General features: G+C 42.1%; 4 protein-coding genes across 6 annotated transcripts; 2 read left to right on the top strand and 2 right to left on the bottom strand.

Annotated features, from left to right (window-relative positions):
* The first annotated feature begins 53,258 nt into the window (after nucleotides 1-53,258).
* LOC110522031 (ectonucleotide pyrophosphatase/phosphodiesterase family member 1) lies at nucleotides 53,259-121,810 on the top strand. 2 transcript variants are annotated; one of them, XM_021600094.2, is made up of 25 exons: nucleotides 53,259-53,623; nucleotides 57,427-57,499; nucleotides 57,909-58,034; nucleotides 59,113-59,238; nucleotides 60,222-60,285; nucleotides 64,479-64,576; nucleotides 66,983-67,062; nucleotides 67,533-67,652; nucleotides 73,758-73,867; nucleotides 74,073-74,138; nucleotides 74,278-74,350; nucleotides 81,602-81,710; nucleotides 83,425-83,556; nucleotides 87,395-87,426; nucleotides 87,571-87,698; nucleotides 90,381-90,450; nucleotides 99,869-99,956; nucleotides 100,411-100,595; nucleotides 102,284-102,323; nucleotides 102,416-102,570; nucleotides 104,302-104,437; nucleotides 104,669-104,743; nucleotides 119,873-120,005; nucleotides 120,190-120,334; nucleotides 120,862-121,810. In XM_021600094.2, the coding sequence occupies exons 1-25, from the start codon at nucleotides 53,486-53,488 to the stop codon at nucleotides 121,012-121,014; spliced, it is 2,655 nt and encodes an 884-aa protein (XP_021455769.2). In that variant the 5' UTR covers nucleotides 53,259-53,485; the 3' UTR covers nucleotides 121,015-121,810. The 2 variants fall into 2 exon arrangements, with proteins under 2 accessions (XP_021455769.2, XP_021455770.2); XM_021600095.2 differs by lacking the exon at nucleotides 53,259-53,623 and adding an exon at nucleotides 53,968-54,139.
* Nucleotides 121,811-122,511: 701 nt separating this feature from the next.
* LOC110522030 (synaptotagmin-like protein 3) lies at nucleotides 122,512-146,743 on the top strand. Its single transcript, XM_036975554.1, has 16 exons — nucleotides 122,512-122,649; nucleotides 129,419-129,991; nucleotides 130,304-130,519; nucleotides 130,839-130,906; nucleotides 140,034-140,085; nucleotides 140,839-140,905; nucleotides 140,989-141,067; nucleotides 141,397-141,518; nucleotides 141,873-141,995; nucleotides 142,297-142,469; nucleotides 143,019-143,121; nucleotides 143,245-143,412; nucleotides 143,562-143,670; nucleotides 143,796-143,901; nucleotides 144,280-144,485; nucleotides 146,316-146,743. Exons 2-16 carry the CDS (start codon nucleotides 129,894-129,896, stop codon nucleotides 146,405-146,407), a joined length of 1,782 nt encoding a protein of 593 aa, XP_036831449.1. The 5' UTR covers nucleotides 122,512-122,649; nucleotides 129,419-129,893; the 3' UTR covers nucleotides 146,408-146,743.
* Nucleotides 146,744-146,853: 110 nt separating this feature from the next.
* On the bottom strand, nucleotides 146,854-208,772 carry LOC110522029 (ezrin). 2 transcript variants are annotated; one of them, XM_021600092.2, is made up of 15 exons: nucleotides 207,805-208,772; nucleotides 206,566-206,657; nucleotides 192,633-192,716; nucleotides 168,432-168,527; nucleotides 165,368-165,490; nucleotides 165,141-165,292; nucleotides 164,628-164,711; nucleotides 164,157-164,303; nucleotides 157,531-157,627; nucleotides 156,145-156,308; nucleotides 155,019-155,149; nucleotides 153,488-153,648; nucleotides 149,539-149,631; nucleotides 149,060-149,344; nucleotides 146,854-148,771 (listed from the first exon to the last, which is right to left on the bottom strand). In XM_021600092.2, the coding sequence occupies exons 2-15, from the start codon at nucleotides 206,575-206,577 to the stop codon at nucleotides 148,607-148,609; spliced, it is 1,794 nt and encodes a 597-aa protein (XP_021455767.1). In that variant the 5' UTR covers nucleotides 206,578-206,657; nucleotides 207,805-208,772; the 3' UTR covers nucleotides 146,854-148,606. The 2 variants fall into 2 exon arrangements, with proteins under 2 accessions (XP_021455767.1, XP_021455766.2); XM_021600091.2 differs by lacking the exon at nucleotides 207,805-208,772 and adding an exon at nucleotides 206,888-207,790.
* A 28,225-nt stretch (nucleotides 208,773-236,997) lies between these two features.
* LOC110522028 (T-cell activation Rho GTPase-activating protein) lies at nucleotides 236,998-244,451 on the bottom strand. The gene is made up of 10 exons (XM_021600090.2): nucleotides 244,283-244,451; nucleotides 243,577-243,661; nucleotides 242,820-242,873; nucleotides 242,314-242,362; nucleotides 241,835-241,998; nucleotides 240,205-240,366; nucleotides 239,890-239,996; nucleotides 239,204-239,384; nucleotides 238,838-238,934; nucleotides 236,998-238,649 (listed from the first exon to the last, which is right to left on the bottom strand). The coding sequence occupies exons 2-10, from the start codon at nucleotides 243,601-243,603 to the stop codon at nucleotides 237,385-237,387; spliced, it is 2,106 nt and encodes a 701-aa protein (XP_021455765.2). The 5' UTR covers nucleotides 243,604-243,661; nucleotides 244,283-244,451; the 3' UTR covers nucleotides 236,998-237,384.
* Between the last annotated feature and the right edge of the window lie 31,500 nt (nucleotides 244,452-275,951).

The following is a 275,951-nucleotide window of genomic DNA, read 5'->3' as shown; positions in this document are numbered from 1 at the left end:
AAGGTTGGCAGAGCTGACAAGGAAAAGATCTGTCGATCTGCCCCTGAAAAAGGCAGTTCGTAAGCGTCATTAAAAATAAGATGTTGTTCTTAACTGACTTGCCTAGTTATCAAATAAAGGTAAAAAAATGAGATGTCAAACTTTATTAACCCACTAAAGAAAACATCCAGAAGTGTGATTAATTCCCAATGTGTTATCACTATGGTTTCAACCATTTAACAACACAACACAGAATGTGTTATCACTGCAATTTCAACAATTTAAAAGCACAACAAAGTTCAAATGAAAATACAATGTCAGATATTTTGTATATCACTGTGGTTCATCTATAATAGCACAACCAAATAACCCAGATTGCAGTTGAGATTACATTAAAAGTACATTGTGCAAGTGATCAATGCTGATAAAAACTCTGCACAGTTTTTAACAGCAATTGTGAAGATTGCCACAGACCTGTGACCTTTGCATGCTATCTTGAACATGATTACATAAGAAGACACTTACAGTTACAGTAGGCTAACCTCAAAATGTGTCCATGGATGTGTTAACCATTGGGTTGAATAACAACTGTCACATTCGTTTGTAAGAAAACCTTAACTTTAGGCTAATTACAAAAATATTAATTAATTGTGTTTGGTTGACAACGCAACGAAATATAAATTCTATATTTATTTATTTTTTATATATTTTTTAGGGGGTAGATCAGCTTTAATATTGCAGATACAGTGCCTTGCGAAAGTATTCGGCCCCCTTGAACTTTGCGACCTTTTGCCACATTTCAGGCTTCAAACATAAAGATATAAAACTGTATTTTTTTGTGAAGAATCAACAACAAGTGGGACACAATCATGAAGTGGAACGACATGTATTGGATATTTCAAACTTTTTTAACAAATCAAAAACTGAAAAATTGGGCGTGCAAAATTATTCAGCCCCCTTAAGTTAATACTTTGTAGCGCCAACTTTTGCTGCGATTACAGCTGTAAGTCGCTTGGGGTATGTCTCTATCAGTTTTGCACATCGAGAGGCTGAAATTTTTTCCCATTCCTCCTGCTGCAAAACAGCTCGAGCTCAGTGAGGTTGGATGGAGAGCATTTGTGAACAGCAGTTTTCAGTTCTTTCCACAGATTCTCGATTGGATTCAGGTCTGGACTTTGACTTGGCCATTCTAACACCTGGATATGTTTATTTTTGAACCATTCCATTGTAGATTTTGCTTTATGTTTTGGATCATTGTCTTGTTGGAAGACAAATCTCCGTCCCAGTCTCAGGTCTTTTGCAGACTCCATCAGGTTTTCTTCCAGAATGGTCCTGTATTTGGCTCGATCCATCTTCCCATCAATTTTAACCATCTTCCCTGTCCCTGCTGAAGAAAAGCAGGCCCAAACCATGATGCTGCCACCACCATGTTTGACAGTGGGGATGGTGTGTTCAGGGTGATGAGCTGTGTTGCTTTTACGCCAAACATAACTTTTTGCATTGTTGCCAAAAAGTTCAATTTTGGTTTCATCTGACCAGAGCACCTTCTTCCACATGTTTGGTGTGTCTCCCAGGTGGCTTGTGGCAAACTTTAAACAACACTTTTTATGGATATCTTTAAGAAATGGCTTTCTTCTTGCCACTCTTCCATAAAGGCCAGATTTGTGCAATATACGACTGATTGTTGTCCTATGGACAGAGTCTCCCACCTCAGCTGTAGATCTCTGCAGTTCATCCAGAGTGATCATGGGCCTCTTGGCTGCATCTCTGATCAGTCTTCTCCTTGTATGAGCTGAAAGTTTAGAGGGACGGCCAGGTCTTGGTAGATTTGAAGTGGTCTGATACTCCTTCCATTTCAATATTATCGCTTGCACAGTGCTCCTTGGGATGTTTAAAGCTTGGGAAATCTTTTTGTATCCAAATCCGGCTTTAAACTTCTTCACAACAGTATCTCGGGCCTGCCTGGTGTGTTCCTTGTTCTTCATGATGCTCTCTGCGCTTTTAACGGACCTCTGAGACTATCACAGTGCAGGTGCATTTATACGGAGACTTGATTACACACAGGTGGATTGTATTTATCATCATTAGTCATTTAGGTCAACATTGGATCATTCAGAGATCCTCACTGAACTTCTGGAGAGAGTTTGCTGCACTGAAAGTAAAGGGGCTGAATAATTTTTCATGCCCAATTTTTCAGTTTTTGATTTGTTAAAAAAGTTTGAAATATCCAATAAATGTTGTTCCACTTCATGATTGTGTCCCACTTGTTGTTGATTCTTCACAAATAAATACAGTTTTATATCTTTATGTTTGAAGCCTGAAATGTGGCAAAAGGTCGCAAAGTTCAAGGGGGCCGAATACTTTCGCAAGGCACTGTAGATTGTAGCTTCAATCAATGTAATTTTCTGCATCACTTCCAATCCCCCATATATTATTTTGCTAATATATGCATACACATACACACATATACATAGAAATACATACATACATATAAATACATATACACTACCGTTCAAAAGTTTGGGGTCACGTAGAAATGTCCTTGCTTTTGAAAGAAAAGCGCATTTTCTTTCCAATAAAATAACATCAAATTGATCAGAAATACAGTGTAGACATTGTTAATGTTGTAAATGACAATTGTAGCTGGAAACGGCTGACTTTTAATGGAATATCACTCCTGTGTTCCAATGGCACGTTGTGTTAGCTAATCCAAGTTTATCATTTTAGAAAGCTAATTGATCATTAGGAAACCCTTTTGCAATTATGTTAGCACAGCTAAAATCTGTTGTGCTGATTAAAGAAGTAATAAAACTGGCCTTCTTTAGAATAGTTGAGTATCTGGAGCGTCGGCATTTTCAGATTCGATTACAGGCTCAAAATGGCCAGAAACAAAGACCTTTCTTGTAACGGTCGTCGTATGAATAAGGTGAGGACCAAGGTGCAGCGTTGTACGTGTTCATCCTTTTATAAATGGAACTGAACACTGATTAACAAAACAACAAAGAGAACAACCAAAACAGTTCTGTCTGGTGCAGACACAAAAACAGAAAGCAACTACCCACATGATCTTTATGGCCTGTGACATCGGGTGGTGTAGGTGTCCTGGAGGGAAGGTAGTTTGCACCCGGTGATGCGTTGTGCAGACCTCACTAACCTCTGGAGAGCCTTACGGTTGTGGGCGGAGCAGTTGCCGTACCAGGCGGTTATACAGCCCGACAGGATGCTCTCGATTGTGCATCTGTAAAGGTTTGTGAGTGCTTTTGGTGACAAGCCAAATTTCTTCAGCCTCCTAAGGTTGAAGAGGTGCTGCTGCGCCTTCTTCACCACGCTGTCTGTGTGGGTGGACCAATTCAGTTTGCCGTGATGTGTACCTCGAGGAACTTAAAACTTTCTACCCTCTCCACTACTGTCCCGTCGATGTGGATAGGGGGGTGTTCCCTCTGCTGTTTCCTGAAGTCCATGATCATCTCCTTTGTTTTGTTGAAGTTGAGTGTGAGGTTATTTTCCTGACACCACACTCCGAGGGCCCTCACTGCCCTCCCTGTAGGCCGCCTCGTCGTTGTTGGTAATCAAGCCTACCACTGTAGTGTTGTCCGCAAACTTGATGATTGAGTTGGAGACGTGCATGGCCACGCAGTCGTGGGTGAACAGGGAGTACAGGAGAGGGCTCAGAACACACCCTTGTGGAGCCCCAGTGTTGAGGATCAGCGGGGTGGAGATGTTGTTACCTACCCTCACCACCTGGGGGCGGCCCGTCAGGAAGTCCAGTACCCAGTTGCACAGGGCGGGGTCGAGACCCAGGGTCTGACGAGTTTGGAGGGTTCTATGTTGTTAAATGCTGAGCTGTAGTCAATGAACAGCATTCTCACATAGGTATTCCTCTTGTCCAGATGGGTTAGGGCAGTGTGCAGTGTGGTTGCGATTGCATCGTCTGTGGACCTATTGGGGCGGTAAGCAAATTGGAGTGGGTCTAGGGTGTCAGGTAGGGTGGAGGTGATATGGTCCTTGACTAGTCTCTCAAAGCACTTCATGATGACGGAAGTGAGTGCTACGGGGCAGTAGTCATTTAGTTCAGTTACCTTAGTTTTCTTGGGAACAGGAACAATGGTGGCCCTCTTGAAGCATGTGGGAACGGCAGACTGGGATAAGGATTGATTGAATATGTCCGTAAACACACCAGCCAGCTGGTCTGCGCATGCTCTGAGGACGCGGCTGGGGATGACTTCTGGGCCTGCTGCCTTGCGAGGGTTAACACGTTTAAATGTTTTACTCACGTCGGCTGCAGTGAAGGAGAGTCGGCAGGTTTTGGTAGCGGGCTGTGTCAGTGGCACTGTATTGTCCTCAAAGCGAGCAAAGAAGTTATTTAGTCTGTCTGGGAGCAAGACATCCTGGTCCGCGACGGGGCTGGTTTTCTTTTTGTAATCCATGATTGACTGTAGACCCTGCCACATACCTCTTGTGGAATCAGATTGGTTTGTATAGTCAAACTGGAATTAAAGCCAGACTAAGTTAGTGGCACAGATTGAACTATCCAAACAGAATACACATCTCCTTCAAATGTTGATATTTGGTTGCGTTGACAACCAACCACAATTCAATATCCAGTTTGCTACAAATGAATCATTGACATGTTGGATTCACGCCTCCATCATAACCAAACATCAAAGTTAAAGAATAGGATGGAATCTAATCTAATCAAACTTTAAAAACATTTAAATAAAGTTTGATTTGATTTAGTCCTATTACTTTTGAGATGAAGACATGAATCCAACATATTAATGATACACTTGAAGATTACTTTTGAAATAAACCAAAGCTTGAAACCCTTGGACTATTTGTTGTTACGTTCCCCAGTTTCTGTGTTGTAGTTTGTGTATTTGAGTGTGTGTTTCAGGAAATGGCTTCCTGAAATTCTCCCCAAGCAGCTGGTTGGTCGGCCCCGAATTGATGATTGGAGAGCTGACCTCACCCCCTCGTCAGGACGCAGCTGTCTCCAATTACCAATGCCTTCTGTAGCTATATAAAAACCAGTGTTCTGTTTCTCAGAAAAAGATTGATTGTAATATCCTGAGATGATTGCTGAGAGAGGAGGCTGATGGCTCTAGCATATGTTGGTTGTTTCTCAGAAAGAGATTTGGTATGTATTATGTTAGTTATTGCTGAGGGAACTGATTGGTTATGTCTGTGTGTTAATAGGATGCAGTGTTTTGATATGTGAAATTGTTTGTAATATTCTGTTTTTTGTTCCCAGGGGGGAAGGGGAAGGCACCTAGGGAGTGCTTAGGCAAGAGGCCCGCGGGCATACATAACCCTTAGTATTCACTGTCTAGGCACACTAGGTAAGACCTGGGTGGACCACCCCCTGTATTTTGGTTAGGGCACCAGGTGGTGCTAAATTAGGTAAGTAGTGGTGAGGCAGGTAAGATGGAGGGGGCTTTGACATTTACTTTCTTCGCTTTGGTTCCGTCCAGCCCCTTTTCCCCATATTACCGTGTGATGGAATAAATAAACGGTACCACTCTCTGCCTTTGTCATCCTTACTCACACCTACAGTCCCATACCGCTTTCACTTCATGGGGAGTTGAGTTGTAGCAGGGTGTTGTGTTCCCTCTTCACAGTGGCGTGCGTAACATTTGTATTGTTTATTTCAGTTGAAAACTAGGTGTAATTGAAACACTAGCTGTTGATCAGTTTGCAAATAGGCCTAAATAGTATCATTGCTGATATGACTTATACAGTACATTTGGAACGTATTCAGACCCTTTGACTTTAACCACATTTTGTTACAGTACGTATGTTAGTTTTATTCTGAAATGGATTCAATTGCTTTTTTTCTCCTCATAAATCTACCCACAATACCCCATAAAGATAAAATCTAAAAAAACTGACATCACATTTACATAGGTATTCAGAACCTTTACTCAGTACTTTGTTGCACATTTGAATCTTTTTGGGTATGACGCTGCAAGGAGGGCACACCTGTATTTGGCAGTTTCTCCCATTCTCTGTAGATCCGCTCAAGCACTGTCAGGTTGGATGGGGAGTATCACTACAAAGCTATTTTCAGGTCTCTCCAGAGACGTTCGATCGGGTTCAAGTCCGGGCTCTGACTGGGCCACTCAAGAACAGGTCCTGAGTGCTCTGGAGCAGGTTTTCATCAAAGCTCTCTCTATACTTTGCTCCGTTCATCTTTCCCTCAATCCTGACTAGTCTCCCAGTCCCTGCTACTGAAAACCATCCCCACAGCATGATGGTGCCACCACCATGCTTCACCGTAGGCATGGTGCCAGGTTCCCTCCAGATGTGACAGTTGGCATTCAGGCTAAAGCGTTCAATCTTGGTTTCATCAGACCAGAGAATCTTCTTTCTCATCGTCTGAGTCCTTTGGATGCCAATAACCCCAAGCAAACATCAAAATCATCCAATAAGAAATGGTTAATTGACGACAAATTAACATTTTGCAATTGCCATCTGTCTCCGCACGTGAACCCCATTGAAAACCTTGTGGTTTGAATTGATGAGGGCAGTCCATAATCGCAGATGAAGAATATTTTCACGGCCGTCAAAAGAAGTGGACCAAAGTGCAGCGTGGTGAGCGTACATTGTCTTTTTTTATTTAAGGAATGTCACCAAGAAACAAGCGCAACAACCGTGAAGCTTACAGTGCTAAGTGCCACAAACAAAGCTAACTACCCACACTGAAGGAAGGAAAAAGGGTTACCTAAGTATGATTCCCAATCAGAGACAACGATAGACAGCTGTCCCTGATTGAGAACCATACCCGGCCGAAACATAGAAACATAGAAAACAAAACATAGAATGCCCACCCCACATCACATCCTGACCTAACCAAATAGAGAAATAAAACAGCTCTCTAAGGTCAGGGTGTGACAGATATCAAGGATCTGGATATATTCTGTATGGCGGAATGGACTAAGAACCATCCCAATGTCTTCTCCAATCTCATAAAATACTTTTGAAAAAGGCTCAGTGCCTTTATCCTTGCAAGGTGTGGTATTGAAAGGTATTGAAAAATGGGTGCCAATAATTTTGACCTCAATGTTTTTTAGAGAAAATGTAATCATTTTGTAAAATGTTATTCGTATAAAATAATGTAATTCCCCATCTTTTGGGAGAACACAATAGTATTTTTCCCCCACCCTTTTTAGGGTGCCAATAATCTGACTGTACATGTACAGTTTAAGACAACATTCTAGGCTAAGAGCACTGGCATTTCAGTCCAAGGGCCTTCTTGTGTCCATGTTCACAAGCAAGGTGTAATTTCTGCTCTCGTACACTTGCTGCTCAGTTTAGCTTTAGCTCAAGGCTATTTTCACACCTGCCAAAATGTCACTGAACGTTTATTTAATCCACAAGACACTTTGTACCATACTGTACTCTGTACTTTACTTTACTACAGTTGAAGTGTTCTGTTGGTTTTTTTCTTCAGAAAACGTTAAACTGGCAGAGTTTAACATTAACTGCCCCTAAAAGGCAAATAATTCCTTTGAAAATGGCCAATGTGGCATCGATATGAGTCAAACCTTTATTCTAGTATCACAATTTACTACAATGTGTAAATAGGTTAATTTTGATCATAATACCAGTCTCGTCTAAAACTGAGTTTAGAACCTCAGTGTGTCACAATGAGTATATGAAGGTTGGGTTTGGATTACAATTATGTCAACAAATCATGCCCCCTTTTCCCAAACTCCCTTCATTGAGAGGGGGTCAAATACTTATTTCCCTCATTAAAATGCAAATCAATTTATAACATTTTTGATGTGTTTTTTTCAGATTTTTTGTTGTTGTTATTCTGTCACTGTTCAAATAAACCTACCATTAAAATTATAGACTGATCATTTCTTTGTCAGTGGGCAAACATACAAAATCAGCAGGGGATCAAATCGTTTTTTCCCTCACTGTATATATCTTTGTCTGTCGTGACTACAACACAAAGCATATTGAAACATGGTGGCAGCGGTACTCAGAAGAACCTGGATCTCATCAATGTAAATTAAGAATACATCCCAGGCGGCAGTTTGAAAAAGTGCTGAGTTTACAGGCTAGTCATCGTGCCGAACGTCTACATTAGCTGGCTATCGTGAGAGACTCTATGCTAAAAGCTAGCTGGCTATTGGATACAAGCAGATTCGTGAGTAGCTAACGTTCTATTCTACGACTAAATCGCCATGGAAAATGCACTCAAGTCTCTGGGAAAAATACACTTTTTATGAATGTAATTTAGCACTGACCTGGAAAAGATGGAAAGAGGAATTCAATTTGTACATGGCTCTTACAGTGAGAGAAAAACCTGATGACTACAAAGTGAAGCTACTGTTTTATCTCATTGGGGAAAAGGGCAGAGAGATTTGTGAGACCCTGTGTGTGAGCAGTACAAAAGACAATCTCTCTGTTGGGGAAGTAATTGCAGCATTGGATGCATTTTGTCATCCCAAGAAAACTGAAACAATTGAGAGACATATTTTTTTCATGCAAAGTCAGGGCCAAGATGAGAGTTTAGACAAATATCTCACTGAATTGAGGACTCTAGTGGCCACCTGTAACTTTGGAGTAATCACAGACTCTTTTATCAGGGACAGGATTGTGTGTGGCACATATGACCCACACTTAAGAGAGTGCTTACTCAAAGAGACTGATCTCAGTTTAGAGAAATGCATACAGATTGGAAGAGCTGTAGAACTGTCCAGACAGAGAGCTAAAGTCATAAATGTGCAGGGCCCTGTAGCAGTGCATGCAGTAACACAGAAAGAGAGACCGAGAGGGAGAGGAGACCCTACAGAGGGACAGAGCATTATACAATGCAAATACTGTGGACGGACACATAAGAGAAAAAAGGAAAAATGCCCCAATATGGACAAAAATGTAAATCCTGTGGAAAAAACAATCTCTACGGTTTGCAAACGTGCAGGGACCAGCAAGAGAAACAGAGCTGACTCAGAGCAGTGAGGATGTTCTGTGCATCACACTAGGACCAAGGTCAGAGAGCATCAATGTGGTGCAGGAGAAAGCCATAGGCCCCAATGCAGCTCTCTTTGCAACCATGCTGGTCAACAAAACTTTAGTCAGATTTCAGCTAGATTGTGGTGCTAGTTGTAATGTTATCCCTGCAAGCCAGTCACCTAGAGCCCTGCAGTCAGGTATTTCTGATGTATAGCAAGAGTACTCAGACCCCACTGGGGAAGTGCACACTTAAAGTGATCAATCCACACAATAAGAAAACCGAGTTGAGGTCATCGTAGTCAACAAGAATGTGGACATGCCAAATCTAGGCAGTAAGGCTATCCAGGCAATGGAGTTGATTACTGTGCAACATCACAACATCCTGGTCAACGAGAAAACAACAGGATCCTGGACTAAAGAGCAAATTAAAGAGGAGTACTCTGATGTATTCCAGGGAGATGGATGCTTACCCGACGAACTGAAGCTGGAAGTGGATGAGCCAAGTGAAGCACGTCCAGCTGCCAAAGAGAAGAGTGCCAGTAGCACTATATAAACCACTCAAAGAGGAGCTCAATGGTCTATAGAAAAGACGGATGATAAAAGCAGTTGAAAAAAGCACAGATTGGATTAGCAGCCTGATCGTAGTGAAGAAACCGTCTGGAAAACTAAGAGTGTGCATTGAGAGGAGCCATTACCCACTTCCCACTATTGAAGATGTGCTGCCAGATCTGAACAGAGCACGCGCGTTCTCTGTTTGTGATGTAAAAAACGGATTTTGGCATGTGGAAGTGGAGGAGGAATCCAGCTATCTCACCGTGTTCTCTACTCCCATGGGACGCTACAGGTGGCAGCGCATGCCAATGGGAATCAGTCCAGCCCAAGAGATCTTTCAGAGGAAGTTGAACCAGGCAATGGAAGGTCTTTCAGGAGTCAAAATCATTGCAGATGACATCCTGATTGTGGGAGAAGGAGACAATGATGAAGCGGCGACTCTGGACCATGACAAGAACCTGAGAATGCTCCTGAACAGATGCAGGAAGCTCAATATCAAGCTGAATCCGGAGAAGCTGCAGCTCAGGCTGAAGGAAGTGCCCTAACTGGTCACCTGCTCACATCTTAGGGGTTGAAAGTGGACCCAGGAAAAGTGACAGCCATCTAACAGATGCCTAGGACTACAGATGTGCAGGGGGTGCAGTGCTTCCTGGGCATGGTAAACTACCTAGCCAAGTTCTGCAGCCACGCCACAGAGATCTGCGAGCCACTGCGACAGCTAACACAGAAGGACTCACTGTGGGAGTGGTCAGAGAGACATGAGCAGGCTTTCAATAAAATCAGGGATACCATTGCACAGACCCCTGTGCTGAAATACTACAACCCAACAGAGCAGCTTGTACTACAGTGTGATGCTTCAGAGAGTGGGTTAGGAGCAGCCTTGATGCAGGGAGGACAACCAATAGCATACTCCAGCAGAGCTCTGACAGAGACTGATAAAGGGTATGCACAGATAGAGAAGGAGCTGCTTGCAGAGCCCTGACAGAGACTGATAAAGGGTATGCACAGATAGAGAAGGAGCTGCTTGCAGAGCCCTGACAGAGACTGATAAAGGGTATGCACAGATAGAGAAGGAGCTGCTTGCAGAGCCCTGACAGAGACTGATAAGGGGTATGCACAGATAAAGAAGGAGCTGCTTGCAGTGGTGTTTGGCATGGAGAGGTTCCACCAATTCACATATGGACGAACTGTGGAAGTGCAGTCAGATCACAAGCCTCTAGAGAGCATCATGACAAAGCCTCTCCTCAGCGCACTAAAAAGACTACAATGCATGCTCATGAGACTCCAAAGCTACGAGGTCAGTCTCCAATACATTCCAGGAAAACATGTGGTGCTGGCTGACACCCTGAGCAGGGAGTGCCTCACAGAACAAGACAACAGAGGCCCTGTGGATGTCCAAGTGGAATCAATCAATATGATACACTACCTCCCTGTGTCAAGCGAGAGACTAAAGCACATCCAGAGAGCCACTGAGCTGGACCGGGAGCTCCAGACACTGAAATATGTGATCCTGCAGGAGGCCTGAAGTGAAAGGACATGTACCCTTCGAAGTAGCCATGTATTTTCACAACAGAGATGAGCTGAGTGTGCAAAATTGAGTTATCTTCAGTGGTGAGTGAGCCGTTGGGCCAACTGCCCTCGGGTCAGAGATAATGCAGAGATTCCATTCCTCACACATAGGAACACAGGGATGTCTGAGAAGAGCTTGCAAGTGTGTCTACTGGCCAGGCATGAATGCACAGCTGAGAACATACATGGCACAATGTAGCACCTGCACTGCATGGGGGTATGAAGCAGCAGAAAGAAACATTGAGGCCACACAAAGCACCAAAGCCATTTGGAGAACACACAGTCGAAAACGGTCATTTGAAAACTGAAGACACACTTTGCAAGCTATGGGATACCTGAAATCCTTTACTCAGACAATGGTCCCCAGTACTCTTCAGACGAGTTCCGAAGTTTCAGTAAGGCTTGGGACTTTACACACAAAACATCGTCTCCAGGATAGCCACAAAGTAATGGGAAAATGGAATTGGCAGTGAAAACAGCCAAAAGACTGATGGCAAAAGCAAAGAGAGCAGGTTCTGACCCATACCTGGCCATGCTGGATCACAGAAAAACCACGTCACAAGGAACAGACAACAGCCCTGCAATGGTGCTCATGGGAAGACGTACAAAGACACTACTTATAATGAGTGAAAATCTTGTGAGACCAGGGATGGAAAACTGTCAGCTGGAGAAGTTCATAGAAAGACAATAGAAACAGGCAAGGTACTACAACACCTCTGCTAAGTATCTCACAGAGCTGCAATGAGATGACAGGGTGAGAGTTCAGCCACTCACAGGACATACAAAGTGGTGGCAGAGGGCCACAGTAGTCAGACCTGTGGAGCAAAGGTCCTATGAGGTGAAGACAGAACAGAGACGAGTCTTCAGGAGGAAAAGGCGACACCTGAGGAAGCGCAGAGAAATAGAGGAGGATTCCCCCACTGTTGAGGAGCCTGTCACAGAGCCAGTAAACAGAGCACCAGCTGACGCCCAGCAGGGTGCTGAACACAACCTAGAGGTGAACTCTGCACCTCAACAAGAAGATCCAAACATCTCAGGTCAAGCACCTCCTGATGTAATCAACACTCCCCACACAAGGTCTGGTAGGGCCATCCGAAGACCTATATACCTGAAAGAATTTATGTGAAGGTAAAAAATAATAACAATTAATGAACAGTCAGAGACAGTAAGCAAACATTCAGTTCACATTCCAGTTTATTGCAGACATGGACTACAAGCCAAAGTTAGGTGGAGTCTGCCTTTGTTGTAAAAAAACAAAAAAAGAGAAAAAAAGGAGAACATATTGATGTTTCTCAGGAAACAGAAACCAGTTGTTACTTACTTTATTAATGTGCTGTTTGACAACATGCCTAGTAAAGTTTGCTTAACTATATATCTTTGTCTGTCATGACTACAACACAAATCATATTGAAACACCTGACACAGGCTCCAGTCACCTCATAAGAGAGGAAGTACATTGTTTATGAGGATTGACTGCTGTAGTTGTTTGACAGATGTCCAGTTTGCAGCCAAACATGCAACACAGAGAAGACCAGCAAGGGGACCCTCAGCGTCACACAGACATGCCCTCGCTGTGTGCATTCCTATACTTTTTGGGGGGCCTTTATTTAACTAGGCAAGTCAGTTTAGAACAAATTATTATTTACAATGACAGCCTACCCCAGCCAAACCCTCCCCTAACCCAGACGACACTGGGCCAATTGTGCGCCAACCCACGGGACTCCCGATCACAGCTGGTTGTGATACAGCCTGGGATCAAACCAGGGTGTGTGTGACCGACCAGTGTCTTTGATGAGGGGCCAAGAGCTGATCTACTCTGCCATGCCCATCAAAACGGTGATGACAAAGACCTTACCTCCAGCCTCACCTCTTGCCTGCTCACCAACGGTCGTCGATGGGGAGAGCAGAGTTAGGTATGTTTAGTCTGACCTGTTCAAACTTCAACATAGTATATGTTTGTTTGTCAGATGTCACCTATACTATCTGCCATTGGTGATAGAACAGTGACTGTGTATGTGTTGACAGATGCATCTATGGAGCCAGCACTTGGAGACTTGCAGGATGATGTGTTGGAGTCCAGACTAATAGACAGGCTTGATACTGAGACGTGGCACTTGGCATAAACATTTTACTAGACACAACTTTTACTTGTATTGTCTTTTATTAAATTATTATTTATTAAACATTATCAGACAATATGGGGAGGGAGAAACCCTGTGTATTCTGCACCAGGATCAGGTAACTCTTGTTGTATAGGGGACACCACACAGGAAGGTATGACCACTGACATGTTTGCCAAGGCAGCCCCATTACCACCAGACAAAAATGTGATTGGCATTATCTGCATTACAATGACAAAGAAACATGAAAGGTGCACGTTGTTATATTAACGGAACACTGCTTCTATGGTATTATGTGAAGGGTTGCTTATTCTACATGGACTTTCTACTACATTTGAAAGTGGTCAAAACACTTATTTATGTAGAATATCTACATAAATTCAGCAATTGCATTCTTCTTAAATTACTCTATATGCTAGAGACCCATTTAAAGCTTCCTCTGGCATCTCACCATACATCTGCCTGTAGTTATTGAACTGAAACTGCAGGAGGTTTGTTTGTTGTGATTTAGTGGGGGGAAACAGCTGATGGCAAGGTTCTTACAGATGGGTGTGTCTTGGGGATGGCAAGGACACACCCAAGAAAAGGCCACATCAAACCACATCCCTAAGCCAACTCACGTTTGGCTTCTGTCATGGTCGCCAGCATTTCTTAAGGAGCAAGCCAAACAAAACAAGGCCAAACCAACGGGTGCAGTTTAAAGCTTTTGATGTATGGTTAAAATGCTGCCATAGAAACAATGACAGAAAGAAATTGTATTTTCAATTTCTGTAAAATATGTATTTTCAACGTCCGTTCAACTTTCATTCAGAACCGAAAATGTTCAAGATTAAAAAAATGTACTTCTCAATGTCATTTTGCTCACTGGGATGTAAATGTTTGGTCCACCCTGTTTCATTTATAATTTATGGAAGTTGAAGATGTGTACTTGGCGGGTTGCCTATAAACCAAATAAAGGTACATCTACAAGCATCAGCCAACATTGAGACGCCGCTCCTAAGTAATTAGGATCATCAATCACATTTATGAGGGTTCAGTTTGAGGGAAACATGGCAGGCTCTAGATTGACTACTAACAAACACTGACATATTTTTTTCCATTGAGCAAAGTTCTGTATACTCTTTGACCTCCTATTCAGAAGACACTTTCCATGTTCCCTTTCCAAATACCAAATCTCTTTCTAAGAGGTCATTACTCAAACTTGGAAAATAAATAAATAAAGATGATAAAGAGGAGCAAAAAATACCGTATAAAATAAATAATACAAATATTATTGTCTCCACCCCCTCCAGGTGTCGCTTGTTTTCCCCAGTGTATTTATCCCTGTGTTTCCTGTCTCTCTGTGCCAGTTCGTCTTATGTCCAAGCCTACCAGCGGTTTTCCCGTTTTCCTGCTTTGCCCTTTTCTCCTTTTGCTAGTCCTCCCGGTTCTGACCCTTGCTTGTTTTTCTGGACTCCATGCCTGCCTGCCTGACCATTCTGCCTGCCCTGACCTCAAGCCTTCCTGCCCTTCGGTACCCCCTGAACTCTGAACTAGTTTTGACCTTTTGCCTGTCCATGACCATTCTCTTGCCTACTCCCTTTGTATTTATTAAACATCTTAAACTCCAACCATCTGCCTCCTGTGTCTGCATCTGGGTCTCGCCTTGTGTCATGATACTATGACTAGGGTGGATGGAGTCTTTGACATTTTTTAGGGCCTTCTGTGAGTGCTACGGGTCGGTAGTCATTTAGGCAGGTTACCTTAGTGTTCTTGGGCACAGGGACTATGGGTATGCTTGAAACATGTTGGTATTACAGACTCAGGCAGGGAGAGATTGATCAGAGTTGGTCAGTGCATGCTCGGAGTACACGTCCTGGTTGTCCGTCTGGCCCTGCGGCCTGAATGTTCACCTGTCTTACTCACATCGGCTGCAGAGAGCGTGATCACACAGTCGTCCGGAACAGCTGATGCTCTCATGCATATTTCAGTGTTACTCTCCTCGAAGCGAGCATAGAAGTTATTTAGCTCATCTGGTAGGCTTGTGTCACTGGGTAGCTCTCAGCTGTGCTTCCCTTTGTAGTCTATAATAGTTTGCAAGCCCTGCCCCATCCGACGATTGTCAGAGCCGGTGTAGTACGATTCGATCTTAGTCCTGTATTGACGCTTTGCTTGTTTGATGGTTCGTCGGAGGGCATAACGGGATTTCTTATAAGCTTCCGAGTTAGAGTCCCGCTCCTTTTAAAGCTGTAGCTCTACCCTTTAGCTCAGTGCAGCTGTTGCCTGGTTGGGGTGTGTACGTACAGTCACTGTGGGGACGACATCATCGAGGCACTTATTGATGAAGCCAGTGACTAATGTGGTGTAGTTCTCAATGCCATCTGAATAACATATTCCAGTCTGTGCTAGCAAAATCATCATGTAGTTTAGCATCTACTTCATCTGACCACTTTTTTATTACCCGAGTCACTGGTGCTTCCTGCTTTAGTTTTAGCTTGTAAGCAGGAATCAGGAGGATAGATTTATGTTCAGATTTGACAAATGGAGGGCGAGGGAGAGCTTTGTACGCATCTCTGTGTGTGGAGTAAAGGTGGTCTAGAGTTTTTTTTCCCTCTGGTTGCACATTTAACATGCTGATAGAAAGTAGGTAAAACTTATTTGAGTGTCCTTGCATTAAAGTCCCTGGCCACTCGGAGCGCCGCCTTTTGAGGGTTTTCCTGTTTGCTTATGGCTGTATGCAGCTCATTGAGTGTGGTCTTAGTGCCAGCATCGGTCGGTCGGTGATGGTATGTAGACAGCTACGAAAAATACAGTTAAACCCGCTAGATAGATAGTGTGGTCTACAACTTATCATGAGATTCTCTACCTCAGGCGAGCAAAACCTCAAGACTTCTTTAGAAGTCACCATCTGTTGTTTACAAATATACATAGACTGCTGCACCTTGTCTTACCAGAGGCTTCTGTTCTATCCTGCCGATAGAGTGTATAACCCGCCAGCTGTATGTTATCCATGTTGTTGGTGAAACATAAGAAAATACAGTTTTTAATGTCCCGTTGGTAGTATATACGTGCTTTTAGTTCGTCCCATTTATTTTCCAGCGATTGTGTGTTGGCTAATAATACGGATTGCAAAGGCAGATTAGCCACTCATCGCCTGATCCTCACAAGGCACCCCGATCTCCTTCTACGACACATCCTCTCACCTTGCGCTCGCATTTCCATTCGTCTGGATCGCATGTGTTTCTCAAAAATACAGCCGGGTGCAACTTTCCTAAACTGCGTACAGTAAGTGTATATTTTATATTTGAACAAGCATTTCTCACTTATATGAAAGTTAAAAGGAAAATCCACTCAAACTATATTTTGATATTTTTACATCACTCTACTGTTCATACAGTCCCAAAATGTTTTGCAGTCAGGATTTCAAGATATTGGATTTTCAAGAAGCAAAGTGCCACCCGCCACATCATCATGATGGTGCAACATGCAAAAAATGAATAATTTTGCATCATCATGAAGTCCAATATCTTGCGAACTTGATCGCTGACATGCAAAACATTTTGGGACTGTATCAACAGTGGACTAATGAGAAAAGTACCAAAAGAGTGGGTTTATGAGTGGATTTTCCCTTTAAGTTCCAAATGTTTCCAAAACTGTATCACATGCTAGGACCTAGGTATATTTGTGTTTAGACAGAGCACAAGGATAAAGGGGACATCCAATGGCTCAATGTAATGCAATGGAAATGGAGTCATGAATCAGGATTAATGAAAGCTTTGAGTAAGGAAATTGTAGCAATAGAGCAACAGAAATCTTGAAACAACTCAACATTTCACACAAATAAGCTTTCAGTATTGGTTATTGCCAGCAATCACAGCAACTCTAAAGTCAATATTCAATTCAATCAATCGTCCAGAGTTCAAAGGTCACAAAACCCAAAATGAGATTGAGGCCAATAAAAATATCAAATGTAATTTAAAACTAAGATCCTAAAAATCTATTAAATGCAGGAGAATCAACAAAGGAAAAGTCTATCCGATATGCTCACCACTCCTTGGTGATGATAGAAAGTTTTAATGTGAGATTCCAGTAATTCCCCTTTTCCAGGGAAAATAGGCCAAAGCAACAGGTTTTTATAGCACATTTTCTGTTCCATTTTACTTTCATTCTTTCTCATGTCACAGCCATTTTGCTTCTCTTGCTCATTTAAAATGTATGCCAAACAAAAAACATTGATTTCAAAGTTTAACATACCAAACAACTCTATGCATAAGAACTACATTTAACAATTTACACAGAAAAAAAATTATTACAACATATTTACTGGAAGAACTGTGAAGATGCAAAATTTGAAAACAGAATTTTGGTCAAATCTCCCTCAGTTTGTGATGTGATCATTTTTTTCCAAAAACTCTGTTACATATCTGCTCTGAATTAAGATTCAAATATGTCTGCAGAACCAATGGGGTGTCAGCTATGACATGGCAAATTGAGTTAGAAAAAATACTATTTTGGTTATTGAACTTGTCAGCGTCGTGTGTATAGGTGGCAGGGAAGTCAGGCGAAGGAGAGTCAAAATGAAGTGTAAATTGAGTCTTTTAATAAATGTCAACAGAACATGCTCCATAACACTAAAACGTACAGACATGAAAAAACCCATGGGTACGAGGACAACAAAATAACAACACTGACAATAAAACAATCTCTGACAAAGACATGAGGGGAAACAGAGGGTTAAATACACAACAGGTAATGAATGGGATTGAAAACAGGTGTGTGGGAAGACAAGACAAAACCAATGGAAAATGAAAAATGGATCACTGATGGCTAGAAGACCGGTGACATCGAACGCCGAGCACCGCCCGAACAAGGAGAGGCAACGACTTCGGCAGAAGTCGTGACAGAACTACAGTAAGTGAAGTGGATTTACACCCGATAACAGAATTGAGGTAATGGAATTTCATCATGGGTCCCTGATCTGTGCTACACATAAATGCATAATTCTGGATATGAATATCATTCTCTTCATGGTGATGTGTCCTCAATAGGTACACAAAGGTAGAAGAAATATGCAATATCTTCCTCTGCATGTGTGGGTATTCTACACACTGGTTATTATTTTTATTGAGTTCCACTACCAAACAAAACCAAATCTGAACCAAACATGGATGTCTATGCTTCACAAGTTTGGACATCAAAGAACAGCACAGTAGAGCTCAGTAGAGTACAGTATAGAACAGTAGATTAGAGTTGAGTAGAGTTCAGTACCGTACAGCATAGTCAAGTAGAATACAGTACAGTAGAGTTCAGTATAATTAAGTACAGTACATTTTTATTTTATTTATTTTAATTTAACCTTTATTTAACTAGGCAAGTCAGTTAAGAAGAAATTCTTATTTTCAAAGACGGCCTACCCCGGCCAAACCCGGATGACGCTGGGCCAATTGTACGACGCCCTATGGGACTCCCAATCACAGCCGGATGTGATTCAGCCTGGATTCGAACCAAGGACTGTAGTGACGCCTCTTGCACTAAAATGCAGTGCCTTAGACCGCTGTACTCAACTATATTGTGCTCTACTGTGTACAGAACTCTACTCTACTGTACAGTACAGGACTGGGGCTGGTTGCAATAATTGGCTGTAAAAACAAGTTTATCTTAAATGCTAGGTTGAGCGTAGCTACGTCCGACTTTGTCAAACAAAAAGAAGACTAATGCCCCGAACAAAAAGAATACTAGCCAATGTTCCGTCTAACCTGCGCACGTGCATGGGCGAGCAGTAGCCCTGAGACTGCCTCGCAGCTCCCCTGGGACTGCAGAGCAGAATCAACCCACAGAGAGAAACATGAGATTGAACATCACTCAACTTTCTCGAGCAGTGGTCACCGACTGGTCGATCTCCAAGGCATTCCTAGGCGATCGCCAAACCTTTCTGTAAAGTACCCAGCGATAAGCCTTGTGTTCCTACTTTAATAAATTATTCCCGGGCTGTTGGCAGTAGGTGCACCCGATTCAGCTGACCTGCGCGCCGGGTAGGCAAACTGTTGCCATTTTGAACCATTTCATGTGTCTGAAAGTACAAACTCTGCCTTTGCGGTTGGCCCGTAGAGCAAACCAAGTGCACCGTAGAGCAAACCAAGTGCACTGTAGAGCAAATCAAGTGCACTATAGGCCTACCGCTGGCCCCTTCGGATGGCTCAGATTACAGTGTCTGCAGTAACTTAGCAGGCATAATAGAAAGCTACAGCAAAGTTGATGCTGTGAGATTTCCAAACCATAACTAGAGAGAGACTGTCAACGAATACAGCAAAGAGCTGCTGTTTTTATGAGTGAGTTCATGTTTTAAGTTCTTACTCAGCAATGTCAACACGTTGTATTCAGCATTTTTTATGAGACATAAAATGCGTGTTCCTCCTATTTCCACTCAGCACGACAACAAACACTGCAGCAGTAATGAATGAGAAGGAAAGTGAATCTATAGGCTTGCGTAGTTCTTATTATTAGCCGATTGGGTATTTTTTTAAAGAAGGAATATTTCACTTTCTCTGTTCATAGGAGTAACAACCTGCATTTGTGAATGAGGCAAAAATATTGCGACTCGAGTTTCACCATCAGCTGGAAGACAGTGTCCCTTTTGGTCAGTGTCAGTAGAGGAAAGGGAGAGAGGAGGGATGTTGAGAAGCAGACCCTCAGTCTGCTCTCCCTCTGCTGAGACTGACTCTCAGATGCAGGCACCATCAGCCCAGTAAAATAAAAATAAAAAGCTAATTATTTAAATGTATGCTCATTCAGCCTTGTACTCAACTATATTGTGCTCTACTATGTACTGAACTCTACTCCAGTTCTACTCTACTGTACAGTACAGAACTGGGGCCGGTTGTGATCATATAGCCTACCTCAAATTTAGAAATCTACATTTAAAAAATGGCTCGAACAACAGTGCATTGGCAGGGCAATTCAAGCAAAGCAAATATGCAGTGATAATGTATTGTGACTTTTGCTTACCGCACATACCTCATTGCTACAGTACTGTTTTTCATTGGTTAATTTTGCATAGGATTAAGTTACATTTCTTTTATCTGAGCGGTAGATCTCGGTTTGCCTTTTGACTCAGTTTCCCTTTACTGTGGCAAATTTGATAGAATCAACGCAATATTAGCCACTTTCAATGTAACATACCAAAACTAACTATGCAAGAGATTTTGATGTAGGCTAAACACATTTTGTGGCATGCACAATCAGAGCTGCACTAGGCCTACAGTGCATTTGAAAAGTATTCAGACCCCTTGACTTTTTCCACATTTTGTTATACTACAGCCTTATTCTAAAATGGATTAAAATATTTTTTTCCCTCATCAATCTACCCACAATACCACATAATGACAAAGCAAAAACAGATTTTTAGAAATGTTTGCAAATGTATCAAACATAAAAAACTGAAATATCACATGTACATAAGTATTCAGATCGTTTACTTAGTGTTTTGTTGAAGCACCTTTGGCAACGATTACAGCCTTGAGTCTTCTTGGGCACACCTGTATTTGGAGAGTTTCCCCTATTTTTGTCTGCAGATCCTCTCAAGCTCTGTCAGGTTGGATGGGGAGCGTTGCTGCACAACTATTTTGTCACACCCTGATCTGTTTCACCTGTTCCTGTGATTAGCTCCACCCCCTCCATGTGTCGCTTATTTTCCCCAGTGTACGTATCCCCGTGTTTCCTGTCTCTCTGTGCCAGTTCGTCTTGTATGTTTAGTCAAGTCAACCAGCGTGTCTTTCCCTTACTCCTTTTCTATTCTCTTTTGCCAGTCCTCCCAGTTTTGACCACTGCCTGACTCTGGACTACTTCCACATCTGCCTGATCATCCTACTTGCCCTGACCTTGAATCTGCCTGCCCTTCGGTACCTACAGGACTCTGAACTGGTTTTGACATTTTGCCTGTACACAACCATTCTCTTGCCTACCCCTTTTTGGATTAATAAACATTGTAAGACTCCAACCATCTGCCTCCTATGTCAGCATCTGGGTCTCGCCTTGTGTCATGATAGTACGAACTGGCAATGACAGACCCAGCAGACTTGGACCAGCTCCGCCACGCTGTCTCCCTGCAGGGAGCCACCATTGGGAGACATTAGGAGTTGTTGCAGGGCCCTTTTGGAAGGGCTCAGTTCCTTGACGGAACGCCACGACCATGGGATAAAGGCTATTAGGGAGCAAATCAGGGAGTTAGCTCAGAGGCTGCCTGCCAGCTCTGGAAAAACACCAATCACCCAGTAATTTTTTCCCTATCTGTTTGTACAGCCGATCCCGGCTCCTCGAGAACCCTGCTTACCTCCCCCGGAGCGATATTCGGGGAATCCTGGTACCTGCCAGGTTTTCTTTCTCAGTGCTCACTTATTTTTGAGCTACAGCCATCTTCATTTCCTTCAGACCGATTGAAGATAGCGTATATCATTCCGTTAATGTCAGGAAGGTTTCTCTCCTGGTCTATGGCAGTTTGGGAGCAACAATCTGCCATTTGTGGTCATCTGGAGGAATTTATGGCAGAGGTGAGAAACCTATGTACCCGGGAGAAAGGCGGCCAGTAAACTGCTTGACTCACGTCAACTCCCGTTGTGTGGCAGACTACGCGGTTGATTTTTGCATGTTGGCCACCGAGAGTGCCTGGAATCTGGAGTCTCTCTTCAATACTTTTCTGCACGGATTATCTGAGGAGGTTAAGGATGAGCTAGCTGCTTGGGAATTGCCGGTGGACCTCGACTCCCTTATCGCTCTAACCATTCAAATCGATGGATGCCGAAGGGAAAGCAGGAGTGAGTGGAGGTCTGGTCTTGGGCACACTCGTGCACCCGCTATGGCTCTTCACCTTCGAGGAAATCCGGAAGTTTCCGAAGGCAGCTTTTCCGAGGCCACCGAGCCCTCTCGTGAATCTACAACAGGTGAGTTGGATACTCCTGAGCCTATGCAGTTGGGAAGAGCTAGGTTATCAGTTGGGGAATGCTCACGGAGGATGAATTGTAACTGTTGTCCGTACTGTGGAGAGGCAGGACATTTTTATAGATACCTGCCCTATTAGGAAACCCTTGTCTCTAGTGGCTACCAGTATTATGGTGAGTCAGACTGGGAGTTCCCTAATTCCCATCACCTGCACACCCTTTTTTTTGTGCTTGTGCTGTGTGGAGACCAATCTCCTTGGTATTCACACTCAGCCTCTCTCTGTTCCCATGGATGCTAGGGCACTGGACGGCACTGGCCACCCATAGTACTATGCCCGTTCAATTACGGGTTTCTGGTAACCACAGTGAGACCATATAGTTCCTCCTCATTGCATCTCCCCATGTTCTGGTTGTTTTGGGATTTTCCTGGCTGCAAAAACACAATCCTGTGATTGACTGGACCACAAGCTCCATCCTGGGTTGGAGCACATTTTGCCATTCCCACTGTCTTCAAGCAGCACAGCCTTCCCCAAGTCGTCTTCCTCAAGTCGTCTTCCTCATGATGTTAGCAAGACTGTGGATGTCTCTGCAATTCCCACTGAATATCATGACCTCCTGGAAGTGTTCAGTAAGGCACGTGCTACTTCCCTTCCCCCGCACCATCCTTATGATTGTGCCATTGATCTTCTCCCAGGCACTACACCACCTCAGGGTTGGTTGTATTCTTTGTTCGGACCTGCGACCAAAGCTATGGAGGAGTACATAAAGGAGTCTCTAGCCACTGGGGCCATCCGTCATCTCCTGCCGGAGCAGGGTTTTTCTTTGTGGAGAAGAAGGACAAGACCCTGCGTCCGTGCATTGACTACCGGGGACTTAACAACATTACTGTTAAAAACTGTTACCCCCTACCTCTCCTCTCCTCGGCGTTTGAACCTCTCCAGGGGGCCACCATGTTTTCCAAGTTGGACCTTCGGAATGCCTACCACCTGGTTCGCATACGCGAGGGGGATGAGTGGAAGACAGCCTTCAACACAGCCAGTGAACATTATGAGTACCAGGCCATGCCATTTGGACTCACCAACACTGTTTTCCAGGCTTTGCTAAAGGATGTGCTCCGAGACATGTTAAACCGTTTTGTGTTCGTTTACCTTGACGACATCCGTTTTTTTTCCAATCTGCACAAGAACATGTTCTTCATGTCGGACAGGTCCTTCAGCTCCTCCTGGAGAACCAATTGTTCGGCCACAGGACTCTCTCCATTTACGTGTTCTTTGGGGTATCAACCTCCACTCTTCCTGGAAAAAGAGGAAGAGGTCAGCATAACCTCGGCCCAGTATTTTCAGGTCTCTCCAGAGATGTTCGATCGGGTTCAAGTCTGGGCTCTGGCTGGGCCACTCAAGGACATTCAGAGACTTGTCCTGAAGCCACTTTTACGTTGTCTTGGCTGTGTACTTAGGGTCATTGTCTTGTTGGAAGGTGAACTTTCACCCCAGTATGAGATCCTGAGCACTGTGGAGCAGATTTTCATCAACGATCTCTCTGTACTTTACTATTTGGCAAACTCCAAGCGGGCTGTCATGTGCCTTTTGCTGAGGAATGGCTTCCGTCTGGCCACTACCATAAAGGCCTGATTGGGGACTGTCAATGCTGCACAAATGTTTTGGTACCCTTCTCCGGATCTGTGCCTCGACATTATCCTGTCTCAGAGCTCTATGGACAATTCCTTCGACCTCAAGGCTTGGTTTTTGTTCTGATATCCACTGTCAACCATGGGACCTTATATAGACAGGTGTGTGCCTTTTCAAATCATGTCCATTGTCCAAACCACAGGTGGACTCCATTCAAGTTTTAGAAACATCTCAAGGATGATCAATGGAAACACTTGAGCTCAATGTTGAGTCTCATAGCAAATGGTCTGAATACTTATTTAAATAAGATATGTCTGTTTTTAATTTGAAATACATTTTGTCATTATGGGTATTGTGTGTAGATTAATGAGGGAACATATTTATTTAATCCATTTTAGAACAAGGCTGTAATGTAACAAAATGTAACAAGTTAAGGGGTCTGAAAACTTTCCCGAAGGCACTATATGCAAATAGACCATTGCCATATATGGATCAGTGCCAGTTAGTTTGAACTGGACTGTGTTTACAACATGAGCGGCCGTGAGGAGATGAGCTTATTTTGAGATCAATGCCAGAGCTGCATGTGGCCACGTGTTTACATTTTTTTCATATCCTCTGCTATTTATTTAGTTATTAGCCCGGTTTCAGATCATTTGTAGTCAGCAATAGGGGAGTGATTACTTCCTACAAGAGCACAAAACATGTACATTTCTAGACATCTTTGAAAAGTGAGTCAGGTAAAGAGATTTATTTTGTCTTAAAGGGGCAGTATTTTATTTTGAGACAGGTTTGAAAAAGTTAATTAGCCAATAGGCAGATGTTATTTTCAAGCCCTGCTTGTCTCATGGAATGTAGGCCTACATTGAACACCACACACTGGTATCATAAGTTGAATGACAGAACAGTAATTTCCGTGTTAAAATGTTATGGGATTCATTTTCTCCATAGTTTTTGATGGTAGGCCACTCTGGTAGTCCTACACTGTGATCAAATAGCCACAGTAACCTACTTGGCCACTGTTAAAACTTTAATTTAAAGCATGGAACAGCCTCAGTGTTCACAATAAACGCGTGCTGGACGCACAACATTTTCACAATGTTAAAGTTTGCACTTCGCCCAGTACCGAAAACAATTAGAGGGACCATTGATCGTAGCTAAGTCAGGCGTAAGCAATGCGTGATCATGAGATTTGATACTTCATAATGATGGTTGCTAGGCAGCGGCCGTTACTAGGCTGTTACCATCCTTGTGGCACTTCTGAAGTTTGTGAGGCATGTCACTTCGCCCATCACTTTGCAAAGCCCACCACTATGCATTCACATTTTCTTAATCACAACTGGTTGGATGGATCAATAAATAATTACTGTGGGAAATAATATCACTGAATGATATTGTAATAAAGTAGGCTAATGCATGCAAAGTATCAAATTGTTACTTACTAAAAATAATCTAACCGTTTTGGATCATTTGAAGCAGTAGCCGTGTGTGGTCAACTATAATTTCAGCCCAGTTTTGATTGGGACAAAACTGGTTTGAGACAAGCGTGGGGACTCTGTCTGTGTGCTATATTTGGCACACAGACAGATGGCAAATAAGTGGAGGGAGGGGTTGTGCATACTTTCCAGACTCTTGCTTGGACCACCAGACAATAGAAAGATAAGTTATCAGCTGAATATAACAGTATGCCAGTAGAAGGAAGGACAGTTGCAGGTGAACCAATGGTGGTTTGTGACTACTATGATTTCCCATTGTAGCTAATTCAATGATTTGTTAACAGGATTTTAAGTCTTAATCACTTAAACAAACTTGATATCAGTAAAAACAGGATAACTTATTGATAGGTCTACCTTTACTTTTTACTTCTGTGAACTTTCATTGTCCTCCCTCCTCATGAGGGAGAGAAATTAGAAAATATCTTAAAGATATGTGGGTTTTTGGTAATGGAATATCATGGAAATGTTTCTTAAACTTACAGGATGAAAACTTGATTGCTGACAAGCAAAATATTTTGGGACTATGTCAACACTGGACTAATTAAACAAATACCAAAATATAGTTTTGGGGTGGAATTTTCCTTTATTGCTACACAGAAATGGTTTGCTTTTGAGACAAAACAACTGCATTTGACCTTTAAGACTTTTTCTCATATATGTTTTCTAATACCCCCTTTTCCATCCATTTGACAAGAAATCAAAGCCTTTGCTTATTCCTAATGTTTAGGATATAAAATTGTTGAAAAATGTACATTCTTTATGCCTTAATTTCTCTCAAATATAGATATAATTTGACACCCAATTTGACATGCTTCTATGAACTTCACATGTTGGTGCTCATGGAGCCTTTTACATGGAAATTACCTCCTTCAGAATCACATGACCACATAATTAAAGTGACAGGTATCATTTTGACAAATCAACACAATTTCAATGCAGTGGCATATGAATCAAGACATACAGGTAACTGCCAAAATGAAGAAAACACTTGAGTAAATGAGTCATACAAAGTATATTGAAAGCAGGTGCTTCCACACAGGTGTGGTTCCTGAGTTGATTAAGCAATTAAGATACAATCATCCATATGGTCATGTATAAAATGCCCAGTTGCCCTTACCATGGCTAGAAGAAGAGGTCTCAGTGATTTTGAACAAGTGGTCTCAAAGGAGCATAGGAGGTGTGTGTGTGTGTGTGTGTGTGTGTGTGTGTGTGTGTGTGTGTGTGTGTGTGTGTGTGTGTGTGTGTGTGTGTGTGTCAGTCAGTCAGTCATTGAATCCCAACCAAATTGAACACTTATGGGAGATTGTGGAGCAACACCTGAGACATCATTTTCCAACACCATCAACAAAACACCAAATTATGGAATTTCTCATAGAAGAGTGGTGTTGCATCCCTCCAACAGAATCTATGCCAAGGAAAATTTAAGCTGTTCTGGTGGCTCGTGGTGGCCCAATGCCCCATTAAGACCCCTTGTGTTGGTGTTTACTTTATTTTGTCAGTTAGCTGTACATCAATCTACAGTTGAAGTCGGACACACACTTAGTCACACACTTAGGTTGGAGTCATTAAAATTCGTTTTTCAACCACTCCACAAATTTCTTCTTTAAACTTCTGGATAGGGGGCGGTAATTTTCACATCCTGATGAAAAGCATGTCCAAAGTAAATTGCCTGTTTCTCAGGCCCAGAAGCTAGGATATGCATATAATTAGTAGATTTGGATAGAAAACACTGTTAGAATCATGTCTGTGAGTATAACAGAACTGATTTGGCGGGCGAAACCCCGAGCACAATCCATCCAGGGAAAAACATTTTTTGAGCTCATTGTGTTCTCCAATGGTTTCTTTGGGAAACCTGATTTATAAGGGCCATGGTTGTAGTTCCTATGGCTTCCACTAGATGTCAACAGTCTTTAGAAATTGGTTGATGTTTTTCTTTTGAGGAATGAAGAAGTACGGCTGTTTGTACGTGTCACTCTGAAGGGCTCAAGTCTTTTGTTGCGAGTACACAGGAGTGCGCTCCGTGGTATTTTTCCGTGAAAAATGGGGGTGGCAGCATCATGTTTTGGGGGTGCTTTGTGCAGGAGGAACAGGTGCACTTCACAAAATAGATGGCATCATGAGTATTGAAAATTGTGTGGATATATTGAAGCAACATTTCAAGATATCAGTCAGGAAGTTAAAGCTTGGTCGCAAATGGGTTGATCCAAATGGAGAATGAAACAAAGCATACTTCCAAAGTTGTGGCAAAATGGCTTAAGGACAACAAAGTCAAGGTATTGGAGTGGCCAACACAAAGCCCTGACCTCAGGCCTATAGAAAATTTGTGGGCAGAGCTGAAAAGCATGTGTGAGCAAGGAAGCCTAAAAACCTGACTCAGTTACACCAGCTCTGTCAGGAGGAATGGGCTGAAATTCACCCAATTTATTTTGGGAAGCTTGTGGAAGGATACCCAAACCGTTTTACCCAAGTTAAACCATTTAAAGACAAAGCTAACAAATACTAATTGGTATGTAAACTTCTGGGAATGTAATAAAATAAATAAAATATCAAATAAATCATTCTCTCTAATTTCACATTCTTAAAACAAAGTGGTGATCCTGACTGACCCTAGACAGGGAATTTTTGCTAGGATTAAATGTCAGGAATTGTGAAAAACTGTGTTTAAATGGTTAAGGTGTATGTAAACTTCCGACTTCAACTGTATCTACTGTATGTGCACATTCAATTTGCTTTTTTTGTATTTTTTTTTAACCTAGGAATACATCCATTACCTTTTATTCTGTCTCACTTCACATTTAATCTGGAGACATTGTGCTCCAAACACCAAGCTCGAGTCTTCAGGCCCCTAGCACTGTGGATGGGGGGTCATGTCCTGTGCCGTGGCCATACGTCAGTGACCAAACTTGACCCCTGGCTGGGGCGATAAGGGTTGACCGGGGCCCTTCATTACTACAATTTGGGCAGGTGACATGAAGTAGAGGCAGTGAGGCAGGGAAAGCCAGGGACCCAGAGACTTCACTCTTGGGAGTGTATTACTGTAGATAAAGACAACACAAACTGTAGAAGTACAGTAGAGACACACTCATGGGTGAATTAAGGAAGTGTAACTTTGTAATTTTGGGGATTGGCCTCTGGACACAAACACTCCTCTGTTACCTCAAGGGAGCCTTTTGAATGATAAATAGGAATGTACATGAATATCAATGACTTTACTAGGAAAACAAGACTACAGCTTATGAATGTTTTCATTATGCAATACCTCCCAAATGTATCGTACAGTCAGTCTTTGGAAGTGGTAAGGCAACATGGTAAGATGAGATTGTATTAGTTACAGTATGTAAGATAGTCACTTTTGTTTGCATCTCATTTCAGTCAATGTTTAAATGAACCACTGTAGTGTGAACTTGTGAAGCTGTATGAAAATGATGTCATGAGCTTGCCCACAATTATTGTTTGAATTGAAATATGTTTTATTTCGGCCACTCAAATGAATTCAAAAGTGAGAAGTTGTGTTGTTGTGTCATAGGTTTCTAAAATGAGTTGATTGACACTCCAGTATATTCTAATGATGAGGTCAGCAGGAGCCCGCTCCTGGGAAAGGAGGAAATAACCCGTTAAAATAGCATTATTTATTTCTAAGATACCATCTTATTGCTCTGTTCTTATCTATATTTGATTTGAAGTTTGAAATCACAAAGTTTGCTCAGTTTGCTCAGATTTCCGTCATTCATCAACAAAAAGGAGCTCGGCAATCTCAAAACAGCAGATGCAAGAGAAATACAAGTTGAAGGCTATGGAACCACATAGCCACAAAGAGGCCTACTTTACACTCATTTGAAAAGCAAAGCACACTATTCTCCATTCCATCCATTTACCCAAGCCTTTGCTGCCTCCTTAAAGACCAATTATTTGATTTAGAACCAATTTCTATCTCTACTAAGGGTTGGTAACAGGCTGGTTGGTCGGCTATTTGAGTCAGTAAAGGGTGCTTTACTAATCTTGGGTAGCGGAATGACTTTACCTTCCCTCCAAGCCTGACGGCACACGCTCTGTAGTAGGCTTAAATTGACGATGTGGCAAATAGGAATGGCAATATCGTCTGCTATTATCCTCAGTAATTTTCCATCCAGATTGTCAGACCCCTGTGGCTTGTCATTGTTGATAGACAACAAAAAAAAAATTCACCTCTTCCACACTGACTTTAATGAATTCAAAAGTACAATTCTTGTCTTTCATAATTTGTTCCGATATACTTGGATGTGCAATGTCAGCGTTTGTTGCAGGCATGTCATCCCTAAGTTTCCTTATCTTGCCAATGAAAAAGTCATTCAAGTAGTTTGCAATATCAGTGGGCTTTGTGATGAACGAGGCATCTGATTAAATAAATGAAGGAGCCGAGTTGGCTTTTTTTTCCAAAAATGTAATTTAAGGTACCCCAAAACTTTTTGCTATCGTTCTTTATATAATTCATATTTGTTTTGTAGTGTAGTTTATTTTTATTTAGTGTAGTCACATGATTTCTTAATTGGCAGTACGTTTGCCAATCAGTGGTGCTCTCAGACTTAATTGCTATACCTTATGCCTAATTGCTCTCAACCATACAATTTTTCAATTCCTCATCAATCCAAGGGGATTTAACCGTTTTTACAGTCATTTTCTTAATGGGTGCGTACTTATTAGCAACTGGACTAAGTAGTTTCATAAATGTGTCAAGTGCAGCGTCTGGTTGCTCCTTATTACACACCACAGACCAGCAAATATTCTTTACATCATCAACATATGAATCACTACAAAACATATTGTATGACCTCTTATACACTATATTAGGCCCAGCCTTTGGAATTTTGGTTTTCCTAGAAATGGCTATTATATTGTGATCACTACATCCTATGGATTTGGATAGGGCTTCAGGATTGGTGGGTCCCCTGCGAACGGTTGAGCTAACGTAGGCTAATGTGATTAGCAAGAGGTTGTAAGTAACAAGACCATATCCGAAGACATCTGATATTGGCAGAAAGCTTAAATTCATGTTAATCTCACTGCACTGTCCAATTTACAGTAGCTATTACAGTGAAAGAATACCATGCTATTGTTTGAGGAGAGTGCACAGTTTTGAACATGAAGCGTTAGTAATAAACAAATTAGGCACATTTGAGCAGTCTTGATACAAAATTTGGAACAGAAATGTAATGGTTTATTGGATCAGTCTGAAACTTTGCACATACACTGCTGCCATTTAGTGGCCAAAATGTAAATTGCACCTGGGCTGGGTTAATACTTTATGACCTTTCGCTTGCATCTCAAAGAGGATGGTACAAAAAAAATTAAAATAAAATGTTTCTTTGTATTATCTTTTACCAGAGCTAATGTGTTATATTCACCTACATTCCTTTTACATTTACACAAACTACAAAGTGTTTCCTTTCAAATGGTACCAAGAAAATGTATATCCTTGCTTCAGGTCCTGAGCTACAGGCAGTTAGATTTGGGAATGTCATTTTAGGCGAAAATTGAAAAAAAGGGGCCGATCCTTATTAACAACACTATCAACAAGGCAGGTTGTTGATAGTACGGCCTTAGTTTTGTTACACCGTGACTACTGTTCAGTCGTGTGGTCAGGTGCCACAAAAAAATACTTTTGCCACAAAAATTACAATTGGCTCAGAACAGGGCAGCATGGCTGGCCCTTGGATGTACACAGAGAGCTAATATTAATAATATGCATGTCAATCTCTCCTGGCTGAAAGTGGAGAAGAGATTGACTTCATCACTACTTTTATTTATGAAAGGTAATTTACATGTTGAATGCACCAAGCTGTATGTCTAAACTACTGGCAAACAGCTCGGACACCCATGCATACCCCACAAGACATGCCACAAGAGGTCTCTTCACAGTCCCTAAGTCCAGAACAGACTATGGGAGGCACACAGTACTACATAGAGCCACGACTACATGGAACTCTATTACACATCAAGTAACTGACGCAAGCAGTAAAATTATAATTAAAAAACATTTCAAAAACACCATACGGATAGTGGGGACTGTGAAGCAATCACACACATTGGCACAGACACATGCATACACACACACAGTGTGTTGTGAAGTCTGTGAATGTATTGTAATGTTTTACAATTGTATAAACTGCCTTCATTTTGCTGGACCCCAGGAAGAGTAGCTGCTGCTTTGGCAGAGTTGCTGTTTTTCAAATCTGTAACATATATGCAGGGAATCAGGTGCAGAAAGTGAGTTTAATGATACTAATAAACATGAAGAAAATACAAAACAGGAGAAGCGTACTGAAAGTAACCAAAACCAATACTGTCCAATGACTGAGGCTACAGAGGGCTATATGAAGGAAGTATATTAATCAGGGTGGTGATGAAGTCCAGGTGTGCATAATGATGGCAAGCAGGTGTGCACAATGATAGTTGCCAGGTGTGCAGAATGCGGGTTGCCAGGACCGGTGGTTAGTAGACTGGAGACGTTGAGTACCAGAGGGAGGCAGCAGGAGTAAGCGTGACAGTACACCCTGGACGCACGTATCCAGCCACAGGACGACGCCAGCCAGGAGGACATCCCCAAGGGCGAGGAGTGGGCCGGTTCGGACGGCAGAGATAGAAATCCCAAATTATATTAGGGTCCAGGATGTCCGCCACCGGGACTCAACAGCGCTCCTCAGGACTGTACCCCTCTCAGTCTACCAGGTACTGGAGCCAACCCCCATGATGTCAGGAGTGCAGGAGGGACTTAACGTCAGGAGTCCCATCGATATCAAGGGGAGGTGGAGGGGTGTATGTGGAGGGGTGTCACAGGGGACGGCACCAGCCAAGGGGACCAGGCTTCCGTCAGGGAAGGCAGAGCGGGATGTTCCTGGTGGAGAGCCAGATCACCAGGTTGGAACACAGGAGTCTCACTGCGGTGGCGATGCGCCTGCCCTTCTGGTGGAGGACGGCCACCACTCGTCCAATGCAGGGGCTTCGGTCCGGCTCAGAGTCCATGGGGCCAGGGCCGGCTGATACCCCAGGATGCACTGGAAGGTAGTCAGTCCAGTGTAGGTGTGACGAAGTGACTTCTGGTCGTACTCCACCCAGGGAAGGAACCGGGCCCATTCCCCCAGCCGGTCCTAGCAGTGACCCCTAAGGAACCTCCCCAGCTCCTGGTTGGTCCTCTCCACCTGCCCATTGGACCAGTACCCAGATGGCCGATACCCGGATGTGAGGCTGGCCGTGGTCCCCAGCTTCTCTTTGAAAGCTTTCCATAGACGTGAAGTGAATTGGGGGCCACGGTCGGAGATGATGTCCTCCGGAAGGCCATAGTGCCGAAAGACCTGCTGGAACAGTGCCTCAGCAACCTGGAGAGTGGTAGGGAGACCAGAGAGAGGGATAAAATGACAGAGCCTGGCAGATGTCCACATCTACAGTGGTTCTTCCTTTAAAAGTTGTGGCGTATTGCAGAACAGCTTGCGGAGTGCCGCAGAATTCAATTGCACGTTATTTAAGTGTCAGCCATTGTTGACAGAATGATGCAATTTATCACAATCTGCCACCATCAACCACAAACGGTCACAGCATAACCTCAACTTCTAAAGGAAGAACACTGTACGTCCCAGAACACAGGCCCAGTGATATGGGTGGACGAAATGATGGGCTGGAGGGCCCTCACAGGATTCTCAACCAACGTCGAACAACAAGGTAAGGGAAAGCAGGTCTTCCGAAATCCTGGTGACCATGCAGGGATTTTAATCCTTGACCAGAAGATGGTGGGGTCAGGACTTTGGAACCACGGGATACCAAGTAGGACTTTGTACGGGAGCAGTGATGAGGAAGGGAATGCTTTCTTGACAGAAGGTTCCCATGATGAGAGTGAGTGGTGCTGTGATGTGCGTGATAGTGCCGGTTCCCAATGATCGTTTATCCAAGGCTTGGACCAGAAAATGAGAGGAGGGTGTGCGGTGATGTTCAGGGACGATATGCCCTGCAGCACCGGAGTCCACTAGAGTCGTAGAGACAATACCTGAGAGACAGCCAGCCAGAGAAATGGAAGCCAGGAAGGGTTTGGCGGAAAACGATGATGAAGGAATACTCATGCCTACCCTGGGTGATGGATGATCACGGGGCCGTCCCTCATCCCCAGTGGACTTCGGGATGGGACGTATCGGACACACACTCCTCGCCGCAATAGGGACACAGCCCCAGTCGTCTCCGGCAACGTCACTCTGCCACAGAGGGGTGTGTGACCCCTATCTCCATGGGTTCAGGCTCTGCCTCAGGAAGGCCAAAGGAGGAGGACGAGGGGTGCGCCGGCTCTCGCAAAGAAGGTTGTCCAGACGGATGGCCATCACGATGAGCGAGTCCAGGGAAAGGATGTCGTCCCAGCATTCCAACTCCATCTGGACCTTCTTGCGCAGTCCTCTTCGGAATAGGATGGGGAGCGCCGGCTCATCCCAATCCGCTGTAGGCTGCCACGGTCCTGAAGCTGACAGCGTACTCCACACCGGTCTGGGCACCCTACCAGAGTTGGAATAGTCGCTCACCTCCCGCTCTACCCTCCGGTGGATGGTCGAAGACAGCCCTGAACAGAGCCGTGAACCCCTCCTCTCTCCTAGATGGCTGTAGCCCACTCCAACACCCAACCCAGTCAGCAGGGAAATGACTGTGGCTCCCGTCTGATGGGCGAAATAGAGGGAGCACTGGAGTAGGAAGACACAGCATTTGGATGGAGTCCCGGCATATTTGTCCGGGAGGGACAGTTGGGCATCGCTGATCTGGGCGGACTGCTGGGTAGGCTGGGGGACTGACTCGCTGGGACGACTCGTGGTAGAAGGCCCTCCACGATTTAAAGGTGAATCCTCTTTAGTGGTGTCGAGGCGGTGGAGGACGCGGAGGACCTCATCCATAGCCTCACCCAGTTTCGCCAGCTGATTGTGATGTTGGCAAAGTAGGTGACCCTATTCATCGATCGTCTGGGAGATGTCTTTCTCTTCTGCTGCTTCCATATTTAGAGGCCGTAGTCTGTCACATATACGCAGGGAGTCAGGAAGCAGGTGCAGATGGTGTGTTTAATACTAATAAACATGAAAAAAATACAAAACAGGAGAAGCGTACTGAACGTAACCGAAACCAATACTGCCTGATGACTAAGGCTAAAGAGGGCTATGTGAAGAAAGAGAAATCAGGGTGGTGATGAAGTCCAGGTGTGCGTAACAATGGGGAGCAGGTGTGCGCAAAGATGGTTGTCAGGTGTGCACAATGTGGGTTTCCAGGACCGGTGGTTAGCAGACCTGCGGCACTGTATTTGTAGCATGTCCCTTTAAAATGTGGAGAAAGAGTGATTCATTTTCCTTTCACATAAGCAGGCCTTTGATGGCACATACTTTGAAGCATATGCTTTGAGATATGCAAAGGCAACTGCATGCTGCATGTGACCCCATGTGGTTTTGTGAGGTTACAAAAAAGTTGTAAAAATATGCTTCAGAAATGCATTATACAGCCTTGGTCATACGACTCAATGAGTGTAGTCATACACTGAACAAAAATATAAATGCAACATGTAGAGTTTTGGTCCAATGTTTCATGAGCTGAAATAAAAAAATCCCTGAAATGTTCCATACGCACAAAATGCTTATTTCTCTCAAATATGGTGCAAAAATAGTTTACATCACTGTTAGTGAGCATTTTTCCTTTGCCAAAATAATCCATCCACCTGACAGGTATGGTATATTAAGAAACTGATTAAACAGCATGACCATTATCCCCTTGTGCTGGGGATAAAAAAAAGGCCACTTAAAAAAAAACACACAACACAATGACACAGATATCTCAAATTTTGAGGGAGCGTGCATTTGGAATGCTGACTGCAGCAATGTCCTCCAGAGCTGTTGACAGAGAATTTAATGTTCATTTCTCTACCATAAGCCACCTCCAATGTTGTTTTAGAGAATTTGGTAGTACACCCAACCAGCCTCATCCGGCTTCCTCACCTGTGGGATTGCCCTTTTGTGGGAAAAACCTTATTCTGATTGGCTGGGCCTGGCTCCCCAGCATGTGGGCCTGGCTGCCAAGTCGGTGGACCTATGCACTCCAAGACACACCCATGGCTGCATCCCTGCCCAGTCATGTGAAATCCATAGATTAGGGCCTAATGAATTTATTAGAATTGACTGATTTCCTGTTATGAACTGTAAAGTCGGCTACACAAAATCAGTAAAATCTTTGGAATTGTTGCATGTTGCGATTATATTTTTGTTCAGTATAGATGTTTATGAGCCGTTGCTGACGCCTATGTCATGCATGATAATGCATTCTGCATAGCTTATAACGCATAATAAACCAGTGGAGGCTGCTGAAAGGAGGACAGCTTATGGCCGGAACAGATCGAATGGAATGGCATCAAACACATTCTACTGATTCCTCTCCAGTCATTACCACGAGCCTGTCCTCCACAAGTGCCAAAATTATTGCCCATTACCAATGTTTTTCCAAGCAAATATACACTATGTCTCCTTTGTTATACTATTCATTCCCTGGCTGCAACAACATCAACAATGTGTAATTTCTTGCAATTTTGAGATTGTGTGATCCTGTCTAGTCTAGTCGAACAGTCATCAGTGTGTCTCGTGGGTTGTAAAAACACTAAACCCAGTCATGTTTGCCCTAGTTTTGCGAGTTGTGGTGACATGCTCATAGCCCACGATCAGTGTCTTTGATGCGCACAGACAGCAAATCTAAGAGGTGCAAGAAAACATCATGGATTCTAAGCAAATTTTAGCTCTCATCGTGCTGTACAAAAGCTGTGTGTGGGGTAAATAAATCAACGTGGAATGGCAACCCTTTAAATGTATTCTTTCCCTTTTAAGGTCTTCATATTCATACATTTGATTGAACACATATCTTTCCATATCTTGTCCCCAATGTAAAACATATAGCCTAACAGTAATCGCATTATTTCATCTTATCCAAAAATATATCATGGGCAATTTACACACCAAACTATTCTCAATGTCCCATATACAAAACATAGTTGAGTCTTTAAAGGGTCTTGGGCTATTGGACAGAGAACACAAATCCATGTATTTTCCTGAAGCCAAAATGCACTTTGATGTTGTGCCCATTCAGTCAAAACTCCTCCATATCTAACACAAAAATATATCATGGGCAGCCTCCACTGGTTTATTATGCATTATAAGCTATGCAGAATGCATTGTCATGCATGACATAGGCGTCAGCAACTGCTCAATAACTTCTATACTGAACAAAAATATGAAAGCAACATGCAACAATTTCAAAGATTTTACTGATATTGTGTAGCCGATTTTACAGTTCATAATAGGAAATCCAGTCCATTCTAATAAATTCATTAGGCCCTAATCTATGGATTTCACATGACTGGGCAGGGATGCAGCCATGGGTGTGTCTTGGAGGGCATAGATCCACCCACTTTCTGGATGTTCTTGTCATTTCATGGTCTATCTAGGGACGGGCATCGGCAATGTAATTTAGTGCAAGCTAACATGATATGGTGCAATGCATCTTACTTACCACGTTTCCATCCACAGTTTTGTGCAAGTAAAGTCATACAGTATAAAAAAAAATCACGACAGCTGTGATGGAAACAGGAAGTTTTGGTAAGATTTTCTAAATGCAGACAAATAATTTGTCCGTTCGACATGGTGGGATCTGACAGGTTGTTTAAATCATTAATTATGCGAGAAATTACGGTGGGAACACCTTTATGCGCAAATATTGATATAATAACTATCATATCGATATAAACTTGGAGTTATGCGATGATATGGTGTGTGGTCCTCCCTCTACGACACGGGAAACCATGCAGTTTATTGGGCCTGCAGATTACATGAATTATGATGAACTTCACAAGGTGGTGAAAGTGCACAGTGATGAGCTTGATGCTCTTTTCCAATCAATATTGAGGGTCTTATTCTGGTGACATGATTTTTATTTATTTGATTTAGTTCACCTTTCTGCTCATGATGATCAATGCTCGACAGCCATTTTGACAAATACAAATATTTTCACTGTTATCCATATAATAATGTCATCATGTAGACTAGCCTACCTGCACAGCCCACCCACATTGTATCTGCCAGCTGTTGGCTAGAGTGCACGTGCCAAGTCCAGAGTAGATTTGATATTTAACACGACAGTTTTCTGTGACAAAACTATCGGTCGAGTGGAAAATGCGATGAGAACACATTGATTTTTGTTCGGTAGATGAAAACTTAAGTGAAAAAGTACATTTTCTGTGCACTACATCAACATGCACTGATTGTTTTTATCCTGAACAAGTTGGTTTGCTGGAAACACACAACCAGTGGGAAAATGCGCATATTTTTTTTATACAGATTTTAGAACATTAACATCTGTTGCCAATTAGATGGAAGCTACTGTTGTACATTTCTATGTCAATGTTATTCCATCTGTCCCTAGTCAAACATTCATAATAACAACACACACACACACTTTCCCCCCCCCCCTCCACCAATATGTCCTCCCTGCTCCTTCCCATAGATGGAAAGGCTTGAGGGTGCCAGGATGACTTAATGTTAAGGGAGAGCACATTACATAAGGGCATCAGGACATCATTACCCCAATGCCAGCCAGGGAGAGAAGAAGCCATCACTCCCATGTCCCCCTCCCTCCACCAGCCCCAGCAGCCTGAGAGGGGTGCCCATCAGCCGTCTGCGTCTCATTACATGAAGTTCATCCTGGCCTTCAGCCTCCTGCTGACATTCAATTAAAGCCTTTAATTTGCCAGTTGTTTGCTCTGCTCTCCGCCACTCTCCCTCCCCGCTGCGGCCCACTGTTGTTGGGTAATTATTCCGAACTATGTCCTTCCGATCGTTTAATATATTTATGAACCATGCCGCTGCGGTGGGTAAGAAACACTTGCCCCTTGCTGGCTTCTTGCCTGCCTCTCATGTCACTATGGTAGGAAATAGGCCCTCAATGCTGTATTGTATGAATCATACCCAATCATACCCAACCTGTGAGAAAGGAGTCACATGTACATTACTGTGTACGTGCCCTCTGTTCTGCCCAAAGACCTCTTGACATATTGCAATGGTAGAGTGGTGCGATTGACCACTGAGTTCTGTGTCAAAGTAGAATCATTCCCCGTGGAATAGTATAATTTCTGAAATTGATTACCTCATTTAGGGGCTGGCATTCTTTTCATGTCTAATTAAGTACTACCTTGACTGATTAAACACTTCAAGCTGGTTGCATCCAACTGACCATTCCCAAACACTATCTGAATGTAAATCCTCTTCAAATGAACATGTGCTTGCTGTTAAACTACTTAAAGAGACATTACACTCCAAAATCAAACTTTGTCAAATGTTTTCAAACCTCAATGTGGTCTTATGTTGAGATAAATCAATGTCCCAGGCATTTATTTTTTAGATCCATCTATTTTGTAGATCCACCTGTATGCCACAACCTCAAATGAAAGGTAAATATGAGGACCATATCATTTGATAGTTGTCATGATGCCCTGGTAGCAGCCTAGACAGAGAGCTCCTGTACATTTGAACATATTTAGTGGCCGTTTTATCCATTGTTTTTGGGACCAACATTTTGGTTTTTGATAACAATTTGTTTTTATTGCATTTTTCTGGTGGTTTTGAACCAAGGATTTTCCCAACGAACCACATCCATGAACGCAAGTAAAATGCTGTCATATGTACCCAACTATTAATGTAAAGGTTGGTTTAGCTGTTCTCTCAGTTTTTCTATTGGTTGTGAGGTCACAGTTTGGCTAATGTTGGATCTTTGTGAATCCTACTACAAAGTGATAAGGCTTTTCATCTTCAGCACTACAGTTGTGTCTCACACAGTTGTCTGAACACACGTCTGTTTGTTTCTCAGTTTGTCCGTCTGCGTGTGCTTTCTGGCCAATAACCTTCACTCAGCAAAACAAGGTTTTTCCTCAACGTGTTTGTTGGGATTTACTAATGGTCCTTGCAGTACTGTAGATGTTTTGTAAGATATATGATATGAAGGATGGTACAACACAAATAGTGTTCACATTATTTTGAAGCAAGGTTCTCTGACCGTTGTCTACTTCACAAATAACAGTACCAAAAGCTTTTCCAATAATAATAAGTTGTGGGGTGCTTCTATTTGTCCTGTTACACACAAGTGTGAAATGCAAATGTGTTTCTTGCATTTCCCAACTCCCCCTGAGACACCGGCAGGGAGTGGGGTCACAGCTAGGGCTGTGGCAGTCATGAGATTCTGTCAGCCGGTGATTGTCAAGCAAAAAAACTGCCCGTCTCACGGTAATTGACCGTTAAAATCTCCTTGCTTCCTCACATAGCCTCCGTTTTTAAAAAGCATAATAAATCAATCGAATACAGTCGACACCATCACAATAAATCCATTATTTATTTTAGACAGGTCTGAAGATACATGATTAAAAGAAAATGTAGTCTATTTCAGAAGAACAGAATAGTAAACTCCTTATTCTAGGCCCTGACATGGCTATGCCATATGGCTGTGGGCTACACTAGTTCATTTAGCAGACAAGATTTGCTTAGAACTCTGTGGGATAATTTTGTTATTATTTTATAGTATGAATAATACAATTCAACAGCTGAATAAAATAGAAAGGATCTTTTCTCCAAAAGATTTCCAAGGAAGTGAGCGCAGGCGGCTATTCTGTGTTGAGTGGCTAACAAAGAAACAGGTCCTCCTATATGCTTAATTTAGAGAGTTATTCATGCAACTTCACTTGTGATACAAATGTTGGGCTATATGTTTTGATTTTTAATACATTCTAAGGCTGATGATTTGAAAAAAGTTGCATGTAAGGTATGAGCTCTGATTTGCTAATGCCCATCATGTGATCGGGTCCTTCTCACAGGCACCTCAGCTAAGAAGTAGGCTACAAGTGAAGACAGACACATCGAGGACGCAACTGCGAGCATCCCTCTTTTCAAATTCTGAGGCACGTATTGAAGGTGTTAGAAGAACTGTCCACATTTAGCCTACTTTTAATCAGCCAATAAGATAAGTAATCCTAACGAACAGCAAAAGCACTAGCTTATGTTAATCTAATATCCACCATACTACAAATGTTTACCTATTCTATTGGTCAACTTGTCCTTCTATTTTTTTTAAGCAATTATGCTGATGCAACAGATAGGAGACAAGCGCAGGAATACATCATGTTTTTTTTTCTTTTCTCCACCCAAACAAAAGAGCGAGATGTAAAACCTCAAAACAATACATGGGACATGACCAGTAAAACAAGTGCACTATAACACGTAGCATGGAAGCTGATACAACAGCACAGGTACTCACAAGACCAACGGACATGGTAAAAACAACCAACAAAGACAATGGGGAACAGAGGACACATAATCTGGGGAATTGGGAACCAGGTGCGCGTAATGAGACAAGACAGTCCGGGGTTGGTGGTAATGAAACCAGTTCAGTCATGCCTGGAAGGCCAGTGACGGTATCCGCGACAGTTAACAGAATATATGATTTAGCCTATTAGTAATTTAGCCTATTAAACACAAAAACTTTGTTTCGAGGAAGAATTAGGCAGGTCTGATGTTGAAAAAAAGAGGAAAATCTTGCCTACTTTACCATATTTTATTTTCTGTAAGAAAAAGTAGTGTGTAGTTCCTGTAGTTAGCTGCCTTCACTGCTACATAACAAAAAAGTTAATAACTACTCAAAACACCAATTTGAATTTAGTTAAACTACCAAGCTACTAAAAAGTGTAGTTAAATTACTAGTTAAACTAGATGTAGTTCACTACTCCCCAACGGTGAGAACTAGTGGGGATACATGACGCATAGTGAGAGAGGAGGGGGGGACACGGACTGCATGATCAAATCAGAACCAAACCCAGAGGCAAAAAAGAGAAGTGAGCTTTCTCTCTTCTCCCTCTCCAGCCCCAGCCGAGCTGCCTCCACGACTTCAAAACCCCAGCACAGCCACTGAGGAGGAGCAGCTTCAAACAGGTCCCTCAAGCATTGTACTATGTTTGTGTAGTGACAGCCAGGAGGGCCACTCTGCATGTTATCAACATTGTTGTGAACAAGAATAACGCTACCAGAATTCTCTTTGATACACACAAAGAGAGCATTTCAAGTTGCTAGTTATCTCAGGTTGTCCTCCTTCAAAACACACATACTGTAAACAACCAGCTAGGCTAGTCCTGCAAAATCAACCTCTCATTGGTTTGGATAGTCTTGATGGCTGATGTACAGTATATGACATCTGGGACGGATATTGCTGAAAAGAAGGACGATTTCAATATGTCAAAGTTTTAGGAGAATATGCCATCAACGTCCCACCAAACATACACAGAACCTGATTGCCATGTTCTCAGAATATAATATATTAATATTCTAGACACATTTCATGGGAATGTTGCAGGAGCATGTATGTGTATCAGACCCACAGAAATGTTTTCCCCCCAAAAAATGGTTTCATTACAAGCGTTGTTAATGTTGCCGAGCCCATCAAGGCCCTGATTGGTGAAGAGCTAATCCACTCACAGCTCTTTGTCTGTTGGCAAGGTTACGGACACACACGGTGCTTTTAAAACAGTGTTTTTTATTCGAGATGACATTTTCTTCTGCAAAATGCACCAAAAATTCATTTTAAAAATAATTTTTCTTTCAGTGTTGGAAAAACTACTCAGAAAATATAGTTTACCAAGGTACCAATTAATTCACAACAGCTCCATTGAATAAAAATAGAGTTTACTTAACTGAAGTTCATTTGAAAAACAAGTTACTTCGTGAAAATTCTTCCTATCTAAATCTGAAATGTCATGGACTACAAATTGCAAGAACAGATAACTCTGGAGTCAGATATTAACAGAGGATGTATTTTGTCTTATTAATCGCAAAAACTGTTCGAATTAGGCAGGTCTGATGCTGAAAAAGAAAATTATTGCCTACTTACCCATATTTTATTACAATTTTGCCAAAAATGTAGTGTGTAGTTACAGGAGTTAGCTAAACCGCTTAATCGCAAAAAAAGTAATTAACTACTGAAAACATTAACAAGATTCAAATTTAGTTAACTTACCACCAAGCTACTACAAACTGTAATCCAACCATTAGTTTAGCTATGTGTAGCTCACAACTCCCCAACACTGATTTCTCAGACCCTTTGCTATGAGACTCAAAATTGAGCTCAGGTGCATCCTGTTTCCATTGATCATCCTTGAGAGGTTTCTACAACTTGATTGAAGTCCACCTGCGGTAAATTCAATTGATTGGACATGATTTGGAATATATAAGTTCCCACAGTGGACAGTGCATGTCAGAGCAAAGATCAAGCCATGAGTTGGAAGGAATTGTCCGTAGAGCTCCGAGACAGGATTGTGACGAGGCACAGATCTGTGGAAGGGTACCAAAAAATGTCTACAGCATTGAAGGTCCCCAAGAACACAGTGGCCTCCACCATTCTTAAATGGAAGAAGTTTGGAACTACCAAGACTCTTCCTAGAACTGGCTGCCAGACCAAGCTGAGCAATTGAGGGAGAAGGACCTTGTTCAGGGAGGTAACCAAGAACCTAATGGTCACTATGACAGAGCTCCAAAGTTCCGCTGTGAAAATGGGAGAACCTTCCAGAAGTACAGCCATCTCTGCAGCACTCTACCAATCAGGCCTTTATGGTAGAGTGGCTACACAAAGCCACTCCTTAGGGAAAGGTAGATGACAGCCCACTTGGAGTTTGTCAAAAGGACTCTCAGACCATGAGAAACAAGATGATCTGGTCTAGTGAAACCAAGATTGAACTCTTTGGCCTGAATGCCAAGTGTCATGTCTGGAGGAAATCTAGCACCATTCCTGGTGGTGGCAGCATCATGCTGTAGGGATGTTCTTCAGTTTCTCATTGGCAGAGGACTGGGAGACTAGTCAGGATCGAGACAAATACGAACTGAGAAAAGTACAGAGCGATTATTGATGAAAACCTGCTCCATGAAGGTTCAGTTTCCAACAGGACAACGACCCTAAGCACACAGCCAAGACAACGCAGGATTGGCTTTGGGACAAGTCTCTGATTGTCCTTGAGTGGCCCAGCCAAAGTCCGGACTTGAACCCGATCGAACATCTGTGGAGAGACCTGAAAAAAGCTGTGCAGCGATGCTCCCCATTCAACCTGACAGAGATTGAGATGATCTGCAGAGAAAAATGTGAGAAACTCCCCAAATATAGGTGTGCCAAGCTTGTAGCGTCATACCCAAGTAGACTCAAGGCTGTAATCGCTCCCGAAGGTGCTTCAACAAAGTACTGAGTAAAGGGTCTAAATTGTGATATTTCAGTTTTCTATTTTTCAGAAATTTGCAAAAATGTCTAAAAAGCTGTTTTCGCTTTGTCATTACGGGGTATTGTGTGTAGATTGATGAGGAACATTTTTTATTGAATCAATTTCAGAATAAGGCTGTATCGTAACAAAATGTGGAAAAGGTCAAGGGGTCTGAATACATTCCAAATGCACTGTAAATCCCGTCTTGGAGCGTCTTAACAAAATAAAACAAAAATGTTTAGGCTGACTTCATCCAGTGTCCAGAAGAATGTATTTGCTTGGCATGCACATATTTAATGAGATATGCCCTCCCCGGTAACTATTCCCCAGGTCGTTGCTGTAAATGAGAGTCAATTTACCTGGTAAAATAAGGCAAACATTAATAAAACCTTCAATAAAATGTCATCGAATTTGCATATTATAAGACAATATTTCCCCAAATGTTAAATCCAAAAGTCTTATAATAAGTCTTATATTTGTGTCCACACTCAACTGGTACAAGTTTATTGTCATATGATAAAGGGGGAGGGGGGGGGGATCCTTATTAGGTTGTAGTTCCTGGCCTTAACAGAGCTGAGATTGACTTCAAAACACATTTGAAGAAGACAAGGGAGAGATGCTCAGCTATATAGAATGAATAGATATTGATAATTTATGAGAGGTAGTGAAATGTGGTCAAAATTTGCCTTCTGGTAGGCCGTCATTGTAAATAAGAATTTTCTCTTAACTGACTTGCCTAGTTAAATAAAGGTTAAATAGATCAGTTAGGGGTGTTGTATATGTTGCCAAATACTGACATTAAGATATTGTATATTGCTAAGAACGTGAGAGTAGTGTGACTCCCCTAGTGGGTCTCAAACCAATGCCACCAGCATCAATGATGAACACCCTAGCTACTGTCCCAAAAAGGGATATGCCCCACCAACATTAGACAACTATATAAAAAGCCATAAAATGGCAAAAAGAAGAAAATTTCATCAATGATGAGAGAATATTCAGATTAACTGATGACTGAGAAAGACATGATCGAAATGCCGGGAACCTCCCAGGGGAGGACATGTTGCATAATAATGACTGTATAAATGAACATGCACAATGTAATCATGGATGTCAAAGTGTGCCAAATATGTCATTTGAAAACACTATGTTAAACGCGTTGTGTGAGTGTCCCTGACCTTGCCAACAGACAAAGCGCTGTGAATGTATCAGTGGTTCACCAATTAAAGCCTTGATGGGCTTGGCCACAGTAACGAGGGATGATGTGTAATGATGAAGAAAGAGAATGTTTCTTTGGGACCATCAAGTGAAGTCCTCACAACTTCTAAACAGGAATGTTCATGAAACCTGTCTAGAACATGAGTATCTTATATTTTGAGAACATGGCAACCCTATTCTGTGTAAATTTGGTGGGACTTTGATGGAATATTTTCCTAACCCTTAGAAAACTGGACACAGGAATGTTCTTGCAACATTCCCATGAAGTGTGTCTAGAACATTCATTTAAAATATTCTGAGATCAAGGAAATTGCGTTCTGGGTAGGTTTTGTTTGACATTAAGGGAATAGTCTGTTGGGAAAAGTCCTTGCTCGTCGTTAGAACATTCCTATGAAAACGTTAGGTGAGAGTGAGACTCTAAAGTTGTGGGAACGTTTGTTGTTAGCTGGGCCTCCCACCACTTTCTAACAGATGATTTGTGTCGTTGTTCGTCTGGGATGGGGGAGCCACTCGACCTCCCTTCAAATACCTCTGAGGTGGTTTGATTGTTCAAACACGATGCCGCTAAGCTAGTACATTTTATTTCAAATTCCAAACACTCAAAAGAAACAGAAACAACGAGCTCTGAGATAAAGTTAGGGTATTCTGACCTTATTCGTTACATCATTACCCATGAATCTTTGTGGTATCAGCAGTATGAGACCAGGGGAGGTTACGCTGTCACTTGTTGCTTATCTATTTCTGCTCATGTTGGCCATCAATGACTACTTTCCCTAATAGATTTGACTGGTATGTTTCTGCCTTAGTCATTCTGTGGTCCAAATGGCACCCTATTTTTTTTATATAGTGCATTTGTTTTGACCAGGGCCCATAGGGGGAATAGGGTAGGGAATAGAGTGCCATTAGGACACAACCATTGAACCCTGATAGCAATATAATTGTATGGATCTTACCGTGAATCTCCATCCCATCTGATTGACATAATAGTCATTTTCAAGAACAAAATGTGGGAGCAGATTCTAAGAATAAGGGAGAATGTGCAATGGAGACACTAAGTGCTGAATGTTTGGGTCACAAATAAGGTCATATTCTAATAGCCAGCTGGGTTGGGGACAGCTGTAGGCTCTCTGCTGAGACACACTGCTGCGGCACAACCAGTTCACTGAGCATAGGACACACTGCACATCACACAGTAAATAAACACACACTCATGTGCACACATACAGACAGCAAATACACACACAGATACGCACATTTGCACAGATACACACACACACACACACACACACATACACCCACACTTACGAAGATAAACACGCAGCACAGGGAAAAGTAAACCCCAGGCATGTTGTAAATCCGGAGTGTCACACGAGGGAGAGATAACCGTCTTCCTGCCTCAGCTCTGGCCATGTGATCCCCATCATCACACCACAAGCCCTAATTACCTGTAAGGGACAGTGGGACACTCTAATCCTACTGGACCCCAATGCTGTAAAAACAAACACGGTATGATGCTACGGACAACGGGTTTGAATAAAAATAAATATGCCTGCCTGTCATTAGACAAAATGCTGTAAAACTGGTACTGTACTTTGCAATAGTGTAGCCTCACCCACTGCGGCTCTAGTATTGACAGTTACAACACTACCATCTTGTGGAGGTAGATAGAAGGCAAAACTGTGTAGTTCAACTGCTCCAAGGTGAATACAGTAAATCGGCCTAGCCCTGGAGCCCATGATGCATTTTCCTTGATGTAATTAGCAAAGACTTCATTAGCTATAATTGCTGTGCACATGGATACACTTTAAGAGAGTTATTTCCAAGGCTCTTCTGAATTTTTTTGGGGGGGGTGACTTATTGTGATGTCTTGTAATAACTGACTCAAGTGGTTAAGCAAGCTTCAGTCAGTGGATGGTTTCATGACCTAGATTTGTTCATGGTGGTAGCGAACGTGGAATGTTTTGGTACACTACCTTTATTGACGGGTAAGGGGCTGGTAGGTGGTGAAGTGAGTCCTCATCTCACCTTAGAACTTACAAAGTATATCTATATCAGGGAGGGGCAACTTTGATGGGGTGGGGGCCACAAAAAATAGGAACTCATTAAGGGACCACAGTGACTCATGGGTCTGCATACCCACATCCATACTCACACATGCAGTCAGAGCCGACCTTAACCCTTTGCGGGCCCTAAGCATTTTGTTTGCAGTTTTACAGCTAATTTCCTGCAATTCTACACATTTTGCCATGGGGGGTAGAGAAATGTTTGCCGTTTTTAATATGATATCTGAGTGAGAGTGACAAAATCAATGGGGGACCCCTGGTCGGTAATTCAACAATGATTATTACAAGTTTAGATAGCTGACCACTAAACTAATTTACCAATCTGAACAATGTTAGCTGACATGTACTAATTAAGTGACTGTCAGTGACTTAACAAGAGAAAAAAAACACAAGATTGCACCTTGTGTATTCTAATGTTCTAATTCTCAACAGTAAGTTCAGACCTCGACTGAGTCCCTAAACAATATATATACTGTACATTTATTTATTTACTTTGTAAATTGATCCTCAGGCCTATAAAAAGGTGGCTATGTTGCCCATCCACATCCGGGATCTATATGACAGGCTATGGCCATATAAGCATATACTGTATAATTTGATATACAGAAGAATATACATAACTGTCTTATGATTTATATTATCTTGTTTGATATTGTAAATTTAATTGTGTGTTGTTGCAATAGTAATCCTGCTCATGTACATGTACAGTTGAAGTCGGAAGTTTACATACACCTTAGCCAAATACATTTAAACTCAGTTTTTTCCACAATTCCTGACATTTAATCCTAGCAAAAATTCCCTGTCTTAGGTCAGTTAGGATCACCACTTTATTTTAAGAATGTGAAATGTCAGAATAGTAGAGAGAATGATTTATTTCAGCTTTTATTTCTTTCATCACATTCCCAGTGGGTCAGAAGTTTAAGTGTGCCTTGAATTCTAAATAAATCACAGAAAGTGTAACCAGCAAAGCACCCCCACACCAGTGCACCTCCTCCTCCATGCTTCACGGTGGGAGCCACACAGGCGGAGATCATCCGTTCACCTACTCTGCATCTCACAAAGACACGGCGGTTGGAACCTAAAATCAAACATTTGGACTCATCAGAACAAAGGATAGATTTCCACTGGTCTAATGTCCATTGCTCGTGTTTCTTGGCCCAAGCTAGTCTCTTCTTGTTATTGGTGTCCTTTATTAGTGGTTTCTTTGCAGCAATTCAACCATGAAGGCCTGATTCACAGTCTCCTCTGAACAGTTGATGTTGAGATGTGTCTGTTACTTGAACTCTGTGAAGCATTTATTTGGGCTGCAATTTCTGAGGCTGGTAACTCTTAATGAACTTATCCTCTGCAGCAGAGTTAACTCTAGGCCTTGCTTTCCTGTGGCGGTCCTCATGAGAGCCAATTTTGTCATAGCGCTTGATGGTTTTTGTGCACTTGAAGAAACTTTCGAAGTTCGTGAAATTTTCTGGATTGACTGACTTTCATGTCTTAAAGTAATGCCGGTGTGTCATTTATCTTTGCTTATTTGAGCTGTTCTTAGCATAAGATGGACTTGGTCTTTTACCAAATAGAGCTATCTTCTGTGTACCACCTCTTCCTGATTGTCTCAAACGCATTAAGCAGGAAAGACATTTCACAAATTAACAAGGCACACCTGTTAATTGAAATGCATTCCAGGTGACGACCTCATGAAGTAGGCATTTGTTCACTTTCCATCATGGATTTGTAACAAAGCTATTGAATATGGTGGAAAACACCCTCAACTAACGTCTATAATTGTGCAATGACTTGTGAGAATGAGAATGTTATGGTGAGATTATTATTCACTGAGCATAGAAAAACATTCAAATTAATTGGACTATTAACTATGGCCTTTGTGCTAAACTTAAAAAACTATTGCAGGATTTCAAACAACCGTGCTGATGAAGCTGGAAACAATTATCGAGAACTAGGTGGAACTCCTGACAATTCAGCGACAGCTGCTAGCCGCTGGAGTGCAGGACCTGCCAGGAGAAGTCCTGCAAAGACCTTGTAGGACCAAGGAAGAGTGGAAGACCTCAGCAAATGTCTGGAGGAGGCCACCACAAGAAAAACAATCAGTTGTAAATCACAGTATTTAGGATGATGGGATAACTGCCACTCAATTTTGTCTGTCATTTTAGATCCATTACTTCCGTTCCCTGGTGGGAAGGGACCTTAACACCATGGTGTGCAAGGTCCTCTGCAAAATTGCTACCAATTTCATCAAACACTACAGCTTGAGAGGGAGGAGGGAGAAGCGGTCCTTCCAGGACCTTGTGATTTGCAGGTTAATAACCAGTAGGTTCAATACTAACATACACTGAGTGTACAAAACATGAAGAACACCTTCCTAATATTGAGAGCAGGTGTTCATAATGTTTTCTACACTCAGTGTATATGTCTGTCTAGGGTTACAAAATGTGGGAAATTTCAATAAATTCCATGGTATTCTTGAATGCCGGTTGACGGAGGGAATGAGCAGGGAATCCAGAATTTTCCAACCAGGATTTCTAGGAAACCAGGGAATTGAAGATGGTGCCCCACCAAAATCAAGCGAAGAAACAGGTTTGTTTTCACACTACAGAACAAAACTGAGCTAAGCTTTACTGGGCTGGCATTGTTACACATTGAACACAATTGCAACATCATTCCTAGGGTTCTAATTAGCCACTTGATACACGGGTTACTGATAGACTGTTTTATGAAGCACCTCTCCATCTCCTCCATGCATCAAATGAGATTTGCCTGTAGAGTCTAAGACATTGGGGGAAGGGGGGTGCTAAGCTAACATATGGATTTTTTTAAAGATGGTCATACTATGGATCATTTAGCTATTTGATTTGGAATATTTGGACCCCTTTAGGTATAAAACATTTTTACTACAGTTTTGGCAAGTCGGTTAGGACATCTACTTCATGCATGACACAAGTCATTTTTCCAGCAATTGTTTACAGACAGATTATTTAACTTATTGAATCACAATTCCAGTGGGTAAGAAGTTTACATACACTAAGTTGACTGTGCCTTTAAACAGCTTGGAAAATTCCAGAAAATGTCATGGCTTTAGAAGCTTCTGATAGGCTAGTTGACATAATTTGAGTCAATTGGAGGTGTACCTGTGGATGTATTTCAAGGCCTACCTTCAAACTTAGTGCCTCTTTGCTTGACATCATGGGAAAATCTAAAGAAATCAGCCAAGAAAAATTGTAGACCTCCACAAGTCTGGTTCATCCTTGGGAGCAATTTCCAAATGCCTGAAGGTACCACGTTCATCTGTACAAACAATTGCACGCAAGTATAAACACCATGGGACCATGCAGCCGTCACACCGCTCAGGAATGAGACACGTTCTGTCTCCTAGAGATGAATGTACTTTGGTGTGAAAAGTGCAAATCAATCCCAGAACAACAGCAAAGGACCAAAAATAAAAGCCAGACTACGGTTTGCAACTGCACATGGGGACAAAGTTCGTACTTTTTGGAGAAATGTCCTCTGGTCTGATGAAACAAAAATAGAACTGTTTGGCCAGAATGACCATCGTTATACTTGGAGGAAAAAGGGTGAGGCTTGCAAGCCAAAGAACACTAAGCACAGGGGTGGCAGCATCATGTTGTGGGGGTGCTTTGCTGCAGGAGGGACTAGTGCACTTCACAAAATAGATGGCATCATGAGAAAATAAAATTATGTGGATATATTGAAGCAACATCTCAAGACATCAGTCAGGAAGTTAAAGCTTGGTCGCAAATGGTTCTTCCAAATGGACAATGAGCCCAAGCATACTTCCAAAGTTGTGGAAAAATGGCTTAAGGACAACAAAGTCAAGGTATTGGAGTGGCCATCACAAAGCCCTGACCCCAATTCTATAGAGAATTTGTTATTTGAAATAAATAAAAGCTGAAATAAATAATTATCTCTACTATTCTGACATTTCACATTCTTAAAATAAAGTGGTGATCCTAACTGACCTAAGACAGGGAATTTTTCGTAGGATTAAATGTCAGGAATTGTGAAAAACTGAGTTTAAATGTATTTGGCTAAGGTGTATGTAAACTTCCAACTTCAACTGTACATGGTTGAACCCAACCATTTATTGGGGTCTGATTGAGACATGGGCTGAATGCCTAAGAGAGTCAGGGGTCTGGAGGGGGATTAATATTGTCCTTGGTCCTCCTGTGTGTATATCCTATCCTTAGGCTGCAGATTCTGAATGTGTGACATGGAATGAGAGTTTGGGTTTTATTTACAGAAAGTGACACACTGCCATCACAACCAAAGTCATTCCTACACAGAAAGTAATCAGTGCGCTTTCTGCACTGTGCAGTTTTCTTGAATCCCAACCACAGACCGGCAAAATGGCTCTTACAAAGTACACCAACAGTTGGTGACAATCATTTATCCCAGGTGGTGAAAGTCTTTCCCGGTCAGGGTTCTGCTCCCAGTCTGCATTCTGACCAATACAGCATTCTCTCTCTCTCATCACCTTTGTTTGTATGTGACATGATTTGTGTTATGTCCCGATTCTCTACCTCAGGGCTTTCTGCTCATGAAACAAATGAGGAATTAACTGTACTCCAACAACCCAAATTAAGAAGACATTGTATTATGTGTGATTATAAATGTATTAACTTGTAACACACCTCTCACATTCCCACCCAGGGACCACTTTGGGTCCTGAGCCATAGTTTTAGAAACCCTGCTCTGCCCCCCTCAGTGTTTACCAATGGCTCCCCTCATTAAAGCATTGGATTGAGTCATGTTTTATTTTTCCATTCTGGTTTGGATTTAAAACCCAGAAAATGCATATGATTTCTGATTTTTCTGATCAAAGCAGTGCATTTTTTTTAAACATAAGTTAAATACCAATGAACTACCAATGCATAATGCTCAACTTTTAGGAAGGATACAATATCCTTAAGAACCATGATAATAGTATTTAATTTGTTTTACAGGTTGCGGAGGAGGTTGTGGAGGAGTGAGCCCTTGACGCCCCTGTAAGTTAGACCGTGTTCAGACAAGACAATTGTGTAATCCTGTGTGTTATGTATATGTGTGTGCCAATCAGATTGCACATTCCTCAATTTGTTACTAAAATTATAAACGTGTTAAATGTTAATATTGTATTTTTTGGTAAGATTGTATTGATTTTTTTCAAACAATACAAAACATGTACATACAAACGACAGCATACAAACGCACACAAACATCAGCGACATCACACCTGGCCAGACCCACCTGCTCCCACTCCCATCCATCTCCAGCACCCGCATCACTCTCTGCCACATGGCCTCAAACTGTACCATTTCATTTCTCTGTCACCCATGCACTTTCAATATTTAAATAATAAAGTATTTAACCTGTCCATTGTGTTAGCGATGGAGGATTAGTTGATTTCCAGTTGTGTGCATTTCTTCAAGATGATTGATGAGAAAAGTATTGTCCAACTCGTGTCTTGAAATATGCAGACAAACAGATTAAAAGTACATTTACATTGTGATACTTCTGACATACAACTCCGCCCATAACATTTGGACTTTATAGCATTCGCAGAACTCGTGGATTATTGAGTCATTGTTAGTTTTACATTTAAGACATGACTCTACCGTTGTGCTGTAGAATGTGTGATTTTTCTGTTGTATAATAAAAATATATACAATAGAGTATACTGGATGAAGTGTCTATTTTGTTAACTGAAATATCGTTAGTGATGTTCCAATATTCCCTCCATCTTGTGCCAATATGAGTTATTTTTAAGTCTTGGAAAACTTCAAACGTTCCTTTTTATTCCATGAGTTTTATTTGCTCATATCAAGTCAGTTATGACCGAGTATAGAAAAAAAAATGTCTTCAGTGGGGTAATTGCTATTACCGAGAATAAATATCAGAACTAACTGTTCATATTTAATTGTGCCAGCGTGTGTGTGCCAATCAGATTGTAGATTTCTCCGAACCCGTTTTATAAAACAAATTGATGACTGAAACAATTATGTTAACTGTTCAAATTTAATTGTGTAATCCTGGGTGTGTGTTTGATCCCAACTTTGTAACCTTCAGAGAACGTTTCCAGAACGTTCCCTGCTACCGTCATACAACCAGAAAACCATCCGTTTGAACCTTTAGGGACCAATGGTAACCTTCTGAGAACATTCCCCATTACCTTCATACAACCAAAAGAGAGCCTTCAAATAGCATGAAACTCTTAGGGAACATTGGTGCAACGTTCATGGAACGTTCCAAGAATGTTCTTAGAAACAAAATGTGTTATCTGAGCAGTTATTGTATACTAAATTAATGTAATATTAAATGTTCTGGTTGAAAACAACACAACACACTTGTTGCAACTTTAGCTCTAAATATGCATGGTGGAGTCTATTTTAGATATTTCCTCTAGCGTGAAGAGGGCAGACTTGAGCGCGCGTGGTCTTGGCTCACTCTTGACTATTATAGGGTTACTACTCCAATACCCTACTTCACCCTGGCTCAGCTGGCTGCACATGGTGAAAGAATTACAATACAAACTTTGAGTCAAGATAAAAAGAAGGCGGTCTTAAATCTTCTTTGAGACCTACAAAATCTGAAGGCAAAAAGGGGACCCGATTATTCTCTTAAAACTGCTAATAATTTATGTGACAAACTCCTGGGACAAAAACTGTCGTGACCAACGCTGCAGAATGGAAATATCCAAAGGGGATGAACATTCAACTGAGCATGCTGCCAATTTACTAGGTTCACCTGGTCGAGACAATCAGATGAGACACAGTGGACAGGTCCACAAGAAGAGGTCGAACAACTGCATGGTAATTGTTGTGGTGAGTGGCATTATTGTAACTTTTCGTTACTGTAATCTAATTGTGTAGGCTATTGAATTATTAGTTCAAGGTCCAATGCAGCTTTTTGTTTTATCTTAAAATCCAAATAATTTCTAGGTAACAATTAAGCAACTTACTGGGATTTGTTTTTCAATTAAAAAGGTAAATAAACATATAGCTTGTTAGCAAAGAGCAATTTCTCAAGCAAGAATTTCGCTAGGACTGTCTGGGGGTTATCGTTTTTATCCAGCCAAACTTGTTGCAAAACCATGCCCATAAGAAAGATAGCAACTTTCAAAGCCCCGCTGACTGGTCAGAGTTCGGTTGTTCCCTGTGAGAATTAAAGGTGTGTGAGAGAAGGAAGAATGCTATACAGACCGAATCTCCACCAAATCAAAACACTGCCATCCATACCTTGCATTTTCCCGAATTTGGATATGAAGTTGCATGTAGCTTTTTCGTGAGTGATTACAGCGAGCCTGACTGACCAGATTGGTAGCTGCATTGTTTTTGGAGGTAAGTAAACTGAATTATAACAAGTGTTTTCGCTATTTTACAACGCCGATTGGGCTGATGTTGTCTAGCGTTAGCTTAGTGTGGTTAACGAAAGGTCTATTGGGAAACTTAGTTACATGACATTTCTGCTAGTTGGCAACTAAAAGATGCTGCGTAGCTAGCTCCATTGATTCACTATTACTGACAATCATGTAATGTTAGCTATCTACAATTGCTTGCAGTGAAACTGTGCACCTCCCGCAGTTCATGGCAGGCACGAGCAAACTTCGTCACAGGGAACGTCCAAACTCTGACCAATCAGCATGGCTTTGAATGTTGCTAGGTTACTCATGGGCGTGGTTTTTATTTATTTTTCATTTCACCTTTTATTTAGGTTAGGCCAGTTGAGAGCAAGTTATCATTTACAACTGCGACCTGGCCAAGATAAAGCAAAGCAGTGCGACAAAAGCAACAACACAGAGTTACACATAAACAAACGTACAGTCAATAACACAATAGAAAAAAAAATATGTACAGTGTGCAAATGTAGAAGATTAGGGAGGTAAGGCAGTAAATAGGCCATAGAGACCAATACTTACAATTTAGCATTAACACTGGAGTGATAGATGTGCAGATGAGGATGTGCAAGTGGAGATACTGGAGTGCAAAAAGATAAATAACAATATGGGGATGAGGTAGTTGGGTGTGCTATTTACAGATTGGCTATGTACAGGTGCAGTGATCAGTAAGCTACTCTGACAGCTGATGCTTAAAGTTAGAGAGGGAGATATGAGACTCCAGCTTCAGTTATTTTTGCAATTCGTTCCAGTCATTGGCAGCAGAGAACTGGAAGGAAAGGTGGCCAACTGAGGTGTTGGCTTTGGGGATGACCAGTGAAATATACCTGCTGGAGCGCGTGCTACAGGTGGGTGTTGCTATGATGACCAGTGAGCTTAGGTGGGGCTTTACCTAGCAAAGACTTATAGATGACCTGGAGCCAGTGGGTTTGGTGATGAATATATATAGCGAGGTCCAGCCAATGAGAGCAAAACGGATGGCACTGTGATATACTGCATCCAGTTTGCTGTGTAGAGTGTTGGAGGCTATTTTGTAAATGACATCGCCAAAGTCAAGGATCGGTAGTATAGTCAGTTTTACGAGGGTATGTTTGGAAGCATGAGTGAAGGAGGCATTATTGCAAAATAGGAAGCCAATTCTAGATTTAATATTGGATTGGAGATGCTTATGGGGGTGATCTGAGTGGGGAGGGGAAGAAAACTAGCTGTTATTGGCAGAGAGGTTTTGAACTCTCTTTCTTATTGGTCTTTTAACTAATTTACACCAGGCAGACCAAAACTCCATCCCACCAAAACAGGCTGAAATTTCAGGCGGTCTTTAAAAAAAAAATATTACACTTAATAATTTTCAGAATTTCACAGTATTATTCCAACCTCATAATGTGGAAATATTTATAAAACGCTTATAATATATACGATTTTGACTTCACTGGGCCTTTTTTAAAGGGATAGATCACTAGAAGGTATGTGTGTATATACTCCCAACATGGGGTTGTGAGATTTACTCTGTAACCCAGTATAGTGTCCTCAGGCGCCTGCAGTAGGTTTCCACCAGACAGTCTGTTTGCTTTCCCTAGAACTCGGTTAGGCACTGCACTGTAGTCCTGGCTTCTCAGGACACCAGCCAGGTCTCTCTCTCTCTCTCTCTCACTCTCTCACTCTCTCACTCTCTCACTCTCTCACTCTCTCACTCACTCACTCACTCACTCACTCACTCACTCACACAAGCTACACATTGTACAGCATTTGATCCTTGAAAAAAAATCTTCAGAGTTTTCAAAGCACTCCAAGTTGATGACCTGTCTTCTTTACGTCAAGCTCTTTATTACTGGTCCTTGGTTTTAATTGATCATGAGAGAACTCCATGCCAATTAGACCTCAGTACTAATCCTGACATGTCCTGTTAGCCCCTATTGAGACCCTCTTTAAGCCGTGTTGATAAGACTGCTGGATATCTTCCCTTTTATCATTAGCTGACTTAGTTGAAACTTTAAACCCGTGAGATCCAGTCTTTGAATATCCCCGCTAATTACAAAGCCCCAGCTATTCACCCTTCCCTGGGCAAAAGGGGCCAGGCAGAGCAGCTCACCAGGCAGCTAGGAGGAGGGGAGCTCGTTTATGACCTGCTTTTACTTCTCTATTAGAGAGGGCCAAGACCCAGATGTGGAGAATTCAACTTTTTTTTGATTTGTGCACCGAACAGAATAGAGTCCTACGTTAGAATGGAAAAGAGTGTCATATGACTAATTTTCTAAAATTATACATGGGGATTATAGTTATTTAATTCAACTCGTTTTGGTTGTTTTTATTTCTAGGAATTTTGTCACATTTTTTAAATGTAGTTTCTGTGGTTTCGTTCAACATAGGTCCAACTGAGATGTTTTTTTCTGATGCACTCTAGACCCCCAAAATGTCCAGTTATAGCTACAATAATGTTTCTCAAGAAAGCAGCAGGCAAAGACTGCTGCCAACTGTCTCTTCATAATTTTCCGGACACAATACTTTTCTGTGTTATGCGATGTCACTTGGCGGTCTCGATTTACTGACCTTACTAACAGTGAAAGTGATTTAAAATCCCATGTACACAATAAATATAAAAAAGCCACAAAATAAGCTCCAGAAAATGTGAATACTTGGGTGAAATAGAACAGGGTTATCATAAATCTTGTTGCAGACAAAGTAGAGTAGTAGTCTGGTTAGATCAGACTGAGTGCTACATAGTGTTCAGTCTGGTTTAACCAGGCTATTAGAGTACACTCACAATCAGGATAATAGTTTTAATTGGATGAGAAGATATCGAAGGGTCATAGCACTTCATTTATGATGGTTCATCAGGATACTATGCATTGTATACCCCTTTCACACTACTAAACTGAGCTGAGCCAAGCTGTACTGTGCTGGCGTGGTGGGGATTCCACCATACTGGAACCGTGCTGGAAAGGACTATGTGAAAAGAAAATATCCAAGCTAGCACTGTACTGTTTGGGTCAGCAGGATACTGTGAAAATGGTAATTGTGGACTATACAAGGCACATACGTTTGCTATCGCTCTTCCTCTCAGTTTCTTCCTTCTAGAGTTTTTTTCTGGCCACTGTACTCTTACTTCCGCTTGTATTGCTCTTTGAGTTCTAGCACTTTGACAACTGCTGATGTAAAATGGACTATAACTAAATGTGCTTGATCAATAGCTACACATGGGAACTTTTCAGATGTTTCTCTTCTCACCTATAGGTAATGTTGCTGTGCTTGTTGATCACCGTCATCACAGTCATATTTGCCTTGAAGCAGCACTGCAATGTTAAAGGTACGGTTTAGTAAACAACTGGCCAACTCTGTTTACAATTTATTGTCTCTTCTATTAGCCCTTGAGCTTGGCCACTGTGCAAAACTAACCAATTATAACGCAGAAAGAAAACCGTTAGTACATAAACGCTTTTCAGCTAAAATAGAAATACATTTCTAGTCTGTAATTGAATGCATTCCCTGTCCAGTTTCAATGTTTCTATTCTCTCTTTTGAGAAAAGAAAAAAACTGTTAAGGATTAGCTTAAACATCCATAACAAACCAATCAGATGTACTGATTCCTTTTTTAAATCTGTCAAATGATACCAATTCTGAGTAACATAATGATATTCTGAGTAACTTAAATTACATTCTGAGTAACGTTGTTGACATCCTGAGTAACATAATAAAACTCTTCTCATCCCCTGTAGTGACGAGCTGTAAGAACAGGTGTGTGACTGGGAGCAGTGACAAGTCTGCATCGTGCCACTGTGACCCGTCTTGTGAGAAAGAGGGAAACTGCTGTCTTGATTACACTGAGGTGTGCGTAGACCCTGGTAAGTCCAACAGCCTACATCACGTGTTACTGCAACACCACACTGCCAGAGGTATGTAGAGCGGGAGCGCATAGGTCAGGTTACCCACCAGCGCTACTTTGATGTTGTTAGTCTTTTTTATGTGTGTGTGTGGGGGGGGAGGAGTGTTCGTGTGTGTCAGTGTAGGCTGCTGAGGGGAGGAAGGTTTGTATTAATGACTGGAATGGAGTCAATGGAATGGTATCCACCATATGGAAACCACGTTGTTGATGTGTTTGATTCCATTGACTCCATTCCAGCCATTATTATGAGCTGTCCTCCCATCAGCAGCCTCCACTGGTGTGTGTGTGGGTGGATAGACTCCTCCTACAGATTACAAAAACATGTTTTATGTGGACTGGAATGTTCACTTCAGATGCAATGTTGACTCTGGGAAGAGGCTGACCATTACAGCATCCCCAAAATACCCCTCTTCCATTTTACCGTCCTTGTGTGACTATCACTGTGGCTATCCGTCCCCTAGCTTGGGTGTGGTGTGGCAATCTGGGCAGTGTTGTTCCCCCACACTATGTGGTTAAAATTTTGCCACCCAATCATCATGGGACCCATGTGTTTCCTCTACGAGGCCCATTTATAGTGAAGGGATGGTAAATCAGAATTTGTTTTGATTTTCCCCATGATTGCTGTAACACTGAAGCATGTCTCCTGAGACTGAGATTAGCATCCCTCTTATAGATTGTCCACTTGACCGCTGTCAGAGAGAGAATGTTGGTCTGTCTGTTCTAATGGGTATCACTCACTTGCTTTAGTGTAGTGCTTTGTGAGAATATTCAATTGTGAGAAACTGTAGTTCACTCATTGATGAAATGTTTGGATATAGGGTAGTCCCAGACAGTGGTAGGAGTGATGACCGATTCTTCAGCTACTGCTGTGTCTCGGAGGTGACTCTCCTAACCATACACACACGTACACTCTCTCACACGTGCTCCCATATTTTCGCTGTCATAAACTCTCTCTGTCCTTCCCTCACTCTCCCTTCTTCACACTCACATATTTTCACACTTTTTCTCCGTCATAATGATTTCTCTCCCCCCTCCAGGTCAGCGCTGGACCTGCTCCAGATTCCGCTGTGGCGAGCAAAGGTTGGCCGATAGCCTGTGCTCATGCTCGGATGACTGTGTGAAAGCAGGGGACTGCTGTGCAAATTACTACAGCTCCTGCAAAGGTAAAGGCCATAGACTAAACTTACCCTGTGTGGGTTGCAGCCCCAAAATACATCTGTGTGTTCAACAGACCATCAAAATAATTATCTAATGCTTTTATAGTCCCAAAAGTACAAGCTCCACACTATATCAATGGCACCTCAAATATTTCGAAGTATTTGGCGCAGGTCTGTTGTGCAATCCTACATAAAGGCCTATACTCAAACAGTGTACCTAGTGCTGTCCGGTGATGGCCCTCCTCACTGCACATGGTTTAATTATGATTTCCCTCAGAGAGTTGTTTGTTTAGAGTTGGTAGGGTTGTATGCCCAGGGAAAGTAATGCATACCATATGTTAGTACTTTGCGTTAAGGGATTTCAAGATGTACATTTGCAGCTGAATATACACAGTGTGAATACCACACCTCAGATTGTAAAACATTGTTTTCCCTATAGTTCCTATATGCACTTTGCGATAATGTGTGTGTGTGTGTGTAATTTTTGCTTATTGGTATTTCTCTTTTCTAGCTCCTCCTGTGTGGTGGAAGGAATTCCCCAACATAAGGCCCTCTCAATCTTTCCCTATCCTTGACAGTCTTTAATTTTAGACCAGTGTTTCTCCACCTTTTTGTACCAGGGACGAACAAACTAGGGTCCTTCCTTCTGACATCTAGAACTGATTCAATTGGTGTCAAGAGAGTTAACCATCTGAGGGACCAGTCAGAAACATCTCAAGGACCAGTCCCGGACAGGGAACCAAAGGTTGAGAAACACTGGCTTCCTTCTCACTCTAACTACCCTGATAAAGCTTTAACTCATGGTCATTTCAGCTATCATTCACCATTCCATAGCTTGCATTAGCCTACGCAATCCAAGCACAATGCTTGCAAGCACGTATTAGATTTTAGTCTGGTAGATATACTGTAGATTTGATGTGTTTGGTAGTTAGCCACATTAGCCTCAAGTTATCCTCCGTGAAGATAGTATGGTTGATGATATTTTCCAGTGGGAGTGAAGTCCTGGATAGAAGAGGAGTGCGAGGACATTCAAACACCCCAATGTCCTGCCAGGTAAGTACTTTTCCACAACTACTGCTGTGCTTTCTCTGTGAGAAACAGTATCTAATGTTGAACTTGAAGGTCCTCCTGTGGTGCACAGCACATAGTACTTGATTGAGATGGCTTGATAGTATATTTTATTTATTTATTTTTATTTCACCTTTATTTAACCAGGTAGACTAGTTGAGAACAAGTTCTCATTTGCAACTGCGACATGGCCAAGATAAAGCATAGCAGTGTGAACAGACAACACAGAGTTACACATGGAGTAAACAATTAACAAGTCAATAACACAGTAGAAAAAAAGAGAGTCTATATACATTGTGTGCAAAAGGCATGAGGAGGTAGGCAAATAATTACAACTTTGCAGATTAACACTGGAGTGATAAATGATCAGATGGTCATGTACAGGTAGAGATATTGGTGTGCAAAAGAGCAGAAAAGTAAATAAATATAAACAGTAGGGGGATGAGGTAGGTCAAATTGGGTGGGCTATTTACCGATAGACTATGTACAGCTGCAGCGATCGGTTAGCTGCTCAGATAGCAGATGTTTGAAGTTGGTGAGGGAGATGAAAGGCTCCAACTTCAGCGATTTTTATTTATTTATTTATTTATTTATTGTTTTTTATTTTTTTGCAATTCGTTCCAGTCACAGGCAGCAGAGAACTGGAACGAAAGGCGGCCAAATGAGGTGTTGGCTTTAGGGATGATCAGTGAGATACACCTGCTGGAGTGCGCGCTACGGGTGGGTGTTGCCATCGTGACCAGTGGGCTGAGATAAGGCGGAGCTTTACCTAGCATGGACTTGTAGATGACCTGGAGCCAGTGGGTCTGGCGACGAATATGTAGCAAAGGGCCAGCCGACTAGAGCATACAGGTCGCAGTGGTGGGTGGTATAAGGTGCTTTAGTAACAAAACGGATGGCACTGTGATAAACTGCATCCAGTTTGCTGAGTAGAGTATTGGAAGCTATTTTGCAGATGACATCGCCGAAGTCGAGGATCGGTAGGATAGTCAGTTTTACTAGGGTAAGTTTGGCGGCGTGAGTGAAGGAGGCTTTGTTGCGGAATATAAATACGATTCTAGATTTGATTTTAGATTGGAGATGTTTGATATGAGGAGGAGTTTACATAAGGAGAGTTTACAGTCTAGCCAGACACCTAGGTACTTATAGATGTCCACGTATTCTAGGTCGGAACCATCCAGGGTGGTGATGCTAGTCGGGCGTGCGGGTGCAGGCAGCGAACGGTTGAAAAGCATGCATTTGGTTTTACTAGCGTTTAAGAGCAGTTGGAGGCCACGGAAGGAGTGTTGTATGGCATTGAAGCTCGTTTGGAGGTTAGATGGCACAGTGTCCAAGGAAGGGCCAGAAGTATACAGAATGGTGTCGTCTGCGTAGAGGTGGATCAGGGAATTGCCCGCAGCAAGAGCAACATCATTGATATATACAGAGAAAAGAGTCGGCCCGAGAATTTACACCCGTGACCGGCTCAGAAACCAGATTGCACAGCGGAGAAGGTACGGTGGGATTCGAGATGGTCAGTGACCTGTTTGTTGACTTGGCTTTCGAAGACCTTAGACAGGCAGGGCAGGATGGATATAGGTCTGTAACAGTTTGGGTCCAGGGTGTCTCCCCCTTTGAAGAGGGGGATGACTGTGGCAGCTTTCCAATCCTTGGGGATCTCAGACGATATGAGAGGTTGAACAGGCTGGTAAATGGGGGTTGCGACGATGGCGGCGGATAGTTTCAGAAATAGAGGGTCCAGATTGTCAAGCCCAGCTCATCTGTACGGGTCCAGGTTTTGCAGCTCTTTCAGAACATCTGCTATCTGGATTTGGGTAAAGGAGAACCTGGAGAGGCTTGGGCGAGTAGCTGCGGGGGGGGGGGGGGGGGGGGGGGGCTGAGCTGTTGGCCGAGGTTGGAGTAGCCAGGAGGAAGGCATGGCCAGCCGTTGAGAAATGCTTGTTGAAGTTTTCGATTATCACGGATTTATCGGTGGTGACCGTGTTACCTAGCCTCAGTGCAGTGAGCAGCTGGGAGGAGGTGCTCTTGTTCTCCATGGACTTCACAGTGTCCCAGAACTTTTTGGAGTTAGAGCTACAGGATGCAAATTTCTGCCTGAAGAAGCTGGCCTTTGCTTTCCTGACTGACTGCGTGTATTGGTTCCTGACTTCCCTGAACAGTTGCATATCGAGGAGACAATTCGATTCTATTGCAGTCCGCCACAGGATGTTTTTGTGCTGGTCGAGGGCAGTCAGGTCTGGAGTGAACCAAGGGCTATATCTGTTCTTAGTTCTGCATTTTTTGAACGGAGCATGCTTATCTAAAATGGTGAGGAAGTTACTTTTAAAGAATGACCAGGCATCCTCAACTGACGGGAGGATCAATATCCTTCCAGGATACCCGGGCCAGGTCGGTTAGAAAGGCCTGCTCACAGAAGTGTTTTAGGGAGCGTTTGACAGTGATGAGGGGTGGTTGTTTGACTGCAGATCCATAGCGGATACAGGCAATGAGGCAGTGATCGCTGAGATCCTGGTTGAAGACAGCGGAGGTGTATTTGGAGGGCCAGTTGGTCAGGATGACGTCTATGAGGGTGCCCTTGTTTACAGATTTAGGGTTGTACCTGGTGGGTTCCTTGATGATTTGTGTAAAATTGAGGGAATCTAGCTTAGATTGTAGGACTGCCGGGGTGTTAAGCATATCCCAGTTTAGGTCACCTAACAGAACAAACTCTGAAGCTAGATGGGGGGCGATCAATTCACAAATGGTGTCCAGGGCACAGCTGGGAGCTGAGGGGGGTCGGTAGCAGGCGGCAACAGTGAGATACTTATTTCTGGAGAGAGTAATTTTTTTAATTAGTAGTTCGAACTGTTTGGGTATGGACCTGGAAAGTATGACATTACTTTGCAGGCTATCTCTGCAGTAGACTGCAACTCCTCCCCCTTTTGTAGTTCTATCTTGACATAAAATGTTATAGTTGGGTATGGAAATCTCAGAATTTTTGGTGGCCTTCCTGAGCCAGGATTCAGACACGGCAAGGACATCAGGGTTAGCAGAGTGTGCTAAAGCAGTGAGTAAAACAAACTTAGGGAGGAGGCTTCTGATGTTGACATGCATGAAACCAAGGCTTTTTCAATCACAGAAGTTAACAAATGAGGGTGCCTGGGGACATGCAGGGCTGTATACTGTACACATAGAGTACTGTCACATTACAATCTGTGGGTACTATAGACAACACAGCACATTATGACGCCAATGTACTGTACACAATTTGAGGCCATTTGCTCTACTTGTAAATACTACTATAGATGTGAGACAAAACAGGATTAACCCAATGTGTGTGTAGTGGTAAGGCTGTGACCCCAGACTTGTTAGACTATGGAAAAGTAAATGTCTGGTTTTGTCTCGAGTCCATTTTTAGTCTTAAGTCCTTTCCAAAGGGCTTTGAACTAATGAATGTTTTTTCTTTTGATCGTTTTTTATTTGTATTTTTATGACTGACGTCACTCGTTATTTATTTTTAAGGTGTTTCTATTTGGCTGTAACTTCAATTTAGGGTTTATTTATTAGTGGTAAGTGTTTATAGGACCCTGGTATGACCCTCTCTGTCATGATGTATAGATACGTTTTATACGCCTATTACAGAACCACAGAGAGACTTAAATAACTCAAATATAACGTCACTTACCCCAGCCAATGTTATCTGTTATGTGGGAGAAAAGAGGGGGGAAGGAAGAGAGAAAGAAAAAGCAAAAATTGTGTTCAACAGATATTTGGCTGTATCCTGCATTGTATTTCTGTTGAAAAAGGGAAGGGGAAAGTTTCAGTTTAAGGGAAAGGGGAAACCCAGTGTAACCCACAGGCTTTTGATTCATCTTGGATGCAGCCATCTAGCCACAGGCCTCTTCCTGCCCTGCCCCTCCTCTCGCTGTGTGTCTGTGTGGGCTGAATCCATCCTGCCTCTCCTCATCCAGTCCATTCACGTCAGTTCCCCTCCAAACAAAGGGCTGCTTTGTGTTCCCCCACATAGTCACAGCACAGCTACTGGAACTGTTTCCACTGTAAACATCTCCACTGTGCCAGACTTAGACGGTTTTAGATTCATGCTTTCCAGGGAAAATGTATATTCTGTTTTCCCCTAGAAGAGTTTCTAAATGTAACCTCAATACAGCTCATTCTCTGGTTTTGTTTGTGTCCTCCAGTTTTTCCAAACCCCCTCTGATCCTGGTGTCTATGGATGGCTTCCGGGCAGGTTATTTAAAGGCCTATGGCAGTCTTCTTCCAGTCATCAACAAATTACGTAAGTCAGTCCCCCAAGCACACCATTGTTTTCTGAGGGCAACATTTGGAGTGAGACGTTGTAATAATTCTTCTGGCAAAAATGTGTTTTTTGGTTGAAGTGAAGTCCGATTACAAGCAACTAGAGATGTCTCTTTCTGGTCACAATAAATCACAGGAGGTCGGTGGCGCCTTTAATTGGGGAAGATGGGCTCGTGGTAATGACTGGAGAGTGATGAGTGCAACGGTATCAAACACATGGTTTGATGCCATTTCATTCACTCCGTTCCAGACTTTATTATGAGCCGTCCTTGTAAAATGATTCCCCTATCGGACCCGAGCCTGGGTTTATACCAAGCTAACGTATGGAATTGTTATAAGATGATCATACCAAGGATCATTTAGCTATTTGATTTATAATAAATAAATAATTTGATGAAAGATAGAATTTGGCCTTACTGCTATTAGCTCATAGAAGGTATTGAATATCAGAACTGAGAGTCAAAACACACATCAAAAGGAAGTATGCTTTGAAGTGTCTGTCGTACGGTAGAGTGGGGTAAGTTGAGCCATTTTTTACAGCACTCCTTCAGGGGAAATATAGTATTCTTTCGAACAAACATCTATATACATACAGTGCCTTTGGAAAATATTGAGACGCCTTTACTTTTTCCACATTTTCCTGCCTTATTCTAAATGGATTAAATGATAAATGTTGCTCAGCAATCTACACACAATACCCCATAATGACAAACTGGTTTATAGAAATGTATATAAAAAAAATTAAAAAACGTATTTAAATAAGTATTCAGACCCTTTTCTATTTGACTTGAAATTGAGCTCAGGTGCATCCTATTTTCCATTGATCATCCTTGAGCTGTTTCCACAACTTGATCAGAGTCCACCTGTGATAAATGTAATTGATTGGACATGATTTGGAAAGGCACACACCTGTCTATATAAGGTCCCACAGTTGACAGTGCATTTCAGAGCAAAAACCAAGCCATGAGGTCGAAGGAATTGTCCTGAGACAGTGCTCTACAGATCTGTGGAAGGGTACCAAAAAATGTCTGCAGCATTGAAGATTCCCAAGAACACAGTGGCCTCCATCATTCTTAAATGGAAGAGGTTTGGAACCACCAAGACTCTTCCTAGAGCTGGCCGCCTGTCCAAGCTGAGCAATCGGGGAAGAAGGGCCTTGGTCAGGGAGGTGAAGGTTTACTTTCCAACAGGACAACGACCCTAAGCACAGCCAAGACAATGCAGGAGTGGCTTCAGAACAAGTCTCTGAATGTCCTTGAGTGGCCCAACCAGAGCCCGACTTGAACCCAATCGAACATCTCTGGAGGGACCGGAAAATAGCTGTGCAGCAACGCTCCCCTTCTAACCTGACAGAGCTTGAGAGGATGTGCAGAGAAGAATGGGAGAAACTCCCCAAATACAGGTGTGCCAAGCTTGTAGTGTCATACCCAAGAAGACTCGATGCTGTAATTGCTGCCAAAGGTGCTTCAACAAAGTAGAGTAAACGGTCTGAATACTTATGTAAATGTGTTATTTCAGTTTTTTTATTTTTAAATCGATTAGCAACAATTTCTGTAAACCTGTTTTTGCTTTGTCATTATGGGCTATTGTATGTAGATTGATGAGGGGGGGAAAACAATTGAATCAATTTTAGAATAAGGCTGTAACGTAGCAATGCGGAGAAAGTCAAGGGGTCTGCCAAATGCACTGTACATTGAGTGTATGACATCTTCCTAAATATTGACACAAAATTAAATAATTCATTTTGTGTATGGTTTCCTAGAAACGAGGGTGGCTCAACTTACCCATTCTCCCCTATATATAAGATTTTTGGGGGATGGGCACTAAAGTACTTAAATGCTTCCATAGATTTAAAAAAAAACTGGTTCCCGGATCTCCTGGTCTGACAAACACAACTGTAGCTCGGCCACCTTCCACCACAGATGCGTAAAGCCGGCAGATGCAGTGGATTGAGATGCAGCCCATGCAAAAAAACATATCTCTAGTTTAAACAGATTTTGATGGGGAACAGTCTAGTGACCTGCATGAGACCTGGTTTGAACTCAGCCAGTCATGAGATTGGTTGTGTTCCCTGGCTCAGACGTTGTATGCATCAACTAATGGTTGCGTGCCACATTATTGACTGGCAGATTGCTATAACATATGTGGTTAGCTGATACATAAAATACCTATCCAGGCTTTGTAAGATCTGGCAGGCGTCAGCAACGCCTGGGCAGAGGAACGCGCTCCTTGTTTCTTTGTCTACTTGCGCGTTTGGCAGTCTGACATCCTTTCAAACAATTTCAGGGAAATTATTCTGTTTAGGTAAAGGATCCTAGGATCCTATCACAGCTGTTTCTTTGGCAGCTTAGATTTTTTTATTTGATTTGACTTCATTCTATTTCAGGCAACTGTGGCACCACTACCCCGTACATGAGACCTGCCTATCCCACCAAGACCTTCCCCAACCACTACACCATTGTGACTGTAAGGGTGTCGCTCCTCTTAGTTTATATGTAACCAGTTACTTTGGTAAAGAATTGTATACACAACGTGTTTTATTTGAAAATTGCTTCACTCTTTGGAATCACTTTTCTTTTTCTTTTTTAAAAATCACCTTATCCATCAAGTACAGTCACTTACCATGAATAATCCCCAAAAAACCTCTTCTTGTGGCTTGATGGCTCGCACATGCTGCTTCTGATGAGAAACTGTGGTTCGAATGTGCAACTCTGGGCAGCGATTTTAGCTCTACTGGTTTACCCAACCCTTTTCAGTTAACCACCAGACTTCTCTTTCAACACGCAGTGTTGTGACTCCGTGTGATGAAATGATGAAGTCCATTCAACGGTAGATGTAAAAATACAGAGGACAAGCCCACTTAGCCCTGCAGCTGTCAAAGCACCGGGTGTGTAAACCTCTGTGTGTGTGTGTGTGTGTGTGTGTTACTCCCACAGGGTCTCTATCCAGAGTCCCATGGGATCGTGGACAACAAGATGTACGATGTGACCCGCAACGCCTCCTTCAGTCTGAAAGTGGCTGAGAAATTCAACGCCAAGTGGTACCAAGGAGAACCAGTGAGTGAATACATTAGAATACAAAAAAACTGCAAACATTGGGCGTTAATTACATTTTAGTTTATTGGTACAGCTTATTGTTTTTTAGCAATGTGGCCCTAGTGTTTTGTGAAACTGAACTTGTGACCTGAAGAGGGGAGCTTGGGATAACATAAGTAGTCTTAGACAAGGAGCCACAGACAGACAGGGATTAGTGAACATTTCCTCTGCAAAACATGGAGCTGGAAAAATGGATGAGGAAGATGAATGTCATTGAGGAAGTTCCCCTGTACTGTGTTTACTAAAAACCCTAACAATAGGACATAATGACATTACAGCACTGTGCCAAATAACATTCTGTATACTTATTGCACAAATCTAAACATCGACTGAGAAATACCAACTAACAAGGAGAAAATGTCGCAAAAACAAAGTCTCAGCCTTGTCACAAAACACACGGGATATAATGATATATAAAGTATTGAGTGAGAACAGTAGTTATGGGTCTTTGATCATGATACACTCTAATGAGCTTTCTATGAAAAAAGTGTGTTAGGCAGCTGTTTTCAGTGACAGTTCTCCTCTTTATCGCTCTGAGGTGGGCGAATTGCTCAGCTCCACATAATATCACATTTTATTTGTCACGTGCCGAATACAACAGGTGTAGGTAGACCTTACAGTGAAATACTTACTTACAAGCCCTTAACCAACAATGCAGTTTTGAAAATAAACTAAAGTAACAAATAATTAAAGAGCAGTGGTAAAATAACAGTAGCGATGCTATATACCCTACAGGGGGTACCGGTACAGAGTCAATGTACATGTAGGCAATATGTAAATGTAGGTAGAGTTAAAGTGACTATGTATAGATAATAAACAGAGAGTAGCAGCAGAGTAAAAGAGGGGCGGGGGGGTAGCCATTTTATTAGCTGTTCAGGAGTCTTATGGCTTTGGGGTAGAAGCTGTTAAGAAGCCTTTTGGACCTAGACTTGGCGCTCTGGTACTGCTTGCCGTGCGGTAGCAGAGAGAACAGTCTATGACTATGGTGGCTGGAGTCTTTGACAATTTTTTTAGGGCCTTCCTCTGACACCGCCTGGTATAGAGGTCCTGGATGGCAGGAAACTTGGCCCCAGTGATGTACTGGGCCGTATACAATACCCTCTGTAGTGCCTTGCGGTCAGAGGCCGAGCAGTTGCCGTACCAGGCAGTGATGCAACAAGTCAGGATGCTCTCGACAGTGCAGCTGTAGAACTTTTTGAGGATCTGAGGATCCATGCCAAATTATTTCAGTCTCCTGAGGGAGAATAGGCTTTGTTGTGCCCTCTTCAAGACTGTTTTGGTGTGTTTGAACCATGATAGTTTGTTGGTGATGTGGACACCAAGGAACTTGACGCTCTCAACCTGCTCCACCACAGCCCTGCGATGAGAATGGGGCCGTGCTCGATCCTCCTTTTCCTGTAGTCGACATTCATCTCCTTTGTCTTGATTACGTTGAGGGAGAGGTTGTTATTCTGGCACCACACGGCCAGGTCTCTGATCTCTTCCCTATAGGCTGTCTCATCGTTGTCGGTGATCAGGCCTACCACTGTCATCTGCAAACTTAATGATGGTGTTGGAGTCGTGCCTGGCCATGCAGTCATGAGTGAGCAGGGAGTACAGGAGGGGACTGAGCACGCACCCCTGAGGGGCCCCCGTGTTGAGGATCAGTGTGGCGGATGTGTTGTTACCTACCCTTATCACCTGGGGGCTGCCCATCGGGAAGACCAGGATCCAGTTGTAGAGGGAGGTGTTTAGTCCCAGGGTCCTTATCTTAGTGATGAGCTTTGAGGACACTATGGTGTTGAACGCTGAGCTGTTGTCAATGAATAGCATTCTACCATAGGTGTTCCTTTTGTCCAGGTGGGAAAGGGCAGTATGGAGTGCAGTAGAGATTGCATCATCTGTGGATCTTTTGGGGCGGTATGCAAATTGGAGTGGGTCTAGGGTTTCTGGGATAATGGTGTTGATGTGAGCCATGACCAGCCTTCAGCACTTCATGGCTACAGACATGAGCGTTACAGGTCGGTAGTCATTTAGGCAGGTTACCTTAGTGTTCTTGGGCACAGGGACTATGGTGGTCTGCTTGAAACATGTTGGTATTAGAGTCAGTCAGGGACAGGTAGAAAATGTTGGTGAAGACACTTGCCAGCTGGTCAGCGTATGCTCGGAGTACTCATCCTGGTATTCCGTCTGGCCTTGCTGCCTTGTGCATGTTGAACTGTTTTAAAAGGTCTTACTCACATTGGCTACGGAGAACGTGATCACACAGTAGTCAGGAACAGCTGATACTGTCGTGCATGTTTCAGTGTCGCTTGCTTTGATGCGAGCATAGAAGTAATTTAGCTTGTCTGGTAGGCCCGTTTCACTGGGCAGCTCACGGCTGTGCTTCCAAGGTGACATGCCCAAATGATTATTGTCCGTCGTACTCACCCCGGTCATCATGAAGTGCTTCGAGAGGCTGGTCATGGCCCACAAAGGCCAGCATGCTAGGGCACTGAACCCACTCCAATTTGCCTACTGCTCTAACAGATACACAGAAGATTACATTTCCATCGCTATTCACACAGCCATAACTGTACAAGAGGAACACCTAGGTGAGAATGCTGTTCATCAACACTATTGTTCCCTCCAAGCACGGATCCTGGACTTCCTGATGGGCTGACCATAGGCTGTGAGGATTGGCAACAACACATCCTCTACACTGACTCTTAACACAGGGGCCCCTCAGAGGTGTGTCCTCAGCTCTCTGCTGTACTCCCTGTTCCCCTATGACTGCGTGGCTTTGCACAACACCAACTCCCTCTCAACATCAGCAAAGTAAATGAGTTAATTGTTAACTACAGGAAGTAGAAGAGGGAACATCCACATCAACGGGACTGCAGTAGAGAGGGTCAGCAGATTTAAGTTCCTCTGCATCCACATCACCGAGGACTTGACATGGACCAACACCACCATTCTTGTCAAGAGGGTGCATCATAGGTAATATGTGTCTCTTCTACTTAAGGGGGCTGAAGACATTTGACATGCCACACCGGGTCCTCTCCAAATACTACTGCTGCACCATGGAGCGCGTCCTAAACGGTTGCATCACGGCCAGGTACGGGAACCGCTCCGTCCACAACCGCGAGGCCCTCCCGCAGGTGGTGAAGACGGCACAGTACATCACTGGGATCGTGCTCCCACCCATCCAGGTGATCTACTCGAAGCGGTGCCTGAGGAAGGCCACAGCGTCATCAAGGACCCCACACACCCCAGCCACAAGCTCTCCACCCCCTTACTGTTGGGCAGACATTATCAGAGCATGAGGTCTGATACCAACCAGCTCAGAGACATATCTACAAGCCATCAGACTGCTGAACACTTGAACTGGACTGACCACCTGCTCCGATTCTCCGCACCTTAGCACACATGCACTCACGCAATCACACAGACATACACGCGCTTACAGTGCATTTGGAAAGTATTCAGACCCCTTGACTTTTTCCACGTTTTCTTGCAGCTTTATTCTAAAATAGAATAGTTTTTTTCCCTCATCAATCAACACACAATAAACCATAATGACAAAGCAAAAAAACAGTTTAGATTTTTTTGCAATTGTATTAAAAATAAACACATTTACACATTTACATAAGTATTCAGACCCTTTACTCAGGACTTTGTTGAAGTGCCTTTGGCAGCGATTACAGCCTTGAGTCTTCTTGGGTTTGCCGCTAAAAGCTTGGCATACCTGTATTTGGGTAGTTTCTCCCATTCTTCTCTGCAGATCCTCTCAAACTCTTTCAGGTTGTATGGAGAGCGTCGCTGCACAGCTATTTTCAAGTCTCTCCAAAGATGTTCGATTGGGTTCAAGTCTTGGCTCTGGCTGGGCCACTCCAGGACATTCAGAGACTTGTCCCTTCCTGTTGGAAGGTGAACCTTCACCCCAGTCTGAGGTCCTGAGCTCTTTGGAGCAGGTTTTCATCAAGGATCTCTCTGTACTTTGCTCCTTTCATCTTTCCCTCGATCCTGACGAGTCTCCCCGTTGAAAAACATCCCCACAGCATGATGCCTCCACCACCATGCTTCATCGTAGGCACTCAGGCCAAAGAGTTCAGTCTTGGTGCCTTTTGGCAAACTACAAGCGGGCTGTCATGTGCCTTTTACTGAGGAGTGGCTTCGTCTGGCCACTCTACCATAAAGGCCTGATAGGTGGAGTGCTGCAGAGATGGTAGAACCTTCCAGAAGAACAACCATCTCCACAGAGGAAATCTGGTGCTCTGTCAGAATGCCCATCGGGTTTTTGGTCACTTCCCTGACCAAGGTGCTTCTCCCCCGATTGCAGTTTGGCCAGGCGGCCAGTTCAAGGAAGAGTCTTAGTGGTTCCATTTAAGAATGATGGAGGCCATTGTGTTCTTGGGGACCTTCAATGCTCCAGAAATGTTTTGGTACTGTTCCCCAGACACAATCCTGTCTCCGATCTCTAAGGACAATTCCTTCGACCTCATGGCTTGGTTTTTGCTCTGACATGCACTGTCAACTGTGGGACCTTTACATAGATAGGTGTGTGTCTTTCCAAATCATGTCCAATAATTTGAATTTATCACAGGTGGACTCCAAGTTTTAGAAACTTCTCAAGGATGATCAATGGAAACAGGATGCACCTGCGCTGAATTTCGAGTCTCATAGAAAAGGTTCGGAATACTTATGTAAATATGTTTTTTCTTTTTTATAAATTTGCTAAAAAATTTAATAACCTATTTTCGCTTTGTCATTATGGGGTATTGTGTGTAGATTAAGTTTTAAAAAAGAAAATATTTAAACTTTTTTGGAGTAAGGCTGTAACGCAACAAAATGTGGAATAAGTGAAGAGGTCTGAATGTTTCTGAATGCAGAGTGTACAAAACATTAGGAACATCTGCTCTTTCCATGACAAACTGACCAGGTGAAAGCTATGATTCCTTATTGATGTCACCTGTTAAATCCACTTCAATCAGTGTAGATGATGAAGGGGAAATACAGGTTAAAGAAGGATATTTTAAGGCAATTGAGACAATTGAGACATGGATTGTGTATGCCATTCTGAGGGTGAATGGACAAGACCAAATATTTAAGTGCCTTTGAACGGGGAACGGTAGTAGGTGCAAGGCGTACCGGTTTGAGTCGCTGGGATTTTCATGCTCAACAGTTTCCCGTGTGTATCAAAAATGGTCCACCACCCAAAGGACAACCAGCCAACTTGACATAACCGTGGGAAGCATTGGAGTCAACATGGGCCAGTATCCCTATGGAACGCTTTCGACTCCTTGTAGAGTCCATGCCCTGATGGATTGAGGCTGTTCTGAGGGCAAAAGTGGGTGCAACTCAATATTAGGAATGTGTTGCTAAGGTTTTGTACTCTGTGTGTATATACATTCATGCTCACCCACATTGCAACTGCTGCTACCAGACTCTTATTATCATTGCTAAATACTGAATAATTTTAACCATTTTTAACCCCCTATCCCCCCCTTCCCCAAATCACGTGTGAATAATGGACTATAAATTGTGCCCTCCTGTAGTATACTTATGCTCAAATGTTTACTATATTCTACTGAGCCATTTTCGTTATGTTTGTATTATCTTTTATTATTTATTGTTGCATTGTCGAGAAGGACCTTGCAAGTAAACATTTTGTTGGACGGTGTACAGTATACCATGTGTATATCCCATATGACTAATACAACTTGAAACATGCTCATGACTGTAATTAGCCATGTGTGAACGCAGTCAGGAAGATTACTTTAATCCATAAATAGTGTTATTGATTAACATATACAGTAAGTAGGCCAATTCTATATCACTCGTTAGGATAAATCTTAAGCTGTAATGGATGGTACTGCTTGGTCTGATCAAATTAACATAATTTAATGATAAACAGTATGTAATGAACCATATGTAGGTCTGTTTTGATACGTTTATTGGGAAAATATCTTTAGGTGTAATGGATTAGGTATTGGTTATTTTGTTGTATTAGAATGAATGAGAAATTAGTTGTCTATAGGACTCTGATGCTCTTTTGACTACAAGTTCACCTCTACTATCTCCCTTGCACTCTCACTCTCTCTGTAGGTTTGGCTCACTGCCATGTACAATAAGCTGAAGTCAGCCACATTCTTCTGGCCGGGTGCTGATGTGGCCATCAACGGAAGATTCCCCGACTTCTACAAGATGTATGACAGGTGAGAGACTTGCATAATGGTATTTCCTGTTTGTGGGCACAATAAAGAGGAGTATCTAATAAGAGAGCTAATGATCCTATAACGAACACCACATTTTTTTTTGTAGGATATAAATTATGGATGTTATTTGGAGCATTTTTCTGCAATGTAGTGTGTTTAAGCTATCCATAGTGATACTAAGAATAAAAGTGTTTCTTTCTACCAGGAACATCCCATTCGAGGAGAGAATCTCAACCATATTTCAATGGCTGAATTTGCCTCAAGGGGAAAGGTATATTATGCATCTCATAACCATTATATACTGTAATCCTGATTTTTGAAGGACAGACCACTTACACTTACGTCTTTTGAGAGGACTCTTTACAACATAGAACATAGTGTGTAATCTGTGTCCTTTTGTTTTCTTGTAGGCCTGATTTCTACACTCTGTACCTGGAGGAACCAGACTCTGCTGGCCATCGATACGGACCAATGAGCAGTCAGGTAGGATCCAGCTCTACTCAAACCGACCAATCCATTGCGTAAGTAATTCATAACCAATCAAAACAGGCCCAGCAAAGGCACCCTCTGTGCGGTCTGAAACAACATGTTTTGGACTCTAACTCTCCCGTACGGGCTCGGGAGAGACGAAGGTTGAAAGTCATGCGTCCTCCGATACACAACCCAACCAAGCCATACTGCTTCTTTAACACAGCGAGCATCTAACCCGGAAGCCAGCCGCACCAATGTGCACCTGGCAACCTTGGTTAGCGTGCACTGCTCCCGGCTCGCCACAGGAGTCGCTGGTGCGCGATGAGACAAGGATATCCCTACCGGCCAATCCCTCCCTAACCCGGACGACGCTATGCCAATTGTGCGTCGCTCCACGGACCTCCCGGTCGCGGCCGGTTACGACAGAGCCTGGGCGCGAACCCAGAGTCTCTGGTGGCACAGCTGGCGCTACAGTGCAGCGTCCTTAACCACCCGGGAGGCCTAGCGACACTCCATCTTAACTCCTCCCCCGATAGTATTTGTTTTCTCTTAAAGACCAGAAAGAAAACGCTGCTCAGTACGCCTGCTACGTTAGATCACGACAAAGGCGACAAATTAGTCAGCAAGAAATTTGGACCTTGTATAGATGGTGTGGTGGTTGGCAACAAAACCAACGCATGTCAACTATGGGACAAAACAGACAGCTTGGCTTAGATTGACATGTAAACTATATCTTGTCTCCAATGTTTATTTAAAAAAATATATACTTTTGCACAATGAACACTTGTCTCTCAAATACATTGTTACAGTTGTTGGTTAGCTGGCTAGCAAATTTTAGTCATATTAGCATAGACGTGACATCAGTCAAAACAAGACATGGTATCAAGAACAAGATAAAAAAAAAAAAACTGAAATTCTGAAATTAGCCACCTACGATTCCCCACATGGCAGTTTCTTGTCAATTGTTGCTTGCTATCTGGAATCACAACAACACCTAGCCTCCAGAATCACAACAACACATGGCCTTCTTCCCCATTGAAGCGTGCGCAATGTTTTTGTGACGTCTATAACGTGTTGTGTTCTATGTTGTTATTAATCTTGTATGTATCCGTCACCACAAAAAGTTCCCCCTCAGCCCACATAAAAAAATAGTACAGTTTACTAAAGAATACTATTGTACTTCCAATTGAATTCTGTAGTAAACTGTAGAATTCTATACTCCACACTAGTGTCCCTTGATATAGTCCTTCTCTATGTGATATGCCATGGGTAATATCAATTTTTATAGTTTACTTCGCTACTTGAATCATCTCTCTCCGCTCTTCCGCTCCGTGCCACTCTCTACACAGGCCTAGCAACGCCCCCTGTCACTCAAGGAGCGCATTTGATGTTCCTCAACCAAGAGACACTTGCGGTCAGTCTGCATGGTCAATGCAGCACATGCAACAATGTTGATGATAATGATGCCGTTTTCTCTTTGCTTCTTAATATAAATCCACTAGTTCTATAATGACACTGTTAGTTTGTGTTTCTTACACCAGCAAACAACTAGTTTGTCTTTTCTTAGCAAGTTGCCCTAAATCTTGTGAGATGCTAATTGTTAGCCGCTAATGCTAGTAGCTAGCTAATAAATGTACTGAGTAAGAGCAAACGTAGCTAGCTAATTGTTAAGAGAATTATATTCTCAATGTTCATAAACTGAACTTCAATTGAACTACTCGGTCTGCTACCAAGAATTTATAAGATTCTTGTTGAAATGAAACAGACGAGGCCAGTCTACAATAGTCAGCAACGTTTATTTACGAGAGCCAATCATATCATGTACATTAGTTTATATATCACACATAACGTCATAAGTGTCCCTCCTCTTCTATGACAATGCTTTATAACACAAGTTTATTCCAACACATACATTGCTTATCATATCCTGCCACATGTTACACAATCTACTGCAAGCCTAACGGTTTCTCGCCCCCCAGGGTGGGGACGAGAACTCTATCCTGTTATCAGTTCCACTATGGTCACAAGTTGTCTGTCAACAGTTCCTCTTTTCCTATGCACAAACATTCAAATCATTATACAGAGACAGGGTAGAATTCTGTTAGTTATAGTCCTATCATAACTTTAAACTTATACATAATTTAGTCATTATACATAAAATTCATAACACTAATACAGCCTGATAATACCAGTGATGGTGTAGACCTAAATCAGCATGTTTGTGCAACAGTATCTTCTAAATCAAAAAGGAATATGCAAAGCAAGAATATGTTAGCTACATGAAGTAGCTAAGATAACATGCAATGTAGCCAAAGCTTATAGGTTCCCCTAGGAAACACTTATCAACACTTTAGTTCCTACCCTGTCACAATAACTCATCCCTGGCATTTGTTGTCATCTCAATCAACACTATTCAAAATGCCCACTGTTATATTCTAACTATAGAATTGCAGTAGTCATTCTATTTCCATGATTCCAACAGTTTTGCTTTAATTCACAAGTCAAATCGCAGTTGCAACATTTGGTTTAAAATAAGTCCTAGATTATTTGCCCATATCGTGCAGCCCTACATGACAGTGTGGAAATTATCTCAATTGAGCAGTGGTGGAAAGTGCATATGTAAAAATACTTTCAAGTACTACTTAAGTCTTTTTTCTTTTTGTATCTTTACTTTACTTATTTTTGACAACTTTTACTTCACTACATTCCTCAAGAAAATACTGTACTTTTTACTCCATACATTTTCCCTGACACTTAAAAGTACTCGTTACATTTTGAAAGCTCAGCAGGACAGGAAAATGTTCCAATTCGCGCACAAGAGAACATCCCTGGTCATCTACTGCCTCTGATCTGGAGGACTCACTAAACAAATATGCTTTGTTTGTAAATTAGGTCTGAGTGTTGGAGTGTGCCCCTGGCTATACGTAAATAAAAACAAGACGGTGTGATCTGAAATTAATTATTTATAGTTTCTACTTTTGATACTTAAGTACATTTTTATCAATTACATTTACTTTTGATACTTAAGTATATTTAAAACAAAATAATTTTACTCAAGTAGTATTTTCCTGGGTGACTTTTGAGTAATTTTCTATTAACATATCTTTGCTTTTACTCAAGTATGACATTTTGGTACTTTTTCCACCACTGCAATTGAGTTCAGGAAATGCAGAAATTTGTTTTGGTTGAAGTTAGGGCTGGGCGATATGGCCTAAAAGTAATATTAAAAAAATAAAATAAAAGATTTTTGGACGATTCACGATATATATCTCAATTTCTTGTTTTTCTCTAAACAAATCAAAAAAGGCCATGACACAATTCTTAATTGAATTTTCTTTATTAAAATAAAAAAATATACAAAGCCTCGAGGCCTATTTGTGCAAAACAAATGAACTCCACACATCTTTTTTGGGGGGGGAATGTTTGACTACTAGCTGTTTGAATATGTAATTAATATAATAATTTTGTTTGAAAATATGTTAATTTGTTATGATTTAAAACAGCCTGTGGTTATTTGCTTTTGGATTGGCAGAGTGATACAACTACTAACACCTTAGCTTACAGCTGGCCTGAACATTACTTTTTTGGCGGGTCCAGTTGTTCAGGCGGGTCCAGTTGTTCAAGCGCAATGCTTTTATCATGTTGCTCCCGCTGTCAGTTGTCATGCAGTTGTCAATATCGTCCATACATATTTTTTATCTCGCTACACCAAATGTGATAACGACACGCATGTTAAAATATCAAAACAAACTCTGAACCAATGACATTAAATTGGGGACAGGTCGAAAAGATGAATGGCAATTTAGCTAGTTAGCTTGCACTTGCTAGCTAATTTGTCCTATTTTGCTTGCTTGCTGTTGCTAGCTAATTTGTCCAGGGATATAAACACTGAGTTGTTATTTTACCTGAAATGCACAAGGTCCTCTACTCCGACAATTAATCCACACCTAAAACGGCCAGCCGAATCGTTTCTAGTCATCTCTCCTCCCAGGCTTTTTCATCTTTTGAATTTGTGGGTGCAATAATTGAATAACATGGATTTCTAAATTTATTTTGCGACGCAAGCAACGTGTCCGGTCTGGTCAGCATGTTAGTCTCACGCATTCCTCCCATTCCACCGTGTGTTTCAGTTGCAGGTGATGGAAGAGTTTGGTTGTGCTGTTGCTTTTCGTAACAATTGTCTTTTGACACATTTTGCACAGGACATTCGTTTGCTGAATATCAGACCTCTTAAACCCGAACCACTTCCATATTACTGAAAAAACATTTCTGCCCTTTTTGGGGGTGATTTCATCCTCGAGAGGCTGAGCTGCAAGCATTTCGCTACACTTGCATTAACATCTGCAGTATTAACATCTGTGTATGTGACCAATAACATTTGATTTGATTTGAGCTGGCTTCCTCACTTCTCCGGCATGGTTACGATTTGTGAAAGGCTGTCTAAGATTGTGATTGGTGGATAACCTCTGCACGTGTTGGCACGCAATTGGGACATGATTCAACATTGGGCTGACAGAGAAGAGACCGTGAGATGCTGCATTTGTAAAACGTTACAACATTATAACATAACCTCGATTCTTGCGATAGAGGCTTTTTCCATATCGCACTAAAACATAAACTCGACTATATCGAGGAAAAAAAACTTGATATATCGCCCAGCCCTAGTTGAAGTTGATTTGAACAGTATAAAACAATCATAATGGAGAAAGACCCATTGAAATCACTTAGAATGTATGTGTTGCCACCCTAGGATCACTCACTACTCGTATAGCAAATGTAGAACTTTTATTATTAAAAAACTAAAATACTGTCCAATGTTTTTAAAATACTGTGATATAATATTTTGGCCATATCGCCCAGCCCTACTAGACAGTCTAATGTACTTGTCCTCTTGGTCAGTTGTGCACCGGGGCCTCCCACTCCTCTTTTTATTCTGGTTAGAGACAGTTTGCACTGTTCTGTGAAGTGAGTAGTACACAGCGTTGTACGAGATCTTCAGTTTCTTGCCAATTTCTCACATGGAATAGCCTTCATTTCTCAGAACAAGAATAGACTGACGAGTTTCTGAAGTCTTTGTTTCTGGCCATTTTGAGCCTGTAATCGAACCCACAAATGCTGATGCTCCAGATACTCAACTGGTCTAAAGAAGAACAGTTGTATTGCTTCTTTAATCAGAACAACAGTTTTCAGTTGTGCTAACATACCTTCAAAAGAGTGTTCTAATGAATTAGCCTTTTAAAATGATAAACTTGGAATAGCTAACACAACGTGCCATTGGAACACAGGAGTGATGGGTTGCTGATAATGGGCCTCTGTATCCCTATGTAGATATGAAAATCTGCCATTTCCAGCTACAATAGTCATTTACAACATTAACAATGTCTACACTGTATTTCTGATAAATTTGATGTTATTTTAATGGACAACATTTTTTGATTTTCTTTCAAAAACAAGGACATTTTGAAGTGACCCCAAACATTTGAACGGTAGTATGTCCATTTTACTGTGGTTAAAATTAATCAAAATGTTGATGGTAGTATGATAAACTACAGAAAGTATACATTTATCAAGTTTGACATTTCTATGTTAACTTTTTGAAAATACTAATTAATGGACCAAAATGCTAACAAATCTCAAAATGGATAGGTAGATGCAAAAATGTCATTTCAGCCTGTGATGCCTGGCCTTTACAAGAGTACACCAAAATTACTTCTTAGATCAGTTACTTCCACTAGATACTTTTGGTCATTTCGTGTATGTGGACTCCTGCTTGTCAAATGTTTAATTCCAAAATCATGGGCATTAATATGGAGTTGGTCCCCCCCTTTTACTGCTATAACAGCCTCCACTCTTCTGGAAAGGCTTTCTACTAGACGTGGCTTGCTTCCATTCAGCCATGAGCATTAGTGAGGTTGGGCACTGATGTTGGGTGATTTTTAGGTCTGGCTCTCAGTCGAGGTTCCAATTCATCCCAAAAGTGTTCCATGGAGTTGAGGTTTGGGCTCGGTGCAGGCCAGCCAAGTTCTTCCACACCGATCTTCAACAAACCATTTCTGTATGGACCTCTCTTTGAGCACGGGGCATTGTCATGTTGAAACAGGAAAGGGCCTTCCCCAAACTGTTGCCACAAAGTTGGAAACCCAGTATCATCTAGAATGTCATTGTATGCTGTAGCGTTAAGATTTCCCTTCACTGGAACTAAGGGGCCTAGCCAGAACCATGAAAAACAGCCCAGACCCTTACTCCTTCATTTGCTTGTGTGGCGTACCACTTCACGGCTGAGCCGTTGTTGCTCCTAGACGTTTTCACTTCACAATAACAGCACTTACAGTTGATCAGGGCAGAAGTTTGAGGACTTGTTGGAAAGGTGGCATCCTATGACTGTGCCATATTGAAAGTCACTGAGCTCTTCAGTAAGGCCATTCTACTGCCAATGTTTGGCTATGGAGATTGCATGGTTGTGTGCTCGATTTTATACACCTGTCAGCAACGGTGTGGCTGAAATAGCCAAATCCACAATTTTGAAGAGGTGTCCACGTACTTTTATTTATCATTGCAACGGTTGGCTAATTTGAAGAATCTCAAATATAAAATAGATTTTGATTTGTCTAACACTTTTTTGGTTACTACATGATTCCATATGTGTTATTTCATAGTTTTGATGTCTTCACTATTATTTACAATGTAGAAAATTGTAAAAATAAAGGAAAAACCTAGAACCTGTCTAAAGTTTAGATGTTACAATTGTAATAAAAAAATATACATTTTTGCTAAGGTGTTGTCTCACCCGTTGCATTGCTCAGAACTGTTGACCCAACTCAATAGGTGGTCTGTCACGAACCTGTCTTATGTTCTGGTGTCCTCATTAAACAGTAATTGGCGTAGTCTGGTAGTTTTGCCATTTTAGCTAATCCTAGTCTGCAGGTGTTATTGCAATATACTAGTCACGTATGCGAAAGCACTACAGTGAATACTAGTGTACTACAGTCAGATTTGCAAAAACACTACATTGAGTACTTTAAAAAATGTTTTTACCTTAATTTATACAGGTTTTTCTCATTGAGATAATGTCTCTTTTCCAAGAGAGACCTGGTCCAATAGCAGCAGGGGTAGCATACTACAGTCATCTGCAAAAACACTACATTTAATAGTACAGTAGTCTGTAAACGTCTGTAAAAACACTACAGTGAATACTGTAGTATAGTCTTTTTTCAGGCGGGAGAAAATAAATGTTATTTGAATTGAATGACTATTTGTTTGCAGGTGATTGAGGCCCTGCTGAACGTAGACAGGTTGTTGGGATTTCTAATGGACGGCCTGAAACAGAAGAACCTACACCACTGTGTCAACCTGGTGCTCCTGTCTGACCACGGTGAGCAGTGTTGCCCCAACACACAGTCAGATCACACTGTACACAGACAGTACTGTATTAGTCTGTGGTCTCTGCGATCAAAAGTAGAATCGGCATCCTTAATTTATGCACATCATTCAGATTAATGGTAGATACTGTAGGATGGGAAAGGGAATCGGCTTATTCCTTGTGGCGCAAAGGGCCTCGGAAAGGAAAAGTACAGCACAGGAGAAAAGCACTAGAAAACAATGTGGAAGCAAGGGAGGCAGAGGAAATTGATTAATTTAATGTCTTTTGATGTGAAAGATAAGTGTTGAAGTACTTCATTTTATGGCTCTGCTGTAAATCTGAAGTGATGCAATCGTGAGCATCTGCTACTCCTCAAAATGAAAGAGGTCTAGGGAAGAAAAGATGAAGTAAAGATTTTCCTCCATTCCTTAGTGAACCATAAAAGCAATGAGCTCATATCGCAAGTCGGTATCTGCCAGGTGAATGATGACAAACATCCCCAAGCTATGACATAATGGCTACATTACTGTCCTCATAACCTAGTAATCCACTATCAAACTTGCTTATGGAGTTATTTTAATTTACATGCACCAGCTTTTATTGTACTAGTAGCACAAATGACATGGCACTCAGCATCATAGTCAATATTTGCATATTATCACAAGATCCACAATATTTTTGTAGAACTCTTCCATATTACGGCGACAGGGTAGCCTAGTGGTTAGAGCGTTGGACTAGTAACCGGAAGGTTGCAAGTTCAAACCCCCGAGCTGACAAGGTACAAATCTGCAAATCTGCCCCTGAATAGGCCGTCATTGAAAATAAGAATTTGTTCTTAACTGACTTGCCTAGTTAAATAAAGGTAAAAAATGTTTTTTACCATATTGTCCTCGAAGCTATAGCCTCTGCTCTAGGGCCCTCCATTGTGGGAGTGTTTGAATGTTTACTGTCAGCCATACATACTCAGCTTTTGCTGAGACCTAGCACCTGTTGCGTGGAAATCACATGCCAGAGCAGAAACCGTTGAAAAACAAGGTCAGTGTGAACGCTGGAACACCATGACTGTGAGCTGAGCGTGAGGAAGCCAGGGAGGTTCACAGAGTAGAGGTCTGTGAAGAAGATGCTCGCAACATCTGCATTACATGTGACGTGTCTAGTCTTGTAATTATGTGTGTAAAGGATGAGACGATAGCTGCTGGCCGCTCAACTGGCCTTGTAATAAGGTCCACGTTGCAGGGTTGTAATTTTGATGTTGGGTTTGTTGGTTGGTTATATACAGCATATGGGAATATCCTTTTATTTAGGCTTTTATCACAGATGCATTGATCTTTGGGTTATTTTTAGTCATGAAAAGGTTGTCGTTTTCACATCTGCTTTTGAAATTGATTGATTATGAAATGAGGATGGAATCCTAGTATCAATAGTCAGTGTAAACAATTTCAAGTAAATAGTATGCTGACATACTGTATATGAACTTCCTCTGTTGCAGCTTTATTCTCTCTTTGAAATCTGGTACAGATAAGACCGTGTGATTATGGAGCCGTTTGAAGTCCTATACTGTCGTTTATTGTCCTACATTTCTCTCCTATTGCTCTGACTGCCCAGTTGCCAGGAACAACAATACAAACAACAGCGACTTTTCTTTATTGTTGACGTGTGTGTGTGGTGTGTGTGTGTGTGTGTGTGCGTGTGTGTGTGTGTGTGTGTGTGTGTACTGTAATTGCAGGAATGGAGGAAGCTTCCTGCAAGAAGGCTGCATTCGTGAACTCGTACCAGGACAACGTGGATGACTTCACTGTCGTCCAAGGCCCTGCTGCACGAATCCGACCCAAGAGAGTCCCTGAAGACTTCTACTCCTGTGAGTTTTTGTTGATGATAGCGTGTCACTTCCAACTGTCTTCCTACCCTTACATTGCAATGCCATCCAGTGTTACAGCTGGTTCCAATTTGCTTCCTTCCACTTGGCCCTTACCCTTTGATAATATATAACAAGATGGCGCCGATAGACATGGTCGCCCTGTTCATGGCTCCTAAGCAACTTTGCATTCCGTATTGTTTTTTGTGTTATTTCTCACCTTTATTAGCTCAGAATGTCCTTTGCATTATTATATACAGCCAGAAATAACTTTGGGATATTAGAGCGGCGGTAACTCACCGGCATTTTGATCAGAAATATGACTTTCCTGAATTGGATTCTTCAAAGTAGCCACCCTTTGCCTTGACAGCTTTGCACACCCTTGGCATTCTCTCAACCAGTTTCAAGGAGTAGTCACCTGGAATGCAGTTCAATTAACAGGTGTGCCTTGTTAAGTTAATTTGTGAAAATGACTTTCTTCTTAATGCGTTTGAGCCAATCAGTTGTGGTGTGACAAGGTAGGGGTGGTATACAGAAGATAGCCCTATTTGGTAAAATACCAAGTCCATATTATGGCAAGAACAGCTCAAATAAGCTAAGAGAAACGCCAGTCCATCATTACTTTAAGACATGAAGGTCAATCAATCCGGAACATTTCAAGAACTTTGAAAGTTTCTTCAAGTGCTGTCACAAAAAAATCCATCAAGCACTATGATGAAACTGGCTCTCCTGAAGACCGACACAGGGAATGAAGACCCAGAGTTATGTTGCAGAGGTTAAATTCATTATAGTTACTAGCCTCAGAAATTGCAGCCCAAATAAATGCTTCAGGGTTCAAGTAACAGACACATCTCAACATCAACTGTTCAGAGAAGTCTGCGTGAATCAGGCCTTCATGGTCGAATTGCTGCAAAGAAACCACTACTAAAGGACACCAATAATAAGAAGAGACTTGCTTGGGCCAAGAAACACGAGCTATGGACATTAGACCGGTGGAAATCTGTCCTTTAGTCTGATGAGTCCAAATTTGAGATTTTTGGTTCCAACTGCCGTGTCTTTGTGAGACACAGAGTAGGTGAACGGATGATCTCTGCATGTATGGTTCCCACCGTGAAGCATAGAGGAGGTGTGGGGTACTTTCTGTGATTTATTTAGAATTCAAGGCACACTTAACCAGCATGGCTACCACAGCATTCTGCAGCGATACGCCATCCCATCTGGTTTGCGCTATCATTTGTTTTTCAACAGGACAATGACCCAAAACACACCTCCAGGCTGTGGAAAGGCTATTTGACCAAGAAGGAGAGTGATGGAGTGCTGCATCAGATGACCTGGCCTCCACAATCACCTGACCTCAACCCAAATTGAGATGATTTAGGATGAGTTGGACCACAGAGTGAAGGAAAAGCAGCCAACAAGTGCTCAGCATATGTGGGAACTCTTTCAAGACTGTTGGAAAAGCATTCCAGGTGAAGAGAATGCCAAAGTGTGCAAAGCTGTCATCAAGGGAAAAGGTGGTTACTTTGAAGAATCCCAAAAATTAAATATATTTTAATAGTTTAAACACTTTTTGGTTACTGCATGATTCCATATGTGTTATTTCATAGTTTTGATGTCTTCACTATTATTCTACATTGTAGAAAATGGCAAAAATAAAGAAAAATCCTTGAATGAGTAGGTGTCAACTTTTGACTGGTACTGTATGTGGCAGGGACTCTAGACAATATCGGATTATAAAGGGGAAAACCAGCCACATCGCGGACACTGACGTCTTCATCCCACACAAGCTAAACCCCTCCTTTGCCCTCTTCGAAGGAAACACAGTGTCGCCGATGCAGGCCACCACCCCTCTCGTGGATTGTGAGCTCTCGTTCTCTGTGCCGACGTGAGTCAGACATTTAGGCGTGTTAACTTTTGCAAGGCTGAAGGCCTCCCTATTAGGGGTGGGCGGAATCCAGATTTTCATATTGTCATACCGTCTTTCTCTCACCCCAGGATATACAATATTACTGGTTTAGGACACAAGGGGGTGCCAAATAAAGCAAAAAAGCCCGGTATACAGCCCAACCCAAATCCCTAGCCCCGTCCTCAGAGCATGTGCAGACCAGCTGGCTGGAGTCTTTACGGACATATTCAATCTCTCCCTATACCTGTCTGTTGTCCCCACTTGCTTCAAGATGTCCACCATGCTCCGTAGCATTCACTTCTGTCATGAAGTGCCTTGAGAGGCTAGTTAAGGATTATATCACCTCCACCTTATCCAACACCCTAGACCCACTGTAATTTGCATACCACCCAAATAGATCCATGGACAACGCCATCGCAGTGCCCTATACTATCTGGACGAGGAATTCCTATATAAGAATGCTGTTCATTCACTACAGCTCAGTCTTCAACACCATAGTACCCTCTAAGCTCTGGGCCTTGTGTTGGAACCCCGCCCTGTACAACTGGGTCCTGGACTTCCTGACAGGCTGCCCCCATTTGGTGAGGTAGGAAACAACACCTCCACTGTGCGGATCCTCAACTCAATCATCGAGTTTGCAGACGACACAACTATGGTAGGCCTGATTACCAACAATAACGAGACAGCCTACAGGGAGGAGGTGAGGGCCCTGGTGGAGTGGCCCAGTAAAATAACCTCTCCATCAACAAAACAAAGGAGCTGATTTGTGAACTTCAGTAGGCAGCAGAGGGAGCACGCCCCCATTCACAACGACGGGCCGCAGTGGAGAAGGTGAAAAGCTTCAAGTTCTTTGGCATACACATCACTGACCATCTGAAATGGTCCACCCACACAGACAAAGTGTGGTGAAGAATGGCGCAACAGCGCCGCTTCAACCTCAGGAGGCTAAAGAAATGTGGCTTGGCCCCTAAGACCCTCAAACTAGTAAAGATAGAGAGCATCCTGTCGGGCTGTATCACCGCCTGGTACGGCAACTGCACCATCCGCAACCGCAGGGCTCTGCAGAGGGTGGTGTGGTCTGCCCAACACATTGCCGGGGGCACACTGCCTGCCCTCTAGAAAATCTACAGCACCCAGTGTCACAGGAAGGCCAAGAAGATAATCAAGGACCTCAGCCACACAAGCCTTGGTCTGTTCACCCCACTAGGTCAGTACATGTGCCTCAAAGCTGGGACAGAAGCTGTTTTTCAGTCTCTCGATCTCAAGGCCATCAAACTGATAAATAGTCACCACACCCACAAACCAACTGCTAAATAGGTGTATGCGACCAATAAAATGTGATGTTTGCAGATCTGTAAGCAATTTTAAATCCCTCGGTCTAAAAATTTGAATCTAGGCCTCCAGGGTGGCACAGTGGTCTAAGGCACTGCTTCGCAGTGCTAGCTGTGCCACCAGAGACTCTGGGTTCAAGCCCAGGCTCTGTCGGAGTCCAATGGGGTGGCGCACAATTGGCCCAGCGTCGTCCGGGTTAGGGAGGGTTTGGCCGACAGGGATATCCTTGTCTCTTCGCACACTAGCGACTCCCTGTGACGTTTCCTCCGAAACATTGGTGCGGCTGGCTTCCGGGTTGGATGTGCGTTGTGTCAAGAAGCAGTGCGGCTTGGTTGGGTTGTGTTTCGGAGGGCGCATGGCCTCTCCCGAGTCCGTACGGGAGTTGCAACGATGAGACAAGACTGTAACTACTAAAAATGTATTTTTTTAAATCTCTCTCTCTCTGTTCGAGCAGAGATGAAATCCACTTAGTGAAAACTAAGACACTCAGACCTTCCAGATCTGCAAACATAAGAACGTTGGGGCCAAGGGGAAGGCGTAAAAATGTTTTGGGACGGGGAATGACCCTTGGGTTAACAACCGTGTCTGTTTTCATTCCCTCAGTCGACTATGAAGGCCTGGTGAAGAATCTGTCGGTATGTGAAGTATTCGTGCCCCATTGATTCCTGTGTTCATAGGATGAATTGAAAATGATCTGCTTGCCTTACCTCATGTCAGACATGCCTCTCCCTCTGCCCCTTCATTGACTCTCCACTCTCCTCTTGCTGTGCGTTTTGAAGTGCAGGATCCCTGACCAGCCCATGAGGCCTTACCTAAAAGAGCACCTCCCCAAACGGATGCACTTCGCTAACAACGTGCGCATCGAGAGGGCCCATCTCTACATGAAACCTGGTTGGCAGGCAGCACTGTATGTCAAAATCCAGCGATATATTATTTTCTGTTTCTCTTTGTCTTTCTCTGAAGTCTATGCCTGATTCTCTGAAATCCCTTACCCCACTATATGTGTTATGTTTTCTTAAAACAGGACATTTTAGAGTGATCACAGAACCTGAACTGCACTTTTGGCTTTACTCTGGCATTAAGCCAAAGTAACTGTTACTGTTTAGTAACCTAAGTAAATAAGTACCCTTTCAAAGTTGCTTGAGTTAGCCTACTCATCACGGCTCAATTTAATCCGTACTGATTAGAACTACTTGTGTCCTCCACTTTAAACTTTGTGCCGACATGCACTTGTCCCTACATGCACTTTGAAAGTAGTTACAGGTACTGGCAAAATGTCATCCAACTTTATATTTCCTGCTTGTTAGGTTCAACTGTCTGTTGCAAAGAGACAATATTCGACAAGACGACTTGGAAACAATGACCCCTGAAATGTTCAACAGCTGCCACAAATTATAAGTGATAGCTTATCTTATCTTAACAGAATGCTTATTAACATACCAGAAATTAGATGTGGGCAAAGTGGTTGCCATGGACACATTATTTGTTTTTTTGCCAATGTTTGGGCAGAATTTAGGGATTTCTGAAATGGGAACGGAAAGCTTTTTCCTGTTGATCAGGTTGCCACAACTGAGGATTTGAGAGGCTATTTTAGTTTGGTTGGTTTACAGCTGTCCAATTGATAATCCCTCTATTTGAGTGTTGTATACACACTGTATGGCAGATGTACACTGAGTGTACAGAACACCTGCTCTTTCCATGACTTACAGTGCCTTGCAAAAGTATTCATCCCCTTTGGCGTTTTTCCTATTTTGTTGCATTACAACCTGTTATTGAAATAGTTTTTATGTGGAGTACATGTAATGGACATACACAAAATAGTCCAAATTGGTGAAGTGAAATGAAAAAAATAACTAGTTTCAAAAAATTCAAAAAAATACAGAACAGAAAAGTGGTGCGTGCATATGTATTCACCCCCTTTGCTATGAAGCCCCTAAATAAGATCTGGTGTAACCAGTTACCTTCAGAAATCACAGAATGTGTTAGATTGCACACAGGTGGACCTTATTTAAGTGTCACATGATCTGTGTGTGTGTGTGTATATATATATATATATATATATATATAACTGTTCTGAAAGGCCCCAGAGTCTGCAACACCACTAAGCAAGGGGCCCCACCAAGCATGCGGCACCATGAAGACCAAGGTGCTCTCCAAACAGGTCAGGGACAAAGTTGTGAAGAAGTACAGATCAGGGTTGGGTTATAAAAAAAATATCTGAAACTTTGAACATCCCAAGGAGCACCATTAAATCCATTATTAAAACATGGAAAGAATATGGCACCACAACAAAACTGCCAAGTGGGGGCCACCCACCAAAACGTATGGACCAGGCACGGAGGGCATTAATCAGAGGCAACAAAGAGACCAAAGATAACCCTGAAAGAGCTGCAAAGCTCCACAGCGGAGATTGGAGTATCTGTCCATAGGACCACTTTAAGCCGTACACTCCACAGAGCTGGGATTTACGGAAGTGACCAGAAAAAAAGCCATTGCTTAAAGAAAAAAAATAAGCACATGTTTGGTGTTCACCAAAAAGCACGTGGGAGACTCCACAAACATATGGAAGAAGGTACTCTGGTCAGATGAGACTAAAATGTAGATTTTTGGCCATCAAGGAAAACGCTATGTCTGGCGCAAACCCAACACCTCTCATCTCCCTGAGAACACCTACCCCACGGTGAAGCATGGTGGTGGCAGCATCCTGTTGTGGGGATGTTTTTCATCTGCAGCGACTGGGAAACTGGTCAGAATTAAAGGAATGATGGATGGCGCTAAATACAGGGAAATTCTTGAGGGAAACCTGTTTCCAGAGATTTGAGACTGAGATGGAGGTTCACCTTCCAGCAGGACAATGTCCCTAAGCATACTGCTTAAGCAACACTCGAGTGATTTAAGGGAAAACATTTAAATGTCTTGGAATGGCCTAGTCAAAGCCCAGACCTCAATCCAATTGAGTATCTGTGGTATGACTTAGATTGCTGTACACGCGGAACACATCCAACTTGAAGGAGCTGGAGCAGTTTTGCCTTGAAGAATGGGCAAAAATCCCAGTGGCTAGATGTGCCAAGCTTATAGAGACATGCCCCAAGAGACCTGCAGCTGTAATTGCTGCAAAAGGTGGCTCTACAAGTATTGACTTTGGGGGGGTGAATAATTATGCACGCTCAAGTTTTCTGGTTTTTTTGTCTTGTTTGTTTCACAATAAAAACTATTTTGCATCTTCAAAGTGGTAGGCATGTTATCAAATGATACAAACCGATCGATTTTAATTCCAGGATGTAAGGCAACAAAATAGGAAAAATGCCAACCGGTTGAATACTTTCGCAAGCCACTGTAGACTGACCAGGGGAATACAGGTGAAAGCTATGATTCTTGCTACCATGTTGTTGTCATGTGTTGCTGCCATGCTATGTTGTCGTCTTTAGGTCTCTCTTAATGTAGTGTCGTGTTGTCTCGTTGTGATGTAGGGTGCAACTCAATATCAGGAAGCGGTTCCTAATGTTTTTTACACTCCGTGTATAACTCTGTGGAGGTGGTTTGTCCTTTCTATGAATGTGATAATGGTTTTTCATCTCTTTCTCCACAGCCAGCCTAAAGAAATCAAGTACTGCAGTGGTGGATTCCACGGCTCGGATAACGTCTTCAAAAACATGCAGGTCAGGGGAAGGGGAGGGGAGAAGGATGTCAGCTGATACAGTGTGAAATTACAGCAGTGAATTGAAAACTTTGCATTTTTGTTTTTGCCTTAGTATACACACCTGGTTTAAATCGGCAAAGCTTGCGGATGAGTTGCTCATTTGAATCAGCTGTATATTGCTAAGGCAAAAACAAAAATCTGTGCCCCTTTGGGTCCCCAGGACCAGGATTAATTAACACTGCACGATCCACGCAATTTTTATTTGGACGTGACAAGGTTCTATGATGAAAGTACTACAGAGGTAGCCTAGCCTGGTCCCATATATGTTTGTGCTCTCTTGCCAACTCCTATGGTCATTATCATGCCAAACTGATCTGGGACCAGGCTACTACTGTGGAGCCTCAGTTGGTTGAATTATGTCAGAGATTCTTTAGGTTAAATCAAGCTATTGTTGCTGAACCCAGAGGGAACATAGAGTTGAGTGGGAAGTTTACATATACTTAGGTTGGAGTTATTAAAACTAGTTTTTCAACCACTCCCTAAATGTATTGTTAAAGTTTTGGTAAGTCGGTTAGGACATCTACTTTGTGCATAACTCAAGTTTACATACACTAAGTTGACTGTGCCTTTAACTTCTTGCGTCGAGCAATCCCGTATCCGGGAGCGTAATCATAGCCTCAAGCTCATTACCATAACGCAACGTTAACTATTCATGAAAATCGCAAATTAAATGAAAGAAATATATTCACTCACAAGCTTAGCCATTTGTTAACAACACTGTCATCTCAGATTTTCAAAATATGCTTTTCAACCATAGCTACACAAGCATTTGTAAGAGTATTGATAGCTAGCATAGCATTAAGCCTTGCATTCAGCAGGCAACATTTTCACAAAAACAAGAAAAGCATTCAAATAAAATCATTTACCTTTGAAGAACTTCGGATGTTTTCAATGAGGAGACTCTCAGTTAGATAACAAATGTTCAGTTTTTCCAAAAATATTATTTGTGTAGGAGAAATCGCTCCGTTTTGTTCATCACGTTTGGCTAAGAAAAAAAAACGAAAATTCAGTCATTACAACGCCAAACTTTTTTCCAAATTAACTCCGTAATATCGACAGAAACATGGCAAACGTCGTTTAGAATCAATCCTCAAGGTGTTTTTCACAATTCTTTTCGATGATAAATAATTCGTGGCAGTTGGGTTTCTCCTCTGAAGCAAATGGAAAAATGCACGCAGCTGGAGATTACGCAATAATTGCGAGGGAGGACACCAAGCGAGCACCTGGTAGATGTAGTGTAAAATGGTCAATCTTCCAATGATATGACTACAAATACGTCACAATGCTGCAGACACCTTGGGGAAACGACAGAAAGTGTAAGCTCATTCCTGGCGCATTCACAGCCATATAAGGAGACATTGGAACACAGCGCCTTCAGAATCTGGGGCATTTCTTGTTTGAAATTTCATCTTGGTTTCGCCTGTAGCATCAGTTCTGTGGCACTCACAGATAATATCTTAGCAGTTTTGGAAACGTCAGTGTTTTCTTTCCAAAACTGTCAATTATATGCATAGTCGAGCATCTTTTCGTGACAAAATATCTTGTTTAAAACAGGAACGTTTTTTTATTCAAAAATTAAAAGAGCGCCCCCTATATCGAAGAAGTTTTAAACAGCTTGGAAAATTCCGTAAAATGATGTCCTGGCTTTAGAAGCTTCTGATAGGCTAATTGACATAATGAGTCAATTGGAAGTGTACCTGTGGATGTATTTCAAGGCCTACCTTCAAACCCAGTGCCCCTTCTCTTGACATCATGGGAAAATCAAAAGAAATCAGCCAAGACCTCAGAAAAAAATATTCAAGTCTGGTTCCAAACACCTGAAGGTACCACGTTCATCTGTACAAACAATAGCACGCAAATATAAACACCATGGGAGGAAGCAGCCGTCATACCGCTCAGGAAGGAGACGCGTTCTGTCCCAGAACAACAGCAAAGGACCTTGTGAAGATGCTGGAGGAAACGGGTACAAAAGTATCTACAGTGGGGCAAAAACATATTTAGTCAGCCACCAAGTGTGCAAGTTCTCCCACTTAAAAAGATGCACATGGGGAAATGTCCTCCTGTCTGATACAAAAATAGAACTGTTTGGCCATAAAGACCATCTTTATGTTTGCAGGAAAAGGGGGAGGCCTGCAAGCCGAAGAACGCCATCCCAACCGTGAAGCACGGGGGTAGCAGCATCATGTTGTGAGGGTGCTTTGCTTCAGGAGGGACTGGTGCACTTCACAAAATAGATGGCATCATGAGGAAAGAAAATTATGTGGATATATGAAGCAAGATGTCAAGACATCAGTCAGGAAGTTAAAGTTTGGTCTTTCAAATGGACAATGACCCCAAGCATACTTCCACAGTTGTGGCAAAATGGCTTAAGGACATCAAAGTCAAGGTATTGGAGTGGCCATCACAAAGCCCTGACCTCAATCCTATAGAACATTTGTGGGCAGAACTGAAAAGTGTGTGCGAGCATGGAGGCCTACAAACCTGACTCAGTTACACCAGCTCTGTCAGGGGGAATGGGCCAAAATTCACCCAACTCATTGTAGGAAGTTTGTGGAAGGCTACCCAAAACATTTGACCCAAGTTAAACAATTTAAAGGCAATGCTACTAAATACTAATTGAGTGTATGTAAACTTCTGACCCGCTGGGAATGTGATGATATAAATGATTCTCTCTATTATTCTGACATTTCACATTCTTAAAATAAAGCGGTGATCCTAACTGACCTAAGACAGGGAATGTTTACTAGGATTAAATGTCAGGAATTGTGAAAACTGAGTTTAAATGTATTTGACTAAGGTGTATGTAAACTTCCGACTTCAACTGTATATGCTTTTATGAAAAGATCAGACCATCTAGACTGACTCCCCCCAGACTGAGCCTTAGTAAGTCTCTCCCGAAATAGTTCCCTGTCCTTCCATTTGGGTTATGTTATTTTCCCATGGTTAGATTTCTCCTACTTGCAAGTCTCTCCCAAAATAAGCCCAATGAAATACCATCACCTATAACAGTACAATGTCCTCCCATTCGGGTTGTGTTGTTGTGCCAGAGACATTTTTACCATGTTAGGTTTTACTCGATTTCTCCCTGGCATCTCCTTGTTCGTTTTTAGGATTTGTCTGTGTATGTTTCCGGCCTTAGAAAATCTTTCCCAAAATAAGCCAATACCATCACTTTAAACAGTATGCTTTGTTCCCTTTTGGGTTGTATTGTTACGTGGTCACGCCTGGAATGTGTTGTCGTTATTATTATCCCTGCGACTTTACTCACTCCTCTAAAAAAAAAAAAACAGGTGAATGAGTCAAATTAAAGTCTGTGCTGAAAATATATATTTTGTGTGTCTGGCTGCAGACTGGAAAAAAGATCACAAAGCAGACATGGATAGCAATTATTTTATTTAGTAGACTCCCACGTGTAGGGTTAATCTTATGATTATTTCAGTTGGTTGGTTGCTTTTCAACCCACCTTTTGGAAGGTACTTCAAATACTTAGCTATTCATCATATTCAGATGTTTACAGAATGACTGTGGTTTTGACTCCTTCGTACAGTGAGGCAAAAAAGTATTTAGTCAGCCACCAATTGTGCAACTTCTCACACTTAAAAAGATGAGGGAGGCCTGTCATTTTCATCATAGGTACACTTCAACTATGACAGACAAAATGAGAAAAAAACATCCAGAAAATCACATTGCAGGATTTTTTAAATTAATTTATTTGCAAATTATGGTGGAAAATAAGTATTTGGTCACCTACAAACAAGCAAGATTTCTGGCTCTCACAGACCTGTAACTTCTTATTTAAGAGGCTCCTCTGTCCTCCACTCGTTACCTGTATTGATGGCACTTGTTTGAACTTGTTATCAGTATAAAAGACACCTGTCCACAACCTCAAACAGTCACACTCAACTCCACTATGGCCAAGACCAAAGAGCTGTCAAAGGACACCAGAAACAAAATTGTAGACCTGCACCAGGCTGGGAAGACTGAATCTGCAATAGGTAAGCAGCATGGTTTGAAGAAATCAACTGTGGGAGCAATTATTAGAAAATGGAAGACATACAAGACCACTGATAATCTCCCTCGATCTGGGGCTCCACACAAGATCTCACCCCGTGGGGTCAAAATGATCACAAGAACGGTGAGCAAAAATCCCAGAACCACACGGGGGGACCTAGTGAATGACCTGCAGAGAGCTGGGACCAAAGTAACAAAGCCTACCATCAGTAACACACTACGCCGCCAGGGACTCAAATCCTGCAGTGCCAGACGTGTCCCCCTGCTTAAGCCAGTACATGTCCAGGCCTGTCTGAATTTTGCTAGAGAGCATTTGGATGATCCAGAAGAAGATTGGGAGAATGTCATATGGTCAGATGAAACCAAAATATAACTTTTTGGTAAAAACTCAACTCGTCGTGTTTGGAGGACAAAGAATGCTGAGTTGCATCCAAAGAACACCATACCTACTGTGAAGCATGGGGGTGGAAACATCATGCTATGGGGCTGTTTTTCTGCAAAGGGACCAGGACGACTGATCCGTGTAAAGGAAATAATGAATGGGGCCATGTATCGTGAGATTTTGAGTGAAAACCTCCTTCCATCAGCAAGGGCATTGAAGGAGTGGTTTCGTAAGAAGCATTTCAAGGTCCTGGAGTGGCCTAGCCAGTCTCCAGATCTCAACCCCATAGAAAATCTTTGGAGGGAGTTGAAAGTCCGTGTTGCCCAGCAACAGCCCCAAAACATCACTGCTCTAGAGGAGATCTGCATGCAGGAATGGGCCAAAATACCAGCAACAGTGTGTGAAAACCTTGTGAAGACGTACAGAAAACGTTTGACCTTTGTCATTGCCAACAAAGGGTATATAACAAACTATTGAGAAACTTTTGTTATTGACCAAATACTTATTTTCCACCATAATTTGCAAATAAATTCATAAGAAATCCTACAATGTGATTTTCTGGAATTTCTTTCCTCATTTTGTCTGTCATAGTTGAAGTGTACCTATGATGTAAATTACAGGCCTCTCTCATCTTTTTAAGTGGGAGAAGTTGCACAATTGGTGGCTGACTAAATACTTTTTTGCCCCACTGTATGTGGAGGGAAATTCTAACTAAATGAGATGGTTAAGATGTTAATGGGGGACTTTGAGCAGTTCTGGAACGGTTCCGGCTGACATTTGTGTACAAAGCGCTCTGAACGTCGTAGGGTCCCTTGCCTTTATACAGTGCCTTCGGAAAGTATTGAGACCCCTTGACTTTTTCCACATTTTATTATGTTACAGCCTTATTCTAAAATGTATTACATAAAAAAATGTCCTCCTCATTCTACACACAATACCCTATAATGACAAAACAAAAACATTAAAAAATAATCTAAAAATAAAAAATATACCTTATTTACCTTTTGCTATGAGACTCAAAATTGAGCTCAGGTGCATCCTGTTTCCATTGATCATCCTTGAGATGTTTCTACAACTTGATTGGAGTCCACCTGTGGTAAATTCAATTGATTGGACATGTTTTGGAAAGGCACACACCTGTCTATATAAGGTCCCACAGTTGACAGTGCATGTCACAGCAAAAACCAAGCCATGAGGTCAAAGGAATTGTCCGAAGAGCTCCAAGACAGGATTGTGTCGCCACAGATCTGGGAAAGGATACCAAAAACATTTCTGCAGCATTGAAGGTCCCCAAAGAACACAGTGGCCTCTTATTCTTAAATGGAAGATGTTTGGATCCTCCAAGAGCTGGCCACCCGGCCAAACTGAGCAATCGGGGAGAGGTCAGGGAGGTGACCAAGAACCTGATGGTAACTCTGACAGAGTTCCTCTGGAAATGGGAGAACCTTCCAGAAGGACAACCATCTCTGCAGCACTCCACCAATCAGGCCTTTATGGTATAGTGGTCAGACGGAAGCCACTCCTCAGTAAAAGGCACATGACAGCCCGCTTGGAGTTTGCCAAAAGGCACCTGAAGACTCCAGTGGCGGATGGTGACTTGAGACATTTCGGAGTATGGGAGACCATGGTATAGGCACAGAACGCATTGAGACAAGTGTCTTTCAAATGTCGTCAAATAATTTTAACCTAAAGCATTTAATAAAGACATTTATGGTACAATATTATGGGGAAGGGATCACAGCAGTGATTGCATGAGGGAGGGTATGAGTTAAGGTGTTCAGAGGCTTGACTTCAGTGCAGGACAGGATTTGATTGGGAAGACAAAAAACAATAACACAACACACTACACAGTTAGACAAAAGAGCTACGAATGAGTTAGTCCAAGCAAGGAGTAAAATCATTGATGTGTAATAATGTGATTGTGTATGTGATTGACTCTACATATAGTAATGAGGGAAAATGTTCCTAATCAATAATGAACCCATTCAAACTGCAGCTACCTTATATTTGTTCATATAAATTATATTTAGACTAGATCAGGAGGGGGATTTCCTCTACCCAGACACATAGACAACAACTGATAGACAATAGAACTCACAGGGCTGAGCTTGCGTTATGCATGTTTGCATCATTCTGGCCTATGCAACTGTAGGCCTTAAAACATTTACTCACATCTGTCGTCACAATTATGTTGATTTGATTAATTTTGGCTTAAAATCGTATAGGCAGCCTAGCCAACCCAATTTAGAATATAATCAACATTTGATCACATTCACATTTTTTCCTGACACACAAATGGACTATAAATTACCAATTAGTTACCCTGACCAGACGGACTGGGCGCATAGGCTGTATGCAGCTGCTCTTATTAGTAGTCTACAGTTGATCAGATGGAAAAATTCTCATTTTCATCCCATACAGCATGTCAGATTTCTAATGTTTAGGTATAGCCTAGGCTGCTGCAACATTTGTCATGAGTTTTTGCGTGTCTGTCCGGAGGGATTGTGTTATCTTTGCAAAATAAATACCGGAGGAAAGTGGAAAGCCTACTTCAGCGCACGTGGGGGAAAAAATGCACTGCGTCTCCCTCTCTCTTTAATCTAATTTTTAATGGATGATATGATTGTAGCAATCAAATCATTAGGAATTATTTTCGACATCCCAGAAAAGACAATCAAAAGTTCAAGATGTTCAGCAAGTAAGACATCGTAACGTGCAATTACCTCTGCAGGTTGATTGTTATTGCCCTTGTTGGCGGAACTTGCTCCTTCGTCGTTTCCTCTAAAAGCAAGTTCTTGCATGCCTAAAAACGCAGTGGCGTTGATAAGCCACTTCCAAACATTGCTGCGTCTTCTTACTTTCTTGTGTTGCGCAGTTCAAACCCGCAGACCTTCGTCATAATCGATGCAGCTTGAATCGGATGTGGGCATTTATATGCTCCCTTTTGTTCTGCTGTTTGCTTAACGATCAATGTTCTTCAGGTCACTGTACCCACCTTTCAGGTCACTGTACCCACCTTTCGACCAAAAAGCAGGCAAGGCCAGCAATACAGGCGGCTTGATGAAAGGCTCCCTGTTAACCAGATATACTTTTGATACCAGTTGGTAATGAATGCCCTCACTCTTTCATTCTTCATGAAACTGATCTCAGGCAGAGGTCAGCCCTCACTTTTAATTCGCACCTTTTCCGTACACTCCATAGAATGAAAGGGGTTCTTTAACAAAAAGTCTGCAACATTTTTGGCAGCATTGGCCACTCTGGCGGAGAAAGCTATCAGCGCAAGTGTGCAGTTATCAGGTGGGTACAGCTAGCTACTGAAGTTAGCAAGACACATTTGTAAATTATAATTTGTTCTTAACTGACTTGCCTATTTAAATAAAGGTTAAATAAAATAAACATTTAAATAATTGCACTAACTGGACACACAAATAAAGAACAATAATATCCCCAAAATGCTCAACTATCACTCTTCACTCTTAATCTCTGTCCAGCAATGTCACCAAGCTTCTCAACACATAGAACCCATAATGCTCTGTGGCACAATCCCAACACAACACATTTGCTCGTTCTCTGATCCTAATTCTATGATTGAATGGAAAACATGTCAGTTCATATTGCAAAAGCTTTGATTGGTTGGAGGACATCCTCCGGAAGTGGTTATAATTACCATGTATGTCTATGGAAGGGGGTGAGGCCTACAAGCCTCCTGGGTTTTGTATTGAAATCAATGTAGCCAGAGAAGGTCGGAAGCTAGCTCTCCTCCGTTTAAACCATGGTGCTAGCCCAGACAGTGTTGTTGAAGTTACACTGTTTTGCAATGGTTTACTATATTTTAATAAATTATTAGTGACTTAGATTGAAGGCTGTAATCGCTGCCAAATGTTCTCCAACAAAGTACCTAGTAAATGTTTTTTTATACATGTGCAAACATAAAAAAAACTGTTTTTGCTTCATTCGTTGAGAGCCCAACGACAAAAGATACCATGGCCTTTTATAGCAAAGACACACCCCCTTCAGTCTACATGACAAACAACAGATGTATGGAATGGGTCACAAGGTTACTAATAATTCACAGCAAACAGTATCTGCTGTAAATGCTGTCCTCATTGTGTAGAGACAAGGGTCTGGCCCCGAGCCATCTCTCCCTGGTACCTTCCAGTCAGGCACACAGACACTAATCATGCTAGGGAATGCGGTCTTTATCACCAATCCATCGTAAATCCACTGTCAGTGTTAAATCTTCTAGAGGCCCACTTTCAGTAGAACACACAGACATGAGTGTTCTAACAACCCCTTATTATGTTGCATAAAACAACCATTTGATGCAATTACAGTATTATAACATAATCTTGCAATTTTGCTCTCACATAGAATTGAAAGAAGACCATTTTGTCTTGGTTACCAAGAGATTAAGTCACTTTGTGCATAAAGCTGAAAGGTGTAACAAGTCTGAACACATTTCAATGGCGTCTCTGCGCTCCTCAGTGGATGTTTAGGAGAAAATTCCCTGTCAGTTACATTAAATAGTCCAATATTGCACTGTCACTAAGTATGATCATATTTATTATAAGCAATGTGAAATCTTAGTTACTTGTTTAATTAGATTTTTACTATATTTAGAAAGACTTTAAGGCAATTCAAGCCCTATTGCCCCACTTTTGTTGAATAGGGAAAAAATCTTATTTTCATAACATTTGAACTATTTACTTGAGCTTGTGTGTTCAGCAACAAAAAAAATAATAATCCAGAAGGCTGAGTTTCAGACCTTTTGTAAAACTATGCAACATTACCAGTTATTGTTTATGGCTATATCATAAATTATTTAGGCGAAAATAAAAATGTAGCACATGCAAAAGGTTAATTGGGGTTCAGCGTTGTTTTTTTTGTTGCTATATACATTACACATGTTTACTCCACTGTTATGAATAGCATGTGTCAATTATTCTTGTGAAAGTGCATTAATTTTGTTTATGTATTTTTTTAGACCATTTTCATTGGTTATGGACCAGGGCTGAAATACAAGACTAACGTTGCACCTTTTGAAAACATTGAAGTCTACAACCTCCTGTGTGGTAAGCCTGTTAGTCAATGGACTGTTTAACATGGGCGCAGGGGGCAATGTCCTCTTGCATAACTAGAAAAGATTAGCCTGGGTGGCAGTCTGTTTCTTCTCTTGCCAACAGAGTGGAACAATATCTAAACATACTGGTAACAAGGCTAAGAAAGGATTGCTTTTCTAAAGTTAAACCATTCCAGCAGCCAATCAATCTGGTTTTACACTCATTATGACGTAATTTCAACCACTTTTATGCAGAACTCGGAGTCCACTTTTCTATTTCTCAACATTGTGATAAGTTTCAAAGAGGATGTACCAGTTCAGCAGGTGCGAGTGCGTAGTCCATAGTCCCAACACTGCACCCGCCATCTGCAAGACACACTGCTGTTATGTACAGTTAGCTAACTAAGTTAGAGAAAATACCTTTTCAAGTCTCATCTCTTTTTTTTCTCTTTCTCTCTGCCTGTCAGATTTGTTGGACATTCCCCCTGCTCCTAACAACGGGACCCACGGGAGTCTGAACCACCTGCTGAAGAACCCTCCCCACCTCCCTGTGTACCCAGCTGAGCTCTCCTCTGACTCCACCTGTGAGGCGAGTGGCCCTGCCCCTTCTGACAATCTGGGCTGCAGCTGCAGCGTCCGCACCAAAGCAGCGGTACGACCAGGGAGTACAGTCGGGGGTGGTAATCAAACTCACATCCTCCCTAATGTAGCAGGGATGGGATGGGAGGGGTCAGAGGGTCTGTCCTGTCATTCACTTCTCTGGGATATGTGGGACGCTAGCGTCCACCTAGCCAACGGCCAGTGAAATTGCAGGGCACCAAATTCAAAACAACAGATCTCATAATTAAAATTCCTCAAATATACAAGTATTATACACCATTTTAAAGGTAACCTTCTCATTAATCCAGGCACAGTGTCTGATTTCAAAAAGGCTTTACTGCGAAAGCACACCTTGCGATTATGTTAGGTCAGCACCTAGCCACAGAAAACATAGCCATTTTCAAATGAAGGAGAGGTGTCACAAAAGACAGAAATAGCGTTAAAATGAATCACTAATCTTTGATCTTCACCGGATGGCACCCCCAGGACTCCATGTTAGACAACAAATGTGTGTTTTGTTCGATAATGTTCATCTTTTTGTGCAAAAACCTCATTTGAAATGGGTGTGTTATGTTTAGAAATGCATTGTGTCAAACAAACATCCGGTGAAAGTGCAGAAAGCCACATCAAATTACAGAAATACTCATAATAAACATTGATAAAAGATAAAAGTGTTACGCATGGAATTATAGATAAACTTCTCCTTAATGCAACCGCTTTGTCAGATTTCAAAAAGGCTTTACGGCGAAAGCACACCTTGCGATTATGTTAGGTCAGCACCTAGCCACAGAAAAACACAGCCATTTTCCAAAGAAGGAGAGGTGTCACACAAGTCAGAAATAGCGTTATAAATATTAACTTACCTTTGATGATCTTCATCGGAATGCACTCCCAGGAATCCCAGTTCCACAATAAATGTTTGTTTTGTTCAATGAAGTCCATCATTTGTCTAAATACCTCCTTTTTGTTCTCGCGTTTAGCCCAGTAATCCAAATGCTCAATGCGCGATCGCTTAGTTCAGACAAAATCAAAAAGGTTATATTACAGTTCGTAGAAACATGTCAAACGATGTATAGAATCAATCTTTAGGATGTTCATAAATCTTCAATAATTTTTCAACCGGACAATTCCTTTGTCTTTAGAAATGAAAAGGAACGCAGCTAACCCTCACGGCCACGCGCATGACTCCGCTCATGGCATTCTGCCAGACACCTGGTTCAAACAGCACTTATTCGCTCTACCTTCACAGTAGAAGCCTGAAACAAGGTTATAAAGACTGTTGACATCCAGTGGAAGCCTTAGGAAGTGCAATATGACCCCATAGACACTGTATATTGGTATAGGCAAAGACTTGAAAACCTACAAACCTCAGATTTCCCACTTCCTGGTTGGATATTTTTCTCAAGTTTTGGCCTGCCATATGAGTTCTGTTATACTTACAGACATCATTCAAACAGTTTTTAGAAACTTCAGAGTGTTTTCTATCTAAATCGAGTAATTATATGCATATTCTAGCTTTTGGGCCTGAGTAGCAGGCAGTTTGCTCTGGGCACCTTATTCATCCAAGCTACTCAATACTGCCCCCGAGTCCCAAAGAAGTTAATGCTCCAAATCCTCAGTATTAATCATACTTATCCTCACTTTGTATGATTGATAACCCAGCAGCACTCATTAGAAGGACTTAAGTTGACTGATTGAAACACAGGAGACCCACTAACATGCTGAAAATGCCTGTTTCAGGAGAAGACTATGAACAGGCAACTCATCAAGGCTAATTCCAGTGAGTACACACTGTTGTCTATTTTTAATAGCGTAATCATGGATCTATTTTGTTATAGATTTCATTTTTAATCAAGCCCTCCCTTCCCTCAGATTCCGGAGCCAAGGCTCTTCACCTACCGTATGGAATCCCTCGAGTTCTCCAGGAGAATGCAGACTACTGCGTCCTTCACCACGCCGACTACGTCAACGGTTACAGCAAAGATATTCTCATGCCGTTATGGGTCGCCTATACAATTAACCCACTGGTGAGTCGTTTTCTTCTTGTGTGAGCGACCGGTGTTCATACCATGGTGTGTGTTAGCCTGCTAAACTAAACCCAAGGTATTAGCTCCGGGGAGCTAATGTAAGTCTTCAGAATCTTAACAAATGTTTCCCATCATGCAAACGTAGTTCTGAACCATCTCTGAACCATTACACTTTCTTTTATGTCTAAAGATAGATAGATAGCGTGTCGTGTTGGAGATGCATTGGCTGTATTTGCTGCTCTCTTGTTAGTGTTTTGGCTAGGACATGAAAGAGGTTGTAAAGCTGTGTATGAAGTGCTGGTGTGAACGGCTGAGCTGCCGCCCAGACCCTGCTAGCTGGCTGTAGATCTTCTCCACTCGTGCTGGCTTTCACAGCATCTTGTGTTACTCATTATGTGGTGAGAACCTCACCATAAATCAGTACTGAGAGCTGATTTTAATGGAGAAAGGACGTCTCTCTATAGTATATATTTTTCTTTAACTATCTCAGGCTTTCGCAACATCCTCCTTTTATTCCATTTACTATCTGTCTAAAAGGACGGAACAACTACATGATGTAATTTTTTTGTTGTTGTGCTTTTATTAACTAAGCAAGCAGAAAAGCACTATCATACACTGAGTATATAAAACATGAATCCTTAAAAGTCTATTGACACGCCATAAGTAGCATAATAAAAAAATCTCCATCAGTATAAGCTAGAGAGATTTTTGCATGGACTACGTCTCAATCCACTGCATCTGCCAATGTCGGCCTTCCACATCTGTGGTGGAAGATAGCCGAGCTACAGCGGTGTTTACTAGACCATGAGACACGGCTGTAGCGTCCGAATGATCTACAAACTGTTAAGACTACTCTATGGAAACGGGAGACTCTCACGAACACGATGGTGTTCTCCGTTTTGCTCTACAACCCCCACAAATGTCACGGGACTCTTCTGAAGGTAGACAAACGGATGGAAGATATAGGACAGACACTTCAAAACCTTATTCCTTAGGATTTATTTTGACTGTCTTTTTTTGAATTTATGAATGTGTTATTAAATGCATTTCCATGGGCTATAAGTATTGTTTTGATACCTAAAAGGTTCCTAAAATTCGAAATCAAATAGCTAAATTATCCGTCGTATGACCATCCTGAAATAATTCAATATGTTATCTTCGTACTTTTAGAGGTTTTAAGAACACCTGCTCGTTCCATGGCATAGACCGACCAGGTGAAAGCTATGAACCCTTATTAATGTCACTTGTTCACTCCACTTCAGTCTGTGTAGATGAAGGGGAAGAGACAGGTTGAAGAAAGATTAAGACATTATACCATAGACATGGATTTTGTATCTGTGCCATTCAGATGGTGAATGGGCAAGACAAAATATTTAAGTGCCTTTTTAAAATGGGTATGGTATTAGGTGCCAGGCGCACTGATTTGTGTCAAGAACTGCAACGCTACTGGGTTTTTCACGCTCAACAGTTTCCAGTGTGTATCAAGAATGGTCCACAACCCAAAGGACATCTAGCCAACATGACACAACTGGGAGAATCATTGGAGTCAACATGGGCCAAAATCCCTGTGGAATACTTTTGACACCTTGTATAGGGCAAAAAGGTGGTGACGAAAGAAACCAACTCCACACAACTTGTACATGATCTCAAGAACTGGAATCATTAAGCAGAAATAGTGTCTCTAGCACAACCTTTTTCTATGTCTCTCTCTCTCCCCGTCTCTCCTATCAGAACAATGTCCAGCCACTGAGTCCAGTAGCAGAGGCATGTGTCCGTACAGATGTCCGTGTGGCACCGCTCTCTAGTCAGAACTGTGTCAGATACAGGGATAACCCTGCCCTGTCCTACGGCCTACTGCATTCACCCAGTAAGTACATAAGGATGTTTTTTGTTTGTTAGACCCCTATCACCTATCACCTCCCTCACACCCTTTGGTAAATACCACATTAGTGTACATGCGTAGCCAGCTGTGCAGCAGCTGCCAATGCTTGATCAGGAATGTCTCATAAAAATTTTAAAGACCAGTTGATAATTAAAGTTTTTAAAGTGTCTGCGTTTATTTAAGTTAGAGATTTTATGTTAATGTTTCTTTATGCAGATCTGGGTGCCAATGGAACAGAGGCAGAGTCATTACTTACCAGCAACATGGTGCCCATGTATCCTGCCTTTAAAGGTGAGCAGGTCAGGCTAGCTGGCAAAGAGACAGAAAAGTATCCAGTGCTATGCAATAGCTCAAACACTCAATAGGGTATTTTTGTTTTCTTATGGAGATGAAGCTTCAGGAAATAACTTTCCACAGAAGGGATTTAGGACTAGCCATCAGGACAGTGTCTCTTTGCATGATGTATGTATTAGAGGTTGACCGATTAATCGGCATGGCCGTTTTTATTTGGGCCGATTTTCAAGTTTTCATAACAATCGGTAATCTGCATTTCTGGGCGCCGATTATGGCCGATTACATTGCACTCCACGCGGAGACTGCGTGGCAGACTGACCACCTGTTACGCGAGTCCAGCAAGGAGCCAAGGTAAGTTGCTAGCTAGCATTAAACATATCTTGTAAAAAACAATGAACCTTAACATAACTAGAGATTAACTACACATGGTTGATGATATTACTAGTTTAACTAGCTTGTCCTGCATTGCAAATAATCAATGCGGTGCCTGTTAATTTATCATCGAATCACAGCCTACTTAGCCAAATGAGTGATGAATTAAGAAGTGTATTCGTGAAAAAAGCACTGTTGCACCAATGTACCTAACCATAAACATAAATGCCTTTCTTAAAATCAACACAAAAGTAATATTTTTAAACCTGCATATTAAGAAATGCATGTTAGCAGGCAATATTAAGTAGGGAAATTGTGTCACTTCTCTTGTGTTCCAGTGCAAGCAGAGTCTGGATATACAGTGGGGCAAAATAGTATTTAGTCAGCCACCAATTGTGCAAGTTCTCCCACTTAAAAAGATGAAAGAGGCATGTAATTTTCATCATAGGTACACTTTAACTATGACAGACAAAATGAGAAAAAAAATCCAGAAAATCACATTGTAGGATTTTTAATTAATTTATTTGCAAATTATGGTGGAAAATAAGTATTTGGTCAATAACAAAAGTTTATCTCAATATTTTGTTATATACCCTTTATTGGCAATGACAGAGGTCAAATGTTTTCTGTAAGTCTTCACAAGGTTTTCACACACTTGCTGGTATTTTGGCCCATTCCTCCATGCAGATCTCCTCTAGAGCAGTGATGTTTTGGGGCTGTTGCTGGGCAACACGGACTTTCAACTCCCTCCAAAGATTTTCTATGGGGTTGAGATCTGGAGACAGGCTAGGCCACTCCAGGACTTTGAAATGCTTCTTACGAAACCACTCCTTCATTGCCCGGGTTGTGTGTTTGGGATCATTGTCATGCTGAAAGACCCAGCCACGTTTCATCTTCAATGCCCTTGCTGATGGAAGGAGGTTTTCACTCAAAATCTCACGATACATGGCCCCATTCATTCTTTCCTTTACACGGATCAGTCGTCCTGGTCCTTTTGCAGAAAAACAGCCCCAAAGCATGATGTTTCCACCCCCATGCTTCACAGTAGGTATGGTTTTCTTTGAATGCAACTCAGCATTCTTTGTCCTCCAAACACGACGAGTTGAGGTTTTACCAAGAAGTTATATTTTGGTTTCATATCTGACCATATGACATTCTCCCAATCTTTTTCTGGATCATCCAAATGCTCTCTAGCAAACTTCAGACGGGCCTGGACATGTACTGGCTTAAGCAGGGGGACACATCCCCCCCCCCCCCCGTGTGGTTCTGGGATTTTTCTCACCGTTCTTGTGATCATTTTGACCCCACGGGGTGAGATCTTGTGTAGAGCCCCAGATTGAGGGAGAGTATCAGTGGTCTCGTATGTCTTCCATTTCCTAATAATTGCTCCCACAGTTGATTTCTTCAAACCAAGCTGCTTACCTATTGCAGATTCAGTCTTCCCAGCCTGGTGCAGGTCTACAATTTTTGTTTCTGGTGTCCTTTGACAGCTCTTTGGTCTTGGCCATAGTGGAGTTTGGAGTGTGACTGTTTGAGGTTGTGGACAGGTGTCTTTTTATACTGATAACAAGTTCAAACAGGTGCCATTAATACAGGTAACGAGTGGAGGACAGAGGAGCCTCTTAAAGAAGAAGTTACAGTTCTCTTGAGAGCCAGAAATCTTGCTTGTTTGTAGGTGACCAAATACTTATTTTCCACCATAATTTTCAAATAAATTCATTAAAAATCCTACAATGTGATTTTCTGGATTTGTTTCTCATTTTTTCTGTCATAGTTGAAGTGTACCTATGATGAAAATTACAGGCCTCTCTCGTCTTTTTAAGAGGGAGAACTTGCACAATTGGTGGCTGACTAAATACTTTTTTTGCCCCACTGTAGGACTCTTTTTTTACTGTGGATATAGATACTTTTGTATCTGTTTCCTCCAGCATCTTCACAAGGTCCTTTGCTGTTGTTCTGGGATTGATTTGCACTTTTCGCACCAATGTACGTTAATCTCTAGGAGATAGAACTCGTCTCCTTCCTGAGCGGTATGACGGCTCCGTGGTCCCATGGTGTTTATACTTGCGTACTATTGTTTGTACAGCTGAATGTCGTACCTTCAGGCGTTTGGAAATTGCTCCCAAGGATGAACCCTTGTGGAGGTCTACAAATGTTTTTTCCGAGGTCTTGGCTGATTTCTTTTGATTTTCCCATGATGTCAAGAAAAGAGGCACTGAGTTTGAAGGTAGCCCTCGAAATACATCCACAGGGACACCTCCAATTGACTAAAATTATTTCAAATAGCCTATCAGAAGCTTCTAAAGCCATGACATCATTTTCTGGAATTTTCCAAGCTGTTTAATGGCACAGTCAACTTAGTGCATGTAAACTTCTGACCCACTGTAATTGTGATACAGTGAATTATAAGTGAAATAATCTGTCTGTAAACAATTGTTGGAAAAATTACTTGTGTCATGCACAAAGTAGATGTCCTTACCGACTTGCCAACACTAGTTTATTAACAATAAATTTATGGAGTGGTTGAAAAACGAGTTTTAATGGCTCCAACCTAAGTGTATGTTAACTTCCGACTTCAACTGTATGTGTCTTGATTCGATGAGGTTCAGGTCATCCACAAAGGCCCAGGAGTTGGATAGCGTATCATCTGATGCACCATTGACGTGAGCCACGAATACATTTGGACCAATTGTTGTGCCCTGGGGGAGGCCATAGGAGAGTTATTGGGCCCAGAGTTATTGAGTCTCATGGTATTTTGTCACTTGGCTACGGACGGAATGGAAGTTACAAATCCATGGCATGATCTCTGGTCTGACAGATACTTGCAATGGTGTGATCCACAAGATCAAAGACCTTGTTTTAGTCTGTCAGGGCCCATGTGCTGGAAGTGCCTCTGGTGTGTGCTCTTCTGTACAGCTAGTCTGCAATGCTAACAAGGCACTGGGTGGTTCAGCATCCCTTGAGGCAGCCAAACTGTTGGTTGGAGATGGTTATTTTGGGTATCCTGTGTTGCCCATTCAGCAACAAAACCTTCACACATTTTTGCCAGAAGAGGAGTGAGTGAGAGGAGCCGCAGCTGGTCAAGGCTCAGTAGATTACTTTTTGGCAGGGGGTCCACTATTGCCTCTTTCCATTGATGTGGAACTACTCCTTCACACAGGGAGGTGTTGAAGATGACTGTCAGGGGGGATGGATATTTCAACTACAAATTTCCTGATAAATCTGGACCTGGGGCTTTTCTGGTTGGAACGGAGAGTAGTCTCCTGTGCATTTCCTATTGTTCAACAGTAGGGAGTGGCATAGCTGGCAAGAATGCAGGTAGGTCTGACAGGTTTAGTGGTGGTAATGATGTGGTGACCGATGAAAACTTGTCATTTATAACATTGGCAATGACAGAATGGTTGTCTGGGTTGAACCCGATGGAGATGGTCTTTTTAGTGCTGGTCAGGGATTTAATTTGATGGTACCATGTGGCTGGGATCTCCCTCTTCTTTTTGGGGGGATTTTGGTGTGGTAGAATGTTGATCTTGCTGCTTTGATTTCATTTTCTTTTTTTATTTCACCTTTATTTAACCAGGTAGGCTAGTTGAGAACAAGTTCTCATTTGCAACTGCGACCTGGCCAAGATAAAGCGTAGCAATTCGACACATACAACAACACAGAGTTACACATGGAATAAACAAAACATACAGTCAACAATACAGTAGAACAAAAGAAAACAAAAAGTCTATATACAGTGAGTGCAAATGAGGCAAGTTAAGGAAATAAATAGGCCATGGTGGCGAAGTAATTACAATATAGCAATCTCTGATCTCTCTGGGTTTTTCTTTTTCACTGAAGGCTTTCTGTCTGCTTTTTAATCAGCTCTTTGAGTCTAAGTGAAATCCACTCCTTATCCTGTGCATCAGTGGAGGCTGGTGGGAGGAGCTATAGGAGGATGGGCTCATTGTAATGGCTGGAATGGAATGATGGGACGGAGTCAAACATGTGTTTGACGTGTTTGGTACTTTTCTATTCATGACATTACTGTTAGCCTGTCCTTTTATAGCTCCTACCACCAGTATCCTCTGCTGTGCATGCATCCTAACCACCTGTTTTGGGAAGTAAACTGCAATGATGTGATTCAGGGTGTTATAGAAGTTGTCTGTTTTCTCCTGTGCACTCTCCACATTTGTTACTTTCGGGCATTTATGGCGGGAAAGCCAATGGAACAGATGGTGACCTTCACGCTGTTGAAAACAGGAATAAATCCAAAACTGAGACTTGAATGCAAAATAAAGATGTTTATTAAAACAACATCATGGTGCCTAAAAAATCCTAGTGCATAATGAAAGATGAAAACACAAACATTTCGGCTTCAGGCCATGATCAGTGTAAATCGTCGGCACACGTACTTGAGGCCTCATTTATCAATATTGCATAGAAACTATTCTAAAATACTACTTATGAATAGAATTTGGAATGTTGGTACACACCGTTTTTACGCACACCGTTAGGAGATTGAGAAATACCAATTGGTCTCAGTGCTCATGCAAGACCTCGGCTATTTGCATTTCAAAATGCCTCTAATTAGCCATATACAGTGCCTTGCGAAAGTATTCGGCCCCCTTGAACTTTGCAACATTTTGCCACATTTCAGGCTTCAAACATAAAGATATAAAACTGTATTTTTTTGTGAAGAATTAACAACAATTGGGACACAATCATGAAGTGGAACGACATTTATTGGATATTTCAAACTTTTTTAACAAATCAAAAACTGAAAAATTGGGCGTGCAAAATTATTCAGCCCCCTTAAGTTAATACTTTGTAGCGCCACCTTTTGCTGCAATTACAGCTGTAAGTCGCTTGGGGTATGTCTCTCTCAGTTTTGCACATCGAGAGACTGAATTTTTTCCCATTCCTCCTTGCAAAACAGCTCAAGCTCAGTGAGGTTGGATGGAGAACATTTGTGAACAGCAGTTTTCAGTTCTTTCCACAGATTCTCGATTGGATTCAGGTCTGGACTTTGACTTGGCCATTCTAACACCTGAATATGTTTATTTTTGAACCATTCCATTGTAGATTTTGCTTTATGTTTTGGATCATTGTCTTGTTGGAAGACAAATCTCCGTCCCAGTCTCAGGTCTTTTGCAGACTCCATCAGGTTTTCTTCCAGAATGGTCCTGTATTTGGCTCCATCCATCTTCCCATCAATTTTAACCATCTTCCCTGTCCCTGCTGAAGAAAAGCAGGCCCAAACCATGATGCTGCCACCACCATGTTTGACAGTGGGTATGGTGTGTTCAGGGTGATGAGCTGTGTTGCTTTTACGCCAAACATAACGTTTTGCATTGTTGCCAAAAAGTTCAATTTTGGTTTCATCTGACCAGAGCACCTTCTTCCACATGTTTGGTGTGTCTCCCAGGTGGATTGTGGCAAACTTTAAACAACACTTTTTATGGATATCTTTAAGAAATGTCTTTCTTCTTGCCACTCTTCCATAAAGGCCAGATTTGTGCAATATACGACTGATTGTTGTCCTATGGACAGAGTCTCCCACCTCAGCTGTAGAGCTCTGCAGTTCATCCAGAGTGCTCATGGGCCTCTTGGCTGCATCTCTGATCAGTCTTCTCCTTGTATGAGCTGAAAGTTTAGAGGGACGGCCAGGTCTTGGTAGATTTGCAGTGGTCTGATACTCCTTCCATTTCAATATTATCGCTTGCACAGTGCTCCTTGGGATGTTTAAAGCTTGGGAATTCTTTTTGTATCCAAATCCGGCTTTAAACTTCTTCACAACAGTATCTCGGATCTGCCTGGTGTGTTCCTTGTTCTTCATGATGCTCTCTGCGCTTTTAACGGACCTCTGAGACTATCACAGTGCAGGTGCATTTATACGGAGACTTGATTACACACAGGTGGATTGTATTTATCATCATTAGTCATTTAGGTCAACATTGGATCATTCAGAGAACCTCACTGAACTTCTGGAGAGAGTTTGCTGCACTGAAAGTAAAGGGGCTGAATAATTTTGCACGCCCAATTTTTCAGTTTTTGATTTGTTAAAAAAGTTTTAAATATCCAATAAATGTCGTTCCACTTCATGATTGTGTCCCACTTGTTGTTGATTCTTCACAAAAAAATACAGTTTTATATCTTTATGTTTGAAGCCTGAAATGTGGCAAAAGGTCGCAAAGTTCAAGGGGGCCGAATACTTTCGCAAGGCACTGTATGGTCAAAATCTTCCCTTGAAAGCCCCTGGGGAATATACAATGCCATACCATGAAATACAATGGCACAACCAGAAAAAAAGAATACCTTTTTAGTGACTGAAATAGAGGTGCTAGTGTCAGAGATTGAGTACAACCAAAAGGTTTTATTCGCTCAGTTGTGCCTTGACCAGTAAAACTAAAAACATAGAGAGGACTTTAAATGAGTAGGCAACAATCACCAATAAACCATCCAGCCTCAACGGCCCCCTCCTGTAGGCTTATAGGCCAACATTGCTGTTCTGCAGAATGAACGAGTGGTGCGTTCCACCTTGCCACCATATTAAGCAGCGTCTTTTGCGCTTCACATAACCTGAACATTAAGAGTGGAAGCCTTTTCTGTTCACATAGTTGAAATCGTTTTGGGATGGTTGTTTTATGGCGATGTGGGGGCCGTCTATGCCTCCGTTCGTATTTGGGAACCCATTGATGGCATCATGGCAAAGAAACCCCTCTTGACTTCAACCTGAAGAGCTGCAAAATGCCAATCGGCAAGCTCCTGTTGAAAAGTGCCCTTTGCCAAAAACCCTAGGGTGGATAGCACTTGGATGCACATCTAAATCATGCTTTTGCCTTTTTAAAGTAGCTCTCAAATCCTCCCAAAAGTCCTATAAAATTGGTTTTGTGAAACGATATCTGATGAGCCATCTGTACTTTCGGCACAAAGAAATCCCACCTATCTCTAAAAATGCACTCTATGCGAAGTGCAGCGTGTGCCAAATGTGTGCCAAATCTTCCAACACTGCGAGATCAGCACCCATTATCTGTCTTTTTTTTTTAGTATTTCAATAAAGTTTTCACTTTCACACATGCCTCTCATTTAACAAATGATTGGACTTTATGTGGATTATTATCGTAACAAATGTGAAAAGAGCCTCCATAATCATGTGGTCAAATTGTATGATCTAGATAGCCTGTCCCCACAACCGTGGTAGGCCTGATCAACGACGAGACAGCCTATAGGGAGGAGGTCAGAGACCTGGCTGGGTGTTGCCAGAATAACAACCTATCCCTCAATGTAACCAAGACTAAGGAGATAATTGTGGACTACAGGAAAAGGAGGAACGAGCACAACCCCATTCTCATCGACGGGGCTGTAGTGGAGCAGGTTGAGAGCTTCAAGTTCCTTGGTGTCCACATCAACAACAAACTAGAATGGTCCAAACACACCAAGACAGTCGTGTAGAGGGCACGACAAACCCTATTCCCCCTCAGGAAATTAAAAAGATTTGCATGGGTCCTGAGATCCTCAAAAGGTTCTACAGCTGCAACATCGAGAGCATCCTGAACGGTTGCATCAAATCAAAATCAAATCAAATGTATTTGTCACATACACTTGGTTAGCAGATGTTAATGCGAGTGTAGCGAAATGCTTGTGCTTCTAGTTCCGACAGTGCAGTAATAAACAACGAGTAATCTAACCTAACAATTCCAAAACGACTACTTTCTTGGGACCAGGAACAATGGTGGCCCTCTTGAAGCATGTGGGAACAGCAGACTGGGATAAGGATTGATTGAATATGTCCGTAAACACACCAGCCAGCTGGTCTGCGCATGCTCTGAGGGCGCGGCTGGGGATGCCGTCTGGGCCTGCAGCCTTGCGAGGGTTAACACGTTTAAATGTTTTACTCACGTCGGCTGCAGTGAAGGAGAGTCCGCATGTTTTGGTTGCGGGCCGTGTCAGTGGCACTGTATTGTCCTCAAAGCGGGCAAAAAAGTTATTTAGTCTGCCTGGGAGCAAGACATCCTGGTCCGTGACGGGGCTGGTTTTCTTTTTGTAATCTGTGATTGACTGTAGACCCTGCCACATACCTCTTGTGTCTGAGCCGTTGAATTGCGACTCTACTTTGTCTCTATACTGACGCTTAGCTTGTTTGATTGCCTTTCGGAGGGAATAGCTACACTGTTTGTATTCGGTCATGTTTCTGGTCACCTTGCCCTGGTTAAAAGCAGTGGTTCGCGCTTTCAGTTTCACGCGAATGCTGCCATCATTCCACGGTTTCTGGTTTGGGAATGTTTTAATCGTTGCTATGGGAACGACATCTTCAATGCACGTTCTAATGAACTCGCTCACCGAATCAGCGTATTCGTCAATGTTGTTGTTGGACGCAGTGCGGAACATATCCCAGTCCACGTGATGGAAGCAGTCTTGGAGCGTGGAATCAGATTGGTCGGACCAGCGTTGAACAGACCTGAGCGCGGGAGCTTCTTGTTTTAGCTTCTGTCTGTAGGCAGGGAGCAACAAAATGGAGTCGCGGTCAGCTTTTCCGAAAGGAGGGCGGGGGAGGGCCTTATATGCGTCGCGGAAGTTAGAATAGCAATGATCCAAGGTTTTACCAAACCTGGTTGCGCAATCGATATGCTGATACAATTTAGGGAGTCTTGTTTTCAGATTAGCCTTGTTAAAATCCCCAGCTACAATGAATACAGCCTCAGCATATGTGGTTTCCAGTTTGCAAAGGGTCAAATAAAGTTTGTTCAGAGCCATCGATGTGTCTGCTTGGGGGGGAATATATACAGCTGTGATTATAATCGAAGAGAATTCCCTTGGTAGATAATGCGGTCGACATTTGATTGTGAGGAATTCTAAATCCGGTGAACAGAAGGACTTGAGCTCCTGTATGTTGTTGTGACCAAACCACGTCTCGTTAACCATAAGGCATACGCCCCCGCCCCTCTTCTTACCAGAAAGATGTTTGTTTCTATCGGCGCGATGCGTGAAGAAACCAGCTGGCTGCACCGATTCCGTTAGCATCTCTCGGGTGAGCCACGTTTCCGTGAAGCAAAGGACGTTACAATCTCTGATGTCCCTCTGGAATGCTCGGATTTCATCAACCTTGTTGTCAAGAGACTGGACATTGGTGAGAAGTATGCTAGGGAGTGGTGCGCGATGTGCCCGTCTACGGAGCCTGACCAGAAGACCGCTTCGTTTCCCTCTTTTACGACGTCTTTGTTTTGGGTCGCAGGCTGGGACCCATTCCATTGTCCTGGGTGAAAGGCAGAACACAGGATCCGCTTCGGGAAAGTCATGATCTTGGTCGTACTGATGGTGAGTTGATGTTGCTCTTATATTCAGTAGTTCTTCCCGACTGTATGTAATGAAACCTAAGATGACCTGGGGTACCAATGTAAGAAATAACACGTAAAAAAAAAAATGCATAGTTTCCTAGGAATGCGAAGCGAGGTGGCCATCTCTGTCGGCGCCGGAAGTCTGTATACGCCGGAAGTCACTGCCTGGTACGGCAATTGCTCGGCCTCTGACCGCAAGGCACTACAGAGGGTAGTGCGTATGGCCCAGTGCATCACTGCCATTCAGGACCTCTACACCAGGCGGTGTCAGAGGAAGGCCGTAAAAATTGTCTAAGACCCCAGCCACCCCAGTCATAGACTGTTCTCTCTACTACCGCATGGCAAGCAGTACCAGAGTGCCAAGTCTAGGACAAAAAAGGCTTCTCAACAGTTTTTACCCCCAAGCCATAAGACTGCTGAACAGGTAATCAAATGGCTACCCGGACTAATTGCATTGTGTGCCTCCCCCCAAACCCTCTTTTTTGCGCTGCTGCTACTCTCTGTTTATCATATATGCATAGTCACTTTAACTATACATTCATGTACATACTAGCTCAATTGGGCCGACCAACCAGTGCCCCTGCACATTGGCTAACCGGGCTATCTGCATTGTGTTCCGCCAACCAGTCTTACGCTCCTGCTACTCTCTGTTCATCATATATGCATAGTCACTTTAACCATATCTATATAATTGCATATCACATGATCAAGCAAGAAAACACATCAGAAAATCTATAAATCAGTACTGTTGACTAACCCCATTCCGTACAAATTTACGCAACTGCGGCATTAAAACTAATGGGATTGTAGCAACTGTGTTGGCATCAAAATCTGGGGTGTGAACTACGTTTCTATCCAAGCGTTGATTGACATGGTAATGGCCCGATAGTATTGGAGAAAAGTTGAAAAAACTGACCCCTCTGACGCTGTACGTTAAATGGTGACGTGTCATGACGTAGCGTACAGCACCCATAATGCAACTCATTCTGTGTCGTACAGCCTCTCACCACCAGGTGTAGCACTTCTCTCGCAGATTAAAAACAAGAAAGGGACAGGAACAGGTTAAGGTGGGATACCTAGTCAATTGTACAACTGAATCCATGGAGGCTGGTGACGTGACAAATTGAGGAAGATGGGAGACCCACGGTATAGGCGCGGAACACACGGAGACCACAAAGTGTTTCAAAAATCAAAGACAAATGTATTTTAACCTGAAGCATTTAATAAAGACGTTTAAGTACAGCATTATTGGGAATGGGAATGAGAAGGCTACTTACAGTGTTGGAAAGGGATCACAGCAGTGATTGAAGGAGGGTATGAGGCGTGAGTTGAGGTGTTCAGAAGCTTGACCAGTGCAGGACCGGATTTTACTGGGAAGACAAAAAACAATAACACAAGACACCACACAGTTAGACAAAAGAGCTAAGAATGAGTTAGTCCAAGCAAGGAGTAAAATCTTTGATGTGTAATAATGTGATTGTTTTTGTGTACATACAGTAATGAGAGAAAATTGATAGGGGTACTCACAGTGCGTGGAGGGGAAACTTTAAATGTGCCAGTGGATGAGCGGGCATATGAGACATCGTGTCTTCAGTTCATGTCAGGAGAAAGTTGACAATGGGAGTGGAGTAGTCATCACCTCTTAATCATGGAGCATGAGGGGACTTGCCTGTAGATACAAATAGCAGATGCATTCCATTAACGCTGCGCCATCGTAGGTTTGGACAACAAGTTTCTCTATGAAGTTCTCAAAATTCATAAAGTCAAACAGAGGCTGCACAAGTCGCCCACTTGACACCTCAAAGTAGCTCAAGACTCATTCCTGAATAAAGCGCTGATCATCTACATACCTGACAATAACTGTTAACTGCAAGCAGACTGGTGGCACCATAGGTCAAAGAGCGGTGGGGAAATTTTTACTTCCTGGGGCCTGGAGTTTTCCCTTGTTAACCTAACTAGGAAAACTCTAAACCCTATAAGGTATGACGGTGATTAATCAGTTGTAAAAAGGTAAGGGCTGTGATGGGACTGGTTTTTCCTAGTCAAGTCACATGGTTTTAAAATCCTGAAAAAAACTCCTGGCACAGGGGGGGATGAACCCATTCAAACTGCAGCTACCTTATATTTGTTCTTATAAATTATATTTAGACTAGATCAGGAGGGGGATTTCCTCTACCCAGACACATAGACAACAACTGATAGACAATAGAACTCACAGGGCTGAGCTTGCGTTATGCATGTTTGCATCATTCTGGCCTATGCAACTGTAGGCCTTAAAACATTTACTCACATCTGTCGTCACAATTATGTTGATTTGATTAATTTTTGGCTTAAAATCGTATAGGCAGCCTAGCCAACCCAATTTTGAATATAATCAACATTTGATCACATTCACATTTTTCCTGACACACAAATGGACTATAAATTACCAATTAGTTACCCTGACCAGACGGACCGGGCGCATAGGCTGTATGCAGCTGCTCTTATTAGTAGTCTACAGTTGATCACACTGAAAAGTTGTCTCGTTTTCATCCCATACAGCATGTCAGATTTCTAATGTTTAGGTATAACCTAGGCTGCTGCAACATTTGCCATGAGTTTTTGCTTGTGTCTGTCCGGAGGGATTATGTGTCATCATCTTCAAACTAAATACCGGAGGAAAGTGCAAACGCCTACTTGAGCGCACGCAGGGAAAAAATCCTGCGTCAAACTCTCTCTTTTAATCTAACTTTTTTTTTTTTTATGGATGATGCAATGGAAGCTATCATTCGGAATTGTTTTCAACATCCCAGAGTCGATGTTCAGCATGTAAAGAATCTTAACATGCAATACAGGCAACTTGATTATAGGCTCTCTGTTAACCAGCTATACGCTTGATACCAGTTGGTATTGAACGCCCTCACCTTTTCATCCTTCTTCATGAAACTGATCTCAGGCAAAGGTCTACCCTTGCTTTTAATTCGCACCTTTCCGTGTACTCCAGATAATGAAAGGGGTTCTTAACACATAGAACCCCCATGATGCTCTGTGGCACAATCCCAATTCAATAGGTTAATTCTTTGATCCTACATCTATGATTGGATGGACATGTCAGTTCATACTGCAAAAGCTTTGATTGGTTGGAGGACATCCCCCGGAAGTGGTCATAATTACCATGCATGTCTACCAGCCTGCTAGTTTTTGTATTGAAATCAACATAGCCAGAGGAGGATGGAAGCAAGCTGTCCTCCGGCTACACCATGGTGATAGTCCAGACAGTGCTGTTGAAGTTACTGTAGACCTTCATTGCAAAACTGTATTTTAACCAATTATTTGGTGACCTATGAATATTGTAATGAAACAGCAAGGAGCAGGTCTCGAACCCTCGACCTTCGAGCCCGAAGTCCGGCACGCTATCGCCTGTGCCGCAAAAGCATGCTCGTGCGGCAGAGTAGATTTCCACGCTTATAAACCCAGGGTCGTTACAATATATTTAGTATAATTTTATCTAAAAAGGATAACTTTTTTTAATGTTTCACAATTTTTTTTAAATTAAATTTCACTGAGGAGGATGATCCTCCCTTTCCTCCTCTGGGGAGCCTCCACTGAACTGAATGCATTCATTTTTTGCATCATCACTGCAAGCCATCATGACTCTCAAAAGCCGTGACAGCCACTGTTTACTTCTGAAGATAACTTTAGTGCCGCCCTAAAAACCCAATTTCAAATTTGATACAAACCTTAAAATATGTATGTAATGACACATTATATAAACTCTTTATAGTGTTTTATTTACATTTTAGAGGTGATAAATTGGACAGATTGGGTGAAAAAAGCTGTTTCCCCCACACAGTTTATCTCCACTTTCCGTATCACGCAGTAGATTTCTAGTGATACGGAAAGTTTTGCTTGTTTTTAAAAAGACCTGATGGAGCTCATTGCCTCCTTCAATCATGCAGAGACGGGCAGCATGAATGTCTCGTCATAGATTTTGCTGGAAAGGGGAGAAATTGTACTTTACAATGGTATTCATATTACAGTTGACCTGGAAGTATTACGTTTTGGGGGCGCTAAAATAAGGCAAATTGTACATTTTTTAAATCTTACCAACAAGCCGTAGATTTAGGATCAGTGTTTGAGGCTTATTTCTAGCCCAATTGAGTTCTCAGATTAGTCTCTACATAAACGCTTCCCAGTGAATTATGATTGTTTATCTGACCGTGGTCATAGTGAGCCAATTGATTTAGTAGACATAGGATCTCTGTTACATTGTGTTTAGAGGACAGTAGTGCAGTAGGGTGCTTCAACACAATTTACCAGATAGAGGTCACGATAAAAACCCAGCCCATTCCCTCACTTTAGTGTTGTATTCTTCAATTACCATGCTGTGTAGCTGGCTCGACAACAGGATGTTCTTGCTATGCTATTGTAAGGTAAGGCAGATGGTTATGTTCAAAATCCCACTCCTTTTTGTACTCTGTGCTTGGCATGTAATGCCGATGTGAGTGCCTGAGTTGTTGTGACGTTACATTCCTGTAACAACTTGTGGTGAATTAATCATAAACCGTCAATGTGTTGCTTAATAGAGGGGAAAGTGTGTGCTTCTGGTTGACGTGAAATTGAGATTACCACAGGCTGCGTTCAACATGGCACTATATTCCCTTTTTATAGTACATTACTTTTGATTCGCTTCCATAGGGCTCTGGTCAAAAGTAGTGCACCATGCAGGGGATTGTGTGCCATTTGGGACATAGCCACAGAGTTTTAACCACATAGTGGTTAGGATTGTTTAATATGATGCCACTCTCAGGATTCCATAGTGATCAAAGTGAGAGTGTTGGAGGTTGTGTTGAGTGTTATTGATGCCCGTGGACACTGAGAAATCAAATCCATCATTAAAGGTGGTTTATGAAGTATGATATATGATTACCTTTATTTCACCTATAAATTGGCCTCCAAGAAGAGGCATTCTGTTGATAACTTTACAGACACTGCGCTCTGGTGGCAGATGGTGGAAGTCGACACAGATCTGGGATTGTATGTTGATTAACTTTTATTGTAAAAAGTATTTTGTCTGGAGGCAAAACTGAGCGATTTTCCCCAAAATTGGCTATTGTAAAAATTTATGAAAACAAAAATGTGCTTTTTGGTCTTAATTTAAGATTAGGGTTAGCAGTGAGGATAGATTTTATGACTTTGTGGCTCTAGTGACCACTCTGCAGAGCTGCCTCGAGAAAAATGAAAACGCTAACCTGTAGTGTCTCAGAGTTGGAGTGCTGTTCCCCCTGTCCATTTCTTCACATTCATTATGATCTAAAAGGGAAAACCTATTCTAGATCAGCACTCCTAATCTAAGACGTTTTGTGAATACAGGCCCTGGATACATTACTGAGTTACTTAGACAGTCAGATATGGGTTGTAAATCCATGCCTTCACAAATATGATAATATATTTTCAGATGTTTGGATGTACTTCCATGATGTCCTCCTGGTGAAATATTCCCAGCAGCTGAATGGGGTCAATGTTGTCAGTGGACCTATCTTTGACCAGCACTACAATGGACACTTTGATGCTCCCAAAGTTATCACACTGTAAGTGGTCATCAACCATGAGTTTCTTTGTGGGTGTGGTTTTTTTTTTATTCTCAGTTGTAATCTATTACAGTTATTTATTTCAGATTGACATTTAATTCATTTAGCAGGGGATACAATGCTATAACACAGTATTGACCATGGCCTATTCGCCTCTCTAATTGTATCTCTCTCTATCCTGCAGACACGAGGCTCCCATCCCCACTCACTTCTATGTGATCCTGACCAGCTGTGGGAACTCGTCCTTCTCCCCTGCTGACTGCCAGGGTCGTCTGGAGACCACATCCTTCATCCTCCCCCATAGACCTGACCACACTGAGACCTGTGCTGTGAGTCACATCGGCTGTCTGTCTGTCTGTCTGTCTGTCTAATGTGATTAGAACCGGGTCAAATAGAGGCTGTAAGTTTAACAGTGTTGCTTCCATCCCTCTCGTCACCCCAATCTGGGCTTGAACCAGGGACCCTCTGAACACATTGACAACTGCCTCTCATGAAGCATCGTTACCTATAGCGCTAAAAAAGCAGCGGTCGTTGCAGAGCAAGGGAAATGACTATTTCACGGTCTGAGCGAATGACTCATCGATTGAAATGCTACTAGTGCGCACCGCTAACTAGCTAGCCATTTCACCGCAGTTGCAAATTTAAAATACTTTTAAATACCACTTGATTTAGTTTGTCCTGTACAATGCAACCAATGAAATAGTCCCAGAAGTGCATATTCCGAACTTAATCATGTGCACCTCAATTATGTTAAGGTATTTGAAAGTATATGTGTATTTGACCAATGTTTGCAAAGATGCTTATAATCTATGAATGTTGTTACAGTGAATAAGCCTTCCTCTCCCTGTCTCCTCAGAATGGCTCAGACTTCCAGTGGGTTCAGGAGTGGGCCGAGTTCCACGCTTCCCGGGTCCGAGACGTAGAGCTCCTTACTGGACTCAGCTTCTACCACGACAGGATATCAGTGGAGGAAACACTACAGCTCAAGACATTTTTACAGACTTTCTAAGATCCCATGAAGTCACGTCAGGAGGGTTTTGGTACTATTGGTACTATCATTTTAGTATTGGACCTTATTACACAAGTTTGAATGTAAAACATTTTGGGCTAAATGTGTAGTTCTGGATCCCATGAAACAAAAAGGTGTAATCCTTATATTTAAGTGCATAAAAAGGAGTAAAGAGTTCTGTTTAAGTCAGAAACCGCCTGAAAGTCATTTGGCCTTCAATCCCTCAAACTAGCAACATTAAACATACATAAAGACTTTGTGTGGAAAAAGAAAGCAGCCGTGTTATGAGTCTAATATAATAGACCTTTGTCAGTTTAGACTTTACCAGAACATTGTACCAAAAAGTAATGTACTGCTCTGCTGAATCCCAAACACCACTTGTTCATCGCAGGGAAAAGAGAGGGGAATAGTCTTAGAAAACACATTTTCATGCCATAGGATTTTATATGATAAAGTGATTTATAATAGCTGGGACATTTTCAGGAAATCTCGGACAATCTGGAATGGAAACGTTAGTATCGGCCATTTGCAGAAGGACTGAAACACTGCCATTATTTTTTTTACACTTGAGGTGTGATTTGGGGAGTTGGCTGAAAGACATGGCATTTACGCCAAAATGAGAATTTAGTGAAAGGAAAAAAGTGTTTAACAACAGAAAATGTTTATGCTCGCACTTGCCAAATGTTGTCATTGTATGTTTGACCTGATTATAGTTTTTGTTAATATTGATGTTTTTTATTGCTCTGTAAATGTAAAGTGAAGTTTGTCGGCAACTGGGATTAAATTATTGATAGAACTAGTGTTTTCGAATGTGTTTGTATGTGCTTGTACAGTATGCATGTGCTTTGTGTCATGACAGAAACTGAAAGTATTACCAAAATAAGCATGACTCTAAAAAATACATACACAATAAAACATCTAGCTCCAGTACATAAAATCCAATGTTGTTAACGAACATTCCATTCGGGGGCAACACTGTCACAGGGAAAATCTCTTGCTGTTAGTTGGTCTTCTACTGACATTCAGACTTGGAAGATGTCAACCACTTTTTCAGAAGTGTGTCTACTAATTCATCCACCACAAGCAACTGACAAGTCAAGGGCACTGTAAACATGGCTTAACCTAAAACACCTCCCTTATTGTCCAATTAAGTGGCAACGAAGATTGAATTTCTCACACATCTGCCGGGAATGACAGTGGTACACAGTTCCCTACAAAGAATGGGCAGGAATGACCTTGGAGACTCGGTGTAATTTTACACAGCAAGACAACAAAACATCTCACAATGGGATTCCAACAGCACTGGGTCATTTGACAAAACATGTCTGCCACTGCTACACTCAAACTGGCACTCAAAGAAAAGAAAGAACAAATTGCACACTCGTCCACTTAAAAAAAAAAATGTATTCAGCTCTGTAAGGCTGCAGTTGTGTGACAGGCAGGAAGGAAGGAAGCAGAAAGTGACGTTTTTTTCCACTGTTGCCTTGATTGCCTCTTCATAAGAATCTGTCTCTCTCAGGGTGACCACTCATAAGCACAACGCTGCACTGAGGTAAGACCCTGTCTTCATCTGACTTCATCTGACTGATGCTGTTTTAGGAGGACACGGTTCATGCAGCTGGTAACTGTTCTTCAGTAAGTGCCACCAGTGATTTTCATTGTTAGATTATTATTATTGTTAGATTCTAATTTTATGGATAAAATAAAGAAACTAGCGTATTCCTTTGAGGTGAACTCCTCAGCTCGGTAGTCTGCTTAAACTTTGCTGTGTGATGATTAGGAGTCAATCCTTCCAGTGGCATCCACAGTTTAGGCCTATTGATTGACTGTCATTCCTGTGTATTTCGTTACTGTAATGTTTAGTAGTACGCTAAAGAGGTACATGACCTACAGTATCTAAAGGGCAAGGATTTGTCTTACTGGCTGTGAGCATTGTGTTTGACATTTTATTTTATTCTCAATCTGGTGCAAAGCAATGCATAGATTTCTATTGTGCTTGTTACATTTGATATCACTTTGTGTTGTCAAAGTCACACCATTAAATATCTCAATTTTCCTACTAAACACTTTAACCATGCTAGCGATCAATCATTTCAATGGGGGAAAGGATTGACTATTTTATTGAATGGTAGGTTACTAATAGGTCTCAGACGTTTCCATTGTCTAGCGTACGCAGAGATCAATGGCCATAGTTCTGTATGAGTGTTGAGTGAATGTTATCATTGTAAATGTATGTGGAAATATGGGGGTTATCTGCGAAGCTCACAAAGGACGCTGCAGCGGAAAGCTGACCAGAACTGCCTCAGCTGACCAAACACGAGCAGTACCAGACAGGTCAAACAGTCACAACACAGTCACAAAGCTCTGTGTTTGGACTGTGTGACCAGACAATAGGTACAGACTTTGAGATCAAAGATCTTTCAATGGTGATGAGGCAATGGTCAACTAAGGGTCAGACAGAGACAGACTATACTGCGCTTGGAGCTCCTCTTGTGTGAGGAACAGTGTTGGGGTCAATTCCATTTCCCCAGTGGGAAATTAGTGAATTGAAAAGGGATTTCCCTCAACCCTGAGTGAGAAATGCAACCTATTCCGAGGATCTTTATTTGGTATCTGTGATGATCTGTGAATATGCAGAAAGGGTGGAGTCCTCTGTTGCTATGTACATCTCTTTGGCAGAGTTGTGTGGTGCCTGTATTGGTTAGTAGCAAGCTAACCTAGGGCTTCCAGGAAACATCTATCTGCTAGGGAAATGTGTCAGAGGGCCCCATGTGAGTTTAGTGCAGTTCTCACAGCAGACAGACAGACACACACACACACACACACAGAGTCAGGTGTCCCCTTACTGTCACTTCTGTGGTGGTATGCGAGCGGGTCACTGTCACTTCTGGGAAGTCATCATCCCCGTTTAACCACACTTAAGCTGAATCATGGTGGTCTAACTTTTGCTTGTATTCATGAAATGACTGCATTTCACCATGACAGTTGAAATGTAAGTCAGAAACTGACTGACATTTGCCATTCAAATTTAGCACTGCCAATGGCATTGAAGTCAGACTAAAGCAGGGGCTCCCAAGTTCTTTGCCCTCGACCCCATTTTGAAATCAGAAAATTCTTGCGACCCCGACCATGTGAAAAAATATGTAATTAACAGACGGTTTGCTTTTTTACTTGTCTATGACAGTCAATTGAAAACATTCTAACAGTACTTCTGATCGTCTTCTCAACTCAGCATCACATACATTTATTGTGGGGCTATGACAGTCAATTGAAAACATTCTAACAGTACATCTGATCGTCTTCTCAACTCAGCATCACATACGTTTATTGTGGGGCTATGACAGTCAATTGCAAATGAGTCTGACATAATGTCTCTTACCTCACCACCACCAATGAGATGGTGGGTGTGCTTGATGCATGTCAAGTCAGAACTTCACAAAGTTAGGGGACGTGGTCGACAGCGCACACCTCATCTCTGCAGTCACATCCGGCCTTGGATCGATATTTAGTTTTAATGTAGACAAGAGCACAGAATCCAGCTTCACACAGATATGAGCTGGCGAAGTGTAGCATACCATGAGTTTGATGTTGCTTTCAAGACATTTGGGAATTCTGAGAAATATGAGGTCAAATCATGGCTTTAGTAATCTTTAGGTCGGAAAGGCAGAGCTCTAGAAACAGGCCAGAGTTCCCGAATTGGAATTCTGAGTTGGATGACCTTTCAAAACAATCTTCCCAGTCAAAGCTTGTTTCTTTCCGAGTTCCTAGTTGTCTTGTACGCACTAAAGTCGGAAGTTTGAGATTTCCCAGTTCCCAGTTCCCAGTTGTCTTGAACTCTGCATTAATGATCAGAGAGAGACGGCAGGGTATTCCCTTTGAGTCAGGAACCAAAACTCCTTCGTAATGACCCGAGAATTCATTGTCTGCAGCATTTGGTCACATGACAGCTTGATCGACTGTTCGATTTCACTTACCAGCATGTCAACTGAACTAGGATCACAGTCAAACAAATTGGGAAGTAGTTCCCAAAGTGCTCTTCCAAGCATTAGAGGTGAGCAGTCATCACTCTTGCGGGACACATACTGATGCTGTTTTCTGTTATTTTCTTTTCATTACACAGAAAGTCAACCAAGTCTTTATTTATTTATTTTTTACATCCATTGTGAATGACATCCGTTCCTCTATCAATGCAAAAAAATTGTTCCAACACTCCCCCCCCCAATAACCACCAAGCCTCGGTGTGAAATAGAACATGGTCATGCTGATCTCATATCTCCACATAGTTTTGCTAACAGGCGTAGTAGATCCATTTGGAGAGCATAAGCTGGAGAGTTTTTGAGTCATTCAGTCAGTTTCCTCCTTCTAAGTTTAACAGTGTTATCTGACAAAGGTACTGATGTGAGTTTCTGTACCTCTACATTTCACCAGGGGTACAACTTTGGTTTAAGAAGTGGGGGGGAACATAATTATTTTTTTGTCCACTCGGATAAACACTTCACACAGCCTACCCGACCGCTCGGAGACGTCCGCATGGTCCTAAACTACACCGTTGCCTCGTTTTGTATCACATTCCAATGATAAAATTGAGGCGGACAAAAATGCAATTTCAGAATGTGTGGGGGGGCCATGTCCCCCATGTCCCCAGTGAAAGTTGCGCCCCTGTTTTTAACCATATCAATTGCAGCGGTGATATCAAAGTCTCTGCAAGAGTGTGTGGTTTCATAGCGTAGCAGGCATAGCCATTCACCGTGGGAATGATTCAAGAGCGACTGTTAAGGCCTTTTCCCATGATCTAAAGGCACTCTCTGGTTGAATTGTATATTTTAGATTTGAACCATTGTCATTTAGACTTTTAAGGTTAACCACATTACAATGATTCTGAGATACAAAGATGATATTATTAAGAGAATGCCAAGAGTGTGCAAAACTGTCAAGGCAAATGGTGGCTACTTTGAAGAATAAAACAAATCTCAAATTTGTTTAACACTCTTTTGGTAACTACACAATTCCATATGTGTTATTTCAAAGTTTTGATTTCTTCACTATTATTCTACAAATTTGGGGCAAAATGGCTTAAGGACAACAAAGTCAAGGTATTGGAGTGGCCATCACAAAGCTCTGACCTCAATCCTATAGAAAATGTGTGGGCAAAACTGGAAAAGCATGTGCGAGCAAGGAGGCCAACAAACCTGATTCAGTTACACCAGCTCTGTCACGAGGAATGGGCCAAAATTCCCCCAACTTATTGTAGGAAGCTTGTGGAAGGCTACCCAAAACGTTTGACCCGAGTTAAACAATTTAAAAGCAATGCTACCAAATACTAATTGGGTGTATGTAAACTTCTGACCCACTTGGAATGTGATGAAAGAAACAAAATCTATCTTTGGCATTTCACATTTTTTAAATAAAGTGGTGATCCTAACTGACCTAAGACAGGGAATTTTTCGTAGGATTAAATGTCAGGAATTGTGAAAAACTGAGTTTGAATGTATTTGGCTAAGGTGTACGTAGTAATATATAGTTATATATAGTGCATTCAGAAAGTGCATTTCAGACCCCTTCACTTTTTCCACATTTTGTTACTTTACAGCCTTATTCTAAAATGGATTATATGACTTTTTTTCCCTCATCAATCTACGTACAATACCCCATAATGACAAAGTGAAAACAGGTGTTTTGAAATATGTATTAAAAAACAGAAATACCTTATTTACATAACTATTCAGAACTTCTGCTATGAGACTCGAAATTGAGCTCTGGTGTATCCTGTTCCATTAATCATCCTTTAGATGTTGCTACAACTTGATTGGAGTCCACCTGTGGCATATTCAATTGATTGGAAATTATTTGGAAAAGCACACACCAGTGCATGTCAGAGCAAAAACCAAGCCATGCGGTCGGAAGAATTGGCCGCACAGATCTGGGGAAGGGTACCAACACATTTCTACAGCATTGAAGGTCCCCAAGAGCACAGTGGCCCCCATCATTCTTAAATGGAATCCTTTCTTAAATGGAATCATCTAGAGCTGGTCACCCGGCCAAACTGAGCAATCAGGGGAGAAGGGCCTTGGTCAGGGAGGTGACCAAGAACCCAATGGTCACTCTGACAGAGCTCCAGAGTACCTCTGTGGAGATGGGAGAACCTTCCAGAAGGACAACCATCTCTGCAGCACTCCACCAATCAGTTCCTTTATGGTAGAGTGGCTAGGCGGAAGCTACTCCTTAGTAAAAGGCACATGACAGCCCTCTTGGAGACCTAAAGGTCTTTTAGATGATTAGAAACAAGGTCTGATGAAACCGAGATTGAACTCTTTGGCCTGAATGCTATGTGTCACGTCTGGAGGAAACCCGGCACGGCTCATCACCTGGCCAATACCATCCCTACAGTTGAAGCATGGTGGTGGCAGCATCATGCTGTTGGGAGGTTTTTCAGTGGCATGGACTGGGAGACTAGTCAGGATCGAGGGAAATATGAACGGAGCAAAGTACATCATGATCCTTGATGAAAACCTGCTCAACAGTGCTCAGGGCCTCAGACTGGGCGAAGGGTCATTGTTCCAACAGGACTATAAACCTCAGCACACAGCCAAGACAGCACTGGAGTGGCTTCGGGACAAGTTTCTGAATGTTCTTGAGTGGCCCAGCCACTTGAACCAGATCGAACATCTCTGGAGAGACTTGAAAAAAGCTGTGCAGCGACGCTCCCCGTCTAACCTGACAGAGCTTGAGAGGATCTGCAGAGAAGAATGGGAGAAACTCCCCAAATCAGGTGTGCCAAGCTTGCACTGTCATACCCATGAGACTCAAGGTTGTAATCGCTGTTTTTTTTAAACCTGTTTTTCCTTTGTCATTGTGGGGTATTGTTTGTAGATTGATGAGGGGAAAAATGGTTTAATCCATTTTAGAATAAGACTGTAACATAACAAAATGTGGAAAAAGTCAAGGGGTCTGAATACGTTCTGAATATATATTTTTTATTTGTATTTATTAGTGTTTTTTACATTTTCCTGTGACCCCATTTTCCTAACAGATGAGCCCTAGTTTGGGAACCTCTTGGAAAAGACAGCATTTGAAAAACAGCTCTTGAAAATGCCTCATAAGAACTTTACAAACCCAACTTGAACACCCTGCACCCCAAAGAAACAATGTGGGAGATATGTTTGCATAGGAACAACTGGAGTATAACTATGTTATTATACCATTACTTTTGATTTTGACTGGGGCGGCAGGGTAGCCTAGTGGTTAGAGTGTTAGAGTGTTGGACTAGTAACCGGAAGGTTGCAAGTTCAAATCCCCGAGCTGACAAGGTACAAATCTGTCGTTCTGCCCCTGAACAGGCAGTTAACCCACTGTTCCTAGGCCGTCATTGAACATAAGAATTTGTTCTTAACTGACTTGCCTAGTTAAATAAAGGTAAAACATTTAAATAAATTGCCTTGAAACATTTAAATAATGCTCAATCATTAAACATGATTTGATAGAAGAAAACAAAGCTGCTACTGGTTTGTTACACGCTCTCTGCTACAGCCTTTAAAGGCCTATTTGACCACTGATGGACAAAGTGCAGCCTGCCTTTAAAAGCATATAAGGTTGATAACTAGTCAGAGTCTCCTGTTCACTCCCTCTCTGAGACGTAAGGATAAAGCTTCCCAAATGGAACCCTATTCCCTATACAGTGCACTTATTTTGAATAGGGCCCATGCGGCTCTGTGAACAAGTGAACAATGTAGGGAATAGGGTGCCATTTGGGACATAAAGAAACTGCTGCTTCCCCTTTGGGCCCTAATCACATTTGACACTGATTGTTTACAGTGGCCCTCTGCTGCCCTGGAAAATGGCAGAGACAGACATTTATCTACCAACACAGGGTGGCATCCAGTCACTGATAAGCTCTTTCCCCCTTTCTCTCCATACTTCACATCCCCACTTCCAAAAAAATATATACTCGCTCTGAGAAAATAAAATAGATGCTTCGGTCATTAATAATGCAGCGGTTGGCATTTGGTTGACGTGTGTGTGTGTGTGTGTGTGTGTGGTCCTGCTTTGGGCTGCCTTCAATGAAGCATTGCTACAGTACTGTAACAGCGGTAGGCAGCTTGCTGTGAGAGGAGCGTTCTGGGCCCTGTGGCCGGACCAAATGTGATTTACTATTCTGAGCAAAGCACTGTGACTTTGACGTCGTAGGAGGAAATGACTGTACAAGAGTCGGGAGGAAGGGCGAGATACGTTCAATTGGTTATCAAATGAGTCTGATACTGTAGCACTTTCTATGCAGCGCATCTAATTCTAAAGTATATCATATGACATTGTATTTGTTGGTATTTCATTGTTCTGCCTTAGTGAGTGGGCCGTTATTGGGAGGACTACAATGACTGACTGACTGGTTGCTATTTTCTTGTCCTAGTGAGCAAAGTGTACATCAGTCATCGGACTTTGAGAAGAGGATCCCTGCAACTATAGGTCAAAGTTTACGCTCCCTGTCTGTCACTCTTTAGATAGGTGCAACACTATGGAGGGGCTAGAGAGCAGCACGTAAGAGGTGGGGCGGGTCACCGGAGCAGAAACATTGAGGACCAATCCATATTGAGGTCTGTGATGCGAAGCGGAGAGAGCTTCTGTGAATATCGTGACGGAAGATGGGATGTCTTTGACTGTGCAGCGAAATGAACATGACCTTCATTCTGCCCTGAGTCTAGTAACAAGTAAAGACTTTGTCCAGCTTGTAGAAGCATCCGGTACCTAATAGAAAGAAACAGAAGGTGGAACAAAGGGAGGAGAGAGAAGGAGAGATTGGAGAGGTAGAGTGTGGACGAGAGAAGAAGAAAAATAAGAAGAGTACAGAGTGGAAGTGAGAGAGAGAAAGAGACCCATTTTTCAAGATGGATCTGAGTCTGCTCAAGGCTCTGGAACGAGAGAAGGTTCTAGAGGTTCTTCAGAGGGACAGACTTCTGCGCAGCACGGAGGAGGACAGGATCAGGTAAACAATATTATTCACATTAAGCCAAGTGTTTCACATTTACTGCATGAACACTGTACAACAACTCCCCTTTGAGGGGTTTTTAGGATCTGTGGAGACTGTGACAATAACAATGATGCCCCTCAAAATAGGATTCATTGTTGTTGTTTTATGGTTTATTAGAAATTATGAGGCAGTCAATCTGAATGAATGCAGCAAAGCAGCTACTTCAACAATGTACAGAAAATACGGATGTAAAGAGGACTGTAAGTACAGTTGTTAAAGCACTGCCGTCGCTACTGTAACTCCACCTGCCACCATCTGCTTTTACAGGAGGCTGAAGATGGAACTACAGGACATCCGGAGGAAAGGTGCAAAGAGTTTTGCCCGGCAATACAGCGAGAGGACGTGCGCCCGTTGTCAGAGGCCACTGGGCAAGTTCTGGAACTCGGGCGCTGTGTGCCGAGGCTGCAGTCACCGCATCTGCAACAAGTGCCGCGTGGGCGTGTCCATGCTGGACTGGAAGTGCACCGTCTGCCACGCCTACAGGTAGGACGCATTTCAATGCCATAACATAGATGTCCTGTCAGCGCCGTAACATAGACTTTTATGTTGTTACTATAACATATATAACATACCTTTATGTTAGTGCAATAACATACACTGTCATGCCAGTGCCATAACATAGAATGTCAACACTATAACCGTGGTTGACTGTGATATTGACTAACATTTTTATTGTTGTAATCCTCTAATCCTTATCAATGATTAAGGTGTTTTAACTTATTAAGAGAATTAACTGACAACAGGTACAGTATTTCCTTTGTAGTCTAAACAAAGATTAATTCATCTAAAATCCACTTCTCAGAGAGGTGAAGTTCAGGTCTGGGGAGTGGTTTGTAGAAGAGAGGGCCAAGAAATTTCCACCTGATGCAGGTTTGTTTCCTATGCTCCTCACGTGCCCCATTCACTCCTAATTAATATGCATAATTCACTCATAAATAATATGCCTTATATATTAAAAAAAAAATACAGCTATACAATACTTGTTAAATAATACCTCATGCAGGAATATATATTTTCAGTTGTTTGCTTAGTGATCTTCTACATCAGCTGACTTTGACTAAATAATGCATTGTTGCTTCTCTGCTACGACATTGCCTGGGAGAGTGGGAGAAAGTCCATAACAGCAATATTAAATTGTGTGTGTACTCAGTGCTGTTTCTAGACATATGCAACATACAGTGCCTTCAGAAAGTATTCATACCCTTAGACTTTTTCCACATTGTGTTGTGTTACAGCCTGAAATTAAAATGTATTAAATTGCGTTTATTTTTTGTCACTGGCCTACCCCATAAAGTCAAAGAGGAATTTGTCGTGGTAATTTCCTGTATTACTAAATGAGGAGAGTTTACAAACCACACACAAGTCAGAGTTATTTAAACTTCATCTTTAATTATATGAGCTTCACCATAGCCCTGTGACTCTCAGATCAATTCAGTGTCTATAAATGAATTCTGAGAGTGTCAACATAATGGCAACTGAGATCTTTTATAGCAAAGATCCACCCCTCTCAACTTACATGACAAACCACAGGTCTCAGGAACTCTTCACAAAGGGCCTTTTACTTAAAAAAGGAGTATCCCATAGCCAGATAGCATTAGCTATAAATGATCGTTCAGTTTGGTCTCTAAAACGAGATTCTAATCTCATTCCTGGTACTTCATAGTACCAAGACATTTCCTCGCTATCTGGAATGCTCTTTAGGCTTTCTTGGCCAAAGACATCGTAAATCTCCTCTGTCAGTGCTATCTCATAGAGGCCCATCCTCAGTGGAACACACACAATATTCTGTCAAATAAAACAACCATTCTAATGCAATACAAAGATTATAAAATAATCTTACAAGCACTATAACATAATCTTGCAATTTTCCACGACATCTCCCCATCACATGGTTTAACAGATACATTCACATATAAAGACAATGTTCAATTCTGACTTCTCCCTTTCTGATATTCTGCATATTACCAGACATGTAAAAGACAAGCCTGACCTTTCCCCTCTCTGGGCCCCAAGTGACTTTTCCTTAGAGAAGAAAGGAAAATGCAACTGCCGACAGTAAAATACAAAAAAAGACATCCTAATGACAAGTATCTCACATAAGCATATTATGAAAGTAAATAAAACATCTTATTTATCAATGTTACGTAACTAATTCTGATTCAGCTACGACAAAACATGTTTTTCTGAATTTGTACAAATGTATGAAAAATGTGCTTAAAAGTCACATAATAAGTTGCATGGACTCACTCTTGAGTGCAACAATAGTGTATTACATGTACCCCACACATACAATTATTTGTTAGGTCCCTTAGTCGAGCAGTGATTTTCAAACACAGTTTCAACCACAAAGGACAGGGAGTTTTCCAATGCAAAGAAGGGCACCTATTAGTAGATGGGTACAAATAGAAAAACAGACATAGAATATCCCTTTGAGCATGGAGAAGTTTTGAATGACTCTTTGGATGGTGTCTCAATACACCCAGTCACTACAAAGGAAACCGCTCAGGGATTTCAGCATGAGGCATGGTGACTTTAAAACAGTTACAGAGTTGAATGACTGTGATGGGAGGAAATTGAGGATGGATCAACAACACTGTAGTTACTCCACATTACTAACCTAATTGACAGAGTGAAAAGAAGGAAGCCTGTACAGAATAAAACATATTCCAAAGCATGCATCCTGTTTTCAAGAAGGCACTAAAGTAATAAAAAAAATTAAATGTGGCAAAGCAATACACTTTTTGTCCTGAATACAAAGCGTTGCTAGCTGCTTATCAAGTTTGCTGGGTTTTCTTGAGGGCCTGAACGCATACCGCGACGCGGTCTGGAACTGCAAGGATTAATAGCGTAACCTACGTTGCTACCATGACAATGACCAAAACCCGTGGGAGTACCGTTGAAGACAATGGTGTCCATCTATCACATGTGAAGGACCTTTTAAACACAAGCAGTTGTTACAACAACAAGAAAATAGCTTGAAGTGTTGTGTCCAAATACTGGTGTCAACTAGTAAACTAATAAAAGAATTGACATGACCAAAGAGGCCCAGGACCTGAAGAACAGTTTGCAGTTCTCCCACGGTCAGCTCGATGAGTTTAAACAGAATAGCAAGATTACAACAGTCTGTAAGTCATTGAGAGAGGACATCAGTTCTGTATGTGAATCCATGATAACAATGACGGAGAAATCAGATTATGTCGAGGGACAATCAAGTTGGAACAACGGTGTTGAGGACGGAATTGCAGAATCTCCACATGAGACCTGGACAGAGTCTGAGGACAAAGTGAGGGAAATGATCTTGCAGAAACTGAAGATGGACCACAGGAAGATTTAGGTGGAGATTCATGAAATCAATAACTTGTTAACATCAGACAACATTAATATATTAGCCATTTCTCACTTAGATAATGCATTTGATGTTACAGCAGTAGCAGTACAAGGATATAACATATTTAGAAGACACAGGAATGCTTATGAGAGAAGTGTTGCTATATATATATATTCAGAGCCATATCCCTGTAATACTTAGAGAAGATCTCATGTCAAGTGTTATTGAAGTGTTGTGTTTGCAGGTTCACCTGGCACATCTAAAGCCTTTTCTTTTGGGGTGTTGCTATATAGGCCACCAAGTGAATGTGTGAAATGCTTGATAGTGTATGTGATGTAAACAGAGAAGTCTACTTTCTTAGGGACCTGAATATAGACTGGTTTTCATCAAGCTGTCCACTCAAGAGGAAACTTCTCACCGCAACTAGTGCCTGTAATCTGGTAAAAGTTATTATTTAACCTACCAGGGTATTTACTAACACTACAGGAACAAGATCATCCACATGTATTGATCACATTTTTAGTAATACTGTAGAACTTTGTTCTAAAGCTGTATCCGTAACCATTGGATGAAGTGATCACAATATGGTGGCTATATCCAGGAAAGTCAAAGTTCCAAAAGCTAGGCCTAAAGTAATATTTTGCTGTGACTCTTCTTTGGATGATGAAATTACTTCTTATATTTATTGATAAACATGCACCTGTTAAGAAACTGACTGTCAGAACTGTTAAGGCTCCATGGATTGATGAGGAATTAAAAGACTATATGGTTGAAAGAGATGGGGCAAAAGGAGTGGCTAAGTCTAGCTGCACATCTAACTGGTTGACTTACTGCAAATTGAGACATTTTGTGACTTGAACCTCTTGAGACGAGGGAGCAGTATTTTGATGTTTGGATGAAAAACGTACCCAAATAAAACTGCCTATTTCTCAGGCCCAGAAGCTACAATATGCATATAATTGGCAGATTAGGATAGAAAACACTCTAAAGTTTCCAAAACTGTCAAAATATTGACTGTGAGTATTACAGAACTGATATTGCAGGCGAAAACCTGAGTAAAATCCAACCAGGAAGTGCTGTTTTTCTGAAACCTTTCTGTTCCATTGCATGCCTTCCCTCCATTTAAAAGGATATCAACCAGATTCCTTTCCCTATGGCTTCCACATGGTGTTGAACTGTCTTTAGACATTGTTTCAGGCTTTTCTTCTGAAAAATGAGCGAGAATGATCACATTGAGTCAGTGGATAGCTGGGTGTCCTTAGATTTTTGCATGCGCTAGCAGCTTGGAGCAGACCTTTTATCTCTCCTATTGAAAAAGCTACCGTCCGGTTGAAATATTATCGATTATTTATTGTAAAAACAACCTGAGGATTGATTATAAAAAAACGTTTGACATGTTTCTACGAACTTTACGGATACTATTTGGAATTTTCGTCTGCCCGTCGTGACCTGCACGAGCCTGTGGATTACTCAACAAAACGCACCAACCAAATGGAGGTTTTTGGATATAAAAATAATCTTTATCGAACAAAACGAACATTTATTGTGTAACTGGGAGTCTCGTGAGTGCAAACATCCGAAGATCATCAAAGATAAGCGATTAATTTTATTGCTTTTCTGACTTTTGTGACCAATCTACTTTGCTGCTAGCTGTTTGTAATGTTTTGTCTGCTGAGAGAGCTGCCCTAACATAAACGCTTGGTTTGCTTTCGCTGTAAAGCTTTTTTGAAATCTGACATGCCAGGTGGATTAACAACAAGGTAAATTGAGTATTTACTCAGTTTACTAAATGTTTTTAGTAATTTAATTTAAATTTGGCACTCTGCAATTCAGCGGATGTTGATGAAAATGATAAAGGGATCGGTGCGCCAAGAAGTTAACTTAAAATAAGAAACTGTATTAGAAAGCTGAGATCAATTATATAAAGAATGATGGGAAAAACTTGGAGTACTTTCTATGAAATTAGGTTCAGAAAGATGAAATCAGATGACATATTCATCACAAAACCATTTCATGTTGCCAATTATTTTGGGTAAACTTAGGCAGGAAATGCCAACAACGAATCATACTCATGCATAAAAAACAAATAATTAAAGAAAAGCATTGTAAGTTTGATTTTTGTAGTTAGTGTGGAGAGGTGGAAAAATGATTGTTATTGATCAATAATGAGAAACCTCCTGGCATTGACAACATAGATGGAAAGCTACTGAGGATGGTAGGAGTGTCTACAGAGTCAGCTATCTGTCAAATCTTTAATCTGAGCCTAGAGGTTAAAAAAATTGTCCTCAGGCCTGGAGGGAAGCCAAAGTCATTCCACTACCCAGGAGTAGTTAAGCTACCTTTACTGGTTCTAACAGCAGACCTATCAGCTTGCTGCCAGCTCTTAGCAAACTGTTGGAAAAATTGGAAATGCTATTTCTCTGTAAACAAATTAAAAACAGACTTTCAGCATGCTTAAAACTTCTTATGGCTTGAATCCCGCTAATGGGATCGACATGACAACAACCAGTGAAAGTGCACGGCGCCAAATTCAAAACAACAGAAATCTCATAATTAAAATTCCTCAAACATAGAAATATTTTACACCATTTTAAAGATACACTTCTTGTGACTAGGGGGCAGTATTTTCATTTTTGGAAAAATAAAGTTTCTGTAGTAAACGGGATATTTTGTCAGGACAAGATGCTAGAATATGCATATAATTGACAGCTTAGGATAGAAAACACTCTAAAGTTGTAACTGTAAAAAAACTGTAAAAATATTGTCTGTGACTATAACAGAACTAATATTGCAGGCGAAAGCCTGAGAAAAATCCAATCCGGAAGTGACTCATCTTTTGAAAGCTCTGCGTTCCAATGCGTCCCTATTAAGCAGTGAATGGGCTATCAACCAGATGACCTTTTCTATGTATTCCCCAAGCGTTGTGACGTAGTTTTACGCATTTATGTTGAAGAATACCCGTAAGCGGCTACATTGCGCAAGTGGTCACCTGATGGCTCTCAGAGTGATTCTCGCGTAAAATACAGAGGTAGCCATTATTCCAATCGGTCCTACTGAAAAACCAATTCACCCAGTGGATATATTATCGAATAGATATTTGAAAAACACCTTGAAGATTGATTATAAACGACATTTGCCATGTTTCTGTCGATATTATGGAGCTAATTTGGAATATTTTTCGGCGTTTTCGTTACCGTAATTTCCGGTCGATTTCTCATTCAAACGTGAAGAACAAACGGAGCTATTTCGCCTACAAAAATAACATTTCTGGAAAAAATTAACATTGGCTATCTAACTGGGAGTCTCGTGAGTGAAAACATCCAAAGCTCATCAAAGGTAAACGATTTAATTTGATTGCTTTTCTGATTTCCGTGACCAAGTTACCTGCTGCTAGCTGGACAAAATGCTATGCCAGGCTATCGATAAACTTACACAAATGCTACAGCTTTGGCTGTAAAGCATATTTTGAAAATCTGAGATGACAGGATGATTAACAAAAGGCTAAGCTGTGTCTCAGTATATTTCACTTGTGATTTTTATGAATAGGAATATTTTCTAGGAATATTTATGTCCGTTGCGTTATGCTAATTAGTGTCAGTCGATGATTACGCTCCCGGACCCGGGATGGGGAGTCACTAGAGGTTAATCCCAGTGTCCGATTTCAAATCAGCTTTACGGCGAAAGCACCACAAACGATTGTCACAAAAAAACACAGCCATTTTCCAGCCAAAGAGAGGAGTCACAAAAAGCAGAAATAGAGATAAAATTAATCACTAACCACCTGATCTTCATCAGATGACACTCATAGGACTTCATGTTACACAATACATGTATGTTTTGTTCAATAAAGTTCATATTTATATACAAAAATCTGAGTTTACATTGGCGCGTTATGTTTAGTAGTTCCAAAACATCCAGGGATTTTGCAGAGAGCCACATCAATTTACAGAAATACTCATAATAAACATTGATAAAAGATACAACTATTAGGCATGGAATTATAGATACACTGCTCCTTATTGCAACCGCTGTGTCAGATTTCAAAAAAGCTTTACCGTAAAAGCACACCATACAATAATCAGATTACAGTGCTCAGACAACATATCAAGCCATACAGATATCCGCCATGTTGTGGAGTCAACAGAAGTCAAAAATAACATTATAAATATTAACTTACCTTTGATGATCTTCATCAGAATGCACTCCCAGAAATCCCAGTTCCACAATAAATGTTTGATTTGTTCGATAACGTCCATAATTTATTTCCAAAAACCTCCTTTTTGTTTGCATTTAGCCCAGTAATCCAAATTCATGACGCGCGAGCAGACAAAAAGTCAAAAAGCTCCGTTACAGTCCATAGAAACATGTCAAATGAAGTATAGAATCAATCTTTAGGAAGTTTTTAACATGAATCTTCAATAATGTTCCAACTGGAGAATTCCTTCATTGTCTTCGGAAATGCAATGGAACGCAAGCTAACTCTCACGTGAACGCCTGTGATCAGATCATGCCACTCTGCCAGACCACTGACTCATTCAGCTCCCATTCCCCTCTCCTTCACAGTAGAAGCATCAAACAAGGTTCTAAAGACTGTTGACATCTAGTGGAAGCCTTAGGAAGTGCAATTTGACCTCATAGACGCTGTATATTCGATTGGCAAAGAGTTGAAAAACTACAAACCTCAGATTTCCCACTTCCTTGTTGATTTTTTTTCTCAGGTTTTTGCCTACCATATGAGTTCTGTTATACTCACAGATATCATTCAAACAGTTTTAGAAACTTCAGAGTTTTTTCTATCCAAATCTAATAATAACATGCATATATTAGCAACTGGGCCTGAGTAGCAGGCAGTTTACTCTGGGCACCTTATTCATCCAAGCTACTCAATACTGCCCCCAACCATAAGAAGTTTAAAGAGAAGGGCACTCAGCATGCACTGCAATGACACAAATGACTGATGATTGGTTGAAATAAATTGATAAGAACCTTATTGGAGCCGTGCTGTTAGATTTCAGTGCAGCCTTTGATATTATTGACCATAACACATGTGTTTTCTCAACAACAGGTTAAGGTTTAACAGCCTCTGCCATATTGTGGATTCAGAGCTATCTATCTAATAGAACAGAGGGTTTTCTTTAATGGAAGCTTCTCTAATGTCAAACATGTAAAGTGTGGTGTACCACAGGGCAGCTCTCTAGGGCCTCTACTCTTTTATATTTTTACCAATGACCTACAACTGGCATTAAACAAAACATGTGTGTCCATGTATGCTGATGATTCAACCATATACGCATCAGCAACCACAGCTAATGAAGTCAATGAATCCCTTTTGGAATGGGTGGCCAGTAATAAACTGGTCCTGAACAGCTCTAAAACTAAGAGGATTGTATTAGGTACAAACCATTCCCTGAGTTCTAGACCTCAGCTGAATCTGCTAATGAATGGTCTGGCTGTTAAACAAGTTGAGGAGACTAAATTACTTGGTGTTACCTTAGATTGTAAACTGTCATGGTCAAAACATATAGATTCAATGGTTGTAGAGATGGGGAGAGGTCTGTTCGTAACAAAGTCCTGCAGGCTCTAGTTTTGTCTTATCTTGAATATTGTCAAGTCGTGTGGTCGAGTGCTGCACGGAAAGACCTAGTTTAGCTGTAGCTGGCCCAGAACATTGTAATCATTGTAATCATCAGAGAGCTAATATTAATACTATGCATGCCAGTCTTTCTTGGCTGAGAGTTGAGGAAAGACTGACTGCATCACTTCTTGTTTTTATAAGAAACATTAATGTGTTGGAAATTCCAAATTGTTTGCATAGTCAACTTACAAACAGCACTGCCACACACACTTATCCCACCAGACATGCCACTAGGGGTCTTTTCACAGTCCCCAGGTCCAGAACAAATTCAAGGAAACATACAGAGTCATGAGTGCAGGTGAAGAGCAAACATGGTTTATAAAATTATTAAAGAAACACATCACAACACAACGCCTCTCCCCCATGTTACCTACTTGTGTGTACAGTATGTACTGACATGCAGTGGTGGAAAAAGTACTCAACTGTCATACTTGAGTAAAAGTAAAGATACCTTAATAGAAAATGACTCAAGTAAAAGTAAAAGTCACCCAGTAAAACTATACTTGAGTAAAGTATAAAGGTTACAGTTTTGACTTAAATCTACTTGAAAATCTATGAGAAGACCTCAAAATGACTGTCTAGCAATGATCAACAACCAATTTGACAGAGCTTTAAGAATGTTGTAAAGTATATTGGGCAAATGTAGCACAATCCAGACAGACACACAGCTGTAATAGCTGCCAACGGTGATTCTAACACGTACTGACTTAGGAGGTTGAATACTTAGACATAGTGGTGTTTTATAAAAAATAAAAAATAAATTGTTAAGACCATTGACTAAAAAAAGACAAATCCATTTTAATCCCACTTTGTAACACAACAAAATGTGGAAAAATTCAAGGGGTATGAATACTTTCTGAAGACACTGTAAGTGTCATTTAGGGCCCTGCAGCAAAATGAGTAGAATTGCATGAAATTCGTTTTAAAACTGCTAAATGTTCTCTCTGTCCCATGGCAAAATATGTAGAAAATGATAGAAACAGCCCTGTTTGGACTACTGTTGGAAGCTATAGCAATATTCTAATACTTTACAGATATGCATGAGACTATTGGGGAGAAACTACTGAAGTCCTACCAGAGGTTGAGGTAAGTTGATGAGCGGTCTTAATTTATTAATTTACACAAACGTATTCTATGCTGCTGTATTATGTGACCGTACAGTCTGGAAGACTGAAGATATAGACACAGATAGATGCAGATATGTACACAGAGGATACCAAACAATAGGAGAACCTTCCCTTTTTGCCTTGGGCATGGCCTCTACAAGGTGTCGAAAGCGTTCCACAGGGATGCTGGCCCATGTTGTCTCCAATGCTTGCCACAATTGTGTCAAGTTGGCTGGATGTCCTGTGGACCATTCTTGATACACACGGGGAGACGGTTGAGCGTGAAAAACCCAGCAGCATTGCAGTTCCTGACACAAATCAGGGGCGCCTGGCGCCTACTACCGTGCCCCGTTCATAGGCACTTAAATATTTTGTTTTGCCTATTCACCCTCTGAGTGGCACACAGACACATCTCAATTGTCTTAAAGACTTAAAGAATCCTTCTTTAACTTGTTTAACCTTCATCTACACTAATTGAAGTGGATTTAACAAGTGACATCAATAAGGCATCATAACTTTCATCTGGATTCACCTGGACTTACTATGTCTTGGAAAGAGCAGGTGTTCTTAATGTTTTGTGAACTCAGTGTACATGACCAATAATAAAAACATGTCATTTCATTAGAAATTGGTGGGAAAACAGTGCATTGTATGGATAGGGGCAGGTGAAAACAATGAATACAGTGTCATATAAACTGTAAATTGCATTCTCTGTGTGCGTTTCATTCTCTAGTCATATAGCAGTCGTGCCGCCAACCCCTCCACCCTATTACGACGGTCTATCCGTTAGTAGATCAGGGGTAAGGTTTTGTTTCATAAACCACAATTCTGATTTGGTCTGTCAAATGTGTTATCAATCATTTTGTGGTTTGATGATATCTAGGGACTGAATAACTCCTTGAAAAAACCCTTCACCAAGTCTATGGAGGATCTGATGGTTTCCCTCACCAGCCACATGAGAAGTAAGTGATCCGTTTCTGGCAGAACAAGGCGTTTCATATATATTTGAATATGTGTTGGCTAATTTGAAGTACATCTTGGAGAGAAAGAAAGGATCCAATAAAGGATGTCAAAACAGCGACACATTTCCTCTGAAAGTTATCACAAAACGTATCTTAATGTTGATAAGCTATCCTTATGCATAGTCATGGTGCTAAGGAAACTGCACCTAGGCAACCAGATAAGGTATGATATTTATAGTGTGGCTTGTTCACAAGCAGCACGTCAGAAGTGCTACATTATGTATGGAGACGGTCTGTGTGTGTTATTTATCCTACCTTTCGGGTTCCAGGGTTCTCCAGATCACAGGAGGATGTGCGAGTGGAACAGGATCTGCTTACAGTGTACAATAGACAGGGACAGAGTTCTGGCCAGAAAAGCCTCTCTGACACGAACATCAACAAATCCACCAATGTAAGAGAAACCAAATAAAAATCAACCCCTCAACTGTGTGTAAAAGTATTACACTCTGATGTCAGAGTCCACATAAAAGAGGTAAAGCAAAGAGACCCCCCCCCCCCCCTACATGTGAGTGAGATATTTATCATATTATGACACTGACAATTATTTCAGACAGGAGAGACTTTAGGAAAACAGCAACTGTAGCAACACCTTGTGACCTTATCAAGAGGTTCAAGCATCTTGGTGTACTGCCTCCGATGTTGGACTGATTCCCAGGTTCAAGTCCTGGTGACGCTACCCCCGAATTCACCACAATATGAATAAAAAGTGTGCAATTTATAACAGACACAACTTCTCTCCTCACAGCTAACCAAAGGCCCCAGTCTTCCCAACCTGTTCAGGAGGAGCCGAAATGACGACCAAAGCGGTTCCTCATCGGGGGCTGATGAGGACATTTCCCTCGGCTCAGAGTACTTAGGGGGAAAGAGGGTCAGTTGAGTGGCCTGATGATGAAGAGAGAGAAATTAAGATGAAACCTTGCGACATAGCAGCTTATGCAAAACATCCTGTAGCTTCACAACTCCTTTGACATTTGATCAGATACAGATTGTTGTTACTGTTTGTTATGTGGTTACCAAGTCTTTTTCATATCTTGCAAATCTGGCAGAGAAGCGAGAGATGAATACATCCAAAACATCTGCATGCTTAATTACAGAATAGACCTGCATAGTCTATCTGCTGTCATAGCGTTCTTTTAAAGCTGTAATGTGACATTTGATCTGTATTACAGGGCAGTAGTGCTAGTAGCACTGGTACAGACTGTGATCTCTCGGAGATCAGCAGTGTGATGGGAGAGCTAGAGCTCGCCATCGCCTTCAACGACCTCACTTCCTGCCTGGAGATCACAATCTGCGGCTGCAGAAACTTGGCCTATGGAGATCTCAAAAGGAAGAAGTGTAATCCGTAAGCAGTATTACTCAATACACTAGTTCAGGGTTTCCCAAACTCAGTCCTGGGCAACACCACCCCCCACCCCTGGGTGCACGTTTAGGTTTTTGACCTAGCACTACACAGCTGATTCAGATAATCAAAGTTTGTTGTTGAGTTGGTTATTTGAATCAGCTGTGTAGTAATAGGGCAAAAACCAAAACGTGCACCCAGGGGGGGCCCCAGGACCGAGTTTGGGAAACCCTGCACTAGATCATAGAAATGACAGGAGGCTGGTGAGGGGAGGACGGCTCATAATAATGGAACGGAGCGAATGGAATGGCATCGTTTGTTTGATGTATTTGATACCATTGCCCTGATTTTGCTCCAGCCATTACCATGAGCCTGTCCTCCTCCTGTGATAGAAATAGATGGACTACCCATCATGGGAACGTTGACTTGAATGGGGAGGCCCATTCTAGTAATTCTATGCCTATGACACCAGATTATTACTCTCTGGTGTATTGTGAACCATTAGCATATTATATCTCCTTATCTTGTACTGTATGTCACCCTCATGAGCAGGTATGTAAAGGTTTATCTACTGCCGGAGAAGTCTCAGAGCACCAAACTGAAGACGACTGTCAAGAGGAACACGACGGATCCCATTTATAATGAAGTTTTACAGGTAAGGAGAAAAATCTCTGTCATATTCATTAGGAAACACTACAAAATATAGTCAAAATAGTCTACACTGTTAAGGAATCCCCTGTATTTCACCCACCAATGTGTTGTATTCCCTGTTACACAGTGCCAGATGGAGCGCCCCCTGTTGTCCAGGAGTACTCTGCAGGTGTCTGTGTGGCACTATGGGACTCTGAAGAAGGTGTTTCTGGGAGAGGTTCTCGTCCCTCTGGAGGGGTGGATGTTTGAGGAGAGCAACACCCAGGGCTCCAGCTGGTACCCCCTGTGTCCCAAGGTAGGACATAACGGCTGATCATTAAGCAATGTTCACAAAATACCCTTTGATATCTCTATGAATAAATGTATTTAAACACAGTTAGCAGTGTTGGTTAGGGGGGTATGTCTCTTCTCTCTCTCTCTCACATGCTCGCGCTCTCTCTATAGCCCGAGAGCCCAGAAAGGAGTAGAGTAGAGCAGGATACAGCAGGAGAACTCCTGGTCAGAGTGAAGTTCAGCTCCATGTCCCAGCCGTCCTGGGTTTGCCACACAGATGGTAGGCTGGCTCTCTACAATTCATTGCCTCACACACTTGGTGCTGTACATTGTGTTTTTACAGCAGTAGGGGTCAGATGATCCCTTATATTGAAATTAGCTTGTTTTCTTTCTTTCTCCACACAGAGGTTCACATTGGACCACATGACGTTGGCCAACTGACTGTTCTCGTCACTGGTGTCAAAAATCTACCCACTAAAGCAAACACCTGTCAGAACACCTATGTTAAAGGGTAAATATATGACTAGTGTGTGGGTTTGCTGGCGTGCGATATTGTTGTGTGTGTACTGGTGTATTTTTGTTTCTACTTATGTGTGTTCATCTACTATACAGTTAGGTGTGTGTGTGTGTGTGTGTGTGTGTGTGTGTGTGTGTGTGTGTGTGTGTGTGTGTGTGTGTGTATAGAGTTAAACAAGGAAATGTCTCAGTCGTGGGGACATTTCCCACGTCCCAATGAGGAAACAAGCTATTTTAAGTTTACAATTAGGTTTAGAATTAAGGTTAGCGTAAGGGTTTAGTGGTTAGGTTTAGGGTTAGGAATTAGAGTTAGAGGAAATAGGATTTTGAGGATAGAACAAAATGTTAAATCTATATATTGTGTGTTTTTTAGGTGCTTGACTCTCCCCGGGTCCAGGGAGCTGGTCCTGAGGACCCCTGTCCTGAAGAAGAAGCCCAGTCCAGAGTGGTCTCACCAGCTGCTCTTCAGCAGGGTCACACCTTACGAGCTTCAGATCTGCACTCTGGAGCTGGACCTCTGGAACCATATCCCCTTCACCTTCTCAGACCGTCTCCTGGGCTGGGTTAGAATGGAAGCTGGTAAGATGACCTGTCTGTCAATGACCTTTACAGTTATACAGTAGATTTGAATCAGTTTGCATGAAAATGAAAGGGCCTAACTGGAAAAGTTTGACCAGGCCTATACAAGGGGATGAAATAGAATAGAAGTTACCAACTCCAGTTCTCCGAAATGTCAGACAGTCTGAGTCGAACATCAATGAGAATTGAATGAATCACACTAATAGAACTTTGAGAAAAGCCATCTGAGGAAACAGATTTCACCTATTTCTTTAGGTATCGAGGGAACTCTCTTCTGTATATCCATCCCCCGCTCTCTTTGGGGAGTCTATGTAGAAAACTATGGGAGAATCTCAATCGCATACAGTGCATTCTGAAAAAGTTCAGACCCCTTGACTTTTATCCACATTTTGTTACGTTACAGCCTTATTCTAAAATGGACTAGATTGACACGGGGAAAAAACAATCTAAACACAATACCCCATAATAACAAAGCAAAAACAGTTTTTTTTACATTTCTGCACATTTATCATAAATAAAAAACAGAAATATAACATTTACAGAGGTATTCAGACCCTTTACACAGTACTTTGCTGAAGCACCTTTGGCAGTGATTAAAGCCTCGAGTCTTCTTGGGTATGACAGTACAAGTTTGGCACACCTGTTTTTCGGGAGTTTCTCCCATTCTTCTATGCAGATAATCTCAAGCTCTGTCAGGTTGGATGAGGAGCATCGCTGCACAGCTATTTTCCAGTCTCTCCAGAGATGTTCGATCGGGTTCAAGTCCAGGCTCCGGCTGGGCCACTCAAGGACATTCAGAGACTTGTCCCAAAGCCACTCCTTGCTTTGTCTTGGTTGTGTGCTTAGAGTTGTTGTCCTGTTGGAAGGTGAACCTTCACCCAAGTCTCAGGTCCTGAGCACTCTGGAACAGGTTTTCATCAAGGATCTCTCTGTACATTGCTCCGTTCATCTTTCCCTCCATCCTGACTAGTCTCCCAGTCCCTGCCGCTGAAAAACATCCCCACAGCACGGTGACAGGTTTCCTCCAGACATGGCGCTTTGCATTCAGGCCAGAGTTCAATCTTGGTTTCATCAGACCAGAAAATCTTGTGGTTTGAGAGTCCTTTAGGTGCCTTTTGACAAACTCCAAGTGGGCTGTCATGTGCCTTTTACTAAGGAGTGGCTTCCGTCTGGCCACTCTACCATAAACACCTGATTGGTGAAGTGCTGCAGAGATGGTTGTCCTTCTCCAAGGTTCTCCCATCTCCACAGAGGAACTCTGGAGCTCTGTCAGAGATCATCAGTTTCTTAGTCACCTCCCAGACCAAGGCCCTTCTCCCCTGATTGCCCAGTTTGGCCGGGTGGACAGATCTAGACAGGTGTGTGCCTTTCCAAATCATGTCCAATAAATTGAAATTACCACAGGTGGACTCCAATCACGTTGTAATTGGAGTCCACAAACAATGGAACCAGGATGCACCAGAGCTCCATTTCGAGTCTCATAGCAAAGGGTCTGAATACTGTTCATTTCTATGAATGTATAAAAACGTTTTTTGCTTGTGTAGATTGATGAAATTTTTTAAAATCCATTTTAGAATAAGGCTGTAACGTAACAAAATGTGGAAAAAGTCAAGGGGTCTGAATACCTTTCCAATGCACTGTACCTCTTGCCTCTTTCTAAAAGCCCAGTGGATGAGGAAGCTAGATGTCTCTGACCTTCCCCAATGGGTTTTGAGAAGGTGAGGAGAGAGGACGCAAGGAGTATGCAATTGAGATTCTCCCTGTTTGTGAGAAGCTAGGAAGGACTGATGTCACTGACCTTGCACTCTCTGTTAACCTTGTGTCTCCCAGGGTCGTCATGGCAACTGGTGCTGCAGATGCCCAACATGTGGCATGACTTCAGTTTACCCATGCAAGCCAATGTCAACAGCAGGAGAACATGATGTCAACAGAAAAGCCCGCCGCCCCATATGAACAGTCTCAGTACATGAACGCTACCTTTAGTGCAAATGGAGCTATCAGGCCTGCGCTCTGTGAAAGTCCCTCCAGTTAGATATTTACCTACCATTTGATGACTTATGTATTAAAGCGATGTTCCACTCAAAATGAAACCTATTGTTTTTATATTTCTATGTTCAAAATACAACCCAACATTGTTTTTTATACTTTCCTTGGGACATCGGCAACAACTGAGGTGTGGGAAATCATGTTAGATTGTATTTTGAGTGGAATGTGCTTTAAGCATGCTCACCTCATTTCTTTCGTGAGTCATTGTGAGGTGACTGTATACAAGTGTTTTTCATCTATTCCTTCTGGTCCTTTCTATTTATCAGTTTCTGTTATAATAAAAAAGGAACATTTGCCTCAAGACAGGACAAAAATCAGAAAGTGAAATCATAATCTTTATTGCCAATATGTTGAACACCTCGTTATAAAATCCAGTTTAAATAAAGGACTGCGGCAGCACTGTGCATCGTCATCGGTTACATGGTCAGTAAAAACTAGTCTAGTACACATCCAGAGAAAGGAGAGTCAATGGCGAGATGGGACTGAAGCCTCTAGTGGGGTTACAACCACCAGCATGTGCTGAACTGGTTGAAATGTCATAACTTAATTTCAACTAGTTTCTGGTTGGAATGACATTGTTTCAACCAGTTATGGGTGATGTCATAACATACTGACTAAAAACATGTCATCCTCACTTAAGAGTGACGTGATTGGGAACAAAGGGAAAAAGGATACATGTAAATATTTTTGTATAAGCACAGTGCTCCTGGAGAATATGCATCTATGCCTCAGAAATTCTGCTAGCTACCGTGAACTGCATGGCAAAAAATCTAAAGGTCCTATAGGATCTCCTTATCCTGATTTGATGACATGCAACAGAATATTTAATTAAAGGCCCAGTGCAGTCAAGTGATTTCCCTGTGTTTTAAATATATATTTCCACAGAGGTTGGAATAATACTGCGAAAATGATAATACCCTTTTAGTGTGAAAGCAGTTTGAAAAGACCATCTGAAATTTCAGCCTATTTTGATGGGATGGAGCTTTGGCCTTTCCATGGTGACATCACCATGCAGTAAATTAGTTAATAGACCAATAAGAAAGAGTTCCAAACCAAAAGCTGGTTTTCGGTCTCCACTCAGACCACTCCCAGACAGTCCTAGCAAAATTGTTGCTTGAGAAATTGATCTTTGAAGCTATTTTTGACCATATTAATTTAAAACAGTCAATTGATACCCAGAAATAATTTGATAGAGATTTAAAAAAAAGGTCCAATGCAGCCATTTAAGAAAAAAAAGTTATAATATACAAATAAATCTCTTTAATTTAATGATCTAAAAGAAAACCTTATGAAACAATTATGTTGGTCGATATAGAACCTTTGATACATAGAAAATGTTCTCATGATCATTAGAATAGCAAACATATACAAACCAAGATTAAATGATCCATATACCGTATAAATATTAAACTATTCATGATTTTCAAGCTACTGTATAACAATATTAAACATAAATGAAGTGTTCAAAATATAATGGAAAAACAGAACATAGTACACTTTTCTGAGAGTAAGAGGAAAAGTTTCATTATACTGTATTTTCCCCCCCATATCGCCCTTTTTCAACATTCCACAGCATTTAAGAAACATCAAAAGCGAGGGTTTAGTCCCACTACTCATCATCACACCTTTGGTTAAAAACAATGGTGATTGATTTGATCGCATCAAATTACATACAATCAAAACACAAAAGAAGATTTGTTATGCTAAAAGGAAAGAAGATTTGGCACTAGTAAGTTCTCTTACAAGACTTTGAAAAGCCCCCCCTGCCTGACAGTTTATTAAAGAAGTTAGGGAGCTAAGGAGTAACTACTGTAGTAAAAGTGGCGATGCAGATGTGTGTCACTCACTCTTTATACAGCTCTTGTAGGTGTGATGAATTCACTAATGTAAGTCGCTCTGGATAAGGACGTCTGCTAAATGACTAAAATGTCAAATGTTTGTGCACTCACGTGCATGTGTGTCTGTCTTTGTGTCTGTGTGTGTGTGTGCGTGAAGCAGTGGAGGGATTAGTTCAGACACTATTCAGAAAGGGTATGTGGCTGTGAGGCCCTCGTGGCCTAGGGAAAAGGGCCCTCTTATAAGGCCTCAAACTCGTCGATTCTCTGCTTGGTGTTGCCTGATCGGATCTGCCGCAGGGTCTTGTACTTGTCCCGGCCGGCGCGCACATTCTCTGTGTGGAGCAGGTCGTTCTGGGTATGCTTAGTGTCGTCACGCGCCTGGGCCAGCTCCGAGCTCAGGGCCTACAAGGAGGAATAAGTCAAAAAGAAGTAAACAAGGGAGGAACAAACCAAGGAATAGTTTAAGTCAACAAGAGGACAACAATTTAACTCAAGCTGTACTCAGAGTTAGAGGGGGAAGCTCACCCTGGGAATAGGGTGGGCCTAGGACAGCAGATACATATAGGTTGATGTGCTACTAGTAATACAAAACTCAAGACAATGATTTGATGAATGAATCAAATCGATCACTCAACCCATCAACCGAAATCTGCAAACTCACACAGCTCTTTGCGAACTCCTCTCTCTTACCATAAGCTGTTTCTGCACGCGCTCGTTCTTCTCGGCCTCAGTGAGACGCTCCTCCTCCAAGCGGTGGTCGTTGAAGCCCTCGTTCTGCAGGTCGGCGCTGTAAGTGCTGTTGTTCTCTTCACTGTCGTGGTCGTTCTGCTCCTCCGCCATAGTCATCACCTCGTGGTTGTCCACAAACATGGGCACCTCCACAAACATGGGGGGAGGGGGCGGCGGAGGGGGAGCCGTCATCACCATGTGCAGCTCCTCCTTGGTCTTCAGCAGGTCGTCCTGGGCCTCCTGAGCCTGCAGGAAGGGAGGGGGATGGTGGTCACAGAAGTTATTAATACAGAACACCCTAGGATGCCCCATATTACAATGCAACCTTCAATATTAAGTGACTGTGTGTGTGTGTGTTTGCACATCCAATTGTGCGTGCTTGTGTGTGCATACATAGGTGTGCATGCGTTTGTTCACGTGTGTGTGTGTGGGCGACTCACCCTGTGCTGCCATGTGTCGGCCTCTTCCTCCTTGCGTCTCTTGGCCTCCTCCAGCAGGGCGATCTTAGCCGTGTGCTCGGCCAGCTCCGCGGCCTGATGGAGAGAACAGAAGAGAGGAGAGGAGGGAGAGAGGAGAGGACTTAAACATCTGGGAGAGAGAAGGAGGACGACGGAGGAGGAGGGCTACAGGCCACAGACAGTCAGGGTACAGTAGACAAAGGACTACAGGTCTGTGGGAGGGGTTGGAGAGAAAGAGGGGTGTAGGGGAGTGCGGAGGAAGACTACAAGTTTTAGTAAGGGCTAGACATTTGGAGTAAAAGGTGAATATTAGGACAGAGATGGATGGACACTGTGTGGGGAATGTATAAGTCCCAATCCAGAAGAGAGAAAAGAGAAACTGTGAGTACTGTGGTGCGAATAGGCCAGTCTGTCTCAACATGTGCTGGGGCTAATAATCTGGTGATGAGGTATAATGATTTCAGTGTGGCCACCATCGTTTGATGCGATTTACTAGGACCCTCATTGGGCGACTCCAATGGCGACAGATAGTCTTACTAGGGACAGACAAGGAAAAAGACACTGCAGACAAAAGACTGAAATGTATATACATGTTAAAACATTAACATGTAGTGTGTGTGCATTATCAGTTACACATACGTCAGTACATACACACAAGTGGGTCACATGGGAGAGAGGCGTTGTGGTGTTGCTTTATTATTATTATTATTATTATTTTTAAACCAGGTTTGCTGTTCACTTGCACTATATAAGATGGAAGGGAGTTCCATGAACTCATGGCTCTGTTTAATACTGTACGTTTCCTTGAATTTGTTCTGGACTTGGGGACTGTGAAAAGACCCCTAGTGGCATAAGTGTGTGTGGTAGTGCTGTGTGTAAGTTGACTATGCGAACAATTTGGAATTTCCAACACAATGTTTCTAATAAAAACAAGAAGTGAAGCGGTCAGTCTTTCCTCAACTCTTAGGAACTGCGAGAACTTGCTTTATTCAACAGCCACACCATTCATTAGTAGATTCAGCTGAGGTCTAGAACTTACGGAATGATTTGTCCGAAATACAGTGTTCTTACTTTTAGAGACATTCAGGTCCGGTTTATTACTGGCCACCCATTCCAAAACATACTGTAACTAAAAAAAAAGTAAAAACAACTGCTTGCTGACGTGTATATGGCTGAATCATCAGCATACATGGACACGCATGCTTTGTTTAATGCCAGTGGTAGGTCATTGGTAAAAACAGAAAAGAGTAGAGGGCCTAGTAGAGGGCCTAGCTGCCCTGTGGTACACCACACTTTACATGTTTGACAGTAGAGAAGCTTCCATTAAAGAAAACCCTCTGAGTTATATTAGATAGATAGCTCTGAATCCACAAAATGTCAGAGGTTGAGAAACCACAAGTTCTCAACGCATAAGTTTTCAACAACAGGTTATGGTCAATAATATCAAAAGCTGCACGAAAATCTAACAGTACAGCTCCCACAATCTTCTTATTATTACATTGTTTTCAACCAATGATCAGTCATTTGTGTCAAAGCAGTACACATTGGGTGCACCAGAGTGGAGAGACCTACAGTTACGGTGAAATATATTGGCACCCTTACACGATTCAGAATTTCTTCTCAAATAAGTTGAAAATGAAAAAGGTTTGGTGTTTACATGTGTATTGTTTGATTTACAACTGCACAGGACCAAGAAATACAAAACCGAAACTTAAATTTAGATTCAAATGAATTTGGTTGGAGGCAGGTAATTCTCGTTTCCTGTGTAATTTCTCACCCATGGTGAGAAGGTGCCTACAGGGTAAAAATAGCCATTCAACGAGTTTTGAAAAGAGAAAACAGAACATCACACTCCATTGTGAAGTGCAACGGTGGCAATGTATATTACATACATTAGAGTACAGTGCTCAGTGTAGGGTTCAGCACTTCAGGACCTGGGGTAGAGCTTGACATCCATAAAAGTATGACATTAATTTTATTAGTCATTTATTAGAGTGTGACACTGTCTGTAATCTTGGATCTCCATTCTCTACATGGATCTTGATGTGAGTTGGACAGAGCAGGGTGGTCACAGGACAGCTCTGTCTGAATAGCCTCCAAGGAGTTGAGGGGGGCATCGCTCCAGGATGAAGTTCCCCCTTTGCACAGATCTAGGATCAGCTTCCACTCAACTCCTTTTAAAAACAGTCATTTTCAAACACCGAGTTCCACGATGACATGGGGAGCAAGAAAACACCCTCCCCTGGGCTAGAAACTCATTGATTTTGAAAATCACTTTTTTTAAACTTTTAATCCTAATCTGTGATGTCACAGAAGCATTTTTTTGTACCTTATCTTTTTAACGTCAAATCATAGAAACGTGCTGTTTTCACATATGTAGACACTGGTCTGGTGCCGCAGATGATGAATATGCAGTTGAAAAGTGGCGGAATTGCCCTTTAACCATTAGTGGGGGAAATTGTACTGATCCAAGATCAGCGTCTAGGGGCAACTTCATCCTACTCCAGACGGCCTCTGTCTGCAATTCACCAAAACTATGTCTGTGACTGACTGGTTTTCACCAGAGCCAAACAAGCAAGGGTTCTGAGTAACCATCTATTGTTTGCAGTGTGTGTGTGTGAAGTCTAGGGTTGTAAATACTGCACACACACAAAGCCCAGCACGAAGCACGACACACACAGTGTGGATGTTTGACCATAAAAAACCTCTGAAGTGTGCTCAGCTGTAAAATTGGTGGCTGGTTGAAAAAGGCCCAACACAGCTTCCATTGAAAACACTCAACAGGTTGCTAAGCTAGACTGGTGCTTAGTCATTGGAGCTTCCAGTGTACCTAATGAAAGCTGAGGAGGTTGAGAAAAACAGATGATAATGTTGCATTGTTCATACTAGTAGGGTCTATAGGGGTCATGACGATGCATTACATGTTTGAGGAAAGCCCTATTAGAGCAAATAAATATGTGCTTCTACATATTCATTGTTTGCTCTTTGGAGGTTTAGGCCGGGTTTCTGTATATGCACTTGGTGACATCTGCTGATGTAAAAAGGGCTTTATAAATACTTATTATTAAATAAATACAACATTTAAATCAAACACTGTAGTCTACATTACTGTTTATTATCCAGCCTGTTGCCTAGTCCCTTTATCCCTACCTATATGCACAAATCTACCTCAACTACCTCGTACCCCCACACATCGACTCAGCACTGGCACCCCGTGTATATAGCCAAGTTATCGTTACTCATCGTGTATTTATCTGGTGCATATCTGTTTATCATGACAAAGGGCTCTGTTATGGGGTTCATTCAGAGTGGCTGTTGCCTGATGAAGACCTGAGGGTGGAAACGTTGTCACCTGGGTGCATGAGCAGCAGTGTGCAGCGTTTTCCATGTTGTCCAACTTGCCCCTATGAAAACAGACTCAGTGTTCCACTGTCAATAGCCTAGTGAGAGCACACTGGTCTACAGGTTTACTGTCAGGCCTGTTATAGTGACCCTGTGGGTGGTCTGGTGCAGAGCAGGGTGGGCACTGTCTGGCATTATGGTAGGCGGTCCAGGTATACGGTGGTGAAGGACATTATTACGGTGTCTTGAGGAGCAGTCTGGTTTTGTTCCCTCTTCAGTAGTGAACAGAGGTTATTTCAGCTCTACACAGTTCGCTGCAGTGAGGTGTAGTTCAGAGTTGTATATGTTAAAGAGACGGTGCCTAGGCTTTAGCTCAGTGGGCTAACAGGCTTGCGACGTGCAGGAGAAGACCCGAGTTCAAACTCTGGCCAGTCACATATAGATACATAAGTCCATTTCAGCATGTACAGTATAGTAGGGTTATAGTTGGGTTTCAATTGGCTGTGACATGGTAGTGTTAAAGGACAGCTTAGCAAGGTTATAAGGGGGTTGTGACATGTTCGTAACATGTTTGTTTGGTGGTTCTCACCAGCTGCTCCTGGTTGTGCATCTGGTCCTGGGCGTGGCGGGCCAGCTCCTCCTTGGCCAGCAGGGCGGCCTGACGCTCAGCCTCCAGGCGGGCTGCCTCGTCCTCCGCCATCCTCCTCTCCACCTCCAGCTGCATGGCACGTTGCATCTGCTCCTGAAGGTCTGGAGAGACAGAGAGGTGAGATACACACACACACACACACACACACACACACACACACACACACACACACACACACACACACACACACACGTTGTGAGATTTTATATTCCTGCAACGTGTTACGCTATCTGGGGCAATAAAGAAGACCTGGAAAGCACCCAAACACATATGCTACTCATGCAGGTCAGACAAAGAGAGCCTCTAAGTGACACCGACAGGAATAGACAGATACACCTCTGAGACAGAGATATTTATAACCAAATATACATACAGTGTGAGGCACACAGATGCGCACTACATGGCTACACTGAGAAACATGCAGAACAAGACAAACACTACAACCACGTGTAGCAAACATGAGTTTCCTAACTCTCTAGCATTACACAGAGGGAATTGTAAACAGCTCCCTGGATTACTAACCGACAGACCAGGGTTTTTTAAATCTTACCCTACGAGGGCCTAAGTACTGCTGTTTCTGTTCTACGTGATCATGAATTGCACCCACTTGGTGTCCCAGGTCTAACACAGTTCCTGATTAGAGGGGTGAATGAGGAAAAAAAGCAGTTGTCCAGATTTGAATTTGAGGGTGATAGACTAATGACCAGGTGAAAACTCTGCCCTGCAGAAACCTCCACATTACACCACATGTCCAGTACTGCAAACTGCTGTTAAAAAAAACAGCCTGCAAAAAAGGACAAAAGGACCGACCTCTGAAGCAGGCCTTCAAAACAAAGCATGGAAGACTACAAACGTACGATTGCAAAACGCACTACTATCAAACCATCCGGCACTTACTGTAGTTACACGGCTGCTCTACTTCCATGGTATATTTGTAAAAACCTTTCCACAGCTATATTCATGGAAATACTAATCCTGTGTGCCACGTAAATCCGAGAGACCGCACTATATGGTAAAGACAATGGCGATGAACACTGAATAGAGGGTTACAAACAAAGGTCGATGAGAAATGCCTTATCAGCTCGATTGCTGATATCTAACCCTGTAAAAACGGTACCGCCGGGCTATCTAAGGTCCACAGTGACAAAGTCACAAAAAGCACAAGGCCACCAGTTTATTACCTCTGAATTGAAACAACCACAGTAGTAAAAACTGTTGAAATGCAAATTGTCGTCAACTGAGAGCAATTTTCTCAAAAATCTTTACTATTTTAAGCTCTCTTTTTTATGCAGCATAAAAATTATGCACGCACAAAGTATCAATGCACACCAACACACACACACACACAACTTCTACAGGTACACACACTCCCTCCCCCGGTCTCTCTCTCTCATACCCACCTCTCCACATTCAATGTGCTCTGGGTGACCCTAGTGTCCTCCCAGTCAGACCCTATTTTCCCCAGTCCTACCTTTCTCTGCCTTCTTGGTCTTCTCCTCAAACTGGTAGAGCCTCATCATCAGCTCCTGCTTCTCTCTCTCCATCTGCTCCTTCTCTTTCTCGATGGTCTCCCTCTTCTTCTTCTCGTTCTCCAGCTGGGCCCTACAGATAAGGGAGGCCCAGTGTGAGACACAAAGGGATGACGTGTGCTGGCTAATAAACTATTAAACTGTCCCCTCTTGAGTGTGTGAGGGCACACACTGATTTTAAGCACATTGAGTAGACACACACACACACACACACACACACACACTTCGTACACACAATCACATGCACACGCACGCACGCACGCCCACACACAAAAGCAAGCAAACACATTTTGGGGGCACAGTGTAGCAGACAAACTGTCATTCTACACATACCCTTTGTAGTTTGTACTGTGATTTTAAATAAGGTGGTTCACATTCATTATACAATGCAGCCTGTATACCTCTAGTGTACACATGTACATTACATTGTACTGGATAACAATCTAGACCAAAAACACAATGAACACTCTCCAATACATAATCCCCCTTTCCCTTGCATTGTGTGGGGTTGGCAGTGTAGGGAAAGTCCTACAGGCGATTCGTATGTGACAGACCTCGGCCATGTACAGCGTCATGAATGGCTGTTACATCATGTTGTTGGGAACAGCTGTGCAGAGGCGATACTGTCCAGATAACACTAGCCAGCTCCCATAACCTTGTCTCAACGTTGCTTCACTCACAGAATGAGGTCATGCTATTGAATCATCAGCGCTACGCTGGGTTTCATCTACTTACGCTAGTGACCTAGCACTGCTGTACTTCAAGTACCTGTGAGGCCTACAAAAGGTGCTGAGCATGTCTTGCTGTATTGAAGAGCATGCTAAGCTTTGAAGCAAGAGATTAATTCTAGGATATGAATAACGGCATATATTTGCTACTCCGGACAACTCTTATAATAACATCTGCTAACCTTGCGTATGTGACCAATAAAATTTGATACAATAGATCTCTTTTGTGAGTGATGTTCTGAATCTGATCAGGTGTTTGGGTAGGGATGGAGCAAAAGCATGCACATTCAGTTGTTCTCCAGGGGTGTTGACCATCCCTATTCTAAACTCAAACACACACCTCTCCAACTGTTTCTGGTGTTTGTCCTCGCGGGCCTGGGCCTTCATCTGCTGCACCTCGATGGTGTCGGGCTTGCGGCGGCGCATGTACAGCTCGTGGTTGCCCATGCACAGCTGCAGGATGCGCTTGTTGATGCGCAGGCGAGGGGCATAGAACACAAAGTCCTGAGAGAAGGAGAGCGAAAGAGAGAGAGGGAGGATGAGAGATTGAGAGTGGGCGAGAGAGACCATGAGACAGAAAGGGGGAGGCAGAAATAAAAAGGTGGTGGGAAGATTTGTCAGAGAGAGAGAGGTGTGAAATAGGGCGATGTGGGGAAAAAGAGGAGGAGGGTGGAGCAAAGAACAACTCAGGTCAGACAAAACAGTTTTGCAGACAGCATGTCTTCTGCGCTAGTCTTACACTCTGCATGACAGCGACCATTTGCTATGGATGGAAAGTGGAAATGGCAGCTGAAGGAAGCAGTAGGAATGACTTAACCTTTCAGTTTAAGGAGACACTGCCCATATGCGCTTACCAACCAGTTAGCCTGACCACATACACATGCATGCTCACACACACAAATACTGGCTTGAGCAGAAGAGATGAGGTCGGTTGAGCGTAGAGGCTTGATGAACATTAGAAGAGCACTCAGGGTCTTTGTGCATGTGTGTGCGCACGTGTGTCCTTGCCGACTTTTGTGTGTCTGTGTTTCTCCCTATGTGTGCAAGCAGGGGCTGGAGCCAGGGTTCTGTTGACAATGGGAGATGGGATTGGGATTGAGGATAGCCCCAAGGAGACAGAGCAGGAGAGGTGAGAGGATGCAAGCAGGCAGAGCTGGGAACATGGGAGGTGAGGTAGTCAACACACACACACACACACACACACACTAACTTTACCTACAGTAAATACAAAGTAAAACATCTCCCTGTACCTGTAGCATCTCCCTGTAGCATTGGACACAGGGCTCCATGACCCAGTTATCCTGTATAGCCAACTGCTATGGTCGTTTGTTTTTCATAACACCGACCATAGAAGTTGGCGAAACAGCACAAATAGACCTGGGACCAGGATAACTGGGTTTTATATTGGTCCATCGTGACATCTGCTGCAGCGGTTTGCTAATGCTTTCAGATTGTTTTCATTGTGATGTTAAATGTGGTGTGTGATTTGGTGAATAGTATCGATCATCAAAACAGTGTTATTGTGATCCTGCGCCATGGAGACCTGTGTCCGATGCTTGATTCACACTTTAGGGCTGACCCAAACTGTAATGTTCTTTTCACATCGTCCTTTCCAGCAGCGTTCCAGAAACTATACTGGATGCGTAACCAGGCTAGCCCGGTACAGTTGGACTTAGCCTGGCATGGCCTTATTTGTGTGAATCTATAGCGTTTAGGCCTAACTCACCGGGGCCTTCTTGTCAATGGGCTTGATGATGAACTTCTTGTCGTTGAAGGCGATGTTTCTGATCTCACTCCAGGGGAAGCCAATCTTTGGGGTCAGTCTGATGGGAGAAATGAGGCAAACCAGTGTTAGTATTGTACATGTTTTTACATGGCTTAATAGTGGACATTACAGTTAATTTTCTGTAGATGTATTACCGATTATATCTCAAAATCCAGGATATTGGTAGCCAAATATTTTAATTGAAACCAACCGAAGCCAAATGATTTTAATGTTAGTGGAAACACTGGGGCCGTCTCAAATGGCACCATATTCCTTATAGGCTATGCAATATATAGGGAAAATATTGCCATTTGGGACACAGCATGGGATCTGTTGTAGGAAACAAGTTCAAATAGGATAGGATTCATTCCATGTAAATGTCTGAGGCAGGACTGTGTGTACTACTGCATTGTACATGTTGGCCTCTGTATCAATAGGGCTAGGTGCGAGGAATTTCGGGCGGGGCTCGTCCATTGTGTGCCGGAGAAAGAAACATTGGCTGGTTCTTTACTTGGACCCGTGTGGCTGAGTTGGTAGAGAATGGTGCTTGCAATGCCAGAATTGTGGGTTCGATTCCCACGGGGGACCAGTATGAAAATGTATACCCTCACTACTTACTGTAAGTCACTCTGGATAATAGCGTCTGATAAATATAAAATGCCCACACAGACCTGGGACCACAGAGGATGTTGTCTGAACCGTCTTACACACTGGAAAGCCTGCTGCTGCCTGAATTGGTATTTCAATCAATTACAGACCCGTGCTGACATACACATGAGAAATCTACAAAGGAATGTAAAGAACTCTTATTTAGAGTCATCTCCAAACGAAGGGTTAGGTGCTGTATAAGGTAACATCTCCCAATGACTTATCCAGAGGTGTGTTTCATAGAAAAATTATGATTTTACCGGTCAAAGGCTCTAAGCCCATTCTAGATATTTTACTTACAGGTGAAGTTGGAAGTTTACATACACTAAGGTTGGAGTCATTCAAACTAGTTTTTCAACCAATCCACACATTTGTTAACAAACTATTGTTTTGGCAAGTCGGTTAGGACATCTACTTTGTGCATGACACAAGTAATTATTCCAAAAATTGTTGATACAGATAATTTCATAATTCACTGTATCACAATTCCAGTGGGTCAGAAGTTTACACTAAGTTGACTGTGCCTTTAATCAGCTTGGAAAATTCCAGAAAATTATGTCATGACTTTAGAAGCTTCTGAATGGCTGATTGACATAATTTGAGTCAAATGGAGACCTGTGGACGTATTTCAAAGCATACCTTCAAACTCAGTGCCTCTTTGCTTGACATCATGGGAAAATCAAAAGAAATCAGCCAAGATCTCAGAAAAAAAATTGTAGACCTCCACAAGTCTGGTTCATCCATGGGAGCAATTTCCAAACGCCTGAAGGTACGACGTTCATCTGTACAAACAATAGTGGCAAGTATAAACACTGTGGGACCATGCAGCCGTCATACAGCTCAGGAAGGAGACGCGTTTTGTCTCCTAGAGATGAACGTACTTTGGTGCAAAAAGTGCAAATCAATCCCAGAACAACAGCAAAGGACCTTGTGAAGATGCTGGAGGAAACAGCTACAAAAGTATCTATATCCACAGAAAAACGAGTCCTACATCGACATAACCTGAAAGGCCACTCAGCAAGGAAGAAGCCACTGCTCCAAAACCGCCATAAAAAAAAGCCAGACTACAGTTTGCAACTGCACATGGGGACAAAGATCGTACTTTTTGGAGAAATGTCCTCTGGTCTGATGGAACAAAAATAGAACTGTTTGGCCATAATGACCATCGTTATGTTTGGAGGAAAAAGGGGGAGTCTTGCAAGCCAAAGAACACCATCCCAACCGTGAAGCACAGGGTGGCAGCATCATGTTGTGGGGGTGCTTTGCTGCAGGAAGGACTGGTGCACTTCACAAAATAGATCAGGAAAGAAAATGTGGATATATTGAAGCAACATCTCAAGACGTCAGGAAGTTAAAGCTTGGTCGTAAATGGGTCTTCCAAATGGACATTGACCCCGAGCATACTTACAAAGTTGTGGCAAAATGGCTTAAGGACAACAAAGTCAAGGTATTGGAGTGGCCATCACAAAGCCCTGACCTCAATCCTATAGAACGTTTGTGGGCAGAACTGAAAAGGTGTGTGAGCGAGGAAGCAGACAAACCTGACTCAGTTACACCAGCTCTGTCAGGAGGAATGGGCCAAAATTCACCCAACTAATTCTGGGAAGCTTGTGGAAGGCTACCCAAAATGTTTGGCCCAAGTTAAACAATTTAAAGACAATGCTACCAAATACTAATTGAGTGTATGTAATCTTCTGACCCACTGGGAATGTGATGAAAGAAATCAAATCTGAAATAAATCACTATTATTCTGACATTTCACATTCTTAAAATGAAGTGGTAATCCTAACTGACTAAAGACAGGGAATTTTTACTAGGATAAAATGTCAGGAATTGTGACCACACCATGTCAGGAATTTAAATGTATTTGGCTAAGGTGTATGTAAACTTCCGACTGCAACTGTACATGGTGTGTGCTGGGTTATGTAGAATCTCATAGAAATGTCAACATGTATTTGGATGGATTTATTCAGCAATCAGTGACAATATAGGACAACATACACATCAAACGCCCTCCTTTCTAGTGTAGGGTCAAAATGGAACCCTGTCCTGAAAGCTAGCTATATGTCTTATACCGAATGAGGGTGTGTGCGTTTGCTTGACAAATGGCCTAAGGAGTAAAACATTGGCATGATGGCCATATCTGACATAAAAAGGAGCAATGGTGTGCTAGTGTATGCGTCTCAGCAGGGTCCAAGGAGTCTACACTATGCACTCTGTGTCTCAGAGGCCTTGGCAGTAGTAGTGCTATGTATTGTCTGTAGCCTGCCGCCTTCATTGAGGGGCATGTACTCTAGGTCAGCCTGGCATTCTTAAGTCCCGCACAGCTTGAAAAACCAGTAGGTGTCACCATGGTTACAGCAGAGTGCACTGCAGCAGAGAGGCATTTCTGTTGCCGAGCCCGAGTGCACAAACACAAACACACCCACATATTCAAGGACACTCGGAGCCTTACAACAGACACATAGCCCTCTGTTTGTTTCTCTCTTTCGTCCCATTTTCTACTTGATTCACCAGATTTACATGTATCAGACTACACACTAAAATAAGAGTGTTAGATTAACTTTAAATCCATTCTATCCATTTGTGCTTTGTGTGGATTCAGAGCTAAGCATTTGGACACAAACCACAATAATATGGGTAGAGAGTAAGACTGCGGGAAATCCCAAAAGACACACTCAAGTTAGTTAAAGCACTACCAAATGTTGGCCAGACAGAGTCCTCTGGGGGCTGCTGAGTCGATACATTTTCTCATTAACCGCCCAAGGAGCCGTATTCACACTGCTTTGAATAGACTTTTGGCATGGAGAGTTCAAACAGTGCATGGAGCTCTAAGGGAGCAACGACCGTTGTCAACAACACAACCCAGCAACAGGTTAGTGCACTGCACTCAAAACACTACTTTGGCACGTCTGTCAGACATTGGTTCAAAGAGTATTTCATTATCTATTTTGCTGTGCTTAATTGAGTTTGTCTGGCCCGATGGAGCCAATGGAGTAGTCCCAAAAGTTTCAACTGCAAACCCAGCCCATCTTGAAAGGAAACAACTATTTGAACCCGGGTCTGATGTCACAATAAAGTCCATGGAGAACAAGAGCACCTCCTCCCAGCTGCCCACTGCACTGAGGCTAGGTAACACGGTCACCACCGATAAATCCATGATAATCGAAAACTTCAACAAGCATTTCTCAACGGCTGGCCATGCCTTCCTCCTGGCTACTCCAACCTCGGCCAACAGCTCCAACCTCGGCCAACAGCTCCACCCCCCCACCCCCCCGCAGCTACTCCCCCAAACCTCCCCAGCTTCTCCTTTACCCAAATCCAGATAGCAGATGTTCTGAAAGAGCTGCAAAACCTGGACCTGTACAAATCAGCTGGGCTTGACAATCTGGACCCTCTATTTCTGAAACTATCCGCCGCCATTGTCGCAACCCCTATTACCAGCCTGTTCAACCTCTCTTTCATATTGTCTGAGATCCCCAAGGACTGGAAAGCTGCCGCGGTCATCCCCCTCTTCAAAGGGGGAGACACCCTGGACCAAACTGTTACAGACCTATATCCATCCTGCCCTGCCTATCTAAGGTCTTCGAAAACCAAGTCAACAAACAGATCACTGACCATCTCGAATCCCACCGTACCTTCTCCGCTGTGCAATCTGGTTTCTGAGCCGGTCACGGGTGTAAATTCTCGGGCCGACTCTTTTCTCTGTATATATCAATGATGTTGCTCTTGCTGCGGGCAATTCCCTGATCCACCTCTACGCAGACGACACCATTCTGTATACTTCTGGCCCTTCCTTGGACACTGTGCCATCTAACCTCCAAACGAGCTTCAATGCCATACAACACTCCTTCCGTGGCCTCCAACTGCTCTTAAACGCTAGTAAAACCAAATGCATGCTTTTCAACCGTTCGCTGCCTGCACCCGCACGCCCGACTAGCATCACCACCCTGGATGGTTCCGACCTAGAATATGTGGACATCTAAGTACCTAGGTGCCTGGCTAGACTGTAAACTCTCCTTCCAGACTCATATCAAACATCTCCAATCCAAAATCAAATCTAGAATCGGCTTTCTATTTCACAACAAAGCCTCCTTCACTCACGCCGCCAAACTTACCCTAATAAAACTGATTTCTACAAAATGGCTTCCAATACTCTACTCAACAAACTGGATGCAGTTTATCACAGTGCCATCCGCTTTGTTACTAAAGCACCTTATACCACCCACCACTGCGACCTGTATGCTCTAGTTGGCTGGCCCTCGCTACATATTCATCGCCAGACCCACTGGCTCCAGGTCATCTACAAGTCCATGCTAGGTAAAGCTCCGCCTTATCTCAGTTCACTGGTCATGATGGCAACACCCACCCGTAGCACACGCTCCAGCAGGTGTATCTCACTGATCATCCCTAAAGCCAACACCTCATTTGGCCGCCTTTCCTTCCAGTTCTCTGCTGCCTGGAACGAATAGCAAAAATAGTTCAAGTTGGAGACTTTTATCTCCCTCACCAACTTTAAACATCTGCTAACTGAGCAGCTAACCGATCTCTGCAGCTGTACATAGTCCATCGGTAAATAGCCCACCCAATTTACCTACCTCATCCCCAAACTGTTTTTATTTATTTACTTTTCTGCTCTTTGCACACCAGTATCTCTACCTGCACATGACCATCTGATCATTTATCACTCCAGTGTTAATCTGCTAAATTGTAATTATTTGCCTACCTCCTCATGCCTTTTGCACACAATGTATATAGACTTTTTTTTTAAATATATATTTTTTTCTACTGTGTTATTGACTTGTTTATAGTTTACTCCATGTGTAACTCTGTGTTGCTGTCTGTTCACACTGTGCTATGCTTTATCTTGGCCAGGTTGCAGTTGTAAATGAGAACTTGTTCTCAACTAGCCTACCTGGTTAAATAAAGGTGAAATAAAAAAATCAATAAAATAAAACTCAGCCAGTGTTGCTGCCAGAGGGTCAGTGACTGCAGGGCTATCGACTATATAGGGAACACTTATATTACGTCATAATCTATTTTTAACCCAGTAATTTAACTGACCGGGAACAAGTATTTACCCAATAATTATGCAGTTACCGCTTGTATCGCGTGATCTGATCAAATCTGTATCTTAATTTTGAGATTTAGCAAAGTATTTGTTGGAGCGCAGACTGGCATAACAACCTTGGGTACGATGGACCAGTACAAGCTCATCAAAAGGAGAGACAGTTGAAAGGAAAAACGTTGTGGTAAGAACACTCTTCGTTGGTAACTAAAGACGTGGGTTAACCTGGAATGAAGCTACAATGGAATGAAGCTACAATGTCTGAAACAGAACTGTAGCCAAGGCCGAAAAACAACCCGGTATCGTTGTCAACCAGAACAAGAATGGGTAGATAGACTACATGACTTTAAACCTGGGCTCAAATAGTATTTCAAATGTTTCAAATACTTTAGCTGTGTTTGATTGAGCTTGCCTGGCTCAATGGAAGGTCATGGATAAGTGTCAGTGGCACCCCAGGCAGCAACAATCAAATTCTATTTGAACACAGTTTTGCGTGACTTGACCCTCTAGTGCCGTCTCAATCCTCATACTGGACACCCAAAGGGATGCATTTTAGTTTTTGCCCCAGCACTAACACACTTGATTCAAGTAATCAACTCATCATCAAACCTTTGCTTATTTTAATAAGTGTGTTAGTGCTTAGGAAAAAACTAAAATGCCCTTTGGGTCCCCAGGACCAGGATTGAGAAACACTGCAGTAGTGGCCAGTTCAGTGAGGAAACCTGGCTGGTGTCCAGTAGGGAGAAAATGTTTTGAAACAGACAAACAGGGAGGGACTATCTGGACTTGTCCAATAAGAAACACTAATTTAAAATTGTTATTTGCACTACAGTGTGACCTACTGAACACAACCCTGAAGGCTATTTCTTACTTGTCTTCCTTCTCGTAGATGTTGAGTCCAAGGGCGTCCACACCCAGCCACAGCTCGGTTCCCTTCTTGTTTTTGATGTCAAAGTAGTTGACGCCGTACATCTCCAGGTCCTGGGCGATCTTCAGGTACTCCAGCATGGCATCCTCTCTGCAGGATCAGACATGGAGAAATAAAGGAATGGTTTAGGATTAGGGATTTGATATTGTTTTATCATTGTGTCCTTGTGTAAGGTACTGTGTGTGGTGTGTTGTATTATTGTATTGCATCATGTATCGTATGTTTGTGTATGAATGAACCCAGGAAGATAAGACCTGATCAACTAATCTGATCATCTTCATAAATGAATAAATTAATATAAATAAAAACTAAAATGATTGCTATCTGAGGTAGAGCAGATCAGATGAACCTGTTTTATTATGACAGGGACACCAACATACAGACTAAAACAAACCAACACAGAGAGGAACTCACTTGAGCATTCCACGGTGTTCCTCGTGCCACACCTGGATCCTCTCCTCCCACTGCTCCCTGGACAACTTGTGCTGCTCCAGAACACTGGGAGAGGGAGAGAGTGAGGGAGGGCAGAAAGGAAGAACAATAGAGGAGGAATAGAAGGGGCAAACAGAGAGCAGGTACAATGAAGAAAGAGTATTCATGTTATGATCAATATTGGATTTGTCACGGCATGGATTTCTTCTGGTCTATCCGAACACAAAACATGATCCTGTTCCTGTCAATCACAGCAATACTGTAAGCTATTGTCTGATGTCTGGACTCCTGGCTAAGTTCCAATGTCTATACTAGCATACCACTTAGAATGCATGGCCCCAATACATTGCTGCATATGAAGAAGGTAGAGTGCTTCATGCTAGTGTAGCTATTAGAAAAAAGCTCTTGGTTGTTTCCTACATGGCACCATATTCCCTATGTAGTGCACTACTTTTGACCAGGGCCCATAGGGACTGGTAGTGGACCGGCGCTTACCGCTGGGGCAGCAGGCGGTCTGAGGTGAGGTAGCCGGGCCGGTGGAGGTCCCGGGTGAAGTCTCCGAACTTGGCCTGGACGGAGTAGGAGGCCAGCAGCACGGCGGTCTCTGGGGGGCAGTAGACCTCGTCGCTAAGGATGCCCTCCTTCACCTGGACACACAAAAAAAACTACATGTGTAGGTGTGTGCGTGTGCGTGTGTGCGCGCATGTGCACGTGTGTGTTACCTGCAGGAAAAACAACTTCTGGGTGATGTCCTGGATCAGCTCCTCAGAAACGTCCTCGGGGAAGAACTTGGCGCGGAACTTGAACTGCAGCGGGTTCTCCTTCTTCACATCCTGGGACGACACCTGGGTTGGAGAGAGGATTCATTAATTCAAAATAGCACATGTGAAGTGTTCCAAAAACAAGTTTTCCATTATTTTAGTGAAATAGGGTGCCATTTGGGCTATCAGTTGCATGAGTAGGAATGGATGATTGGATTGGATAAACATTATTGTACCCAAAGAGTTAAATTGTCTTGGATGCACAGTGCTGCATGAAAAAAATTTACTGTCATATTCCTCTGTAAAAGAGGATATATAAAATACATGGGCTGACAAAAGTATTTACAGACTTTGGCCTCTTCCTCTGTGTTCGCTCCAAAACAGGAACCAAAATGTCTTGAGGCGAATGGGAAGCAAATGTGGCAGGGGAATGTGTGCTGAAAGAGCTACTCTATAGTAGAGCTGCGCAGAGTCAGCACACGGCTAGCTCACTGCACTCCAACTGGCCTCTCTCACTCCCTTATTTATAGGTATGGACCACTGGGTTGTCAGTACATTATAATATTCTACTTCAAACGTTCTAGTGAAACCACAACCGGCCTAACACCTTTCGCTGAAAACTAAGTTACTATACTACCCTTATGTCACTAAGTACACTCATGCTAATAGTCTAGCTCCTCACATTGTTAATACTGCAAGAAGAAAAAGTTTATTAGCCACGCAATATAAACCAGCCCAACCCAAATACTGCAGGTAAGGAAGTTGGTGGGTTTATGTGATCTCCATGACGTGATAACCACAGCCATTATATACAGTACATACCTGTACGTGTCTACAGTCATGGTCAAAACTTGAGAATGACACACATTAATTTTCACAAAGTCTGCTGCCTCAGTTTGTATGATGGCAATTTGCATATACTCCAGAATGTTATGAAGAGTGATCAGATGAATTTGCCATGCAAATGAACTGAATCCCCAAAAAACATTTCCACTGCATTTCAGCCCTGCCACAAATGGACCAGCTGACATGTTAGGGATTCTCTCGTTAACACAGGTGTGAGTGTTGATGAGGACAAGGCTGGAGATCACTCTGTCATGTTGATTGAGTTCGAATTACAGACTGGAAGCTTCAAAAGGAGGGTAGTGCTTGGAATCATTGTTCTTCCTCTGTCAACCATGGTTACCTGCAAGGAAACACATGCCATCATTGCTTTGCACAAAAAGGGCTTCACAGGCAAGGATATTGCTGCCAGTAAGATTGCACCCAAATCAACCATTTATCAGATCATCAAGAACTTCAAGGAGAGCAGTTCAATTGTTGTGAAGGCGGCTTCAGGGCACCCAAGAAAGCCCAGCAAGCGCCAGGACCGTCTCCTAAAGTTGATTCAGCTGCAGGATCGGGGCACCACCAGTACAGAGCTTGCTCAGGAATGGCAGCAGGCAGGTGTGAGTGCATCTGCACACACACAGTGAGGCGAAGACTTTGAGGATGGCCTGGTGTCAAGAAGGGCAGAAAAGAAGACCCTTCTCTCCAGGAAAAACATCAGGGACAGACTGATTTTCTCCAAAAAGTACATGGATTGGACTGCTGAGGAATGGGGTAAAGACATTCTCTGATGAATCCCCTTTGGGTCATCCGGAAAAGAGCTTGTCCGGAGAAGACAAGGTGAGCGCTACCATCAGTCCTGTGTCGTGCCAAAAGTAAAGCATCCTGAGACCATTCATGTGTGGGGTTGCTTCTCAGCCAAGGGAGGGGGCTCACTCACAATTTTGCCTAAGAACACAGCCATGAATAAAGAATGGTACCAACACATCCTCCGAGAGCAACTTCTCCCAACCATCCAGGAACAGTTTAGTGAAGAACAATGCCTTTTCCAGCATGATGGAGCACCTTGCCTTAAGGCAAAATTGGCACGGGAAACAAAACATGGATATTTTGAGTCCATGGCCAGGAAACTCCCCAGACCTTAATCCCATTGAGAACTTGTGTGTCAATCCTCAAGAGGCGGTTGGAAAAACCTACAAATTCTGACAAACTCAAAGCATTGATTATGCAAGAATGGGCTGCCATCAGTCAGGATGTGGCCCAGAAGTGATTTGACAGCATGTCAGGGCGGATTGCAGAGGTCTTGAAAAAGAAGGGTCAACACTGCAAACATTGACTCTTTGCATCAACTTCATGTAATTATCAATAAAAGCCTTTGATGCTTATGAAATGCTTCTAATTATACTTCAGTATTCCATAGTAACATCTGACAAAAATATTTAAAAGACACTGAGGCAGCAGACTTTGTGAAAATTAATATTTGTGTCATTCTCAAAACTTTTGGCCACGACTGCATTTACAGCTCTGGTGAGAACCATTGACGCATTTGGAAATTCTGCAAATCAAAACAGGAACATCTCCATTCCACGGACACAGGTGGTTGTGCTTTAACTATACTGTCGATACATACTGCAAAGGGTACACAGCACTCACTCCCCCAGAGAAGTAGTATCTTATCTAGTGGTTCACTGAGAGTTCACACTACTAGCTGATTACGAAATCCTCAGGGGACTGGATTTGGTTGTGTCCCAAATGGCACCCTATTCCCTATTTAGTGCACTACGTTTCACCAGAGCGCCATGGGGCTCATCGTTTTTTGGGGGGGGATTGTATTGCATCATGTATCGTATGTTTGTGTATGAATGAACCCAGGACAATTAACTAAAAAAAAGGGACTGAAATTAAGGGAGATGAACAATTAGCCACTGGTCTGCACAGGAAGTAGGAGTGAGAGAGGGTGCCCATAATGCAGTGAGTGAGTGGCTACTAATTGACTGAGTGAGTGGTAGGCAAATATAGCGTGGAGTGATTTGACCTGCCGCTTTAAAGAATGTATGGCCCATTTGGTTTTGTTTACTGTAGAATGGTATTGCAAAAAAATATGCGACTTAAGAATTAATACAGTGGGAAAAGGTTTGAGAATTCCTGAGCAGATAAACAAATATTTGTTAAAAAGGTACTATTAGATTAACCTTACCTTTTTGTCAAGCTTCAGCCAGGTGAGGTATCCTTTGCCGTCCATATACTGAAGGCCAAAGTACCAGACTTCCCTCAAGCCAATGGTCTTTACCACCTGTGGACGGCAAAGAATGTACATAAAAGTAAATCAACTCTGTCAGAAAAACTAACTGTGACAACTGTACACAAGCCACACAAAAAAATATGTATACCACAGGGTCAGAATCATTGAAATGTGTGCATTTAAAATCGTGTATCAATGTCAATGAAAGTTTGTGAAAAATGTAGTTACGTGCGCAGCATCAAGTTAGGATTCTGGCCTAAATGAATTAATACAATAAGTGCCTTTAGAAAGTATTCATACCCCTTGACTTATTACACGTTGTGTTACAGCCTGAATTCAAAACGGATTAAATGTTTGTTACCCATTTACACACACATCCCATAATGACAAAGTGAAAACATGTTTTTTGAAATGTTTGCAAATGTATTGAAAATTAAATACAGAAATCTCATTTACATACAGTACCAGTCAAAAGTTGACACCTACTCATTACAGTGTTTTTCATTATTTGAACTATTTTTTACAATATTGAATAATAGAACAACAAAACTATGAAATAACACACGGAATCATGTAGTAACCAAAAGAGTTAAACAAATCAAAATATATTTTAGATTTGAGATTCTTCAAAGTAGCTGCCTTGGTGACAGCTTTGCACATTCTTGGCATTCTCTAAACCAGCTTCATGAGGTAGTCACCTGGAACACATTTCAATCAACAGGTGTGCCTTGTTAAATTAATTTGTGGAATTTCTTTCCTTCTTAATGCGTTTGAGCCAATCAGTTGTGGTGTGACAAGGTAGGGGTGATATAGAGAAGATAGCCCTATTTGGTAAAAGACCAAGTCCATATTATGTTAAGAACAGCTCAAATAAGCAAAGATAAATGACAGTCCAGCAATACTTTAAGACATGAAGGTCAGTCAACACAAAAAATGTCAAGAACTTTGAAAGTTTCTTCAAATGCAGTTACAAAAACCATTAAGCACTGATGAAACTGGCTCTCATGAGGACCGCCACAGGAAAGGAAGACCCAGAGTTACCTCTGCTGCAGAGGATAAATTCACTAGAGTTACCAGACTCCGATTGCAGCCCAAATAAAATGCTTCACAGAGTTCAAGTAACAGACACATCAACTGTTCAGAGGAGACTGCGCAAATCAGACCTTCATGGTTGAATTGTTGCAAAGAAACCACTACTAAAGAGAAGAGACTTAATTGGGCCAAGAAACACGAGCAATGGAAATTAGACTGGTGGAAATCTGTCCTTTGGTCTGATGAGTCCAGATTAGATTTTTGGTTCCAACCACTGTCTTTGTGAGACGCAGAGTAGGTGAACAGACGATCTCCGCGTGTGTGGTTCACACCGTAAAGCATGGCAGGAGGTGGTGTTATGGTGTGGGGGTGCTTTGCTGGTGACGATGTGTGTGATTTATTTTGAATTCAAGGACCAGCATGGCTACCACAGCATTCTGCAGCGATAAGCCATTCAATATGGTTTGGACTTAGTTGGAATATAATTTGGTTTTTCAAAAGGACAATGACCCAACACACATCCAGGCTGTGTAAGGGCTATTTTACCAAAAAGGAGAGTGATGGGGTGCTGCATCAGATGACCTGGCCCCCACAATCTTCCAACTTCAACCAAATGGAGATGGTTTGGAATGAGTCAGACCGGAGAGTGAAGGGAAAGCAGCCAACAAGTGCTCAGCATATGTGGGAACTCTTTTAAGACTGTTGGAAATGCACTCATGGTGAAGCTGGTTGAGAGAATGCCAAGCGTGTGCAAAGCTGTAATCAAGGCAAAGGGTGGCAATTTGAAGAACCTCAAATAAAATACATATTTTGATTTGTTTAACACTTTTTTGGTTACTACATGATTCCATGTGTGTTATTATTTCATTCATTGTGATGTCTTCACTATTATTCTACAATTTATAAAATAGTAAAAAGAAATAAAAACCCTTGAATGAGTAGGTGGGTCCAAACTTTTGACTGGTACTGTATACAATAGCGTTCAAAAGTTTGGGGTCACTTAGAAATGTCCTTGTTTTTGAAAGAAAAGAAAAACAAATGGTCCATTAACATCAAATTGATCAGAAATACAGTGTAGACATTGTTAATGTTGTAAATTACTATTGTAGCTGAAGACGACAATTTTTTTATGGAATATCTACATAGATGTACAGAGGCCAATTATCAGCAACCATCACTCCTGTGGTCAAATGGCACGTTGTGTTAGCTAATCCAAGTTTATCATTTTAAAAGGCTAATTGATCATTAGAAAACCATTTTGCAATTGTGTTAGCACAACTGAAAACTGTTGTTCTGATTAAAGAAGCAATAAAACAGGCTTTTAGACTAGTTGATTATCTGGAGCATCAGCATTTGTGGGTTCAATTACAGGCTCAAACGCTGTGTACTACTCCCTTCACAGAACAGCGCAAACTGTCTAACCAGAATAGAAAGAGGAGTGGGAGGGCCTGGTGCACAACTGAGCAAGAGGACAAGTACATTAGTGTCTAGTTTGAGAAACAGAACATGTCCTCAACTGGCAGCTTCATTAAATAGTACCCCAAAAAAATGTCAACTGTGAAGAGGCGACTGGGATGCTGGCATTCTAGGCAGAGTTGCAAAGAAAAAGCCACATCTCAGACTGGCCAATAAAAACAAAATGATTAAGATGGGCAAAGGAACACAGACACTGGACAGAGGAACTCTTCTAAAGATCAATTATTCTTTTAAAATGATAAACTTGGATTAGCTAACACAACGTGCCATTTGACCACAGGAGTGACGTTTGCTGATAACGGGCCTCTGTACGCCTATGTAGATATTGCATTATTTAAATGTTTTTTATTATTATTTTACATTTTAAAATCAGCTGTTTGCAGCTATAATAGTTATTTACAACATTAACAATGTATACACTGTATTTCTGATCAATTTAATGTCATTTTAAAATGGACAAAAGAATGAGCTTTTCTTTAAAAAACAAGGACATTTAAGTGATCCCAAACTTTTGAACGTTAGTGTACGCACACGCACAACTACTCAACTAAAACAAATCTCGGTCGACCAAAACGACCAGTCGACTAATTGGGGTCAGCTCTACAAACCCTGCATGCTTTTTCGAAAGTCTCATTTAGGACCTACATTGAACACCACACATTGGCCTCTACTGTAGGCTGAATGAAAGAACAGCTATTTCCATGTTAAAATGTTATGGGATGCATTGTCTCCATTGTATACCACTCTGGTAGGCCTACATTATGATCAAATAGCCACAGTAGCCTACTTGGCCAATGTTAAAACTAACTTCAAGAGGGTACAGCCTCCGTGTTCACAGTAAATGCGTGCCGGAAGTTGCACAGACGTTCAAGTTTGCGCAACGTTCAAGTTTGCGCTCAGCAGACCTGAAATTTGCTCTGTGACAAAAATATGTAGGGAACATTGCTCATAACGTGATGCAGCCACAACTATTCTTGAAAATATGGAGAGTGGTACTCAGTGTTGTTGTGTTGGATGTGCCCCAAACATAAAACACTATGTTGACAAAAAGTCAATTGCTTTGTCACATTAAGTGCCATGTTGCAAACAGGATGCATGTTTTGGAATATTTGTATTCTGTAGAGGCTTCCTTCTTTTCACTCTGCCAATTAGGTTAGCATTGAGGAGTAACTACAATGTTGTTGATCCATCCTCAGACTTCAATGGCTGGGATAGGAGAAAACTAACTGTTTTAAAGTCACCATTGGCCTCATGTTGAACTCCCTGAGCGGTTTCCTTCCTCTCCGGCAACTGAGTTAGGAAGGAAACGTCTATCTTTGTAGTGACTGGGTGTATTAATACACCATCCAAAGTGTCATTAATAACTTCAGCATACTTAAAGGGGATATTAAATGTCTGCTATTTACATTTTTTATATATCTACCAATAGGTCCCCTTTGGGGTGGCAGTTAGCCTAGTGGTTCAAGCATTGGGCCAGTAACCGAAAGGTTGCTGGATTGAATCCCCGAGCTGACAAGGTAAAAATCTGATGTTCTGCCCCTGAGCAAGGCAGTTAACCCACTGTTCCCTGGACACCGAAGACGTGGATGTCGATTATGGCAGCCCCCGGCACCTCTCTGATTCAGAGGGATTGGGTTAAACGCGGAAGACACATTTCAGTTAAAGGCATTCAGTTGTACAACTGACTAGGTATCCCCCTTTCTTAGCGAGGCACTGGAAAACGTTCCTGGTCTTTGTGGTTCAATCTGTTTCAAATTCACTGCTCAACTGAGGGAACTTACAGGTAATTGTTTGTGTGGGGTACAGGGATGAGATAGTAATTTTAAAAAATCATGTCAAACACTTATCCAACGGGTCTTTTTTTTTTTACTCCTGAACTTTGATTACCTTAACAAAAGGGGTTGAATACTTATTGCCTAAAAACATTTCAGCTTTTTGTTTTTTGATTCATTTGTAAACATTTCCAGAAACATAATTCCACTTTGACATTATGGTGTATTGTGCATAGGACAGTAACAAACTCTAAATTGAATACATTTTTAAATTCAGTCTGTTACAAAACAAAAATGTGGAAATCACGGGATGTGAATACTTTGAAGGCACTGTATATTCCTTTATATATTTAACCCTCTAATTTACACAACTGTCACGCAGTAATGTACACATTCGAGAACATCTTGGAACACAGAACTGGCTTTTATCACCAAACCACATTATTTTTCTCAGAGATGAGGTAACATTCGGGACAGTAATCAACCGAAACCACTCAAACCATCATTCATTCACACCGTAAAAAACAATGAAGTCATCTGTATGAAATAAACTACATTGTGCCACCAGTGCTGCATGACCACCAGCAGAATACAGCATCTTATATAAACAGACCTTTGAGCCTAGTGGCATTAATGTCGGCATGGCCGGGAGCGCCGATCGTTAATGGCATACTCAGGTACCAGGCTTAATCTGGGTAGGCCTCATAGGATTACATCTTTCCCAGACCCGGACCTACGGTCCCAGATCCATTTGTACGGTCTTGCCAACTCCTATTGGTCCAAGATCATTTTGTGCAGTCTTGCAAGAGTTGGTGGAGCAACAGCACAAACAAATCTGGGACCAGGCTCCTGCTCTACAGGAGATGTAATGGAAAAAGCAGTTAGTCAGTGCAGATGAAATCCGCGCTGAATGAAGGCAGCGAGTAGCTAGCCACAACATCATATATATTCAGTTGTTCCAATAAAATCAGAAAATACAGTCAAATTCACAGTGGGTGATGTCTGACAAGAAAGGTGAGAGCTACAGTAGATGGTGTGATCTTAACTTTTCTATCACGGTTTCCTGACACGCCATTCAGATTTCCTTCTATGAGTGTCGTGTGTTCTCTTTTTAGTGTCTGACAGGCCTATAAACCTCCAAACACACACGGCGACAATCAGAAGGAATGGTCTTAAACAATACGTCTGGATTGTTTTATTACTGAGGAGTCATACAGTGCCTTCAGAAAGCATTCACACCACCAGACTTCTTCCACATTTTGCATACAGCCTGAATTTAAAACTGATTGAGATGTGTCACTGGCCTACACACAATAGCCCATAATCTCAAAGTGGAATTATGCTTTTCAACATTTTTGCTAACTAATAAAAAAATGAAAAGCTGAAATGTTGAGTCAATAAGTATTCAGCTCTTAGAGACTTACCCAAGAAGACTCACAGCTGTAATCGCTGACAAAAGGTGTTTTACATTGACTTCGAGGGTTGAATATATCCGCGTTTTATTTTTCATCCATCAAAACAAGAACAAAAAAAAGTATTGCGCTGACAGTGTTTTGTGTAGATCGTTTACAAAAAAAAAGACAAATTGGGATTAAAATGTATAACACAATAACATTAAGAAATGCAAGGGTGGTGAATGCTTATGATACCCTGTATAATGGACTATGGTGCACAATTCTGACAAAACCCATGGGTAGGTTTCCTGGACACGAAATAAGCCTCCAATTGAGAATGATTGTGAATTCAGGGCTAGGATTAAATCTGTGTTTGGGAAACCTTGCGTAGAAGTTCTATATAAAAGTTAGAGTCTATAGCCCGGGCATTTAGGATGAGAAACTCTCACCAGTCGCCAGGCCCTGTTCTGCTTGTGCTACTGCCAAATTCCCCACCCAATCATCAGGTGCTTAGCTGCCTGGGTAAAGCAGTTTCAGTCAACAACACACACAGCAGGCACTCAGGCCAAGCCCATTCCTATCCAATAAGCAGTGGCCAAGGTTAAAATTAAATCAAGCGCCCCCGGACTTACTTAGACGCCACCTAATACGGGTCCGGGTAACCTGACGGGGTTGCATTACAACAACGAGCACTGAGTGGTCGGGCCTGAAACGAGAGAGTGTTTATGACAGTGTTGTCTCACCTGGAATGAAAGTCCTGAGGGTTTCAGGACACAAACAGGTCCTTTCATGGTGTTTTTGCATCCAGGAACCACACAAGGGGGGACTCTAAATGAAGGATTCCTTTTCCAAGGGGGGATAAGCTACAGGAGTTCTGGTACAACGAGAGGCCTTTGAGGCCAGAAAATGTCCCTCTATGAATGGGTAAAACAGCATTTAATAAAATAAGAGTATTTTTGATCGAGGACGATACCAGTATTTAAGAGAAAGAGCTAATCCCCACTGAGTACTGGAATGAACTAATCAACATTCCAAGAGTTAAAAGGCTTTTGTTTTGAGTAGAGGCCGCACCAAAGAGTTACAAACTAGGTGTGCCACTCACTGCCAGACCACTTCAAAATCAGCCAATCATTGAACATACAGTGGGGCAAAAAAGTATTTAGTCAGCCACCAGTTGTGCAAATTCTCCCACTTAAAAAGATGAGAGGCCTGTAATCATAGGTACACTTCAACTATGACAGACAAAATGAGAAGAAAAAAAATCCAGAAAATCATTGTAGGATTTTATGAATTTGCAAATTATGGTGGAAAATAAGTATTTGGTCACCTACAAACAAGCAAGATTTCTGGCTCTCACTGACCTGTAACTTCATATTTAAGAGGCTCCTCTGTCCTCCACTCGTTACCTGTATTAATGGCATCTGTTTGAACTTGTTATCAGTATAAAAGACACCTGTCCACAACCTCAAACAGTCACACTCCAAACCCCACTATGGCCAAGACCAAAGAGCTGTCAAAGGACACAAGAAACAAAATTGTACACCTGCACCAGGCTGGGAAGACTGAATCTGCAATAGGTAAGCAGCTTGGTTTAAAGAAATCAACTGTGGGAGCAATTATGAGGAAATGGAAGACATACAAGACCACTGATACTCTCCCTCAATCTGGGGCTCCACGCAAGATCTCACCCCGCGGGGTCAAAATGATCACAAGAACGGTGAGCAAAAATCCCAGAACCACACGGGGGGACCTAGTGAATGACCTGCAGAGAGCTGGGACCAAAGTAACAAAGCCTACCAACAGTAACACACTACGCCGCCAGGGACTCAAATCCTGCAGTGCCAGACGTGTCCCCCTGCTTAAGCCAGTACATGTCCAGGCCCGTCTGAAGTTTGCTAGAAAGCATTTGGATGCTCCAGAAGAAGATTGGGAGAATGTCATATGGTCAGATGAAACCAAAATATAACGTTTTGGTAAAGAAACACAACGATTTGAGTTGAGGACAAAGAAAGCTGAGTTGCATCCAAAGAACACCATACCTACTGTGAAGCATGGGGGTGGAAACATCATGCTTTGGGGCTGTTTTTCTGCAAAGGAACCAGGACGACTGATCCGTGTAAAGGAAAGAATGAATGGGGCCATGTATCGTGAGATTTTGAGAGAAAACCTCCTTCCATCAGCAAGGGCATTGAAGATGAAACGTGCCTGGGTCTTTCAGCATGACAATGATCCCAAACACACTGCCCGGGCAACAAAGGAGTGGCTTCGTAAGAAGCATTTCAAGGTCCTGGAGTGGCCTAGCCAGTCTCCAGATCTCAACCCCATAGAAAATCTTTGGAGGGAGTTGAAAGTCCATGTTGCCCAGCAAGAAAAAAAGTTTGACCTCTGTCATTGACAACAAAGGGTATATAACAAAGTATTGAGAAACTTTTGTTATTGACCAAATACTTATTTTCCACCATAATTTGCAAATAAATTCATTAAAAATCCTACAATGTGATTTTCTGGATTTTTTTTCTCATTTTATCTGTCATAGTTGAAGTGTACCTATGATGAACATTACAGGCCTCTCATCTTTTTAAGTGGGAGAACATGCACAATTGGTGGCTGGCTAAATACTTTTTTGCCCCACTGTATCTAAAACAAACATTTGCAGTTGAGTCAAGTAAGCTCAAACTGTAGATTACCTGTGAGCTGTTCTCAACTAACACAAAAGACCTAGGTTACCTGGGTCCTAGAATGGATCCTATAATTATTTCACGCAGGAATACATCTAAACAATCTCACATGTTTTAGCTTTGGGGTGCAGATCATCAATAAAATGTTCAGTATTATCAAAAGGATGTATATAAAACTGGAGGATACAAAACCGATATAGAATCCCTTTTAAGAATCCCGTACTCTATCACGTGCAGTCGGAACAGTGATACAGGGCCGCAAATGCCACCACGCCTGGCATTCTCACTGCAGTCACAGTCTTCCAAGCGTTTATGAGGGCCCAAGCCCTGTGATGAAAGAGAGAGAGGAATGCAACCATTCCCAAAACGGCATTACTTCCTGCATCCGCTGACTAACGTAAAGTTCCAACTAATTGTTCCAGATTACTCAGGGGAAGGGGCACACTCAGAGTGAGTGAGTGAGTGAGTGAGTGAGTGAGTGAGTGAGTGAGTGAGTGAGTGAGTGAGTGAGTGAGTGAGTGAGTGAGTGACCACACATGCATTGAGAGTGGAGACAGAGAAACCAACAACTAAAATCCTCAGTTTGAAGACTAGTCCGTCTTCTGGTATTGTGTTATTACTGCATGAGTGTGCCACCTCTTGAACTACCCCTTCCACTATTTAGGTGGCCTGTCCCAAAAGTACACATACACAGTATCTAAGGTTGTGTTCCAAATCACACCCTATTCCCTATTATGTGCTTGAGCAAGGCACTTATCCAAAGTGACTTACAGGAGCAATTAGGGTTAAGAGAGTCTGCTATATGACTACATTGTAAAATGTTTTCAGTGCACTACTTTTGACCAGGGCCCACAATATGGTTCCATTTGTAAAGTATCCTAAGAAAAACTAAAAGGAAAAAGCCTTTGAGTAGTTCTATGGGAAATCAAAGTGGGTATGAGTTGAAGAGTGGCAGGCCAGCAGCAATTTGTCCCATTAGGGCTGCACGTCACTAAGGCAGCGAGGCTATGATCAAGGCCCACCACAACGAGGGCCCCAAGCCAGGCCACTTTAACAGGGGAACACCCCAGGGATGAGCTCACCACTGGTATTACTCAGCATTTCCACTTAACCAACCGCCAGTCTGTCTGAGTGTGAGTGTGAGTGTGAGTGTGTGTGTGTGTGTGTGTCTATCTGTCAGTCTGTGTCTGCAGGGTATTTCTGCTACCGACTTCACCCGTCCAGCCAGGTTTCTAATGCAATTAGGTCACAGGCTTCTGACAAACACACTGCTAACTAGAGGAAGTAGACGTCAGTGGACTTCACCTGTGGTTACTGGTGGTTATCAGATGGAAAATTGCCAAGACAAAGGAATTCTTAGTGACACTAAAAAGTGGAACGTCTGAATCTAATGCTGACAATCCTGAACAACAGAATCTAATGCTAATATCACTGCAGAGGGCCTGAAGGTCAAATTCCCTAGTCATGTTTCCACACACACGTACACACAACTGACAAACAAGTTATTCAGGAAGTGGCTATGGCAAGCCAAGACAATGCCTTTCCTCTCCCCATTGCGTGGTGGACTAGAGGCTTGCTACATCCCATGGTGCCTTTGGAATCAAGTCCACACTGTAGCTACAGAATATGACAACATGGGACTCAAACATTAGATAAGAACATGCAGTATAGTACACTGATGGACCAATAAGAGGTTCCAGCAACATACTACAAGATCTTGTGCCTTTAGAAAGTCTTCACACCCCTCACACGCCTACACACACACACACACAAACAATACCCCTCATAATGTTAAAGCGCAATCATGTTTTTCAAAATTTGTACAAATTAAGAATTTAAAATGTCTTGAGTCAATTACTTAACCCCTTTGTTATGGCAAGCCTAAATCATTTCAGGAGTAAAAAATGTGCTTAACAAGTCACATAATACGTTGTATGGACTCACTCAGAGTGACATAGTGTTTCATGTTTAACATGACTTTAATGACTACATCATCTCTGTACCCCACATATACACATTTATCTGTAAGGAATTTCAAACACAGATTCAACCACAGAGACCAGGGTGGTTTTCCAGTGCCTCGCAAAGAAGGGCACTTATTGGTAAATGGGTAAAACATTTTAAAAAATACATTGAATATCCCTTTGAGCATGGTGAAGTTATTAATTACACTTTGGATGGAGTATCAATATACCCAGTCACCACAAAGATACAGGCTTCCTTCCTAACTCAGTTGCCAGAGAGGATGGAAACCACTCCGGGATTTCACCATAAGACCAATGGTGACTTTAAGAGAGTCAGAGTTGAATGGCTGTAATAGGAGAAAACTGAGGATGGATCAACATTGTAGTTACTCCTCAATACTAACCTAATTGGCAGAGTGAAAAGGGAAACCTGAACAGATTACAAATATTCCAAAACAAGGAACTAAAGTAATACTGCAAAAAAATGTGGCAAAGCAATTAACTTTTTGTCCTGAATTCAAAGTGTTATGTTTGGGGCAAATCCAATACTGCACATTGAGTACCACTCTCCATATTTTCAAGCACAGTGGTGGTTGCATCATGTTATGGGTATGCTTGTAATCATTAAGGACTGGGGAGTTTTTCAGGATAAAAAGCAGAACCAAGCATAGGCAAATTTTACAGGGAAACTGAATTCACCTTTCAGCAGAACAATAACCTAAAACACAAAGCCAAATCTACACTGGAGTTGCTTACCAAGAAGAAAATGATTGTTCCTGAGCAGCCAACATAAATCTACTTGAAATATGGCAAAACCTGAAAATGTTTGTCTAGCAATGATCAACAACCAATTTCACAGAGCTTAAAGAATTTTTAAAATAATAATGGACAAATGTTTCACAATCCAAGTGTGGAAAGCTCTTAGACTTATCCAGAAAGACTCACAGCTGTAATAATTGCCAAAGGTGCATCTACAAAGTATTGACTCAAGGATGTGAATACTTATGTAAATTAGATATTTCTGCATTTCATTTTCAATAAATTTGCTCAACATTCTAAAAACATGTTTTCACTGTTATTATTATGGGCTATTGTGTGTAGATGCGTGAGATTTGTTTTTATTGAATACATTTTGAATTCAGGCTGTAACAACAAAATGTGACCCGATTCAGGAAACTGGGCATATGTCGCAAACGACTTCACAGGAGAGCCGTTTCAACGTTAAAAAAGTTTATCAAAATGCATTCTTTGGCAGAAATGCCTTCTCGAACATGTGAACTTTCATGTGCCTTAATATCAAACTTGTGTGCCATCTGTCAATACGAATAAAACATTTAAAATGATGAGCCTAGTTGGTTTAGCCACAGAAAAAAGATAGCAACCATGATTGGCTGAGATAATGAGTGGGCTGAACATTCCGAGAGATGAGTTTGGATTGGTCTGAGGTGTAGCACCTTGTGTCTATAAAATGAGCTACTCGTAATGCAAAGAAATTCCGTTCTACTGCGGTTTTTCTTAAAGATATAACGTTAGCCATGGAGAACAGCAAATGTGTTACTACTGCTCTCAATAACATTGCTGCCCTGAATTTAATCAGGCGCTATCGACAAAGGTCAGTGGGAAAAAGTTGTGATGGACTACTTTCTGGAGGACGATCGTGCCACGCTGACTCTCTCGGACGATGAGGGAATCCCTGATTCAGGTAAAAACATTTTAATTGAAGAAGACATTGGAGAGTCTTCTGATGACAGTGATGGAGAAGAAAAAGGTGACAATCAACAGTGTTCTTGTCACGGAAGAAGTTGACTGAGGGAAACCCCCATGGCATAGGTGACAGAGGGAGAAAGATCTGATGATTCTTATGGCATTGCACAGGGTGACTTGACACAACGGGCCAAACAAGCTGTTCAAACTAAAGGGAAAAGACACAGGATGTCTTATTTAATAAAAGGGGTTGCAGTCTGAAGCTTTCATCCATGTATACGGGTAAGAATCTAAAATTGAACCCATTTTGCTTAACTTTAGCTAGCTATGACAATTGGTTTGTATTGCTGAAGCTTGCTGTTAGCTACCCAGTTTGATGGCTGGCTTGCTAATGTTACTCTATGGATTGGGATTTCAGATAATTTTTTAGCTAGCTAACGTTACATGTCTAAACAAAAGACCCCAAGTTAAAGCTTGCTGTTAGCTAGATAACGTTAGCGGATGTTAGATGGCTGGAATGCTAGCTAACATTAACTTAATATATGAAGTGTGTGTAACGTTTGTATCTGGAATTTGTCTTTCAGCATTAGTAGAACACGCCTGACTCTCCTCTACCAGTCATATAAGGAGAATGGTCTAATGACTCCCATCTAAAAGAGAGCTGGCCCAAGCAAGCACAGGTTACACCTGAAGCATGAGGACTGGCAGCTAGTGGTGAACTTCAACTACACCGAGGATAATGCAATAGTATTACCAGGACGCCACCTAGGACAAACAATTTGTGGAAAGCTGTGTGACAATCCCGTGTGACAAAAGCAGTAGTGTGGCGTCTCTACAAGGAATCGATGACAACACTTGGTATGTAAAGCATAAACACATTTTACCATTTAATTGACCAACCAACATGATTGGCACTACTTTTATTGATCTCACATTTTTTCTGTATTTTCCAGAGGTGCGTGTAGTCGGGCTGTCTTCTTTCAGGAATCTGTGGAGAAAATTGCTGCCCCAGAACTCAAGCTGAGGACAGACAAGTGCTATGGGCTCTTCAGATCTGCCAGAAGCTGTTAGGTCAGCCAAGCTGAAGAAGCAAGAGCAGCATCTCCTGCTTGTTCAGAGTGAGCGATCTGTCTACCAGAAGATGGTTGCTGACTGCAAGACAACCTGTCAAGACCTGTAGTTGTCTCTGGGGGCCCCCACAACCAGCAAGCAAAGACATCAGGATAGATTACAGCTTTGATTTTGCTCAACACATAAGCAACATTTCCTCCTTTATACTGATTAAGGACATATACACTCAACAACAAATAAAATAGTGAAGACATCAAAACTATAAAATAACACAAATGGGATCATGTAGTAATCAAAAATAAAGTGTTAAATCAATGTAGATTATATTTGAGATTTTTCAAATAGCCACCCTTTGCCTTGATGACAGCTTCGCACACGCTTGGCATTCACTCAACCAGCTTCACCTGGAATGCTTTTCCAACAGTCTTGAAGGAGTTCCCACATATGCTGAGCACTTGTTGGCTGCCTTTGCTTCACTCTGCGGTCCAACTCATCCCAAACCATCTCAATTTGGTTGAGATCGGGGGATTGTGGAGGCCAGGTCATCTGATGCAGCACTCCATCACTCTCCTTCTTGGTAAAATAGCCCTTACACAGCCTGAGGATGTGTTGGGTCGTTGAAAAACAAATGATAGTCACACTACGCCCAAAACAGATGGGATGGCGTATCGCTACAGAATGCTGTGGTAGACATGCTGGTTAAGTGTGCCTTAAATTCTAAATAAATCACAGAAAGTGTCACCAGCAAAGAACCCCCACTTCATAACACCTCCTCCATGCTTTACGGTGGGAAATACACATACAGAGATCATCAGTTTACCCACACCGTATCTCAAAGACGTCGGTTGGAATCAAAAATCTCAAATTTTTACTCCAGACCAAACAACTAATTTCCATTGCTCGTCTTTCTTGGCCCAAGCAAGTCTCTTCTTATTGGTGTCCTTTAGTAGTGGTTTCTTAGCAGCAATTCGACCATGAAGGCCTGATTCACAGTCTCCTCTGAACAATTGATGTTGAGATGCGTCTGTTACTTGAACTCTGAAGCATTTACTTGGCTGCAATTTCTGAGGCTGGTACCTCTAATGAACGTATCATCTGCAGAGGTAACTCTGGGTCTTTCATTCCTGTGGCGGTCCTCATGAGAGCCTGTTCCATCATAGCGCTTGATGGTTTTGCGACTGACCTTTGTGTCTTAAAGTAATGGCCTGTCATTTCTTTTTGCTTATATGAACTGTTCTTGCCATAATATGGACTTGGTATTTTACCAAATAGGGCTGGCTATCTTCTGTATACACCCAAGGGTGTATACTTAACCAGCATGGCCACCACAGCATTCTGTAGCGATACGCCATCCCACCCTTGTCACAACACAACTGACTGGCTCAAACGCATTAACCTCTTGAACCTCTGGGGGCAGTATTTCATTTTTGGATGAAAAACATTCGTTTTAAACAAGATATTTTGTCATGAAAAGATGCTCGACTATGCATATAATTGACAGCTTTGGAAAGAAAACACTGACGTTTCCAAAACTGCAAAGATATTGTCTGTGAGTGCCACAGAACTAATGCTACAGGCGAAACCAAGATGAAATTTCATACAGGAAGTGAGCCAGATTTGAGGCGCTGTGTTCCAATGTCTCCTTATATGGCTGTGAATGCGCAAGGAGAGATCCTACACTTTCCGTCGTTTCCCCAAGGTGTTTGCAGCATTGTGACGTATTTGTAGGCATATCATTGGAAAATTGACCATAAGAGACTACATTTACCAGGTGTCCGCTCGGTGTCCTCCGTCGAAACTATTGCGTAATCTCCAGGTGCGCGCATTTTTTCCATTTTGAACAGAGGAGAAACCAAACTGCCACGAGTGACTTATCATCGAATAGATATGTGAAAAACACCTTGAGGATTGATTCTAAACAACGTTTGCCATGTTTCTGTCGATATTATGGAGTTAATTTGGAAAAAAGTTTGCGTTGTAATGACTGAATTTTCGGGTTTTTTTCTCAGCCAAACGTGATGAACAAAACGGAGCGATTTACAAATAATATTTTTGGAAAAACTGAACATTTGCTATCTAACTGAGTCTCCTCATTGAAAACATCTGAAGTTCTTCAAAAGGTAAATTATTTTATTTGAATGCTTTTCTTGTTTTTGTGAAAATGTTGCCTGCTGAATGCTAGGCTTAATGCTATGCTAGCTATCAATACTCTTACACAAATGCTTGTGTAGCTATGATTGAACTGCATTTTTTGAAAATCTGAGATGACAGTGTTGTTAACAAAAGGCTAAGCTTGTGAGCCAATATATTTATTTCATTTCATTTGCGATTTTCATGAATAGTTAACGTTGCGTTATGGTAATGAGCTTGAGGCTATAATTACGCTCCCGGATACGGGATTGCTCGTCGCAACAGGTTAAGGAAAGACATTCCACACATTAAGGCACACGTGTTAATTGATATTGAAATGCATTACAGATGACTACCTAATGAAGCTGGTTGAGAGAACACCAAGCTGTCATCAAGGAAAGGGTGACTATTTGAAGAATCTCAAATATATTTTGATTTGTTTAATCTTGCTTCTACTTGAGACGCAGACGTCTCATCTAGACACCTGGAAATTTAAATGCGCTACGCTAAATGCTAAATGTACTCGTTAAAACTCAAACGTTCATTAAAACACACATGCAGGGTATTGAATTAAAGCTACACTCGTTGTGAATCTAGCCAACAAGTCAGATTTTTAAAATGCTTTTCGGCGAAAGCATGAGAAGCTATTATCTGATAGCATGCAACTCCCCAATATACCTGAAGGGGACGTAAACAAAAGAATTAGCGTAGCCGGCGCTACACAAAACGCAGAAATAAAATATAAAACATTCATTACCTTTGATGATATTCTTTGTTGGCACTCCTATATGTTCCATAAACATCACAATTGGGTCTTTTTCCCGATTAAATCCGTCCATGTATGCCCAAAATATCCATTTGTATAGCCTGTCTGGTTCAGGAAAAAAGCTCTCTTCCAACACACGTCATTTTTTTAAATTATATAAGTTGCCTATATTCTTTGACAAAACACTTCAACCTACTTTTGTAACCCAACTTTAGGTATTTGTAAACGTTAATAAGCGATCAAATTGATCACTGGGCGATCTGTATTCAATAGCAGCTACTCAAGAAAACGTTGTCCTTTTTCTCTCTTCCAAAATCGATTGCTGTATGCTGGACGGAATGAAGGATCCATTTGTCATTACACAAAGGATTTTTGTCAATGAAAATGACGTTTTTGGCTACATCGTGTGGAAGTTGTAGGAACTGCAAGCTCCCTGCTATATATTTTTGCTTGCAATAAACAACTCAGAGACTGGCGGATTAATACTTGTGGTTTTTGTGACCAGGTTTTTCTTGGGATTTCGCTTGCTGTTCCCGTTCTGTTATAGTCACAGACGTTATTTAACCAGTTTTAGAAACTTCAGAGTGTTTTCTATCCACACATACTAATCATATGCATATACTATATTCCTGGCATGAGTAGCAGGACGCTGAAATGTTGCACGATTTTTAACAGAATGTTCGAAAAAGGAGGGGGTAGACTGAAGAGGACACCTTTTGGTTACTACATCATTCCACATGCTTTATTTCATAGTTTTGAAGTCTTTACTATTTTCTTGAACACGTAGGTGTTCTAAAACATTTGACCGAGCGAGAGAAAGAGATATACATATGGATGGATGGAAGGCAACAAATACATTTCACTGAGCGGTGTAAAGACAGATTGACAGGGGTGAGACAATTAGTTGTAATTTATCTTAATGTTACTTTGTTGTTTGCAAGTGCACTATCCTTCTGACCCTATGCAGCCAGTTCCCATCTACTTTTTAACTCCTCGCAAGTGTGGCTTGTTTGGTGTCTGCTGTGAAGGAATAGCACAACAAGTCAACTGCTTGATTGATGAAGTCATGTCATCCAGCAAAGGCAGCAGCGCAGTCATCAACTACATGCACCATGTGGGGAAACATGTGTGGACCTGAATTGTGATGGCCAAACTGCAGTGGCCAAAACAAGAACAAGTTTGTGCTCTGGTGTTGTGCCTGGCGGACCATGCACAAGCTCCACCACAGTCCGGACTAGACGTGGGCCGATTCTGATTTTTTCAATGCCGATACCGATTATTGTAGGACCAAAAAAGCCGATACAGATTAAAATCGGACAATTTTTTAAAATGTATTTGTAATAATGACAATTACAAAAATACTGAATGAACACTTATTTTAACTTCATATAATACATCAATAAAATCAATTTAGCCTCAAATAAATAATGAAACATGTTCAATTTGGTTTAAATAATGTAAAAAACAAAGTGTTGGAGAAGTTAAAGTGCAATGTAAGAAAGCTAACGTTTAAGTTCCTTGCTCAGAACATGAGAACATATGAAAGCTGGTGGTTCCTTTTAACATGAGTCTTCAATATTCCCAGGTAAGGAGTTTTAGGTTGTAGTTATTATAGGAATTAGAGGACTATTTCCCTCTATACCATTTGTATTTCATTAACCTTTGACTATTGGATGTTCTTATAGGCACTTTAGTATTGCCAGTGTAACAGTATAGCTTCCATTCCTCTCCCCGCCCCTACCTGGGCTCGAACCATGAACACAACAGCCACCCACGAAGCAGCGTTACCCATGCAAAGTAAGGGGAACAACCACTCCAAGTCTCAGAGCGAGTGATGTTTGAAACGCTATTAGCACGCACCCCGCTAACTAGCTAGCCATTTCACATTGGTTACACGAGCCTAATCTCGGGAGTAGATAGGCTTGAAGTCATAAACAGCGCAATGCTTGACACACAACGAAGAGCTGCTGGCAAAACGCACTAAAGTGCTGTTTGAATTAATGCTTACGAGCCTGCTGCTGCCTACCACTGCTCAGTCAGACTGCTCTATCAAATCATAGACTTAGTTATAACATAACAGACAGAAATACGAGCCTTAGGTCATTAATATGGTCGAATCTGGAAACTATCATCTCAAAAACAAGACTTTCAGTGAAAAACGGAACCGTTCCGTATTTTATCTAACGGGTGGCATCCATTAGTCTAAATATTCCTGTTACATTGCACAACACTCAATGTTATGTCATAATTACGTAAAATCCTGGCAAACTGTTGCATATACACTGACTCTGCGTGCAATGAACACAAGAGAATTGACAATTTCACCTGGTTAATATTGCCTGCTAACCTGGATTTCTTTTAGCTAAATATGCAGGTTTAAAAATATGTACTTCTGTGTATTGATTTTAAGAAAGGCATTGATGTTTATGGTTAGGTACACAATGGAGCAACGATACGCACCGCATCGATTATATGCAACGCAGGACACGCTAGATAAACTAGTAATATCAACCATTTGTAGTCAACTAGTGATTATCATTGATTGATAGTTTTTTTATAAGATAAGTTTAATGCTAGCTAGCAACTTACCTTGGCTTACTGCATCGCGTAACAGGCAGTCTCCTCGTGGAGTGCAATGTAATCAGGTGGTTAGAGTGTTGGACTAGTTAACTGTAAGGTTGCAAGATTGAATCCGCCGAGCTGACAAGGTGAAAATCTGTCGTTCTGCCCCTGAACGAGGCAGTTAATCCACCGTTCCTAGGCCGTCATTGAAAATAAGAATGTGTTCTTAACTGACTTGCCTAGTTAAATAAAGATTAAATAAAAAGGTGTAAAAAAATATATAATTTTTAAAAACGGCTAAATCGGTATCCAAAAATACCAATTTCCGATTGTTATGAAAACTTGAAAATCGGCCCTAATTAAATCGGCCATTCCGATTAACCGGTCGACCTCTAGTCCGGACCTTCACTTCCTGATCACAGACCACACCAAGTTTCCCCCCCAACTTCTGCTTCGGCCTCATCAAGCAGCGCTTCAGAAAGACCAGAGTGAACACCTTGTCTGAGATTGCTGGTATTGTGAAGGACAGCCCTGTGACAGGGGTCAACATTCCACAGCTGGTTGGACTGGAGGATGGTACGGTGCTGGTGGAAAGCTATGGCTGGCAACAACACCTGACTCATACTTCAGGAGGCTGCTTCAGATCAAGCATTACTAGGTGAATACATTTACATTGCATTGTATGCATTTATTCTTCTTTTAAACTTGGGAATTGATTGTTGAATTGATGATGTGCATGTCTTCAACATTTTTTTTGTTATTTCCTGTTTTACAGCTTTGATGCTCTGGAGCCTTGTGATGTCGCCAAGGAGCGTTCCGACTCAGTCTGGTCCAGGTTTCAGTTGCTGCGCAATGCTGACATCCTTCCTCCCATAGATGGTCTGCCTGTACAAGCACCACCTGAACTGGACACAGCTAGACAAACATTTATATTTTTGAGAAGATCAGGGAGGTCAAGGACGAAAAGGCTATGGACATCACATGCCCTGCACCAAAGTCAAGGGCAGGACAGAAACAGGCTCTCCGAATATAGATTCCCTTGTTCATGCGTGGTTTGGACGGACCAGTCATCAGCACTATCTGCAGTCCCTCTATTCAAATGACTCTCTCCTAACACACACACACACACACACACACACACACACACGTTGCTGCTACTATTATTTTTTTATCCTGCTGCTCAGCCACTTTACCTCTGATTGTATGCATACAACTACCTAATTTATCACTATCATTACTGATAGTGTTCATGTACATACTGTATATTATTTTATTTATATTAACACCATTTCTGATATTGCTACTATGCAAGTAACCATAGGCGGTACAGTTTAGACCTTCTGTAGAGACCCATCCACCAAAATATTGATATATAAAATGAATATTGATGTGTGGTCATAACATTTTGTGACATACACCACACAGACTCACTAAATACAAATGCTTAGTTTGTAAATTATGTCTGAGTGTTGGAGTGTGCCCCTTGCTATCCATAAATAAATAAACAATAAAAAAAATGTATGTTTGGAAAAATAACGTTCCCAAAGTAAAACGGCCTATTTCTCAGGACCAGATGCTAGAATATGCATAATTGACAGCTTAGGATAGAAAACACTAAAGTTTCCAAAACTGTAAAAATATTGTCTGTGAGTATAACAGAACTGATATGAAGGCGAAATCCTGAGAAAAATCCAATCAGGAAGTGACTCTTATTTTGAAAACCCTGTGTTTCTATGCATCCCTATTGACCATTGAAAGGGATATCAACCAGATTCCTTTTTCTATGGCTTCCCTAAGGTGTCAACAGCCTTTAGACATAGTTTCTGGCTTTTATTTTGAAGAATGAGCGTGAACGACCACATTGCTTAAGTGGACAGGTGGGGGCTCTCAGAGTGAGTTGTGCGCAAAAGAGAAAGGCGGCCATTGTTACTCCCGGTCCTAGTGAAAGCCAACTGTCCCGGTTGATATATTATCGAATAGATATTTGAAAAACACCTTGAGGATTGATTATAAAAAATGTTTGACATGTTTGTGTACATTATGGATATAATTTGGAATTTTTGTCTGTGTTGTCGTGACCGCTCTTTCTGGTGGATTCCTGGGCATAACGCACCAAACTAACGGATGTTTTTGGATATAAAAAATATCTTTATGGAACAAAAGGAACATTTGCTGTCTAACTGCGAGTCTCGTGAGTGAAAACATCCGAAGATGATCAAAGGTAAACGATTAATTTGATTGCTTTTCTGATTTTTCGTGACCAAGTTACCTGATGCTAGGTGTACTTATTGTTTTGTTATGCTATCGATAAACTTAAAACGCTTGTATTGCTTTCGCTGTAAAGCATAATTTCAAAATCTGAGACGACAGGGTGATTAACAAAAGGCTAAGCTGTGTTTCGCTATAGTTCACTTGTGATTTCATGAATATTTTCTAGTAATATTATTTGACTGTTACGCTATGCTATTCAGCGTTGCTGATGACAAATATACCGGATCCGGGATGGGTGGTTCTAAGAGGTACATTTTAGCAATTCCATTTACTTTTGATACATAAGTATTTTTAAAACCAAATATTTGTATACTTTTATTCAAGTAGTATTTTAATGGGTGAGTTACTTTTACTTCAGTCATTTTCTATTAAGTTCTTTACATCTGGACACTTTACCTGAAATGTTTCCTTATTGTAAGCTACTTACCACTTTTAGTCTTAACTACACAAGCAAACGACCTCACATGTGAATCCTTAAAGAAATGGGTGGGGCTGGCTTAAGAGGGTGTGAACAATGCTGAATGGCTGTAGACAAAGAAGGGCTCTCCAGTAAGTACCAAAATATTCAAAGGCCCTTTTCTCAAAAGTGAGGTTACAAGTGTATCAACTTTCAAAGCAGAATTACTTTCCCATTGTTCCTAAAAAATGCAGTATATGATATACCATTTTGTAGCTCTGAGTCTCTACTTTCTAGCAATGTAACAAAAACAATTTCAAATTTTGCTACATAAGACCAAATCCAGGTGGTGAGTCACACGTGGAATAAGTCAAGGGGTATGAATACTTTCTAAAGGCACAGTACTCAGTAATCTGATAATACATCATTATCCTATTGTCCCTCTGAACTTGCCGTACAAACACGCTGTACTCAAAAAAGTTATACAGAAAACATGCTGTACAACATCAACTGACTTTGATGTCAGGAACTGACTTAAACAGATACCATACATTTCTGGGTTCCGTGGGAAGGACAGTGGTTGGGAAGATTCACTTTCAGAAATATTGTCAATTATATTGTCAGATACAGTGGGGCAAAAAAGTATTTAGTCAGCCACCAATTGTGCAAGTTGTCCCACTTAAAAAGATGAGGCATGTAATTTTCATCATAGGTACAATTCAACTATGACAGACAAACTGAGAAAAAAAAAAAATGCAGAAAATCACATTATAGGATTTTTTATGAATTTATTTGCAAATTATGGTGGAAAATAAGTATTTGGTCAATAACAAAAGTTTCTCAATACTTTGTTATATACCCTTTGTTGGCAATGACAGAGGTCAAACGTTTTCTGTAAGTCGTCACAAGGTTTTCACACACTGTTGCTGGTATTTTGGCCCATTCCTCCATGCAGATCTCCTTTAGAGCAGTGATGTTTTGGGGCTGTTGCTGGGCAACACGGACTTTCAACTCTCTCCAAAGATTTTCTATGGGGTTGAGATCTGGAGACTGGCTAGGCCACTCCAGGACCTTGAAATGCTTCTTACGAAGCCACTCCTTCGTTGCCCGGGCGGTGTGTTTGGGATCACTGTCATGCTGAAAGACCCAGCCACGTTTCATCTTCAATGCCCTTGCTGATGGAAGGAGGTTTTCACTCAAAATCTCACGATACATGGCCCCATTCATTCTTTCCTTTACACGGATCAGTCGTCCTGGTCCCTTTGCAGAAAAACAGCCCCAAAGCATGATGTTTCCACCCCCATGCGTCACAGTAGGTATGGTGTTCTTTGGATGCAACTCAGCATTCTTTGTCCTCCAAACACAACGAGTTGAGGTTTTACCAAAAAGTTATATTTTGGTTTCATCTGACAATATGACATTCTCCCAATCTTCTTCTGGAGCATCCAAATGCTTTCTAGCAAACTTCAGACAGGCCTGGACATGTACTGGCTTAAGCAGGGGGACACGTCTGGCACTGCAGGATTTGAGTCCCTGGCGGCGTAGTGTGTTACTGATGGTAGGCTTTGTTACTTTGGTCCCAGCTCTCTGCAGGTCATTCACTAGGTCCCCCCGTGTGGTTCTGGGATTTTTGCTCACCGTCTTTGTGATCATTTTGACCCCACGGGGTGAGATCTTGCGTGGAGCCCCAAATCGAGGGAGATTATCAGTGGTCTTGTATGTCTTCCATTTCCTAATAATTGCTCCCACAGTTGATTTCTTCAAACCAAGCTGCTTACCTATTGCAGATTCAGTCTTCCCAGCCTGGTGCAGGTCTACAATTTTGTTTCTGGTGTCCTTTGACAGCTCTTTGGTCTTGGCCATAGTGGAGTTGAGTGTGACTGTTTGAGGTTGTGGACAGGTGTCGTTTATACTGATAACAAGTTCAAACAGGTGCCATTAATACAGGTAACGAGTGGAGGACAGAGGAGCCTCTTAAAGAAAAAGTTACAGGTCTGTGAGAGCCAGAAATCTTGCTTGTTTGTAGGTGACCAAATACTTATTTTCCACCATAATTTGCAAATAAATACATTAAAAATCCTACAATGTGATTTTCTGGATTTTTTTTCTTCTCACTTTGTCTGTCATAGTTGAAGTGTACCTATGATGAAAATTACAGGCCTCATCTTTTTAAGTGGGAGAACTTGCACAATTGGTGGCTGACTAAATACTTTTTTGCCCCACTATATATTGTAATCTGATCAAAGTAAAGACTCATCATACTCCGTTTTCTCACACTATCGTTAATCAATTTCCGTAAACTCTTGGCTCTTAGCACAGCACCATTCCTGGTCATGATCGTCATGGTTCCAGGAGAGAAGGGAAGGTCTGATAAGAACAGTTCCAGCTAAAATCTCTTGAAACCTTCCTTGAGAACATTAATGAGTGTGTGTGGGGACAGGACATGCCTGGAGGTATGAAGACAGAGGTGGGGGAGTAGGGTTCAGGGTGGGTCACTGGAGCAGGACCAACACACACACACACACACCTAGAAAGCCTCACTAAATGGATTGTCTTATTACAGTAATGGAGAATTATTGCAAAGCAAAAACCTGCTATACATACTTGTGGTGTTGGTACAGGTTTTGTTACTACTGATAACAATACTAAACGTGTGGCTACAGATGTAGGATCTTAATATGATTACCCTGTTGCAGGAGAACTTTCCTGCAATGCAGGACATTTAAATATATGTAATATGTAATTTCCAATTTGACATTTCAGACTTGATTTTACCTTATGAAAGAAAATGATCGACCCCTAAAAAAAGTCCATTAATTATAATCCACATTATAATTCACATTTCTACAAGGTTATTTTCCTGTTGTAGCAAACTGACTCAAATTAAGATCCTATATCTGTGTTAATATGACAGTCATTAGTGTACTGTTAACCCTGACCTGGTCAAAGAGCTGTTTGCCAGTGGTGCTGGGCTGAACGGCAAACTCCAGCTCAGCGTCCATGGTGGTGACGCGAACATTGACCTGAGGAGACAGAGACATGACAGAAAGACATTAGTAACACAAAAACATTTGTATTTACTATTTAGTAAAAGAGAGATACAGTTGAAGTTGGAAGTTTACATACACCTTAGCCAAATACATTTCAACTCAGTTTCACAATTCCTGACATTTAATCCTAGTAAAAATTCCCTGTCAGTTAGGATCACAAAGTTATTTTAAGAATGTGAAATGTCAGAATAGAGAGAATTATTTATTTCAGCTTTTATTTCTTTCATCACATTCCCAGTGGGTCAGAAGTTTACATACCCTCAGTATTTAGTAACATTGCCTTTAAATTGTTTAACTTGGGTCAAATGTTTTGGGTAGCCTTCAACAAGCTTCCAACAATAAGTTGGGTGAATTTTGGCCCATTCATCCTGACAGAGCTGGTGTAACTGAGTCAGGTTTGTAGGCCTCCTTGCTCGCACACGCTCACTTGCTCGCTTTTTCAGTTCTGCCCACAAATTTTCTGTGTTGCTTCAATATATCCACATAATTTTCCTGCCTCATGATGCCATCCATTTTGTGAAGTGCACCAGTCCCTCCTGCAGCAAAGCACCCCCACAACATGATGCTGCCACCCTGTGCTTCACAGTTAGGATAGTGTTCTTCAGCTTGCAAGCCTCCCCCTTTTTCCTCCAAACATAAAGATGGTCATTATGGCCAAACAGTTCTATTTTTGTTTCATCAGACCAGAGGACATTTCTCCAAAAAGTGCGATCTTTGTCCCCATGTGTAGTTGCAAACTGTAGTCTGGCTTTTTTTTAATGGCAGTTTGGAGCAGTGGCTTCTTCCTTGCTGAGCGGCCTTTCAGGTTATGTCGATATAGGACTCGTTTTACTGTGGATATAGATACTTTTGTACCTGTTTCCTCCAGCATCTTCACAAGGTCCTTTGCTGTTGTTCTGGGATTGATTTGCACTTTTCGCACCAAAGTACAATCATTTCTAGGAGACAGAACGCGTCTCCTTCCTGAGCGGTATGACGGCTGCGTGGTCCCATGGTGTTTATACTTGCCACTATTGTTTGTACAGATGAACATAAATCTATAGTTTGTTAACAAGACATTTGTGGAGTGGTTGAAAAACAAGTTTTAATGACTCCAACCTAAGTGCATGTAAACTTCCGACTTCAACTGTAGGTTTTCAAACGCTCTAGGAAGTAACAATGAATGAGCAACTGTAGAGTAATGTACAAAAAATAAATGTACTGTACTTCAAAGGGGATGATATGTACAGACTAAACAGACCATGTGTTTATTTGCCTAGTTAAATAAAATAAAAATAAATAGGTCTCGTAATAGACAAAGACTGATCAGAGGGAACTGAGTGTGAAAATCACGTTTCACTTTAAATACTTAATCCTGGTCTCGTTTCAGATTTCACACATTAGCTAGTGTGGTAAACTGGTGTATGGTTGTGAAAACCCCTACTGCACATGTAGGCCTATAGTCAGATTCAATCAAATGTATTTTATAAAGCCTTTTTTTACATCAGCAGTTGTCAAAGTTCATTACACAGATACCCAGCCTAAAGCCCCAAAGAGTAACGGCACAGTGGCTAGGAAACATTCCCTAGAAGGCAGGAACATTGAAAGAAACCTAGAGAGGAAAGGCTCTGAGGGGTGCCATAGCAGCTGTAGTTAGTTACAGTAAAAGGAACATGGTTGATTTTAGAAGGGAACCCCTAACGGAGATAGCGATAGATGGAGAGGCAATAGTGTCATAACCCCTCGACACAGACCAGCTAATCAGGAGTTTAGCCTGTATTGACAATGGCCACTCATTTACTTCCGTTTTGAGAGAAAAGGTATGCCATTCCGTTCTTTGGTTAATAATTGATAAGACTGACCGCACAAACATGGCAAGTCCTTGTTTTTTTAGGCCTGCCTTATGAGGTGAGCATGCAGGAATGCTTATAGACTCATAAAATAAATGATAGGACACTGAACAAAAATATAAAAACGCAACATGTAAAGTGTTGGTAACATGTTTCATTAGCTATTTCTGTCTGTAAAACAATGAATTTAGCAATATCGATTTTGTTATATGTTTAAGCAAAAAAACATTAGTCATGGCACAATGCATAATGTAAAATAAAATAAAAATCGCAGGAAAATTGCTGCAACATTTTTCCTCGGCTCCATGGCAGAATGTGTAGAATTGCAGGAAACTAGCTTTAAAACTGCTAAAATGCATCTCAGCTTCATGGAACAATGTGTAGAATTGCAGGATCTAAAAAAAAGTTTCAAATACAGCTGCGCTGACCGAGCCCATTGCCACGCCCCCGTCACACCCACCACCTACACCCATTTTTGACCCAGAAAAAAACCTGGCATGACTGCCTGCTTAAGGAGGTCCACTGAGGTAAATGGTTTTTGAAATATAGTATGTCGCAACGAGGGCGCCCTCTGATTTCCATGAATCAGGCATGACATCAAGATTGAAAGACTACAAAGACTTAATTCCATGTAGGTTAGTTCTCATCTAATTCCTGCTACAATATATAATATTCATTACAATATCAGCATTGTAAGCTCACTAACAAACCCTAGTCCTACACCTTTCGCTTCTAGGGCTAATGTTTCAGTTGAGAAAATGAGGCCTACAGTATTTACCCAGGTTATTGGTGTGCACTGACAACCCTATAGAGATGTGTGTGGACTCCGGTATGAGGGAGACTGCTGCCAACAGAGTGTTTGGTGTTTTCTGTCATCTCCTGGCCATTGTGAATGCCATTGAGGCTCTTTTTATTTATTTAACTAGGCGAGTCAGTTAAGAACAAATTCTTATTTACTATGACGACCTAACAAAGGGCCTCCTACGGGGGGGGGGCTGAAATTAAGAATAAAATATAACAAAACACCACAACAAGAGAGACACCACAACACTAAATAAAGAGAGACCTAAGATAACATACAGTAAGTAGCATGGCAGCAACACATGACAACACAGCATGGTAGCAACACAACATGACAGCAGCACAACACGGTTGCAGCACAAAACATTGTACAAACATTATTGGGCACAGACAACAGCACAAAGGGCAAGGAGGAAGAGACAACTATATCACTTGAAGTAGCCACAACTGTCAGTAAGAGTATCCATGATTGAGTCTTTGAAGAGATGGAAATAAAACTGTCCGGATTGAGTGTTTGGGTCTTGGGGGTTGTCTGGTCACTGGTCTGCTCCGGTCCTGCATGGGGAGGATGGACAACCTCAGAGCAAGCAGACACACCTGGTACCCCGTGACAGAGTTCAATGGAGGCACCCCTCTGTGGGATGCTCACTCCAGGTGTAGGTTGGTGTCTTTAGTCCTTCCTCCACTCCTCTGGTTCTGGTGGTGATGGTCTGGTCTCTTTCTGTTGATCTGCTCCAGGTGGTACTGGTGTGTTCGGCGGAGGCAAGGGAGGATGGCTGTGGGCCAAGGGTAGAGGGAGTAAGGCTCGCCTCGGCAGTACTCTACTCGCCTCAAGGACTGCAGTCTACCATTTCCTCCTCAAGCAGCTGGTCTGGTGAAATTGAAGTGAGCAAACTCAATGACGCCCACTGGAAACGGTCTAACGGGATGTCTTCTGGGCTGGGGCCTGGGCTCTGACTGACTGGACTATTTACTCACTGCCATGATGTTTAGCTGCCTCCGGCTACATACTGAGCCTATACATAATATCTGACTTGACTATGGCAGTAGATATGGCCAAATAAATGACTCCATAGAAAGAACAATTCAAAGTGAATTGACTACAAGAGAAAAGCGCATGAAAGCTTGTTTCTTTTTTTACGTCGGAAAAGCCTAATCTACATATTGATTGTTGTGAGCAGACCCATTTTGCAGTTGTGACTGGGCTAGTTTGCGTGTAGGAGTCCAAACAATAGGAGTGGTAGAGGTTCATGGGTTGTTCAGTAGGGCAAACTAGCAAAATATGTTACAACAGAAAATGAACATGTTATTAGACAAATTTAGGAAGTACCTACTCATTTCAAAATGCTATATTTTCTATATTGAACAAAACCCAGGGCTGATATTATCACCACCAAACCTGGAGGGGAGGAGCTTCTATAGGAAACAGCGTCCAAAATAGCGAGGGAAAAGAGAAAAAAAACTATTTACACAGCAAAACAAAGATCCCTTTTCAGCTTGGCCTCCCCAGTGGTCCCTCTCCTGCACCACTATGAATTTTAATGGACCCCAGCTTCCAGACTGCAGAGTCAAACTGACTCCAGGTCAGCTGTGTAAAGGAGCCAGAAAGTAATCTTCCATGTGAACACAAAGTTCAACTGACACTGGATCAGCTAAGTTGGGGAAATGGACTGGAATCCAGTACCGTTTAGCACAGTTGGTAGAACATGGTAATTGCAGCGCCAGGGTTCTGTATTAGATTCCCACTGGGGACCAGTACAAAAAAAAAGTATGACAATGTATGCACTCACTACTGTAAGTCGCTCTGGATAAGAGCATCTGTTAAATGACTAAAATGTAAAGATCACACACAGTACAAGTCAAGTTTGGACACACCTACTCATTCAAGGGTCTCTTTATTTTTTACTAATTTCTACATTGTAAAATAATAATGAAGACATCAAAACAACACATATGGAATCATGTAGTAACCAAAAAAAGTGTTACATCAAAATATATTTCATAATTGAGATTCTTCAAAGTAGTCATCCTTTGCCATGACGGCTTTGCACACTCTTGGCATTCTCTCAACCAGCTTCATGAGGTAGTCACCTGGAATGCATTTCAATTAACAGGTGTGCCTTGTTAAAAGTAAATTTGTGGAATTTCTTTCCTTTCAAGCTTTGAAAGTTTCTTCAAATGTAGTCGCAAAAACCATCAAGCGCTATGATGAAACTGGCTCTTACGAGGACCACCACAGGAAAGGAAGACCCAGAGTTACCTCTGTTGCAGAGGATAAGTTCATTAGAGTTACCACTAAGAAATTGCAGCCCAAATAAATGCCTCACCGAGTTCAAGTAACAGACATCAACATCAACTGTTCAGAGGAGCCTGCGTGATTCAGGCCTTCGTGGTCGAATTGCTGCAAAGAAACCACTACTAAAAAGGACACCAATAAGAAGAGACTTCCTTGGGCAAAGAAACACAAGCAATGGAAATTAGAGTGGTATAAATCTGTCCTTTGGTCTGATGAGTCCAAATTTAAGATTTTTGGTTCCAACCGCCGTGTCTTTGTGATACACAGAGTAGGTGAACGGATGATCTCTGCATGTGTGGTTCCCACCATGAAGCATGGAGGAGGTGATGTGATATACTATGATATATTTAGAATTCAAGGCACACATAACCAACATGGCTACCACAGCATTCGGCAGTGATAAACCATCCAATCTGGTTGGCACTTTGTGGGACTCGTTTGTTTTTCAACAGGACAATGACACAACACACAACCAAGCTGTGTAAGGGCTATTTGACCAAGAAGGAGAGTGATTGAGTGCTGCATCAAATGGCCTGGCCTCCACAATCACCAGACCTCAACCCAATTGAGATGGTTTGGGATGAGTTGGACCGCAGAGTGAAGAAAAAGCAGCCAACAAGTGCTCAGCATGTGGGAACTCCTTCAAGACAGTTGGAAAAGCATTCCAGGTGAAGCTGGTTGAGAGAATGCTAAGGGTGTGCAAAGCTGCCATCAAGGCAAAGGGTGGCTACTTTAAGATACTCAAATATATTTAAAAAATGTTAACACTTTTTTGATTACTACATGATTCCATACAGTATGTGTTATTTCATAGTTTAATGTCTTCACTTTATTCTACAATGTAGAAAATAGTAAAAATAAAGAAAAACCCTTGAACGAGTAGGTGTTCTAAAACTTTTGCATGCTCAAGAATGTGCTGGTTCGCATACCACTGCTGCCATTTTAAATGGCATTTGAGAAGATGTTTGAAACTTGGAAAATCCCCAAGAACAAAGTACATGCTGTGCTACGTGATAATGCATGTAACATGACAAAGGCTTTGGAAGAATGCGGAGTCGCCAGTTTGCCATACATGGCACACATGCTCCAACTGGCTGTGAACTAAGGTGTTTTGGCCCAACGTAGCATATCTGACAGTGGCAACAGGTAGGAAGTTAGTGGGCCATTTTAAACCACTCACATCTAGCATACAAGCAATACAGGAGCAGCTTGGAGTGAAAACCAAAAGGCTTAAGCAAGACATTTCCACCAGATGGAACAGTACTTTTTACATGGATAGCCTTTTTACATGGAGTGCTTGGCGTGTACGCAGCTGACTATGAGTTACCTGCAACAATCAGTACAAATCAGTGGACTCTCATTGAAAGCATGAACACACTCCTAGCTCCATTCGAACAACTGACTCAAGAAATAAGCTCATGAACTGCACCAGACGTGATACCCTCTGTCATGGCATTGAAACGCCTTCTCAACAAAACTGCCGACACAGACCGTGGGTTTAAAACTTGCAAAAGTACTCTACTAGAGGCTGTGAACAAGTGATTCGGTGGCATTCTCTCTGAGCCGCTTTAATGCTCAATGCTAGGTACAAGAACCACTACTTCGATGCAGTAAAGAAACAGGGTTTAACGTGAAATGTTAGACACAGCTGGACAAGATGGAAACAGACAGTGACAGGGCGAACCAAAGAAGAGGACCCACAACAGAAGAGGCCACGGTCAAGATTTTAATTTAATGTAAAACAAAGTAGGTGTTTTTTTATTTTATTTTTTTATTCTGAAATGAAAGATGAAATAGTGTTGAAATGTTGCTCTCATTTTACTAGTCATGTCATTTGAGCACACTTGAAAAGTTTAAGTTGTGCCATTTATAGCAGTTAATGACAGCCTAGAGACAGACATTTTTTCAAACGATTAAAGCTAACATGATTAACTGCATTTTAGTTTAAACCAATATTTCTTTCAAATCATTTAAGTTTCTCCATACAGTCAGGATTGGATAGTAAAGAAGAGCAACCAGTAACTTAACCATCTTTGTAATGCCGGGCAGCTAAAATATGTGTGTCATGAATATCTGTTGTGCGATAAAATAAATTAATGTGTGTTTTTTTGTAATTTACAAGTTATTAAACAATCCATTCCTAACTGAACATATTACACTTTGTTTCAACTATTTAACTGTACTATAATGCTTAAAAAAGGATGCTAAAATGTTAAATCGGTTATCGGCATCATTTTTTTTTTAGCAAGGAAAATATCAGATATCAGTATTGGACAAAAAATGTCATATCGGTGCATCCCTAATTGCTGCGGGGACTTGCTTCCAGTCAGCCACAAGAGCATCAGTGAGGTCGGGCACTGATGTTGGGTGACTAATCAGAAACGTTCTGTCCAAAAATGATGCAGAAAAATGAATCCATGCTTTTGTTACTTCTAGGTTAGACTACTGCAATGCTCTACTTTCCGGCTACCCGGATAAAGCACTAAATAAACTTCAGTTAGTGCTAAATACGGCTGCTAGAATCCTGACTAGAACCAAAAAATGTGATCATATTACTCCAGTGCTAGCCTCTCTACACTGGCTTCCTGTCAAAGCAAGGGTTGATTTCAAGGTTTTACTGCTAACCTACAAAGCATTACATGGGCTTGCTCCTACCTATCTCTCTGATTTGGTCCTGCCGTACATACCTACACGTACGCTAAGGTCACAAGACGCAGGCCTCCTAATTGTCCCTAGAATTTCTAAACAAACAGCTGGAGGCAGGGCTTTCTCCTATAGAGCTCCATTTTTATGGAACGGTCTGCCTACCCATGTCAGAGACGCAAACTCGGTCTCAACCTTTAAGTCTCTACTGAAGACTCATCTCTTCAGTGGGTCATATGATTGAGTGTAGTCTGGCCCAGGAGTGGGAGGGTGAACGGAAAGGCTCTGGAGCAACGAACCGCCCTTGCTGTCTCTGCCTGGACGGTTCCCCTCTTTCCACTGGGATTCTCTGCCTCTAACCCTATTACAGGGGCTTAGTCACTGGCTTACTGGGGCTCTCTCATGCCGTCCCTGGAGGGGGTGCGTCACCTGAGTGGGTTGATTCACTGATGTGGTCATCCTGTCTGGGTTGGCGCCCCCCCCCCGACCCCTCCTGTCTCAGCCTCCAGTATTTATGCTGCAGTAGTTTATGTGTCGGGGGCCTAGGGTCAGTTTGTTATATCTGGAGTACTTCTACTGTCCTATTCGGTGTCCTGTGTGAATCTAAGTGTGCGTTCTCTAATTCTCTCCTTCTCTCTTTCTCTCTCTCTCGGAGGACCTGAGCCCTAGGACCAAGCCCCAGGACTACCTGACATGATGACTCCTTGCTGTCCCCAGTCCACCTGGCCGTGCTGCTGCTCCAGTTTCAACTGTTCTGCCTTATTATTATTATTATTATTATTATTATTATTATTATTATTATTATTATTATTATTATTATTATTATTATTATTATTATTATTATTATTCGACCATGCTGGTCATTTATGAACATTTGAACATCTTGGCCATGTTCTGTTATAATCTCCACCCGGCACAGCCAGAAGAGGACTGGCCATCCCACATATGCTCTCTCTAATTCTCTCTTTCTTTCTCTCTCTCGGAGGACCTGAGCCCTAGGACCATGCCCCAGGAATACCTGACATGACTCCTTGCTGTCCCCAGTCCACCTGACTGTGCTGCTGCTCCAGTTTCAACTGTTCTGCCTTAATAATAATAATAATAATAATAATAATAATAATATTATTATTATTATTATTATTATTATTATTATTATTCGACCATGCTGGTCATTTATGAACATTTGAACATCTTGACCATGTTCTGTTATAATCTCCACCCGGCACAGCCAGAAGAGGACTGGCCACCCCACATAGCCTGGTTCCTCTCTAGGTTTCTTTCTAGGTTTTGGCCTTTCTAGGGAGTTTTTCCTAGCCACCGTGCTTCTACACCTGCATTGCTTGCTGTTTGGGGTTTTAGGCTGGGTTTCTGTACAGCACTTTGAGATATCAGCTGATGTACGAAGGGCTATATAAATACATTTGATTTGATTTGACTAGGCCTGGCTCGCAGTCGGTGTTCCAATTCATCCCAAAGCTGTTTGATGGGGTTGAGGTCAGGGCTTTGTGCTGGCCAGTCAAGTTCTTCCATACCAATCTCAACAAACCATTTCTGTATGGATCTCGCTTTGTGCACAGGGGCATTGTCATGCTGAGACAGGAAAGGGCCTTCCCCAAACTGTTGCCACAAAGTTGGAAGCACAGAATCATCTAGAATGTCATTGTTTGCTGTAGTGTTTAGATTTCCCTTCACTGGAACCAAGGAGCCTAGCCCAAACCATGAAAAACAGCCCCAAACTCTACAGTTGGCACTATCCATTGGGGCAGGTAGTGTTCTCTGGGTATCCGCCAAACCCAGATATGTCGGTCGGACTGCCAGATGGTCACTTTAATAATGTTTACATTACTCATCTCATATGTCTATACTGTATTTTAGTCTATGCCCCTCCGACATTGCTCGTCCAAATATTTATATTTTTAATTCCATTCCTTTAGATTTGTGTGAACTGTTGTGAAATTGTTAGATATTACTGCACTGTTGGAGCTAGAAACACAAGCATTTCGCTACACCCGCAATAACGTCTGCTAAACATGTGTATGTGACCGATAACATTTGATGAAGAGTGATTCATCACTCCAGAAAACACGTTTCCAGAGTCCAATGGCGGTGAGCTTTACACCACTCCAGCTGACGTTTGGCATTGTGCATGGTGATCTTAATACTTGTGTGCGGCTGCTCTGCCATGGAAACCTTAAGATAACAAGCCCAGACCAACAGAGAGTGGAACGAGTGGGAACCACTGCACACACGTACGTATGCATGCACACACAGGCAAACTGAAACTGACATCTGATCTCATGCAAGTCAGTGAAGGCATTCAGTCAGAACTAGAGGTTGACCGATTAATTGGCATGGCCGATTAATTAGGGCCAATTTCTAATTTTCATAACAATTGGTAAATCAGCATTTTTGGACACCGATTATGGCCGATAACAATGCAATCCACAAGGAGACTGCGTGGCAGGCTGACCACCGGTTATGCGAGTGCAGCAAGGAGCCAAGATAAGTGTAATGCTAGCTAGCAACTTATCTTATAGAAAACAATGAATCTTAACATAATCACTAGTTAACTACACATGGTTGATGATATTACTAGTTTAACTAGCTTGTCCTGCGTTGCATATAATCAATGCGGTGCCTGTTAATTTATCATCAAATCACAGCCTACTTTGCCAAATGGGTGATGATTTAACAAAAGCGAATTTCGTGAAAGAAGCACTGTCGTTGCACCAATGTACCTAACCATGAACATGAAAGCCTTTCTTAAAATAAATACACAAGTGTATTTTTTTAAACCTGCATATTTAGTTAAAAGAAATTCATGTTAGCAGGCAATATTAAGTAGGGAAATTGTGTCACTTCTCTTGCGAGTCAGGATATCTGCAGCTGCTTGGGCCGTCTGGCTCGTTGCGAACTGTGTAAAGACCATTTCTTCCTAACAAAGACCGTAATTAATTTGCCAGAATTTTACATAATTATGACATAACATTGAAGGTTGTGCAATAAGAGCAATATTTAGACTTGTGGATGCCACACGTTTGATAAAATACAGAACGGTTCCGTATTTCACTGAAAGAATAAACATTTTGTTTTCGAAATGATAGTTTCCGGATTTGATCATATTAATTTCTGTGTGTTTATAATTCAGTCTGATTTGATAGAGCAGTCTGACTGAGCAGTGGTAGGCAGCGGCAGGCTCGTAAGCATTCATTCAAACAGCACTTTCCTGCGTTTGCCAGCAGCTCTTCGCAATGCTATAAGCACACCACTGTTCATGACTTCAAACATATCAACTCCAGAGATTAGGCTGGCAATACTTTAGTGCCTATAACAACATCCAATAGTCAAAGGTACATGAAATACAAATGGTATAGAGAGAAATAGTCTATAATTCCCATAATAACTACAACCTAATACTTCTTAACTGGGAATATTGAAGACTCGTTAAAAGGAACCACCAGCTTTCATATGTTCTAGGCAAGGAACTTAAACGTTAGCTTTTTTACATGGCACATATTTCACTTTTACTTTCTTCTCCAACACTGTTTTTGCATTATTTAAACCAAATTGAACATGTTTCATTCTTTATTTGAGACTAAATTGATTTTATTTATGTATTAAGTTAAAATAAGTGTTAATTCAGTATTGTTGTAATTGTGATTATTACAAATTTAAATAAAAAAAATTGTCCGATTAAATCGGTATTGGCTTTTTTTGGTCCTCCTCTACTCAGAACGTTACCAGAAAACATGATTAATGCTAAAAATAAACTGGACAAAGACCCACATTTCAATTCTTATTCTGAAACCACAAGAGAAGTAGACTAATGACAGCAAACGTCCCAACTGACTCGAAAAGGACCTAAATATAGTAATCATCTAATATTGTATGCAAAGAGCTATCCAACTTTTTAACTATGCCTGCCTGCTTATAACAAACTAACAAGTACCAGTTTGCATCTGCGTAACCCTACAGGAGCAAACACTCCATAAAGTAACTACAGTGGCTCTCACTTCCCCACTGTCTAGTATATAACACCCTTCACTGGTTAATGAGTTGGTCCCGAATGGTGGTCATCACCTGCATTCCCCTGTGCTGTGAACCATTTAATATGTAACCACGTGCATGGTTTACATGGCTTTACAGGAGACTGTTGCAATGTGGGGTTGTCATGGGAGCCATATAGCCATAAACAACCAATGTGCTGGGTGCAACCTGCTGACATGCAGTGCAGTGCACTACCTCCCTGCACTAGGTCCCATGGAGACTGGCGAGGGGGTAGTATACACCCCTACTGCGCCCCTTTCATTAAGGTATTTAGGACTGAAACCTCTAATGTGTGGATTCGTTTTGCAGACCCGGGCCCAGTACCTCAGCTTGGCCAACTTGTTGACTAAACAGTGTATTAACTTCTATTAGGAACTAAATACTATATAATGTCTAAATATATAATGATGTGGTAAGTGCTAACATGATGACTATTCAGTGACATGCCCAGAGGGTGTAACAGCAGGCATCATTATATCATTGTATTATCAATTATTGAAGAGAACAAATTGTTAGCAATGGGTTTCGGACAGAAGGAGGGAACACCCATACAGTATGTGTTGGTTAAGGCCACGGCTTGTGTGGCTGTGTTGTCTGACTGTCACATGGATGTTCAAGGGGCCGCGACTGCACAGAAAGAGGATTTAGGGAAAGCCAAGGATTGAACACTGTCCCACACTTGGTGATAATGTGTTATTCTAACAAGTGTAACTCGAGCCAGAGGGAGAAGTGAGACCAAACCAGGATCTCAATCTCAGCTGCTCAACTTTCTTTTGTCAGATTTCTTTCTCTTCTTAACCAAATTAACTCGAGCCTACTCTACTAGCTCTATATAATAGAGAAATGTTTAACACGCACCTTTCACAGTAAAAAGGATTTTGTGTCACAAAGCACAATAGAGAATCTCAATAAGATCACGTCAGTGAAACGGTCCGTTTTCTAGAAAGCCCTTCCAGTCAGTGTGTAGCAGCCACAGCCAAAACGTAAACACCTATGTTGACCAACCAATGCTATGAATTAAAACAACTCAGCATTTTGAGGATTAATTTGAGTTGCAAAACGATTGACGTCAAAACAAAAAATGTAAGACCAAGTTCATTAAAAATAGACTTCAAACTTAGTAATAACTTGCCATTGTAATATTTAATTCCTTGCTCTAACTTAAATTTCCGTCATTCATGTTGAGAGAAGTGAGCCAGTGGCAGTAAGTCAATGATTATGCCTCATTGATATCATGGAAAAGAAAACAATCAGCCATTAGGCAGGGTTTTCAAGTTTTGTGCCTAACAGAGGAGTGACAGAAAGTGCAACTGTGTCATGCAGCCAGCACCACACTGATGATGTCACTACTTCCCAGTTTAGTGTGACGCTCTTAACCCTAGGGCAATTTCTAAACAAACCAACACTCTTTGTTACTCCTCGAGTCTTCGACTAGGGGGTGTCTTGGACAAATGGGGGACTAACTGTAAATACAATACAGTGTACTGTTCAACTATCAACTTCTCTCTAGATCACACACCGTTACAGCTATTAGCACCCCGGGAAAAGCAAAGAAGAAATGTCTCAGTTGAAGCACAGCACATGATTTTAGAGGCTGGTGTGATATTCCATATAAATCAAATAAACATTTTATTTCTCTGGTCATTTAGGTCAGATGATCCTTTACTTCCTCTCTAGCTAAAGTAATGAAAGTCCATTGTTTTACTACACTTGTGGGAATTGCTTTCAAAGACAAATTTTCAACAAAAAGCTGGGCCGTTGTGTACCTTGGTAAGTCACTGCTAAGATATTACATTAGGTATAAAAGAGGTTGTGAAAAATGACTCAACTTCATGTGAGAAACCACATATTCAGAAGTGTGATCACTTACAAGAGGCCACTTATTCTCATATTCAATATTCTCAATTCAGGAGAATGTATTTCTGTAAGTGAGGACAAAGTTCTCATTTTCATCTACAAGTGACAGTACAAATGAAATCATAGAAACATTATACATGTTTACAACACAAATAGCCCCTATCGCTAGACTGCCATGAATACCTCCTCTCATCACGTGTAGACATCGTGGCAATAAGTCTCTTGCTTGCCTGGGTTACTCCCATCTCGACTCATGACTGGCAACGTCTCATAGTTACCAAGCATAGTTTCAGGCAACTCAGAAACACATGAAAAGCTTTGAAATAAATAAAACTACAGCAATACTTACAGCTTTCGGCATCTTGTTTCCTTCTCCTGGGTCTGTGCGCGGAGCTGTCACTTTGGTTTCCAAATACCTCGGATGATTTCCACAGTGCCTTCCTGTCAGAGGGAGCGAAAGAGGAAAAACGAGTTTTAGCCACCCGGGTGATACTTAGTCAAATGGGACTACCCTTCCTGCTTTAAACGCTGCTGCGAAATAGAGACTGATTGACGCTGCCCTTGTACAGCCATTAGTCATAAATATGGAAGTTTAGATTAAGCGAGCCTATTCCATAAATCACAAAAACACCATAATAAAAAGTCTCCACCCTTCTCGGTAAATATCTTACTTGAGCACCAATACCGCATCGAGGTGTGATCCTTACTTCAGCACCACAACTGTATCAACCTTGCTTGGATAAAAAATGGTGAGGTGGACGTTCGATGTAGCCTATATGCTGCACCGTGTACAACAGATACATTTTCCAATTTCATCTTGGCTACTACTGGGTGTAACGCGGATACAAAGTCGTCTATCCGCCAGGGACAGACACTTACAGAATTACTTGTTGCGATTAGGGTCTGTTACAAATGTAACAACTTCATCAGTTGGATTCACAAGATAGCCAGGAGCTTGATTCACTTCTGAAGAAGATACACATATTTGGGTGTTTAATAATAGCCTAAACTGTTTAAGCGATTTCAAAAGTAACAAACCCGACTCGGTTAGACTACACGACGTGTGTTAAAATAGATACAATGTTCCACGCGTATGGTAGGGATTTTTCTGCTTGTTCTGTTCAAATAAAACGTGTCGAGTCCACCGACCAAACCCAAATCTACAGCTAACCTAAAACAGCTAGTTTACTCGGCTAATCAGTGAATTTGGCATAGCCACTTTTTTGTAAAATGTCATGATATTGTCGAAAAGGGAATTATTTGACCCGACTCGAATAGGCTATAATTTAGGATTCTGGATTTTTTTTTAAATACGACTAAAATGTAGCCGTTGCATCAAGGATACATTTTTACACATGCACTCTATTTAACCTTCAACTACTAGCCTTCTACCAAGCCACATCCCCACTACAATAATCCCAGACACCTGTTGGAGATGTTTTTCTGTTTATAGGGAAGAGGCAGCAAAAGTGCTGCAACAAGTGCGAAAAACAAAGTAGTGAGCATCCCTATTCTGCTCCTATTCTGTTCACATAAATATTCCATGTATAGATAACGCTATACTTTGTTACTTTGTAGAATGTCTTACCAGAGCAGGTGTGATTTGAGATGAGATGGTTATATGGCAAGGCTGCAGCCGCGGATACTCCCCTCTGCTGAACTCGAAGCACGGAAATATGGCTGCACCGCTCACTTCAGCGCTCCTACTATTACCGCCTGCTTGCATGAGTTCCTGTTTGTCATTCGTACTCCAGCAACTCCCATCAATGACACGTACTAAGAACTGAAGTCATGCAAGCTTGTAGAAAAGTGAATAAAGACAGCCCCCCCCCCCAAATGATTTACAGTAGGGATATGCCAACAACTCAATTTTTTTAATAATAGGGACACATTATTTTAAAGGGGAATTTCAGCATGGCTCTTTTTATCATAGACATTTTTATCCTAGACATCACAATTATCCAAACCACAAGCTAGAACTAGCACATTTTCATTTCACTGGTAGAATTAGAAATTTTCGACTACCTGTGTATTGTCTGCTCATAATGAACCACAAAGTCCGGCAGACATTAGCCTTAGCAAAGACAGTAGGAGCTGAGAACAAGAAATTGCATCCCTTGAGAGGGCAATAACAAGATGTATGTCAGGAGAAGTGCAGTATTAATTATCATAAGGAGACATATTCTTGGCTGATCCATTTGTGGTTTCATGGTGGGTGAAAACAAAGTTGGGTGCTGTGGAATGGTGAAGGCAACCAGAAGTGGTCTGGTGATAATTTATTGTGTTTCTGCTGGTCAGAGGGAGCAGGTGCTCTGCGGTAAACCAATGGGGACAAGAGATGTGAATTGTTTTGCTCTCAAGAAAAGGAGTGATTACTGGGGTAGCTGTAAATGTGAAAGCTAATCAACTGAAGGGGAAGATGATACTCGTCGCTTAGTGCAACGCAGATAGGGTAGCGTGAGTAGTGAAACAAAAGTCGTCTGTTCTTTTGAGTTTTGATGTTGAGTCTTTGCCCGCCAAAGTGATGTTAGGATATATAAGTTATCCCGTACGAGCGTTTGTTCCGGAATTACGTTGTTACAGATGTCAAGCTTATGGGAATGTGGCAGCAGTGTGTAGGAGGGAGGATCCTAGGTGTGAGAAGTGTATAGAAGGGCATGAGACAAAGGAATGTGTAGCATTGGGGAAAGTATTGGTATGTGTTAACTGTAAGAGTGCCCATGGGGCTGGGGATCAGAAATGTCCAGTGCGAGAGAGGAAGATTGAGTTTCAGGGTTAGAGTTGTGCAGAAATTGTTGTATGCTGAGACAGTGAAGAAAGTAGAGGAAGATGTGTCAAGGTGGAGGGATCCTGAAAGGAGTGGTGTGAGTAGTAGATCTGTACCAGTACAGAGGCATAGGGAAAAGGGTGATACAGTGCATTCGGAAAGTATTCAGACCGCTTTACTTTTTCTAAAAAAATTTACGTTACAGCCTTTTTCTAAAATTGATTAAATGTTTTTTTCCCCCTCGTCAATCTACACACAATAACCCATAATAACAAAGCAAAAACTGGTTTGTCGAAATTTTTCCAAATGTAATAACAAAAAACTGAAATATCACATTTATGTAAGTATTCAGACCCTTTACTCAGTACTTTGATGAAGCACTTTTGGCATGATTACAAACTCAAATGTTCTTGGGTATGACGCTACATGCTTGGCACACCTGTATTTGGGGAGTTTCTCCGATTCTTCTCTGCAGATCCTCTCAAGCTCTGGCAGCTTGGATGGGGAGCTTCGATACATATATATTTTCAGGTCTCTCCAGAGATGTTCGATTTGGTTCAAGCCCGGGCTCTGGCTGGGCCACTCAAGGACATTCAGAGACTTGTCACGAAGCCAATCCTGTGTTGTCCTGGCTGTGTGCTTGGGGTCTTTGTCCTGTTAGAAGGTGAACCATCACACCAGGCTGAGGTCCTGAGCGATCGGAGCAAGTTTTCATCAAGGATCTCTCTGTACTTTGCTCCGTTTATCTTTCCATGAATCCTGACTGGTCTCCCAGTCTCTGTCGCCAAAAAACATCCCAACAGCATGCTGCTGCCACCACCATGCTACACCGCTTGGGATGGTGCCAGGTATCCTCCAGATGTGATGCTTGGCATTCAGGCCAAAGAGTTCCATGTTGGTTTCTTCAGACCAAAGAATCTTGTTCCTCATGGTCTGAGAGTCCTTTAGGAGTATTTTGGCAAACTCCACTGAGTACTGGCTTCCATCTGGCCACTCTACGAATAGAGGCCTGATGGTTGTCCTTCTGGAAGGTTCTCCCATCTCCAAAGAGGAACTCTGGAGCTCTGTCAGAATGACCATCAGGTTTTTGATCACCTCCCAGACCAAGGCCCATCTCCCCCGATTGCTTAGTTTGGCCAGGTGGCCAGCTCTTGGAAGAGTTTTGGTGGTTCCAAACTTCTACCATTTAAGAATGATGGAGGCCACTGTGTTGTTGGGGACCTTCAATGCTGCAGACATTTTTTTGGTACCCTTCCTCAGATCTCTGCCTCAACACAATCCTGTCTCGGAGCTCTACAGATAATTCCTTCGACCTCATGGCTTCGTTTCCGCTCTGACATGCACTGTCAACTGTGGGACCTTATATAGACAGGTGTGTGCCTTTCAAAAACATGTCCAATCAATTGAATTTCCTACAGGTGGACTCCAATCAAGTTGTAGAAACATCTCAAATGTGTTCAATGGAAACAGGATGCACCTGAGGACAATTCCGAGTCTCATAGTAAAGGGTCTGAATACTTATGTAGATGTGATAGTTTTTTATTTTTAATAAATGTGCAAAAATGTCTAAAAACCTGTTTTTGCTTTGCCATTATGGGGTAGTGTGTACATTGATAAAGGGGGAAACTATTGAATCCATTTTAGAATAAGGCTGTAACATAACAAAATGTGGAACATTTAAGGGGTCTGAATGCGCTGTATATATTGTGTAAGCGAGCTAGGTAGTGTCAACAGCCATTGTTAGCCAATCCAGTCGGGGTTGGAAGCTATGGTGAGCTATGATTGGTCACTAGCATCGCAATAGTAAGGAAGATAACGTTCAGCTTTCCCAACTTTAGCCCCTGCCCTGTTCAGTTCCCTCGCCCCCTATTCGCATCGCTCACAGTGGGTTTTGACCAGAGGCGGCCTCCTCTTGACAAATGCTTTGCTTGAAATAGAGCAGAGCTCACTTTTTTTCTACAGATAGCAGGGTTCCCGCAATCCCCTGCACATTTCTCCGTGTGCCCTTGTTGAAAATGAATGGGGGGTGTAAATTCTCCTGCCAAATTAGTTGTTGGTGAAAACCTTCTGTCAATGGTTTCCGCCCACTCCGCTTCTCTTGCTTTCCTTCCATTGAAAGTGAATGGGTGTGTTCGAGCGGATACTTTTGTCAACTCTGTGACCATCGTTGGTCGCCACCTTTCAAAGTTCGTTACATTATGGGGATAACAATTGGCCAAAATGTGCCTACATGTCGACTGCATAACATCCATGTGATCAAAGGTAATTTAGTTTCAACTGTAGTTGACGTCAATTTTTTGCAGTTACCCCTCAGCCATCGCCTGCATTCTGAGAGGCACACATTTTCAACCAATCATTAGTGTATTTGTTTGATCCATGCAAACGAGACCAACGATGTGACTGAAACAGGAAGCAACTTTGCTACGATTCATATGTATACAGTGGATATGTACATTTAATGTGATATGAGTCTCTCCCCAATTGGTAGTACAATGCAAACACATTTTTACAAATGGTTTGTGTGTGATATGGTAGTTGGAGACTTGTTTATTTCGACATTACAAATAAACATTTTTAGAAACAATGGCAACACGGCCATGTTGCACTGAGCCTTGATGTTGGAAAACTCACACCAGTCTCCGACTTTCGGCTGTAGCAGACGCACCTCTCCAGACTTCACTCCTCGACTTTCGTCTGCAGTCGGTTGCTTCATTCAACAAAACAAGCCAAAGATGGTCTATTATATTGACAAGATATTCGGGTGACCGCTCAAAAATGGAAATATATGCCCTGAATGATGGAAGGCAGGCAGGAGGCGGCAAGATCAGGTGGGACAGTTCCAGCCAATGACAGGGCAGAGACCCGAGTGAAAAACAGGCCATAGAGGATTAATCTTTGTATCTGTGCTATTATAACATCTGTGACAGCATGGGCAAGTGCCATTAAGGCAATCTCTATTTTCAACTAGTCCATTTTCTTCTTAATTGGTTGATTTCTCCAAACTCATAGGAATCCTTAACTAGTTGACTACTTTAAAATGATGGAAGCCTTTAAATGGGAATTCTCCACGCAAATACGGGTTATATCCATGAGACCTCTCCCTGACAACAGCACAACTCAAAATGGTTGTTTTTTCAAAGTTGCCGAAATGACACGTGTCCACCTATATCAGTGCATTTGTAACTACCCAACCATAAGCAAACTTCTATTCGATCAAATAAGCCTCACGTAGCTAAAGAGAAATTCATTGTTTTGTTACCAAATTCGACAATCATGGACCTCCATACACAAATTCCTCACTTCGTGGGCTGAACAAGCCCAATGGTTTACAATGTTTCATCGCGCAATGCCCCTTCCTAGTATAAACGGGGCATAACAAAATAGCCAGGGTGTCATAACCAAACAAAAGCAAAATATTAAATGCACGTGTATATTTGCATGACCAGACTTTCGTTTCTATTTGTGTGGTTGAGGAATAGCGCGCGTCAGAATCACACGTCCTTGTACAAACTCAACATATGAAGCGCAGTGAAAGGGGTTTGGGAGGTTTCATAACTGTACACCGACCAATAGTTGAGCAGGATTAAAATAGAACAGTATATATCGGAGATAAATCCTGAAGTGAAACTACAGGTCAGAGCGCACCACATGTAGTCTGGTGTACAGAAACAGGCCACTTGTAGTAAAGAGGAAATTGCAGTGATGCAATCCTTTACTCTCTTAATAAACAATGATACTGTACATATGTCCTGAAACCAGATGTACTTTCCAGCAAATGTCTTACGGTTTTGAAAAAGACAACAAAAAAAAACGATTTAGCATAATATAATGACTAACCAGGGCTAAGGTTTTGTTTTCAATCATTTTAAAATATAGGATACTGTATTTTGTTTTAAACATTCAGTGCTTGACTTGGACTAAAATAGTTGGCTGAATTTATTTTGGGTGCTGGTACTGTTTATATTTAGGTGCAGAAGGTCCACAATACTTTTGAACTAATATTCTACGAGAGGAACAGGAGCTCAAGCAGTAGACACTTTGAGGTGATGTTACTCAGCTCCAGTGAACTCCTGACCATGGAAAGCACTGTAGGCCTTAACATTACTTTTCATCAATGCAAAGGGTAGCAGATTATGTTCAACTATAGGCTAGTACAAATAGAGTTGTTGAGGATATATGAGAAATTATTAAATTAAAGTTCAATGACTAACAGTGGGAAAATAAAACAAGCAACCAGTTGCAGATTATAGGCTGCTGAAACATGAGCCTACAACAAATCAGGCAACAACATGTCAACCCTGGGCCCCTCAGGGGTGTGTGTTTTTTGTCCCCTACTGTACTTCACTGGGGCCAAGCTTCCTGCCATCCAGGACCTATATACTGTACTAGGCTGTGTCAGAGGAAAGCCCCAAAAATTATCAAAGACTCCAGTCACCCAAGTCACAGACTTCTCTCTGCTACCGCACGGGAAGCGGTACCGGAGCACCAAGTCGAGGACAAAAAAGCTCCTTAACAACTTCTACCCCCAAGCCATAAGTATCAGGTTTCAGGTAGACTGTTAAAGAAACCATGTTTATTGCAAGAGGGGCAGGCAAAACGACAGGTCAAGGCAGGCAGGGGTCGATAATCCAGAGTAGGAGCAAAGGTCCCGGGTGACAGGCAGGTGGGCTTGGAGTCAGGACAGGCAAGGGTCAAAACCAGGAGGGCGAGAAAAGAGACTGGAAAAAGTGGGAGCTGAGACACAAAACGCTGGTTGAATTGAACAAACAAGATGAACTTTCACAGACAGAAAACACAGGCATACATACCCAGGGGATAAGTGGGGAAGATGGGCGACACCTGAGGGGGGGTGGAGACAAGCACAAGTGAAACAGATCACGGCATACCAGTAATGGCATGGAGAGGGGGGCGAGCAAGGGGAGACGAAAAATTATCTTTAAGGCTCACCAGAGTACTCACTCCAACGAATGAGCTAGGTCTCTTGAAGGGACAGGTAGACAAAATGACCTGCATTACTGCAATGCAGACAACTAGGTCTCAAGTCTGCTTACTCGTTCGGCTGGAGACAGCCTAGCCCTGCATCGGCTTGGGAAGAAGTGAATCGGCAGTCTCCGGAGGCTCTTGGAGGGACTCGGGTGAGCTTGGATCTCTCGGGGACGTAGACAACGGGGACTTCCGGAGATCATCCGATGCAAGGTGGGATCCCTAAAGTGAGCGATTGGGACCGCAATCGAACCTCTTCTCCCTCCTACGTTCCCGTAGCTGACCATCGATCTGGATGGTTAAAGCGATGAGTGAGTCGAGAGCCGTCGGTAGTTCTCGGGTTGCCAGCTCATCCTTTACCTCCTCCGATAATCCACGCAGGAACGTGTTGAACAGTGCTTCCGGGTTCCAGGTACCCTCTTGCTAGCGTGCGGAACTCCGAAGCAACTTCCGGTGAGCCTCTCTCCCAGACACCGGGGCCTCAAACTTCTCACCTCCGCCACAAATACCTCCAGACTGAGGCAGATGGCGGATTGTTGCTCCCACACCGCCAGCGTAATAATGTACGCTATCTTCGAGCAAGCCGAGGGGAACAAAGAAACGAGAAAGGCCCGGCAGGTTCTGGAATCTCCATGGTAGCGCTCCAGGGGAGGAAAGTGCAGACTGTTGAAGTAACAATGTTTATTGCAACAACAGGGGCAAGCAAACGACAAGTCAAGGCTGGCAGGGGCCGGTAAGCCAGAGTAGCGGCAATGGTACCGGGCGACAGGCAGGCTCAGGGTAAGGCAGAGGTCGGTAATACAGCGGGGGCAAGGTACAGGTCAGTAGTCAGGCTCAAGGTCAGGCAGGCGGGCTCGAAGTTAGGACAGGCAAGGGTCAAAACCAGGAGGTCGAGAAATGAGAGAGTGGAAAAAGCAGGCGCTGAGACGCAACCCGCTGGTTGACTTGAACAAATAAGACGAACTGGCACAGACAGACAGAAAACACAGGTATAAATACCCAGGGGATAACTGGGGAAGATTGGCAACACCTGGAGGGGGGTGGAGACAAGAACAAGATCAGGTGAAACAGATCAGGGCGTGACAATAAGTCTGCTGAACAATTAATCAAATGGCCACCAGACTTTTTACATTGTTTTTTACACTGCTGCTAGGCGCTGTTTATTAACTATGCATAGTCACTTCAACCCGACCTACATTAACCTGTACTCCCGCACATTGACTCAGTACCGGTACTCCCTGTATAAAGTCTTGTTTTATTTGGTAAATATTTTTGAACTCTTTCTTGAACTGCACTGTTGGTTAAGCGCTTGTAAGTAAGCATCTACACTTGTTGTATTCGGTGCATGTGACAAATACAGTTTGATTTGAGTAAGGGTAAGGATAAGAAACTAGTATAAAAGCACTGTCCATGAATCCATAGATTAATGGGATTTGTGTAAAAAAAGTAAGAGTTAAATCTCCCGAATGGCGCAGCGGTCTAAGGCACTTCATCTCAGTTCAAGAGTTGTCATTACAGACCCTGGTTCGATTCCAGGCTGTATCACAACCAGCTGTGATCCGGGGTAGGCTGTCATTGTAAATAAGAATGTGTTCTTAACTGACTTGCCTAGTTAAAAAAAATACAATCTAAACATAATAGAAAATAGAAATATTTAGTATAGAAATGCCTTCCCTGTAAAGAAAACAGACAAAAAACAAATGGTTTGTGTTAACATTCAGGTCACAGAAGCAGAGATTAATTTTGTAATGGATTACATTATGTATATCATTAAAAAGGTGCTGTGCTGCCTGGGTTAGGTTAAACATTGAAAAAGGGAACATTCAGTGATCTGTAATAATCCATTGGTGTTCATTCAGGATATCAACCAATAATGTAATTAAATTCTGTTTAGAAGAAGGGCAGACAGATAGGAGTGATGGAATTGTCTGAATGGAGCGGAATGCTCAATCAGTAATCCTGATGTATTTTTGCATTTAGCCAGGACCCTTGGATTAACATGCTGATACAAATAGATACAAACATACTGAGGCTTTAGATAGCACAAACAGATCTGGGAGCAGACTAGAATGACTATAATAGCATGGTTTATTTATATGCAATAGCAAAGTTGTCACATGTCGTCAGGTGTAAAGACCGTCAGGTGTAGCCTCCCCCACTTTTTACAGAATTGTGTGGTTAAAAACTTTAATTTAGATTAGAGCACTGCTATCCGACCCGAGCCCGACCTGCCCCGACATTATACACCGGGTTAGGCCCGGGTAGGTCCTGTTTTTTTCCATCAATAACTAGGGTACGGGCAGGGCTTGGGTATTACTACATTGATCACTAACATTTTGAAGCTGAGCAATTTGCACGTGCTCTGCTGTGCAGTCTAGTCATATCTGACTAGGATCATAACATGGTGTCAGAAGTGCTTCACCCTCGTAAAATACAAGATAGGAGAGATTATTTCACAGAAAATAATGTTCCTTGAGTTTTGTCGGAGATGAGTGATGAAAAGTAGCTAACAGCTAAGTGCTGTCTCATGTCTCTTCATTGAGCAGAGCATTCCAAGCGGAGCCGTTGCTATGGATACTCAGGCTCAGAGCCGATGTGAGCAGAGCGCATGCAGAGCAAGCGTCACGCATGCAGAGCGAGCTTCACGCATGCAGAGCGAGCTTCACACAGAGAGCGAGTGACAGACAGAGAGGAGCAGCTAATGGATTTACTAATGGAGGAAGTTATTTCTGATTTCGGACTTCAGGCAGGACCAGGCCTTAAATTTGGCAGAAGCAAGCATGCCTGGGTAGGGTAGGGCATGAAATGAATTCACGTGCAATGGTCAATATTTGCCATGGGGGGCGAACATCCCACTGGGCACACCATGTCATTTCAACATTGAGAAGTGGGTAATATTTGGTAGATGCATTGATGAATGAGATTCCAATCTATTTCCCCCCACTTAGAAAGACAGCCACAAGTTTGAATTCTCAATGGTTTATCACTATGCTTTCAATCATCTAAAAGCACAACCAAATTCAAATGAGAATCCAATGTTTGATATTTGGTTTATTTATAAAACAACTTAATGTATTATCCCTGTGCTTCATTTTATAGCACAACCAAATGACCTGTATTGCAGTTGATATTACATTCAATTACATGGTGCAAGTGATCAGTGCCATTTGATATTCTGTGCAGATTATTATAGCAATCGTGAAGATTTCCACAGACCTGCGACCCTGAACATGCACACTTTCTATGATTACATGAGACATTTATTGTTACAGTAACCTCAGAATGTGGCCATGGATGTGTTACTGATTTTAAGGTTGCATACATCCTGTTACATTAGTTCATTTATTGTCTTACAAAAGTAATATTGAATTGTGTTTGGTTGACAATGCAACCAAATATCAACATTAAAAGGAGATTATCTATTGAGAGTATCTATTGCTTGTATAGTTAGATCTAAGCCACAGGCTTAATCATATTATTTTATTTCTTTAACTTGTATTTTTGGTTGAGATGGAGACATGAACCCAACATACAGTGCCTTGCGAAAGTATTCGGCCCCCTTGAACTTTGCGACCTTTTGCCACATTTCAGGCTTCAAACATAAAGATATAAAACTGTATTTTTTTGTGAAGAATCAACAACAAGTGGGACACAATCATGAAGTGGAACGACATTTATTGGATATTTCAAACTTTTTTAACAAATCATAAACTGAAAAATTGGGCGTGCAAAATTATTCAGCCCCCTTAAGTTAATACTTTGTAGCGCCACCTTTTGCTGCGATTACAGCTGTAAGTCGCTTGGGGTACGTCTCTATCAGTTTTGCACATCGAGAGACTGAATTTTTTTCCCATTCCTCCTTGCAAAACAGCTCGAGCTCAGTGAGGTTGGATGGAGAGCATTTGTGAACAGCAGTTTTCAGTTCTTTCCACAGATTCGATTGGATTCAGGTCTGGACTTTGACTTGGCCATTCTAACACCTGGATATGTTTATTTTTTAACCATTCCATTGTAGATTTTGCTTTATGTTTTGGATCATTGTCTTGTTGGAAGACAAATCTCCGTCCCAGTCTCAGGTCTTTTGCAGACTCCATCAGGTTTTCTTCCAGAATGGTCCTGTATTTGGCTCCATCCATCTTCCCATCAATTTTAACCATCTTCCCTGTCCCTGCTGAAGAAAAGCAGGCCCAAACCATGATGCTGCCACCACCATGTTTGACAGTGGGGATGGTGTGTTCAGCTGTGTTGCTTTTACGCCAAACATAACGTTTTGCATTGTTGCCAAAAAGTTCCATTTTGGTTTCATCTGACCAGAGCACCTTCTTCCACATGTTTGGTGTGTCTCCCAGGTGGCTTGTGGCAAACTTTAAACGACACTTTTTATGGATATCTTTAAGAAATGGCTTTCTTCTTGCCACTCTTCCATAAAGGCCAGATTTTTGCAATATACGACTGATTGTTGTCCTATGGACAGAGTCTCCCACCTCAGCTGTAGATCTCTGCAGTTCATCCAGAGTGATCATGGGCCTCTTGGCTGCATCTCTGATCAGGCTTCTCCTTGTATGAGCTGAAAGTTTAGAGGGACGGCCAGGTCTTGGTAGATTTGCAGTGGTCTGATACTCCTTCCATTTCAATATTATCGCTTGCACAGTGCTCCTTGGGATGTTTAAAGCTTGGGAAATCTTTTTGTATCCAAATCCGGCTTTAAACTTCTTCACAACAGTATCTCGGACCTGCCTGGTGTGTTCCTTGTTCTTCATGATGCTCTCTGCGCTTTTAACGGACCTCTGAGACTATCACAGTGCAGATGCATTTATACGGAGACTTGATTACACACAGGTGGATTGTATTTATCATCATTAGTCATTTAGGTCAACATTGGATCATTCAGAGATCCTCACTGAACTTCTGGAGAGAGTTTGCTGCACTGAAAGTAAAGGGGCTGAATAATTTTGCACGCCCAATTTTTCAGTTTTTCATTTGTTAAAAAAGTTTGAAATATCCAATAAATGTCATTCCACTTCATGATTGTGTCCCACTTGTTGTTGATTCTTCACAAAAAAATACAGTTTTATATCTTTATGTTTGAAGCCTGAAATGTGGCAAAAGGTCGCAAAGTTCAAGGGGGCCGAATACTTTCGCAAGGCACTGTAGATTCCATTTGAAATCAACCAAAGCTTCAAACCTAGGCCTATATGTTTTGAAAATGTTTTGTTGAAACCTGGGTTGAATTTAAACAACAGCTGTCGATTACTTCCTTAATGCTATATACTAAAGGCCTAAATAACATAATCGATATACACTACATGACCAGAAGTATGTGGACACCTGCTTGTCGAAAATCTCATTCCAAAATCATGGCCATTAATATGGAGTTGGTCTCCCCTTTGCTGCTATAACAGCCTTCACTCTTCTGGGAAGGCTTTCCACTATATCGGGCACTGATGTTGGGCGATTGGGCCCAGCTCGCAGTCAGTGGTTGAGTTCCATGAGGTTGAGGTCAGGGCTCTGTGCAGGCCAGTCAAGTTCTTCCACACCAATCTCTGCAAACAATTTCTGTATGCACCTCGCTTTGTGCACAGGGGTATTGTCATGCTGAAACAGGAAAGGGCCTTCCCCAAACTGTTGCCACAAAGTTGGAAGCATAGAATTGTCTAGAATGTCATTGTATGCTGTAGCGTTAAGAATTCCCTTCACTGGAACTAAGGGGCCTTGCCCAAACCATTAAAAACAGTCCCAGACCATAATTCCTCCTCCAACAAACTTTACAGTTGGCACTATCCATTGGGGCAGGTAGCGTTCTTCTGGCATCCGCCAAACCCAGATTGGTCCGTCAGACTGCCAAATGGTGAAGCATCACTCCAGAGAACGCGTTTCCACTTTTCCAGAGTCCAATGGCTGCGAGCTTTACACCACTTCAGCCGATGCTTGGCATTGCGCATGGTGATCTTAGGCTTGTGTGCGGCTGTTCAGCCACGAAAACCCATTTCATGAAGTTCCTGACGAAGAGTTCTTGTGCTGACGTTGCTTCCAGAGGCAGTTTAGAACTCGGTAGTGAGTGTTGCAACCGAGGACAGAGGATTTTTATGCACTTCAGCAGTCGGCGGTCCCGTTCTGTGACCTTGTGTGCCCTACCACTTTGCGGCTGAGCCATTGTTGCTCCAAAACATTTGTTTACACTTCACTATAACCTCACTTACAGTTGACCGGGCAGCTCTAGCAGGGCAAACATTTGACGAACTGACTTGTTGGAAAGGTGGCATCCTATGACGGTGCCAAGTTACTGAGCTCTTCAATGTGGCCATTCTACTGCCAATGTTTGTCTATGAAGATTGCATGGCGGTGTCCTCAATTTTATACACCTGTCAGCAACAGGTGTGGCTGAAATAACCGAATCCTCTACTTAGAAGTGGTGTCCACCTACTTTTGGCCATGTAGTGTATGATTGATAAAGTATGGTTACATTTAATTTGCTCTGTTGAACCTACCCTCTGGAATGACTTCAATATTAACAGGAATCTATTAAGTGGAGATTTATCAACAATCAATCTTACATTGGTTACGGTCATTGACAAATATCAAAGCTGTGCTTGGTTAAAACCCTAGATGGGAGACCAAAGGTAGACCCTAGATGGGAGACCAATGGGAGACCAATAGATGGCTGTAGATCTATCAACTCCCAAGTAGGAAGTGCTGCCCGGTCTATAGATTTTTTTTCTTATAGTGGATATTACGTAGAAGATCTGACGTTGTTTCAAAGGTGTAATTCAACATGTTTTATACAAGATGTGTCTATGTTGAAAATGTGTTACCATGATGACATAATTGTCTGGTTTAAATTTTACCCTTTTACCCTCAGTTTACATTGATTACTTTTTTCAAATCCAATGTATTTCCCACGTCGAGTCCACATCACAATACATTGACAAATGTACCTTGAAACAAGGTTGATTCAACCAGTTTGTGCCCAGTAGAATGGCTTTCACATGGAATTCTTTATACAGTGTCGTGTAAATGCAGCGTAATGCAGAAACCTCAATGGCCCAACTCTAAATACATGGCTGTGATTTCAGACAGCGATATATGTCTCTTGGGAGGGAGGGAGGGAGGTGCTGTTGAGGGGTGTATGCCAGCATGAGAAACATATTGTCATGTATTGTCATATTATGTCTTGTTCCTGTTCTTTCTCTTCACTCCGTCTCCCTCTGCTGGTCGTATTAGGTTACCTTCTCTTCCTCTCCTTCCCCCAGCTGCTCCTCATCTTCTCTAACTACCTCGTTCACCCTTTTCCCACCTGTTCCCTTTTTTCCCTCTGATTAGGTCTCTATTTCTCTCTCTGTTCCTGCTTCTGTCTTTGTCAGATTCTTGTTTGAGTTTCTCATGCCAGAACCAAACTATCGTCTCGTTTGCTTCAACCTTGTCCTGTCCTGTCGGAATCTGCCTGTTCATCTGAGGCTACGTGTGATCAGGTACCTCTGTCCTCTACAACCCAGCTATTCTCCTCTGCTGCTAGAAGGGGACTCTAACCCAGCTATTCTCCTCTGCTGCTAGAAGGGGAACTCTTCTGTGATATTCAGAAGGACTTTATGTTTAATTTGTCGCCCTCTCTGCGGGTTGTTTATTTTGCCATCATATACATTTGAAGAGGATCTGTCTTACCTGTGTTTTGACATTAAATGACTCTGTTTTTGTTAAACCGCTTTTGGGTCCTCACTCACGTGCATAACACATATAGTACATCGTTCAGCTGAATCCAAACTTGAGATGGGCACTCTTAAGTCTGACTTTTGCATGCATCATTAATTAAAAATGTGTATGAAAACTCAAGGCCTGACAGAATGGAGAGGTCTCTTTCATAAAAAAAACACCCTCACAGCAATGGTTCTGGCTCCAATATCAAATAACTAAACTAAAACAAATAACTAACATAAATAAGTATACAGACAGTGGATTTATTCATGCTTTTATACCATCAACAATTGCTGGTTATTTGGGATTTGCTGATATTACCTGTATGTCCCACCATAATGGTACAGGCCCTCATTGGAACGAGGGGACCTGGGGCTCCACCTGCTTGAACAACTCCAGCCTCTTCTGGGTGACATCATGGATGAGCACTGTAACCAAGACGAAGAAGTTCGATTCCGTTCTATGCTGTATGTTCTAACTATGTTGGTCTGCACATGAGTACCTTGGTGGGTTTAACCCCTGTGGGTCTAGCACTCTTGTGGGTTTAACACAGATATCACATAGGTATAACACGTCTTTAAAATGGCATGTTATATGTTATATCATGGTATTTTTAGGATATTTGAGTTCAGCACTGCAGCAATGTCAATGCCAGGGTGGCTGGTTCTCCAACTTCCAAAGTAGTATTAAACAATGACCATTAGATGGTGCTAAAATCATGTTTATGGCCAGTTCAATCTCAGAGGGCCTACCACTTTCATGGTAGGCCTATGATAACTGCACAGGTTTGGACATGTCAAGTATTGATCTTTGAAAAATCTCAGAAGTGCATCCATCGACTTACTGTCCAGCACTGCTCTGGCCACTTAATTATTCTCCAAAGTGTTACCGGCATGAGGCATCAGCCACAGGAGGAAGCCAGTCTCAATATCTGGAGATAATAAGAGCACACACACACAAAGCACATTGAATATTAAACCCTGTAAATATCCATGTATCTTGAGGACAAAATATTTGGTATTTTGGTACTTGGACAATATTGAACTATACATGGATCTTCAAGCTCAGTCTGGGCTGGGGAGTCAAAGGTCAGCATTGCAATGATTTGCTAAAACCGAACAACCTCTTGTAGGGCTGGTCGATATGGACAAAAAGTAATATTGCAATAAATGTAACTATCTTGCTCGATAACAATAAATGCAACAATAAAATGTTTTTAGGTACAGTTACTTTACATTAGCAGCAGTGCTCTAAAGACCATTTTTTTCCAGTGTCAAGTAAGACAACTCAGATGGTAGCCTATGTCACAGGGTTTCCCAAACTCGGTCCTGGGGCCTCCCTGGGTACATGTTTCGTTTTTTGCCCTAGCACTACACAGCTGATTCAAATAATCAAAGCTTGGTGGTGAGTTGGTTATTTGAATCAGCTGTGTAGTCCTAAGGCGAAAACGAGCACCCAGGCGATGCCCAAGGACCGAGTTTGGGAAACCCTGGCCTATGATTTAAAAAGGAAGCTATTTCATATAACATATCCAGGGAATGCATGATGCATGATTGATATTGTGATATGCAACCTGTCAAAATAAGATCCAGAATTTAGGCTATCAGATTTATTTTTAGCTTATCAAATATTAATTTTCTGACATCTTTATGCATATTGGCCTAGGCTCAGTGGTTTAAAGTACTTAAGTAGTACTTAAGTAGTACTTTAAAGTATTTTTACTTCAGTATTTTTTTTAAGTTATCTGTACTTTACTATTTATATTTTTGCCTACTTTTACTTCACTACATTCTTAAAGAAAATAACGTGCTTTTTACTCCATACATTTTCCCTGACACCCAAAAGTACTCATTACATTGTGACAGGAAAATCCCTGGTCACCCCTACTGCATCTGATCTGACGGACTCACTAAACACAAATACTTTGATTGTAAATTATGTCTCAGTGTTGGAGTGTGTCAATAAAAAAAAAACTATAAAATTGTGCTTTCTGGTTTGCTTAATATAAGGAATTTGAAATGATTTATACTTTTACTTTTGATACTTAAGTACATTTTAGAAATTCCATTTACTTTAGACTTAGACTTTTACTCAAGTAGTATTTTACTGGGTGACTTTCCCTTTCGCTTGAGTCATTTTATATTAAATATTTACTTTTACTCAAGTATGACAATTGAGGACTTTTTCCACCACTGTCTAGGCTACAGCCTATTATTCACCACCTGAGGAAGTGGGAACTCAAAACATTTAGCTAGATTGCTAACTCTATATGATATTGTGGCTAGATAGATTAGTCAATTAGCCCATTCATGGCTATCAGTAAATGTAATGTCCTACAAAAACAGAGCCAGTCCTAGGCTACTTGATGGCCTATTCATAGCAAATAGCCACTCTGCTCGGCTCCGAGGGTGCATCAAAACCATACTATATAGCCTACACTGGTAGAAAGGGGTGCCGGTAAAGTGGTGCCATGAATTCAATACAAAATAAAGCTAAGAAATAAATGATATACCCACAGAAATCTGCGCCTCTCCTCTCTGTAATTGGGACAATAGTGGTTGCTTTGAAAAATGTATTTTTCCCGCAATTGCAATTTGAGCAACATCATATATATATATATATATATATATATATATTAGATTTTAGATTCTTCAAAGTAGCCACCATTTGCCTTGATGGCAGCTTTGCACACTCTTGGCATTCTCTCAACCAGCTTCATGAGGTAGTTAACTGGAATGATTTTCAATTAACAGGTATGCCTTGTTAAAAGTGAATTTGTGTAATGCATTTAAACCAATCAGTTGTGTTTTGACATGGTAGGGGTGGTATACAGAAGATAGCCCTATTTGGTAAAAGACCAAGTGCATAACATGGCAAGAACAGCTCAAATAAGCAAAGAGAAACGATTTCAAGAACTTTTACATGTTCTTCAAGTGCAGTCGCAAAAACCATTGAGTGCTATGATCAAACTAGCTCTCATGAGGACCACCACAGGAAAGGAAGACCTAGAGTTAACTCTGCTGCAGAGGATAACTTCATTAGAGTTAACTGCACCTCAGATTGCAGCCCAAATAAATGCTTCACAGAGTTGAAGTAACAGACACATCTCAACATCAACTGTTCAGAGGAGACTGCATGATTCAGGACTTCATGTTCGAATTGCTGCAAAGAAACCACTACTAAAAGACACCAATAAGAAGAAGAGAGTTGCTTGTGCCAAGAAACACAAGATTTTTGGTTCCAACTGCCGTGTCTTTGTGAGACGCAGAGTAGGTGAACGGATGATCTCTGCATGTGTCATTCCCACTGTGAAGCATGGTGGAGGACGTGTGATAGTGTGTGGGTACTTTGCTGGTGACACTCAGTGATTTATTTAGAATTCAAGGCACACCTAACCAGCATGGCTTCCACAGCATTCTGCAGCGATACGCCATCCAATCTGGTTTGAGCTTAGTGGGACTATCATTTGTTTTTCAACAGGATAAAGACTCAAAACACCCAGGCTGTGTAAGGCTATTTGACCAAGAAGAAGAGTGATGGAGTACTGCATCAGATGACCTGGCCTCCACAATCACCCAACCTCAACCTAATTGAGATGGTCTGGGATGAGTTGGACCGCAGAGAGAAGGAAAAGCAGCCAACAAGTGCTCAGCATATGTGGGAACTCCTTCAAGGTTCTTGGAAAAGTATTCCAGGTGAAGCTGGATGAGAGAATGCCAAGAGCGTGCTTTGAAGAATCTAAAATTTAAAATGTATTTTGATTTGTTTAAAACGTTTTTGGTTACTACATGATTCCATATGTCTTATTTGATAGTTTTGATGTCTTCACTATTATTCTACGATGTAGAAAATAGTAAAAAATAAATAAAAACCCTTGAATGAGTAGGGTTTGACTGTTACTGTAAGTATTCACACCCCTTTTGCTATGACACCTCAAATTGAGCTCAGGTGTATTCAATTTCTTTTGATCATCTTTGAGATGTCGTTACAACTTGATTGGAGTCCTCCTGTGGCCAATTACATTGTTTGGACATGATTTAGAAGTATTCCTTCTCAGGAAGGAGAGAGAAAATAAGAGATTTGAAGTGACCTTCAGAGCTAGAAGAACAACTTCAAGCAACAGAATACATTTTTTGGGGAAACGAGTTTGATAGCTGCAAGTGACGGAGTGCTTCGAACGAGGTCCAGTGTTCAGAGAGGCGAAAGAAGCGTGGAGCTGAAGGTTTTCCGCCACGATGAGAGTAGAACAGAGTTGAGTTTGGGGGTTGTTTTTCTGTGTGTGGCCGCTGCGCATGCTCTCAAATTGTTTGCGCCCGGAGAAGACACGTTTCTGAGGTGAGCAGGACAATTAAGACATGGAATTACATCAGGATGTCAGGAGCAAAGTCAGGAGAAGAGGCATTTTGGGACAGGGACACAGAAAGGTGGCTTTCTGAGGAGGAATAGAGAGGAGAAAAAGAAGAAGTTGAAGAGAAGGAGGAAAGCAGAGGATGGATTAGATTTTCAGGAAGATTGCGGATTGGTGTCAAGTGCAATCAGAGTGAGCAGTGCACCAGACCGAGTTCTTTAGGTGAAATGGAAGTGAATTAGTGTGAGTTAAGTGAGGTGGAAGGTGTGGTGAAGAGCTTGGAACACGAGCATGGCATCAATGGACATGATAAAGAAGAATCTGGTCCAGTAGGAGTTACATTTTTGGAGAATGTGGATCCTTGCCTTTTGGCGGATCCATTTGTTGTTTCAGGGTGGGCGGGTGGGAAAAGATTTGGGTGCAGTTGAATCAGTGAAGGTAACCTGTAGTGGACTTTGAACAGAGTCATTTCTAGGGCTCCGGAGTGGTGCAGCGGTTTAAGGCACACCATCTCAGTGCAAGAGGTGTCACTACAGACCCTGGTTCGATCTCCGTCTGTATCACAACCGGCCTTGATCGGGAGTCCCATAGGGCGGCACACAAATGGCCCAGCGTCGTCTAGGTTAGGGAGCAATGGTTATTAACTGCACCTCAGAAATGGAACGTAATCACAAAAAATGTGGTGTCTGCAGTGACATTTTTGGGCATATGAGATTTGAGAACATTTCCAGGGTGTGTTGAGTGGTGGTGTTTATCCTCCCAGGCCGTTGGCATGGTGCAGGAGCAGATATGGTCAAAGTAGTGGAATGGGGTAGTGGGTTTTTTATGGTGTATGGTTAGTTGGAAGGGTGTTTTTTTTTTTTTTTTTTAATAAAAAATGACAATGGATTTATATTATAGTCCAGTTGGGGGCAGTAATGCAACATATTGAATGCCTACCGCTGTTAAACTCCAAAGAATAACATGCTGACCAGACTGCTCACAGCACGCCTGGTGTTTGCAAAAAAGCATGTGAAAAGACTCTGAAAACATAAGGCAAAACATTGTGATCTGATGAGACAAAAACGTTACTCTTTGGCCTGAATGCAAAGCACTATGTCTGGAGAAAACCAGGCACAGCTCATCACCCTTCTAACTCCATCAATACCGTGAAGCATGGTGGTGGTAGCACCATGCTATGGGGATGCTTTTCAGCAGCAGGGACTGGGAGACTGATAAGGATCAAATTAACAATGAATGGGGCAAAATACAAGCAAATCCTTGATGAGAACCTGCTTCAGTGTGGAAACGACCTAAGACTCGGGCAAAGATTTACATTTCAACAGGACAGTGACCCCAAGCATACAGCCAAAGCAAAACGTCACACCAGGGTAACATTAGCTGGCTGGTAGGGCTACCGTTAGCAGGCTAGTTGGCTAGCAACCTTGCAAGCTGATTTATAACAATAAATTCATAAAGTATTTGCTTGTAAGTTGGCTGAAAATGTACCTGTGTCATGAGTGCAAACGTCACACCCCACAGAAAAGGAGTAAAAATTTGCTTCACAAGTCGCAGAATAAGTTGTACTCACTGTGTGCAATAATAGTGTTTAACGTGATTTTCTTATGACTACCTCATCTCTGTACCCCACACATAAGATCTCGCAAAGAACGGCACCTATTGGTAGACGGGTATAAAATGTAAAAGCAGACAATGAATATCCCCATTATAAAGATACAGGCGTAACTCAGTTGCCGGAGAGGAAGGAAACAGCTCCGGTATTTCACCATTGTGAGTCAATTGTGACTCTTAAACAGTTACAGAGTTTAATGGCTGTGATGGGAGAAAACTGAGGATGGATCAACAACATTGTAGTTACTCCACAATACTAACCTAATTGACGGATTGAAAAGAAGGAAGCCTGTACAGAATGCAAATATTCTAAAACATTTATCCTGTTTGCAACAAGGCACTAAAGTAATACTGCAAAAAATGTGTCAAGCATTTAACTTTTTGTCCTAAATACAAAGTGTTATGTTTGGGGTAAATCCAATACAATCACATTACTGAGCACCACTCTCCATATTTTCAAGCATAGTGGTGGCTGCATAAAGTTATGGGTATGCGTGTAATTATTAACGGAGTTTCAGGATTTAAAAAAAAGTACAGGCAAAATCCTAGAGGAAACCTGGTTCAGTCTGCTTTCCACCAGACATTGGGAGATGAATTTGCCTTTCAGCAGTTCAATAACCTAAATCACAGGCCAAATCTACACTGGAATCGCTTACCAAATAGACAGTGAAGAAACAATACATTTGCAAATATTTCTAAAAACATGTTTTAACTTTGTCATTATGGGGAATTGTGTGTAGATGGGTAATTATTTATTTATTTTTAATCCATTTTGAATTCAGGCTGTAAACACGACAAAATGTGGAATAAGTCAAGTGGTATGAATACTTTCTGAAGGCACTGTATATTTTGTTTGGGGGGCAGACATACTGTAGATTTGAGTTTCATATTGTTTTCACCACATCAATTCCAGACAGAAATATCAAAGTCTCTGCAATAGTGTGTGGTTTCATAGCATAGAAAGCCTAGCCGTTCACTGTGGGAATGATTCAAGTGGTACAGTCAAGAGCAGCCTTTCCCATGATCTAATGGCACTCTATGGTTGAATTGTATCTTTTAGATTTTAATCATTTTTCATTCAAATTTTTAAGGTTAACCACATTACCATGATTTTGAGATACAAATACGATATTATAATATTATAAATCAAATCAAATTGTATTGGTCACACACACATGGTTAGCAGATGTTATTGCGAGAGTAGAGAAATGATTGTGTTTCTAGTTCCGACAAGTGCAGCAATATCTAACATGTAATCTAACAATTCCACAACAACTACCTAATACACACAAATCTCAGTAAAGGAATGGAATAAGAATATATTCATATAAATATATGGATGAGCAATGACAGAGCGGCATAGGCAAGATGCAATATAGGGTATAAAAAGCAGTATATACATATGAGATGAGTAATGCAAGATATGTAAATATTATTAAAGTGACTAGCGATCCATTTATTAAAGCGACCAATGATTTCAAGTCTGTATGTAGGTAGTAGTCTCACTGTGTTAGTGACGGCTGTTTAATAGTCTGATGGCCTTGAGAAAAAAACTGTTTATCAGTCTCTGGGTCCCAGCTTTGACGCACCTGTACGGACCTCGCCTTCTGGATATTAGCGGGGTGAACAGGCAGTGGCTAAATAAATATATTTATTTATTCATATTTGTTTTGATGTTTTTCATGATTTGTGAAATTGTTCCCGAGACCCCATTTTCGTATCAGGCGATATGGGCTGCGGCCCCTAGTTTGGGAACGGCTGCACTAGAACCATCAACAGCTGGTGCTGCTGTCCCTACAAAAGAGGGGCTACAATTAGCAGCAATTAGATTGTCTGGGCCCTGACAGTCAATCTCAAAAAGACAAATTAGGACATCTCAGAAAAGATCCAGATGTTAGGGAAAACAATATCCATTTTTACTGGGCTCCACTCACATAGAACACAGACACACACACACACACACACACAATTTGGGACCAAAAAAAGCCAAAATACATCGGCTCCACAGGGAACTTCATCCTGGCTGTGAATAAACTGAAAGACTAAGCAAGGAGGGCTTTCTATGCCATTCAAATATCTATTAAATTAGACATACCAATTATTCAAATCAATAATATCACTAATTGCACTATATGGCAACAATGTGTGTGGTTCGCTTACAAAACAAGAATTTGACAAATGGGAAAAACACCCAATTGAAACCATGCATGCGGAATTGTGAAAGAACATCCTCAGAGTACAGAGAAAACAATGCATGCAGAGCAGAATTACTCCAATTCCCTCTTCTGATCAATATCCCCAAAAAGTGCTTCCAAATTGTAGAATAATTTACAAACGAGTGACCCCCACTGCTACCATTACAAAGCCAACAACTGTCAAGAGGGAAAGGGGAGATACCTAGTCAGTTGTACGACTGAATGCATTCAACTGAAAGGTGTCTTCCTCATTTAACCCAACCCCTCTGAGGTGACCATAGAGAAGAGTCCCCTCAACCAATTCACTAACCACTACCAACCCAAGAAAGCCCCCAGACAGCACTCAGAAAATCTGGCCCAAACAAATTAGCACAAAGCAAAACGAAAACAATATATCACCTATTGGAAAGAAACCACAAGAAATGTAGGTCAACTTCAACGCTGTTTGGCTAAAGCCAAATAGCGTTGAAGTTGACTTACATTTCTTGTGGGGATGCATATTGTACACACTGTACATGGTGGCAGACTATGGCCATTGCAACTGACAGAAAACTGAGGAAAACAGTATGTATAATATATAGTATAATATATAGTATAATATAGTATAATATCAAATATCATATAATATCATACATACACATGTCAAATATTACTGCCCACTACAAGTGTAGAAAGAATATTTTAATTTAACAGACTTAATTTAGCAGGCCTGAGGTCATGGTCAATGTTCAGACCACTAGGGGTCAGTGTTTTTAGATAGTAGGTCCAGTAGGCCTGCCTCTGTAGTACCAGGGTCTCGATGTTACCTCCTCTCCTTGGTAGAGTAACATGCTCGATACCTGTGTATTTGAGGGAGGAGATAGGATAATTAGCTTCAACAAAGTGAGCTGCTACTGGATAGTCATTGTTCTTACACCTGATTGAGCTGTGGTGTTCAGCTATGTGTTTTTTTATTTTGTATTTTTGTTTGTCCCACTTAGACTTTCCCACGTGGACAGGTGATGAGATAGATAAAACCCCTAACATATGTTTTTCTAGTATTTTTTGCACACCTGTCACCATTGTTACACGCATCAGCACATCATCAGTCTCACCTGGACTCAATCACCTGCCTGATAACCTTCCCTATATATGTCACTCCCTTTGGTTCTTTCCCTAGGGGTTATTGTTTATGTTCCGTCGTTTCATGTCTGTATGCTACTCGTGGTTCTTGTTTTGTTCTTTGTGTTATTTATTATTAAAAGTCACTCCCTGAACTTGTTTCCCGACTCCCAACGTACACGTTACAGAAGGAGAGCATCAGGGAGTATTTTGTGTAGGTGACGTCGGGTCCGGGTGCCGCTACTGGAACAACCAGGGATGCCTCAGCTGGCTCATCAGGTTTACAAGACCCGGTTGCCCCGTCAAGGGTCCGTTGCCGAGTCTACCGAGGATGCCTCAGCTAGCTCGTCAGACTTCCATGCCTCAGCTTGTTCGTTAGGTTCACAAGACTCGGTTGGCTCGGCAGACTCCCGCGCCTCAGCAGAAGTGACTGGCCCGTTCCTGGTCCTCGGACCTTCCCTCTGGTGTGCGACTCTCTTTGTATTTTTATGTAATTGAGTTTTAGGCCTGTTGACGCAACCCAACAAATATCTGTATGAGATTTGATATTCTATATGGGTTTGATATTCTTTCATTCTGATCAGCCGAGGGTACTAAAACCTTCAGTACTCCAGTTCTGTCAATGACACAAGATGTTTTTCTGTTACTTCTCACATTTAGAAAAGTCACCTTGGAGACACCGTGCACATTTTCTGATTATCAATGTTTGTCCACTAACCGATAGCCTTCCCAATTGTCTAAGGATGTGTAATCTTGGGGATTGCAGTTGTCTCATTCCATCATATGTTGCTATTTATTCGTTTTTTTTCTGCTCCAGACTCCAGCAAAGTCATTTAAAAGCATACGCAAACCGTGTGCAAAATTGATGTGTAGGCAAGTCTACTTCTCCTTTTGGGGTTGTTAGGCCTACTTTCTTTTTAGGTCTTGTTTGTAGTAGGCGTATACTGAATTGACACTGAGTTGTCTCAACTCTGTTTGTAGTACTTGTTGACGTTTTACAGCATTCTAAACATGTTCACTCTGACAAAGAAGCAGTTGTGGTTTCAGAGTGGAGACAGAACACTAGTCGATGCATCAGTGACATGAAACCACAGCAACTTGTTGTTTCAAACTTTCTCACTTGAAAACCCTGAATTCAAACAAAACAAGCATTTTAAATGTTTTTGTTTTGCTCTGCTTATATGGCAGATATGGCTATATGAAAGGCTATATGAAACTGCAACACAAAACCTTTCTTAGCCACAAGGCTATATGAAACTGCAACAAAAAACCTTTCTTAGCCACAAGGCTATATGAAACTGCAACACAAAACCTTTCTTAACCACAAGGCTATATGAAACTGCAACACAAAACCTTTCTTAGCCACAAGGCTATATGAAACTGCAACACAAAACCTTTCTTAGCCACAAGGCTATATGAAACTGCAACACAAAACCTTTCTTAGCCACAAGGCTATATGAAACTGCAACACAAAACCTTTCTTAGCCACAAGGCTATATGAAACTGCAACACAAAACCTTTCTTAGCCACAAGGCTATATGAAACTGCAACACAAAACCTTTCTTAGCCACAAGGCTATATGAAACTGCAACACAAAACCTTTCTTAGCCACAAGGCTATATGAAACTGCAACAAAAAAACTTTCTTAGCCACAAGGCTATATGAAACTGCAACAAAAAAACTTTCTTAGCCACAAGGCTATATGAAACTGCAACAAAAACACTTTCTTAGCCACAAGGCTATATGAAACTGCAACACAAAACCTTTCTTAGCCACAAGGCTATATGAAACTGCAACACAAAACCTTTCTTAGCCACAAGGCTATATGAAACTGCAACACAAAACCTTTCTTAGCCACAAGGCTATATGAAACTGCAACACAAAACCTTTCTTAGCCACAAGGCTATATGAAACTGCAACACAAAACCTTTCTTAGCCACAAGGCTATGTGAAACTGCAACACAAAACCTTTATTAGCCACAAGGCTATGTGAAACTGCAACACAAAACCTTTCTTAGCCACAAGGCTATGTGAAACTGCAACACAAAACCTTTCTTAGCCACAAGGCTATATGAAACTGCAACACAAAACCTTTCTTAGCCACAAGGCTATGTGAAACTGCAACACAAAACCTTTATTAGCCACAAGGCTATGTGAAACTGCAACACAAAACCTTTCTTAGCCACAAGGCTATATGAAACTGCAACACAAAATGTGCATGTCAACCACAAACAGCAATATCAGTTCTCTAAATGTCCCCAAAAGTGACAGAAAAGAATCCAGGCCACATGAAGTAGAGAGGCTAGTTCTATGTAGTAACAAAAGTGAAACCACTGTGGTAAAAGTAAACATTGCATAAGATGCTTTGCATTTCAATGCCTTTATTTCATGCCAGTGATTGGTTGCAAAGATGCAAGTTTGTACTAACAGTAATTATCCAATATTTATGGTACACTCTCAATTATCTTTTCAATTAGGTTATCCCTTCGACTTTGTATTTATAAGCTCGCAGGTACGGCACAGTGAAGATATTATGACATAATTGGTTGTTTGTGCTGTGTGTATTATTAGCTAAAGTTTTATGTAACCGAAAGTGTTACAACACTGAGCAAATTAATGAAATCTTCCCTTGGGAAATTTTGTCAGTCAGTGCATTCAGCTACTCCTGCCCTTTTCAGTTGTCAGGGTTGTGGGGTCAATATCATAGACAAGGTCTCTATCGTCAACATTTACATAAAACAAACCGGTGGAAATAACATGTCAATAATATACTATTTATTTTACCTTTATTTAACTAGGCAAGTCAGTTAAGAACAAATTCTTATTTTCAATGATGGCCTAGGAACAGTGGGTTAACTGCCTGTTCAGGGGCAGAACGACAGATTTGTACCTTGTCAGCTTGGGGGTTTGAACTTGCAACCTTCAGGTTACTAGTCCAACACTCTAACCACTAGGCTACCCTGCCTACTCTGAACATTTAATAAACAATTCTCAGGAGGGCTATTTTCAGACCATCTCTTCACATCCTTGTTTGATTAGATGGAGGGATGCGATCTCCCATTTCTGAAAAGGCTTTGGGAAGCTGTATTGATGTTTGTTGACCACCTCCGTCACCCTCGCTCACCCTGTCTTCTGTCTGTGCGTACATTGTGAACTGCTGTCTGTCATCATTAAGGGCTGTAAAAGGGTACAGCCTGGTACTATAGTGCCTCTCTGCTCATTAGTCATTTCTGTGGACCGCCATGTTCTTACAGTTATGTAAAAAGCAGGACATCTATCCATCCATTAATTCTGTCAATCAGTCAATCTTGCCCACGTTATGTAAGGCTCTATGGCTGCCTTTACACAGGCTGCCCCATTCTGATATTTTTTTCACTAATTGGTCTTTTGACCAATCAGTTCAGCTCTGAAAAAGATCTGATGTGATTGGTTAAAAGACCAATTAGTGGAAAAAATATTAGAATTAGGCTGCCTGTCGACACACAGCCATAGTGACTGAGGATGAAAATAACCATGAGTCGTTTGTCTCTTTTCTAGTAAAACGATGTTCTGAAACTAAGGCCTTGATTCAATCAGATCAAGCGTTAACCGGCGACAGCCGAAACCCGCATTGCTTGTGTTTTGACGGTGTCGGAGGTGTAACTGCATTGGAGCTGTCAAATCGGTGAGCAGCTGATCTTGATCATTGTCACAAAGCAACACCTGTTCCAGTGGAGATAGAAGTTCACAAGGAGAAAGTATAGGCTATATAGAAATAATGACGCTCAAACTGAAAATCATTCAACTAAATAATGAGGATTTCTATCAGCCTAATCGAGGTCTAGATTACATCTCACATTCCAGTGTTCAAACGTGTAAACTTGGCTGCATGGGATTTCTCGTAATGCAACTCTGTGCAGCCAATGGCAATGTCCACTTTAGGTATAATGCCAGAAGCCACATGTGGTTTTGACAGCTCTAACGCAGTTCCACCTCCGACACCGCCAAAACAACCGTTATGCAAGAGTTAGTTGAAGCGGATCTGATTGAATAGAGCCCTAAATGCATCCAGGTACAGTAACTTGGCTGACCCCCCTTCTCTGTAGCTTCAATTTCAGCCTCAGCCTGCATCAAGCTAAGTGTGTGATTCCGTTGTCTTCTATGGTCAGTATGGCTTATATATATAATGGTTCGGTTCATCATAACCAAACATTGATTTGTCATGTGCTGTATGAATCTACTGTAACGTTATTTTATCATATACTATAACAGGACGGTGTCTTATGTCGGGCGCCATCACTCCTATGCGATGCTAGTCCCTCAACCATTAGTGCAGAGAAACGTTGCGCTATCTGATGCAAGACAATGAACATTAGAAGTGCTCAAGTCTCTGAGGGTCCTAGAAGGCATGATAAATGTCATGAAACACAATATACATGTTCATATTCACATTCATATTCTATTCACACTGTCCATAGAAACTTCCAATAACAAATGGCATGCATTATGTCTTCTTCCAACTGTTTTTACCACTCTTTCTTTTTTTATCTTGCGTTTTAACGAATGTGACGTTACGGGTGGGCAGTGTGAGGTTCCGAGTCATGATACAAACTTTGCAGCTTTGGGTCCAGATTCTTAGATTGGTACACTATTTTTTCCTCACAGCTAGCTACTGGTCTAAGAGTCCGTATCTGATTTTAGGAATTGAATCATGCTCGTAGTAAATGAATCTAGGAATGTGTGAAAATGAATCCTCCTTGGTGAGAGTAGTCATGAATAAGTAAGGCTTTAACATACACAGTTAAATGAATACTTTAGTACATGACGTGTGTCTGTACTGCAGGCAAATGAAAGCCTACTAGAGCTGAATAACATTAATGAACACTAAGAGAGGAAATCTCTCTCACTTAAAAAGTCGAGAGAGGAAGCAGTGGCATCGTATCAGCTTAAGGCATCCGCAACAACGAGCGATTCAGAGAAAAACCAAATCCGGCCACGTGATCAGCTTCTGGCTTCCTCTTTCTCGAGCAGGCAGCCAGAACATACAGTTCTCTCAATGAAGGATGTTAGATGGTGTTGCATAACTGGCCTAGAAAGGAGGAGCAAGCTGGACCTAACTGGTCTTAACGCTCACCGACCCGACCCTTTGAGGCCAACCCAGTTAGTTCCTCATTAATGAGTTCACTAATGGCAGAATCAAGAAAGCTGTATGGCTTAAGAGCTCATCTCTTACTTACTTACTGACTTTATTGTCCCCCTGGGGAAATTTTGTTGCAGTGTCATGTACACTTTTAAATACAAAACAAAATTGACAATACAACTTTAATAACAGTTACATAATAGAACAATTATAAGAAATAAAGAAATAAAACCTTTTTTTTTTTTAAAGACTGCTGGCCTTACGGAGTCGATAGGAACATTCACCCGAGCTATTTAGGAGGGATATCACACCTGGCACAAATGATTGTCTAGTTGTGTTTTTCCTGCTGAGGGGTGCCCTATACCTGCGCCCAGAGGGGAGTAGTTCAAAGTCCAGGGACAGGGGGTGGCTTGGGTCTAAAATGATTTTGTGAGCCTTACGGAGGGCCCTGACCTTAAAGATCTCATCCAAGCCTGTCTGTTTGACTCCAAGTACCTTGCTTGCTGTGGTAATAATCCTTATCAGCATGTTTCTCTGGCTGACAGTGGCATTGCCAAACCAACAAACAATACAAAAAGTTAAAATACTCTCAATAAAAGATTTGTAAAACAGAGTCAATATAGTACAGTCTATATTAAAAGATCCCAGCTTTTTGAGAAAGTACAGTCTCTGTTGGCTCTTTTTGTAGATCAGGTCTGTACATTTACTCCACTGAAGCTTATTGTCCAAGAGGACACCCATATATTTGTATTCCTCTACAATTTCTATGTTCTGACCTCTGATAGATGTTGCAGAGGTAGGTGTTGTACGCTTCCTGAAGTCTATGCAATTGCGTTACCACATGGTTGTTTGAGTGGCACTGCATGCTTGAGGATGTAATAACCAATTGATTCTACTCAGAGCTGCAAGGTCACAGGACTTTAGTGCTCCTACTCCTACCGTAAGAACTGGAGAACAAAGTCACAATGTTACATAAAGGTGCTTTATTGTAGTGGAAGTAAAGATGTTGTAGAGTCAAGACATACAAAAAGACACGGGGAAGAAAACATTTTCACAAATGTATACATTTATGTACAGTACATAGCAGTATATTAACAAAAGTAAAACAATGGAAATAATACCAACAATAGCATATTGTTACCCTCTATACATGCAGATTCAGATTGTGATTATTTACATAGCTTTGCTGTAGATAAACTAGAGAAGGTGTCTATTTATAAATAGCTTTTCAGGTAAAATATCATAATTTTGTACTCTAAACAGTACTACTCAGCAAGTCCAACCTAACAGTTGCACATTTTAATTTGTGTACATTTAAAGTGAAGAAAGTGAAACATAATGTCTGAAAAAGTCCTTCAAACGTAGGACTCCTTGGTGTAAGAATACTCCTCGAACACAGGCTGGCTGCACCTCCGTGACGCAGTCTCATGGTGTGATGCTGTCTCATGGTGTGACAGGGTCTCGTGGCGTGCTCTTGACACGGACTCAGACATCGCTCGCTGGCGGAACCCGACCGAATGCTGTTGGGCTGCAGTGACATCATCACCATCTATCCCCTGAGAGAAGCAGTCTGTGTATTGATTGACGGGACAGGAGTACAGGAAGTTTGCGTTCATAGAGGCTGGGCGGGACTTCCTGCTGAGAGTGGCAGCGACGGCACTGACAGTCATGGAGCCATAATGCGGTGGGGAGGGCTGAGCCGCACTTTGGATTGCCTGCTCGTACGAAGGGGGCTGGGAGGGCAGTCTGCTGTCCACCTGTAGGAAGACCTCCACCGCAGACAGGGGGCGCTTCTGTCTGAGGGGGGCCTCGGCCACTGGGGCCTCCACCTCACTCTGGGAGTCCTCCTCGAGGGTCCCGCAAGAGAAAGGCTTCTCCTTCTGGAGGTCGCCTTTCTTGAGACTGCCCCAGGCGAAGCCAAAGGCCCCCAGGCTCTTGGTCCTCGTCAGGGCTTTGCTGTCCACCTTCATGGACTGGGTGCATCGCTCGACCACTTCCGTCGTGTCTGCCCTCGGGGGCTCTGCCCTGGGCTTGGCGGAGAGGGGAGCATGGCGTGTGGACTGGCCCCTGTGTTGGCAGGCCGGGGATGTCAGCGGCGAGCTGGTGAACAGGGAGACCTCTGATGTGTTGGAGGAGGCGCTCTCCAGGGAGCAGGATGACAGGCATGACGGGTCAAGCTGCCGCCAAGTCATCGTCTGGCTGCCACCGAGTTTGGGGAGAGACAGCGTGGTGGCATGCCTGGTGTTGGTAACACCACATTCTGGGAGCAGGAAGGAGTCATCAGAGATCTGTTTCTTGAGTGGATGCTCCTCAAAGTCACGCCCCTCCACGGAGAAATCGTCGTTACTACGGGCCAGGCCAATCAGGCTCCTCTTCTCAGCAGAGTGGAAGATGATTGGCTCTGAGCAGCGGCGGTTGAAGGGCTTATTGTTGGTGAAGGTGTGGAAGATGGTGTTGGAAGGGATAGGGCCGCATTGTATCCCGAACGCAAAGAGGAGAGATGGGGACGAGCTGCACCTTTCCCCCTCACCCTCTACTTGCGTGGACCCCATACTGTCCCCCTCAGCGTCTGGGTCGTTGCTGTCATAAGCAGAATCGTGTTGCTGTGACGACACGGAATCTGAGGAGAAAGAGAACATTGATGAGTTGCAGTGTACAATGTATGATTCCTATTCCCATTGTTCTATTTTATTTCAAGCTTTTTGAAACATGTTCCCAGAAATCTGTGTCAAGAGAATGTTATTATTTTCTGTGAAAGAATGTGTAGCATTGCAGAGAGTCGCACTTAAAGCAGCCCAGTTAACTTACCTGAGTTCTCCTCTTCGGGATCTCCCAAAAGGCTCAGGACGTCCTCTCCAAAGATCTCACAGCAACGCTCGATCAGGAACTGTGTCAGCTCTGTCACCTAAAGGAAACATCACAAAGAACACAAAAGGTTATTATTACTTAGAACAATTGTTGAGTGATTGAAAGTAACATTGTTTAAAAGTGTGAAGATTTGGCATTTCCTTTTGGTAAACAACCCAGTCCTGTTACAGCGCAGACTATAGTAGGATAGAGTTCATGCAAAACTATAGGCCCACACACAGACACAAACACACACACACGGTTGTTTTCGGTACATGAAAACCACACTGGCAGCTTCAAAGAGTCCAGTCAGAACCGGATTCTCACCTTCTCCACGGTCTGCACGTCTAAGGACATGGTGTCCTTCTGCAGCAGAGTGGGTGCGATGCACAATGCCAAGTTATTGGCGTCCATCTTGTTGGTGTCTGCCCTCTCCGTGATGTGATGGAGCACACACAGAATGTTTCGCAGCAGGAGAATGTTAGGTCCTGGTAGCTTGTCTACCACCCTGAGAGGGGAAAGGGAAGGAAGGAGAGAAAGAACAGGATAAAAATGTAGATCAGTTTGCCGCTCGCAATTTGTTTTTGTAGCTTCTCTTTTTGAGAGGGGGAGGAAACACATTGAGGGTAGAGGAACTACTTCCTCATTTTCTGACTCTAAAAAACTCAATTGAAAAGCCTCTTGAATCTATTCTTTGCAACACCTAAACGGTAATGGTAAAGTAGAGTTTTTTTTTTTACCAAAATGCTTACATTAGTCTAACATTAGCATAACGTTTACAGCTACGGCCTCTCATGTAGCCTACAGTTTTATATAAGATTATGCCCCACAAGTACGACAGTAATATAGCTCATCAATGGGGATGGCTCAACAGGGGGTACAGTTGCTAACGCTACATTTAGCCTAGTGTCAGCTCATTAGTAGTTGGTAGTAACTTGGTAATGCTGCATTAATTCAAAATAAAATAAAAATCTGATTCTAGGTTATTTATTTTTTAATGGCTGGTAGCTTACCTTTTGAGCTCTAAGCTTCTGTGGTTGTCTTTAGTCTCCAGGGCCTTCATCCAGGTCTCATACATATCCGACACTAGCAGGCTGCCCGGGAGCTCCTTCAGAAAGCTCTGCAATTAGGAGGGAAGGTGTCAGGGGTTAGAACAAATTACAGTAGAAGACTGCTGATAAGTAGTAATAGGTGCTAACACACTAACAGGTCTAATTGAAGGTCATAGAGCTGCTTCTCCCTTTGTCTCCCTGCTCCAGCTGGACGGACAGATTGACAGACTTGGAAAAGAAAAGGACAAAGCAGTGAACAGATGGATTATTCTTTACCTTGAGTAGTCCCACCAGGAGAACCACTGGCAAGGCCTCCATCTCCACCTCCGTCCCACTGTCGAGCTGCTCCCTGATGGCCTTCAGGTTCTTACTGTTGCCGTTCTTCCTGAACACCCCCTCTGTGGAGGGGCCTTTCTTGCGCAACAGCACCAATATATCCTGGTGGGGAGAGAGAGGAACGAGGGAGGAAAAGAGGTCAAACCAGGCTGAGAAATGGCATGAACAAGTCAAACAATTTGCTGTGGATGCGTTTATATATATATATATACACACTATCGTTCAAATGTTTGGGGTCACTTAGAAATGTCCTTGTTTTTGAAAGAAAAGCACATTTTTTGTCCATTAAAATAACATCAAATTGATCAGAAATACAATGTAGACATTGTTAATGTTGTAAATGACTATTGTAGCTAGAAACAGACAAACTGGCAGATTTTTAATGGAATATCTACATAGGCGTAAGACGCCCATTATCAGCAACCATCAATCTTGTGTTCCAACGTTGTGTTAGCTAATCCAAGTTTATAATTTTAACAGGCTAATTGATCATTAGAAAACCCTTTTGCAATTATTTTAGCACAGCTGAAAACTATTGTTCTGATTAAAGAAGCAATACAACTTGCCTTCTTTAGACTAGTTGAGTATCTGGAGCATCAGCATTTGTGGGTTTGATTACAGGCTCAAAATGGCCAGAAACAAAGTTATTTCTTCTGAAACTCGTCAGTCTATTCTTGTTCTGAGAAGGCTATTCCATGCGAGAAATTCCCAAAAAACTGAAGATCTGATACAACGCTGTGTACTACTCCCTTCCCAGAGCAAACTGGCTCTAACCAGAATAGAAAGACGAGTGGGAGGCCCCGGTGCACAACTGAGCAAGAGGAAAAGTACATTAGTGTCTAGTTTGAGAAACAGACGCCTCACAAGTCCTCAACTGGCAGCTTCATAAATGATACCTGCAAAACACCAGTCTCAACTTCAACAGTGAAGAGGCGACTCTGGAATGCTGGCCTTCTAGGCAGAGTGTTTGTGTTATTTTGCCCATCTTCATTTTTTATTTTTACTGGCCAGTCTGAGATATGGCTTTTTCTTTGCAACTCTGCCTACCCAGGCCAAACCCGGACGACGCTGGGCCAATTGTGTGCCGCCCTATGGGGCTCCCAATCACAGCCGGTTGTGATTCAGCCTGGAATCTACCCAGGGTCTGTAGTGATGCCTCTAGCACTGAGATGCAGTTCCTTAGACCGCTGCACCACTCGGGAGCCCTATATGCTTAAATGATTCTGTGAGGGGTAGGCCAGGGGCAGACTGAGACAGACAGTGCATGTCAGCTGGAAGTGGAACATCACAGATTCAATCTGTGGTTGGGTTGCAGACAAGCGGGTCCTTAGCAACCATTACCAAGTGCTTTGGTAACTAACTGCACTTATTAGTAACAATTGAATGGCCTGATTGATCAAGTACCCTAGTCAATAAACCCTTTGAACTAAACACCTTGGTAGAATTCTCACTCAATCCCCACAGCCCCACACCTTGTGGAAATTATGAAAATCTCACATACAAAGATAATACAGAACAAAGATATTACAGAACAAAGATAGTTGTGGTACAGTTTGGTAGATTGACATACTGTGATAGGCTTCGGAAGAGTCCCGTCATCTGGGCAGGTCTTGGAGAGAGACTGTCCAAACAGATGGCTCTTGGAGTCTGTGTCTGGACGGGAGGACATGCTGGTGAGGGTGGAGCTTCTCCTCAACTTCCTCAAGATGCTCCACTTACTGTTGCTACCATTTTCTGTTACGAAAGAAGCCAAACGTTTAGGCAATTTGTGTAGGTATAGCATACACTATTATAAAGGAGGTATTACGGGTTACTGTGCACTAATAGCATTCATGAGAAAGACAGTGAGTGTGAGAGAGAGATAAACACATGATATAAGTTGAAGTTCTTGTTTTAGCTTGACATTCACACTGATCATTGGTGTGTCCTGTTTCTCTCTCTCCTACGGTTTGAATTATTTTCTAAGTTGGCACACACACAAACACATATATACACACTGTGGGCCCTTAACCAACCTTGTGGTTCAGAGATGTTGTTTTTCAAACTCACCAATGGGCTGTGTTACACAGCTGGGCAGGGCGGGGATCTTTGTGTCACTCTGGAAACGCAAAACAGGAGATGTAGTCATGAGCATGTATGAGGAACATGTGGCAGGGGAGCCACACCCTCTGTTTGCATGCCTGTTTCCATGCGAGTGTGCGCGGGTTGGTAATTATCTAACAATTTACCCGTCAATAACACCCATCAAAAAAGCCCACCACTTTCAAACAAATGTCCCCTCAAGAACACCACTAGGTACTCCACTTGAAGGAAACAACACAAACCCTCCTTAAAAAAAGCACAATCACTGTACAGTATCAATAAACTGTTACAATGTATACACTTGTGTTATAAGTGCTTCTATTTGATAAACAGATTGCAGCGGTCTGAATTCCCCTATAAACCCCCAAAATAAACCTCATATAACCACATACAAGGTGTTTCTCCCCAACACATGTTGAACCAGAATTGACACATGGATGAAAGAAGCAGAAAGTGTACTGTACGGAACTCACATCAAGCGAAAACGTGATAGAAGGCTCCATGCCCCCTCCTGTTAGAGTTTTAGCCTGAAACGAAGAGAGAGAGATTATTATTTATAGTGCAGATGAAAGTTGTGACTCCTTCCAGAGGCAATTATACTATATATTAGGCAAAAGTCAATGTATGCTCATTCCAATTCTATAAGTACAATTTGAATGGTGTCAAACAAAAGCCTGTTATGCTTGAATGTGGCTGCAAAGTGTGTCTGAGCTCCTTTCTAAGAATGTCCGATACCTTTATAGAGGTAATATGCCTCTTCAGAGCCATCAACAGGAGAGCAAGAGATAGAATGAAAGTCAATGCTCTAAATTGGCTGTATACAAGTGCAATACAATATCTTGATATCAATGACCGAGCTAAACACTGGTATCTCGATATCAAGGACTGGCTGGACACAGGTGAAAGTATAACCATCGTTTCTACAGTATCTGCCATCACCGCTTTGGGTAACAAGAATCTGGGTGATGTATCAGGGACTATGACTACAGTCTACAAAGTATGCGCTATGGTAATAAAGTTCACCGTTTTCTTCTCTGTTTCAGGTGTTCTGATAGCTGTTTTCTGTAAATTTAGCACACTGGAGAATAGGATAAAGATGCCTCCAAAATGGCATCCTGTTCCCTATAGTGCACTACGTTCGACCAGTGCTCTATGGGCCCTGGTCAAAAGTAGTGCACTGTAAAGGGAAATAGGTTGCCATTTGGGACATGGCCTAAGCGATAGACTTACCGTGATGCTGCCGCTCAGCACCTTCATCAGGACACTTGGTGGTGGAGTGGTAGAACCTGCCCTCTCTTTTGCTGCTTTAATTTTCCTGGAAGGAGGAAAATACATACATAAAATATATATATACAAATATTTCACTGATCTCCAGTCAGTCCCTAGTTATTCTCACGAGCCATAATAGAGAGTGACTACTAGATGGATGTTGTCGTACATGTGGTCTCTACACAACCGCTCTCTGTATGTGTCAAAAGGGTGTGTTTGCCGTTGTGTGTGCGTGCGTGCGTGCGTGCGTATGTGTGTGTGTGTGTGTTGCGGGGTGTGTTTTAAAAGAGGATCAAATTAATATTCTGAATAATTTGAATATGAGTGAAAATAAGGATAACCATTAACAATTGTGTGACAGAAAAGAATGTTGGAAATATATACTATATTGAACTATATGTTCTGACATCATGAAGAATATTGCAAAATTCACTAAAATACAGTTCCCATCTCCAACACAGGTATGCTTAAAATACTAATTCTATTCACAGTGCTTCAATAATTATTATAGCTAATTGAATGACATTAGCAGTACAGTCCCATTGATACTGCAAGTTCTTACACATAATGACTATCTTCATATAGTATAACCCAGTAACCCAGGTTACCCATTATGGCTCAATCAAGTGGCATTTGTATTATATATAGAGATAATAATAGTGTTTACCTGTGAAGAGTATCCAACCAGCGTTCTTTTACCTCAGGTGAGCTGCAGGCAAAATAACAGCATGGGAGTTACTAATCCATACTGAAAAAGGAACGAAGCAAACACACAGATGGACAGACAGACTGACTAAAGAGACACAGCACGCCTTCTGGCTCTTTTAACTAGAGCGATGGAAACTCTAGCTCAGTCATGGGGACAGGAAGCAGAGTCATGGCGGCCCGATCAAAACACCTTTCACTTCCCCTATGTGTTGGGGCTGCTGCTGTTGTCGCCATGTGGAAAGAGACATGAGGGAGACTAACTTAAACAAACCCTCACTCACCTGTATAGATGATAGTAATAACTGTGTTAGGCCTTTAAAAGTGCATATTTTGTAGTAATTTTTCCTGTGTATTCTTTCATCTTTGGTTGTGCCTACATTTGGATTACAGACACTATACGGATAGACCAGCTCATATACTGTTGGTGCTTACTGGTAATTTGTAGTGCAATAAACTGTTGAACCACAGACTCTAAGAATGACTCTAGTCAACAACGTTCTACCAGTGTTATTTGACTGTTTGCTTGAGAAGAAACTGTGGGAGTCCATGACTCAGACCCCAGTAACATGACTAAATGACCCATATCTACACCAACGAGGGATAGCTATTATTACTAATCAAAATAGACACTCATTGTTACTCAATCACTATTCCATCCCCTTTCAATTTTTTTTTGTTCAATGTTGTGTCTGTTTGTCTATTTGTGACCATGCAATTCCAACACTTCATCTTTATTTCAAAGATTGTCTTCCTGATAAAGTCCAGTGCTGTAAAGTCCCTGACATGTGATCCTAGGTCTGATGGTCAGCTTCAGCACTTCCTCTTTCACCAGCCATTATCTTGTGATGGTGTAGACTGTTCTCATTTCCCTATTTCATTCATAATCTTATGGAGACCATCCAAACCAGGTCCAATGCAGCTGTTTTTATCTCAATATTAAATAATTTCTTGGTACCTTACTATGATTAAAATGGTCAAAAAGAAACAACAATAGCTTCTTGGCAAAGGGCAATTTCTCAAGCACGAATTTTGAATGGGGAGGGGAAAATGGAAAGTTTGCTGTTATTGACAGAGAGGCTTGGAACTCTGTTTCTTATTGGTCTATTAACTAATTTACCGAATAGTGATGTCACCATTGAAGGCCAAAACTCCATCCCACCAAAACAGGCTGAAATTTCAGGGGGACATTTCAAACAGCTCTTACACTAGAAGGGCATTATCATGATTTTCACAAATTCACAATAATATTCCAACCTCATAGTGTGTAAATATATATAAAACACAGGGGGGGGGGGGGGGGGGGGGGGGGGGGGGGGGAATCACGTTTTTGACTGCACTGGGCCTTTAAGAAACTCAATGTGTTTTTGTGTGCACCTGCCTGCCTGAGTGTCTGCCTGCACGTCTGTGTGTGTGTGCACATGTATGAGTGTGCACTCATGTATGCACACAGAGGATGGCTGTTGCTCACTGGAAGGACACCACACAGAAGGCAAGGGGCCAGGCCAGGACCAGGGACGTCCTGAGGTCAATCTCTCCCCCTCCTCCCTCTTCCTCCTCGTCCTCAAAGCCATAAAGCCACAGATCTTCCAGACTCACCCTGTGCTTCAGACGGTAGCTAGCACTGGACCTAAATATGAGAGAGAGAGAGAGAGAGAGAGAGAGAGAGAGAGAGAGAGGATTATGTGATCATGGATGGTATATGAGGGCTAGCAGGTTGAGAATTTAGAGAGTCAGTTAATGTTTTCATCAGGCCTGACTGTATCTCAGCTCATCAAGCTGAGAAACCTGCACAATCCACTTCTCTATCCCAATGGTTGCTATAGGTACTAATGTATTCCTCATTATTGTCATCTATTTCTAAATCAGTGATTATTTGCTTATCACTCAGAAACAGGAAATTATCCGATTTCTCTCTCTTTATGAATGCATTGTGTTCCATGACCAGCTTCCTGTGTCTGTCTGCCTGCCTGTCAGCTCGTGAGTAGGAAGGAACTCACTCAAGGCCTAGTTCACCACTTTTGATTAGCTACAATGTTGAAACTGTCACCTTGTCGCGTGTGGATCCGTAGACCCACGCACTTACTGTAGGCCTTGTTGAGGGAACAGGATTTTGTGTAAACCCTAGCATCAACTGTATTGAGGATCTGTCTTCAGTCACAAGTGTGCTGTCAGAACAGCCTCAATTCGTCAGGGTATGGTCTCTACAAGGTGTCGAAAGCGTTCAACAGGCATGCTGGCTCATGTTGACTCCAATGCTTCCACAGTTGTGTCAAGTTGGCTGGATGTCCTTCGGGTGGTGGACCATTCTTGAACTGCATTGCAGTTCTTGACACAAACCGGTGCGCCTGGCACCCTATTCCCTCCATATGAGCTGGGCTATATACAGTGCCTTGCGAAAGTATTCGGCCCCCTTGAACTTTGCGACCTTTTGCCACATTTCAGGCTTCAAACATAAAGATATAAAACTGCATTTTTTTGTGAAGAATAAACAACAAGTGGGACAAAATCATGAAGTGGAACGACATTTATTGGATATTTCAAACTTTTTTAACAAATCAAAAACTGAAAAATTGGGCGTGCAAAATTATTCAGCCCCCTTAAATTAATACTTTGTAGCGCCACCTTTTGCTGCGATTACAGCTGTAAGTCGCTTGGGGTATGTCTCTATCAGTTTTGCACATCAAGAAACTGAAATTTTTTCCCATTCCTCCTTGCAAAACAGCTCGAGCTCAGTGAGGTTGGATGGAGAGCATTTGTGAACAGCAGTTTTCAGTTCTTTCCACAGATTCTCGATTGGATTCAGGTCTGGACTTTGACTTGGCCATTCTAACACCTGGATATGTTTATTTTTGAACCATTCCATTGTAAATTTTGCTTTATGTTTTGGATCATTGTCTTGTTGGAAGACAAATTTCCGTCCCAGTCTCAGGTCTTTTGCAGACTCCATCAGGTTTTCTTCCAGAATGGTCCTGTATTTGGCTCCATCCATCTTCCCATCAATTTTAACCATCTTCCCTGTCCCTGCTGAAGAAAAGCAGGCCCAAACCATGATGCTGCCACCACCATGTTTGACAGTGGGGATGGTGTGTTCAGCTGTGTTGCTTTTACGCCAAACATAACGTTTTGCATTGTTGCCAAAAAGTTCAATTTTGGTTTCATCTGACCAGAGCACCTTCTTCCACATGTTTGGTGTGTCTCCCAGATGGCTTGTGGCAAACTTTAAACAACACTTTTTATGGATATATTTAATGGCTTTCTTCTTGCCACTCTTCCATAAAAGCCAGATTTGTGCAATATACGACTGATTGTTGTCCTATGGACAGAGTCTCCCACCTCAGCTGTAGATCTCTGCAGTTCATCCAGAGTGATCATGGGCCTCTTGGCTGCATCTCTGATCAGTCTTCTCCTTGTATGAGCTGAAAGTTTAGAGGGACGGCCAGGTCTTGGTAGATTTGCAGTGGTCTGATACTCCTTCCATTTCAATATTATCGCTTGCACAGTGCTCCTTGGGATGTTTAAAGCTTGGGAAATCTTTTTGTATCCAAATCCGGCTTTAAACTTCTTCACAACAGTATCTCGGACCTGCCTGGTGTGTTCCTTGTTCTTCATGATGCTCTCTGCGCTTTTAACGGACCTCTGAGACTATCACAGTGCAGGTGCATTTATACGGAGACTTGATTACACACAGGTGGATTGTATTTATCATCATTAGTCATTTAGGTCAACATTGGATCATTCAGAGATCCTCACTGAACTTCTGGAGAGAGTTTGCTGCACTGAAAGTAAAGGGGCTGAATAATTTTGCATGCCCAATTTTTCAGTTTTTGATTTGTTAAAAAAGTTTGAAATATCCAATAAATGTCGTTCCACTTCATGATTGTGTCCCACTTGTTGTTGATTCTTCACAAAAAAAATACAGTTTTATATCTTTATGTTTGAAGCCTGAAATGAGGCAAAAGGTCGCAAAGTTCAAGGGGGCCGAATACTATCGCAAGGCACTGTAGATTACCATATAGGATGCAGAATTAATGGAGGGTGGGAAGGAGAAGAGAGAGTGAAGGACTTAGGGGAGAGGAAATGGAGGTAAATCAGTTCTGTTCTCTGAAGGCAAAACTCAGACAATCTATGTGCTGTCTGTGTGTGTTGCTATGCAGACAGTATTAATAAACTCAGCAAAAAAAAGAAACATCCTCTGCATTTATTTTCAGCAAACTTTACAAATATTTGTATGAACATAACAAGATTCAACAACTAAAACATAAAATGAACAAGTTCCAGAGACATGTGACTAACAGAAATTGATAAATGTGTCCCTGAACAAAGGGGGGGTCAAAATCAAAAGTAACAGTCAGTAAAGGTGTGGCCACCTGTGGCATTAACCTCTCTTGGGTAGGGGGCAGTATTTTCTCGTCCGGATGAAAAGTGTGCATAAGTAAACGCTACCTGCCCATAAGAAGTTAAGTACTCAAGTGCATCTCCTCCTCATGGACTGCACCAGATTTGCCAGTTCTTGCTGTGAGATGTTACCCCACTCTTCCACCAAGTCACCTGCAAGTTCCTGGACATTTCTGGGGGGAATGGCCATAGCCTTCACCCTCCGACCCAACAGGTCCCAGATGTGCTAAATTGGATTGAGATCCGGGCTCTTCGCTGGCCATGACAGAACACTGACATTCCTGTCTTGCAGGAACCCCACTCCCCTGGATGAGCAGTATGGCTGGTGGCATTGTCATGCTGGAGGGTCATGTCAGGATGAGCCTGCAGGAAAGGTACCACATGAGGGAGGAGGATGTCTTCCCTGTAACGCACAGCGTTGAAATTGCCTGCAATGACAACAAGCTCAGTCCGACGATGCTGTGACACACCGCCCCAGACCATGACGGACCCTCCACATCCAAATCGATCCCGCTCCAGAGTACAGGCCTCGGTGTAACACTCATTCCTTCGCCGATAAACGCGAATCCGACTATCACCCCTGGTGAGACAAAACCGTGACTCGTCAGTGAAGATCACTTTTTGCCAGTCCTGTCTGGTCCAGCGACGGTGGGTTTGTGCCCATAGGCGACGTTTTTGCCGGTGATGTCTGGTGAGGACCTGCCTTACAAAAGGCCTACAAGCCCTCAGTCCAGCCTCTCTCAGCCTATTGCGGACAGTCTGAGCACTGATGGAGGGATTGTGCGTTCCTGGTGTAACTCAGGCAGTTGTTGTTGCCATCATGTACCTGTCCCGCAGGTGTGATTTTCGGATGTACAGGTGTTTTTACACGTGGTCTGTCACTACGAGGACGATTAGCTGTCCACCCTGTCTCCCTGTAGTGCTGTCTCAGGTGTCTCACAGTACGGACATTGCAATTTATTGCCCTGGCCACATCTGCAGTCCTCATGCCTCCTTGCAGCATGCCTAAGGCACATTCAAACAGATGAGCAGGGACCCTGGGCATCTTCATTTAGTGTTTTTCAGAGTCAGTAGACAGGCCTTTTTAGTGTCCTAAGTTTTCGCAAATGGTGCATGTCCATTAATTGTTTATGGTTCATTGAACAAGCATGGGAAACGTTTTAAACCCTTTACAATGGGGTTGTTTATGATGAAGTTGTTTGGATTTTTATGAATTATCTTTGAAAGACAGGGTCCTGAAAAGGGGACGTTTAAAAAGGGAGTTTGTGTTGTTTTGTGTTCTTATCATGTTCCATATCTTACTTGAGCATGGTGATGGCGATCACGTCGCTGAAGAGGAAGAGTTGTCTCCTTCTGGTCTTCATGCCTTCTGTGATCTGAACACAGGCGTCCAGGACCAGCTCCGCATTCTCACTGCTAAGACCCAGGACGAAAGGGCATTGCTCCATCGACACCCAGCACGGCGCCTCCTCCCTAGGGTAGAGAGAGTGGGGGTCAGAACTATGGAGGAACTATGTTTGTGTGCCTGCATGGTACGTGTGTGGGTGGATTTAAGGGTCAGTTTTCATTTTTGCCATATGACCACATCAGATCATTTGTCATCAGAACTTCAGAATTGTTTTATACGTTTTTGGGGGCATTTTAGGTCAGTTATTTTAACACACAGGGCCTACACTACCAGCATATCAATGTTAGGCAAGCTTTTCATTATGACTTATTTTTAAATTATAGATTTTATTATTCAGATCGACAGTGTTTTTATGCTTTTTTTAGACAGCACAGAAGTTAATGGGGATGATGAGGAAAGGAGGACACAGGGATTGAACCCCATTCTCCTGTGGGGAGGCATGAATGTAACAGCACTGGGTGTGTTACCACTACTGAACATGGGCTTAGCACAGGTTTTCATTACTGCAAGGTTGTTGTGATGTATACTGGAAATTGTATCACATATTTCCCAATGGACAAAACTGGTTATTATGACATAATTTCAACCAGATTTGCCCCGTTTTGTCCACTTGGTTGTTTTAGGGCCAGCAACAGATGACACTATCATGTATGGCAATGTATAAAGAGAAATATGCACAGCCACATCCAATAGGACAGAAGTAAATAAAAAAAATATATATATGTCAGCAAATCTGGTATGCTCCTATGGTAACTTAATTAGACACAAAGCCAACGTTTCGGATAACCTGACGAAGATCCAAGTCGGATCAAAAAGTTGTATTTTGTGTGTGTCTGATTAAATCACCATGGGAGCATACCAGAGTGCAGACATTTCTTTTTTCTTGAACTTAGACACAGAATGAGATGACACACTTATGCAAAACGTAGAGCAAATACATATATCTCCATATTGGTGTAACGATGTGCGCTGAGAGTCGGGAAGCAAGTTCAGGGAGTGAATGTTTAAATAAATGCAACATAATACAAAAGGTTACAAAAGGTTAGAACTCTCACCTCCCTCACACTCAAACACCCTCACTCTTCTCAATTTCCCTCTGACCTTTAAACCTTTCTTGCCTCCCACAATCATTATTTACAATGAAGATGTTGCTTGTGTCTCACAGAAAAACAATTAGCAATTAACATTTTACAATGTTGCTAATCTTCTTGAGAACAAAAATAGATTCTCACTCATTACATAATGTTTTACAGTATAAACAAAAACATTCAGTATCATTCCCATGCTTTGTTCATTTCTGGAAAACGTATAAATTATGGCTAACTATTATTTATCTTTTATGAACATGAAGTAAATAGCATTAGAGAAATGGTTTTGAGAATTCACATTGTATTCTATGTGGAACTTATATCTTCATGTCCCTCTTTCAATGTGTGTTTTTTGTACAGATATTCAAATCGATATCACAGAGGGACTCTCCTAGGTTACACCCGCTGACCTACTTGGCCTTACCACTAAACACAGTGCCTACACAACATCACTACTTAGCATACTTCAACATTATCAGTATAGGGTTAAAGATCATATTTCCATGTCTGATATGTCTACGTCAAAGACACTTGTCTCACCCACTGTAGTGAAACTAGCATCCGCCGCCCCCTCACTGTAGCTTAGGGTTTACTTGCTTGTGTGTTGAACGGGTGGGAGTGTGACGTCTCTGATGAAGTTAGGTTGTCTGGTTGGAGTGGACCCCACCTGTCTGTTTGTAACTGTGGTGGTCTTGGTGTGAACTACTGTTGGGGCTGATCAAAGACTGATTTTGTGTTCCAGACATCACTCAGTCATATGGAAGATTCCATAAATGAATCCACATGATGAAACCATATAAATTGTCGTAACACTATTCCTTTATGAAAGGGTTTATAAGTATTTTATAAACTCTTCATTTTTTGTATAGTTTAAAAAACATTTGTAATACATTGGTTGAATTTGAGATGGTATAGATGGATAGTGTCAATGGTGTAAAGTACTTAGGTAGTAATTTCAAGTATTTTTACTTAAAGTAGTTTTTTGGGGTATATATATTTTGTACTTTTACTATTTACATATATATTTTTTGTACTTTTACTATTTACATATATATTTTTTGTACTTTTACTATTTACATATATATTTTTTGTACTTTTACTATTTACATATATATTTTTTGTACTTTTACTATTTACATATATATTTTTTGTACTTTTACTATTTACATATATATTTTTTGTACTTTTACTATTTACATATATTTTTTTGTACTTTTACTATTTACATATATATTTTTTGTACTTTAACCCCTTTTTTCTCCCCAATTGGTAGTTGTTACAGTTTTGTCCCATCGTTGCAACTCCCCTACGGACTCAGGAGAGGTGAAGGTCAGAGCCATGCATCCACTAAAACACTACCCTGCTAAGCTGCAGTGCTTCTTGACACTGCTCGCATAACCCGGATGCCAGACGCACCAATGTGTCGGAGGAAACACCGTCCAGCTGATGACCAAAGTCATCTTGTAGGCACACGGCCCGCCACAAGGAGTCGCTAGAATGCGATGGGACAACGAAATCACGGCCGGCCAAACCCTTCCCTAACCCGGATGACGCTGGGCCAATTGTGCGCCAGCTCGTGGGTCTCTCGGTCACGGCCGACTGTGACAACCTGGGATCGAACCCGGGCCTGTAGTAATGCCTCAAGCACTGCCTTAGACCGCTGCACCACTCAGGAGGCCCTACTATTTATATTTTTGACAACTTTTTGTGTTACTTCACTACATTCCTAAAGAAAATAAATGTACTTTTTAAATGTACATTTTCCCTTATACCCAAAACTATTCGTTACATTTCGAATGCTTAGCATGACAAGAAAATGGAAACCTTTATGCACTTAACAAGAGAACATCCCTGGTCATCCATACTGCTGCTGTTCAGGTTGAATCACTTAAAACACATGCGTCGCTTGTAAATGATTGTCACGCCCTAACCTTAGAGAGCCTTTTTTATTCTCTATTTGGTTAGGTCAGGGTGTGACTTGGGTGGGCAAATCTGTGTTTCTATTTCTTTGTTGGCCTAGTATGGTTCCCAATCAGAGGCAGCTGTCTATCGTTGTCTCTGATTGGGGATCATATTTAGGCAGCCCTTTTTCCCACCTTAGATTGTGGAAACTTGTTTTTTTGCATAGTTGCTGTCTAAGCCCTGCAGAACTTTACATTCGGTTTTGTATTTTGTTGTTTTGTCGGAGTTCAGCATTGAAAATCATGAACACTTTCCACAATGCGCTTTGGTCTCATTCATCTAACGACGAACATAACAATGATGTCTGGTTGTTGGAGTGTGCCCCTGGCTATCTGGAAATAAAAATAAAATAGTGGTGTCTGGTTTACTTAATATAAGGAATTTAACATTTGATACTTAAGTATAATTTAAAACAAATCATTTTACTCAATTAGTAGTTTACTGGGTGACTTTCACTTGAGTCATTTTTCCACCACTGGGTAGTGTTCGATATATGAGAAAAAAAAATGATGGGCATAGTTAGTCAGCAACCAGTTGTCAAAGTACTGTATTAATGTGAGCCACATTAGATCAACCTTATATGGATTGCTTTTACTAGTAATCCCTTGAACCACAGGCTGGGAAGAACACTTTATGTTCGAAGACTGACCTTGAATATGTAAAGTGATGGACAGTCAGTTATTGCTGGGGTTATTAGATTATTCGCCTTTGTCCTGATAAACAATAAACAAATAAAGTAAATATCATGTTTTTTTTGGTATCTTCGCCAGTCCTCACAACCCCACACTTGTTTGTTTTCTGACTTCATTTTCCATCCCCCCTAATCTGTCTGAAGAAACAGAGTTCCCCTAGTCTTGAACATTGGGAGTGATGAGGGAGCCCTGAGTGGGTTTAGACAACAGTTGCCAGACCTGTGTCCCCAGTTACCGTAGAGAGTGGGCATTGCAGCCCCCTGTACACCGACTGATGTGTCACTGGGAGGCATAGTGACACCATTCAACTAGTGGTCACAGCAGGGGGAAGTTTGAGCTTATGTTTGTTCGTACAGTACCAGTCAAAAGTTGACACCTACTCATTCAAGGGTTTTTCTTAATTTTTTACTATTTTCTACATTGTAGGATGGTGAAGACATCAAAACGATTAACACATGGAATCATGTAGTGACCACAAAAAGTGTTATACAAATCAAAATGTTTTGAGATTCTTCAAAGAAGCAACCCTTTGCACACGCTTGGCACTCTCTCAACCAGCTTCACCTGGAATTCTTTCCAGCGGTCTTGAAGGAGTTCCCACGTATGCTGAGCACTTGTTGGTAGCTTTTCCATCACTCTGCGGTACATCTCATCCCAAACCATCTCAATTGGGTTGAGTGATTGTGGAGGCCAAGTCATCTGATGCAGCATTCCAACACTCTCCTTCTTGGTCAAATAGCCCTTACACAGCCTGGAGGTGTGTTTTGGGTCATTGTCCTGTTGAAAATAAATAATAGTGTGACTAAGGGCAAACCAGATGGCATGGCGTATTGCTGCAAAATGCTGTGGTAGCCATGCTGGTTAAGCGTGCCTTGAATTCTAAATCAGCAACAGCGTCACCAGCAAAGCACCCCCAAACCATCACACCTCCATGCTTCACAGTGGGACCCATACATGCGGAGATCATCCATTCACCTACTCTGCGTCTCACAAAGACACGGCGGTTGGAACCAAAAATCTCAAATTTGGACTCAGACCAAAGGACAGATTTCCACCAGTCTAATGGCCATTGCTCGTGTTTCTTGGCCCTTAGCAAGTCTCTTCTTATTGGTGTCCTTAAGTAGTAGTTTCTTTGCAGCAATTCAACCATGAACGCCTGATTCACGCAGTCTCATCTGAACAGATGTTGAGATGTGTCTGTTAATTGAACTCAGTGAAGCATCTATTTGGGCTGCAAATAGGCAGGTAACTAATGAACTTATCCTCTGCAGCAGAGGTAGCTCTGGGTCTTCCGGTTCTGTGGCGGTTCTCATGAGAACCAGTTTCCTCATAGCGCTTGATGGTTTTTGCGACTGCACTTAGGGAAACGTTCAAAGTTCTTGACATTTTCCTGATTAAGACAGTCAAAGAAATGGACTGTCATTTCTCTTTGCTTATTTGAGCCGTTTTTGCCATATGGACTTGGTCTTTTACCAAATAGGGCTCTCTTCTGTATACCACCCCTACCTAGTCACAAGTGATTGGCTCAAACGCATTAAGAAATTCTATAAACTAACTTAACAAGTCACACCTGCTAATTGAAATGCATTCCAGGTGACTACCTCATGAAGCTGGTTGAGAGAATGCCAGGAGTGCACAAAGCTGTCAAGGCAAAGAGTGGCTATTTGAAGATCAAATCTAAAATATATTTTGATTTGTTTAACACTTTTTTTTGGTTACCACATGATTCCATGTGTTATTTCATAGTTATGTCTTCACAATTTTTCTACAATGTAGAAAATAGTAAAAAATTAAGAAAAACCCTTGAATCAGTAAGTGTCCAAACTTTTGACTGGTACTGTATGTATGAAAGCCTATGAAATGATGTTTTAGTCGCAATAAAATAATGTGTTCTTGTGTAAATGACATGTCTCTTGGAATTACTCTTTGTGCTTTGCTTTTGAAGAAATAGTTTGACGGTATTGAATAAAGCCAAGTCTTTTCACGAGTAAGTGAGGGAGTAAATGAGGGAGTAAATGTGTATCAAAGTGAGAAAATTCAAACAAAAAGATTGTAACGAATAGAGGTGTGTCTATCCATTGAAGTTCGAAATACCTTTCCGTCCCATTTCTTTTTATCCCATTTGTATCTATTGAATCTGACGAAGTGGCAGCTGGCTGTGAGTGGAGGGGCTTTCTACTGCCCCCTTGGGACGGGTGGTGTCAGCAGATACTACTGTGATAACAGAGTAGAGAGGAGCAGAGCAAACTCACCTGACGGAGGACCACGGCATGCTGCCCAGAGCCTTCTCAAAAGCCAGGGAGGGGGCGGAGCGACGCCTCTGGGCCAAACTGCGAAGGTGCTGTGAGAGAACAGAAGGTTTGATCATAATGTTAGCATATACTGTACATTGTCACACATACATATCCCTGCCATTTCATACTTTCTCTGAGTAAGTGGATCAAATCAATCACTTCGGGGTAAACGGCACAGGAATAGAACAATGGTAAAAGGTTTGGATTCATAGATACAGTAACTGCAAACTGAGTTGCTGTGACATTCTCAATTGGATTTCAGAAATCCATTATAGCCATATCTTTGTCTGTACAGGCTCATTATGACAAACTGGACCTATAATGGTCCTCCAAATTGACCTCATTTGGACCTCATTTGTACAGCCATCTTTCAGACCAGTGTTCCTGAAACTCAGTCCTGGGTCCCCGATGAGTTTATGTTTTGGTTTGGCAAAGCTTGATTTAGACCGTTCTCGTCCAGATTGTTCTACATGAGTGCCCGAGGGAAATGGACTGACATTGTCTGTGTCCCAAATGCCACCCTATTCCCTATATAGTGCACTACCTAAGGCCATGGCCCACATATAGGCAATAGCATGCCATTTGGGACACAGGCTCTGTCCAGCCCGTTTCCCCAGCCCCCACCCCATCACTGTGGAACCAGGGCTACAGTCCCATTGTCAGGCCCACAACATTCTAGAGCAAACTGGCTCAGGCTAAAACAATGACAGCTTGTTCAGACATGGGAAACCTAAAACACAGCCTCCCTAATTCACCACCCTCATCTGCGCTCTATATTCTTTGTTAGAAACGAATGAGGTTTCGTGTTGACAATGTGTGACGACGAACTCGCAACATGAATGCCCCTGTACACCATTAAATTTTGTGTCAAACTTATAAAGTCACCACACAGAGCTTTGGAGGAGTCACATAGGGTGAAAGCTGTGTTCAAATTTACAGTAGGCAAAATGTATCTGAACTTACAAATGCTATAAATATAGTAGGCATGATGGGTTTGTATTCTTTGGCCTACCATACTCTACAAACAGAATGGTCAAGAAAGGTCCAATTGGTTTGGATAGTCATTCTTCTGTTGTCCTACTCACCTCCCCAGTCAAACAACCACATATGGATTTCCTCATTCCATCTTGAAAAAGGCTATCTCTTTTCCTGGAACACAACCTTTCTGGGAGAAATTTGACTCTACAGGCACTAGAAAACAGCCTTATCCGCATACCAAAGCCATCAATGACATATGTTCCAATCAGAAAGGTCAAAGGTGAAATAAGTAGAGCCTGTTCAAATTATAATGGCTTAGCAGATAATAAGAAAAGACAAACAATATTTATCGGCTTAAAGAGCCGGTAAATATTAACAATGTGCGCTGAGAGTCGGGAAGCAAGTTCAGGGAGTGAGTGTTTCAATAAAATTAGAGTTACCAGCCTTTGTAACCCAAATACATGCTTCACAGAGGTCAAGTAACAGACACACCTCAACATCAACTGTTCAGAGGAGACTGCGTGAATCAGGCCTTCATGGTTGAATTGCTGCAAAGAAACGACTACTAAAGGACACCAATCCGAGCAAGGGTAGCATTCCAGAGGGACATCAGAGACTGTAACGTTCTTTGCTTCACGGAAACGTGGCTTACTGGAGAGACGCTATCCGAAGCGGTGCAGCCAACAGGTTTCTCCACGCATCGCGCAGACAGGAAAAAACATCTTTCTGGTAAAAAGAGGGGCGGGGGCGTATGCCTTATGACTAACGTGACATGGTGCGATGAAAGAAACATACAGGAACTCAAATCCTTCTGTTCACCTGATTTAGAATTCCTCACAATCAAATGTAGACCGCATTATCTACCAAGAGAATTCTCTTCGATTATAATCACAGCCGTATATATCCCCCCCCAAGCAGACACATCGATGGCTCTGAACAAACTTTATTTAACTCTCTGCAAACTGGAAACAATTTATCCGGAGGCTGCATTCATTGTAGCTGGGGATTTTAACAAGGCTAATCTGAAAACAAGACTCCCCAAATTTTATCAGCATATCGATTGCGCAACCAGGGGAGGAAAGACCTTGGACCATTGTTACTCTAACTTCCGCGACGCATATAAGGCCCTGCCCCGCCCCCCTTTCGGAAAAGCTGACCACGACTCCATTTTGTTGATCCCTGCCTACAGACAGAAACTAAAACAAGAGGCTCCCACGCTGAGGTCTGTCCAACGCTGGTCCGACCAAGCTGACTCCACACTCCAAGACTGCTTCCATCACGTGGACTGGGAGATGTTTCGTATTGCGTCAGATAACAACATTGACGAATACGCTGATTCGGTGTGCGAGTTCATTAGAACGTGCGTTGAAGATGTCGTTCCCATAGCAACGATTAAAACATTCCCTAACCAGAAACCGTGGATTGATGGCAGCATTCGTGTGAAACTGAAAGCGCGAACCACTGCTTTTAATCAGGGCAAGGTGTCTGGTAACATGACCGAATACAAACAGTGCAGCTATTCCCTCCGCAAGGCTATCAAACAAGCTAAGCGCCAGTACAGAGACAAAGTAGAATCTCAATTCAACGGCTCAGACACAAGAGGCATGTGGCAGGGTCTACAGTCAATCACGGACTACAGGAAGAAACCCAGCCCAGTCACGGACCAGGATGTCTTGCTCCCAGGCAGACTAAATAACTTTTTTGCCCGCTTTGAGGACAATACAGTGCCACTGACACGGCCTGCAACGAAAACATGCGGTCTCTCCTTCACTGCAGCCGAGGTGAGTAAGACATTTAAACGTGTTAACCCTCGCAAGGCTGCAGGCCCAGATGGCATCCCCAGCCACGCCCTCAGAGCATGCGCAGACCAGCTGGCCGGTGTGTTTACGGACATATTCAATCAATCCCTATACCAGTCTGCTGTTCCCACATGCTTCAAGAGGGCCACCATTGTTCCTGTTCCCAAGAAAGCTAAGGTAACTGAGCTAAATGACTACCGCCCCGTAGCACTCACATCCGTCATCATGAAGTGCTTTGAGAGACTAGTCAAGGACCATATCACCTCCACCCTACCTGACACCCTAGACCCACTCCAATTTGCTTACCGCCCAAATAGGTCCACAGACGATGCAATCTCAACCACACTGCACACTGCCCTAACCCATCTGGACAAGAGGAATACCTATGTGAGAATGCTGTTCATCGACTACAGCTCGGCATTCAACACCATAGTACCCTCCAAGCTCGTCATCAAGCTCGAGACCCTGGGTCTCGACCCCGCCCTGTGCAACTGGGTACTGGACTTCCTGACGGGCCGCCCCCAGGTGGTGAGGGTAGGCAACATCATCTCCTCCCCGCTGATCCTCAACACTGGGGCCCCACAAGGTTGCGTTCTGAGCCCTCTCCTGTACTCCCTGTTCACCCACGACTGCGTGGCCACGCACGCCTCCAACTCAATCATCAAGTTTGCGGACGACACAACAGTGGTAGGCTTGATTACCAACAACGATGAGACGGCCTACAGGGAGGAGGTGAGGGCCCTCGGAGTGTGGTGTCAGGAAAACAACCTCACACTCAACGTCAACAAAACTAAGGAGATGATTGTGGACTTCAGGAAACAGCAGAGGGAACACCCCCCTATCCACATCGATGGAACAGTAGTGGAGAGGGTAGCAAGTTTTAAGTTCCTCGGCATACACATCACAGACAAACTGAATTGGTCCACTCACACAGACAGCATCGTGAAGAAGGCGCAGCAGCGCCTCTTCAACCTCAGGAGGCTGAAGAAATTCGGCTTGTCACCAAAAGCACTCACAAACTTCTACAGATGCACAATCGAGAGCATCCTGGCGGGCTGTATCACCGCCTGGTATGGCAACTGCACCGCCCTCAACCGTAAGGCTCTCCAGAGGGTAGTGAGGTCTGCACAACGCATCACCGGGGGCAAACTACCTGCCCTCCAGGACACCTACACCACCCGATGTCACAGGAAGGCCATAAAGATCATCAAGGACATCAACCACCCGAGCCACTGCCTGTTCACCCCGCTATCATCCAGAAGGCGAGGTCAGTACAGGTGCATCAAAGCTGGGACCGAGAGACTGAAAAACAGCTTCTATCTCAAGGCCATCAGACTGTTAAACAGCCACCACTAACACTGAGTGGCTGCTGCCAACACACTGACACTGACTCAACTCCAGCCACTTTAATAATGGGAATTGATGGGAAATGATGTAAATATATCACTAGCCACTTTAAACAATGCTACCTTATATAAATGTTACTTACCCTACATTATTCATCTCATATGCATACGTATATACTGTACTCTATATCATCGACGGTATCCTTATGTAATACATGTATCACTAGCCACTTTATACTATACTATGCCACTTTGTTTACATACTCATCTCATTTGTACATACTGTACCCGATACCATCTACTGTATCTTGCCTATGCTGCTCTGTACCATCATTCATCATCACTCATTCATATATCCTTATGTACATATTCTTTATCCCCTTACACTGTGTACAAGACAGTAGTTTTGGAATTGTTAGTTAGATTACTTGTTATTACTGCATTGTCGGAACTAGAAGCACAAGCATTTCGCTACACTCGCATTAACATCTGCTAACCATGTGTATGTGACAAATAAAATTTGATTTGATTTGAAGACGAAGAGACTTGCTTGGGCCAAGAAACAGGAGCAATGGCCATTAGACCGGTGTAAATCTGTCCTTTGATCTGAGTCCAAATTTGAGATTTTTTGTTCCAACTGCCGTTTCTCTGTGAGATGCAGAGTAGGTGAATCGATGATCTCTGCATGTGTGGTTCCACATGAAGCATGGAGGAGGAGGTGTGATGTTGCTTTGCCTCAGCAGGCTCATCAGGCTCCCACACCTCAGCGAGATCATCAGGCTTTCACGCCTCAGCTGGATCGTCAGGATCCCACGCCTCAGCCGGCTTGTCGTGCTTCTACGCCTCAGCCGGCTAGTCCAGCGCCAATGCCTCGCCCGGCCCGTCAGGCTCGCCCAGCTGGGACAACGGGTGGCGCCCCTTGAGGGGGGATTACTGTTACACCTGATCCCGTTTGCCCTCTCATCTACACTCATTGGACTCACCTGGACTCCTTCACGTTTTGATTGCCTTCCCTATATCTGTCTCTTTTATCCCTGTGTCAGAATTATTGTCGTTTTGTTTTCCCTTGTTCCTGTTCATGTTCACTCCCTGTACTTGCTTCTCGTCTCCAGCATCTGTCCTCACAGATTACATTGAGATTGTGTCACTGGCCTACACACAATACCCCATAATGTTAAAGGGGAATTATGTTTTTAGTCATGTTTACAGATTCATTCAAAATAAAAAGTTGAAATGTCTTGATTCAGTAAGTATTCAACCCCTTTGTTATGGCAAGCCTAAATAAGTTCAGGAGTAAACATTTGCTTAACAAGTCACATAATAAATTGCATGGGCTCTGTGCACAATTGTCATACCCTGACCAAAGAGATCCTTTTTATTCTCTATTTTGGTTAGGTCGGGGTGTTTATTTCTATGTTGGCCTGGTATGGTTCCCAATCAGAGGCAGCTGTTTATCGTTGTCTCTGATTGGGGATCATATTTAGGCAGCCATTTCCCGACTGTGTTTTGTGGGATCTTGTTCTTGTGTAGTTGCCTGTGAGCACTTCATTGACATCATGTTTCATTTGTTCTTTATTGTTTTGTGCATTTCACTTCAATAAATATGTGAAACCCATATCACGCTGCGCCTTGGTCCGAATGTTCTTACGACCATCGTGACAACAATAATAGTGTTTAACATGATTTTTGAATGACCACCTAATCATTGTACCCCACACATGCAATTATCTGTAAGGTCCCTCAGTCGAACAGTGAATTTCAATCATAGATTTAACCACAGCATGGTAGTGGCTGCATCATGTTATGGGTATGTTTGTCAAAGAGCTAAGCACAGGCAAAATCCTAGAGGAAAACCTGGTTCAGTCTGCTTTCCAAGAGACACTGGTAGACAAATTCACCTTTCAGCAGGACAATAACCTAAAAAACAAGGCCAAATATACGCCGGAGTTGCTTACCAAGATGACATCGATTGTTTCTGAGAGGCCTAGTTACAGTTTTGACTTAAATTGTCTTGAGAATTGCTGTCTAGCATTGATCACAAATAACTTGACAGAGCTTAAAATAAATAATGTGCAAATATTGTACAATCCAGAGACTTACGGAGAAAGACTGCTGTAATCGCTGCCAAGCGTGATTCTAACATGAATTGACTCATGGGTGTGAATACTTGTGTAAATGAGATATTTCTGTACTTCATTTTCAATACATTTGCAAAAATGTCTAAAAACATGTTGTTTTCTCTTTGTTGTTATGTGTAGTTTTCTCTTTGTTGTTATGTGTAGTTTTCTCTTTGTTGTTATGTGTAGTTTTCTCTTTGTTGTTATGTGTAGATGTGTGAGAAAACATGTATTCGATCCATTTTGAATTTGGGCCGTAACAAAACAAATGGGGAATAAGTCAAGGGGTATGAATATTTTCTGAATGCAGTGTATGTATTAGATAAAGGTGAGCACAAGAGCCAGAAAGCAGTACCGAATGTTGTATTGTAAATTGTGATTACTATGTTTGTTGGAAAAATCAAGGCCCAATGCTCCTTTATAAAATGTAAATGTGAAGGACAGTCATTCTAGGCCTATCATGAATTCAATTTCGATGCCTGTAAAAGAAGAGGCTTTTCTAATGGCATCTTGTGAAGGACAAACCAGAACAATAATAATAAGGACAAAGCAATGAACAAATGAAGGAAAAAGCTAGGGGGAAAAAAACGAGGACATCTACCCCTTCCAGGCTGTATCACAACTGGCCGTGATCGGTAGTCCCATAGTGCGGCGCACAATTGGCCCAGCATTGTCCGGGTTTGGTCGGGGTAGACCGTAGTTGTAAATAAGAATGTGTTCTTAACTGACTTGCCTAGTTAAATAAAGGTTCAAATAAAATAAAAAGATGAAAAGAATACTCTCCAAAATCTTGTCAACAAACAGAACATAATAACGTCCCTGATATTTTTTAAGACATTGAACATACCTGTTCAGGCATTATTATCATCTACCCCTCCATAGAAAACAACAACAACAATGACAAAAAGGTTGTAGCATAGTTGAATAAACTATATCACGAGATTGCCTACCTGGTATAAGAATGAAGACATCACTACAGTGTTCATCGTTCGAGCTGGAATGGCTTTGAACCGTGAAACCTGTATGATTATTAGTTATTATTAAAGAGAGTTAAACGAGAACCAGGACTATTTATTTAATTCAACAACACATTTATGGCGATGAGAGATGAAAGACTGTTAACATGTACGTGAAGCCTTTGTGAGAGGGGAGGAAGTGTTAGGCTTTGAGGAAAAGCCTCCTTTACCAGCTAGCTACGTAGCTAGTTCTGGTCTTCAAAAAGCAAGGAAAACAGTGGAACAGAGGAACAAATGAGGCAACAGCCCTGGGTCACAGAGCGGTGGTTGTGGATAAAGACAAGAACGCTATATGCTTGGGACCTTGTCTTTCGAAGTCTGGAGAGCTGGTTGGGGAAGACAGGGATGTGTTGGTCTCAGTCCTATACAGCTCCAAAATCGTCAGAATTGTTGTGGATGAAGTTCATATGACCTACATACGGTATGCACAATGACCTAGAACTGTACTACGACAGTATAGAATGACACTGTGATGGATAGAATGTCGGAATGGAAATTATAGTGATGACACAATGATTAATTGGTCAAATAATTGATTGAAAGTTTTGTATTTGTACAAACATAATGAGTAGCCTAAATAAAGTGATAGTACTGCATCATAAATGACTGGATGACTGGCAGCACAAGGGCTGAAAGAGGCACAACAGAAAGTACTTTTACTGAATTAAATGGGAACCCCACACATTTTCTTAGGCAAGAACTACTAGCATAGGGCCTCCCAGGTGGCGCAGTGGTCTAGGGCACTGCATCGCAGCGCTAGCTGTACCACCAGAGACTCTGGGTTTGCGCCCAGGCTCTGTCGCAGCCGCCCGCGACTGGGAGGTCCGTGGGGCGACGCACAATTGGCCTAGTGTCGTCCGGGTTTGGCCGGTAGGGATCTTGCACACCAGCAACTCCTGTGGCGTGCAGTGCTCATAGATAATGTTTTACTATAGATTATAACCCATAATGACTGTCTACTTTACTAGGGGCCATCGCATCTCATTGATAGTGTCTTACTATAGATTATAACCCATGTAGACTGTCTATTTTACTAGGGGCCATCGCCACTCATAGATAGTGTCTTACTATAGATTAAAGCCCAGTTTGACACTTTATTTTACTAGGGGCCATCACCACTCATAGATAGTGTCTTACTATAGATTATAACCCATGTTGACTGTCTATTTTACTAGGGGCCATCTCCACTCATAGATAGTGTCTTCAAAGTGAAACAATGTAAAACAAAAAGATGACAAAAATATACTTTAAACTAGATGTACCAGGCCTCCCGCCTGGCGCAGCGGTCTCAGGCACTGCTGTGCTTGAGGCGTCACTACAGATCTGGGTTTGATCCCAGGCTGTGTCGCAGCTGGCCACCGACCGGGAGACCCATGAGGTGGTGTGCAATTGGCTCAGCGTCGTCCAGGTTAGAGGAGGGTTTGGCCGGCCAGGATGTCCTTGTCCCTCTAGCGACTGCTGTGGCAGGCTGGGCGCTAACATGGTTGCCAGTTGTACGGTGTTTCTTCCAACACATTGGTGCGGCTGGCTTCCGGGTTAAGCGAGCAGTGTGTCAGGAAGCAGTGTGGCTTGGTATTGTCATGTTTCAGAGGATGCATGGCTCTTGAACTTTGCCTCTCCTGAGCCTGTACAGGAGTTGGAGTGATGGGAAAAGACTGTAACTACCAATTGGATATCAAGAAATTGGGGTAAAAAGTTTTTTTTTTTAAACATTAAAAAATCTAGATGTATGAACAGTAGTGATTAGTGACACAAGCCCAGTAGGACTTGGAGCTATATTGCTACAGGAAAATGGACAGAACAAGCCAATTTCTTACACAAGTCGTTCACTGACCCCTACAGAGAGAAGATACTCTCAGATTGAGCGAGAGGCCCTTGGATGCCTATGGGCAGTAGAACACTTTGGAACTTTTCTAAATGGAGACTAAAAACTATAACAAGCCACTGATCTACATGGTCAATCCAGAGAAGTTGAGTCTGTGTCCGACGAGAATTCAAAGACTTGAACTCTACAACTATTTTTTATTAAAAAAAATATTTAACCTTTATTTAACTAGGCAAGTCATTTAAGAAGAAATTCTTATTTACAATGACGGCCTACACCCGCCAAACCCAGATGATGCTGGGCCAATTGTGCGCCACCCTATGGAACTCCCAAACACAGCCAGTTATGATACAGCCTGGATTCAAACCAGGGTGTCTATAGTGACACTTCTAGCACTGAGATGCAGTGCCTTAGACCGCTGCGCCACTCGGGAGCCCAAAACCATACAACTACAAGTTTGAGCACATCACGAAAAAGACAAACGTTGCACATTCAGTATCTCGACTTCCCTTACCTTAAACTGAAAAAAATGGATAAGTCGACGATTATGTGCAAAGAGTGCTTTCAGTTAGCACACACGACTTACCTGCAGTGAGTATTGTAAAGAAGCAACGAAACAGGAAGTCTTGAAACTGTGGAAAATGTCCAAATCCATGTCATTTGTCTTTCTTTTCTAAATTACATTTGTAAAATCAAGTTGGTTCTGCAATGTTGTAAATAGCAAGGTGTGGGGACCAAAAGTTTTAAAATGTCAAAATGTCAACTTTAAAATGTCAACTTATTTTAGAAGAAATAAGGAATTCTTTAAGAAAAGTGCAAGGACGCCAATATATTTGGCCACGACTGTACTTACCATAATTTACTATTACACCTCTTACCCACAAACTGTCATATCTGCCATACAGTATCTTCAAATGCAGTGTATTCAGAGATATTGAACGTCTTTCCACGCTTTAGATACCCCCTAGAGGTGGTTACAGATAATGGCAGACAATTCGTTGGACAGACTTCAAAAAAATTGTTGACAAAGTGTGGGATCATAGCATCACTGTATAATCCTAAGAGCAATGGGAAAATCGAGTGATTCCATTGATACCTTAAGAAAGCCTTGAGAACAGCCAAAAGTGAAGGGAAGAGCTGGAAAGAGGAGCTACCAAATATTCTAGTCTATTGCTCAACACCTCATCACACTTCAGGAGAAACACCAGCCTTTCTCGTGTTTGGAAGAGACAATCGAACAAAGTTGCCAAGCATTGAGAAGATAAAGGAATAAACTAAAAGCAAAAGACAATCAAAATCAATACAAAACCTACAAACAGAAGATAAAACAATATGCTGACAAAACAAACAGAGCCAAACTTTGATGTTGGAGACATTGTGCACATCGCAAGTATGGTGAATGGATGCCAAGTTCTGAGAGACACGCTTAGTTGCATGTTACTGAGACACACCTAAGACAACTCCTTTGAACTAGTGAGCACAGAAGATGGCTTTAACCTCATCAGGAATGTCAAACACTTTTGACACACTCTTTTGCAACTTGTGTTTAGCGTTCCAGAACATGCCAATGACTCAGCCATGGAAGCCGCGGAAGTACATAACGCCATGGAACTATCCGAAGTGACTACCAGGAGTGGTAGATTTGTGAAAAAGACAAAAAAAACTCAAATCTAAAGAACTGAGATAAAATAAGATTTGTTTCCAAAGAGTTCCATAAATGACTGTTGAATGTTGATAGAGAAGCATTGAAAATTACGATTGAAACTTTGGTTTATGTTTAAAAACAGGTTGTGAAAAAAATAAAACAAAGTACTTACCTGTAATGTAAAAGAAAATAGTATTTAATTTGTGTAAGCTACTGAAACAGGAATGTCAATTGTATTGTCAAAGTTGTGGACTTCAATTCTAACAAGGGAAAGTATGTAGTACAGTTGAATAGACTATGTCACGAGAAGACCTACCTGTTATAAGAATGAAGACGTGACTAGAACGTTAGAGCTAGAATGGCTTTGAACCGCGAAACCTGTATGATTCTTAGTTGTTATTAAAGTGAGTTAAACGAAAACCACGACTACTACTTTAATTCAACAACACAACAACGGTTTTAGCGGACCAACTTTATCCCGGTTAGACGTAATCACAGGAAAATAAAATCTTTCTGTCATTAAAAAGAAAACCAATTTTAAAAAACAAAAGTGTGGCATTGTGATTATCTGGCCGTCATCTTGTTTTTGACAGACTGTCCTACTTTGATTACCTCTCCCCACAAACAGACCTTACAGAAACGGGTCGGGTCGACCAAGGAGAAAGAAAGAAAAATGCTGGATAGACACTCCCTGTGAGGAGTTTTGGGCTGGAAGTAAATGTCAAACACCAAGACAAGGATACAGTGCCTTGCGAAAGTATTCGGCCCCCTTGAACTTTGCGACCTTTTGCCACATTTCAGGCTTCAAACATAAAGATATAAAACTGTATTTTTTTTGTGAAGAATCAACAACAAGTGGTGCACAATCATGAAGTGGAACGACATTTATTGGATATTTCAAACTTTTTTAACAAATCAAAAACTGAAAATTTGGGCGTGCAAAATTATTCAGCCCCCTTAAGTTAATACTTTGTAGCGCCACCTTTTGCTGCGATTACAGCTGTAAGTCGCTTGGGGTATGTCTCTATCAGTTTTGCACATCGAGAGACTGACATTTTTTCCCATTCCTCCTTGCAAAACAGCTCGAGCTCAGTGAGGTTGGATGGAGAGCATTTGTGAACAGCAGTTTTCAGTTATTTCCACAGATTCTCGATTGGATTCAGGTCTGGACTTTGACTTTGCCATTCTAACACCTGGATATGTTTATTTTTGAACCATTCCATTGTAGATTTTGCTTTATGTTTTGGATCATTGTCTTGTTGGAAGACAAATCTCCGTCCCAGTCTCAGGTCTTTTGCAGACTCCATCAGGTTTTCTTCCAGAATGGTCCTGTATTTGGCTCCATCCATCTTCCCATCAATTTTAACCATCTTCCCTGTCCCTGCTGAAGAAAAGCAGGCCCAAACCATGATGCTGCCACCACCATGTTTGACAGTGGGGATGGTGTGTTCAGCTGTGTTGCTTTTACGCCAAACATAACGTTTTGCATTGTTGCCAAAAAGTTCAATTTTGGTTTCATCTGACCAGAGCACCTTCTTCCACATGTTTGGTGTGTCTCCCAGGTGGCTTGTGGCAAACTTTAAACAACACTTTTTATGGATATCTTTAAGAAATGGCTTTCTTCTTGCCACTCTTCCATAAAGGCCAGATTTGTGCAATATACGACTGATTGTTGTCCTATGGACAGAGTCTCCCACCTCAGCTGTAGATCTCTGCAGTTCATCCAGAGTGATCATGGGCCTCTTGGCTGCATCTCTGATCAGTCTTCTCCTTGTATGAGCTGAAAGTTTAGAGGGACGGCCAGGTCTTGGTAGATTTGCAGTGGTCTGATACTCCTTCCATTTCAATATTATCGCTTGCACAGTGCTCCTTGGGATGTTTAAAGCTTGGGAAATCTTTTTGTATCCAAATCCGGCTTTAAACTTCTTCACAACAGTATCTCGGACCTGCCTGGTGTGTTCCTTGTTCTTCATGATGCTCTCTGCGCTTTTAACGGACCTCTGAGACTATCACAGTGCAGGTGCATTTATACGGAGACTTGATTACACACAGGTGGATTGTATTTATCATCATTAGTCATTTAGGTCAACATTGGATCATTCAGAGATCCTCACTGAACTTCTGGAGAGAGTTTGCTGCACTGAAAGTAAAGGGGCTGAATAATTTTGCACGCCCAATTTTTCAGTTTTTGATTTGTTAAAAAAGTTTGAAATATCCAATAAATGTCGTTCCACTTCATGATTGTGTCCCACTTGTTGTTGATTCTTCACAAAAAAATACAGTTTTATATCTTCATGTTTGAAGCCTGAAATGTGGCAAAAGGTCGCAAAGTTCAAAGGGGCCGAATACTTTCGCAAGGCACTGTATACAACAAAGCAACCCTCGCCGTTTTAACCTCTGGCACCCTACCCTAGAGAGGTGCCCTCTTTTCCAGCAAGGCCACATCAGAGCAGCAGACTAGTTCGCAAATTTACCCACTGACAGACCCACATTGGCCATATATAGCTACCTCGCGTGACCCACTTTAGTCAGAGAACCAGCCCCCACATTCACAATCATGAACGTGAATCATGCTCACTTGAGTGTAGGTCACTGAACACTAAACAAGAAGACCCATTCATCCAACCCATTGATGAGCTCTAGGCCACTGCATCATTCATTACAGGCCCTGCACCTATATTGATTGGATAAAAGGTCAAAGGTCTCAGGTCGTCTTGTGACTCAGCTCTCTTGGGTGTTCTTGTGCCTTGTGTTCTGAAAATGCCTAACACTAGTGTGTACACCCTTATGGTATACTAGGGAAATTGTGTTTCCATAGCTAGGGCTGACAGCTAGGACTTGTGAAGAGCAGAATCAACAACCTCTGCATAATCAAAATAGTTGCTTTGTGAGAAGGTGTTCAAGTTCACAGTTAACCATTGTTATGTAAATACAGGCTGATAAGTACCAGTGGCTTTGGCCCCAAAAGAGAGCAGGTCTGCCGGAGCCATGGCCCAAACATGGATGTGGGCCCACGTCGATGGAAACAGAATAGTCTGAGCCATTTGGGTAAAACACTGGGGTAAATCCTGTTTGGAAAAGTGCCATCAGAGAGTTCAGGGTCATGTTCAGAGGGGAGAAAATATTTTGAAATTAAATTAAACGTGGTGCTACCGGGACTTTTTAAATCGGAAAAACTTGTTTTGTTTTCGTGACCAAAAACAGTTTTTTCTTGCCTGATGTATTGCAGGTATGCACAAAACATTGCCATGCCCATCACAACAGTTCAGAAGGTGCTGTTAGAGCTAGTGTTGTGTTTGAGACCACCTAAAGCGAGACCGATTCAAGACCAAGACTGGAGCAAATCGTGTCCGAGTCAAGACCAAGACCGGGGGGGGGGAAGAGGGGTCTGAGATCATCAAGACCGAGACCAGAAAAATGCGAGTCCAACTCAAGACCATGATTGTAATTGTGTCAAATTTCCACCATAATAACAGTTCAAAACAACATATTTACTTTTTCAGCCTGGGTCCCAAATAAACAATTCTGTGTTTTCCTGGGACCCAAGCTCATGAAAACCTACCCCCTTTTGGGAGTCCTAAGCAAAATTTTGTTGGGGGGGGGGGTCCCCCACCTCGCGGACCAAACATTTTAGTGGCCCCCCTCGACAGGGGAGATAAAATGCTGCAATTATAAAGCAAGTTTTCTGCAAGTCAACACATCTTTTCCATGGGGCTGAGAGAACAATTGTATTAAAAAAATAGACAATTTTACTCATTTTGCTACATGGTGGAGAGAAATCTTAAATATCAAATGTCAATGCCAGTATTCTGTTGGCATCCTGGAAAAAAAGCATACTTTTTCATGAAACTTTCATAGCACATCAACAGCAGATGGAATTTACTACTTTCAATTTGTGAGAAGAAAAACGTTGAAATACGCAAAAATAGAGTTACAAGGTTTTCCCAAGATGCCAACATACACTATATGACCAAAGTGTGTGGACACCTGTTCGTCGAACATCTCATTCCAAATTCATGGGCTTTAATATGGAGTTGTTACCCCTTTTATTGCTATAACAGCCTCCACTCTTCTGGGAAGGCTTTCCACTAGATGTTGGAACTTTGCTGCAGAGACTTGCTTCCATTCAGCCCCAAGAGCATTAGTGAGGTTGGGCACTGACGTTGGGAAATTAGGCCTGGCTCGCAATTGGCATTCCAATTCATCTCAAAGGTGTTCGATGGGGTTGAGGTCAGGGCTCTGTGCAGGCCAGTCAAGTTCTTCCACACTTATCTCGACAAACCATCTCTGTATGGACCTCGCTTTGTGCACGGGGACATTGTCATGCTGAAACAGAAAAAGTCCTTCCCCAAACTGTTGCCACAAAGTTGGAAGCACAACATCCTCTAGAATGTCTTTGTATGCTGTAGCATTAAGATTTCCCTTCACTGGAACTAAGGGACCTAGCCCGAACCATGAAAAATAGCCCCAGACCATTATTCCTCCTCCACCAAACTTTACAGTTGGCACTATGCATTGGGGCAGGTAGCATTCTCCTAACATCCATCAAACCCAGATTGGTCCGTCGGACTGCCAGATTGCGAAGTGTGATTCATCACTCCAGCCGATGCTTGGCATTGCGCATGGTGATCTTATGCTTGGGTGCGGCTGCTCGGCTATGGAAACCCATTTCATGAAGCTACCGACAAACAGTTCTTGTGCTGACGTTGCATCCAGGGGCAGTTTGGAACTCAGTAGTGAGGGTTGCAACCGAGGACAGACTGTTTTTACGCCCTACGCACTTCAGCACTCGACAGTCCCATTCTTTGAGCTTGTGTGGCCTACAACTTCATGGGCTCGCCGTTGTTGCTCCTCGACGTTTCCACTTCACAATAAAAGCACTTACAGGGGCAGGTCTAGCAGGGCAGAAATTTGACAAACTGACTTGTTGGAAAGGTGGCATCCTATGACGGCCCCACGTTGAAAGTCACTGAGCTCTTCTGTAAGGCCATTCTACTGCCAATGTTTGCATATGGAGATTGCATGGCTGTGTGCTAAATTGTATACACCTGTCAGCAACGGTTGTGGCTGAAATAGCCGAATCCATTAATTTACTTTAATACTTTTGTACATATTGTGTAGCATTTGATCCTGATTCAGAAAGGGATAAATTATTCACACACCTCAGCGCTGTGGCTGAGCTGAGGTGTGGGAGATCTCTTCCTCTCGACTGAGCCCAAGCACAGCATGGTGTGCGTGGAGATGTACATAAGGCCCTACTGTCACACACAGGTTAGGATGGAGAGGTCACCCTCTCCAAATGCTTTTGCAAAGTTTATTCAAAGCTTCCAGAGTTATGTTCAGGGTGTGGCAGTGTGTGTGTTCTTGCATCCATGACAAACATGAGTCGTAGGTAGGTTGTTTAGGAGTTTTGTCTGTGTAGCCATTAGTCCATTTTTCTGTTGATAATGATGCAAAAGGCTGTTGTTTGAAAATATGGTCAAATAACTTTGCCTCTGTGATGTCTTTGTCTTTCTAATTGAGTGTCAAACCAGTTATGCAGGATAAATCTTTTGACAAAAATGGCGCTATTGAAAACAATGCATATAGCCATCACATGGCAACACCAATGAAGCCATTATGATTTGACCCTTGCCATATCAATACCCTATATTCAGCTGTCAGAGCAGCTGACAGATCACTGAACCTGTTCATAGCTCATCTGTAAATAGCCCATCCAATCTACCTCATCCCCATACTGTATTTATTTATTTATCTTGCTCCTTTGCACCCCAGTATCTCTACTTGCACATTCATCTTCTGCACATTCTACCATTCCAGTGTTTAATTGCTATATTGTAATTACTTCGCCACCATGGCCTATTTATTGCCTTACCTCTCTTATCCTACCTCATTTGCACATGCTGTATATAGATTTTTTTACTGCATTTTTTGATTGTATGTTTGTTTATTCCATGTGTAACTCTGTGTTGTTGTATGTGTCCAACTGCTTTGCTTTATCTTGGCCAGGTCGCAGTTGCAAATGAGAACTTGTTCTCAACTAGCCTACCTGGTTAAATAAAGGTGAAGTAAAAATGAAAAATATCTGCACCACTCAAAATTTAACCACGAAGGCTACAAAGACTCCTACTAAAGTTGGTTAGTACTCACAGGATGTAGTCCTAAAGCCGCAGCTTCGTCATAGCTTCCCCTCCTCATCACTGCGATCCCAAGATCTTCCAATGTTCGTGTTCTTGGAGCTTCCATGTCTGTGTCCATGTATCCCTGTCCGTGTTCCTGTCCAGTCTGCATGTGGAGCGGAGTGCAGGGGAACAGTGGTGGGACTTGTGAGAGTAGAATAGTGGGGCTCTACAGTACACAGGAGGGGCACAGGGTCCTACCGACTGGCTTTTTCAGCTAGCGCTAATGAGGGTTTAGAACAATGGAGGCCCGCCGGACAAAAAAGGAAACGGGGTTCTGCTTGACCTTGGCCTGTTGGACCCACAGCCCCGTTCCTGTAGTAATGAGATCGCTGGGTGTCCCACCAAAGTGCTCGCCCCTAGTTTCAGGCTAACGAGAAGGCACGGCCGTGACAACCAGCCCCAACAATATCTCAGGAAAGAGGGGGGTCACACACACACATGAAAAGGCACACATGCACACAACCTTTCAGGTCTGGATGTGTTTGTGTGAATTGGAGTGTGATATGATGGAAAATATCCTATCGCAGTAGATACAAAGCCAGGAGGTTACATGACTATTTTCCACTTGGGTTATGCTGATTTTTTACATTCAAATAGCTATTATGATTCTACCCTCTCACTCGACCTTTGCTAAGATTTCCCATGGGAACCAAGCTTCAGTGCCATCATCATTAGGCAGATGAATTCAGAAGGTAGATTCAGATCTGAACCCTGATCACCAAAGAGGATGTGGATGACTTGAGTCTGATATCCCTAATGTGGAAGTGTATAGGAATGCAAAGAAATGTATCATCACCAATCACATCTTTCCTTGACAAGCCAAGATTTCAGAAATTCAGCAGCAGTGTGGTTTGCCTCCCAATGAAATGAATAGACTTCTGTCAGAACACATACCGTTTGACGCAACAGGTGTGCAAAAGGCTTGACTCTGGCAGTTTTAGAGGTTAACTCAAGTGTACATTTCCATGGTACTGTAGAATGTTGGTTGAAATGATGCTAACTGATGTGGCTCATGTAATGGAATGTACTTTCTGTTATGTCAGATGAATTGATTCAACAAATCACGCCACAGATTGATGCATTATTTAATTTCCCATTCAGTGTTGCCAACTTATCGACTTTGTCAATAGATTTAGCAAGTTTTTCATGGAAATAAATCAAATCAAATCAAATTGATTTATATAGCCCTTCGTACATCAGCTGATATCTCAAAGTGCTGTACAGAAACCCAGCCTAAAACCCCAAACAGCAAGCAATGCAGGTGTAGAAGCACGGTGGCTAGGAAAAACTCCCCAGAAAGGCCAAAACCTAGGAAGAAACCTAGAGAGGAACCAGGCTATGTGGGGTGGCCAGTCCTCTTCTGGCTGTGCCGGGTGGAGATTAAAACAGAACATGGCCAAGATGTTCAAATGTTCATAAATGACCAGCATGGTCAAATAATAATAATCACAGGCAGAGCAGTTGAAACTGGAGCAGCAGCACGGCCAGGTGGACTGGGGACAGCAAGGAGTCATCATGCCAGGTAGCCCTGAGGCATGGTCCTAGGGCTCAGGTCCGCCGAGAGAAAGAAAGAAAGAGAGAATTAAAGAGAGCATACTTAAATTCACACAGGACACCAGATAAGACAGGAGAAGTACTCCAGATATAGCAAACTGACCCTAGCCCCCCGACACATAAACTATTGCAGCATAAATACTGGAGGCTGAGACAGGAGGGGTCAGGAGACACTGTGGCCCCATCCAATGATACCCCCGGACTGGGCCAAAAAGGAAGGATATAACTCCACCCACTTTGCCAAAGCACAGCCCCCACACCACTAGAGGGATATCTTCAACCACCAACTTACCATCCTGAGACAAGGCCGAGTATAGCCCACAAAGATCTCCGCCACGGCACAACCCAAGGGGGGGGCGCCAACCCAGACAGGAAGATCACATCAGTGACTCAACCCACTCAAGTGACGCACCCCTCCTAGGGACGGCATGAAAGAGCACCAGTAAGCCAGTGACTCAGCCCCTGTAATAGGGTTGGAGGCAAGGAATCCCAGTGGAAAGAGGGGAACCGGCCAGGCAGAGACAGCAAGGGCGGTTTGTTGCTCCAGAGCCTTTCCGTTCACCTTCACACTCCTAGGCCAGACTACACTCAATCATATGACCCACTGAAAAGATGAGTCTTCAGTAAAGACTTAAAGGTTGAGACCGAGTTTGCATTTCTCACATGGGTAGGCAGACCATTCCATAAAAATGGAGCTCTGTAGGAGAAAGCCCTGCCTCCAGCTGTTTGCCTAGAAATTCTAGGGACAATCAGGAGGCCTGCGTCTTGTGACCGTAGCGTACGTGTAGGTATGTACGGCAGGACCAAATCAGAGAGATAGGTAGGAGCAAGCCCATGTAATGCTTTGTAGGTTAGCAGAAAACCTTGAAATCAGCCCTTGCCTTGTCAGGAAGCCAGTGTAGGGAGGCTAGCACTGGAGTAATATGATCAAATTAGTTGGTTCTAGTCAGGATTCTAGCAGCCGTATTTAGCACTAACTAAAGTTTATTTTGTGCTTTATCCGGGTAGCCGGAAAGTAGAGCATTGCAGTAGTCTAACCTAGAAGTAACAAATGCATGGATTAATTTTTCTGCATCATTTTTGGACAGAAAGTTTCTGATTTTTGCAATGTTATGTAGATGGAAAAAAGCTGTACTTGAAACAGTCTTCATATGTTCGTCAAAAGAGAGATCAGGGTCCAGAGTAACGCCGAGGTCCTTCAGTTTTATTTGAGGCGACTGTACAATCATTAAGATTAATTGTCAGATTCAACAGAAGATCTCTTTGTTTCTTGGGACCTAGTACAAGCATCTCTGTTTTGTCCGAGTTTAAAAGTATAAAGTTTGCA

This window comes from Oncorhynchus mykiss, chromosome 4, assembly GCF_013265735.2.
Source record: "Oncorhynchus mykiss isolate Arlee chromosome 4, USDA_OmykA_1.1, whole genome shotgun sequence".
In the NCBI taxonomy this organism is placed as follows: domain Eukaryota; kingdom Metazoa; phylum Chordata; class Actinopteri; order Salmoniformes; family Salmonidae; genus Oncorhynchus; species Oncorhynchus mykiss.
This window is presented reverse-complemented; position numbering and strand designations above follow the sequence as displayed.

What these genes read in the sequence shown, in the direction of transcription:
- LOC110522029 (XM_021600091.2), bottom strand. An exon ending in GGCTGAAGCTTGACAAAAAG is followed by an intron (nt 165,491 to 168,431) that starts GTAAGGTTAATC and finishes TCTCCAACCCAG; the next exon opens with GTGTCGTCCCAGGATGTGAA. An exon ending in AGAAGTTGTTTTTCCTGCAG is followed by an intron (nt 165,293 to 165,367) that starts GTAACACACACG and finishes TTGTGTGTCCAG; the next exon opens with GTGAAGGAGGGCATCCTTAG.
- LOC110522030 (XM_036975554.1), top strand. Translation starts at nt 129,894, where the DNA reads ATGGATCTGAGTCTGCTCAAGGCTCTGGAACGAGAGAAGGTTCTAGAG. An exon ending in GAAATTTCCACCTGATGCAG is followed by an intron (nt 130,907 to 140,033) that starts GTTTGTTTCCTA and finishes AATACTTTACAG; the next exon opens with ATATGCATGAGACTATTGGG. An exon ending in CTGGGTTAGAATGGAAGCTG is followed by an intron (nt 144,486 to 146,315) that starts GTAAGATGACCT and finishes TGTGTCTCCCAG; the next exon opens with GGTCGTCATGGCAACTGGTG.
- LOC110522028 (XM_021600090.2), bottom strand. Translation starts at nt 243,603, where the DNA reads ATGAAGGTGCTGAGCGGCAGCATCACG. An exon ending in ACGTGCAGACCGTGGAGAAG is followed by an intron (nt 238,935 to 239,203) that starts GTGAGAATCCGG and finishes TGTTTCCTTTAG; the next exon opens with GTGACAGAGCTGACACAGTT. An exon ending in TCCCGAAGAGGAGAACTCAG is followed by an intron (nt 238,650 to 238,837) that starts GTAAGTTAACTG and finishes CTTTCTCCTCAG; the next exon opens with ATTCCGTGTCGTCACAGCAA.
- LOC110522031 (XM_021600094.2), top strand. Translation starts at nt 53,486, where the DNA reads ATGGAAATATCCAAAGGGGATGAACATTCAACTGAGCATGCTGCCAAT. An exon ending in CCCTGAAGACTTCTACTCCT is followed by an intron (nt 83,557 to 87,394) that starts GTGAGTTTTTGT and finishes TCATTCCCTCAG; the next exon opens with TCGACTATGAAGGCCTGGTG. An exon ending in CGGCCTACTGCATTCACCCA is followed by an intron (nt 104,438 to 104,668) that starts GTAAGTACATAA and finishes TTCTTTATGCAG; the next exon opens with ATCTGGGTGCCAATGGAACA.